The sequence below is a fragment of the Pleurodeles waltl genome, chromosome 7 (assembly GCF_031143425.1).
Source record: "Pleurodeles waltl isolate 20211129_DDA chromosome 7, aPleWal1.hap1.20221129, whole genome shotgun sequence".
Taxonomy (NCBI): Eukaryota; Metazoa; Chordata; class Amphibia; order Caudata; family Salamandridae; genus Pleurodeles; species Pleurodeles waltl.
In genome coordinates, this window is record NC_090446.1 from 1,227,556,322 (window position 1) to 1,227,844,679 (window position 288,358).

Consider the following 288,358-nt stretch of genomic DNA (forward strand, 5'->3'; position numbering starts at 1 on the left):
TTGCAGTTTGGAAAAGAAGGTACAGCATGTAGGTATGTAGAGTTTTACTCAAATGGGAGATGTTCCAACACTTTAAAGGGAGTTGCCATTTGAAAATGTGCTCAAAGTGCAGCACAGTGTTGGGACAGGCTATGGGCTTTTACTTGTGAGAGACAATGTGGGATAGAGTGATAATATGGTGCTTGCTGCCAGGTTGGGTGAGTGCTTCACTAATCATAAGAAGCTCCCATTTAAGGTCCCTTGGAGAGCTGAGACGGAGCCAACGCAACCAGAGGAAGGGTGTTCAGCTGGGACTCCTTACAAATCAGCCAAACTCTAGATAAGAATGGGTTGAGATTTATTCATGAAGGCCAGAAGTACAGGAACAAACAGCCTCAACCCAGCTCTGTGCATCAGCGACTGCCACTCTCAGAAGGTCCCTGTGATCCAGCCAGTGTATCATAAGATATGACCCAGAAATGTTCAAAACTCTGAAAGCTAAAAGCTAGGACAAATCATAACACACCTCCCTCTCAGAAAAAAACCAAGGTGATGCAAACAAAAAAGACAATACAATCAACAATGTACAACAAGGACCTTGTAATTAGAGTACAACATACTACAATTAATTTGATATGTACACTATTCAGTAATAAAATCACACAATAAAAAGAAGCCCTAAATTAGACTTCAATTTTCAATGTTGTTCTTACCTATCTGGGCATTAGTTATTTTGTTAACATGGTAATCCTATTATTTTATGACTGACCAAAAATGATGTATAAACTTCTCAAAAAGTCGTCATTCTTCCCTGCAACAATAGTGCATGAAATTCCTTTCAAAATGTAGGTTTGCTGAAAATTATGTTGTAAATTGCTATAATTAAAACCCAAACATTGGGGGCCTCACTATGAGTTTGGGGGGTGGCAGAGGCCGCACGCCAAACCCTTTGGGCCAGAAAATCATCACTCTAGCTGTCCGCCCAGTGGCAGTAATGCTGCGGTAAATCGGGTGCTTTTCACTTCCTGTAACTTAGGCAGTTAAATGCGTGAAGGGGCTGTCCATGGGTCCCCCAGCACCACGTCTCCACCAGTCTTTGCATGGTGGTGGAACTGACATGCAAAAGGCGGCGGACACAAGGTTTGTAATCCCCAGGGCAGCGCTGCTCTTATGGATTAAGACCGCTGGCACCACCAGGCCACCAGCTGGCCTAAAAGTGGTGGTGACGTGGTTTACCATGACACTTTCGCCACCGTCGTAATGTGGAGGTCAGACCGCCACTTTGGCGGTGGTCTGACCACCACTGCAAGTGTGAGACTCATGCGACTCGTAATGAGGGCCTGAGTATTGGAGATACACACCTCTACTGGTTAAATAATCAGAATTTAAAAAGGGTGCAATGACCACAGGGATTTGTGAAAACAATCTGTTTTTCTCCTGCGGGTATTCACTCTGACAAAAATGTACAGCTTGATTGTATCAAAATCAGAAAAAACTTTAATCAACTGAAAAACAGCCAAAAAAGTTTGCAGAAACTTAAAATAAAACTGGAAATCAATCGCTCATTCCACATATCCACAAAAGAAAGTTAGGCATATGATAAAACACAAATTCATCTGGTTGAAAGAAAGTGCAAGTGTATGAAACAAAATCAAAAATTCCATTCTACTTTAAAACAAAGATAACAGAATTTAAAAGAGAGTAAAACTCTCTGTTTGCATCATACTAGCTGAGTAAAAATGTGAGATATTTAAAAGCCTATACAAACAGTTAACTCCACACACAGGGTGCCCTTAAATGCACAGCCACACGAAGAAATGAGCTTACACAGATATGGGTCTCATCATCTGGCAAGTGTTGCAACTAACAGTCAGACTTGGAACTCTGCTAAAGGTTCCTATGTCGCAGAAGCAGTATTAAAAACAGTTTGGGGGGTAAAGATTGTAAAAACACAGAAAAAAACAAAGTGTAGCATCAATTACACGGGCATACTTTGAATTCAAGCTTGCAGTGGTAACCTACGTGAAAGCAGAGGGATTGTTTGATCATGACAGCTCTAAAATGGACTAAAAACAAGTGCTCCTATCTCCCACTGATGTCACACAGGTAACTGGGGTGAATCCTCAAGGTTAAGATTCAAATACCTTCCAACTTTTGGTTTCAAGGATGTGGGCATGTCTAGACTTACATTTCTTTTGATAATTAATTTATAAGGTGACATGAATAGGGTAACCATGAATTACCCTAAGAGGTTGACATGGATCTTTGGACTAAGATAGGAGTGAGATGGTTAACAACAATGAAAACAAATCAATAAACATCACTTTTCAATACTGGAGTATGTAACTTATACACACCATGACCCATGTGGCCATGAATCACCACACCAGTTTATTAAAGTTCAAACATTTATTGCCCTTTAGATTAACAATGCTGAGATCACATAAACCAAACACAAGAACAAATGATAAAAGTACATGAATAACACAGGCTGACCAATTAATTAAACCACAATGCAGAATAATAACAATAACAAATGAATGATTGACACAGGATACATTTATTTGTTGCAGATGAATTGTTTATTATCACTTTATATAAAACAGTTAAATTTAGAATGTGGCATTCTTGGCTATTACTCTAATTTGAAAAGCATGTTTGAGCTTCATGCAAAAAGAAAAAAAGACAAAAATTAATTTAGAAAACATCTGACTATGGCACTAACCAAAAATAGAGGTTGGATTTCTAAAAGAGAGAACATAAAAATCTGTACAGAAAATAAATGCTGCATAAAAAATAAATGCACATTTTGGATATACCTCTACGAAATGGATCAGCAGGCAGCGATGTCTTCATCAGTGGAGCATCTTCTGGTCATCTTCACTGGACAGTGTAGGAAAGTCCTCCTTTTTGCCTGGTCACCCCAAGCCTTTTCAATGGATACCTGTGGTTACTGACTCTTGGATGTGCCTTGGGTACTGCTTTTCAGTCCCAGGGCCAGTGATCTGTGTAAAGTGGATATGCAAATTAGGCCAATTATAATTGGCAATATCAACCTACCTATGAGTCCCCAGTATATGGTAGGGCATGTAGGTTTAGGGACCCCGGCATAAGTAGTGCCCCCAGAGGTGCACTGCTGAGGTGCCCAGTGTCATTCTAAAGGCAGGTCTGCCTTGCTGGCTGCTTTTAAACTAAAGTTATATGCACATTCATCTTTAAAATTAAAAGTACTTCCAAAGTCTTAAACTATCTTATTTTTACGTATGTCACCCCTAAGGTGTGCCCTATGTGCCACTAGGGTTGGGTGCCATGTATCTATAAGCAGGGACCTTTGTAAAATTATTTTATAAGCCCTGGTGAGGTTAAATAGCTAAATGTGTGTTCCCCTCACTGTAGTGAATGGCCTCCATAGGACAACATGGGGAGGCTTTATTTATAAGTCCCCATAACAGACAGATACCTTGAGTTTGGTATCAAATTATTTGTTATAATAAATCCCACAACTTGCCATTGTTGGATTTAATATAACTAGTTCAGGTAAAACAGAATTAAAACACTACCTGAAAGTTGCTAATTTCAGCTCTCTAGTGCCCTTCTCTGATTGGCCAGCCTCTGGTAGCATGGATATGCTTCTCTGATGAGGTGTGAAGTGGACTGCACTGAACACAAAGGATGTGCCTGGGGGAGGAGATATGTCTCAGCAGAGCTTGAAACAGGATGGGGGGAGAGCAGCCAAACTGGTCTTCAAATGCAGCGAAGAACATTTGGAGCAGCTCAGGACCTCCCCCATTTCCTGCAACCCCAGACAATTAGGTGCCCTCTTGATTAGATTAGGAGAGGGCAGGAGAGGGGTATGTTAAGGATTTTTAGCCACATCAGTGGGTGGGCTCAGCCAGATCTAACCTCCAAAAATCACTTTCAGCCATGATGGATTTTTGAAGAATGTTGCTCCATGGGATTGATTTTTGCCACAATTCTCAGGAAGTGGTCATCAAAGGGGGAAGGAGCTTGCCTGTGATTGAACAACCAACCCCTCTTGCTTTTCATCCCAGGAGCAAGGATAAACATGGCAGAGCTGCACTCACACCTCAGACCCCTACAAGGAAGAACATCAGAAGAAGAAGGACTACCCTGCTGGACCCCTGACCTGCACCTGGACACTGCACTCTGAAGGACTGCACCAATAACACACTTGGGCTTTACCACAAGAAGGACTTTGCCTGGCTTTAACTGGTGCCAAAAGGGACTCCCTGCTTGCAACAGGTGAAAAATAGCTAACCAGAGTCCTCCGCATCAAATCGTGAAGAAACTGACCAGCTGACTACTGTCCAGTTGTCATTTTGGAGTTTGAGCCAGATGCATTCTGGGAGTTGGAGTCCTAACCCTCAAGGAGCAACTCAGAGCTTCTGGAACCTTGGGGTGAGCTGTGGACTCCTAAAGGACCTTCAAAGACCTTCTGGAAGAAGATCCAGAAGTTTGGAGAAGATTGGAGAACTTTTAGTAAAAACCTCCATAAGGGATCCGACCCGCCGTGGTCGGTCAAGCTGGCTTATGTCGACCGCCACCTGGCCTGATTTGCAGCTTCGGTCCACTGAAAAGCTCCAGGGCCCCAGTCTCCCAGCATTTCACCGGGGGCTCCTGGAAAGGCAACCCAACGACATTGACTCGAAGTCGGCTTGCTGTGGGAGGTCATCCAAAGTCAGAGAGAAAATGCTCCAAAAAAGTCCGAAGGTAAAAAAAATGACCAGGACTTCCCATGCAGCGTAGCCGCGGATGGCTCAAGGGATGTCGGAGAAAGATTCAGCTTTGGCCTGAAAGATTTTCATCCTGAGAAATCGTCTAAATCTAAACATAGAAGTCTTCACCAAGGTCTCCTATGACTCATATCCGAAGAGGGCTCCAGGGAGGTCAGATCGGATTTGTGACTTTGTCCAGCTGAAGAAAATCTTCAAGAAAACAACTACGTCCGAAGGTAAACTTTTTGACCAAGGTCTCCTGCTTGCTGAAGCTGAGCAGGGCTCCATCCCAGTTGGCCTAAAACTTTGACTTTTCCCCGGTCGAGGTGCAATCAGATGACCAGATTGGCTCTTTTTCTTCCTATGCACTAGAAAACATTAATTCTTTAAAACTTCATATCTTCGGTTCCCTTTATCCGATATTATTTGTTTTGTTGTCAACTTAAAGATAAAATATTTCCTATTTTCATAAATTGGTTTTGAATTTTTACACTGGTTCCTGTGTTTTATTTAACTACTGTTTTGTGATACTTGAATGCTTTACTCACTTTCTCTCCTAAATTAATCCTTGTTGCTCGTTGCCAAGCTACCAAGGGTTGCTTGATGGGGTTAATTTATTGAGACCTAACTGAATCTAGTGGGTGTTAGTGTAAAAGCAAATGGGGTGTAATTTTCGGGGATTAATGGCGCTCAGGAATACTACTAGGCCAATTAGATCACTAGGGGTTGCCTACACAAGGGAAAACACCCATTCCTCAAGGGTTCAAAGAACCCCACAAAAAATTTCCTATTTAAGGTGTGGCCCCCCCTGTCAAAAGCTCGTTACAATCCTGAAATTGAATATGTCAACAATCAAGTAAGTAAAGTTGAAACCACATGGGTCAAATTTCAAGTGAGTAAAGTTCAAAGGAATGCAATCAAAATAAGCTTTTTTCACATTGATCAAATATAAAGTCTAATTCAGTCCAGAGATTAATAGGTCACAATTTCAAGTTTATAGCATCAACCAAGAATATAACTCCGAGCCGAGCCAACACGTGTTTCGTCCAAGGGAAATTCTTCTAGTCCCCGACGACTTCTTCAGGGCTCTAAATTTACAAGTAAATAAATAATATTAGAAACCAAAATGCTCAGACTGGAAATAATGGATAAAATCAAATACTAAGGGGTCCCCTTATAATGGACCGTACACCCATAATTAAAGTGTGTGTGAAATACAATGAGAGGAAAGAAACAACTATTGTTATTAAAGTCAAAAAATTATAAAAGTTTCCATTCAAAAGCTCCACATCACCAATTTCAAAGTGAACAAGTGCTCCTTCACCATATTGACTTTTAACTAGTGCCAAAGCACCCAATGAAAGATTACCATGCACCAAAATCTAGTAAACAATTCGTAAAAACGAAACTATTTTGACTAATGAGGCGTTGTCACTTAATATACCTTATAACTATCGAATCCAAAAACTTCAAGCCACTTCCAAAGGTAGATAATGTAACAAATATGATGATTCTATATCGAGAATAAGAGTACCTGTTGCAGCAAAAAGAATATATATATACTATTTTATTAATTCCATTAATGACCTTAATTATAAATGCACGCTAGACCAAAATAAAATTAAAAAAATTTAAAAGAAAACCAGTTCTTACAAATAATTCCATAAGTTGTTGTATCTTCAATGTTTAAACGCCGTTGTTGTGCAAGCTCTATCTGATAAAAGAAATTAAATCCATGTATCACGTTAATCAATATCATAGTAAGTTCTAAATCCAAACATGTTAGGAAGTAGTACCTTCGCCCCTCCACTCGTACCTCTAACAAAAGACATGCGATTCCTTGCGGCGTCTGAATGCCACTGGATGCCGTGTTGCGAGTACGCACACGCGCGATCCGAACGTCCGGAAATAAAACAATCCCGGAAGCGCGGTATCGCATCTATTGAACAACACAAAGGACGGACTAAGCCCAATATAGCTACAGAACGACGTTGTAAACGCAACGTCATTTCGACCATTTTTAACTTATTATTTCAAAACTTACCAGGTCATTAATGTGAGGAAACTTGCTAACTACTAACTTATCAAATAAACTATAAATACACGTTGTAATCCAGAATTCACAGTGCATTACCAACGCCCCTAAATAATATCCTAAACATCATGGCTATACCTAAGAAATCTGAACACTGCTAATTATCGTATGCACATCAGTGAAAGTTGCCCACAAAATGCAAATTAAAAAACCCTATTTATGACAAACACCAATGGGTCTTATGACCTAAAAGGAAACAATAAACACTCTACACTGGCCAATAATGAATATATCGATAGATGTATATTTTACCACCAGGTTAAACAACTCATGTGAAAATAAGATGAAAATGATTAATTTAAGAGAGGTAAAAAAACACCCCAGGTGTCACCACTAATGAAATTGATATTCAAGTATGAGAATTTTGGTTAGTAATTACAATATTTGTACATACAATTTAAAGCATGAAATAAACATATCTGTGTTCTGTAAATATAAAGATGACTAACTCTTATTGCATTTGTATTAACCACGATCCCCCAAAAAGAACTCCAACTCCCTATCAGTATTAAGTCCCAATTCCACAGCCTTTAGCCTCATTATCCATGTTGCCTCTTTCCTACGTAGCATTAGCTCTCGATTACCCCCTCTCGGGTTACGGGGAACATGTTCCAGTCCAAAAAATTTAAAACTCTTATGAATTGATTGTGAGTCACAGGATAAGATATGGGCCACAATTGGATATCTCATGTCACAATTTTTTAACATCCTCATGTGCTCGCCAATCCTAGCTTTAAGTGGGCGTATAGTACTCCCTACATAGATACGTGTGCACTTACATTGTATTATATAGATGACATAAGTAGTGTTGCAATTAATCATGCTACAAATTTTGTAGACATTTCCTGCCAAGGGGAACTCTTTAATCCCATGGCATGCCCAACGGCACGTTCCACAATTGCCACATTTGAAAAAACCAATTGTTTGTGCGGGTAACCACATTTTTTTGGGAGAAATGGTACTGAAACTGGGACTTAGAATATTCTTTAAAGTTTTACCTTTACGATATGTAGTGGGAATTCTTTCCGGTATTATATTTTTGATTGACTCATCTTGTAAAAGTACGTGCCAATGTTTAGCCATAAACTTAACCAAAAGTGTAGAAGCATCGTTAAAATCTATTATCAGGCGTACCTTATTAGATTCATTCATCATATTCTTACGACTTCCAGTTTTTAAGGTGTCAATCCTGCTAATCTTTCTACTCTTTAGTTGTGCCTTCTTAATGATTTTATTGGAGTAGCCACGTGCTCTAAATCTCATACCCATGTCATTCACATAGTGGGTGTTAGTGGCCTATTGCTAAGTGTAGGTACTTACTTACCCTTACCAATAATCCACTTTCCAACATACAGACTTTCACCAGTGAAATAATAAGGAACAGTACAGTAATGTTTGGCCTCAATGCATCTGAACTGACAGTGACAGAAAACTAAACGAAGCACTTTATTCATTAGCAGAATAAAATCGACTATGTGTGGGCTTGGAAATTACCATCTCTGTGTAATCTAGAAGAGGCAGGTCGAGGTGTTCTCGCAGCTCTGCATGCTCCTAGCACCAGGGACCCCTGGCTGGAAACCAGAGGGATACATTTTGCCCTTATGCTGGAAGTTTACCTTTTCAAACTCCTACTAATAGACATGAGATTGGTGTATTGGCTCCCACTTACATGTTCTTGGTATTTACTCTACGGATTGGAGATGTAACTCTCAAAACTTGTGTATTTTGTTGCCCTAAGACAAGTTGGTAAATTTGCAATAAATGTTTTCCTAAATCGCTGATTGTGTTCCTCATTATTCAAAAGAATATTGTTGGGCTCTTATTTTTTACTTTTGTATATAACGTCACTCACACAATCAAAACTGGTAACAGCAAGCATGCAATTATTTGTGGATCAAATGCAAACTTGAAAGTTTTCATACTTTTCTGATTCTTAACCTATTGCTAGTATCATGTGCACGATAAAAGCTGATTTTGTTCCACAGACATTTGTTTCTTACATGCAATACAAAAGATATGTTTGTCAATTAGGATATTTGTAGAGATTGAAAGTTGAGGTAAATCTCAAGACAAGAATTGTGAACGGCGTTTAGCATGGCAAATGAAAATCTGTCCCTTATCTTGTATACATTAACCCAAATGGTATTTACTGTGCAGTTTATCAGTTTTGCATCAGTATTGGTTTGTATTTGAATAACATTAAAATGTTACTAAGGTATCTACTGTTGTATCAACATGTAGTTCAAACTAGCCTTTTATCTTTCTAATCAGTGTACCACTGTCAGGAGAATAAAATCCTACTCCTTATCTTTGATGCTGACCTTTCCTTTGCCCCATAGATGAATAGAGTACAAGTATCATCTTTCAAATTTCCACTTTAGAAAATCTTGCCTTTCCTCCAAACACAAAATAGAGCGAAGCTAACATGAGCTTATGGTATGTGCTGTTTGAAGACTATAATATCACAATCATTGGCCTTCCTATGAAGCCTTCATTCGGGCTCAAGAGAGTAAAAATTCAAGCCAAACCCTCAGACTGATATGAAGATGTGGAATTCCCCCAATTGAGACTCACCCAATGTCATTCTTTTCTTAAAGCAGTTTTAAGTTGTAGTTACCTGTCATCCATTTTAAAGCAAAGTGAACTACTGTAAAGCTAACATAGGGTTCTAAACAGGTTGCACATTAACTTGTGTGCACATCCATGTGTACACTTGTAGGCTGAGCAAGGAAGACTGTTGTCTCACTCAGCATGACATCTGCAAACAGCAATACTGTGGTAGATGGGGCCAGACCAAAAACATAATGATTTAATTAGGCACTATAAGATACTTCACCTCTTTATTTTGGGTACAGGGCATTAGTCTAATGTTTTTCACTGTGAAGGTATTTGTGTTTTACTATATGTCCAGAATGGCTGATGAAATAAAGGTCAGAGTTGCTAACTTGTTAAAACACAAAATGCTAATTATTAGGCCTGGAGTCCAAATGGGAGGTCAATTTGGACACAACCAGGGTTCTTGACATATTGTGTAATTTGGTACATTTCTGTGAGTCAGCCTCAATGCTATGTGTACTTCGAGCTGTTTGGATTGAAAAATGTATTGCTCTGCTGCCCCTGCTGGAGAATCAAGGAAACCTGATCATCAAAGGCCAATCGTGGATGCTTCCCCCGCTAGAACAGTGGGCCCGATGGGAATTTCTATAGCTATTAGCAACACCTCCCTCTGAAATGTATTGAATATTTTTCCACATGGGACAAAGGACTGACCAGTAGAAATCTTGCACTAGGCATTAAACAAAGTTTGCAGTTTGGAAATGGAGATACAACATGTAGGTAGGTGGAGTTTTACTCAAATGGGAGTTGTTCCACCACTTTAGAGGGAGTTGGCATTTAAAAATGTTCGCAGAGTACAGCACAGTGTTGGGGATAGGCTTTGGCCTTTTACTCATGAGTAGCAATGTGGGATAGCGTGATAATGTGGTGCTTGTTGCCAGGTGGGATGGGTGCTTCACTAATCACAAACAGCTCCCATTTGATGTTCCTACACATTCTTGGAGAGCTGCAATTTAGTCAAAGAAACCAGAGAAAGGGTGTTCAGTTTGGATTCCTTACAAATCAGCCAAACTCTAGATAAAGATAGATTGAGGATTATTCATCAAGGCCAGGGGTACAGGAAATGATCACCCTCAACCCAGCTCTGTTCATCAGTAACTGCCACCTTCAGAATGTCCCTATTATCCAGCCAGTGTTCCAAAATCTATGACCTAGGAAAGTTCAAAACTCTGAAAGCTGAAAGCTAAGACAAATCATAGCACACCTCCCCCTTCAGAAAAACAAGATGATGCAAACAAAAAAAGCAATACAATGAACAATGTATAACAAGGATATTGCAAATACAGTACGATATGCTACACTTAAATTGATATGTACACTAATCAGTAATGAAATCACACATTCGTAAGAAGCCTAAAATAGACTTACATTTTCAATTTCATTCTTATCTATCTGGGCCTACTCCAGACATCTCAGGGGTTTAAATTACAATATTCTTCTTGATCTTACAAATGATGAAGTGTCTTATAACATACCCTTCCCAGAGAATCCAGTTTTCTTCACCAAAACTATATCCTCTTCATTCCAGACCCCAGTTTTCACACATATATTTCATCAAACCAGGCTTTATATTTCCTTTGGTAGTCTATGAGTCTTTTGACAATGTCTTAAGGACGTTTTGTTCTTTTTCCAATTTTCAAACCCATCCTCAACCATGAAAGGTTGATTTTTGATCCCGACAACCTACCTTTGAGAAAGGAAAATGATGATTCTAATGTGATAAGATCTGGAGTTGTTACTTGGGCCCACCATGTTTCCTTCAGAATCTCAGTCAAAGAAATGTTAGTTTCCACTGCCCTGCAGACACAATCTATGACCAGCCTATTCATTCCCTCTGCTAGCCCATTCACTTGCAGTGAATAGAGAGCAGTCTTCAACTGAACAATGGACAGTCCATTAAGAAATTCACATATCTCATTAGAGCAAAACTGAACACAATTATCGGTAACAAGAAAACTACGTACTCCTTCTCTCGCTACTTCCTCCTTTAAGAATTCAATCACCCCTTATGTGTTCACAAAGCTCACCTATTTGATAACCACCCACTTAGATGTACAATCTGCCATTATTAGTACAAACCACTCCTGTTGGGGTAAGCTGTTCAACAGACTCACAATATCCAAACCTAACTTAGTCAACAGCTCTTGTGGATCTTCTACTGGAGCAAGTGGTGATGATCTTGTGATTTTAATCCTGTCACTTTTTCCACACAGCCCTCAATCCTAGACCACTTTTTACACCAGAGGATTGATCCCTGGCCACCAATACTGCTGTCGCAAAATGGATCTGTTTAGATTCCTACACAGATGCCCTTCATGGGCAATATTGACTATCTCACTCCACATCCCTGAAGGTGGTAAGATCTTGAAACCCCGGAGAACCTTCCCTTCCATTAGATTCAGTTCATCACGAACATTCCAAAAATCGCTTGACATCTCCGGTAAATCCTTACATTTCAGCCAACCCTTGACTACAAATTCTGAAACAGCCTTGCAAACATTACTCTCCTCACAAGATCTATTCAATTCATCCATTCCAATGGCACACTTTTTCACCCATGCCACTCCACAATGTTGTTCCTCTTCCGTGGATACAGCTGCCAAAATTCCTTCAACCACCGGTAACCTTGATAAGCAATCCACCACTTTGTTAGAAATATCTGCAACATACTCAACATGAACATTTAATTCAGTCAGCCCTTCATTTCACCTTTTTATCCTAGGAGTTAAATGTGCATCAACCCTATATGGGAAAATCCAGACCACAGGATGATGATCAGACCTCACAGTGAAGGGAATGCCCCCAGGGAAAAATGAAAGTGTTGGAGTGCCAATGACACAGCTGGTGACTCACGTTCAATCACCAGATGTCTTTTTTCAGCTCCCTTGATTAAACACGAGGCAAACACAATGACTCGTTCTTCTCCATCCATGATTTGAAACAAAATTGCTCCAAGTCCGCACAAATTAGCATTCATGGATAACAACATTCTGTGACACATGTCAAAATGTCCCAAGGCAGATAATACAGCAATGGCATCCTTGATAGCTTTAAAAACAGCAACACACTCTTCAGACCAAACAAACCTATATGATTTTCTTTCAGTAAATTCTTAACGGCAATGAGAGCATGGCAAAATTAGAAGTGAATTTGGCGCAGAACTCCACTTGCCCCAAGAAGAACCTGGCATGATCTTCTTGATAGGTGATGGTGCATCTTTGATGATCTTGGCTAAATCAAATTTAGGACTTATCCCTACTACAGAAAGTTGTGACCCAGGTATGTGACTGGTGGTACTCTGAACTTACCCTTTTCCTTACTCAAAGTGAGGCCATAATCCTGCATTCTTTTTTAAACCAATCTTAGAATGTGATCACTTTCTAAGATGTCATTCCCTGATACTATAATATAATCTTAGATCTTAGAACACTATTACCCTTGATATTCCTATGAAGGCACTCAGCATCACCCTTCAAAACAGGCTGCTGCTGATGCAAGACTAAATGGCATGGAGAGGAAATGATCTGCACCAAATGGGCTCACAAATGATGTTAGATGTTTTGAATCAGCATACAAGGGAATTTGTGGTAAGATGAAGATAATTCCATAACACTAAAATCCTTAGCTTTCCCCAAAGTAGCAAGAGATTCCAAAATGTTGGAGAGGTGTTGGCGGTCTATGCATATATACTTATTCAAATTCTGCAAGTCAACACACATTCACATTTTCTTCCAACTGTCCTTGGGTACCAAAACCACAGGAACAACCCACTCTGAAGCCTCTATTTCTTCGATTATATTGGCATCCAATGGTTTCTTAAGCTCCTCCTGTAGTGGAGCTAGCATTAAATTGGGAACCTTCCTTAACTTTTGAAATAATAGAATGTAATTTGTCTGGAGATTGATTTTATGTTCAAACCAATCAACCAACCAAGAGTGTCACTAAAAACCTGTGTATACTCATGGATCATGACATCATTGCTATTAGTGTGTGTTAATAGCATTACTTATTCCACCACATTAGGATTCAACATTATCTCCATGTCCCCTTGATGCCACCAATCCAAAAGATTATCTTCCATTTTAGTTATGTAATCATTTCCACTGTTTCTCTGTCTCTAAACTGAATACTCATTATAGTGTACCCCTTAGTAAGGGATCTCCCTTTTCAGAAAGAAATTGTGGTGGTCAGCATAATACTTTCCACAGCCATGGTGACTTCAGTGAAAACACGAGTTTTTTGTTGTTGTTGTTTCCTTCCCTTGTATCTAAAGAAACAGACAATACAAAAACAAGTAAGGTGATATGTACCATCAGTTACCATAAAGTAGTGAAGAATAACAAGGAATTAAGATTTAGGATGTGCACTTCACCGTGCTTCCATAGTAGTTTTCCCATGAGGAGGTTGTGGGTCCCTGACTAGTTGTTAAGCTCTGCACATTAGAGCATTGCAGTGTTCCTCATTTCCAGGGTGAAACCTAACCGAAGCAGAATATGTATGTGTGTGAATGTATTTATGCTCACTGTACCAATTACAAATGGTTGCCAAGGGATGAGCATCATACATTGCTTTTTTCATGTCCTATTCCTTTTAAAGTGTGTGCATCACTGCTCTTAAAAGACCAGTCCAAAATGGCTGCTGGGACATCAATGCACCATGTGTTGAACGCGTAGGCATGCTTCAATGTAAAAGCACTTCTGTGAAGGTGTATGTGGCAGAAATGACTTCACGGTGACCAGCGCACCGCTCCTAATGCGATGCATGCCAGCAACCTTAACATTTTCTATGTGCTGTCTGGAATTGTCCCCGTGACACCTTGCTCCTTGTCACGTAAAGATGTCATGCAGATCATGGAATCCCATGCGCTGCACCTAAGGTAATGCATGCAGCTTGATTACATGGCCTGCGATGGCCTGCAAGCTGCTTTTTAAATAATACATGTGTGGCTTGATTAGGCAGCCCTCTTCTGCATATCTAAAATAAATCCTCCTCTGTCCATGGATTAACTGCAATCGCTTCTCACCTTCCACTTGCCTAGATGAAGCTTATCTTATGAAAATTCTTGCTAACGCTGTTGGGTTGTTTACTTCAATGAGACCTACTAATGGTTTCTGGATAATCCTGTATTTTCCTTAATGCTCATCACCTGTGTTAAATTCGTACTCCTTACAAATCATCCAGACTCAAGATAAAGATAAATTGAGAATTATTCATCAAGACCAGGATTACAGGAACCACCAGCCTCAACCCAGCCCTGATCATCAGTATCTACCACCCTCGGAACTTCCCTATGATCCTGCAAGGGCTCCATGAGCTACTGCCTAGGAAAGTTCCAGACTCTGACACCTAAAAGCTAAGATAAATCATAAGAAAGGGCCAGTCTTGGCTGCTGAACCTGTGTCAGAATTCCTCAGCACAAGAGCCTGTATTCTGTATTTGTACAGTCTCTCTCCGGTGCTGGCTAACCCAGTTCCAGGACGTCCTGTCAGAGCTAGTAGAGAGTGGACTTTCTTGTGATTGTTAAGAATGCCCCTACCCTCGACCCAGTTGTGGATGGCACACAGATATTGGCTGGACACACAGTCACCTAAAGGTGGCCAACGGCCTATATGGCCAGGGAGTGCAGGCAAGGGCAGTTTTGTAGTAGAGGGCTTTAGTGAGCTGCAGACATAAATGCCTCAGATCATATTGAGGGGCTGCAGACCAGAAGAACTTGGGTCAATAGATTACTGGGTCTGTGCAGGGCAGGTGCGTGTCCCTACATTCAAGCTGCTACTAAGGAGGAGAAAGCAGCAAAGCAAGAAGGTGCTGAAGGCTTCATGAACACCTCAAAAACATATAAACATCACAGGACCCCTGGTAGCTGAGGCACCTGAACACAGAAAAACAGAATAACAGTGTCAGGTATATTCTCTTTGTAAGTAGCTGCTTGGGTGCAGTTCTTTGAGTCCTGATGTGGGTGCCTGGGAGGTGGGATAGCCAGAGCAATTACTAAATCCTAAATGGAATTAGTAGTTACCTGACAAGAGGACCCAAAAGTAACTTGACACCAACCAGAGCTGTGGTACATACCCTACCCAGATTGAAGGAGGAACTGTGTGATGGCTTCTGCATCCCACTGCAACATAGAGACCCCTGCAGTGTGCGAGTTATGGACCTGTAAAGATCAGGCCCCGTTAATCCTGGAGCCCTGTTGATGTTCTGCTGACTCTCCAAAGTGACCATGTAGATGACGGACTGCACACATGGAGCAGGGTAACCACCTCTACAGCAAGGAGTACAGTGTGTTTGGTGGGGCAGTCAGCATGACCACACAGCTCAAGTACCCCACTACGTTTTCAGCCCAATGTGTGCACAGGTGCCAGGAGGGCAGAAGCATCTGTCTGGAATGATGAATAGACCTGCAGTAATTTACATGAAAGAAAGAAAAAGGTGAAATTAAACAAAGGCTGAGGGTGAATTGTGCACTTCATAAGTCATTGGGACAAAATTTGCAAATAAAATTATGTAGTCCTTCCCAGGTTACAGAGAACACCCACATTGTACTAGATGTGATCTCACAGTTACCTAGAGTGCAGATAGTGCAGGGAACACAATTATTACCTCTATGGCCCTCATTATGCTCTTGGCGGTCTGGGCCGCCATGCTTGCAGTGCCGGGAAATCCCGCCATCTGGCATGGCGGCCTAGCCTGCCACATAAAGAAGACATGGCAGCCTGACGGTGGATGGCATCAGTATCCGACAGGCAGCGCTGCTGCCCCTCGGATAATGATCCCAATTCCCCCAGCCTTTCCCTGGTGGGTTTCCCTGCCAGGGAAAGGCTGGCGGAAGGGGTGCTCCGGGGCACCCATGGGGGCCCCTGCACTGCCCATGCACTTGGCATGGGCAGTGCAGGGGCCCCTGTGCAGTGCACCATCGTGCAGATCACTGCCCGATTTACGGGCAGTGATCTGAGCGACAGGGGCAGCTGCACCTGCCACACAAAGGCATTGACGGCGGCTCCATGTGGAGCCGCCAGCAATGCCCTAGCCAGGCATTCTGCTGGGCGGGCAGGTGGAAACAGGGGGACGGGTGGTCGGTAGAATGACCACCAGCATGAACACGGCAGTGTTAACCGCAGTTTTCATAATGAGGGCCTATGTCTTTGGGTGAAAATAATACCAGTCTTTTGAACAGGTGGAGTCCCACTCTCAGGGATGAACCCAATCATGTGTCCTTCAGAAAACTCCAGAAAACTGAACTGTTCAACTTCCTATACATATGCACCCTATTAAGTGTAGCAGCTGACACTAGTTTAACCCAAACGTCCAGAAAACCTGAAGAATGACAAGTGAAGATTGAGCAGGATGATTAATATGAAGAAATAGATTATTGAACTATTTGAATTACATTTCAAGATTGCATATGCAAATCATAAAGTTTCCCATTTCATTAGTCAGGTAAATTAATGCACAGTACCTTAAAAGTACGTGTGTCACTTCTTTATGAACCCCTTTTTCCGTTCAACTTGACTTCATGGGTCAATGATCTGGAGTTCGTCTTTAGTGAAATTCCTGTAGTTGCCTTAATACTGTTCAACGTTTCAGTGACTTATGACAATGTTCAACAAGACATCCTACTTTGACATCTTAATAGCTATCTTTGTGTTACCGGGGTAACCATGGCATGAATTAAGACAGTCCTTCAAAATAGTACACATAAAAATAAATAGGACAACTGTACTTTGGCAACCCAACAAATATCATGCAAGATGAACCAATGATCATCATGATCTCTTTGACTTTTTAATGCATACTTACAGTGGTTAACTAACATTAATGACTTCATTCCATGCAAACGGTATACAAGTCATCATTCACCTAAGAGAAAATAACACCAACAAGTTAGACATGACTTCATCCCAAATCAGTTGCCTTTTCCAGTTGTCCCCTATGCTGGCTGAGCTTCATACCCAGCTCTTTAAGTAAAAAAATCCAGGCATTAACTGTTAGCATTTTCATTGGGTTAATTCAGAAATGAAAAAACTGATGAAAAGTGCATGCCTACACATTCATATGTCTAACAAAGGTACTCCACTGCTAAGCTTTTAGCATAAAGAGGGCCATGTCTGTTTGCTGGTACTGTCCTGACTCCGTTATTATAACAGCATGTGCATAGGTCTCTGGAAGAATAGTGTCCAGAAAATTCAGCTGATACAAAACTGAGGCCCAGATTTATACTTTTTCTTGCAAACCTGCGCTAACGCAGTTTTGCGAAAAAAAAGTGTACCGTCGGCTAGCCCCATTCCAAGATGTCACCCAGGCATCATATTTCTGGAATTATGGTAGTCGGCGGTAAGGCCCGGCTAGTGTCGTGAAAAAGGATGCTAGCCAGGTGGGGGAGGCGAAGGGGGGACAGGAGTCTGTGCGTCAAAGGATGACACTAGTCTGGTTGGAGGCAAAAAATGCCTCTAACCCTTTGTAGCGTCATTTTTTGACGTACAACCCCCATGGACATAACTCCTGTCTTAGTAAAGACAGGAGTCATCATGGCCATTGGGCCCAGTGCCATGTAGGGGAGCCCAAGTTAGGCACCCCTATGGTACTTATATAAAAAAAAAATATATTTACCTGTACTTAACTTACCTGGGAAGGGATCCCCCATCGTCTGCTGTCCCTCTGGTGTGGTTGTCCCTGGGGTTAGAGAAGGGCATCTGTGGGCCCATTCTATGGTGTCTGACCATGGAAATAGGCCCACAGGTCCCCTAACGCCTGCCCTGACTCAGGTTTTAAATAATGATGCTAAGCAAAGTTAGCACCATTATTTAAAGGCCCCCCTTCCCCCTGTGCTTGTTTGTAGCATGGGGGATAAATATGGCGCTAAGGCGATATCATCATTTTTTGCACGGGAACGCCTACCTTGCATCTCATTGGCACAAGGTAGTTTCCCGCAAGCAAAAAATTACTTTAACTCCAAAACTTTGGCACTAGACGGGTCTAGTGCAAAAGTATAAATATAAAGTTCAGTTTGCGCCAAATTTGCGTAAAAAAACGACCTAATTAGGTGCAAACAGAGCATAAATCTGGGCCTGAGTTGCAAGTCGTTAGTACTATTGTACTTGGTGTAGAATTTACAATAGGGACATCTAGATAAATCCTAGGTATCTCAACCTGTGGCATAGGTGTCTGAATTGTGGAGGTGTTCAGGACAATATGGCTAACCTGAATCTGGCTTTGTGTAGTTTCAATGGGTACCGGAGCTGTAGGATCTACGCTAGTACTTTGGCCTGTCTCATGTACTTTATAAGGTGTGGGACGACTTCTCAATATTTGCAAAATAATAGGTCAAAGACTTTCTAGACTATGTTGCTTTCTGCTCTTTGTCTTAAAAAGGGTATGAACAATTATTCTTGGTATTCTGTTTGGCATTGCTCTCTTGTGTAATTGTAATGCCCTGTAAAGTCTCAGTTCTCCAAAATATTTGCTTTCTGTCCCATCTCACCTCTGCTAACTTTTCTCAGCTATTCTCATTCTCCTCTCAAATTTCTGTTGCTGTTGCCGTCTGGCCACTAACTCCCAATTAACTAATGCTTCAAATTGTGCAGGTCTCAGAGGAAGTTTCAAATAATACAGTACTCTCCACAAATTCTCTAACATTTTCAAATTAAAGGTTCCATGGACAGGACATGCTAAGCTCTATTCCTTTTCTGTATCTTTGCACTGTTTTTTTTAGCCAAAGACATGGTGCAGCACCTTGTTCACCAAATACAATATGTGGGTGTACTTTCTCCTACTCGAAAGGGAATGAACACATCTCCCCTTAAGGAACTTTTTAATGCATTGAAAAATTTCATTTCTGTATTTTGAGCTATGCTTCAATCAAATTAGGAAGCAAATTTCAATCCCAAAATCCTTTTCGCCTGCTTTCTTAACCAATAACACTTCACAGTTGTTCACCAATCCGTTTGTGGCCTTTCTCAACAACCAACCTATCCCAGAGTGGCTCTAGTGATGTCATACTCACATGTACAGTGGCTGACAAAGCCCTTCTGCTTGGCTTCCTCATTTCTGATCTGCGCCAAACTAAATGAAAATCTTACAAGCACTAAAAAAAAAATCAACACACCAAATTCTCTGTTTCCTACAGGTAGGTAAAACAATTGCTTCAGTACCCTTACTGAATTTTGAAGTGCGGCTTTTAGCTTTAACAGATACTCCTTCAATTTCAGTTTCCTTGACTCACAAGTAAAATTCGACCAGCAAATTTCACCATCAACTGATCATCAGATCCTCCTGGTGCACTTGGTATTCACCAAATCTCCCTCAAAACTAACACTCTGTTAAACACACACTCTGAGTTTGTCAACCACGTTCAATTGATCTATTCAACAGGCAAATTACAACATAAATCAATACCAATATTCAGTACTCCGGACTCTAACACCTCGCAGGGTCTGTATACCAACAACCACGTGTGCAATGTGTACGCAAACTCATAAACAACTTCATTGGAATATGCAAACTCCCTATTTCTCACAAACATCACAAATGACCTGCGAGTTGCTTAAGCGGTGCAAGCGCAAAACCTATTCCATTCACACTCTCACTTGGTATGCTGAGAAGATCTTCAAACAAGCATTGGCAAAGTCCAAGGTATTGGGAAAGTCATGATAGGCTCTTAGGGAGACATAACTCTTTAGTTTACTATCTACAACTGGGGAAACACAGCAGTCTCTTAGGGAGGTGAAACCTTACGTTTTTTGCTTGTAACAGGTAAATAGAGGTAGACTCTTAAGGAGACGTAATCCTACATTTCTGCTACCAAATCTGTGAGCACATCTGGCCCTATTTTGTCTCCGGTAATTTATTTTTAAGAGGACACATTAGAGGTTTGTTTGACCTTTTGACTACGCTTAGAGTGATTCCACCACGTACACAATCTTTACTCACAATCTAACCAGAAACAGTACAACATGTTCAACGCATCAATGATTAGAAAAATGAGTCAGTAATCTTCACGCTCCATGACCCATGTGGCCATGAATAACCACAGTTTTTGTTGAAGTTAGAAAGTTTATTTCCCTAGATTAACAATGCTAATATCACGTAAATTTACCTCAAGTACAATTGATAGACATATCCAAACAACACAGGCTGACCAAAGCAGCGCAAAAATCTTAATTTAACCAAAGCATTAATCATTAAACATTCAAGGGTTACAGTACAAATTAATAGCAACAATAACTGAACATAGAGATAGCATACATCTAGATTTGACAGGTGAACAAAATCAATTCTCAAAACATATGTATCCAATAATCTAAGGTAGTAATGGCAAAGAATTATGCACCTCCTTGTGGTGTCCAATCTAGTTAAGTTAATACACTAGTCCAAAATGTGGTGCAAGTGGTCAGGTGCCCTGCTACCCTAAGGCAAATGAATAGTGTGTACGGATTTGCACAATGTACAATGAACAGAGACAACCACAGCACACAAAACATATATGGTAGTACAATACAAGTGCGAACTCTGGTATGACAGATCCGTTGATGAATGGTACAATACTGTTCTCTGTGTTCCAGAAAGATATTTTTCAAACAACTAAGTACCCTACTTATTAGATGATACAAAACATCAAGTAACAACAAGAAGAAGGATATTTCTTTCATCACTAGATTTAGTTCTGCCATTAAACTATTATTTCATATTTTGGGGAAACACTGGCATTTGTTACTTTTGGATGGGGGCTTGGGACGGTTATAGGTAAGACACCATCTATTACTCACAAGAGAGGACACACTTTGAGAAACATTCCATGTCCTAGTTACATTGCACCTCTCACACAAGCTCACCCACAAATATGGTTACCCAATAAGCCTGCTGGTTTCTTTAAATGTGGATGCTGCATTTCGTGCCAATTCGCTCTCAATAGAACCTTGACCTTCTCACACAACACGGAGGAAACTCACTACATTAAACAGCTTATTAACTGCAATACGAAATATACAGTCTACTGTATTATTTGCATCTGTGGACTGATTTACGTGGGCAGTACTATTCGCCCCTCTGAAGGAACGCATCCAAGAACATATTAGATCAATCAGGAATTACAACTCTGGTTATCCTCCAGCTATACGTTTCAACTCACAACATGATGAATCAAACATTCCCAATATTACATTCCAATGCATAACCCAAGTCACCACATCACCCAGATTAAGGGATAGGACTGAAGAACTACGAAAATGCGAAGCAAAATGTATACTTATACTATGGGCTGTGGAAAAAGATTTAAATATCAATAGGGAACTCCATGTGTTCCTGACCTAGAAACATTCCAGAGTGGAGTTAACTTTGTGGCAATATCTCTACTATGATTCGTATCTGTTCTCATATTATGGGATGTAAACATTTCTGATAATTGACTCTCCTTGACTGTATTTACAACTATAATATAATATCACAGTGTAACTGCTGGAATGCTGTAACTGAATGCTTTTTGTATTATATTCCTTGACAGTTTTATGCCTCCTTATTACTCCTGACTAAGCTACTGAAATTTGTCAATGTAAGTATATACGATGTAACATCCCTATCTTTTGCTATAAATTTTCTTTATAGCATGACAACTAAGGATGTAGAAAACTTACAACAGAACACAGTTGTGCTTGACTGTTTGTGTACTTATCTAATCAGCACCATATAATTGCATTTCTATAAGTGCTAAAGTTATTTTATACTACAGGCTGTTGGACACGCACACCATGGGCCAGATGTAGCAAAGGATTGCGAGTCGCAAACGGCTCGCATCGCTATTTGCGACCCTGCAAAATCCAAAATGGGACGTACAAATCCTATTTCTGATCACCAAATAGCAATGTGACCCATTACTGACTTGCTAAATTTGTGACCTGATTTTGTGACCCACAATTAGGGACCTACAAATTGCTACTCACAAACTGTATGCAAAAGCAAGTCGCAAATTGCGACTTTTTGCAAAAAGCCCATTTTGCAAACCCAGATTACCACTGATTCAGAGCAGGTGGTAACCAGAACCAAAGTATAAAATGAGACCCAGAAGGCATCTGGGCTGCTCAAAATGGCTGCACTATACATGATTGCATGGAGGAGAAGAGTCCAGGCTGCCCAGCAGAGGAGGAGGAGGCAGAGACAGGAGAGGATATATCGAACCAGGCAGACACTATTTCAACAAACTGAGGAGGAGATTTATGACAAATACAGAGTGAGCAGTGCTGTTATTTTAGAGATTATTGAACTGCTGAAACCTAAGCTTGAATAACAGACAATGCGTGCCAGCGCCATCCCCACACATGTGCAAGTGCTATGCACACTGCACCTCTTGGCCTTGGGTAGCTATCAGGGGGTGATTGCAGTGGCAGGTGGGGTATCCCAAAGTGCACTCTCACAATTCTTCAGATGTTTCCTTGATGCCATACTCGCACACATGTCCAGATATATATACCTACCCAGAAATGAGGCAGAAATGAACAACACCAAGTTGGACTTCTACAGAATTGCCAACTTCCCCCATGTAATAGGGTTTGTGGACAGAACACATTCACAAATTTGCCTACCAGCAAATCTGGAATAGGAAATGTACCCACTCACTAAACATCCAGGTGGTATGTGATGCCCATAATGTCATTACTGACATTGTGGCTAAATATCCAGGGCGTACACATGACTCATACATATTCAGGCACAGTGGGATACACCAACGCCTAGAACGTGGAGAGTTTGGAGAAGGATATTTACTAGGTATTGGTGACTACACTCTGAAGCCTTACATACAGGTCACTGTGTAGCCCTGTGATGCCCTGCTAAATTTGCCTCTTTTGTCAAACAGTTGACAGTGCATATGCCCTGAGACCATGGATACTCACCCCATCCCTAACACCTGGCAATCAGAACGAGAGGCGATACAACATTGCACATCGGCAGACCAGAACTGTAGTCAAGAGGACGTTTGGCTTGTTAAAGTCAAGATACCGATGCCTCCACAAAAGTGGAGGAGCACTCCAGTATGCCCCAGAAACAGCATGCAAGATAGTTGCCACCTGTGCCATCCTACACAACATTGCCACCAGACGTGGGCTACATATCACCCCTGAAGACACAGATACAGAGGATGAGGAGCAAGAGCTACCACAGCCTGGGGATAGAAGCATTGCAATGGAGGGCAGACAAAGACGGAACCACATTGCAACCCACTACTTTGGCAGGTACGTGGCAACCGTGACCACACTCACTAATGTCAGACACACGTAGCCCAGTTGTGTAGTCAAACAAATAAAACCTTTTTATTGCAGAACTATAATGTTGATATTGTGAACTATGCAACAGTATGGTAATGAAACAGTCAAATCAGACACATTATGTTCATGTGCCTCTGTACCAGTACGTGTCAGTGGCTCACAGCCTCCTACGACTGCGGCCACCATGGCTCACTCCAGCTTGGTCCCCTAAGCCCTGCTGTGCACTGCTAATCCGCAGCACACCTGCATCAGTGGCAGACACACTACTCACTGCTGACCCTCCTCACTGTCCTGCGGGGTATCCCCTATGCCCCTTGCAGCCTGTCTGGTCTCCAGCAGATCCACCACATGGCTGATGCGGCCAAGTCCACGTGCCACATCTCCTGCAAAATGCCCCAGTTCTACTTGTATGCTGACAGTGCGCCTTGACAGGCAGGTCGTGTTTGCTGCCAGACGCTTTATGGATGCAGCAAGCCTGTCTAAACGGGCAGCAGTGTTGCGCTCCCTGTGCCGTGCCGGTGCCCTGTCAGCCACCAGTTCCCTGACCAAATTGTCAATGGAGGTTGTCAGGTTACCCAGATGTGTGTTCATTGTTGTGAACTGGTTGTCCACATTTGCCAGCCCATGTGTGACAGTGGTCTGCAGTATTGAGAGGTTCCAGTTCATTAACCTCATCTGTCTATTTTGCAGGATGCCTCAAGTCCCACAAACTCTACATCTGGAACATTCTCACTGCACACAGACTGCAATCTGCAGCAGCGTCTACTCACTGCGCCTGATGATGGCTGTGTGTGCCTTTCCATAGGCATTGGCCCTGGTGTTGCAACGGCTGCCTCCATACCCAGCGAAGGATCGTCCATGGTCTCCTGTGCCAATTCCATGGGTGGTGTTGTCCTGCACTCCCCTGCAGTGTCTGTGGCAGCCTCCTCCTGTTGGTCTGTGCCATGTTCCTCTCCCTGCACAGTAGCGCTGAAGGGGGGGCCTTGTGGGAGACCTGTGGGACATAGGGGATACACTGTCAGTGTTTCACATATGTTTGATGCCTCAAAATAAACATTTCCCTATATTTGGACTACTGTACTATATTGCCCATAATGCACTATTCTAGAGGTTGCTAGACTGTGAATGGAGCTAGTCTGGAGGTGCCTGCTGATGTGTACTGGGATTGTGTGTATAGTGCTTTTGTGGGTGTGAATGCATATATTTTGGTACTTACTTTTTGATGTTCCTGGTGCCGAACTGTCTACATCTCCAATGCCCAGTACAGCCTCCACATCCAGAGTTGTCTCCACCGTGGTTTCTATTGCTGTAGGGGGTGGAACAGTGGATGGGCCTCCTCCAGTGCCATTCATTTCCCTCATGCGCTCTGCCACCCTCTCCTTGGCACTGGAGTGAAGGTCACACCACCTTTTGTGGATTTCATCCAGGGTACGGTGGCTTACACCAATGGCATTGATCTTGTTCTGGATGTCCTGCCAGATCTTCTTTTTTTGGGTGTCAGGGACACTCATTGCTGCCTTGACAAATAATTGTTCATGGTGCAGGCAGCACTCCTCAGTCAGAATCTCCAACTCCTTGTCAGAACCTTGCTTTTTTGTTTTCTGCCTCCACTGGGTGTCTCCTTCTCCTGTGTCGCCATTGTTGCTGCTGCTTCTCTCACCTGGGTGTGACTCTGCAGTTTGGGCTGGGTGGGCTCCTCCCTCCTCCCTGTTCCATTTGGTTACTTCCTGGTTCTGATGTCATCACACAGAACCAGGAAGTGGGTATTTCAACTGTTTTGTTCCACCTGCAGGCAATTTGCGAGTCAGTCGCAATTTGCGACACCGGACCACACCCTTCGTGCAATTTGCTAGCTCGCTTTTAGCGAGGACACAAATTGCGACCTTGCTAAAAACGAGGTCGCAAAATGGAGTGCGACTCCTCTGCGACTCGCTATTTGAAATAGCGATTCTTTCTGGAATTTCGAGTCGGAAATAGCGATTCGCATGGAGTCACTATTTCAGAGTCGCAAATGTTTTCGTACCTACATCTGGCCCCAGGTCTCTTACACCATTTTTGGCATAGATGAATAATCTATCACATTTATTCCATGCAGCCCTTTATCTAAACTAACACTATTCACTAGTAACCGTTACCTCACTTATGGTCTTTCATTGTGGGTTTCCTGTTTACTAGGGAAGCACATTTTACTATTCCAGTATCATGAATATTTCCATGGTATTCCTAACTTTAAGGAGGTTCGAGTTCTTATCAGCTACAAGTCGACAGTTTCTATCTGGTTTACACTTTCGTCACTTACCACAGTCTCTTTTTTCACGCTACATGACCCATTATGTAGCTATATTAGTTGGCATTTCCTTCCCTCTTAATACTTTTACCCATTTCATACCTATCCAGGTATTCGGTTTATCTTTTAATTATGGCCGCTGTTCCATGCTCATACATTTTGGATTCCTACTGTGCGCTAGTTTTAACTTAGTATACTTTTTACTAGTCCTTCTTCTATGTCTATGACTACAACTGCTACTTAAACTCCACATATGCCGGGCGCTAACAGAACTATTTAGAAATATTTACAATTCGAAGCGTGCGCCCAGAGCAACCTTGAGGTAAGAAAATTTTCACTTTGATGAATTAAGTAAGTTTTAGGTGCTTTGTTACATTTGTCCAGCATAGATTCTCAAGCGATTTTGCAACACATTGAACTTTGGCGCTTTCATGCTTACCTCTGAGGGGAACGGCCGGAGCCCTTTAACTATTTATATTTAAAAATCTCTTACTTGGTTTACTCCGTTACAACATTGACGACTAACTAAGCTTTTCGGGACCCCCCAACCAATTAGTTGGAAACCATTTGGGTTCTCTTTTTAGTCATGTTACGTTGAAACAATGCTTCGGGCTCATCCTAATACTCTTTGGAATTATAAATGAAGTTTCTAGCTACCTCACTACATGACCCCAGTTTTGGCTTTTCGCTATATGTATAAGCGTTTTGTACACACATGAAACCTCAGCGCTTACATGCCTATTTCTGCGGGGAACAGCCCAAGTCCTTAATAATATTCACAAGCTTAGCAACTCTAATTTTGCTTACTCCGTTACGTCTTTGACAATAAATAGGCTTCCTAGGACCCAATATCCAATAGGTACGACCCATTTGGGCTCACCTGTGGGGTCACGGTACATCTTAATACTGTCTGGGAAATATTCAAATTAATTTACTGATACCCAATTTTAGCCTAAATTGAGTGTGGTAATCACACTACTTGCTCAGGTTTTTGGTTATATAGTCCTGTACTCAAACTTATCACCCCTTTTTTTTATAGGACTTACCAAGGTCCCTTGACTCGTCGCTCATTTATGACTCTTTTCCTTTCAGATTACACAAAGGGAGAGTATATGGGAGCGAGAAAGGACACACACCGTACTCGACTCCCCAAACACAATATTAAATCACAAATGAGAGTACGGGGTTCTTGTAACTGTAAGTAGGTCAATAGTGTGCCAATTGTGACACTAGACCAATCGTATACCTCGACTAGAGGTAAACTGTAGGTGAACTGTGGAGTGGTGTAAGGTCTGTAGGGGGGGGGAATTTTCCTTTACGGACTAGGTGGTCTCACACACTATATAGTGTCATGCTTCATCATATGACCACCTAGCCCCACCCAGGTAGGGCAGTGCCACCTGGGCGGACTCAACCTCACTGTTAAAAGATCAGGAGGGAGTGCGTAAATTAATTTAATTTCTGGAAAGGGGATCCAGCTATGCTAGGGAAATAAAAACACCTACTCAGATACCCGGGTGAGTTTAATAGAGGGTTCTGTGTGGTGTGATTAAAAGAAATGGGGAACCAGTGTGATAGCAATGACTCACAAGGTCACCTATCTAAAAGAAGTAGCCGACATGGTTCTGCCCTTATAATTGAGCTATGGAGGGTCTCTGGGCATTCATCAGGGCGTTGGATCCCTGTTGCATGTGCTTCTTAAGCGTTGCAGAAGTAACCACAGTAGGAAAAGGGTTGAGGAAGGGCCTACCTTAACCAAGGGAATACCTGGGGAGGACCTACAGTGAATAGAATAAAATTAGAATAAAAACAGACCAAAGTTGACGGTGAAAATACACAGCAAACCACAACACACGCGACATAGTTCATGCAGCACACAGAAGTACTGGTTGCAAATATGAATAATCTTTGCATCAATGCTAGCTATGCAAGGCAGACGATAGGTCAGGGAAGACAATTCCTTACCCTAACACTCGAGGCTAGTAGCCTCTGGTATCCTGGACAGGGAGCGTCCCCTTATAGTCAGACTCTAGGGTTAGAGGGAAAAAGGCAGAAGGGAAGAACAAAGATGAAAATAGACGGAGATATACAAAGGAGGAAAAAAAGGGGAACGGGAGAGGAAAGGGAAAGAGGGAAGAGGATAGTCCAAAAATAGAAGAATGGTAGAGACCAAGGAAAGGGTTAAGACAATAGAGATCAGAGAAGGAGGTGAAGCAAAGTCACTGGAGTGGGGGGAAAAAAGGGAGAAAGGAACGAAAAAGGGCAAAAAAGGGCAAAGGGGGAGAATGGAGAACCAGGAGAAAGAGAGAAAAAGGGAAACATAAACTGAGAGAGAGAAAGAAAGAAAGAAAGAATTTAGAAAGACATATAGAGAATTAGAGAAAGAGAGAAATGGGAGAGGAGAGGTCTCTTATCTGTGAATCCAACGTTGGCCGACTCACTGCATCAAAGGTGGGCGCTCTCTGTGCGCCTATACCGACCTCTCCTTCAGGACCGCTTGAATGAAGTGGCCTGGTTGTCGGTAGTAGATATAGTGATCTTAAGTGGGTAGAATAAGCTACAGCTGCTGATAATCACCGTCGCGGCCCGGGGGGAACCGGAAGTGTTGCTAACTGCCTTCGTTTCTGTCGGCCAAATGTACGCCGGCCAACCCCAGACATGTCGGGGAAGGAAGAAAGAGACAAGGAAGAAAAAGGGAAGAAGAAAGAAAAAAGAAAAGAATAAAGGATGAGAATAGAAGGGGGATAACAGAAAAAGGATGAGGGGGGAGGAAAAGGAGGAGGGGGAGGAAAAGGAAAGCGGAAGGCAAGAGAGAGGGCGGAGGCAGATGAAGGGTAAGGGGTGCGAAAGGGAGGGAGATGGAGTGGGGGGAAGGGGAAAAGAGCGGAAGGAAGAGAGGGAAGGAGGAGAGGGAAAGAAGGGGGAAAAAAGGAATGGGGGAAGGGTGATAAAGGGGAAGCCAAGGGTCGAGGAACAAGGGGACAACAGAAGATGAAGTGGGTATTGAGGTGTGAGAGAGGGGAAATAGGGGGCAGGAAAAAGAAAAATGAAAAGAATGGAGAAAAAGGTAGGAAATGAAAGAGAAAAGGAGAAAAAGGCAAAGAAGGGAAGGCAAAAGCTAGTCAGTGTAGAGAGGGAACATGACGGGGAAAAAAGGGTGGAGAACCAGGGGAGGGGGGGGGGGGAGAATAAGGGGGTTCTAAGTATGAAGAGAGAACCAAGGTATCTCGTCATTTAATCCAACCGTGTCGGTGTGTAACCTCCAAATCCAGCGTTGCTCAGCCCTAAATAGTTTTTCAGACATGTTAAGGGTCGAAGGAGAGAAATGTTCCAGGACCGTCCAAGACATGTCATCTGGGGAGTGATTTTTTTGTAGGAAATGGCTAGTGAGTTTCGTTGCATCTCGTTTGCACCTAATCGTGCTTCTGTGCTCACAGATTCTGGTGCTAACCTTCCTCGTAGTCATCCCCACATATTTGAGTAGACAAGGGCATTTCATTAAATAGACTACGTTTTTGCTGTTACAATTCGTAAGTGATTTTTGCACCCATGGGGTTTTAAGGTCAAGATTGATGGTGGTAGATCTGTGGGTAAAAGGGCAAACGCTGCAGTTGCCGCATGGATGATGACCTGCGGGGGGGGCCATTTGCCAAAGTGTAGTCTGTGTGGTACCTCGCTTCTCCTTTGGTCTTGTGTGGACCACCATGTCGCGTATATTGTTTGCTCTCTTATACGCGTGTAGTGGTGGTTCAAAGGGTAAACCACCTGATGTCAAGATTTTCCAATTATCTCTTATAATCTTCTGGATTTCATTTGATAAGGGATTGAAAGTGATAACACATACGATCTTGTCCAAGCTTGGTTTCAGTGCTCGGGGCTGTAGCAGCTGGTCTCTGTTATTGTTGCGTGCCCTTTTTCGTGCCCTACTGACCAGATGTGGGGGATAATCTTTTGTGTGTAGCTTGGTAGTTAGTTTGTCTGCATGTTTGCGGTAATCGATGATGGATGAGCAGTTTCGTCTTAACCGTTGGAACTGCCCAACCGGGAGGTTGTCTCTTAGAGCTCGTGGGTGGAAACTATGGTATTGTAACAAATTGTTGCAGTCCGTTGGTTTATAGTAAACATCTGTGGCTAACCCGCCGTCATGTTCATAGATGAGTAAGTCAAGGAAAGGTAGCTTGTTTTCACCTATGTTCATTGTGAAAGTTAGAAAGGGGTTGGCTCCGTTAAGCCAAACAGCGAATGCCTGGGCCTCTTCTTTACTAACAGTCCATATTAGCAGTACATCATCTATGTATCGCTTCCAGAGTTTGATCTGGTCTCGATAGGGATTGTCCTCATGCAGGACCGTATGCCTTTCGAAGTGGTCAACGTATAGACATACTAGACTTGGGGCAAATGTGCTACCCATCGATGTGCCTTGTGTCTGCAAAAAGAAACTATCTTCAAATTTAAAGTAGTTTCTGGTGAGAGCGAGGTGTGCTAAGTCCAGTATAAAGCCAGGGGGGTTTGGGATTCACCCATATGTATTTCCAGCAGGTTGTTTATCACTTCCAGGGTGGCCTCTTGCGGGATGTTTGTGTAAAGTGATTCCACATCAAGAGTAATCAGAAGTTCCTTAGATTTGTCAAAGGCTATAGATTCCAATAAACGGAGGACATGGGTGGTGTCCTTGAGGTAGGTCGGAATTCTTTTAACTAACGGTTGTAGGAAGAAATCCACGAATTTTGACAAGGGTTCTAGTGCTGAGCCAATCCCCGAAACTATGGGCCTGCCGGGGGGAGGGATCTTCTCTTTATGTACTTTTGGTAGAATATAAAAGTACAGGATTTTTGGGTTGGTCTGTATCAGGTATGATGCCTCATGATCTGTGATCCAGTTGTTTTCCTTCCCTTTTGATATTAGGAAAGCGATTTCTTCTTGGACATCAGTTGTAGGATAACGAGCCAGATGCTTGTAGTGTCTGGTATTCCCCAGAAGTCGCTCACACTCGTCTCTATACATTTTTTGTGGAAGAATCACTGTAGCCCCGCCCTTGTCTGCTGGTTTGATAATGATGTTAGGATCGGCTGTAAGGCTCTTCAGTGACTCTATTTCGATTTTGCTCATATTGTGGAATACTTTGTTGGGTGCCTCAGTAAGCCCATTGATCTTAAGGGATACTGATTTCTCAAAAGCCAGTACCTCGGGGGGCATTTGCCCTGCCGGGGGGCAAAAGGTGGACTTAGGACGAAGTCCTGTATTCTGTGCGGGAGTATCATATTCTTTCCCGAGGAAAAACGTTTTTAGGCAGATCTCCGTCTATTTTCATCTTTGTTCTTCCCTTCTGCCTTTTTCCCTCTAACCCTAGAATCTGACTATAAGGGGACGCTCCCTCTCCAGGATACCAGAGGCTACTAGCCTTGAGTGTTAGGGTAAGGAATTGTCTTCCCTGACCTATCGTCTGCCTTGCATAGCTAGCATTGATGCGAAGATTATTCATATTTGCAACCAGTACTTCTGTGTGCTGCATGAACTATGTCACGTGTGTTGTGGTTTGCTGTGTATTTTCACCGTCAACTTTGGTCTGTTTTTATTCTAATTTTATTCTATTCACTGTAGGTCCTCCCAAGGTATTCCCTTGGTTAAGGTAGGCCCTTCCTCAACCCTTTTCCTACTGTGATTACTTCTGCAACGCTTAAGAAGCACATGCAACAGGGATCCAACGCCCTGATGAATGCCCAGAGACCCTCCATAGCTCAATTATAAGGGCAGAAACATGTCGGCTACTTCTTTTAGATAGGTGACCTTGTGAGTCATTGCTCTCACACTGGTTCCCCATTTCTTTTAATCACACCACACAGAACCCTCTATTAAACTCACCCGGGTATCTGAGTAGGTGTTTTTATTTCCCTAGCATAGCTGGATCCCCTTTCCAGAAATTAAATTAATTTACGCACTCCCTCCTGTTCTTTTAACAGTGAGGTTGAGTCCGCCCAGGTGGCACTGCCCTACCTGGGTGGGGCTAGGTGGTCATATGATGAAGCATGACACTATATAGTGTGTGAGACCACCTAGTCCGTAAAGGAAAATTTCCCCCCCCACAGACCTTACACCACTCCACAGTTCACCTACAGTTTACCTCTAGTCGAGGTATACGATTGGTCTAGTGTCACAATTGGCACACTATTGACCTACTTACAGTTACAAGAACCCCGTACTCTCATTTGTGATTTAATATTGTGTTTGGGGAGTCGATTACGGTGTGTGTCCTTTCTCGCTCCCATATACTCTCCCTTTGTGTAATGTTATAGTAGAGCAGCCTCTCGGCTGCGAGAGTTCTTTTCTCTTTGTCTCTTCTCCTCCTAGCAAGCACATTGCCTTGCCCGCGCCCTTCAGAGCTTTAGGTTCTTTCCTTTTTTCCCCTCGTTCCCCCTCTTGTTTACCTTTGATTTAACCCCTAACCCAACCATTCCCCCCCCCCCCTCAACCACCTCTACCACACTATGGCAGAAGGTCTCTCCTTCAACGACGAGGAAGTATCAGCTATCCTCTCAGCCCCCTCACTTCTTGGGGACACGGCTTTGTCAAAGAGTTTGTCCCAGCTTGGGGACTGGGACACCCTAGTGGAATTGAAACACTCCCAGGTTAAGACTATACTACACGGAGCTGTCCTCACAGAATACCTGTGCAGTAATTCTGCACCAAACGGACTACATGTCACCAACGAGCCTCGCATTTTCCTAGACGACCTTGAGTTTCGTAAAGATTGGTCGCTTATAGCATGGAAATGCACACGAGACTGGCTGATACTAATTATAATAACCACCACTAGGTTATCTGAAACCCTACTGATCCAGATAAAAACCAGTGAAAATAACCTGAAGTCAGGTGTGAGCATTCTCTCCTTCAAAAAGAAACTGGAGGAGGTAAATAAAAACATGAATGAATACAAAGAATACCTAACTCAGCAAAAAATAGGAAAGTTTCAAAAAGACCTAAATCGTTTTCCCCTAGAAAGGATATACCCCTACACTAAACCTGACTATGTAGCAAAAAATTCCACTAACACATCTGAAACTTCCTCAGGGAGCAACATTAGCTCAGATAGTGATAGTAACTCGTCAAGGAATACACGACAACGCCGCGGACGACGTGGTCAACGTCGAGGAGTATGGAACTATCCACCCCTACCTCCCCCATGCCCCCCATACTTCAACCAACAATGGGGTTGGCCCAACCAGTATGCCCCCCCCACAATACCAAGCACCTTACCAGAAACACCCTGCCCAATGGTCCTTCTCTGAACCCCCACCTCCTTTTTTAGACAGAGGTCATGGGAGGGACAGAGGGAGGAGAAAAGAAGTACAGTGGCGCCCAAAAAAGGATGCCTTGGAAAACCCAACACACAGGGATGCCATCCCAGGGACAAGCAAGGCAAAGTGAAACCCGACTCAGAGAATATAGTCAACATCATTAACCTAAGCAATCGGACTCTGAGCCAAACCGAGACCCAAGCATTAAATAAAGGTCTGAATTTCGTGCCTACCTCAAAAGTTGATTTATTCAGAACCAGAACAGAACTAGCGGGTCTGTTCCGTAAGATCCGCCTAAAAACCTTTTTCTTCGGGATAGAATATGATACTCCCGCACAGAATACAGGACTTCGTCCTAAGTCCACCTTTTGCCCCCCGGCAGGGCAAATGCCCCCTGAGGTACTGGCTTTTGAGAAATCAGTATCCCTTAAGATCAATGGGCTTACTGAGGCACCCAACAAAGTATTCCACAATATGAGCAAAATCGAAATAGAGTCACTGAAGAGCCTTACAGCCGATCCTAACATCATTATCGAACCAGCAGACAAGGGTCGGGGCTACAGTGATTCTTCCACAAAAAATGTATAGAGACGAGTGTGAGCGACTTCTGGGGAATACCAGACACTACAAGCGTCTGGCTCGTGATCCTACAACTGATGTCCAAGAAGAAATCGCTTTCCTAGTATCAAAAGGGAAGGAAAACAACTGGATCACAGATCATGAGGCATCATACCTGATACAGACCAACCCAAAAATCCCGTACTTTTATATTCTACCAAAAGTACATAAAGAGAAGATCCCTCCCCCCGGCAGGACCATAGTTTCGGGGATTGGCTCAGCACTAGAACCCTTGTCAAAATTCGTGGATTTCTTCCTACAACCGTTAGTTAAAAGAATTCCGACCTACCTCAAGGACACCACCCATGTCCTCCGTTTATTGGAATCTATAGCCTTTGACAAATCTAAGGAACCTCTGATTACTCTTGATGTGGAATCACTTTACACAAACATCCCGCAAGAGGCCACCCTGGAAGTGATAAACAACCTGCTGGAAATACATATGGGTGAATCCCAAACCCCCCCTGGCTTTATACTGGACTTAGCACACCTCGCTCTCACCAGAAACTACTTTAAATTTGAAGATAGTTTCTTTTTGCAGACACAAGGCACATCGATGGGTAGCACATTTGCCCCAAGTCTAGCATGTCTATACGTTGACCACTTCGAAAGGCATACGGTCCTGCATGAGGACAATCCCTATCGAGACCAGATCAAACTCTGGAAGCGATAAATAGATGATGTACTGCTAATATGGACTGGTAGTAAAGAAGAGGCCCAGGCATTCGCTGTTTGGCTTAACGGAGCCAACCCCTTTCTAACTTTCACAATGAACATAGGTGAAAACAAGCTACCTTTCCTCGTCTTACTCATCTATGAACATGACAGCGGGTTAGCCACAGAAGTTTATTATAAATCAACGGACTGCAACAATTTGTTACAATACCAGAGTTTCCACCCACGAGCTCTAAGAGACAACCTCCCGGTTGGGCAGTTCCTACGGTTAAGACGAAACTGCTCATCCATCATCGATTACCGCAAACATGCAGACAAACTAACTACCAAGCTACACACCAAAGATTATCCCCCACATCTGGTCAGTAGGGCACGAAAAAGGGCACGCAACAATAACAGAGACCAGCTGCTACAGCCCCGAGCACTGAAACCAAGCTTGGACAAGATCGTATGTGTTATCACTTTCAATCCCTTATCAAATGAAATCCAGAAGATTATAAGAGATAATTGGAAAATCTTGACATCAGGTGGTTTTCCCTTTGAACCACCACTACACGCGTATAAGAGAGCAAACAATATACGCGACATGGTGGTCCACACAAGACCAAAGGAGAAGCGAGGTACCACACAGACTACACTTTGGCAAATGGCCCCCCCCGCAGGTCATCATCCATGCGGCAACTGCAGCGTTTGCCGTTTTACCCACAGATCTACCACCATCAATCTTGACCTTAAAACCCCATGGGTGCAAAAATCACTTACGAATTGTAACAGCAAAAACGTAGTCTATTTAATCAAATGCCCTTGTCTACTCAAATATGTGGGGATGACTACGAGGAAGGTTAGCACCAGAATCTGTGAGCACAGAAGCACGATTAGGTGCAAACGAGATGCAACGAAACTCACTAGCCATTTCCTACAAAAAAATCACTCCCCAGATGACATGTCTTGGACGGTCCTGGAACATTTCTCTCCTTCGACCCTTAACATGTCTGAAAAACTATTTAGGGCTGAGCAACGCTGGATTTGGAGGTTACACACCGACACGGTTGGATTAAATGACGAGATACCTTGGTTCTCTCTTCATACTTAGAACCCCCTTATTCTCCCCCCCCTCCCCTGGTTCTCCCCCCTTTTTTCCCCGTCATGTTCCCTCTCTACACTGACTAGCTTTTGCCTTCCCATCTTCGCCTTTTTCTCCTTTTCTCTTTCATTTCCTACCTTTTAATCCATTCTTTTCATTTTTCTTTTTCCTGCCTCCTATTTCCCCTCTCTCACACCTCAATACCCACTTCATCTTCTGTTGTCCCCTTGTTCCTCGACCCTTGGCTTCCCCTTTATCACCCTTCCCCCATTCCTTTTTTCCCACCTTTTTTCCCTCTCCTCCTTCCCTCTCTTCCTTCCGCTCTTTTCCCCTTCCCCCCCACTCCATCTCCCTCCCTTTCGCACCCCTCCCCTTCCCTTCATCTGCCTCCGCCCTCTCTCTTGCCTTCCCCTTTCCTTTTCCTCCCCCCTCCTCCTTTTCCTCCCCCTCCTCCTTTTTCCGTTATCCCCCTTCTATTCTCATCCTTTTTTCTTTTCTTTTTTCTTTCTTCTTGCCTTTTTCTTCCTTGTCTCTTTCTTCCTTTTTTATCCCCTTTCTCCTCCTTAACCCACCCCCCGCCTCCCCCCGCCCCACCCTCCTCGTTTCGGCCGGGCCGAACTCAAGACAGCCTCTCTTGCCGCCGGGAAACTACGTTTCCCAGCGACCTGTTTGTAGGCAGCCTGCAGTGCTGCCGGGAAACTATGTTTCCCGGCAATACTCGCGGGTTGGGCGTTTTCGCCCAGCGCGAGGGATCTCCCTGAGCCGCTGCCGCTCTACGCAGCTGCTCAGGCGACCCCCGATTGATCACAGCGCGAGGGCAGCTTCACATCAGGGCGCTGCCCATCGCCGAAGGCCACTTCCGGCCCCCGACATGTACATTTGGCCGACAGAAACGAAGGCAGTTCGCAACACTTCCGGTTCCCCCCGGGCCGCGACGGTGATTATCAGCAGCTGTAGCTTATTCTACCCACTTAAGATCACTATATCTACTACTGACAACCAGGCCACTTCATTCAAGCAGTCCTGAAGGAGAGGTCGGCATAGGCGCACAGAGAGTGCCCACCTTTGATGCAGTGAGTCGGCCAATGTTGGATTCACAGATAAGAGACCTCTCCTCTCCCATTTCTCTCTTTCTCTAATTCTCTATATGTCTTTCTAAATTCTTTCTTTCTTTCTTTCTTTCTCTCTCTCAGTTTATGTTTCCCTTTTTCTCTCTTTCTCCTGGTTCTCCATTCTCCCCCTTTGCCCTTTTTTGCCCTTTTTCCTTCCTTTCTCCCTTTTTTCCCCCCACTCCAGTGACTTTGCTTCACCTCCTTCTCTGATCTCTATTGTCTTAACCCTTTCCTTGGTCTCTACCATTCTTCTATTTTTGAACTATCCTCTTCCCTCTTTCCCTTTCCTCTCCCGTTCCCCTTTTTTTCCTCCTTTGTATATCTCCGTCTATTTTCATCTTTGTTCTTCCCTTCTGCCTTTTTCCTTCTAACCCTAGAGTCTGACTATAAGGGGACGCTCCCTCTCAAGGATACCAGAATCTACTAGCCTCGAGTGTTAGGGTAAGGAATTGTCTTCCCTGACCTATCGTCTGCCTTGCATAGCTAGCATTGATGCGAAGATTATTCATATTTGCAACCAGTACTTCTGTGTGCTGCATGAACTATGTCACGTGTGTTGTGGTTTTCTGTGTATTTTCACCGTCAACTTTGGTCTGTTTTTATTCTAATTTTATTCTATTCACTGTAGGTCCTCCCCAGGTATTCCCTTGGTTAAGGTAGCCCCTTCCTCAACCCTTTTCATACTGTGATTACTTCTGCAACGCTTAAGAAGCACATGCAACAGGGATCCAACGCCCTGATGAATGCCCAGAGACCCTCCATAGCTCAATTATAAGGGCAGAAACATGTCGGCTACTTCTTTTAGATAGGTGACCTTGTGAGTCATTGCTCTCACACTGGTTCCCCATTTCTTTTAATCACACCACACAGAACCCTCTATTAAACTCACCCGGGTATCTGAGTAGGTGTTTTTATTTCCCTAGCATAGCTGGATCCCCTTTCCAGAAATTAAATTAATTTACGCACTCCCTCCTGTTCTTTTAACAGTGATGTTGAGTCCGCCCAGGTGGCAATGCCCTACCTGGGTGGGGCTAGGTGGTCATATGATGAAGCATGACACTATATAGTGTGTGAGACCATCTCTTCTCCTTTCAGTACATACAGTACATACTGACCCATGGTGGCCTTATACTATATGACACCGGAACAACATACTTCTCACTCACTTAGCTAGGATACAGACACAGGTACCTTTACCAGTAATTATTTGCCTTTATGTACCTTATCATAAGATCTACATACTTTCTTCTCTTATTTACATTTGGGCTCTTTCTTTCCTCTGTTCCCGCTACAGCTCCATTATTCCCTTCTTTTTTCTGGTTGGATACATTATCTACTCGTCTACAGTCTAGGTAGGTTCTTAACTTCATAATTTTCCTTCACTTTCACGCGTGCCAACTATTTCAGCACACTTGGCCTTTTTAAATTGTCCATATGCAACCTATAGAGCGCTTGCTCTCTCCGAACACTTAAGGTGTCCATGACTGCAATACACGAAGATTTGGTATTAACTTATTCTCTTACTTTTACCTCATGACAACTCTTTCTGTACTCACGGGCTTCCAACTACATCTCTCCACGATTATACAATCGGTCACTTTCGTCATGTCCGTAACTTCACATGTCTGTTATTTTATTTATGATTTAACACAGAACCGTTAAGAACTATCACTATACATGGCCTATGAGCAATCCAACTACTGATCCAAATAAATATCTTTCTGGAACACAAAGAAGAGTATTGTACCGTTCATCAATGGATCTGTCATACCAGAGTTCGCACTTGTATTGTACTGCCATATATGTTTTGTGTGCTGTGGTTGTATCTGTTCAAAATCAATTCTCTGTTAATAACATTTGTTATTGCTTAGTACACTAACTAACCCTCCAAATACAATAGCATGATTGGGCCCCATGCAAAAGTATTTTTGTCAAAAGTTAATTTGGAATGTAGCTAACTAGGGCTCTATCAAAATAGCAGTGGGTACCTAAAAGAAAAAAAAAAATCTATAATAGAAACAGTAGCATTTCAATTGGACATCCGTCTGGTCAGCTTCAGCAAAGGACAGTGAAAGGGATAGGTTCCGCGACGGTTGGGCTCTAAGTTAACTAAACCACCTTAGAAAGAGCTTCAAACTAATAAACTGCATCAATAACATTTACAATTGAGTTATAAGGCTAACGTTAGGAAAAGGTACATCAGTAACTGCTGTGATACTCACACAGGACTGGAAGAAGAACAGAATAGCATAAAACAAGAACTAAAACAGCAACTGCTTTTTCCTCCCCATGTAGCTGGGTTTAAACTAAAATCCATAAAGTACTTCCTCTCGTCACCATTGGTCAGAATATTGTGTGTTCACAGTAGAACCAATAAAATAATTTCTAAATCTATGATATAACTAGTTAGTCTTTCACACGTAGATGATTGGCTCCTCTTCTCCCATTCCCATCACCAGTTTTGTCAAGTAACTTTTAAGTTGCAATCATAGCTTCTGTCGGTGAAGTCTTTGTTAAGGTCTGGGAACATCAGCTTCTCACGCATCAAGGTAACAATACCATCCATGTGTAGTAGTCTACATTTCAGCAGACAGTTCTCAGGGAAGTTTAAGACATTGACTTGTGTAACAGTGCAAGGTTACAAATCTATCTGGTGAGCTCTGCATGAACAATGAACAAGTGTTAATTCTCTCCTTTCACAAAAATCAAACAGTTATTTAGGCTCTGTCGACTAGCCCAAAATCTCATAATTTCTCTATACCTAATATATTTAAGCAAATACATAGCACTAATACATTAGTATGATCCACTAGTACATTTTATTCTACGTGTGCACATTATTTAACCTATAAATGTAATTCTTTATTAACGTTGAACACAAAATGATGGGCACTCAAGTGGGCATGTTTTCCAAGACACTCTGGCCCTCATCATGAGGCTGGCGATAAAGACCGCCACATCATAAGTTGCCCCCTGGTCCACTGGTGCAGTCCCACCTCCATGGCCAGCAGTGAACACCTCCAGATTTATAGGCTGCAGACTGCCAGGATTTCTGCGGCGGTCATTCCGCCACAAAAAACATTCCTGTCGCCAGCACACATACCCCCACATGTCCACACATGCAGACACCCACCCACCCGTCCCTTACATACAACCTCCCACCCCTTCACACACGCATACATTCACATGCACACCCCTCAGCATACTCATTCATTCACAAGGACACCCCCACACACTCACATACATGCAGACACACACCCCCATTCACTCACATACATGCAGACAAACACCCCCATTCACTAACATATATGCAGACACACACCCCATTCACTCGCACATATACACACACAAACATTCACATTCAATCACATACATGCATGCATCCGTCCCCCTTCCCCCTGCACTGCATACTCATAAATGGGCAGAAGTCCTCCAATGACTCCTAATATGGAGGTCAGCAGACCGCCAGCACTGGCGGTCTGTTGGTTGCTGCAGCTTCATCTGTCTTTCAAAAAGACAGCCAAAGTCAAAATGAGGGCCTCTATTTTCACTATGTTAACATAATTCATGTAAATTCTTAGCTATTAAGCAATGCAAATTCATTAGTGATGAGTTTCTCAGCTTCTTAGCACTTTTCTGCATGCAGTACAAAACCAACATCAGCCATGTAGAGAAGAATTCCAGGATTAGGAGTTTTAGAAGTCAGTTGAAAGAAGAACACTATAGTTAATTCTATGTAAGGAAAACAAAACAAACATTTTCTACCTGGCAGTTAAAACGAAAACCACAATTTATTTTACAAAACCATAGAAATTCAGCAGTTATAGTTATGGTTATCTCAAGTAACTATAACTCGCACACTAAGGTAATCATAACTTGAACCCCCACCATACCTAACTGTAACACCCATATAACCTTTGTTCAGTGAATTTCACATTTTCTTATGGTTGAATAGTATTTAATTACTTTATGTTAATCCAAACACTGTCATAGTTAGGACCAACTGTTCCCATATATGAAGCATTTTCTTGTTTTACTATTAACTTTGGTGTTGTTTGACTAATCTTGATGACATTTTTGAAACTAGCACACTAGTTAGTCCAACTGCTGTCTGGAAAGTTTCAGGGTGAGTTGTGAAGAGGGAGCCGAGAAAATGGGGGGACCAAAAATTATTTTTCCCTATGCAATGTGTATGGGGATTTTGCACTTTTTGAGCACAACTCCAGCCTGAACTGCTAAATGGATTTACACCAAATTTGGCAGATAGCTAGACCTTGGTCAAGCAAGATCTCTTTTTGTTATTTGATTCAAATTTGTTCAGTAGTTTTGGAAATATTAAAGGAAAAACTTGAGGTATCTAAGTACGTGGATACACTAACCATCCACGCTTGGGGAAACGCGGATACGGGAAAGAAGCAAAGCCTGATTGGCTGGCCAGAACCTGAGAGAAAAGTTGCGGCCACCATTTTGTTTGTCACTTGGTCTGAACAATTGCATACATTAATTGGTAGAACAGTTGATGTAAAGTTATGGTTAGGTTCAATTATAACCATCTAATGTATGCTCAAAAACATCTCTGAAATTCTTTTAAAAACACTGTTGAAGTAAACTTATGGTTATGATTTAAAACAAAAAAGAGTTGCAATTTGTCAATTATGGGTAAGTCTAAAATCCATAACTGGCAACACAGCAAAGCAAACTTGCAATGTTTATACAAATAAGTATACGTGTCTCAAAGCACACACATTGAAACCAAGGAGTAGGAGTAATTATACATTTATACACACATACACACACATGCACACATGTGTGTGTGTGTTGCCAGTGTGAGTTCTTCAGAGTTTCCATAGGAAGTGTGTTGTTTTTTCCCTAACAACTTTGGTGCATTTCAATTGATCTTTACAAAGCTTTCCAAAAAGAGTTCAACCACTGTAGCTCCTTACTGGAAGGTTTTGGGTTAATCAGCCAAGGGGTGAGAGAGCAGAATAAGGGGCTCCGAAAACATTGTTTTCCCATGTTAATTCCCATCGTATTATGCAATAAAAACAGCTGAACTTAATTACACCAAATCTAGGTGAAAGGACTCTACTCAGAAAAGGTGCTTTTCATTATTTTGTGTAAATTCAATCAGCTGTTTTTGAGGAATGTGCACTTAGAGAAGTGCTCAGGCAGTCCTGAGGGGCTCAACAATTATTTCTGGATATTTCATCTCATTGCAGTCCCTTTGCACTGTAAATGTAAAAAATAAGGGTTTCAAAGTAGCGGAAAGTCCTTTTTTCTCACAGTCCTGCAGGTCCAAACAACCTTATTGAACAATCGAAATCAAGGGCTGTGGTTTATTAGGACCTAGGTGGGATTTCAGGCTTACTGCAATGAAGTGTGGCTTGGATACACCAACGAGGCTCATCCTGGTTGGAGATTTTACCTTCTGATTTAGTCTTCTAAATGAAAATCAAAGTCCTTCAGCAGGCCTAAGTAGCAGGCTTCATCCAAGAAGGTTTTCACAATGTTGGGTAGTCATTGAATGAGTTCCCAGTAAAGCCATTGGTTTTTGACAGCAAAAACATGACCTTACTTTTTTTCAATTGCACCCAGGGAATTCCCTTAACCCGCAGTATACTTTTGTACGCCTCGCCAGATCAAGTTTTCAGTGTTCACTACACAGGTTTTTTGGTGATCGGAATCCCGCAGTGGTGTAGTCAAAGGGGGCTCCTCAAGACCAGATAACGTCTTTGTGAGGTCCTCTGAAATAGATTTCCTGCTGTGAGCAATGAGGTGAAGAAACCTGAATCTTCAGACAAGCTGCAATGCACCTTGGACGTATTGACTTGGCTGGCTTGTCCTGGCCCCCTGGAGGATTTTGGAGCAAAAACGTTTGTAAGTCCCAGGTTTTTCAGGATCTTAAGAGGAGCACACATTGGCACATCCAAAGGTCCTTGTACCTCAAGAACAGTACTGGGGGATTCAAAACTCACTTCACCAGAAGCTTTCAGCAGGTCCAGGGCAGGTTTATTTGGAATTGGTCAGTTCGACTCTTCAATAAAAGGCTTATTGCAGCTTGTTGTGGCCCTATAGTTTAACAGGTGGTCAAACAACTGGCCCTTGGAGTATACTTCTTTGTTCTGGGTACAAGCATGAGCTCGTCCAGCCCTTCAGGTCTCCTCACAGGTCTCAAATATCATCAGTCGTTCTTCTGTTCTTCCACTGGTCCAGAATATTTTAAGAGTGTACCACATACACCTGCCTTGACCATCCTATAGGTTGGACACTCCCTAACCTATATGTAAAAGTTGCAAAGGGTAAGCATATACACTTTTGCAGCTGTTACTGTGTGTCCTACTACAAACAATCCCACAGAGCCCCCTCTGCCTAAATTCAAAATTGTGAAATCCTTCGCCCTTCTTTGAGAGCCTGTATGCCCAAGCCTGAGGTGTGACCAGGGAAATAAGCAACCATCCCTCCTAGGTCACTTCAATCCAGTTCTGGGTGCAATTCCCGAGGATTTCTGACTGGGGTAACAAAGAGAAGGGCTGTGCAGTTGTCATCTGGCATCTGTCAGTGACAGACGAGGCATCTTTGAAGTTAATTAAGGTCCTGGGCATTGCCCTAATGGTCATCCTGCCAGAGGAAGAGTAACATCTCCCTGTGCCCAGGCCATTGTCTGTGCTCTGGAAATAATTTTTACATCTTATACAGGGCTTAGGTACTGAGAGCAATACAGCTGGAGGCTCATGCAAATTATCTCTAGAGTCTTTAAGCAGGTGGTCACTCCAAAGCATTTCTGGGGACATCTTGCTCCCCACTGAATTTGGTGCCACTATGATTGGGAGGAGAAAGGAAGAGGACTGTTCAGATTCCACCTGACATCTGCTTGTGACAGGGAGACCCCTCTGAAGTAAAGTGAGTTCCTAGGCACAGGCTAACTGGTCTTCTTGCCAGGGAAAAATAAACACCTTCCCATACCTAGGTAATTGTCTTTGTTCTGGGAGACATTTTCACACTTCATCATTGCTATTCACATGATGGGTGACAGTTGGGAGGTTAATGCAAATTATCCTTCATGAGTTCCAAGAAGGGAAAGAATAACATGGTGAAAGTAAAATTCCCTTTATATTAAAAATCCGATTTCACAAGTGAATTTGGATTTTAATTAATCTTAAAAGAGTCTAATAATTACATTTTTTAGGTGTTTCCAAACTGCAGATAGCATTGCTAAATGTGATAGTACATCCCAAACCTTCTTTTCAATACCATACACCCTGCCTTGTTAGAAGTAAGGCCTACATAGGGGTGACTTATTAATATTTAAAATGAAGCTCTTCTTTTGTCAACAAAGGTTTGTTCTGACAGGTCGGTTGCATTTTTAAACTTTAGGTGTCAGGCTGCTTGCCAGGCCACAGGTTGTGTTTAACCGTTCACTGTAATGGATAACACAATAAATGCGGCATTCAAATTAGTCTTGACTATCTTGACTTTGCAGCAAGGACCTCACCTGGAAGTTCAGGATGGACTCCTCCCATTGGAACCAGGGTCAAGATTGATTTGCATATGGCTGGTTCCAAACTGGGGTGGCATGGTTAGCAAAAGAATGATGGATTGAATCCAGATCTGTGACTGGGGGAAAGGTTTAGAAAAGTTTCAGCATTCTGTCCATCATCCTTTTGTGCTGCTAAAGTCACCCTAAGTGGCCAGGGTATGCCCTGACGTGGGTCTCTTGATAACTGTGCCACTGGATTTAAGCTGGCCAGGCTGAGGAGGGGCAATACCCCAAAAACCGGTCTCAGGATGCTTGTTTCCAGTCCAGGGAAGACCTGGCCTGCCAGCTCAGGCTGGACTGTTTCCCTGGGGAACAGGGTCAAGACTGATTTGCATATGGCTGGGTCCAAACTGGGGTGGAATGATGAGCAAAAGAACAATTGGATTAAACCTAGATCTTTGACTGGGGATGAGTACTTGAAAAGTTTCAGCACTCCGTCCACCATCCGCTTGTGTTATTGAAGAAGACCCCCATGGAGACAAGCACAGCAGAGATTATTGACTCAGGATCTTAAATAATTATATTTTGTACTTGAATAGTTCTAACCTAGGTGGAAGATGATATAGAGATCTATTGCATCAACAAAATTAAACAGATTATCTAACAACTAGAAAAACAACTTTAATATTGACAATTAGATGGTCTTTTTAATCTGAAATTGTTGAGAAGTCTACACAATGGTAGATCTTTCCCTGTGTAACTTTAAGTGACCATAATATATAACACCCAATGGCAGGGTATCTTTTAAGTTATGGAATCAAAGCATTACTACCTCTGCAGGGCACAAGCACTTTTACATGTACTACATACTACTCAAAAGAGCACTATTGCTCTATCTTCCTAATGTCATTAACAATGTACAGGTATGACATGCAGTATATTCTGAAAGGTGATGAATCTGTCTTGATCAGTATTGCTAAAAATAATTTTGTTGGTTGATTGGGGTGCAAGCCTCAGTAAAACACCAACCACTATCCTAGTCAGGATAAGTCTCAGGCAAACCCTAAATTAACCTTCACTCACCCTCTGGTATCTTTGCACTGAGCTTTTCAGGCTTTACTTAGAGGCAAAGTATAAAGTATTTGTGTAACTCTTCAAACAGTAAAAACATCACACAAAATTAATCTACACCAGTTTAAAACGATAGAGTAAGATTTAATAAATAAAACAAGACAGGGAGCTTTTGATCCCTCACAAAATAGTATTAGATTCGGCACATTATAGAAACTGCTCTTGTAGCAGTAACTGATAATATATGGAGTCACGTTGATGGGGGGCACAGCCATTCTTCTCCTACTTGATTTCTCTGCTGCACTCGACATGGTATGGCCTGCTCAGATGATTCAGCGGTTGGAGGAGATTGGGATAGATAGCTGCGTGCTTCGGCTCTGATTTAAGAAAAGTGGCGCTACCCCATAGTCCCTCCCTAACGCTACCATTTGTGTGCCTTATCTAAGATATGGTACACCATGGTGGTAGTTAGGGGAACTAGCATCAACATTTTTGACGCTAGTTCAGAGCATTGCAGGATTGGTGTAAAAAATGTTGATGCTAATCCTGCAAAGCCCGTTGTAAACAATGGTGTGCCTCCTTTTAGTGTCTGCTCTGAGCAGGCATTAAAAGTGCTGAAAAAGGTTACGCAAAGAAATCTCTGTGGAGGAGATGCATCAATTTTCCCCACTCAGTCAGGGAGATGGGTCAATGTATTCTATGCAGCGATGGCGATTTGACGGTGTCGAAATTCATTGAGTTTGGGTGTGTATTCAGGCTGCGTCGATGTTGAGGCAATGCGTTACATCCAAAGAATGCAGAGGCTGTGATGCCGAGTATTGGCATCATCAACTCTGATGTCAACAGAAATGTGTGGACCTTGTGCCAGATAAAGCACTGCAGTGTCAGTTCCGAAGGTGATGCACTGCTTCTGTTCCACACTATGACAGAGATGCTTTGATTCTGCCCAGACAGCAGAAGATGGCTCGGTTACACAGGGGCAGGTACCTTAGGTCCACTTCCAAGGGTACAGGACTGCGGTGGAACCACTAATTAAGACAATGTCACGGGTGGCAGAGTCCGGGTGCTGGAGCAGGGTGGTTAAAGGTTGGTTATGTCCCTGAAACTTCAGATCAGGAGGCTTGCCAACTATCCCATGGAGTCACTCAGGGTTCTAAAGATGATGAAGTCTAGCTTTTCTCACCTAGGTGGAGGTACAGCAGACAATAGGTCAGCACAATAAGGCAAGAGTCCAGCAAAGCAGCAGTCCAGTAGAGTGGCAGTTCTTCAGCAGTACAGGAGTCCTTCTCCCTGGCAGAGTTTTCACAGGTACCGAAGTGTAGTAAGTTGGTGGTCTCAGAGGTCCAGAACTTCTACCCAATAGGGCCTTTGCAATGGGGGAGACTTGAAAAGAAGGCCTTTGAAGTGCACAGAGGTCCTTCCTTCCCTGGCTCCAGAATCACTGCAGGGCAAATGCACTCATAAAGCGCCAAACAGGGCTATCTTGTCACGCTTGACACGGTCAAATCTGAAATGACCTTGGATGGAGGGATGCATTTATGTCAGAGGTGAGATGCGAGGGCCAGAGGAGGGGGTGCATTGGCGTTGATCCCTTCAGGTGCAGGAGATGCCTTGGTTCCGATCCTCTCAGCCAGAAAAGCATCACCATTAAACCCTTCTCATTAAAAGTAATGTGTCATCATCAATCCTCACAGCCGTCAAAGCCATGTCTTCATCCTCAGTCGCAGTGGTGATGCGTCTGCATCAATGGGACTTGGAACACTTTTTACTTGCTTTCAAGGGCCCAGTACTGGTTTGGCACCATTTGCCAGGGCAAGACTTGCAGCAAGCAAAGTCCAAGTGCTGTTGCAGAATGAAGTGAAGTCTTTGATGAGCAGGAGACAGTCCAACAAGCCCTTGGAGTCACTTTGGTTCTGGGGATGTAAAGATGCAGGTCCAGCCCTTCTACCTCCTAGGCAAACAGGGCAGCAGGCAGCAGGGCAGGCACAGTGCAGCAGGAGTCAAACCAAGGCCAGCAGTGACTGCCCCTTCAGCAACACAGCAGTCCCTCTTTCTGCCAGGATGTCCTAAGGTCCAGAAGTGTACTGAAGTGGTGGTGTCTGAGGTCCAGTGCGCATACCCAGTGGTCCCTTTGAAGTGGGGGATATTTCAAAGAAAGGCCTTTGAAGTGACCAGAGTCCCTGCCCTTCCTACCCTGGCTTCAGACTCACTACACAGGGTTATGCAGCCCATTGTGTGGGATCAGGACGCAGCCCATTAAGGTGTAAATGTCAGCTCCTCCCTCCCATCCTCCCCAGGAGGGGCCACCAGAATGTTGATGGTTCATCAGTCACACCTAAGCTCCATTTTTGTGTGGATATCTGTGGGGAATACACAAGAACCCAGCTGTCATTCACCCACAGTATTCAGAGACAGACAGAAGGCACCAAGGGCCATATGAACGAAAGCTTTTTCCCATAGACACAGAATGGGTAAAAATCCTTTGGTACATCTGGCCCCAAATGATTTAAGTAAGAAAATGCCAACTTTCTAAAAGTTCCATTTCCAGAATTACTGTTTAAAATCCTCCTTCACCATAAGTTGTAATTGTAAACTGTGATTCCAGAAGCACCAAACTCAGGGGTCCATGTCCTCACTTATAAAATGCAATAAGGCTGTCCCAATGTAAACCTATTGGGGAGACAGGCCTTGTAGTAGTGAAAAGCAAATTTAAGATTTTCACTACCCGGGCATGTAACACTTAACAGAAAGTGTCCAGCATTTTAAATGCACTGCACCCTGCCCTTGGGGTTGTCCAGGGCCTATCTGCATTAAAAAGGAAGGTTTGGGCATTGCAAGAGGGTTACCTTGCCAGGTCGACAAGGCAGTTTAAATTTGAACACACAGGCTCTTCAATAGCAGGCCTGAGTCATGTTAAGAGGGCTACTAAAGTGGGTGGCACAATCAGTGCTGCAGGCCTGCTAGTAGCATTTAATTTACAGGGCCTGGGCACATGTAGTACATTTTACTGGGGATTTTAAGTAAATTAAAAATGCCAATTGTGGATAAGCCAATGTTGCCATGTTTTAGCAGAGAACACATGCACTTTAGCACTGGTTATCTGTGGTAAACTGCCCAAAGTCCTAAAGTCAACAAGAACGAGGTCAGAAAAAAGGGGAGGAGGAAAGCAAAACATTTGGGGGCATATTTATATTCTGTTTGCGCCGAATGTGCGTTAAAAAATTTGACGCACAATTGGCGCAAACCCTGCCCCATATTTATACTTTGACGCCCGACCCCGCGGGCATCAAAATTCCACCATGTGCGTCATTTTTTGGAAGGGGGAACCAGCCTTGCGTTAATTATATGCAAGGTAGGCGTTCCCTTCCAAAAAATGACCTTAATGCCTGTGCCCCTTATTTATACTCTGGCGTCATTTGAGGCACAGGAGGGGGTGGGCCTTAAAAAACGATGCACAGCCTGATGTGCGCCGTTTTTCAGCGCCCGGGTCAGGGCAGGCGTTAAGGGACCTGTGGGCTCAGAAGGAGCCCAGAGGTGCCCTCCCCTGCCCCCAGGGACACCCCCTGCCACCCTTGCCCACCCCAGGAGGACACCCAAGGATGGAGGGACCCATCCCAGGGAAGTAAAGGTAAGTTCGGGTAAGTACTTTTTTCCGATTTATTTTGTGGCATGGGGGGCCTGATTTGGGCCCCCCTACATGCCACTATGCCCAATGACCATGCCCAGGGGCCATTGGGCAAGGGGGCACGACTCCTGTCTTTGCTAAGACAGGAGTCATGTCAATAGAGGTTGGGCGTAAAATAAATGGCGCAAATCCGGTTTGAGGCCTAAATTTTGCCTCAGACCTGACTTGCACCATTTTTTGACGCACAACCCCCATTTTCCCATACACCGGCGCTGCCTGGTGTGAGTCATTTTTTTTTACACACACCAGTCCGCAGCGCCGGCTAACGTCATTCAATTAATAAGGCGCCCGCATGGCGCGTTGGAATGGCGTTAGCCGGCGGTAAAATTTTTGACGCACAACTGCGTTGGCGCAGTTGTGTGTCAAAAAGTATAAATATGGGCCTTGGTGTTGACCCTGCAGAAAGTGCCAAGTCCAACAGGGGCTTATTAGAAGAGCATTAATTTACTAAACTGTGGTGGCTTCTCCATCCCACTGACAGGGGTTACACCTTTCTGTCCTGTCCACATCACCTAAATAATAATAGATTTTTCAATGCAAATTATTATATCATGTGAAATTGATGCCAGTCCTCACTCTTGATACCCTGAAGGCTTTTGATAGTGTACAGTCTGGTTCCCTTCTTTGCATCATGTACAGAATGCACTTGCAAAATTTTATATTAATGCCGAAATCCCTATGGGGGTGATGAACTTTCACAACCCTTTGTCTGCTGAGATAGTGGTTGATAAGGGCAGCAGGCAGGCATGACCCCTGTGTCTCATGCTCTTCTTGTTGGCCTTAGAACCTCTAGCTATCACCACTGAAACACAGACGATGTGAAGGGAATAGATACAGAAGGAGGCAACCCCAAATGAGTGCCCTACGCTGCTGATTTCCTGATGACCCTATTAACACCTAGTACTGCAGTACTTAAACTAGATAATTATTGGATTTCTATGGTTTTCGATTTAAAAAATAAGCTGGGCCATAAGTGAAACAATGTTGATGGTGACAAATATGACTGCACACAGTCTCAGAAAGTATCCATTTCAGTTGGACCAAACTAAGATAAGTTATCTGGGCACTTGGATCAGTAGCATTATCTAAAAGATGATTGCTGATAATTTATGAATCCAAGAACATTAAATGCAGAAAGACTGTGAAATGGATCAAATTACAATTCTCTTTATAAGGCGGGACACAAACAGCCAGTCAGTATGGCAGTAACAACAGGGTTAAACTATGGGACAGATTTACTAAAGACTTGCATTGTCCTTCATGACGAAAGCCATCCCAAGGCAACACAAATCCTTAACAGGGATTTACAAAGCCATGCAATGGGCTATTTGTGACACCTTGTGTTACATTTCTAAAGAAATACAATGCAACACAGGGATTTGCACTGGATTGCTTCACATTTTGTTTTGATAATCAACCCATGGGTGAATAAAGGGCATTTATGTGCATCTACCCATGGAATTTGATCCAGTTTGAGATTTACTAGTAGCATACCTGGGATTGAGCCATAAGGGTGTGCCTACCACAGAGAGGCACAACAGGGAGAAATACTTGTATTTATCCTTGCTACTTCCACTTTTCTCTGCATCATGCATAGAAAGAGAACGTTGCCTCTTAGGAATGTTTTGGGACAGGAAGATATCCATTCTTGCATGAAAACAATCCTGCTTGTAATGCAGATGCATACTTGTTGCATGGTGCAAGGGTACCTGTATTGGTGCAAGGAAGCACACAGTACCCTAGAGCACATCAAGAGTACAAGTCAGAGTATCTTAGTAGATATTGAGCCTTTCTGCTCTCTCTCTTTCATGCAAAGCAAGAAGCTGTCTTGCTGAATTTCATTGTATGATATATTGGTAAGTCTACCGCAATGTTTTTGGTATGTTATCACTTGGTGTGCATCCCTCCTTACTATGCAACATTGACATCCAAATTAGCAACTACATCTATCAGGGAGATTCACAGAGATTGGCTCTGTCTAAGCTTCATGCAACCACGTCTCCTGGGGGCCTGTGTTTACCGAATTTGGAATTATTCTGCCCAGCAAAGCATTTCCCCTTTTGGCCTGTCATTAATGCAGTGAGCTGGAGACAATTACCTGCTTGGTGACTGAAAAGGATTACCAGGGAGGAACAAATGGTCATTAGATAATCTACAAATGCCTTGTTGGGGAAGATGGTGCAGAGAAAAACTGAATTCTAGCAAATCTAAGCATGATTTTGTTGGATTGCTAAAGGATCACTAAACAAAATGGTTTATGCACATGCAAGCTTGCATGTGTCACATTACTGACTTACATATTGGAGGTAAAGTGCTTCACTTGCCTCTACAGCAACAAAAGAACATCAACTCAATCAAACAAGTTTATGTAGGGTATTCTCAGCCAAGAGTCCAAAATCCTGAAGAGTGGATGGAACTCTGCTCTGCTTGTTAGTGGTGTCACCCCTTTTCCTGCTTCCTACTCTCGACCCAGCCCCCTAGAACCACGGAGTTGCCAAGCTTCTCTTGTTGAGCTCCAGTGATGTGTGAGCTGCTGTTGAGTTTGCGTCTCCTGGACAATCTCCCTAGTATGCCGCTTCTCAATGTTCCTTCTGAGGCATGTTTTGGTGTGCAGCAGTGTGGATCTCGATGCTGCAGCCTCTTCAATGCAGGAGTCATGGTGCCCGAGAGATTGGTTCTTTTCAGAATAATGATTGGGGGCAAGGCTGGGGCTTCAGTTTGGTGGATTATTTGTTTGCTGCTGTACTGCAAGTAGCCTAAATGGTGGCTAGTCGAGAAGCCATAATGAAGAAGAAAGACAGTGCTAGAGAGTGACTGCTGGGAATCTTCACTAGTGCTTTGTGAGAGAACAGGGCTACTTGCAGAGTCTTTTGCCCCCATTTACACTTTTTGCTGGTGTTTTCCTGACTCTGATGGTGCCCTGGGTACTGCTAACCAGTCCCAGGGCCTGTACTCCGTGCAAAATCAGTATGCAAATTAGGCTAATGATAATTGGCTAAGTCAACCTACCTATAAGTCCCTAGTATATGGTAGGGCATGTAAGTTTAGGGACCCTAGCATAGGTAGTGCACCCATAGGTGCACTGCTGAGGTGCCCAGTGTCATTTTAAAGGCAGGCCTGCCTTTCTGGCTGCTTTTAAATTAAAGATACTTACAAATTCGGCCTTGGAACTAAAAGTAGTTCCAAAGCCTTAAACTGCCTTATTTTTACATACAAGTCACCCCTAGGGTGTGCCCTATGTGACCCTAGGGATGGGTGCCATGTAACTATAAGCAGGGACCTTATAAAAATAGTTGTATAAGCCCTGGTGAGGTAAAACAGCAAAATTTGTATTTCCCTCATTGTAGTGAATGGCCTCCATAGACTAGAATGGGAAGAATTTATTTTAATTTTAAAAATCCCCTTAAGTAACAGATACCAGAATTTTGGTATCAAATCAATTGTTATAATAATAAATCCCACAACTTCCAGTTGTTGTATTTAATATAACTTGTTCAGGTAAAGAGTTTTAAACTTTACCTGAAAAGTTGCCGACTTCAGCCCTGAAGTGTTTTTGCTGCTGCGCTCTGATTGGCCAGCCTCTGGCAACCTGGCCAGGCTGCCTTGATGAGGTGTGAAGTGGCCTGGCTCAGCACAAAGAGATGTGCCTGGGGGAGGAGATCTCCCCCTCAGCAGATGGGGAAGCAGGAAGGTGGAGGGCTGCCAAACTGGTCTTCAAAGGCAGAGAAGGACATTTGGAGCAACCCAGTAACATCCCCACAGCCTGCAAACCCAGACAATTAGGTGTCCCCTTGATTAGAATAGGAGAGGGCAGGAGAGGGGTGTGTTTAGGATTTTTACCAACACCAGTGGGTGGGCTCAGCCAGATGTAACCTCAAAAAATCACTTTCAGCCATGATTGATTTTTGAGGAATGTTGCTTTCTGGGATTGATTTTTGCCACACTTCCCAGGAAGAGGTCATCACAGGGGGAAGGAAACTGCCCCTGATTGGAGAACCAGGACCCCCCTGTTTTTTACCCAGGGTGAAGGGATAAAACTGGCAGACCTGCACCCACACCTCAGATCCCGATCAAATTCCAACAAGGAGAAGAAGGACTGCCCTGCTGGACCCCTGACCTGCACCTGGACACTGCACTCTGGAGGACTGCACCAGCTGCACACTTGGGCTTCACCACTAAATGGACTTTACTTGTCTTGTACTGCTTCAAGAAGGTAGTCCCTGTTTGCTGCAGGTACAAAGGAGCTGCCCAGATTACCCTGCATCAAGTCCTGCAAGCAGAGCCCAGCTGACCAGCATCCAGTGGCCATTTGAGGATTCTGACCAGGTGCATTCTGGGAATTGTAGTCCCAACTCTCAAGGAGCAACTCAAAGCTTCTGAAACCTTGGATCAAGTTGCGGACACTTCAAGGACACAAAAAGGACCTCTGGAAGAAGATCCAGAATTTTGGAGACGTTTGGAGCAACTCCATAAATTGAAGAGGTGCATTGTGGGAGTTGTAGTCCCAGACCCCAAGAGGCACACCAGAACCTCTGAACCCTTGGCTGGTGCTGTGGACCACTTTCCTGAATCAAACACTTCTGAAAGTAAGTGTGACAGTGTTACCTTGTGGGTGGCCTGAACTCTGGACTTTGTTCCTTTCCAGTGTGACCTTTTTTAACCCTTTGAGCGCTAGTTGCTTCTATGCACTAGAAAGCATTAATTCTTTAAAAATTCATAACTCCGGTTCCCCTTATCCGATTTTATTTGTTTTGGTGTCATTTTAAAGATAAAAATATAATCTATTTTTATAAATTGATTTTGATATTTTAAACTGTTTCCTGTGTTTTATTTAAATTACTGTTTTGTGATATTTGAATGTTTTACGCTTTGTCTCGTAAGTTAAGCATTGTCGCTCGTTGCCAAGTTACCAAGGGTTGAGCTAGGTTTAATTTACTGAGACCTAACTGGACCTAAGTGGAGGTAAGTAGCCTATTGCTAAGTGTAGGTACTTACCTGCCCTTATCAATAACCCATTTTCCAACATGCTTGTAACATCTCACCATTCCAAAACACCCTTCCTCCTTCTTATGTTAACAGCTGTCTGTTTTGCAACTCTGGAGCTATACTGTTTCAGAAACAATTCTCGAAGATTACGAAGTCAATAGCTCCACAGAATCCTTGAAGTTTTGATAATGACATGACTTCCAAGTCTTCTAAAAAAATGAAGGGGGTCTAGCTGCTATGCTCTTTATTGAAGAAAATAAGGAATTGCCCGGATTTATAGGAGCAAAAAAAGTCTGCAATTATGACTGCACAATTGCTTCTGCCACAGTCACAAAGGGGAGAATGGTTTCCTTCGACTCTTCAAGCTTCCCACTGAAATTGTTGCTGGTGGTTGCTGAGGCAGTCTGGACTATTTCTGATATTATTGAGAGTAAAACAAAGCCAGCTAAAGAAGAGGCTCAGATTACAGAATCAAATTTAATGTACAGGTCAAGCTCCTCTAGGCAAGAAGCTATTTTACCTTAGGAAATCTTGCCCATTTTATAAAGAGAACAACAGATGGAGTCAATATATGACAGATGCAGAATGTGACATCCATTTATAAAACAGTCCCTCAAAAGAAGGCAGCCATGATTGGGCAGTTAGGACATGATTTAGATATTGGCAGTGACGGTGCCCACCAATGCTTTTCAAAGGGGAAACCCCAGCTGACGTGATGGCCTGCCCGCCCTATTTAGATGGCAGTGGGGGCATAAGCAAAATACCACTGATGGTCTGCCATCACTGTCAAGAATCTTTTCCCACATCAACAGTACCATAGGCAAAAGCAGCTGGAGGTGGGACAACTACCCATTTTATCACAGAGCCAATAACAATGTGTAGTCCTGCAGATGCAACTGTGGCAGCTAAACCTCCACACCTGAGCTAACCAATTGGCAGCTATATAAACACAAAATTCACCTCTTAAATGTTTTCCACATATCCTGTTGCCATGAACCCTCTGCTACTAGTCCCCACATTGTGCCTGGGTCGGGTCCAAAATGGAATTCAACCCTGTTGCCACCGGAACTCAAGGTAAGATAAGGGCAGCCTGGAACACCGCAGCAGGAAAAGAGATGCCTGTCCAAAGGTAATGCCACTCCTTTTAAGGTGGCAGCTACAGCCATCTTGGGGGGAGCAAGATGGAGGGTGGAGCTGGGAATACAGGGGACAGACAAAGATGCATATGTCACAGTCTCTCCTTGGTCCAGGAACTGGTCTTCATTGGAAGCCTCTGAGGAAGATGTTGAGTCACTTATTGCGTTTTGGCATGTCCCCTCACCCTCCATGCCACTGGGTCCCTCTGTGTTGGTAGCCTCAGCACCCAATCCCCAGTGGCCAGCTTTATACCTGCTAATGTTGACACTGTCACCTTTGCCTTGCTCAGTTGATGATTAAAAACATTATACAATTATAGTGTATATGTGAGATTACACTTGGAAATCAATATACATCACACAACAATAGGGACAAGTTCAGTTGTCCCTCATCTCTGCTCCTACATCATGTATGCCTTCTTCACTCATAGACTTGCAGTTCACTCCATAACAAAGGATTACAAAAGTAGGAGCAAGCACACAGGCCTGGCTACATCTCTGAACTGCTGCAGTACAGAGCTAAAATTGGTTCCCTTCTCCCAAATGGTAAGATTTTGGATGGAAATTGTTTGGCCAGAATAGGACACCAAAACATCTATGTGATGTCACCACCCACAAGCAAATCTCCCTTTCAAGATCACATTGTTCTCCATCATCAACTTCCCTTCTGGGCAGGACTAAGGACATCAAACGTAGTCTGTGGGATGCACAAAACTCTCACCAATGTGGAGACACATTACCGCCTGTTGCCTATAATAGAGTCTGGCAAATAAATTTATGTTGCCAATCACAGGCTGGCTTGCATGCACATTTGTGATGGCCTAAGGACTCATTTCCACCAGTTTCTGTCAACACAAAGTATCATAGGTTTGCTGGAGAAACCTTTTTTTAATATGTGTCAGATAAAGAATGATGTCACTGTACACAGAATATCCAAACTTTCTGTGCAGATGCACATACTTACATTGTCAGAGCACCAGCTTAGCAATGTCAAGTCTGGTATATCAGCTGCTTCACAATTGTGCAGTTTGCCACAGTCACCAGTAAGGAAGCCTACATTCAGTCCACACATTAGTGACATACCCAAACATCTAATCCAATCATGACCTGGAGAATGTTTTGAGACAACGTCCCTCATGTCATTGTGAAAATGCTGGAAATCTCTTTCTTTGCATTCAGCCATGTGCCTGCCCACACAGTAACTGCCTTGAAGAGGAATCAAAGTGGCATGATACAGCACAAAGGAAACCACCACACACAGCATATGGCACAGTATGACCAAATTATTTCTCCTGAAATCATCATGAGCTCTGGATATGTGTTCTCCTCACAGTAGTTGGAATACAGATGAAACCAAAACAATATCTTTACAAAATGACTTACCTCCTTGTTGCTGGTGTTGGGCCCTCAACAGTCCATCAAGCTCTGGGTAAGCCACTGCACGGATGAGGGCCATTTGGGTGATTGAGGTGCAGCGCGCCTGCCTCGATCACAGGGAGGACTGCCCGGATTGTCTTTTGGTCAATTTTCTGGTAGCAAGATGCAGGTCCTTCCACCTCTCCCGACAATGCAGGCTACACCCCTTGTGGACCCCCAGGGTCCACTCCTTCCTTGTGATGGCCTTCCAGATCTCCTGTTTTTGATGGGAGTTGACCTGTACAGATGACGTAAAAGAACAGGAAAAGGGAATTCAGTGTCACTGTTGGGCAGTACTGCTGTGACAGCATATTTTATCAATTCACACATAGATTTACAAAGTAGATGCTATTTTTTTTCTTCAAAAAAAGAGTCACAGGTAGAGTGGAAATACAAATTTGCAGTAATCTTGTGTGCACAATCAACACTTGCTACATCCTCATGTTACCTACTTGGGCCTACAACATCATCTTCGCCAGAACTATGCAACTAATTCTGTTGTGAGATCCACTCCTGATCACTCACGATCATTGTGAGCTACTGAAGGCCAAGCCACCTGTACAAACCTGCACATAATCATACTCACACCTACATTGGCTTCTTACCTAAACTCCCAAGAGTCAGAACCCATGGTCTAAATCACATACAGTGACTGAGGGAAGCAGAGGAGGGTTGCAACATGTCAATGAGATCAGAGATTTGTGGGTTGTTTGCACAACTGTGAATTCTAATGTAACAGACTAGGATGGGTGATGGTGAGCCACTGTCATCTGAACCTGCTGCAACTAAAATAAGTCTACTTATATGTGGCTCCAAAACAGGTTGAAATTATACAGAACTAAATCATGCCCAATATGTGCTGGACTCCCACAATACAGTACAGCATCAGACAACTCCAGACCTCTACAATTTTTCAAACAATATAATTATCATTTCAACAGTGACTGTATGTTGTTGCTCATACTACTGGTACAATGTCTACTTGCCAGTGTCAGTCAGTGGCCTGTGGTTTGTGTGAGGAAATAAGGTTTGTGTGTGACATAGAAACACATTACTTTCTCTACTATCAGGGGGCTTAACATTGCCATGTCCAGAAAATCCAGACATTGGTCACAAAAATCTGTCCTAGATACATCATTCTGTCCACTCAAAGCACAATTCCCACATTACCAAAAAGGGAACATTAAGAATGACAGTACTTATTTTTGTAGGTGACTATGCCAGTCCTACAACAAGTTGCAACTGTTGTCCCAACTCTCCCGGCTCACAAGCAGCACCTCACCAAAAACCCAAATAATAAAAGGTGATTTGTGGCATCCTTTACACATGGACTCAAGAGTGTGATATCTCAGGGAGTGTTGTGGTTAAACAGAGATTGCTCCTTTCTCACAAGAACAACATGTCTCAATCAAACACATGCAATGAAGGAGATGCAGTAAAGTTTAAAATAGGTTTTATTAACAAAACTGCAATCTACGATAAAGTGCATGGGCTGCAAAGATTAGGAAATTAAAAAGTGCGAGAAATAAAATTGTGAAGACGAGAGTCATTAATACTAAGACCCCCACCATCTTGCAATAACATGAAATGACATGAGATGTGAAATATGTCCTAGTACCCTAATATGTGAACCTAATCTCTAACCTAAAAGAGAGCTAGGTATGTTAAACCTAATCTGCCAACACCGTGTCCATGAGAAGAGCCCTTCCAACCCTCGTTACCTTGGAATGAGATCTCTAGCTTAGACTCCGTAGGGACACAAAGACTGGGTCAGCGTCAAGACGATGACGACGTCCAGCATCGGTAGCATCTGGTCAGAATCCCTCTGACTATCTGTCTAAGTGAGGTGCATTTATACAGATCTGCTCGGACCCCTGAAGTAGGTCTAGTTCCAAACAATAGACAACAAGACATGCTTGGGGTGGCCATTTATGTAAACAATTCCCTCAAAGGCGTGAAAAAGGAAAGTGCGTAATGTGAATGCCTACAGTTTGCTTATCTTTGTCACTTGATAGTGACGCCTTAGCGCGGCGGCACTGATAAAGTGAAATTAAAACATTGGCCTAACTAGAAACAAGGCAGCCTTTTTAAAATATATAATTAAATAAATGTGCTAAAACAGAGGAAACTAACTAGGGTAAAGGTCACTAGGTGACAGGGGCACAGGTCCGCAAGCCAGAAGGCTAAGCCAACCCCTGTTTCTCATTAAAACAAGATAGGATCCACTACAGGACATTTCCCAATCAGACATGTACCTGTTTCTCTGGGGTCCCATTGAGTTGGCTGTACGTGGACAGTATCACCCTGAGAAGGAACACCAACTCCTCACCAGAGAAGGCAGGGGTCCTGTCACCTGCGTTGCTTGGCATCCTGGCACCCTGAGGTCAGTAACAACAGCAAAAATCAAGGAGGTCTTGATGGTTGCAGTGTTAGCAGGCAAGTGATTTTTTTCACACAACATGGAGTACAAGTACCCAGCAGATACTATCTGTGATGAAGAAGGATACAGCCATTGTCCTTCATGCACAGCCCTCACATATGTTAGACTATGGCTGGACTCGTCATGGAGGCTACCACCTACTACATGGTCAACTTCTGCTGATAGTGGTCGGCTAGGCAATGTCCTGCAGCAGCCCTTTTTTAGAGTGTGTAGCTGCACATTTTCTAATTGTTTTACATCACCATCGCTCAAAATGGAGGCTAGTGCATTTCTAACAGTCAGATACAAACAACAGTTTTCTGAGCAAGCCATGACATGAATAAAATGAGAACGTGACTGTTTGTCAATGATATTGCAGTGGAGGAAGTACTGCCCTAAGTTGATGTAATATCACATGTGGTTGGAGCAATATATGGCACACATTTTGCCTTGGTGCCACCACCCAACAGAGAACAGATCTACCACAGTTGGAAGAGCTTGCATTCCATCAATGTGCAAGTTGTCTGCTTACCAGACCTATGTATCTCAAGTGCGTGTGCCCTCTTACCTGGGTCAACGCATGATTCATTCATACTACGGAACAGTAATATACCAATGCAGATGTCACAACTTGGACCAGAAAGCGCCTGGCTTGTTGGTAGGTACCATATGACTTGTGGATTTTTTGCCTGAAAGGACAATGGTTTATATGATAGTAATCTGTTGATGTGTTGCTTCTGTCTGTGTAGGAGACACAGCATATCCTAACCAACTATGGATATTGGCACTACTGAGGAATCCAACAACGCCAGGGGAAGTCCGCTTTAATGAGGCCCATGGAAGAACACAGAGGCCAGTGGAGTGTGTTTTCAGGCTCCTTGAGGCTACGTTTGGGTGCCTAGACAAGACAAATGAAGCCTTCCTCTACTCACCTGATAAGATGTGCCTAAACATTGTTGCTTGCTGCATTCTCCATAACATCCACCTGATGAGAGACTCCCCTCTAATTGCAGAAGAGGGAGACTGTTATGAGCCACCGGGTAAGGAAGTTGAAATGCCCTATGGAGATGACAGTGATGAAGAAGACGGATTTGAAATACGTCAAGACATGATTGCCTACTTCTTCACCTGAGTGTAAGTTTCCCCTTAAAAATGTAATGCAACAATGTCAGTCCAACTTGTCCCCTAGGGTGCATGTCTGTCTGCTATATATATATATTTTTAGGAATGGTCAGTGCAGGAAAGTTCAAGGCAAAGATGGTAGTGTATCAGAGTTTTCCTACATTGGGTTCTGTGGTCATTGAAATAGATGAAATGTGCTGGTGCTAAGTATCCTCATGACTTGTCAATTGACTCACTTTTTCTATGTGGTAAAGATGATTTTCCCTTGTTATTCTGTTTCTGGGTCCTTCACCATGTCATCTTCATTTGGACATTTCAACGTTGTGACATTTTCTGTGATATCTTGCTGTTTAGAAGTACAAAAGCGAATGCGTGTTGATCCTGGGAGAGACACCTACTTGGGATGGACAAACCTTTTACAAAGACAACTTGCACTCTGATGACAAGGAAGATCTGAAGATTGTACCTGACCTGTTTCCTGTGTGATGCTTCCATCAAGGCAATGTGTGCCACTAGAGTTGCTCAAACCACATGTGTATGTGAAGCCCCTGTATACTGTTCTCCCTTCACTTTGGTTACATCTTCAATTTTTGGATGGTAGAGGTAGCTGTTGATGTGATTCATCACTGGTTAAATAACTTTTGGAAGCACAGCACTGAATGGTGGAAGTGTAATTGCACCACATATTGACATAGTGTTCTGTGCAGATCAAGTGGCCTCAAATTTTGTCACTGCCATGATTGAAACTATAGGTGTTCTTGGTCTAGGATTCCTGTTGTGAGGGCATATTCCCCTTCCTCCATGGTATCAAGGGTAAGGGTGCGTAAAACCCTGACTGGCACAGATATTGGGGTCAGGACTGTTCTTTGTTGCCCAGACTCTATTTCTACATGGACCTGTTTTCAAAACTGGTATGTTCCACATACATTCTCAGTAGAGTTTGTCAGCTTTGAATACATTTGTTGATACTTTTACTCTTTGTAATTGCAACTTTTTGTTTCTGACATGATTCTTCTATAGTGTTGTCAACATGATGCTGGAAGTTGGACATGTCAAAAATAATCAAACAACAGTTTTGTACTCAGTGTCCATTAAATTTTTTTGTGAAGAAACAAAAACAAGTGTGATGTGAAGCAAATAATACGAATTGAACAAAAAAGAGTCTATTATGGTGGATGGAAACATGGTAGGAGAGCCCAAACAGTTTGAAGTCCAATGTCTAAAATACTACAGTCCTCAGAAAAGGTACATGTGTCCATGAAGCAGTCCACAGCTTGAATGGTACATACACAAGGAGGGGATTAGGTTTGGCATCTTTTGGAGGTGGTGGTGTCGGTCTTACCATCCTCTGTTGCTGGTCCAGATGGCTGCCCCTTCCGGGAAGGACATGAGGAAGCACAGGTGCAAGGACTGGGGTGGTAGGAGCAGTCTCCGTCTGTGGCAGGAGCTCCCTGTCTGTTGCTAGCAGAGTTGTAGCTTGCCAAGATGTTGAAGGACCACAGACAGGGGCAGATGGACCAGGAAAAGCATTGCGCATGATGTGGTAGATGTCATACACCACCCCAGTGGAATTGATGTTTTTCATCTCCTCATTGTTCTCTTTGTGCACCTGCTTAATGTCCTGGAGTTCGGTTAGGACCTGGTCCATCACATCTTAGGACTGTTGTACTGATCCTAAGAATTGGTCAAGGGTGTTCTGGCTCACAAAAACTCCAGTAGCCTCACTTGGATGGCCCACAGATTCCCTCCCATGACCCCTACCCCACTAGCCTGTGCTCTTGAAGTGTCCTTAAACCATTGAGTCATGGCAGATATGCTCGGTGAGTTGTTGGTGGCTCAACATGAACCAGGACTGGGGGCAGAGGATAGGTGTGGTAACTCTTGATGCACAGGAAGTGGCAGTGTCCTCATGGTGAGCTCTTTATTCAGCTGTGGTGGGAGGTGTAGCTGTGAGCTGCAGTTGACTTACTGGAGCTGTGTGGCCAGACAGACCAGACGGGCCTGCTTCCTCCACATCCTCTAGACTTTCAGCATTGGTGTCTTAACTAAAGGCTTGCTCCTAGGATGAAGTGTAGGTCTCTCAGCTGACAGTTGGTGGTGCACTGGTCCTGGTCGTTGGACCTGTGAAGGATACAGAGGATTTGTGATTAAAATATAGTTTGTGCATTTCATGTGTCTTTGTTACTTGAGGGCCAACCTAAAACCTAGAAAGGGAGAGGTCGGCCGATAAGGCTGTGTATGATTTCCATTGTTTAACCCCTGCAACCTGATTTGCACAGAACTCTAGCCCTGATAGTGTAGAGATTTCCTGAAAGGGAAAGGTGCAAGTTCAGATTTGTAGGTTACATGTGACACACATTGAGGCCAACACAGTGATGGGTACATTGGAGTCCTAAACCTTTCCAAGGCCTAGCAGGCTGCAATACATTAAATACACAATGGTTCATAATGCACATGATACTTTATTGATCATCATATGGACAAGGACATTTCACTTGTGTGTGGCTACTAATTCTGTTCAGTGTGCCACAGCAAATCGTTTGATGTCTTGGATTTAACAGACAATGGGGGTCATTCTGACCCTGGCGGCCGGTGACCGCCAGGGTCACCGACCACGGGAGCACCGCCAACAGGCTGGCGGTGCTCCCGAGGGCATTCTGACCGCGGCGGTTCAGCCGCGGCCAGAAAGGGTAAACCGGCGGTCTCCCGCCGGTTTACCACTGCCCTTGTGAATCCTCCATGGCTGCGGAGCGCGCTCCGCAGCCATGGGGATTCTGACACCCCCTACCGCCATCCTGTTCCTGGCGGGTCTCTCGCCAGGAACAGGATGGTGGTAGGGGGTGCCACGGGGCCCCTGGGGGCCCCTGCAGTGCCCATGCGCATGGCATGGGCACTGCAGGGGCCCCCGTAAGAGGGCCCCGCAAAGTATTTCAGTGTCTGCTAAGCAGACACTGAAATACGCGACGGGTGCAACTGCACCCGTCGCACCCATGCAACTACGCCGGCTCAATTCTGAGCCGGCGTCCTCGTTGCAGGGGCATTTCCTCTGGGCCGGCGGGCGCTCTTTTGGAGAGCGCCCGCCGGCCCAGAGGAAATATCTGAATGGCCGCCGCGGTCTTTTGACCGCGGTGCGGTCATTCAGCGGCGGTACCTTGGCGGACGGCCTCCGCCGTCCGCCAAGGTCAAAATGACCCCCAATGACTTATGTAAGCATTTTAATCAATTCCATGTAGCTATGAGCAGGTGTCTACATGGTTGAGATCCACAAAAGGTAATATTTTATTCCTAAACATGACAAGCTGATTGAAAAATGTATTCATTTTTTTTGCTGTGTGTATGAGGACAGTGTTACAGCATTACATTTCACTTTTGATTGTCAGATCCAGAAACAGAGCATCATGGTAGTTGTAGTCATTTGTTGACACCATGTACAATACTTGTTTGAAAAATAGCTTCCACATATCACTTTCGGTGATGTATGAGAGATGAAAACATTTGTAACTTTACAAACATATGGATATCATGTGATTAGGAGAAAGTACAACTTAAGGACACCATACTCGCCTGTGAAAATGGATGTAGTTTTGGACCAGTTTTTGTCTGCACAACAATATACATTGATAGACAGTAATGGACAGAGCACATGCATGTGATGATCCATGGGGAATTACACACAATCTGACTATTCAAGTAGCATTCTGTTAGAAGGAGAGCTGGTAATTTGAATGATACTCCATCTTTTGTTTAGTCAAAATTAGCTATGTTTATCTTGCTATGCTAAGGTTGTTGCAGCATTCTAAAAGTCTACCTTAAAAGCAGGACTCCATTGGTGGTAAGTAAGACATACTTTGGTCTGACTTACCAGTCTTTACTCCACCAGGGATTCTAGTCAAGCCTTCAGGATATGGATTTGAAAGACCTTCTCCTCCCAGGGAAAGAGTTCTAATGGGGGGGAGAAGAGAACCATCACCAGTCCTCAGGTATTCGAGGTGAAGCTTGGAGGCTAGTGAACAAACCTTCACCCGCAGAACATTCCAAATCGTCATAATCTCCTCTTGTGTGCGCAGGTTGTTGGCTACTGCAATTACTCTGGTCAACTATCCTGGACCACATTTGCCTTTTCTGGGAAACAGTAGTACTTCACATCATGGGGGCTCAGGCAGGCTTAGATTGCTTAAATTGAAGGTTATTTCCAGAAGTCAATTTCATGTATCTGATAGGATGGCAGATGCAAAATGTTCTTGAATGGCTAATGATGAATTTTGGTTCTGATCAATTGAACTGAGTGGTGGCATTTTAATAATGGGTAAGAAAGATAGCTCTTGTGTAATCCTAGGGACATTTGTAGGGTCTAAACCACAATAATGTTCATCTATGATTGGAGGTACTGGCATGTGGGAGGATAGGGGTATGGACTTATAGCATCTGCAGGAAATGAAAAGCCTTGACATTTTGTTGTGGTACAAGTAACCCTGTGGTAGTAGGTAGAAGAAGAGAGTGGGTACTCAGGGGGTTGCCTGCTTTATCACAGGGGCGGGTCAGAAGATGCTGAGGTTTGTTAGAAAATAAGTAAGGCAGTATACTAGAGGCAGAGTGCAAAAATTAAGCTATGGAATTTATTGTGCAATACATACTAATGTAATTTTGGGTAGTAAGCACAACAGATACTTTAGAATTCTTCAACACTTTAGTACTTTATAGACTTTATAGAGTCGTTTTGACAAAGAGCACATGCTCATCATGTATTATAATAATGTAATTATGTTTTAGTCTTGCCATGTGCATGGAGACAAAAAACAATCTACATACTTTATTATCCTTAATGTGTTAGCTTTTTAATGTAGCATTTAGTAACAAGTTTGATGAAAGCTATGATGGAGTTGTTATTTTATCTTAGAAACTCTTAATACTGAAAAAAGTAAAATTCTAATTAATTAATGCTCAAAAAGCACTGGTGATTGGATCAGGGGTATTGACTCACACCCCTCAGTGATGACATTGCAGTAAACACATATCCCTTTGAAAAATGAGATAATTTTGAAAATATTTAAAACAAGGCCAATGTTTTCATCAGCTGCAACTGCACATAGAGGGGTGACAATCTTTACTGCAACAGGGACCACCACAGACAGATAAACATGTTGCAACTCGATAAGCAGGGTAGGAGGGCAGGTTGTGCTGGATCAATTGCACTGTTTCTTCCACCTGTGTCACCTTAGTGAGTTTGTATGGCCTGGTTGAGGCCACCCTGACAGATTACATTCACTTTCTCACTCATTTTTATTGAGTAAAGGAGAGATAATCAAAGTGGGAGATTTCATTTTTTTACAGAATCCACCATAGCCACCACTATCCAGAGAAATAAGTCAAATGAAGACTAAAGACTTATGGACCCATAGTGGGTGTGGTTTTCAGATAAGCATAAATGCATGTCTGTCTCTGCTACGTTTCACTAGGTCACCTCCCCTGAACAATAGACTGCTTTGTAGGAAAAGAGGTTTGCATATTTAGCTTTTTGTACATTGAAGAGATATATAAAGATATGAGAATGCTGTTTTAATCTGTGGGTAAACCAGGACATGTCAGCACTTTATTAGGAAATGCACCTTAAATATACTGTATTTACATCTGTTTGCTCTACGTCGTGGGTCTTATATCTTTTTAAGGATGTAAAAAAGTTGTTATAATCTTGGGGGAATTTCAGACACAATCACACTTTAAACCTATAATGTTATCAAATGGTTTCTCAGAACATTTGGCTGTGGGCTTGTGGTTACGGGGCTTTAATCGGGTCTGGAGTGCAAGAAGGTTGGCTTCCAGTACAACATATCTTGAGAATGAAAGCTGGGTAAGAGAGTTGAAAGAAAAGATCTCTGAGCTTTCTGCCAGAAACTCTGTCAAAAGAATTCTGGAAATGGTCTGAGATGTTTGTAATGCTTCTCTACAAGCATTGATATTATCCAAGGATATTGCTATTAGAGAGACTCAGGTGGCAGAAAAAATAGATCTTAAAGCCAAGTTTAAAAGATCATATGAAACAGTTTTGTGATGTGATACAACAAAAAAAATATTATTGTGCCTTGAATTATATACCAGTAAAAAGTATATGAGTATAGCAATTTTGCTTTGAGATTCTTAGCCTGGCAGACCTGCAAAGTGGCCATCCAGAATACTGTGGCCATATGTACAAAGAGCTTGCTCCCACGCTGTGTAATTTTGTTTGACACAGCAATGGCACATCCACTGCTCCATATTTACCAAGTGATACATTCAGTAAAATGCATCACTTTTCCCTGTCCTGTGCCACTTTTTACTTGCACAACTCCCAGCTTAATCAGGTTACGTTAATCATATGCAAGGTAGACGTTTTCACTTAAAAACCCATGCAGTTTACATAATTTTGGGAAAGTGACACATCTCTGGAAAAAGATATGTAGGCTGCAAAATGTGTCAGAATTCCTGCACATCAGCAACCCAGGTATAAAAATTATGCATTATCATTGGTACATGAGCAGAACATGCTAAAAACACTCTGGCATGCTCAACTACACCATGGAGTTACTACTACTTCAGCTTGGTGCACCAAGAAGAATATGGCCACCACCACCTCCACCACCATCATAGAGGCAGCGAAGGAAAAGGGAGCAGATACACCACTACAGGACAACCCTCGTTGACCATAGGGGGGAGGAGTAGGTCATTACCTACTTTAACCGTAGGGGGCAGTCAATTGTTTACCTCCTATACCAGATTGTGCCAAGGCTACAGACAATATCACGGAGGTCCACCAACATCCCTCTGCAAGCTATGCTGATGGCTCCTATTGCGCATGCTGGCATCTGGCTCATTCCATACCACCACAGCCAGAGTGGCAGGAATGTCACAGCCATAGTTTCCTGCATTCCTTCCCTCCATCCTTGATGCCATCATAAGCCTCACACCTCAGTACCTCATATTCTCCAACACACACCAGAAACAATTGGAAAACCAGCAGAGCTCATGCGTCATTGCTGGCTTTCCACATGTGTATGGGGCAACGGACTGCACCCATGTGCAATAGCTGCCTCCTGCTGCTACATCCCACCTGTTTAAAAACTGGAAGCACACATATTCATTCAATGTGCAGGGAATAGTGGACCATCTGGGGATGTTCATAAATTTGTTAGTAAAGTACCCTGAAAGTGCATATGATTCATACATCTTCAGACATTCCATCATCAATGAGCGCTTCCAGAACGGGAGAAATGGGAATGGCCCACAGGTTTGTAGGAACGTCTCAAGCACATGAATCACCCCATTACAGTCAATCATGTTGCTCAATTTAGACATATTTGTGTTGGGTGAGAGAGATAGTGCATATGTAGTAGGCGTGTGCCTCATACTTGCCAACTGACATGTAGCACATGTGCAATATAACCATATAACTCACACATGTCAAGACCTGTAAACCCACTCATGTACACGAGGGCTGTACTGCTGGAGTGTCCATTTCCATGAAGCTCTGGTGAGCCACGGTATTCCAGTCATACATAGGTCACCCTGTGTGCATTGGCATGGCCTCATACATATGGACAAAGGCAAGGTTGTGCAAAGGGTTGCATCACCTTACTCTGTATCAAGGATGTATCACCTGGGCCTCATGTTGAGGTTATCCCTGCAACACCAAATGTGGCTGAGACATTTCCAGATTTACAAGGACATTGTGATCTAGTCTATAGCCCCATATATATGCCTCCCCAGGGGAGGTGTAACAAGGACAACCTAATTTAATTTGTATTGTTACTCTTATATGCATGCTGCATTCTGCAGTACACATAAAAAGTGTCATAAGCCTGTCTTGTTTGTCCATATGCATGATGTTTTCCCTACAGCATGGGAACAAGAGAATCTAAAATGTAGGCACACCTGAATCATGATGCAAGGGGACATGTGTTCCCACCACTGACCAATCTGTGATATTGTGCATGCATGTATTTCATTAATATGACACATTTGTGCCCTTGTCATTTAATGCAAGGCAGTCTAGCTAAGTGACTCCCTCTGCTGCCCTGTGGCAAAACTATGGAAATGAGGACCTGTGTGTGCCTCAAAATGGTGGTAAGATCCTCAGCAATACAACATCTGAAATGTTGTGCTACAATACTGTGTTCATGGAAAGGTCTACATTTTTTATGTCTCTGTGTCCACAAGTAACTCCTATGGTCATGGGGCATGTCATTTATCCACTACCTGGTAACCCTAACAAGGAACAAATAACTGATCATGTCCAGTCCATGTGCACCCAGGGAAATTACCTCCCTCTTCATATTAACTCAACTGCCATCCTGGGTTGGCTCCATTTTATGATACAAAACCAAACTCAAACAGCCAGTCAAGACTTCACAATATGCAGCAAGGTAGGCCCTCTTTCACAAAGTTTAGCTGATACACTTGGCAGTCGCAAGTTCACCATGTCCACATCTTGTCTGTCTTGGGGCAATGCTGTCCACTGTCTGCAAGTGCAGATGGCAAACACACAAAACAATGCATCATGTAGAAATATCTTGCCAACACTGTCCCCAATAAGTGAGGCAGGGTAGTTTTGAGGGTTTCACAGTTGCACTGCACAGCGCCAAAATCAAAACTGTCAACACAGTAGACACAGTGCACTCCCATGTGAAGACTATCATGTAGCATAATGACATGCACTTAGAAACCTTCCATGGCATGGTTGTAGCTAATGTACAACAGTGAGTACTAGTGTCTCATCCAAATATGTGTGAATGAATGGACAACATCATCAGCACTTGTCAAAATGTGAAACTTCCAACATGTAAGAGGTCATGAGATGCCTACATAACTCCAAAGAATAAAGTATATTGAAGTGTGATGGAAGTGTCAGCTCAGTTGCTAACTGACTAACCATTAAATTACGGACTTGCCATTGGCATTGCATTGGCACTCACAAGTTAGAGAAACAGTAAGTGCAACACCAAGCCCCGTACACATGTATCAGTCATATCAAAAGTCCATTTATGGCAATCAATGTCACTACATCTCTGGCGCTGTGTGAAAAGTTAATCAGTCCATCAGGACATAAAACAGTATGTAAATGATTGTGGGCACAGCAATTATCATGGACACTGTCTTACTGTTCCCCTTCTGTCATTACAGCTGACCAAGGATATGGTCTGTAGTCATGGGTCATGACCCCCTATGCACATCCCCAGACCAAGGCACAGCACAACTACAATATGCCCTCAGCAAGACCCGGCCCATTGCCAAGTGGACTTTTGAGATTCTTAAAACTTGCTTCCAGTGCTTAGATTTGTCTGGGGGAAGATTGCTCTAATCTCCCCCTATGGTCTATAAAATCATCATGGTCTGCTGCATTCTGCACAATATCTGTGTGCGGACAAATATGCCCTGGGATGTGGAAAATGTGGAACAGGAAGGCCTTAATGAGGATAAAGATGAAGAAGAGGGTCAACATCAAAATGTGTCCTCAATTGCCGGGACACACCAGAGAAATTACATTGTTAACAATTTTTTTTCACAGAGGCCTGAGACAAATCAATTCACAAATGCATTGTGTACCTGGTTAAAGGATGATAAGCAAAAATGTATTTTGTACCACTTGCGATGTGTAAGCAATGTAATCCATTGCGATGTGAAATCCACAGTAATTGCACTCAGACACAAACAATCGTTTAACTCCTCTGACAACATGTCATGTGTGAACGTTGAAACAACACAAAGAGTTGATTATGTAAGCTTTACATGGAAGAAATTACTAAATGCAAGACGAATCTAGCCAAGGAAACATGCACTTGTGCTTTCCAGGTCAGAGTGGCAGAATGTGAAAATAAACACACAGTTTTACAACTTTTGTGAATGCATACCCACATCTGAAGGATGTTATCTCCTAATATTTCCACATATTGTGATGCCAGACAAAAACAAACAGATCATTCCTTGGAATAACTCAGATCCCTTAATTGCTAGCCAAGCTGGACTCATCAACACAAAAATGATGCTAAAGATATGTAATTACAAATATTGCATAATGGCACTGTGCCCATGAAACACATATCCTTCCAGACTCCGGTTCATGCAGCAGCTGTGTGTTCAATGACATGATATGGTGCATGATTACCATGACTTTCTAGTACTTGTTAGTATACACATATTAACATGGACCTCAAATGGCACACACATCTCATATATATCCATGAGGGCATCACAAATCACCCTGTGTGGTTAATCCTGGGCACATAGCTATCATGTAAAGCAAGGCACATCAGTAGACTGTCTTGATCAGCTCTGTGCCATGTGTGTTTTCTTTGTGACTTACATGGTGTTTTGACAGCCAAGGCACATAGATATCTAGGATGACTGAAGTAAAGTTAAGTAGGAAAACATGGAGTAGCAGAAAAGACTTATGCCTTCATCCAATGTGACATCAACTTCCATCCAAATCACCTATGCAGCTTCATGTACAGAAAACCTACATGGTTTTGTATTCCTAAAGATTCACCTTGTTACGCCTATTCTGGGGATGTGTAAAGGTTAGGCCCGCACCAGGTCCATGTGAGTGTCAGTACATGGGTCAGTGTCAAACTCCATGGGTCATCTTTGTGAACACCTACTGTAACAGACATGCCACACCTCCTTGCTACCAACTCAAGCTGTGCTGTGCTTCATGCTCCCTTACCTTACACAAAGATCACACACGGCTTGCAGTCCTGCTTTGCATTGCACAACCAGCATAAGTGTGAGTCCTGTGCACCACAACATTTAAGAAAGGAAGTTTCCTGTGGAGTTGGATCCGTCTATATGAACAGAGTAATGTCAAGAAATATACTGCCTCAATCACCTACCAGTCTGTGTCAACATTACACCACTATTGTTACACATCCATAAGCCCAAAAAAAAAACAACACAAAAGCCCGGGAAGGGGCAATCTGACACCCCTTGTGTGTGCCTCAAATACATTTATACAAATCTGTGTGCAGTGCTGCAGTGCATTACATCTCATTCAGAAATGCATTCCATGTGGAGAACATAACCATTATCATGCATCTACCCATGTATTTCATATACAATAACTGATTAGAAAAGGCCTGTAACCCAACTTTAGCAACGCATCAGGGAGGATGGTGTGGCCATGAGAGTAATATCTATGAGACACTGTCATTGACTAATTACATATGTGCTTAATTATGGAGCACACATAAGTAAAAGGAATCAACTTCATTTGTTGTCTTTTATGCATTAACCCCTTGGGTGCAGGCGTTGGCCACTGGCCGACGCCCGCACTACCTCCCTGGTGAGGGTCACGACCAGTGACCGACACCAGGGAGGGTGTTAATAAATCCTCGTTGCACCCGACGATTTTTATATTTTTTTTCTGCCCGGGAGACACAGAAGCTTTTCCGTGTCTCCCCCCGCCCCCACCCACTCCTTTGTGACGTCAGCACGCCGCGCCTTCCCCATGTTCGGGAAGGCCTTGTAAGAAAGGGGAGACTCTCCCCTTTCTTACGAGGCCTTCCTGAAAGTATTTCCTGGCTCCCGCTCGCAGCACAGCTGCGATCGATGGCCAAAAAACACCACTAGACACCAGGGATTTCACTTGGGGGGGGGGGGTCGGCCCCCTCGGAAAACAGGCCGCCCCCCCCGGGGGCATATTTTTTTTAAAAAAGGTAGGTTCCCCCTGGGGAGGGGGGGGGGCGCGATCTCTTTCGATCGCGCCCCCCCCCAGCGGCGATTTTTTTTTAAAAAAATTATAAAAAGAAATGGACAGGGGGTCGCCCGTGGGCAGGGCGACCCCTGTGGGGCAATATTTTTTTTGGGTAGTTGTAGGGTTTCCCTGGGGGCCATTTTGGCCCCCAAGGAAACCATACAACCACTAAAAAAAAATATAGATCTATATATATATATAGATCTATATATATCGATATATCTATATAGATATATCTACATGGATATATCTATAGAGAGAGAGAGAGAGATCTATCTATAGATATCTATGTAGATAGATACATCTATATAGAGATAGATCTATATATATATATATATATATATATATATATATATATATATATATATATATATATATATATATAGATCACTTTTGTCAATACATGTGTGGTTTCCCTGGGGGCTGCGATCGGCCCCCAGGAAAACCAGACCCACATACAAAAGTGATATATATATATTTGCCACCAGTTGTCTTGCAGTTGCAGCATGCGTCTTCAAAGCAATGCAAATACTTCAACTGACGCATTTCACCTGTAGCTTTTAGGCAGCAATAAAAAAGTCAGTATTGTGATTATGTTTCTGCTACAAAAGGATCAGACTTTTGTCTAGTGGCAGTTTTAGTGCCATAAAGAAGCACAGAATGTTTATATGCCAACTGCAAAGAGCAAATCTGCATTTTATGTCAAAAGCTGAGTACATTAGTAAAGTCAGCCATTACCTGCGCTATAATACAAATGAAATGTATGTGCGGGGTGGGGGGCGGCTATGGAGAGATGAAGGGCACTTTTGCTGGGTGGTAATGAGGGAATCCGAGGAGGAGGGAGTGGGAGCACCAATAATGATTGTTGGACTGGGCGCAGGAGGTGCTAAAGACTGTGACGAATGGTATGTGACAAGGTGTTTTTTGAGTGTCTTGAAAGAACGTGCTGATTAAGGGAAGAAGCGCAGGTAAGGTGGCCTCTACTGTTGCAGGTATCTCACACACCATCGATTTTGTGACTGTCTACGTAGGCTAGTGTTTTAGAGCAACAGTTTAGCCAATAGCAGAGATGGCATCTTGATGGATGACTGCTGCCGTCACTCGGGTTATAGAGGACAGCTCTGACATAGGATCAGAGACTGAGGCATCAGATACTGAGACAGCATCTGAGGGACAGGACAATGGTGCAGACTCTGGGAGTGATTTTTTAGTCGGAGGAGTCTCATTCGATAACTCCTCTTTCAGTAAATTATGAGGGAGGTGATGAGGACAGTCTTGCTGTCCCTTCGCAAGCACAGTCTGTGCAATGGGGTAATAGTGGGTTAGCCCAACCGAGAGAGCAGGTGAATGAGGCGGCAAGCAGAGAGAGAGAGTGCTCTCTTGGGAGCTCCCCAATTTAGTTCAGCCCCAAATTCCACAGCCCAAATCGTATTGTGTAGACATCAATATTATCTGTCACAAAACAAACTGGTTTTGTAAGGCAGGCACCTGTGTTTTTGGTCCTGGGTTCGGCGGCCATATAGAGAAACATACTAAACCCAAACATTTCATGGAAACTAGACATTCAGGGGAGTCCACAGAGGTGTGACTTGTGTGGATTCCCCAAAGTTTTCTTACCCAAAATACCCTGCAAAGCTGAAATGTTGAATAAAAACTCTATTTTTCTTGCATTTCTGTCACACAAACTACAGGAATATGCTGGGATCCACAAAATTCCTACCACCCAGTGATTCCTCACCTGTCCTGATAAAAACACTACCCCACTTGAGTGCCTATACCTAGTGCCTGCGTCAGTAATGGATCACCCCAGGATCAACAGCTGCCTCATGTAAGGACCAACATTTACCGTTGTGTGATCTATTCCTGTCGCGGGCACCAGGCCTACCCACACAAGTGAGGTACCATTTTTATCGGGAGACTTGGGGGAATGCTGGGTGGAAGGAAATTTGTGGCTCCTCTCAGATTCCAGAACTTTCTGTCACCGAAATGTGAGGAAAAAGTGTTTTTTTAGCCCCATTTTGAGGTTTGCAAAGGGTTCTGGGTAACAGATCCTGGTCAGAGCCCCACAAGGCACCCCATCTTGGATTCCCCTAGGTCTCTAGTTTTAAAAAATGCACAGGTTTGGTAGGTTTCCCTAGGTGCCGGCTGAGCAAGAGGTAAAAATCTACAGGTAGGCACTTTGCAAAAAACACCTCTGTTTTTTGTCAAAAAATGGGATGTGTCCACGTTATGTTTTGGGGCATTTCCTGTCGCGGGCGCTAGGCTTACCCACACAAGTGAGGTATCATTTTTATCGGAAGACTTGGGGGAACGCTGGGTGGAAGGAAATTTGTGGCTCCTCTCAGATTCCAGAACTTTCTGTCACCGAAATGTGAGGAAAATTTGTTTTTTTAGCCAAATTGTGAGGTTTGCAAAGGATTTTGGGTAACAGAACCTGGTCAGAGCCCCACAAGTCACCCCATCTTGGATTCCCCTAGGTCTCTAGTTTTAAAAAATGCACAGGTTTGGGAGGTTTCCCTAGGTGCCGGCTGAGCTAGAGGCCAAAATCTAAAGGTAGGCCTACCCACACAAGTAAGGTATCAATTTTATCGGGAGACTTGGGGGAACGCTGGGTGGAACGAAATTTGTGGCTCCTCTCAGATTCCAGATCTTTCTGTCACTGAAATGTGAGGAAAATGTGTTTTATTTTCCAAATTTTGAGGTTTGCAAATGAACCTGGTCAGAGCCCCACAAGTCAACCCATCTTGGATTCCCCTAGGAGTCTAGTTTTCCAAAATGCCAATGTTTGCTGGGTTTCCCTAGGTGCCGGCTGAGCTAGAGGCCAAAATCTACAGCTAAGCACTTTGCAAAAAACACGTCAGATTTCAATGTAAAAATGTGATGTGTCCATGTTGCATTTCTTGTCGCGAGCATTAGGCCTACCCACGCAAGTGAGGTACCATTTTTATCGGGAGACTTGGGGGAACAAAGAATAGCAAAACAAGTGTTATTGCCCCTTGTCTTTCTCTACATTTTTTCCTTCCAAATGTAAGACAGTGTGTAAAAAAGACGTCTATTTGAGAAATGGCCTGTAATTCACATGCTAGTATGGGCACCCCGGAATTTAGAGATGTGCAAATAACCACTGCTTCTAAACACCTTATCTTATGCCCATTTTGGAAATACAAAGGTTTTCTTGATACCTATTTTTCACTCTTTATATTTCAGCAAACGAATTGCTGTATACCCGGTATAGAATGAAAACCCATTGCATGGTGCACCTCATTTATTGGCTCTGGGTACCTAGGGATCTTGATGAACCTACAAGCCCTTTATATACGCACAACCAGAAGAGTCCAGCACACGTAACGGTATATTGCTTTAAGAAATCTAACATTGCAGGAAAAAGTTACAGAGTAAAACGTTGAGAAAAATGTCTGTTTGTTTCAGCTCACTTTCAATATTTTTTCATTTCAGCTGTTATTTTCTGTAGGAAAACCTTGTAGGACCTACACAAATGACCCCTTGCTGAATTCAGAAATTTGTCTACTTTTCAGAAATGTTTAGCTTTCCGGGATCCAGCATTGGTTTCACACCCATTCCTGTCACTAACTGGAAGGAGGCTGAAAGCACCAAAAATTGTAAAAATGGGGTATGTCCCAGTAAAATGCCAAAATTGTGTTGAAAAATGTGGTTTTCTGATTCAAGTCTGCCCGTTCCTGAAAGGTGGGAAGATGGTGATTTTAGCACCAGAAACCCTTTGTTGATGCCATTTTCAGGGAAAAAAACGCAAGCCTTCTTCAGCAGCCCTTTTTTCCCATGTTTTTGAAAAAAACTAAATTTTCACTGTATTTTGGCTAATTTCTTGGTCTCCTCCAGGGGAAACCACAAACTCTGGGTACCATTAGAAATCCTAGGATGTTGGAAAAAAAGGACGCAAATTTGGCATGGATAACTTATGTGGACAAAAAGTTATGAAGGCCTAAGCGCGAACTACCCCAAATAGCCAAAAAAGGGCTCAGCACTGGGGGGGGGGAAGGCCCAGCAGCTAAGAGGTTAATGGGTCCTTCCTCCACATAAACAATTGTGCAAACAACACAGACACCCTTATACCATGCTGCAGGGGTGCCTGTGTTGGTGCTAGTCTACCTGCATAGCATTAACATAAGGGGACCCAGGAGAACTGCTATTTATTCATGTTGGTAATGGATTGCTGGCATCTACATCCCACAAAACACAGTGCATCAACTTGCTTTGCTTCATTGCCTAGTGTCAATGAGTAGCCTGCAGAGGGGATCTGTGATAACCCATCAAATGGCAGCTCAGGGCAGCTTGCACAGTGCAAAATGGAGGTGTTCTTAAATATGCTCAGTGCAACCACCAGGGCAATGCAACTCTGCCTCAACCCTGGCCTTAGTTCAAATTTAAAAATGTGTGCATTTTCAGAATTAATGCAGGATGCACCTCTTGTAAGCTGTGCGGTTTTTCAACCTGCACTGCCGGTGCATCAGTTTTTGTGATGCACTGGCAGTGCATTGTGCAGGCCCATATCTATGAGGCCATGCAAAGCCACTTTCCATGGCTTTTCATTGCCATATATATGTATGGTGTGAGGCAACACAGCGCAAGTCACTGCATTACCTTACACTTCGTCACAGAGGTGTGCCATACGCATTGCAGTGGGTGTTTCCACGCAACACCCATGGCTTCTGATGCATTTCCAGATTTACAAGAAACTGTAAACCAGGGAATTCGCCACAATCTTATGCCTGCCCAGGCGAGGTGTAATGAGTAGAGATATCTGAATTTCTTCTTGTTTTTCCACACTCTATGTGTGCTGCATTCTAAAGCACACATAGAAAGTGGACTAAGCCTCCATTAGTTCTTTTTGTGCAAGAACATTTCCCTTCCTGCACAGAAGTGATCCAACTGTGATGCAGGCATCCTTGCACCGTTGTGCAAGGGTTTCTGCATTGGTGGCAGCCCATTCTGCACCAGTGAGGGATAGAGTACAGAAATGCACCACATCTTGTATGTACAGTGCATTTCCTCCCTTTCTCGGTGGTACAGTGCAGAGCAGCAACATGGATTGTTGAGCTACTCTGAGCAACCGGTGTGTAGATAAGCACCTTGTTGGCTTTACAGTGATGCAATTACTCACACATATGTGCACTCTCAACATGCACATGCCACAAATACATAGATACCAACCATGTCCCCTCCAATAGTCCTAGGCAATACACTGATCTGTGTACTTGTTTATATGTATTTCAAAACACAACACACTGTAAAGCACACATTTGCACCACTGCATTAAAAAAATACACACATTTGCATAATGCATACATTTTTGCCGCCAGCACCTTATGCAGATCTGATGCATCCCAGCCAATGTGTCAGAATTAATGCATGGTACCTTGTCAGGCCTTATATAAAATTCACGCATTGGCTATGTTTCCATTGGATATGTGAAAAAAAGACGCATTACCTGAAAACATGACACATCCTCCCAGGAAATTATGAAATGGCTCTGGTAATCTTCAAAACAAGAAGTGAGAAGTTAGTTTCACTTTGCCTCTCAGTCTTTCTGTCTGTGCTTGATTGAGGGTGTGTTTTGGCTGTGCTGGAGAGTGTCTTGGTGTTGTAGTGTGTGCTGTTCATGTACTGTCCCTAAAGTTTTATAATTTCTCGTTTAATTGTGCGTTGTATTGTTTTGTGCTGTGTATTGTCAGGTGTCTGTCATATGGAGTTTGATTGTACTCAGGGGATGTTGTGGGTTTGTTGGGATTATAAGCCAGTGTTGGGGGCCATATTGTTTTTGGGAAGGTCAATGTCTGGAAAGGGAAGGGCAAAGAATATGAATGACCATACATTGTTAATATGATTGTATTTAGACAGGAAGGGATGCCTTTCAGCTCAAAGGCATTCAATGGAGGTGGTTGCCTTTTGCAATATGTGCATTGTAAAGCTGCACATATCCAAGCTGAGTATAGGTGCCCTGTATTTCAGCCGTAGTGGCCTTAGTTGGACTGAGGTACCTATGGACTACCTCTAAGGTGCCTGCCATGGTCTTTATCCCGTACCCACATCTGGCGTCTCTCTCTGGACTCCTACCACCTGATGTTGAAATTCTCCTTGGGGGTCCTCAGAGTCCAGGGCTGGGGGTGGTATCACAAGTGGTGTTTGTTTTGTGTTGGGTGGATCCTCTGGAGACCCCACAACATTGTTGGATCTTCCTTCAACCAGAGATCGTGTGGCAAGGGAGCCCAGGATTTTCCAGAAGGTGACTGTCATCCTCAGCCAGGTCATCATCTTGGACAGACAGCTGCACAGGAGGTGCTGGTACATCCTTTGCAATGGGAGAGCGCAATGTTAAAGGCGTCCTTTTTGAGATGTTGACATGGCTAAACTGTTTGAAAATCTGACTTGGTAATGTTTGACTTTTAAAACAACACTTTTCTCCAGGACGTCTGTTACATGGAGTCTTTGAGTACAAGTTGCACTGTAATTATCTTTCAAATGACAGTATCTCTGTATTATCATGGCAACCACTATGGCCCTCATTCCAACCCTGGCGGTCATAGACCGCCAGGGTGGCTGTCCACGGAAGCACCGCCAACAGGCTGGCGGTGCTTTATGTGGTATTCCGACCACGGCTGTAAAGCCGCGGTCGCCCAGCCGGGTCCGCCGGTTTCCCACCAGATTAGCCCCGGCTGGGAGAATCCTCCATGGCGGCGCTGCAAGCAGGGCCGCCATGGGGATTCTGACCCCCTTCCCGCCAGCCTGTTTCTGGCGGTTTTCACCGCCAGAAACAGGATGGCGGGAACGGGAGTCATGGGGCCCCTGGGGGCCCCTGCACTGCCCATGCCACTGGCATGGGCAGTGCAGGGGCCCCCTAACAGGGCCCCAGCATGATTTTCACTGTCTGCATAGCAGACAGTGAAAATCGCGACGGGTACAACTGCACCCGTTGCACCCCTGCAACACCGCCGGCTCCATTCGGAGCCGGCTTCTGTGTTGCAGGGCCTTTCCCGCTGGGCCGGCGGGCGCTCTCTTGGTGGGCGCCCGCCGGCCCAGCGGGAAAGTCTGAATGGCCCCCGCGGTCTTATGACCGCGGAGCAGTCATTTGGCGGCGTAAATTTGGCGCCCGCCAAACTTAGAATGACCCCCTATGTGACAAAACAGACTTTTAGGCTTATGGCACATATTGCAACACTGTTACGCAGGTTTCTGGGCCAACCCTTTCTGGACTTATGTAGAGAAATCTTGTCAACATCTGCCAGGTTGATTTTAATTGGTTGATATGATGCATATAGTGAATGTGTCTTGACATGTTGACCTCACTACTGTTCAGATTGCACCTATTCCCAAGGATGGCTGCATTCTCTTTTTCAGTACTCATCCCACTGCTCCTCTGCATGTGATGTACCTCTGTTCATGATGATGTTATGATCCAGCCATCTGGTTCTCGTACTGTACACTATGATACTTTGCCTTGTTGTGCTGCCTACCATGCACAATATATATTCATGTGTTCAAGGACTGAATTTGTTACCCTTATCCTGCACAATCCTACACACATTAGAAAAGTGATAGCCTGCAGAAATGTGTGTGGGCATTTACTTCCCATGTAGTACGTATTTCTGTCTCCTCATTTGTAATGCTTGCATACACTTTTGGGGGCATCATTGTGGACAGTGTACCAAATCATAGGCTGTGGTGAATGTCAGACTAGGTAGTTTGCTAGCACTGACAGTCAGCCAAGTTGATACTTGGCAGATTTGAGTATCAGCACAAGTTGACACATCCTTCAACTGAAGTTTATTCACTTAGACATGTATATACCTCCTCTACAACTCCTCATTTTGGGCCAGGAACACAACTTACTACCACACAGTGATATCTCCCAGGTTATATATTGACTCTCTTGTGCCTACACCAACAATATGTGTGACCATGTCCAATGTACTGACATGTGTGTCTTGTATTATGTACTATATTCCAAGCTGTACCCCACATGGTAGTAGTGCTGGAAATGGTGACATATCTAGCTGGTTTTGCAACATGACTCATAGCATACACCTCAGTACCTAAACCTCACTGACTCTTCCCCCTTGTGTTGGCTGACTATCTTTACATGTCCCTTGATGGATTTAAGTTTCATATGATCCATCTGGGAAATATTTGACAAGGTGACACAATTTCCCTTCAGACTCCCTCCTGCCTGATGTTACTTCTTCACCCCGGGCCACATAACATATAGGCTGTTGTACCCCAATGGCCTATTATCTATCATCCATTCCCAGCTGCAACACAAGTGTGACACTGTCAGACACAGCAGTGCATGTGTATTGTTTATGTTACCTTTCAGGACACATATCCCTTATGTTATACTTGTATCATTTATCATAGTTTTTTTTTTCCCATGTGTGCTGCATTCTATCACATACATTGAAAGTAGACAGAACCTGACATGATTGCATTTGTGTAGGAAGGTGACCCTTCCTGCACAAAAATATTTATACTTGCAATGCAACGCAGACACCCATGATCCATGGTGCTGAGGTGTCTGCGTTGAGAGGATGATTGTTTTTGTGCAGTAAGGGACACTTTCCTGCACAAAAACAATCCTGAAAGGAAATAAAAACTGGATAATAAAAGATATATCTCCTTGGTGCACCTCCCTTATGCCTCCCCAGGTGATGTGTTGGCTTTTGAATCATTCCTAAGTTTACAAATCCTTGTAAATCTGGGAATGCATGAATATCCATAGGTGTTGTTTGGGAACACCCACTGGAACACCCATGGAACGCCTCTTTGACAGAGAGTGAGACAACGCAGCAACTTGTGCTGTGTAGCCTTACTCGATATCTACAAGGCAATGAAAATCCATGCAAAGTGGCTTTGCAAGACCTTATAGGTATGGTCCTGCAGCCTGTGCCATTAGTGTGCCCAAAAATGTGTCAGCTACTTGTAACTATGGCCTCATTTTGTGCATTGCATTACATGTACCAGAATCCACAGATTAGGATGGACTGGTGCTGCACTTTCAAATTGTTGTGGGTACATGTGACTGAGCCTGTCGGTGCTGTGCAACAATTTACAGGCCAGTGTGAATGACCTTTCAGTTGCATTTGACAGGACATGATCCAGATGCCTGCCCTATGCCTTGCAAACAGCACAGCAGAGCGGAGCACTGAGACATAGCTAGCAGAGGCGCAAACCTTGCATTTGTTGTCCCCATTGATCTTAATGATACATACCCTGTGCTGGTGGAAGTTTGACATGTGCTGCACTGTCTTGTCAGGTGACTCCAGCCACCAACTCAACTGGGATGTTAGGTGCCACCCACTCCTCCAAGGTATCCAGTCCTCTTGGGATACAGATATCCCTTCTCCTGTCTGCATTGCTGCCTTCAAGTTCTTCACCAGTTTTTACCTTTGTCTGGCATGTATAATCATGACATTGCTTTTTCCAATTGGTAATGGTCCTTCTCACTTGTTCCACTCTCTTGACTTTCTCCACGATGGCCTGCCAAATGGCTTATTTTCTTCATATGGCAATTCTGAGGTGACAAGTAGCTGGTGCTGGTACTCTGTCACTTCAGTGATCAAGATGTCATTCTCCTCCTCACTGAAGTTACACTTCCTCTTCCCCTATGGGTCTGTCTGGACATCCTGGCAGGTGCTGGGGTTGTTGTCTCAGCTTCGACTGCTTGCTGCCTGGTCCATGGCTTGCTTCTGTGCAGTGTGCCATTTTTTGTGAAGCATCATTTTTTGTACTTTTTTAATGCATTCCACACTCAAAAGTAAAGCAGGGCCGAGTTGCGTCACATTACGTGCCTCAAGTCGGCCCTGTGTCACTTTGGCAGCAGTAACAACAGATTTCTCTACGAAAGAGCGCACACAGATGCATCAGTTTTTTTTTTACATCAGCAGGATCCTTACGTCATGTAACACCGTACTGTAAATATGACACATCCATGGCGTAGGACTTTGTCATACTTGGGCACATGTTTTTTGGCGCATCACTGCTTCAATGCAGCAATGTGTCATTTTTTTTCTAATTTTAGCCCTATAAATCTGCTAAGGAGTCTGTAATCTGGATTTTAATTTCACACACATAACAAATAATTAAGTGTCTTTTGGATTATTTAAAGTGAATATATGCTCACGACCTGCAGGAAGATTAAGGAAGATTAAATGAGTTTTTCCGAGAAATTATCTATTCCTAGGCTAACATGAGTGGATGCAGCTTTTTCCAATGAATTACACCGAGTGATCTCTAGTCTGACTAGTGGAAAGGCCTCTCGACCAGATGGCTATCCTACTGAATGTTTTAAACTATTCATCAATCAGCTAAAGAGATATTTCTTGAACTTGTTGATTTTATTTTATCTAGACGTGCTATTTCCTCATCTATTAATATTAGGCCTACTGTAACATTTGTGAACAAAGGGAAAAATTCCCAAGACCCCAGTTCATGTCGCTCAATTTCTCTTTTGAGTATAGACAACAAGATATTTATGGAATCACTCATGAATTAATTTAATGCTGTAGTCATGAGTAATAAATAGAGATCAAAATGGTTTTATACGTGAACGACAGCTGTACACAGACTATTTAATAATAGCATTGAATATTTTCTCTATAAAACAGGTCATCATAGAAAAGGCTTTTGAAATGGAGGCACGGTATACTCTTTTTTATATATACTAGGGACATTTGGGTTCCCCATCCAAATCATACAGGTTATTTTCAGATTATACAAGGGTGCAATAGTCGGATTAATTGTTCATTTGTGATGCGGGTAGTCTGGAGGTGAAAAGAGGGATGTGTCATCTCTGTCCTCTTTCCGCTATCCTATCTCTTTATAAAGCCTTTTCCAGTTGGGATTAGAAAGAATAGCATAATTTGTCCTCCTATAATGCCACATCATACGTGGATGACATAATGTTGTTTATAAAACCCAATGAATATTGTTGAGAGTGTTTGAAATGTTTACACTATATCAGGTGCTGGAAGGGAACAAGATTGAGCTCAAGACTGAAGTATTATTAAACAAATGCTCTGTATACAGTCTGTTGTCTTAGCTTTGCGACTGACTGTTACAAACACCCAAACGTTACCTCAGTATTAAATTTACCAATCAAATAGAAGAACTCTATGAATTCAATTATGAACCATTCTTTGCACAAACCAAAGCTCTATTATTAAAATGGAAGTCATTACTTCTTATAATTCTTGGTAGAGAAGGTTTGACTAAAGTGACAGTGTTCCCAATTTGTGTTTTCTTTTTACCACTGCCCCGTCTTCATTAAATCAGTGCCCTCATGGGTCATAGTATGCACTACAAATATACATAACATGATTTCCTTTGTTTTTATGTCAAGACTCCTCTCCCTGGTAAGCACTCAATACTTCACCCAATTTGAAAACATAGGGGCAGATTTAAGAGCCCCTAGTGCCTCCTTGCTCCACATTAGCGTCCTTTTTTTACTATAATGCGGCACGACGAGACCAAAATTGCAACACAAATTACAGTTGTTGCATGCATTGCGACACTTTGAAGCCCTTTGTGCTACATTATGCCTGCACCAAGCATAATGTATGCTCAGAGCAGGCGCTGAAAGGAGGCACACCATTGTTTACAATGGGCCTCAATGGGCTTTGCAGGAAATCCTGCAAAGCTCTAAACTAGCATAAAAAAGTTTCTATCTTAGATACAACGCACACATGGTGGCATTAGGGGACGCTAAGGGGTGCAAAAAAAGTAGCGCTTTCCTGGGTGCTGCACCACTTTTCTTAAAACAGGACCATAGTATTTCACTTACTTTGCACAATACTTCTCTAGGTTTAAAGTGACACAACTATTTCAACCTTGTCAAGATAACTGATAGAAATATTGTTGCACAATAACAACATTTGAAATATATCACATTATATATATGCTTTTAGTGAAATTCCTCAAAAAAGTACGACAGAAAACTTTGTGGTTTATCACAGGGAAAACACAATTTTGCAGCCATTTTCAGATTCCATAGCTCGAAGATCTGTTTTTTGAGGATCAAGGTTATTGACTTAACAAAAGATAGCTCAGAAGTGGAATGTGTTTTCTAGAAGAACTGGGCAATTATAATAGATAAGAATTTAATTCTAGGGTCTTTAATGTGCTCCATCTTTCTCTAAAATTACATACTCCATTAAATATACTGAAGCAAGAGTAATAGGTTTTCAATATGGTAGACAATACTACTCAAAGAAAGCTGGGAGTTGAGGATCAAATTTGACAAAGCAAAAGCAGTTACATTTTTTCCACAAAAATTATAAAATGGGATAAACAAGAAGATATAGCTCTATCTGCTCAGATTTGGCAGAATATCAACAAGCTTAATTTTTATGCTCTCAGTAGTCTCCACTTTCATAAAATCTAGTTCTTCTCAAAATGGATCATATCCTGTACTTTAATACATGGGGATATAATGGATTCATCTAATACAGTTAATTATTTCAGATGTGAGAACTCAAATGTGGACAACTGGACCCATATCAACTGACAGTGCCCAAGACCAAATAACATTTGGAGCTTCATAGTTCAGTGTCTTGATAGCTATTTCTTATTGATATGTCTTATAAAACTATGATTCCCCTGCTATGATATTGTGGTTTAGAGAGAATAGCTCAGGAAATTCAAAAGATGATTTATATAGCAATGTTAGTAGCTCATTCATTATTATTACAGAAATGCAAGACACCAGTAGTTTCAGCTCTTATGTACTGGTCTGTCACAAGTATTATCACAAGTATCTATCCCCACCACAACGGAAACACAACATCAAGTTATATAAAAATTGTACATATCATTAGACCAAACTCAACATGTCAGTAATACCCTGCTACCCAAGCAGCTGTCAGAACATTACACAGTACTGTTACTCTGCAAAAACCAGCAGTAATCACATAAAACACATAGGTCAGATAGACATATAGATCACTGGTTGTCCTGCAACATAAGAAGTAGTCGGGTTGTCATTAATACTAAAAGAAAGGCACGTCAGCATACATGTAATACTATGAATGCCCAAACATTATCTGGAATGCACCTAGATTAGGCATTCCCATGGGGCATATGGTATGAAACATTCCCCATCCTCCAATCCTGAAAGATCACCTCAGCCAGGCGATCGTGTGCACCTGCCCATCTATTGGAGGGTATGCAGTAGTTCCTTTCCTAGGCAACAGAGTAGCCGGGCAGGGGCCCCCAGTGAAAATCCTTCCCTGCCCGGAGGGTAGTTTTCTGGGGGAAAAGGCTCCTATTTTGGTAGATGGGCCCCCAGGAGTAGGAGGGGAGCTCATCCAACAAATACGGTTGTGGGTCGACCTCTTAGGGTCCAATCGGCCCCAATAAAGAGCAAGGCTGGGATGGCCATCATCTGCTCCCCTATTAGGGAGAATACAGTTCTGGCCCAATTCTCCTCTTCTGTAGAAAAGACACCATTGAGCTGTAGCGCGCGTTCAGGCGGTGCAGCAGCGTTCCTTGCCATCTCATCTGGCTAGCAGGATGTGGGCTCACTGACAGCTTTTTTAAAGCTCACCCACAGGGTGAGGGTGCGCGTAGGCAGTGACCCGGGTTGTGGCGGTGAGTGTCTCTGCTGAGGCTGGTCACAAGCCGGCTCCCCTACCACCTGGGCCCAGGATGCTTAGGGAAGCATGCCTCATTTGCACTGAAGGAGAAGTTGTAGACGGGCTCCTCTAGGGTTGCTCCCGACAGGAGGGGGGGAGGGCCTCACACCCCTGGCATCCGCCGGGCGCTCCCTGCCCCCAGACCAACAGGCACAGCAGCGCTTGTCACGTGCTATTCCCAGCAGAATACGGGCCACCAAAGAAATTGCTCTCCTTGCAATGTGCGGATAAGTGACCAAGTGCCCTTCCTGTACTTTGTGAGCAGAAAAATGCAGGGGAACAGGGGGGCACACCACCCAGCCCCTAGAGACAGCAGATGGGGGAAGCACAGGGCTGCAAGTCCATACAAACAGGCCAGCACAATAGTCGCAGACAGTGGCAGTTCGTCCTAGTGACCCTGCAAAACACCAGAGTCAAAAGCAGAGAGAAATGCTCACTTTCTGGAACTGGCTTTTCTATAATGATAATAACATATCCACCAACACCAGTAAGCAGCATTTCTAACTACCATTACAACCATACCAAATATGCCTTCGCTACCCCTCATAAATCAGACAATTCCCTTAGTCATAAGGCAGGGTATGTCCAATGCAATCCTATGACAAGGCAACACTCATAGCAGGGAGAAACTGAATAGGCTGTTTGTCACCACCAGGACAGGTCACGCAACCAGGCATTTGTCCTGCCTTCTACGTACATAACACCCTGTCCATAGGGCTAGCTAGGGCCTACCTTAGGGGTGACTTACATGTAGTAAAAAGAGACTTCTGGGCCTGGCAAGTAAATTTAGATGTCAGATCCCTGTGGCAGAAAACTGTGCACACAGTCCCTGCGCTACCAGGCCTGAAACAGGTTTGAAAGGCTACTTCTGTGGGTTGCGCAAGCAGCACTGCAGGCCCATTAGTAGTATTTAAGGGCCTGGGTATAGGGATAGCACTGTACAAGAGACTTACAGGTACATTAAATGTGTCAATCAGGTATAAGTCAATCATACCAAGTTTACAAAGGAGAGCACATGCACTTTAGCACTGATTAGCAGTGATAAAGTGACCAGAGTCATAACTTCAGCCAACAAGAGGCAGAAAAATTATGAGGAGAAGGCAAAATGTTTGGGGAATGACCCTGTAGAAAGGGCCAGGTCTGACAAGTCGGTACTAGTGTAACATTTTTTAAGGTTTGGGGCACATTAATTCTGCGGAACAATTGACCACTAAAGAGGAAAATAGGTATGCATATGTTGCTCTTTTATTTTTAACAATAGAAATATGTTATATGTTTGGGGAAAATTCTGGCACAATCACACTTTATTAATCTGTACACTTTTCAGGCATTATCACAATTTATTAATCTGGGTCTGTTTGTATTCATTGTATCTTATGGATGTTATCCAATTGTACTCTGGCTCTGTGTTAATTGTTTTGATGTACACCTATGACAGCAAACTAAAATGTATATGTAAAAAAGATTGTTCACAGAGCTGCAGTAAACATTTGTCCTAGACACATTCCAGCACTGGCACTATCATCAACCTAATCATTGCTTGATAAGTAAGTTATTGTAAGAAATTGGGTTACTGGTTGACTGGGGTGTGAGCCAGTTAACCTATGTCCACACCCATGGTAGCTTGGCACAGAGAAGGAAGTCTTAACTTAGAGAGCAATGTGTAAAGTATTTGTGCAACACTTCAAACAAAACACAGTGAAATTACCACACAAAAAAATCTCACACCAGGTTAAAATAAATGGAGCAAAATGTAATAAATAAAACAAGACCAAACCAACAAAAATCCAATCAGCAGAACCTGAGTTATGAAATTTTAAAGACTAAACTGCAATATATGGCCAAAAAGCATAAACACCCTCCCAAAGCATTATCCAACCTTATCGGCGCTGGCATATGCTTCAGTCTAAAGAATGGATTGACATCTTAGAGAGTTCAAAACCCACATTGAATGGGAATATGGCTACATCCTTAGACTCATTTAATAATTGGATTAGCAAAAGATTAGACACAATCCTTCCATATATGTTAAGACCGAGTGGACATAAGAAAAAAAGTGCCCCCTCGTTCTCCAAACATCTTAGTCTAATAAAAAGGGAATGTAGGTGGCTGAAGCGAAAATGGAGAAAATCCTATGAGACTCCCTCTAAAGATTAGTTTAGGAAGGCTATCAGAAGGTTTCATGCTGAATTTAAAGAAGCCCAAAGCACATATTATGCAATCGAACAGAATTCTAACTCCCTGAAGGAAATCTTTCTCCTGTGAAAACCTCTCCTCAGGCACACACAGACACTGTAGAAGCCTCTCATAAACATAGTAATGACAGCTGGATTTTGGAAACAATTGCAGAAATCTATTCAACCTTTCCAATAGATACCCAAGCGGTAGATGAGGGTTGTTCCAAGGGTGCAGCTGGATTTTGGAAACAATTGCAGAAATCTATTCAACCTTTCCAATAGATACCCAAGCAGTAGATGAGGATTGTTCCAAGGGTGCAGCAAGGTTAACATATATTCCTTCGCTCTCTCCTGAAGCAGTCTCTATACTATTGACTACCCTTAAATCAGAGTCTCCCCAGGATCCGGCCCTGCCTTCAATCTTAGGACAAGGGGCTTCAATAATAGTCCCTGTGGTAACTTAGCTGCTGAACATGTCACTATCAGTCGTCACCATTCCTCCACAATGGAAACATGCAATTGTGAAGCCGTTGTTTAAGAAGCCCAGCCTGGATCCACTCATCACTGGCAACTATAGACCAATTTCTATGCTGCCAGCCCTTGCCAAAGTACTTGAAAAACATGTCAATACTCATGTTTTGATTTTTTTGGAGGAAAATAACATTCTCAATCCCTCTCAGGTGGGCTTCAGACCATTACATAGTACGGAATCGACATTAATCACAGTCACTGAAGAAGTTAGGAAACGTGTAGATCAGGGCTTGGTCTCGGCAATCGTGCTTCTTGATCTTAGTGTCGCCTTTGACATGGTGGAGCACAATATTTTACTCCAGAGAATGAGGGAAAGCGGAGTCTCAGGCAATGCCCTGAATTGGTTTGCCTCATTCTTGGAAGCAAATCATTTCAAGTTTTGAACAGTTCCTTCTATTCGAGCTCTTTTACGAGTAAGTGGGGGGTGCCTCAGGGCAATTCTTTGAGCCCTACGTTATTTAATATCTATATGGCCCCTCTGACAAAAGTAGTGGAGCCCTGTGGGCTTTCTGTAGTGTCATTTGCAGATGACACCCAGCTTGTGGTATCCTTTTCTACCGATCAGAACGCAACCAATTCTCGGTTCATTCCTTGTCTACAGGCAATCTCCAAATGGATGTCCAGCTGTAGACCTAAGTTGAACAGAGGCAAGACAGAGATTATGTTTCTGGGTCACCAGGCAAAACCAAACTTAATCTCCCCAGTCTTACAACTATTAGAAGATCTTCCATTGCCCAAAGAAAGCATTAAGAGTCTGGGAGTATGGTTTGATCCATGGTTGACCATGGATCATCAAGCAAAGAAAATATCCTCCTCCTGTTTTGGCATACTCAGACTTCTTAGAAAGATTTTCAAAATACTTCTGTTCATTGCAAAGAGGCTCATCCTACAGGCCTTAATAATCTCTTGGCTGGATTATGGGAACGCCCTGTTTCTTGGTGCACCAAAAAATGTTATGAAGAAATTGCAGATGGTGCAGAACAGTACTGCCTGCCTTCTCATCAGTCTCTCCAGGCATGAATCTGCCAGATCAGCTTTATCAATGTTGCACTGGCTTCCTATGGAGCAACAGATAAAATGTAAATCTTTATTCAGAATTAGAATTTAAAGCAGCGCAGGCCTCTCAATACACTGCTAAGATTGAACAGTCCCACGGTTCCCTTAAAGAGATGTTCTCTATCGTCAGAGAAATGACTCAGCTTCCGTCAGGCATAACTTTGACAGATGGCTCTAAGAAATATAGCAATGAATTAGCCTGTTTCTTCCTGGAAAAGATATCTGACATTCATGCTTCTTCTTCGGTCAAATGGTCAAATATGGATCAGAAGGATAAGGGGGTCCCGTACATGAATGGTTTAGCCACCTGTGCATTACTCTCAGCATTTCAGCCCATTAAGGAAGAGGAGGTATATGATTACCTCTGCTCCATTAAACTGGGCTCCCCTTTGGATCTATCCCCTCCGTCCACGTTGGCTTTCGGCTCAGAAGTTGTAACACCTGTTCTAACTAGAGTCTTAATGATTCCTTGTCTTCTGGTTGTCTCCCTCATCACTGGAAACATGCTGTGGTCAAGCATCTGTTGAAAAAACCTAATCTTGACCCCGCTTTACCTGAGAATTATAGACCTATTGCCCTTCTCCCTATTACAGCTAAAATATTAGAGAAACACGTCAACTCTCAGGTGTCGGGATTTCCGGAAAAGTATAACTGTCTTCATAATACCCAAATGGGTTTTAGACCTTTCCACAGTACTGAATCTGCCCTCTTAGCCATTACTGAAGATTCTAGAGGCTGCCTAGACGCAGGCGGCTATGCAGCCATTATTCTTCTGGATCTGAGTGCGGCATTTGACACTGTGGACCATAAGATTCTGTTATGCAGAATCGCCCAAATGGGATTTGGGGGCAAATGCCTTAAATGGCTGACGTCTTTCCTGTTGCATAGGACGTTTCAATTTTTCAATCAATCACACTATTTCCTTGACCTGTGGTGTTCCACAGGGCTCCCCGTTGAGCCCTATGCGCTTTGATATTTATATGGCCTCGCTGGCAAAGATTGTGGCACCATATGGATAATTTGTTATCTCCTACACAGATGATACTCAATTGGTTTATTCCTTCTGCACCAAGAGTAACTCAGAATCTACTGCCCTCTCTTCTTGTCTGTCGGACATTGCTGGCTGGATGCTGGACAGTAAATTTAAATTAAATGTTGGAAAAACAGAGGTGTTGCTGTTAGGACACTCTTTGTCTCCCCAGACCTCCTTACTTGCGTCAGTAGGATTAAATACTCTTCCCCCCTCAAAAGATACTATTAAAAGCTTAGGCTTCTGGTTGGACTCACAACTTACAATGGAATGCCATGCAGTGAAATTAACTTCTTCTTGTTTCTGTGCACTGAGGACTTGTAGAAAAATCTTCCTATTTCTCCCTTTCTCAGCCAAAAGGCTTATTGTTCAGGCCTTAAGTCTTTCACGTCTTGATTATGGTAAAGTCCTGTTTATGAGCTCTCCTAAATATGTCTTGAGGAGGTTGCAGGTAATACAGAATGCCGTTGCCCATCTCCTGTTGGGGATTCCAAGCCATATTTCTGTAAAATCTGCCTTGGCCTCCCTTCATTGGCTACCTATAGAACAGCGCATACATTTTAAAGCACCCTGCGTTGTCCATCGAGCTCTTCATAACAGAGGTCCGGCTTTTCTGAAACAGATTATAACCCCCTACACTCCCCAACGACTGCTCAGATCCTCAGCTGCATTTTTGATTAGTACACTTCAGTTTAATACATCGAGATGGGGAGGCAGATCCTTTGCTTTTAGGGAAGCACAACTATGGAACTCTCTCCCGGTTGAAGTTTGATTACTTGTTTCTAAACTTTTCTTTCAGAAATCTTTGAAGACTTTCCTCTTTCCCTCATAGGGCCTCTCAGTTGTTGTCTGCTTTTCTGGTTCCGCATTAGCACTGGGAAGCCTCTTGGCAGCCATGTGCTTTATAAATTACTAAATAGAAATAGAAATAAATAGATCCAGAGGGGTACTAAAGTGGTAGTATCTTAAGTCCTTCTTTTATACATTGCTGCCCAGGTTCTGGAAGGTGGGAGAAACCTTTAGACAGTGTCTTTGAAGTACATGGAATTCCCTACTTCCCCTACCCTAGCTCTGAGCTGGCTGAAATGACAATGAAAGGTTGTTAAGTCCTTTGTGTGGAGACAGAACACATCCTGTTCAGGTATAAGTGAAGCTGGGCCCAGCTCCTCCCATGCTTCCTACCAGTGATAGCCCATTCAGGCACACCTAAACTCCCATGGTTTGTGGCTGTCTAGGAGAAACACAAAATGCTCAACTGCCAATTACACCCAGTCATGTGACCAGAGACAGACTGCAGGCACCAAATGGCTAAGGCAAGTGAATGCAAACTTCTTAAAAGTGGTATCCTCTGAATAGTAATTTAAAATCCGGCTTCTCTTTTCATTTAGAAATCACACTTATAAAATGTACTAAGGCAACTCCAAGGTTCTCCCATGGGAGAGACAGCCCATGCAGTACTGAAAACAAATTAAATGGTTTTTCACTAGCAGCACATTTCAAACCTAAGAGTACATGACCAGCATTTTTTTTTTAAACTGCAGGTTTCCCTTGGCACTGCCCAGGGCCTATCCTAGGGGTGGCATATGAATTAAAAAGGAAGGTTTGGTCCTGGCAAAAAGTTTATTTTGCCAGGTTGAAATGGCAGTGTAAACTGCACACACAGGCTGCTTTGGTATGCCTGATACATGTTTACTTTGGCTACTTAAGTTTGACTCTGAGGTGGGTGACACAATCAGTGCTGCAGACTCACTAGTATCATTCATTTACAGGGTCTGGGTACATGTAGTAAGTATGCTAGAGACTTGCAAGGAAATTAAATATGCCAATTAGGTATAAGACAATATTGGCATGTTTTAAGAAGAGAGCACATGCACTTTAGTTCTGATAACAGTGGTCCTAAGGCCAAGAAAAATTTATTCAACAAAAACAAGAGGAGTGAAGACTAAGGGGGTCATTACAACCTTGGCGGTCTTTTAACATGACCGCCGAGGGACCGCCGTGCGGAAGACCACCAGTAGTGGCGGTTTGCCGCTCGGCATATTATGACTGTTGGCTGCTCTCCGTCCTTTTTACGACGGAGTGCCGCCAACAGCCATACTGGCGGGCGGCGGGGAAGTGGAGGTTGCTCCACCTCCATGCCACGCCAACAGAACACCGCCCAGCGAATCACGTCCTGTGATTCGGCACGGCGGTGTTCTGTTGGCGGTGTGGTTTCGGCGGAGCAGCCCCCATGGCTCCCGTCCCCTCCCGGAGGATCGACGGACAAGGTAAGTCGATCGTCCGTTAGGGGAGGGGGGTGGGGGGGTGTTGTGTGTTGTGTGGGTGCATGGGGGGTGCGTCTGTGTATGTAGAGGGGGTGTGAGTGCTTGTAAGCTTGCAGGTGTGTTGCGTGTGTTGTGAATGAGTGCGTGTATGTCTGTAAATATGTCTGTATGGATGTGTGCGTGTATGTCTGTATATGGGTGTGCGTGTCTGACTGAGTGTGTGGATGCAGACATGTATGTTGGTGTGTGTGCGTGTATGTGTGTTGGTGGTGCCTGCGTGCGTGTTGTGTGTGTGTGAGTTATGTGATGGGGGTCGGGGTGGGGAGGGGGGCCCTGCCACTTTTGGGTGGTGGCAGGGGTGGTGGGGGGTGTAGGGGAGGGAGTCGGGTGGGGGTGAGGGGTGGGGGCGACCCCTATCAGTGCCATGGAAGGAATTCCCAGGCACTGATAAGGCTTACCGCCATGGATTTCATGACGGTTCCTACCGCTGGAAATCCACGGCGGTAAGCCGGGTCGAAATACCGGCGGCTGTATTGTGACGGCCGCCGGGCTGGAGACCCAGGTCTCCAGCCCAGCGGTCGTCTCCGCCCTGGCGTGCGGAACGGTGAAGCGGAAGATGACCATGGCGGTAACCGCCATGGTCATAATACTAAAAAAAAAGACCGCCAGCCTGTTGGCAGTCTTACCGCCGCTTTAACACCGTCCGCCAGGGTTGTAATGACCCCCTAAATGTTTGGTGGATGACACTGCAGAATTGGGCCATTTCCAACAGGTAGGCAGACATATGGATTACTTATTTAGTGAGATGTGAAGTCTTTAAGAAACTTGTATCATGGCTGTACAAGACTCTCATAAAACCAACTGTGGCTTAAATGGTGAGAGACCTTTATAGAGGATTAATGGACTGAACGGCTTCATAATCATGATATGGGTCTAAGGGAGCACCTGATGAAAATGCATCTACTTCAAAATTCATCAAGATTGGCATTGGTCAATATTTAAGTTACATAGAGTCAAACTGGCCCACACTTTACATGCTATAGATTCTCACCCAGTGTGAGACGTGATTAATTTCCTCTGGCTCAACGCAACACTGAAAACATACGGGGTTGCTATATGGTCCTGTCTGACACCATCCTAGTAACTCCCAATCCTCCAAAACACGGAGGATAGAGTGAAACTCACTGATTATTGGAAACAGTGGCTATATTTGATATAGTGGTGCCAAAATTGTGCAAACTATGGTGCTGTCAAAGGGAAGTCAGCTCCCCTCTGACGACGTATGAATGGACAGGAGCCGTGATGATCATGGCCTCGTATGAAAGACTAATCTACATGGTGAATGATCTGTACATCTCTTTGAGGAGATCTGAGAGGGTGACTTTGACCCCTGTTAAAGAAACACAGAGGCAACCAGGCACTGGTGTCCGATATGAGAATTCTTCTAATGCAGAAAGTATAGGTCCACTAATGGAGTCAATTAAGTTTCCTGTAACTTGTTTGTTGAAGTTGTGACCTTGATGTGAAGATGGTGTTTTTGTTTCTCTGTTTTCTTGTTGTGACTACAAGATTCGGGATGAAATATTGGATTTACTGTCTTTATCGAGGACTTTGTATGTTAAATCTTATTGTAAAACTCAGTAAAATATTTTAGTAATAATAAGGCAACACAACGAGGGTACACTAATACACATTTATCACTTTAAGGCGGGTGGTAGAAAGAGCAGACACATCTCTTGTGCGTTTCCATATAGTGGTGTGAATGGGATACGTTGCGTCAGAGTGACTCCCTCTACTTCTACAATTTAAATGCTCGGGTGGTGGTATCACATAGGTTCTGTTGTGCCATAATAGATAATAAATATTATTTGATCAGTAGGGAAAATTAAAATTTTGCCAGATGTCCACGTGTTTAAACGCACATGCTCACCAGTCGGCACGTTCAAATCCCAGTCCTTGATGTGTCACCTTTCATACAGTACATCTGACTCAATGTTAGTTCCACCATAACATATTTGGAGCTTAAATGTTATGAACCGAATGTTTGTAACGAATATCACCAGTATCATACACAACAACAGCAGACTGCAGAACAGTTTTGAATGGCTGCTCCATCAATCAATCAATCAATCACAGATATAGAGCGCGCTACTTACCCGTTAGGGTTCCAAGGCGCTGGGGGGGGGACTACTACTGCTCGAAGAGCCAGGTCTTGAGGAGTCTTCTGAAGGCGAGTAGGTCTTGAGTCTGTCGGAGGTAGGTAGGGAGCGTGTTCCAGGTCTTGGCGGCAAGGTAGGTGAAGAATCTGCCGCCAGAGGAGGTTCGTTGGATGCGGGGGACGGTGGCGAGGGTGAGGCTCACGGATCGCAGTTGGCGGGTCGGGTTGTAGAAGTTGAGTCTGTCGTTGAGGTAGGAGGGGCCAGCGTTGTGGAGTGCTTTGTGTGCGCGGGTAAGGAGCTTGAAGGTGACCCTTTTGGTGACGGGGAGGCAGTGGAGTCCTTTGAGGTGAGGGGTGATGTGGTTGTGGCGAGGTGCGTTGGTGATGAGTCGGGTTGAGGCGTTTTGGATGCGTTGGAGTCGCTGTAGGTGTTTTGCTGGGATTCCTGCATAGAGTGCGTTGCCGTAGTCCAGTCTGCTGCTGACGAGGGCATGGGTCACTGTCTTCCTGGTGTCGGTCGGGATCCACTTGTAGATCCTGCAGAGGGTGCAGAGGGTGTTGTAGCAGGAGGAGGTGACGGCGCTGACTTGTCTGTCCATGGAGAGTGCGGAGTCGAGGATGAATCCCAAGTTGCGGGCGTGGTCGGTGGGCGTCGGGGCAGTTCCGAGGGTGGTGGGCCACCACGAGTCGTCCTAGGAGGAGGGAGATGTCCAGAGGATGAGGATTTCTGTCTTGTCGGTGTTGAGTTTCAGGCGGCTATTTCTCATCCAGTCGGCGACTGCTTTCATTCCCTCGTGGAGGTTGGCTTTGGCGGTGGCAGGGTCGTTGGTGAGGGAAAGGATGAGCTGGGTGTCATCGGCGTAGGTGATGATGTTGAGGTCGAAACGGCGGGCCGCTTGTGCGAGGGGAGCCATGTAAATGTTGAATAGCGTTGGGCTCAGGGAGGAGCCCTGGGGGACGCCGCAGATGATGTTGTTGGCTTCTGAGCGGAAGGGTGGGAGGCGGACGGTCTGTGTTCTGCTGGAGAGGAAGGATGAGGTCCAAGCTAGGGCTTTTTCCTGGATGCCGGCTTCTTGGAGGTGTGACAGTAGGGTGCGGTGGCAGACTGTATCGAAGGCCTCGGAGAGGTCTAGGAGAATGAGGGCGGAGGTCTCGCCGCAGTCGAGTTGGCGTCTGATGTCATCTGTCGCGGCGATGAGGGCGGTCTCGGTGCTGTGGTTGCATCTAAATCCGGTTTGTGAGGGGTCGAGGACGTTGTTGTCTTCGATGTGGTGTGTCAGTTGAAGGTTGACGATCTTTTCTGCGACTTTAGCTGGGTAGGGGAGGAGGGAGATGGGGCGGAAGTTCTTGAGGTCCTTGGAGTCGGCTTTTAGTTTCTTGAGGAGGGCGTTGATGTCTGCGTGCTTCCAGCTATCTGGAAAGGTGCCTGTTTCGAAGGAGGTGTTGATGATTTTGCGGAGTTGGGGCGCGATGATAGAGTCGGCCTTGTTGAAGATGTGGTGGGGGCAGGGGTCAGTCGGTGATCCGGAGTGGATGGAGTTCATGATTTTGCGTGTTGCGTCGTCATCGATGTTGGACCAGGCGGTGATGGGGATGGTGATGCTAGGGTACGAGGTGGTGACGGAGGTGGGTGCGGTCGGGGTGTTGAAGCTGCTGTGGATGTCGGCGATCTTGCTGTGGAAGAAGGCTGCGAGGGAGTCGCAAAGTTCCTGGGAGGGCGGGATGTCGTTGACGTTGGTGCTGGGGGTGGATAGTTGCTTCACAATGCGAAAGAGCTCTTTGCTGTCGTGTGCGTTGTTGTCTAGGCGGTCTTTGAAGGAGGACCTCTTGGTGGTCCTGATGAGGTGGTAGTGTCGGCGGGTTGCGTCTTTGAGGACTGCGTGATTGTCCGGTGTGCGTTCCTGGAGCCATTTCTTTTCCAGTTTCCTGCAGGCGCGTTTGGAGGCCAGGAGTTTGTCGGTGAACCAGGAGGCTTTTTTGCTGGCAGGGTTGCTGGGGGGGTTTCTTCAGTGGGGCGAGGATGTTGGCGCAGTTGTTGATCCATTGTCTGAAGTTACAGGCTGCGGTGTCTGGGTCGGTGGGCTCGTTCGGTGGGTTCTGGGAGAGGGTGCTGAGAAGTTGTTCTTTGGTGACTTTGCCCCAGTTGCGGCGGGGGAGTTGGCGGCTGTGGTGGTGTACGGTGTTTTTGTTGTAGGTGAAGTGGACGCAGTGGTGGTCGGTCCAGTAGGGTTCGGTGGTGTCGTTGAAGGTAACGTGGTCGCTGGTGGAGAAGATAGCGTCCAGTGTGTGTCCGGCGGCGTGGGTTGGTGACGTGACGAGTTGTCTGAGGCCGAGGTTCGTGAGGTAGCTGATCAGTGTGGTGGAGTTGTGGTCGTTGTTGTTCTCGAGGTGAAAATTGAGGTCCCCGAGGAGGATGTAGTCCGTGGAGGCGAGTGCGTGGGTGCTTGCGAGGTCAGCGATGGCGTCGCAGAACTGGGCTCGTGGTCCAGGGGGTCTGTAGACGAGTGTTCCTCTGAGGGTGGTGTTGGGGTCGGTGTTGATCCGGAAGTGTAGAAGCTCTGCGATGTTGAAGTGGTTGTCGGTGTAGGTGGTGATCTTGAGGGAGGATTTGTGGACGATGGCGAGTCCTCCTCCGTGGCCGTTGATGCGGTCCCTACGGGAGATCTTATATCCGTCTGGGATGGCGATGGCGATGTCTGGCGCGGATGAGTCGTTCCACCATGTCTCGGTCAGGAAGGCTACGTCCGGGGCGGTGCTGTCGAGCAGGTCCCAGAGTTCTACGGCGTGTTTGCGTGCGTAGCGGGTGTTGAGGAGTATGCAGCGGAGGTGGTTTGGACTGGTGGTCGTTGGCTTGGAGGTTCGGTCGCATGAGAAGTGGCAGTTGCGGCCGGCGAAAGGTCCGTGGGTGTGCTTCGGGCAGCTTGGTAGCAGCGTTGGTTTTGGTCTTGGTCGTAGTTGAGTGCGTGGAGGCAGGCGGCGTCAGTGCTGAGCCTGGGCGGTGTGCGGTGCGTGGTCCAGGGGTCCTGGCGCTGGGCGCGAGCCAGGCGCACACGGGCGCAGACGGGCTTGCCTCTGGCGTGCCTCCGGCACGCCATCGGCGCGGTCGCGCAGCGACCTGCATTAAGAGGGGGTGGAGTGAGGGATGAGGAGCTGGGGGCGGGAGGGGGGCGGGGCCGAAACGGGCGAGGGAGCGGCAAGTAGGGAGGGGGGGTGAAAAAAAATAACGCTAGGTAGCTAGAGGGGTGGGGGAGGTGGGAGGGCAGGGGGTGTAGGCTGGGAGAAAAGAGTCAGGGAAGCGGGCGGATGGCGCTGGATTGAGGGCGGGGGCCAGAGGAGGAGGGAGACGCGCAAGGGGAGAGAGCAAGAAGCGGCACAACACACAGGACAATGAGACCACTAGGCAACAGATACAGGCACTAGGACACAGGGCACAGATGGAACAACAGTGAACAACAGTGACAACGTGACCACAACACAATACAACACAGTACAATACACAGAATACACAACAGGGAGAGACGGCGAGGAAACAGAGACAGAAACAGACACGACAGAGCAAACCTTACTTCCCACCACTGGGCCACCAGGGATGAGGCGCAGGCGGGGGCCTGCGGGCGGAGGAGGGCCTCGAACTCAGGCAGCAGCGGCAGTCAGGGACAGGGCACCTGCAGGGTGCGCTGCGCGGCGGGGGGAGCGTCCTGTCCTGACAAGGTCAGAGAACGCACCCTCGGAGCACAGCGACCTGCATTAAGAGGGGGTGGAATGAGGGAGGAGGAGCTGGGGGCGGGAGGGGGGCGGGGCCGAAGCGGCGGCAAACGGGCGAGGGAGCGGCGAGTAGGGAGGGGGGTGAAAAAAATAACGCTAGGTAGCTAGAGGGGAGGGGGAGGTGGGAGGGCAGGGGGTGTAGGCTGGGAGAAAAGAGTCAGGGAAGCGGGCGGATGGCGCTGGATTGAGGGCAGGGGGGACAGAGGAGGAGGGAGAAGCGCAAGGGGAGAGAGCAAGAAGCGGCACAACACACAGGACAACGAGACCACTAGGCAACAGATACAGGCACTAGGACACAGGGCACAGATGGAACAACAGTGAACAACAGTGACAACGTGACCACAACACAATACAACACAGTACAATACACAGAATACACAACAGGGAGAGACGGCGAGGAAACAGAGACAGAAACAGACACGACAGAGCAAACCTTACTTCCCACCACTGGGCCACCAGGGATGAGGCGCAGGCGGGGGCCTGCGGGCGGAGGAGGGCCTCGAACTCAGGCAGCAGCGGCAGCCAGGGACAGGGCCCCTTCAGGGTGCGCTGCGCGGCGCGGGGAGCGTCCTGTCCTGACAAGGTCAGAGAACGCACCCTCGGAGTGCAGCGACCTGCATTAAGAGGGGGTGGAGTGAGGGAGGAGGAGCTGGGGGCGGGAGGGGGGCGGGGCCGAAGCGGCGGCAAACGGGCGAGGGAGCGGCGAGTAGGGAGGGGGGTGAAAAAAATAACGCTAGGTAGCTAGAGGGGAGGGGGAGGTGGGAGGGCAGGGGGTGTAGGCTGGGAGAAAAGAGTCAGGGAAGCGGGCGGATTGCGCTGGATTGAGGGCGGGGGGGCCAGAGGAGGAGGGAGAAGCGCAAGGGGAGAGAGCAAGAAGCGGCACAACACACAGGACAACGAGACCACTAGGCAACAGATACAGGCACTAGGACACAGTGTACAGATGGAACAACAGTGAACAACAGTGACAACGTGACCACAACACAATACAACACAGTACAATACACAGAATACACAACAGGGAGAGACGGTGAGGAAACAGAGACAGAAACAGACACGACAGAGCAAACCTTACTGCCCACCACTGGGCCACCAGGGATGAGGCGCAGGCGGGGGCCTGCGGGTGGAGGAGGGCCTCGAACTCAGGCAGCAGCGGCAGTCAGGGACAGGGCACCTGCAGGGCGCGCTGCACGGCGGGGGGAGCGTCCTGTCCTGACAACAAGGTCAGAGAACGCACCCTCGGAGCGCAGCGACCTGCATTAAGAGGGGGTGGAGTGAGGGAGGAGGATCTAGGGGCGGGATGGGGCGGGGCTGAAGCGGCGGAAAAAGGGGCGAGGGAGGTGAAAAAAATAACGCTAGGTAGCTAGAGGGGCGGGGGAGGTGGGAGGGCAGGGGGTGTAGGCTGGGAGAAAAGAGTCAGGGAAGCGGGCGGATGGCGCTGGATTGAGGGCGGGGGGCCAGAAGAGGAGGGAGACGCGCAAGGGGAGAGAGCAAGAAGCGGCACAACACACAGGACAACGAGACCACTAGGCAACAGATACAGGCACTAGGACACAGGGCACAGATGAAACAACAGTGACAATGTGACCACAACACAATACAATACAGTACAATACACAGAATACACAACAGGGAGAGACGGCGAGGAAACAGAGACAGAAACAGACACGACAGAGCAAACCTTACTGCCCACCACTGGGCCACCAGGGATGAGGCGCAGGCGGGGGCCTGCGGGTGGAGGAGGGCCTCGAACTCAGGCGGCAGTCAGGGACAGGGCACCTGCAGGGTGCGCTGCGCGGCGGGGGGAGCGTCCTGTCCTGACAACAAGGTCAGAGAACTCCATGAAGTTACAGAAATGGTCCAAGCCAGCTGACTTTATTATGAAAGATATATGATTTCCTCAAAGATGGAACCCAGATAAAGGCTTATTAATATAATGAAAACATCAAACAAAAACAGCCTGCTCTTAATATTTCTATAACAGCTAAGCAGAGACGTCCATTATATACATTTCTATTCTTACTTTTACTCAAGACACCAATAGCGGAGCATAAAGCAGAAGCTACCAAAGATGGTTAATGGAGTTGCCTCATCGAAACCCAGAATGGATGGCAAGTCTTAAGAAAAATACCTTAGGTCTAAAGTGAACTTTGTGCTGATGACCCCTGTGACCACGAATCACTAATTGTAAAAACATATATTCAATGATGCTTAAAGAAAATTGTGACTTATTTGGATACATTGCTATCTTTTTTATTTTATACGTAGGAGGATAAGAAACCTCAGAACTTTATGACATTATTCTGGACATTTGTATTTTGCATTTTGCTCTGCTGATTTTCAGCAGAAAGTAATTCTGAAAGATTGTCAGCGAGCACAGAAAAAGTGCACAGTGCTCACTTCTTTATTTGCAATTCATGTAGAAAACTTTTATAAAACGTGTTTACCGAGTTTTACCATATCTGCACTTCACAAAATGTGAAACGTTTTGCAATCTCCACAATTTGGCTTGGCAGTTTTTTAATATAATTGCACAGACACCTATATTCAGTCATTTATCTTGTTGGCTAGCAGGTAGTATTATAATTGCTATGCACAATTTGAAAATGATAATATGGGAAGAGATAAAACTACAAAAGTATGAAACCTAAGTTTAGACTACACAACAATTGCAGGAAATTGAGTTACTGATTGAGGGAGGTGAAACACTACTCAGACGTCAACTATAATTCTTTTCTGTCTGGTAGCTTGGCACAAAAGCAACTAGGCTTAACTTAGAGGCAACTTGTGAAGTAAATAGGCAGCACTTCAATCAGTAATAAAGTGAAAACAACACAAGAAAACTCCCACAACAATTTACAAAAATAGAGTAAAATCTGATACATTATTTGACACAAGTCAGTAGAACCAGAGATATGCAATTTTAAAGATTTAAGTGAAAATAGTGCCTAAAAGCAAAAAGTGCCAACTGTAGTCATCTGGTCATGCCAGAGCGGGACAAAGTCACAAGTTCAGGCCGACCATAATGGAGCGCAGCCGGATACACAGACCTAGATGGGCCCACTGAACAAAGTATCTTAAATCCTGATTGTGGAGCATTGTGTGATCCCACGTTGAGGTTGTGTCGCACAGGGGCATTTCCAATTAGCTGCGGGTGCGAATCAAGGTCTTGCATCAGGGATGTGTTGTGGTGTGGCAGTTCCGATGTTGCTGTTGATAAAGCTTGTAATGTGGGGTCCTACATCTCTGTCGAGGATGCCATCGATGGAGGCTTGCAAAGTGAGTCCTGTGTCAGGGATATGTCAATCATCAGTGAGCTGTGGGCTGCGATGCAAGGAATTAAATCAGGGGTGTGTTGTGCAGCGGTGGTTCAGAAGCAAATCTGCAAAGAGATGCACCGTGCTGCACCGGTTCTGCCAGAGAGACCACAGATTGGCTGGCAGAGCACCCTCAGGCCCACTTCCAGCCATCCAGGATTGGGATGGCACCACTTAGGTGGGAAAGGTCACAGCAGACAGACTCTAGGTGCTGGATTCAAGGTGGTTAGAGACTTTTCCGTTTGCAAGGCCCTTGGAGTCACACTAACTCTGCAGGACCAATCGTGTTCACTCCAGCAGCATTGTAGCAGAGCAGCAGAGTATCAGTCCTTCTTGCAGCAGAGCAGCACAGCAGTCCTTCTGAGTCTTCCACAGGTCCATATGTGTACTGGGGTGAGACGTCTTAATTACTCAAGTGTTGTGCTCTGACTCAAGAATGCTACGCCCCTCCCTCCTGCGAACCTAATAGGCGACTCTTTACCTTTCCCTTGCACTTGAGTCTGATTTACCAATTTTCCTGAACCTTAAATATTGGCTACCTCACCTGCTCAGTCTTGATCCAGGAGAGCAGAGGAGGGTAGGTCACTTTGCACTCTTCGTGGATCTGCAATGTGAGTACTGTTCCTTCAATTGCAAATTCATATCTTTTTGCCACTTTATAGCTGTATCAGCTCTTTGCTTTCCCCTGATTGCCAATACTTTTTTTTAGTTAGCAGCTGTGCACTAACCTCTGTCTCTGACCTATGAGACACATCATTTGATTGATCCAAAAGTTAAGTCCCTCTGCTCACACCTAAAAGACAATCAGCCACTTATGACCCACTGTGTGTCACCAACATAAGATTTGACTGGATGTTATACCTACCAAGTGTGTCAACTTGCTTGCTTTTTTGTGTGTTTACTGTCATGTTGATTTTTTTACTTCTTTTTACACTGATGGTGACTGATGCAGTGCCACACAACAGCATGTGCGTGTCTACAATTGGAGACATTTTGAAACTATATATTAATAGAGCAACTCTGCCAATGTATTGAACCAGCAATATCATATTTGGTTTAATATGTCATTTCTACTTTGTTCTTTATCTATCCTCTCAGTTGGACGATCATTTTTATTTAGCACACCAATTCATTTCTCATACTTTTTCTGCACATTACGATTTAGTGTGGGGTTGTACCACCCTTTTCCTTAGGTCCTGTAGAAGTGTTGTTTATCCTCTGTGGGTGCTAGGGCACAAAACATGTTGACCTGATCACACCCACATACTTGAGCCTACCTTGGGCGCATTATGTCCTCACTGTAGTTAGGTTTTTAATCGTGCCAAGAGCCATCACATTAAAAAATCTATTTGGCATCTCTTAAACAATTTTATTTTCCCTCATCTGTACATACATTATCGCTCCACCTTACACATTTAGGACTCCCTCACACTTACACCATTTACCATATGGTAAAACAGAAAAAAGATTTCCTCCAAAGTGACCCGTCATGAGGCCCGGCCATGAAGGCAATGTAGCGCCGGCCCTATGAGGATCACGCCCATTTATAAAGCATGACATCTCTAGGGATATATGAGGGCACCAAGAAATAATCCTTGGGATTCCCACTCTCTGATTCATCCTCTGTTGTGTTCTTTATACTTCCTGAGTGGAACAGTACCTCTATCACTTATTGAATCATCATTTGTGGAGCCTAGGTAATGGATGTCCATTTGCTCCTAGTCCTCCCTTCTCTTGTGCTTTGAATTAAGTATTTGTGCAACACGTCAAAGAGTAATACAGTAAAAACATCACACAAAAAGATAACACACATGATTAGAAAAATAGAGCTTAATTTATCTAGCATAATTGGATCAAAACAACTTAAATCTTATAAGTAGAAGTCGATGTATGGATTTTTTATAAAATAAACTTAGCTGTAGTGCTTAAAAGCCTAAAGAAGAAAATAGAGCTATCTGGTTGTGCTGGACCAGGTCAAATTTGAAAAGTCAGGCTGACCACAAAGGAGTGCGGGTCAGATACAGGGACCAGTCACGGACCACTGACACAGTATCTTGGTTGAGAGTTGCATCGATGTCGAGAACCTGATGAAAGGAGAAAAGGAGGTCGATGCTTTGAGGTTGATACCGAAGATGTAGGCAATGCGTCAGCTCTGAACCGCACAAAGTTATAGATTCATTGGGATTAGAGGCAATGCTGTGTTCCTGATCTTCTTAACAGCAGTGATGCATTGGTATCAATGGCAATGCAATTTCTTCAATCCTCACAGCCACACTGATGGATCGACATCCATAGAGATGTGCTGATTCTGAGCAGTACTGCAGCATCAATGCATGGCTTTTGGGCTGGAGAAGCACTTTATACCCTCTTTCCAGGGCCCAGGACTGGATAGGAACCACTTGGCAGGGCACAACTTGCAGCAAGCAAAGTCCAGGTGCTGGAGGTGATTAGTTGAAGTTCTTTTGTGTCCCGGAGACTTCAGAAGAACAGGAGGCAAGCCAGCAAGCCCTTGGAGTCACTCTGATTCTGAGTGCAAGAGTTGTGGGTCCAGTCCTTCTCACCCAGGCAAGAAGGGCTGCAGGCAGAAGGTCAGTAAAGCAAGACAGTAGTTCCTCCAGAGCAGCAGTCTAGCAAAGCAGCAGTTCTTGGAGCAGCACAACAGTCCTTCTTCCTGGCAGAGTATCCAGAGGTCCAGAAGTGTCCTGATTTGATAGAGTTAGAAGTTCAGTTCTTACATCCAGAGGTGTCTTTGAAGTGGGGGAGACTTCAGAGGGCTCTTAAAAGTGCACAGAGGTCCTGCCTTCCTGTCCTGGCTCCCAACTCATTACAGAGGGACATGCAACCATTTATGTGGGGACGGGACAATACCTATTCAATTGTATCACCTCTCCCTCCCATTCAGCCCAGGATGGCCCATCAGGATGTTTATGGCCCATCAGTCACATCTAAGCTTCCTTTATTTGTGGCTATCAAGAGGGAATGCACAAGTCCAGCTGCTACCTCACCCCAGACATGTATTGGAGACAGGGTACATGCACACAGGGCTAACAGCAGGAAAATGCCAACTTTCTAAAAGTAAAAAGAACAAATGATGGATGGAATGCAGAATATATCACACATTCACCCCTAGCCACAGTCTGGGCTTAATTCACCCCAGTCTGTAATCAGACATATGCAAATCATGCTCGATATTGCTCTCCATACGAGCAGTCCAGCCTGAACTGCCAGGGACCGGCTACAAGCATTCTGGGACTGGTTTCAGGGTATCACCCCTCATCCACCAGGCTAGCTTGAATTTAGTGGCACAGTGAGCACGGGATCCACATCTGGGCATACGCGTCCCACTTGAGGCAACAAAAGCAAAAAGAACAGATGATGAACGGAATGCAGAACAAATCAAGCATTCACCCCCAATCACAGTTTGTAGGAGGCAGGCCCTCTATGTAGTGTGCAAAATTAAGCACACTGCAGGGGTTCCAGGCATCCACATGTTGGTTTACAGGAGTAAAAACTAGATCACCTAGTCCTCTAATTTTTAAGGTAGCTTGGTCAAGCAGTTAGGCCAACCTTGGAGAAGTGGAAGGCATTTGTTGTACTCATAGCATCAATCTTGCAACTCACACATTCAATGGAATAACTTGTGACCAATTTATAAAAATACTTCAAGTTTCTATATAAATTTGAAGACCAAGATCATCAGAATTGGTACTTTTCAAGATATGAATTTTTGAAGTTTAATAAAAATAGTCTTTTTAGGCGTAGTTCAGCACCATAGGAATCAAATGGAGGATCGTATTTAAAAATACATATAAACTCGTACACTTGGTTTACGAAGTTCTTCTTTTACAGGTTGGATGAGGTCATTAGTGCGCACACTGTCCCAGCTGGAGCAGTTCGGGTGGCTCCCAGGCCAGGCGGGAGCAGTGGGAGGAGGTCTCTAGAGCTGGTGCAGAGCCACTGTGGGGGACCCCTTGGAAAGGCACTGCACAGGTAGGTTTAAAGATGGTTTCTTGGAGTCCCCTTGGAGTGTCAAGGTTTCAAGGGGTGAGGGAACCCTTGGGGCACAGCAGGCTCTTCGGTGCAGGGCACAGGGCGGCCCTGTGCAGAGGAAATTGGTGAGCTAGGAGCAGTGGACAAGGATGCCCTCAGGAGCAGGAGGTAAGTTGGTTCCAGAGTTGTTCACAGGACAATGGGGGCACTCTCATGGGAAGTCAAGGTTGCTTCTGGAATTCTTCGACTGGGACTTCCTCCTAGTCCTTTTGCAGCCCCGGGCAGGGTTTCTTTCTTGATTTCCGGTGTGGGCTGACCAATACCTCTAGTATTAGCACAGTTTGGCCGCTGGGGTTGCAGTGGCACCAAACATTGCACACTGGCAGGGTTTGTTCCTGCAGCTGTGGTGTCCAGTTTGGGAGTTAGTGGCTGGTCAGTGAAGTGGGTTGTAAAGTAGTACCTTCACTCTAGAAGGAGTTCTCAGATGATTGGCAAAGCCTGAAGGTCCTCTGGGGTTTTTGTAGAGGTATCCATTGTACAGTAGCTCTTCAGCTGTGATTATCAGGTCCGGGTTAGAAGCCTTTTCTTTTATGCAACGGGTCCACCGTTCTCGTGCTTTGGATCTTCTTGTTGCTGGTCTTCTTTTGTCCATTGCATCTGATTTCCTGGTCTACGGATGCCCACTAAATACTGTATTTAGGGGGAATTTTAGGGGAACCTGGTAGTGACCAATGGGTCATCTACCAAAGGGTGGCTACATCCACTAAGGGACCTCTTTCTTTAGGGAGAGTCACTTCTCTATACCTGAGTGGCTATTTTCCTTCCATCTAGGATAGAGGAAAATGAAATGGAGTACCCACCTTGCAGGTAACACCTTAGAGGTGATGCATGCCAGGCGGGGCACACCTCCTATCCTTTGTGTATTTTCCCGCCATTGCTCCCAACAAAGGGTCGGGTTTGCTATGGGGGTGGCCATCTGCTGCTAGCAGCAGGCATAGGGGGTCAAATTTCAAAGGTGGTAAGCCCTTTGCAGCTTACTGCCAGGGCAGTGCACATTCATGAGGGATGGGGTGTTAGCACCTCCACCCAGGAAGGGCATTGTGCTAAAATAATCCAGAGAGAAGAGTCTTTCACCCAAAGGGTGTAGATTGGCTGTCTGGCAGTGACAGACTGGTTAGAACCAGTCAGCAACCATGCCAGGGGTAGCTAGCTTTTGCAGGGGGCACCTCTAAGGTAGCCCCTGGGTACATTTTATAATAAATCGTCCACTGGCACCTGTGAGGATTTATTATTCTGTGTTGTTTGATACCAACCAGCCCAGGGTTCAGAGTGTCCATCACATTGCTGTGAAACTCGAACTGATCAGTGTCCAGCACATGCATTTAAAAATGTCTGCTCTGTTTACTCACTATGTCCCAGGGTTGGCAAGGACACAGTGAGGGCATATTGCTCATGCAGCTGTGCCCTCACATACAATATAGTGCACCTTGCCTTAGGGCTGAAGGCCTGCCAGTGGGGTGACTTACCTATAGTGCATGCGGTGTGGAGTGGACAGGGCACACAGGCAGTGTTCCATGTCATGTTTTCACTTAAGGTTTGCATCAGTGCACTCAGTCTGCACTGGCAGTGCTGGGTGTACCTGGATGCAGGGCCCTAGAGGGTGGCACGATCAGTGCTGTTACCCTCAGGGACCAACCCTTAGTACCTCCTGCCCTGGGCACCTAAGTACCATTTACTAGGGGCTTATATGGTCAGCCAAAGGTGTCTTAAATTGTGCCAAAGCATCACAACAATTTAGGGAAAGAGTTCTGGCCCAGGGAACCTGGTTAGCAGGGGCCCTTGGCACTATCAACTTCTAGGATACATCACACATCATGCAAAAAGTGGGGGTTACTCAAATCAAAAAGAGGCCTCTTCTCACATAGTTCTGGGTTTAATCCATTGTTTTTGTGTTCACCATGCCACCCCAATTTGGATTCAGCCATGTGCAAATCAGTCTTGATTGTGCTCCCCATGTGAACGGTCCAGTCCGAACTGCCAGGCCAGGTCCTCCTTCGACTGGAACAAAGCACCTGTAGACCGGTTTCGGGGTATCACCCCTCATCCACAAGGCTAGCTGAAATCCAGTAGCACAGTGAGCACGAGACCCATGTCTGGGCATACCCATCCCACTTAGGGTGGCATTTTCAAAGTTGTAATAATAAATCTGACTTTACCATTAAAGAGGGTTTGCTATTACAAATCCACAGCTACTAAACATGACAGGTCTACTCCTTCTTGATGAGGAATAACTACCTATTAACTGTAAAAAGGGATCCTCAATGTTACCTTAAGAGAGGGGTAGGTCTCACAATAGTGAAACAGGAATTTGAGAGCTTTTCACTACCAGGACATATAAAACGTAAATGTTTATGCCCTGTGTTTAACTACATAGCACCCTGCCCTATGTGCTACCTAGGACCTTCATTAGGGGTGATTTAAATGTAATAAAATAAGGAGGTTTAGGCTTGGCAGGGGGCTTTAAATGCCAAGTCGAAATGACAGTGTATTACTGCATTGAGGCTGCAATGGCAGGCCTGGGATATGTTTTAAATGGCTGCTTAAGTGGGTGGCATAAGCAGTGCTACAGGCCTACTAGTAGCATTTAATTTATAGGCCCTGAGCACATGTGGTGCACCTAACAAGGGGTCTATAGTAATTTAAATATGCCAATTAGGTATATACCAATCACACCATGATTTAGGGTGAAAATACATGCCCTTTAGAACTGGTCAGCAGTGTTAAAGTGTTCAGAGTCCTAAGGCTATCAAAAAGAATCAAAAACAAATGTGAGGCAAGCAGATACAAAATTTGGGTGATGAAAAACTCTCATGCTGTCAGGTCTAGCAGGTAGGGTCACTACAATATTGTTTGAATGCACCACATGTATGTATATTGCTTGCTTCAGACAATTACTTACGGATATTGGCATTGTATGAACTCATTTACTTTGATTGAAGAGTGTGTCTGTATCTGGCAGAATTGTCTTTTGTGTATGAAAGGACAGCTACCTACACCAAGAACAAAATAGGGGTATGTAACCATAATTAAGTATATACCACAATACTGCACACATACAAACATCTAAGTAAAAAAAGTTTTGAATATGTTCCTCCACTTTCTGCCTCCGCCTAGAAGTGCATCTGCTAAACATTTCATAATTTACCGCTCTTGTTAAAACTATGCACGTGCCCCAATAGATGGCTACATGCGTCTGAACAAGCAAACCTATCCAGGTGAGGCATTACCTGGGCTAATTAATGCAGGGATGTGCTATTAACTGCTTTGGTTTTTAAAGTTGTTTTTATTGAAGTACATGGGCATAAATTGCACACACAGGTTTGAACATTTTCTCACAGGACATGCATCTTCTCATACAAAGTATGCTCCCAGCAAACTGTAAGGAAATACAATATAATTGTTCCAAGAGCATTTTCTAAGTATAGACAACAAAACCAAACTAAGAACATTTTGAGCCAACCCTGTCCTGTCGTCTGATGTGCCAAGATAAGTGTACGCTTGAAGGCTGAAGCCTGTCAATTTTAGTTACCCATTTCCATGCCTATTAGGTAAATGGATAAAAAATATTACAATAAAATAGAAAACCCCTTGGTGTCACATCTCAGTAGTCTAGTAAATACTATGATGGACAACGTCTATACACATGAAAAGAGGAATTTGTTGGTGTACATGTATGCTAGGGGAAGATCATGGTGGGTGGATATCATGCTTAACGATGTCTTTGAAATGTTCCTAAAGCAAGCCCTAGGACTAGCCGATGAAATATTGTAGTGTAGTAGTGTGCTGTCAGCATGGCTCCACATACCACTGATCAAGACTACGTGGCTATGGTTGCAGCAGAAGACTGCTCTATTGCATTGTCATAGATCTTTTAGATAGGAGTAAGATGATGTCAAGAAATTTGTCCTTGGCTCTCTCAATGATAAGAGGCCCGGGAGTACTCCCTCCGGAGAGTTTGTTACAAAAAGACTAGTCATAGCTGTCTAAGGACCTGATTTAGGACTCCGATAGGACATAATGAGATCTAGATTTTGGGGGGCAGGGTTGTTGGAGCAACCTGTCTGCTGAATTCTAAATCAGGCCCTACATTTGCGATACTCTGTCCCACAGACAATAAAGGAGGTTGGAATCAAGTAGAGACCATCTGTGACAACCCACTGTGGAGCCTAGAGAAATTGTGTTAATCCAAGCTAGTGTAAGATAGGCCCTATTTAGCTTATTCAATTTGATGTACTTAAAGCAAGATCCGCTAGATAACTTATGAGTATATTCCAATATCTTCATCCAATCATGAGTCAAGAAACCATTTTGCGAGGTCTGTTTCTCAGGCAGGCCTGAGTGGTACCAGGGATGTGATAGCTGGATACACAAATGATCTGTAGAACCATTTTAAAAGCTTACCCCACTAACCGGTGACATGGAGTGTTTTGTAATCCTCATGTCTCGGCAGTAACTCATGGCAAATGTGAAATAATTTATAAAGGGATCAGGGCCAAGTTACCTGTGGCCTTCAATCCCTGTGCTAATGAAGCCTACTCCACCGATCCAGATGGCTGAAATGTAAAGAACATCAGCTTCAACATCGAGGGGAAGCAGTTGTTCAGAGAGCCTGATTTGCTGGACCTCCTGGGGTTGGAGATAACTGGATCTGTTGATATTTATTACTGAAACGTTTTATCTTAACCCCTTCTCTGCCAGGCCTTTTCCCCTCAGGTGCCAGGCCTTTTATTGGCTATTTGGGGCAGTTTGCGCTTAGGCCCTCATAACCTTTTGTCCACATAAGCTACCCAAGCCAAATTTGCGTCCTTTTTTTCAAACACCATAGGGATTCCAGAGGTACCCAGACTTTGTGGGTTACACTGAAGGAGACCAAGAAATTAGCAAAATACAGTGAAAATATTGATTTTTTCAAAAAAAATTGAAAAAAGGGCTGCAGAACAAGGCTTATGTTTTTTTCCCTGAAAGTGGCATCAACAAAGCATTTACGGTGCTAAAATCACAGCTCTCCAGCTTTCAGGAACAGGTGGACTTGAATCAGAAAACCACATTTTTCACCACAATTTTGGCACTTTACTGGGACATAATCCATTTTTGGTATTTTTTGTGCTTTCGGCCTCCTTCAGTTAGTGACAGAAATGGGTGTAAAACCAATGCTGGATCCCAGAAAGCTAAACATTTATGAAAAGTAGACAAAATTCTAAATTCATCAAGGGGTAATTTGTGTACATAACAAGGTTTTCCTACAGAAAATAACAGCTGAAATAAAAAAATATTGAAATTGTGGTAAAAAAACAGCCATTTTTCTCAACGTTTCACTCTGTAACTTTTTCCTGCAATGTCAGATTTTTGAAGCAATTTACCATTACATCTGCTGGACTCTTCTGGTTGCTGGGATATATCGGGCTTGTAGGTTCATCAAGAACCCCAGGTACCCAGAGACAATAAATGAGCTGCACCATGCAATGGGTTTTCATTCTATACCGGGTATACAGCAATTAATTTGCTGAAATATAAAGAGTGAAAAATAGGTATCAAGAAAACCTTTATATTTCCAAAAAGGGCACAAGATAAGGTATTGAGAAGCAGTGGTTATATGCACATCTTTGAATCCCGGTGTGCCCATACTAGCAGGTGAATTACAGGGCATTTCTCAAATAGACTTCTTTTTTACACAATGTCTTACATTTGGAAGGAAAACATGTAGAGAAAGACAAGGGAAAATAACACTTGTTTTGCTATTCTGTGTTCTCCCAAGACTCATGATAAGAATGGTACCTCACTTGCATGGGTAGGCCTAATGCTCGCGACAGGAAAAACAAAATGGACATTTTTAACATTGAAATCTGACGTGTTTTTTGCAAAGTGCCTACTTGTAGATTTTGGTCTCTAGCTCACCTGGCATCTAGGGAAACCTACCAAACCTGTGCATATTTGAAAACTAGACACCTAGGGGAATCCAATATGGGGTGACGTGTGGGGCTCTCACCAGGTTCTGTTACCCAGAACCCTTTGCAACCTCAAATTCTGGCTAATAAAACACTTTTACCTCAAATTTCGGTGACAGAAAGTTCTGGAATCTGACAGGAGCCACAAATTTCCTTCCATCCAGTGTTTCCCCAAGTTTCCTGATAAAAATGGTACCTCACTTGTGTGGGTAGGCCTAGTGCCCGCGAAAGGAAATGCCCCAAAACACTATGTGGACACATCAAAATCATCAAATTCAAAACTACCTGTTTTGCGGGGGCACCTGCGTTTTTGGTCCTGAGCTCAGCAGCCATCTAGGGAAACCTACCAAACCCAGACATTTCTCAAAACGAGACACCCCATGGAGTCTAGGGAGGTGTGACTTGCGTGGATCTCCCAATGTTTTCTTACCCAGAATCCTCAGCAAACCTCAAATTTAGCAAACAACTAAATTTTTTCCCACATTTCTGTGTGGGATCCCGTCACCGGTACAAATTTCCTACCACTCAACGCTCCCCTTAGTCTCCCGGTAAAAATGATACCTGACTTGTGTAGGTGGGCCAAGTGCCTGTGACAGGGAAGAGCCAAAAACATGTCAAAACTGAGGGGGAACCAAAGCGGGTCCAAAAGGGCAGTTTGAAAAAAAAACATTTTTAGGCTAACAAGTGCAGCAGAATTTCTATTGGTATAGAAGAGACAATGATGTGTGGTAGTCATTTTGTGGATTCCTGCAGATTCCGGAAGGTTTCCTCACAAAAATATGAGAAAAATGTGTTATTTCCAGCAAAGTTTGAAGTTTGCAGGGCATTGTGGGTAAGAAAATGGTGCGGGATGCATGTGAAACACACCACCCTGGAATCACCCAGATGTTTTGTTTTCAGATGTGTCTAGGTCTTGTGGATTTTTCTACATGGCAGCGTCCCATAGTCCAAGAAGTGCAGCCCTCACCATTCCAAGTTGGACAATTTTGAGAGTTAGCCAAGCTCTTGTCCTCTTGCTTGCCGTGGGATAAGATGTTTTAGTGTGCGGAGGGAGAGCTAAAAGACTGTTACCCTCTTCAGTTACGATGGGGTCATAACCAGGCCCATACTGGTTTGTAGCCACCACCCCACAATTTTTTTTTTTATTCCCTAGCATCTAGTAGGATTTCTTTCCCCCAAGGAGTAGATCCGGAGTAATTGCCCCATCTGCCCACCGGTGGGCAGAACAACTTTGGCCCCATTTATTTTGGGTGGGGGTATGGCCATACCCCCACCCTCTTATTTTGGAAAAAAAATCTTCCCTGGTCTCTGGTGGGCTTTCTGCCCCCCTTGGGGGCAGATGGGCCTTCCAAAAATGGGCCGATCTTGTGCCCCCCATGGGGAGTGACCCTTGACCAAGTCAAACTAAAAGTAAATTTGCCCCTGAGGGAGCGACCCTTGCCCAAGAGGTCACTCCCCACACACATAAAACAAAAACAAAAAGACAAAAAATTATCCCTGGTGTCTAGCGGTTTCTGCCCCCCAGGGGGGCAGAAATGGCCTGAAAATAAATTGACCCACTGGGGAGCGGCTCTTGCCCAAGGGGCCACTCCCTTATCCCATAAACAAAAAAACAAAAAAAACATCCCTGGTGTCTAGTGGCATTTCTGCTCCCCGATCGCACTGCGATCGTACAGCAGAAGTGCTGAGAAAGACATGAAAGGAGAGAAAGGCCTTTCTTCTCCTTTCATGCCTCTCTCGCCCCTCCACGTGATCGGAGGAGAAATGCTTTTGCATTTCTCCTCTGATCCGTGCTGGAAGCTTGCAGCCTCTGATGAGGTCAGCGTGCGATCACGTGCTGACGTTATCAGACGCCACAGGGGAGGTCAGCTGGGGAGTGGGCTCCTGTCTGGACGTAACGGTTACTTCCGGGGCACCGAAACGGTGCTGCCCAGGACGTCCGCGGCACCCGAGGGATTCATGAATGACATAGCTGAGCAACCACTCATTTTCTATAATGTGCATATCTATTCCTATATAAATTGTACTGACATATGAAAATGGATTCACAGCTAAACAACTGTCACAAAGTATGCTCTAATCACTATGTTTGATCATTCACTTCTATTGTGGCGTAGAGTGTGTCATGTAATCATCTACTCCAATTTAACTGTATCACACATATGACACATTGTATACTGTGATGAAGCATATCTATGCCTACATCAGTAGATGTTTTGGCAAAATTCACATTCCATCTCATTTGTGCTGACCTTACAATGACAAAATATTAATCTCTGACCATATACTCACTATCTATACCATAGGGCCAGATCAATCGACTTTTAACTTAGCATACAGCAGCAAGACAACTTGCTGTACTGCGCTGCATTACATGGAGAAGGCAGAAATTCCCTCTATCTATTAAGATATGGTGCATTCCTGTTCTCTCACAGCACATGCACAATTAATCAATCAATCAATCACGGAATTTATAAAGCGTACTACTCACCCGTCAGGGTCGCAAGGCGCTGGGGGGAGCTACTGGTCAAATAGCCATGTTTTGAGGCTTTTCCTGAAAGTCAGGAGGTCCTGGGTCTGGCGTAGGTGGAGCGGTAGGGAGTTCCAGGTCTTGGCGGCGAGGTGAGAGAAGGATCTTCCTCCGGCGGTGGTGCAGCAAATGTGGGGACGGAGGCGAGGGTGAGGCTGGCGGAGCGGAGCTGGCGGACAGGAGTGTGGAAGGTGAGTCTGTCATTGAGGTAGGCCAGACCTGTGTTATGGAGGGATTTGTGTGCGTGGGTGAGTAGTTTGAAGGTAATCCTCTTCGATACGGGTAGCCACTGTAGATCTCTGAGGTGGGCAGAGATGTGGTCGCGGCGTGGGATGTCGAGGATGAGTCAGGCGGAGGCGTTCTGGATACGTTGTATTTTCGTTTGTAGTTTGCCCGTGGTTCCTGCATAGAGTGTGTTGCCGTAGTCCAGTCGGCTGCTGACCAGGGCGTGGGTGACTGTCTTTCTGGTTTCTACGGGAATCCACTTGAAAATCTTGCGGAGCATGCAAAGGGTGTTGTAACAGGAAGAGGAGACTGCGTTGACCTGCTGAGTCATGCTGAGTGCTGAGTCCAAGATGATTCCCAGGTTTCGTACTTGGGTGATGAGTGTGGCTCCTAGGGAGGTAGGCCACCAGGAATCGTTCCAAGCGGAGGGGTTAATGCCAAAGATGAGGATCTCTGTTTTGTCTGTGTTTAACTTGAGGCAGCTTGATTTCATCCAGTTGGGGATGGCGTGAATTCCATTGTGGAGGTTGTTTCTTGCGGTTGTAGGGTCTTTTGTGAGGGAGATGATCAGCTGGGTGTCTTCTGCATAGGATAATATGTTGATGTGGTGGGATTGTGCGATGTGTACTGGCAGGCACCAATGTGGACACTGTTGTGCAATGCAGGCAGAAATTTTGTGTGCAAGAAGAGACATCTTCCAGCACAAATACAATCCTTAGAGTCCCTTTCCTACTTCTAATTGGGGTGCAGAATGTTGCATGGTTAGAAAGATGAAAAAAAGGACAAATAACAACATTTCTCCTTGTTGCGCCTTTATGGGGAAGGTATGCTACTTTCACACATTTCAAGTTTTATCACTCTTCGTAAATCTGGAAATGAGCTAAAATTGATGGGTGGGTGCATGGGCGCATCCATCCTCCTCCCATGGAATGCCTTCCTAGCACAGAAAAATGCAAAGCAGTGACTTGCAATGACTTGCGTTACTCCAGATTGACCAAGCCAATGTTGCCTTGCATAGCTTGGTAAATCTGACTTAAGGCTTGTGTTTCCCTTGCGTGACACAAGGGCAACGCAATCCATTCATAATTCTGGACCTTGATTTCTAGGGACCTAATATTGACATTGGCGGTCCGATGACTGCCTCTGCTGCGGTGGCCGCACTACAGGCAGCCTGAACACCACATTATGACCCTTGCGGTCAAACAACCAGGGGACCGCCATGCCCACCAGGTACATGATTACCGATGGGCTGACGGCAGTCGGAGCTGTGGTCAGCCATGGCGGTGATCAAAATCCAGTTTCTGCCAGCCTTTTCATGGTAGGGGACCCAAAAGGCTGATGGAAACACTGTGCTATGGGCCACAGGGAGGCCCATGCACTGTCCATAGGCTGCACTGACTGCACGGCTGCAAGGAGAGGATAGCAATGTGCCATATCTTGATATATATTTGGCACATTAATGTCCTCTTTTTTTCATGCAGTGTAGCAAGTTGCCTTGCTGTGTTACGTTCATGAACAAATGATAAACAGGCCCTAAGTAAATACCACAGCTAGTATCTTTCTTATTTGAGGCATGCCCAATAGTGGGTTCATTCAAAACCCAATCAGTCACGTTGTTACCATGTGTCATTACATATTTTGTATGCATTCTGCCTTCCACAATAACAGCCATGTATATAGATACCCAGGGCTTAGACAATACTTTATATGTTTGTCAGCAGTAATCAGCTGCAAAAGTTGATGTTCTGCAATGATTCAAAGTGAGTGTGTAGGAATAAATACTACTTTCTCTGTCTCTACTTGCATGGATCACTTATGGCTGATTACTGCCAACACAGCCACACATGCATCATTCTACTAGGGTGGCTGGTTTGCAGACATAAGAAGATGAAGTCTCCTCTCACTGCACACAACACAATTAGTAGAGGTTTCTCCATCTTTCTGAGTGTGGATCTGATAGCAGTGCAGATAGCAATACAACTACACAAATGTACTTACTGATTTTTCTCCTATTTGTGTCAAGGCTGTAAAGGTGTAGTTATTGTCAACACACTCAAGGTTCATAGTGCTGATATATTTTATGTGGTAACAGTATCCATAAATGGATGTTTGGGAACAACCACCGTGCTAACACGGAACAGCTTTCCAGGCAATACTGTAGCAAGGCAATGAATAGCTCTACCTTGTATTTCTCCACATGTACATATTATAATTACGTCATACCACATTACAAAGTTTTGAATGTTATTGTTGATGCAAGTAATGAATTGGGTTTGTGTGAGCCAAGCTAAAGCCTATACACATATACCTAAGGTCTCTAGTATGCCTTTTGTATGTCAAGTATGTTCACATGTACATTGTCACTTGCAGGATATGGACACATTAAGGGGGTGATTCTAACTTCGGCGGGCGGCCAAAAGGCCGCCCGCCAGCCCAGGGCAAATCAACCTTCCCACTAAGATGCCGGCTCAGAATTGAGCCGGCGGAGTGGGAAGGTGCGACGGGTGCAGTTGCACCCGTCGCGTATTTCAGTGTCTGCTAGGCAGACACTGAAATACTTTGTGGGGCCCTCTTACGGGGGCCCCTGCCGTGCCCATGCCATTGGCATGGGCACGGCAGGGGCCCCCAGGGGCCCCGCGGCACCCCCTACCGCCATCCTGTTCCTGGCGGGCGAACCGCCAGGAACAGGATGGCGGTAGGGGGTGTCAGAATCCCCCATGGCGGCGCAGCAAGCTGCGCCGCCATGGGGGATTCTAAGGGCAGCGGTAAACCGGCGGGAGACCGCCGGTTTACCCTTTCTGACCGCGGCCAAACCGCCGCGGTCAGAATGCCCTGCGGGGCACCGCCGGTCTGTCGGCGGTGCTCCCGCCGACCCTGGCCCCGATGAGGGCCTAAATGTTTTGAAATCATGTCTTGCCTGTAGTAAAACTGTCACTTTGGTTGAATTGCGTATTGAGATTTATATTATATTAATGGTCAAATAGAACAACAAAGCACTCATGCAGTTGTGAAATGATTCAATCTTTAACATTGTCAATTTTTGATATGTCTGACAGAGATACCTCTGTTTGTACTGGTTTTTAGTCATCATGGCCAAGACAAATGTCTAGTGCATTTTTCTACATAATATGCGTGGCATCATGTTATCAACATATCAAGTGATTATATGGTGTCATTATAATAATATAATTGGGCCCATATTTATGAAGGTTTTACATAGCCTTCGCACAACACAGGGTGAGGCAAAAAATTACATTTACTAAGCCTTGCAAGGCCACATTTTTTTGATCGGTGTTCAGACAAAATATTGTTTTAAAAATATCAATTTGCAGAAATATCAAGTTCTAAATATTGTGAAAGACATTTTGTAAGCAAAAATATCCCTGACAAAAATATTGATGTTTTAAGGTAAGAAATATAGGCCCTCATTGCAGCCCTGCCGGTTGGTGATCAAGTGGTGGTAATACCGCCAACAGGCTGGTGGTAATAAATATGAAATTATGACCATGGCGGAAAACGCTCAGACTGACAGCCACTTTAACACACTGACCACCAGGGTGAAACCAACAGGCACCATGGCAGTAACCATCGACAACCAGGCAGAAGACAATGTTCCACCCACTGTATTATGAGACACCAATCTGCCACCTTTTCCGGGGCGGACACACTGCACAGAAGGGAAGCGACTCACCTCTGGACACTCAAGGAAGAACCACGCCACCATGGAGCCCAAGTTGTATGTGTGACCCATGATCTTCTACCTTCTGCTCCACTACGAACACCAACGCCGGCGAAGACGACCACTGTGAGTACTGCCGCCTAGCACATGGGGGGGAGGAAATAGAGAATGACGTACACACGCAACACGTAACACCCCCACCCCCAACACCATACACACAAGCAGATGCAGTAACTTAACAAATTCACCCCATACCCCTCAGGAATAATGCAAGGACAAAATCAATAGATTAAAGTGAGTGTAATAAGATAAATATAGTAGCAATCCATGCATCCAAATCATCAGGTATGTACATATTTACAAACGTAGGGACACTGCCCAGTCCTCAATGTCCGTGGGCCGCAGGGCCACATCACATAGTTCAAGGCCCCCACCTCACTGCTGCAACAACACGGAGAGAACACTGCAGGGGCATCAGGTAGAAAATAGCCAGGCTCCTCACAGGGATGGGAAAACGGGGGGGCATCTCAGCCAGAAGATGGTACAACACCACTGGTCCTGGAGGGGGCAACATGTCCATCACTCTGTCCTGGGGAGTGCAAGGCCACAGTCTCTCAAGTGGGTTACTTGCCCACTGGTTCTGGAGGGGGCAACATGCCTCGTGCTTGGTCCTGGGGAGTGTAAGGCCACAGTCTCTCAAGTGGGTAACTTGCCACTGGCTTTGGAGGGGGCAACATGCCCTGTGCTTGTTCCAGGGGAGTGCAAGGCCACAGTGTCTCAAGTAGGTGACTGGCCCACTTGCGCTGGAGGCAGCATTGTGCCCAGTGAGCTTCATCCTGTGGAGGATGGGGTGAGTGGATGGCTTCTCCACTGGTTCTGAAGGGGGCATTGCGCCCCGTGAGCTTCATCGTATGGAGGATGGGGTGAGTGGATGGCTTCTCCACTGGTCCTTGAGGGGGCATTGTGCCCAGTGAGCCACATCCTGGGGAGGATGGGGTGAGTGGATGGCTTCTTACACTGGTTCTGGAGGGGGCATTTTACCCAGTGAGCTTCATCTTGGGGAGGATGGGGTGAGTGGATGGCTTCTTCCACTGGTTCTGGAGAGGGCATTGTGCCCAGTGAGCTTCATCCTAGGGATGATGGGGTGAATGGATGGCTCCTCCACTGGTTCTGGAGGGGGCATTGTGTTGAGTGATGCAGATCTTGGGTAGTGCAAGGTCACAGTCTCTCAGCTGGGTGTCAGACCCACTGGATTTGCTGAGGCCAGGCCGCACAACAGCCCATGGACACAGAACTGCACACTGTCCGCGTTGACGGCTGCCCAGTGGTGGTAGTGGTGGCGCTGCTGGTGGAGCTGGCAGTGATGGGTGGAGGCTCCAGCCCTTCCCCTGTAGCCTTGGATGGCTGCCCATTGGGGCTGCTGCTGCTGGCAATGGTGCTGGTGGCGGTGCTGGCAGTGGTGGGGGGAGGCTCCAGCCCTTCGCCTGCAGCCTCGGGCGGCTGCTCACTTGGGCTTCTGCTGCTGGCAGTGGTGCTGGTGGCAGTGAAGGTGGCGGTGCAGGCACTGGCGGGGGGAGGCTCCAGCCCTTCGCCTGCAGCCTCGGATGGCTGCACCACCATGATTGGTGGTGAGGGCTCCGACTGAGTCCCTGCACCAGGCCCCTTGTCTCTACTGCCTGCTGTTGCAGGCCCATTGTCCCTCCTTCCTGCAGCTAGGGCTGCCTCCTTGCCCTTCTGTCCTGCAGCTGGGGCTGCCTCCTTGCCCTTCTGTCCTGCAGGTGGGACTGCCTCCTTGCCCTTCCGTCCTGCAGCTGGGGCTGACTCCTTGTCCTTCCTCGACGCACTTGGGGCTGGCATCCTGTCAGTCTGCCTTGCTGGTGGCCGGGATTCTTTCCCACCTGGAGTAGTTGGGGACACTATTGTGCTCGTGGACTGGGTGGCTGAGGTGCTTGCCTGGGTTTTGACCGCCCAGCTGGGGATGGCTCCTTGTCCTTCCCCGCAGCAGCTGGGGAAGGCTCCTTGCCCTTCCTGGCAGCAGCTGGGGATGGCTCCTTGCCCTTCCTGGCAGCACTTGGGGCAGGCACCCTTTCCGTAAGGCAGCCTGGTGCCCTGGATCCTTTCCCACCACGAGTGGGTGTGGACACTACTGTGCCTGTGGACTAGGTGGATGAGGTCCTTGCTTGGGTTTTCACTGCCCTGGCCTGATGTGAGGGATGGGGGAGGGGTAGGGAAGAGGTCAATGGTGGAGAGGAAAAGCTTATTAAGGACAGTGGGGTGTGAAGAGGGCAATGGTTTGGGAGTGGAGGAAAAGGGTGTGATGGTAGGAGGTGTCTGTTTGCTGTGTTTGGGTGCAGGTGCATGGGCTGGATGCTGTTGTGAGGTGGATGGCTGTTGGGTGTCTGAGTGCTTGCGTTTGTGTACTTTGGGAGGAGGGGGCACAGACAGTGTGAGAGGACAGAGAGGACATGTGCATGAAAGTGGGGGTGGTGTTTGCCAGTGAGGGGCATGTGCTGTTAGGTGTGCTGGTTATGGGGGTAGTGGATGAGGATGTAGTGCATGCAGGTGTGAGTGTAGATGAAACTGGGAGGGAGGTGGATGATGAGGAGGAGGGGGCCACAATAGAGGCAGTGGATGTTGGTATGTCTGCATCTGGATGGTGTTTGTGTGTGGGCCTGTGGGATGAAGTGTGGAGCTTGTGTTTGCCATGTCCACTCTTGCGTGTTGTCTTGGGTGCATGCTGGTCTGACTGTGTGCTTGGGATGAGTTGGAGTTGAGGGGAATGGGATTGAGTAGAGGAAGGTGGAGACGGGAGGCTGGAAACAGGGACAATGGCTGCCTTCAGAGAGGAGGCCAGAGCCTGGATTGATCTATGTTGGGCCGCCATGCCAGTGTGAATGTCCTCCAGGAATGCATTTGTCTGTTGTATTTGGGCTGCCAGCCCCTCGATGGCATTTACAATGGTTGACTGCCCAACAGAGATGGATCGCAGGAGGTCAATAGCCTCCTCACTCCGGGCAGCAGGGCTAACTGGGGCAGGGCCTGAGGTGCCTGGGGCGAAGGAGATGCCCATCCTCCTGGGTGAGCAGGCACGGGAAACTCACTGAGGGGCTGCTGGGAGGGTGGTGCTGGTACTGGGGTGGCGGCTGTAGCTGGGGTGGGCACAGAAGTGTCCACCACAACCAGGGAGCTTCCATAAGAGAAGGTATCCGTGTTTGAACTGTCCCCTCCTCTCTCCGCCATGGTGCTCCCATCGGCCTCCGTCCCACTGGTGCCCTCACATCAGTGGATTCGGCCTCCTGGGTCCTGTGGGATGCAGCTGCCTCCGTAGCCGGTGCTTCTGCTCCTCCGCAAGATGATGCTAATGCACATAAGGACAGGATAACAAAACAAAAAGGGAGGGAGACACAAAGGATACACTTAGTCAATGGCGCAAACAATACCACCATTGGCGTACACGACACACTACAGGGAACAGCCCTACGCTCTAGGCAATGCACTATCAGTCACAATGCTAGTCACCAGCCAGTGGATAGGGACACCTAACACAAATTGCAGCATACCTGAGACCCACAGACCCCTGCCCAGTAGTGGATGGGTACGCGTTTGGTTGGAGTACTTTCACATCAGAACCCTGCCCAACATAGGACCAACCCTGCAATACCAGGCCTGGTCTAGGGGCACCCACAGGGCCCACACCCCCCACCCGGATACCACCCCACCAGGCACAAGTTGCATATTTGGGCACTGTACTTACTCCCTTGTGGCTGCTGTGATGCCCTCGAGCACCCATCCAGCTCCGGATAGGCCCCGCCAGTATGCGGCCATCAGGGGGGGCAGGGTTTGATGGGCATTCCTTCCTCATTGGGAGGGAGTCCCCAGCTGGGACTCCGTGGTCTTCCGTGCCCAGCGTCCCAGGTGCTCCCACTGTTTCCGACAGTGGGTGCTCCGCCTGCCGTAGACCCCCAGGGTCCACACGTCCTTGGCGATGGCACGCCATATACCCTTCTTCTGATGGGCACTGACCTGCAGGGAAATGGACACAGGGAAAGGTATTAGTCTGACCGTCCTGCCTGTTGCACTCATTGCCCACCATGCCCCTTCCTGTCCCCATTAGCACAGACATGGCCTACCATACATGCTGCACGCTGCCCAGGGCCCTTCCACCACCCACCCCCTACATGAGGCCTTCACACACAGCACTCCATGAATTCACACACCATGCATCGTACACACAGTGTACACACCTGTTGGTCTGGAGGCCCATTCAGCATTCGGTATTGGGGTATGACCCCATCCACCATTCGCTCCAACTCCGCTGAGGTGAAGGCAGGGGCCCTTTCCCCAGTCACACGAGCCATGGTCAGTTCCAGACACAGGTCACAGCAGCACATGCAGTGTAGGTCCTCTCCTGTTGAAGGTCAGGTAGCAAGTGAGGAATCAGATAGAAAATGGTGGTGACGTCCGCGGTGGTGCATACCGTCACCGCCAGCGTACATCACCATTGGCCACTATACCCCATAGAGCCCAATGTTAACCAATGAGGAGTTGCACAGCGGTTTTCGACCGCCTCCCGCAATGGCACACAAGGTCAGACGAATTACCTCATTTCTAACTGTCCCTCCATACAGGACAGGCGGACGCCATTTCAGGGGGGGGGCAGGCCATGGATCCTAACTGCGTCAAAGTACACAATTGCACCATTTGGACATCTCCAACAAAATACTGTTACAATCACAACATGCATTGAACTGTAGTGGTTGGAATTAAGAGATAATGACCAGCTGTTCACTATTTTACACCTTAGTTTGCAACCACGGCTGATGAATAGGGGATGGGGACATCCCCCCGTGGACAGACCCCTGGTGGACTTGGCAACAATGGAGGACAGGCACATTATCCTCACCTATAGACTTGACAGGGCCACAATCACGGAGCTGTGTGCCTAATTGGAGCCTGACCTAATCTGTGCTATCCGTCACCCCACCGGGATCCCCCCTCTTGTGCAAGTGCTATCAGTGCTCCATTTCCTGGCAACTGGCTCCTTCCAAGTGACAGTGGGCTTGGCAGCAGGAATGTCACAGCCAATGTTCTCAATAGTACTGACCAGAGTGTTGTCTGCCCTGATTAAACACTTGTGCAGCAACATCGTTTTCCCCCAGGTGGAGGATTTGGCCACAGTGAAAGCTGATTTCTATGCAATGAGACAGATCCCCAACATAATTGGGGCTATTGATGGAACACATATTGCATTTGTCCCCCCCCCGGTGAAATGAACAGGTATTCAGAAATCGAAAGAGCTTTCATTCCATGAGTGTGCAAATGGTCTGCCTGACAGACCAGTACATCTCCCACGTCAATCCAAAGTATCCTGGGTCTGTGCATAATGCCTTTATCCTGAGGAACAGCAGCATCCCAAATATGATGGCTCAACTCCAGAGGCAAAGGGTATGGCTCATAGGTGATCCCTGGTTCCCACCCAGTATATGTTGGTGTATGGGTATGGTGAGGGCCCTAAGGGTTAGTGTGTGGCCAACAGTTGTCTCTCGATATTTGCAGGTGACTCTGGTTATCCCAACCTCTCATGGCTACTGACCTCTGTGAGGAATGCCAGGACAATGGCAGAGGAACGTTACAATAAGGCACATGGCCGAAAAAGAAGAATTAGAGAAAAGACCTTTGGCCTCCTGATGGCTAGGTTTTGTTGCCTCCATATAACAGGTGGATCCCTGTGATACTCACCTGAGAAGGTCTGCCAAATCATCGTGGCAAGCTGTATGTTGCACAAACCTGCCTTGCATTGCCAGGTGCCTTTTCTACAGGAGGTTGAGGCTGGAGATGGCTGTGTAGCAGCAGTGGACCCTGTGGACAGTGACGATGAGGAGGCAGAGGATGAGGACAACAGAAGTGCAATAATTCGTCAATACTTCCAATGACACACAGGTAAGACAGTGTGACTTCACAAATTTACAGTTTTGTGTTTGACATTGTCACTGGCAGGCTGTTTTTCCCACTTCGATGGCCACTCACTGTACCCTTTGGCATCTCTATTTGCAGATATTTGTGCCCCACTATCGCTCCTGATGTGTTGACTGCAGCCAACTACAGGTCTTTCCTATGTATACATTACTGTACAGTTGAATTGCAAGGTTTAAACCTTGATAAACAAATACATACTTAGATCATTTGACATACTCCATACTTGTATTTTTTCAAAGGGTGTTTATTTAAGTGCTAAGAAGTAGTGGAGGTAGTGAAATGGGCTAGGTTGAGGATGGAGGACAGTCTATTTGTATCAGAGATGCATTGTCCTAGGGGGCATAGGAAGGGGAGCAATGGCAGTTCAAGGTGGACAGGGTGACAGAGTGGGACAAAAGGGTGACAATCAGGAGAGTCTTATTTCCTGGTTGGGGTCTTGGCAATAGTCTTTGGCCTCTGCCTGGATCACAGGGAACGTTTGCGGGATGGTCTCCTTCTGCAGGGGGAGGGGTGCTGGTGGCCTGTTGGTCCTGTGGCAGGGCCTCCTGTCCACTAGCAGCAGCGGAGGTAGAGGGCTGTTGAACGGTTTGGCTAGTGTCAAGGGCCCAGTGGTGTGCCATTGCCTCCCTCATAGTGTTGGCCATGTCTGTGAGCACCCCTGCAATGGAGACCAGGGTGGTGTTGATGTCCTTCAATTCCTCCCTGATCCCCAGGTACTGTCCCTCCTGCAGCTGTATGTTCTCCTGCAACTTGTCCAGTATCTGGCCCAGCGTATCCTGGGAATGGTATGCTCCCAGGATCGCAGTGAGTGCCTCCTGGAGAGTCAGTTCCCTGGGCCTGTCCTCCCCCTGTCGCACAGAAGTCCTCCCAGCTTCCCTGTTGTGCTGTGCATCTGTCCCCTGAACCATGTGCCCACTGCCACTGACCCTAGGTCCCTGATTGTCCTATGTTTGTGGGGTGGCCTGGGGTCCCTGTACTGGTGGACACACTGCTGATTGACATGTCCTGGGGACAGAGGTATGGGCCCACTGGGTGGGTGCTGTGGTGGTGTTTCCGAGGGGGGAGGCTCTGTGGTGGTGTGTGACTGTGCCTTGGTAACCGACTATCCAGAGATCCCTGATGGGCCAAATTGGTCATCCAGATCCAGGCGACCAGAGCTGCTGTCATCACTGTGGACCTCTTCTGGGGCGGGACTGGATGTTGTTGGCACCACTTTTCCGGTGACATTGGCTGGGGTACCTGTGGGGATGTGAATGCAGTGTTATTGTTTCTGCATGTGACATATTGTGCATGGGTGTGTTGCCCTCTATGGTTGTTGCTGCCCTGGCAGATTTGCCTTTGTGTGAGTTGCTATTTGGTGGGCTAGGTGATTCTCTCCAGTGTGTATGCAGTGGTGATAGGTGTCCATGCAGGTCTGTGAGGGGTGTCCAGGCATTGGTGTTGCATGCAGGGCTTGGTATTGGGATGAGTGGGATGTGAGGAGGGGTATGTGGGGGGGGTGAAGTGATGGGAGTGAGGGTAAGGGTGGAGTTTGTGATGGCATGCAGGTAGGGTGGTGACAGTAATAGAGATTTGACTTACAAGAGTCCAGTCCTCCTCCTACTCCTGCCAGGCCCTCAGGATGCATGATTGCCAAGACTTGCTTCTCCCCTGTTGTTAGTTGTGGGGGAGGAGGTGGAGGTCCACCACCAGTCCTCTGTACAGGTAGTTGCTGTCTTGCTGCCACGGAACACATCTTCCCCATAGGTCGTTCCACCTCTTCCTGATGTCATCCCTTGTTCTGGGGTGCTGTCCCACGGCGTTGACCCTGTCCACAGTTCTCCACCATAGCTCCATATTCCTAGTAATGAATGTCTGATGCACCTGTGATCTAAATAGCTGTGGCTCTACCCGGATGATTTCCTTCACCATGACCCTTAGCTCCTCCTCTGAGAACCTGGGGTGTCATTGTGGTGCCATGGGTGTCGTGTGAGTGGAGTGGGTGAGGGTGTGTAAGGTGCATGGATAGTGTATAGGTGATGGTGTTATGTGGTTGCACTGACTGGAGTAGGAAAAGAAAATGTTACCCCTCCTGAGTCCAATGCTTTCTCTACTGTTGCACTGACTGGAGTAGGAATAGTAAATGTTTCCCCTCCTGAGTCCAGTGGTTTCCTTACTGTTGCACCAACTGGAAAAGGAAATGTTAAAGTTACCCACAATGAGTCCAATGCTTTCCCTACTTTTGCACTGACCGTGAAGGGAATAGTACATTTTACCTCTCCTCAGTCCACTGTTTTCCCTACTGTTGAACTGACTGGAGTGGGAATAGTAAATTACACCCCTCCTGAGTCCTATACTTTCTTCACTGTTGTACCAACTGGAGTGGGAATAGTAAATGTTACTCCTCCTGAGTCCAATGCTTTCCCTACTGTTGCACCGACTGAAGTCAGAATAGTAAATGTTACCCCTCAAAAGTCCAACACTTTCCTTACTGTTCCACTGACTAGAGTTTGAATATTACATTTTACCCCTCCTGAATCTAACACTTTACCTACAGTTGCACAGACTGTAAAGTTTAACCCATCTGAGTCCAATACTTCCCCTACTATTGCATAGATTGGAGAGGGATTACTCAACTTTAGATATCCAGAGTCCAACACTTTCCTTTGTTTCACCAGCTGGAGTGGAAAAAGTACATTTTATTTCTCCTGATCCCAACACTTTCTCTACTGTTGCTCCGACTTAAGAGGTAATAGTACATGTTACCCCTCCTGAGTCCCACACTTTCCCTACTATTGCACAGATTGGAGTTGGAATAGTAAATTGTACTCCTCCTCAGTCCAATGTTTTCCATACTGTTGCACTGACTAGAATAGGAATAGTAAATGTTAACCCCTACTGAGTCCAATGCTTTCCCTACTGTTGCATCAACTGGAATGGGAAAAGTAAATGCTACCCATCTGGTGTACAATGCTTTCCCTACTGTTGCACTGACTAAAGACAAAATAGTAAATGTTACCTCTCCTGAGTCCAATGCTATCCCTACTGTTGTACTAACTGCAGTGGGAATAGTAAATTTTACTCCTTCTGTGTCCAATGGTTTCCCCACTGTTGCACAGACTGGATTGAGAATATTATGGGGAATATTCAAGAGCCCCTAACGCCATTCGAATGCCACATTAGCGTCATTGTTATACATTAATGTGGCATTAGAAGGCCAAAAACGCTGCACCATACTTACAATGTAGCCATTGCATGCATTGCACTACTTTGTAACCCTTTGCACTATATTAAGCCTGTGCCAGGCATATTGTATTGGGAGGAGGAAATGGCGCAAGGAAATCTAACATACTTCCTTGCATCATTTTTTTGGGCACTTTTAATGCCTGTTCAATTTTGGCACCTTGACAGATTTACTAGTACTTGTAAATTGGTGAATTAATCACAATGCTATGCCTTCATTGATTTGTTTTGATGGTAGTCAATGAAAGGGTGGTGGTCGCTGGACGACCACACTCGTAATGAAACCCTTAATGATTGCATTATCAGTGCATCCCCTAGCATGAAAGAAGGACAACCCAAGCCCCACATAAAACTGGTCCTATGTTTTCTAGGTGTTGAAGTACCAAAGACATAGAGACGATATACTGTTTAAAACCTATGATTTATTTCCATGGTTGGTCACATTATTGGAATGCAAAATATTATGCATCATCTAACACTGTGATCTTTTAAGATTGTATCATTTATACCTTGACAGATGCCCTAAAATGAGTGTTCTTGAGATCACTGTGAATATGGAGTATTTATCTCAAAGAGATGTTGTCAAAATGTTTTTTACCATAGTTGAATTAAACATATTGTTGCACATCCTTATAACATATAAAAAATATGCTTTTCTCTTACATTTAGGTAGCCAACATGAATGTTGTTGGAAACATCTATTTGCATTTCGGTAGGCACATTTTGACAATATACAAAAATAAGCACATGGTTTTTGCCACATTGGGAAATGTCATAATTTGTTAGCCAGTGGGATATTATGAAAACTACAACCACCATACTTATATGGATATAGCAAGTGAGTGGATTATATTAATTATACTATGTGTCATAAAGCCTTATTGTAGCCATCATTTTCTTATGTTTATGTGGACTTCAGATGCATGAACCTTATTGGGGCATATACAGGGTGGCATCAATGGAGGGCATGATTAATCTAGTATTGGGACCACATGTTTAAGTGATTTATTTTTTGAATCTGTGGAGGGGGTATTAAAACAAGGGTATTGGATTTGCTAAACTATAGGATATCAGTTGAATTAATGTATAGTGGATATCATGGACATATTCTATGGCATCAAATAATTCTGAATTCTTTACATGTGGTGGATGTTTATGGGGAGCCAGGGCCGGCTGTAGCGCTGGTGGCGCCCTGTGTGACAGTCATTTTTGGTGCCCCCACCCCATGAAAACTTCCTCGGATTCCCTTACTACCATGTGGCAAATGTGCCCCTCACCTCTCCAGAGCCCCCCGTTCACATACATTTCTTTGTTTTAAGTGCATGTAAAGGTTGGCTTTACTAAACCCCTCACCTATCCACATAAAATATAGTTCTCTTCTGTGTCAGAAGTACTTTATCCCTCTGTGGTACTTTCTGGCGAGTCAAAGCTGCCGCTAGACAAAACTCCAATCTCTCTCTGTAGCAGGAACATTAATTACAAGAGGTATCTTGACAATTTAATTGCTACCTGAATGCTAGACACATGAGGATCTTTTCAGCAGGTGCTTTTAAATTGCAGGTTTCGTAAGTTATTGCTAAACACAGTGCCCTCCCTGAAGTCAGCACCCCCTATACAGGTCAACACCTAGTACAGCTGCACCACTTGCAGCACCCTAAAGCTGGTCCTGTGGGGAGTCATGTCTAATGTGTTGGATTTTAAAGGAAACGTGTAATGTATACAGTAGTGATTATGTCATTGTCTGTTTTTTTTATGTATTGTGTGATTTTTAAGGATGTTTTTAACTAACAGCCCTGATGAAGTCTGTTGTTGGACGTAATGTGTTGGCTGAGCTGCTTGGCAATGGAAAGACAATCAATAAAGCTCTATTGTGATACTACTGCATGGGTTCTAGTTGGCTGAATGGAGGATGAACCAGATTTCTGAGGACTATTATACATTATTTTGATGTCTTGATGAGTTTTTGTAACTTTCATTTCTCACATAAATCATGTTTGAATGTACTGTAAGCACCTCTTATCAGTCCTTGATGTTTCACTTTTCACTGTAATTTAGACTTATTGTGGTCTTCATTCAGGCTACACATGTTTAAAGACATTTTCATTGCCTCTGATAAGTAGGTTTTCGCAATGAAATGTTGCTGTGTAACAAATTAATTTGTAAATATACATTGCTGGGCCACAAATTAATCTGTTTACATACATCATGTGTACTTTGGTGTATATGTAAACACACATTCAGAAGTTGAATATATGGGTAGATCTTGGATATTCTGAGGTAATACAGCCAGAATCATCATTTTAATGAGGAACCTTGTGTAACAAAGTCAAACAAATGGCCTATGCTTCCATTTGTAAGTACCTTATCAACATAGTTGTCAAAGCTCCTGCCAAGTCAGAGCAAACAGATATGTCCTAGGGGTGGGCACCCTGGGACATAGCAGGAGTCAGCCGTGTGGGGGGGTGGACCACAGGGTTCTCTATGGCTCCTCGATGATGGCCACAAGGCCCCCCTCCAATGTAAAATAGCTAAGGAGAGATTTTGGGGCCCAAGGCTACAGAGGGCCCTGTGACCCAATGCATATAATAAAATATTAGACCCAGGGAGGTTGCAGCCCCTGAGGCTACAGGGGGCCCACATGCCCCTAACATTCATTTTGATCGAAGCCCCGGGGGGTGGCAGTCCCCAGGGCTGAGGGGGGCGCACAGCCCCCAGCATATAATAAAATATTAACGCTGGGGAGCTGGTGTTCCCCAGGGCTCAGGGTTTCCACAGGACCCCCCTACTTCAAGTACTACATTTTGCCCCAGGAAGGTGGTGGTCTCCATGGTACGGGGCTGGGCAGCCCTACTGCATATTACAAATCATAAGCCCAGGGGAAGTGGCGGTCCACAGGGAAACAATAATCCCAGGAGCCCCCTGTGTCCCCCCTATTTTTTATATGCTCCCAAGAAAGAAGGGGGACCAAAACATTTTCCCTTTGCATTTTCCCATGGGGATTTTGAACACAAATACATCCTGAACGGCTAGATGGAATTATACCATATTTTTGAGAAAGCTAGCTGTTAGTCGAGAAAGCGTGCTTTTTGTGATTTGTTGTAAATCCATTTAGTAGTTTTCTGAGATAGTAAAGGAAAAAGAAATATAGATATCTAGGGATGTGGAACCTCCACGGAATCATCCTCAATGGATCCGCAGAATCACATGTCAAAGAAAGACCCTGATTGGCTGGCTACAACCTGGCAGGGAAGTTGCGGCTGACATTTTGTTGCATCAGGAAACAGTCCCTGGAGCTGAAATGTAGGCTATAATTCTCATGAAGGGGTCAGGGTAAAGCCTCCCTGATCCCATGTGTGTGATAGAAATGTGGCAAAAGACTGAGGACCAGATTTTGAGTTTGGCGGTCGGACTGCCAAACCGCCATGTTGGAGGTCCTAAAAAGACTGCTGCGCCGGCGATCCCTACCCCATCGTATTATGATGTAAACAGACCCACCAAGCAAAAAGGCAGACCACCAGTAGTGCGGCAGCCTGCTATCAAGGGCAGTCTGACCTCCAGCACCATTAGTGCTGCGGCCATCCACCAAGCCTATCACAAACGTAGTCGCTATGGTGGTCCCATTGCGGCAGTAAGCCAATTGTGGTCGACCATCGCGGTCCGCGGTCAGCAAAGAAACAGACAAATGCACATTGGATGAATTGAAAAACAATTCAGCTGATACACATTGGTCCAGTGGACACATCTGCAAATCACATTATGAAACACACCCCTTCATATACCACAATCCTTTTCATCTTGCCTGAAAGACAAAGAACACTGACCACCATTTTTTTTATCTTCCATAGATTAGGTGCCCCTTTTTTCACTATCCCCTTTAACACCTTGCACACACTTTTGGTCATTGACTCCCTATTGCACTTCCCCTATTAAGTAAGTCCTTGTCACTCACTTTACTTGTCCACGATGTCACGTTCCAAAAATCCCGGTTTTTCTGAAGATGAGTTGAGAGTCATGGTGGATGAAATCATAAGAGTAGAACCACAACTGCTTGGAGCACAAGCCCAGCATACTCCCCTCAGTAGGAAAATGGAACTGTGGCAAAGAAGCATCAACTGAGTGAAGGATGTAGGCAACAAAGGAGGACATGAGGAAGAGATGGAAGGACCTAAGGGGTAAGGTGTGTTCTCTGGCCTCCAGGCAACAGATGGAGGCCAACACGACTGGAGGTGGCCCTCCCAGTGCCCCATTAATACTCTTTCCCTTGGAAGAGAAGGTCTTGGCCATCCTGCATCCTGGGGGCTTGACAGAAATACCTGGGTGAATGGAGTCTGGTAGGTTACCACACAAAAACTGTCACAAAACTACAATGCCATGTAAGCAAACAGCTCAGCTTTTACCACTGTGTTGTTCATGTACTTTACAACATTCTATATGCAGAGTATCTGAGATGTAACACTGTATATGTGCATTGTTGGACCCAACACCACAGCTGCCAAGGACCATCACATTCCATAAGTTGAAATGGTTCCTGCATATCTTTCAATATCAAAAATCATCCCAGGACTCATAGTAGGTCTCAACATGTAAATGTATGCTCAAACCTAAATGCAGTCTGCCTACAGATATGTAATGGCCAATATTTGCCTAGTGTGTGAAGTACAGGGAGTGACCTGACTGCAACTCCCAGGAGGCCCTGTGTCTGTAATTCCAACCACCAGCCAAGTGGTCACTTGCCCATATACCCTTGTTTGTTAACTCTCAATTGAAGTGTGCTCACCTGGGAAGATACCATTTGTCAAGTGTGGGAAGTAGATGAGTGACCTGACTGTAACTCCCAGGAGGCCATGTGTCTGTAATTCAAACCACCAGCCCAGTGGTCACTTGCCCAAATCTAATTGTTTGTCAACTTTCAAATGAGGTTTACTCACCTGTGGGGGAGCAATATACAGTTCATGGTCAACTCAGAGGCGTGTCTGTCTACCTAGCTCCATCTTGACCTGGTATCCCAAGATTAAACTATTGAGGTTAGGAATGACACCTTACTAAGTGTGTACATCAAGTATTACTAAGACCTTAAGCTGCATCACCAGGTTGGTAGTGGCAGCAAACACATTGACACAGCATTGTACACATGATGACTTCAAGTAGGCCTCCAAATGGTCAAAGGCATATGCTGCCTCTCCACTGTGTTGGCTTCACTGTTGGTAATTTGTCATTTAAATTCCATCATCCAAAGTGCAACTGATCTCCACATCTCATGAGCTGCTTGAGTCAAATAGTGTAGGGAAGCTCCACACATGTAATCTCAAATACTCCAATACCATGGTAACATGGCATGTGGCACAATAGGCTAACCTACAACTTAGGAATGTCCAGTGTCTCTGCTAACTGTAACAAAAAAAGTAGAAGGTAGATGTTACACTTCAATCAGTAATAATGTACTTCCTTCATCAACAGGTTGAGCTGCCACTGGACACATGCATGCCACCGAACAGACACAGACTACCCCCCTGGATGAAGCTCTCAGTGATGACAACAGTCCTGGACTGGTTGACATGGAGGACGGTCCTGGCCCATCTGGGAAACCTTGTCAGATGGCAATGGTGAGTCTCACTGTGCCCACAATGTCACCTCCCAGCCCTGTTCCATCAACATCCCAGGCAATGATGTGTCCCCAACTTGTCTACCTAGTATAGTTTCCAACATCTTGTGCCCCCCAGTCCTAGATCCTGAGTTGCAACTCAACACTCCTGACACTGAGGTTCCAGGACCCAGTTGGAGAGGGCACCCTGTGCCAAGGGCACAGACTTGTGGGGGTAGGGTGCATGGAAGGGATGCTGTGTGGGCTGCTGTCAGCCACAACACCATCAGCCATATCTTGTGGGTCTATCAGGAGGCCCAAGGTGTAATGGACCAGGTGTTGACTGAACTCCAGGAAACAAAGTAGATTCAGAGGGTCATGATAGAAAAAATTGATGTCCATAAGGACAAAATGGGCACCCTAACTGGGATGCCAAGTAAAATCAACACCACCCTGAGCATTGCTTTCACCCCAAGATCTACGCCTTCCGGTATGGCAGCTACATCGCACCAAGTACATCTTGGGCAGCTACAGAAATGGAGGTCCTGCCAGAGGCACAATCACCCACAGACACCCCTGCATCTGCAGCAGCTGACCCCCCTAAGAAGAAGCCAGGAGTTGTGGATGGAAAGACACCCATCATAGCCAGGAATAAATCTCTTCCTTAATGTACTCCTTTGTGGTCACATATACACTCTGTGGACTGATCCTGAACCACAATCCATTTCCAATGAGTGGTATGCTCTGGACTTTGAACTTTCAATGGTGTGACATCTACTCCAATGATTTCATCAACATAACTGACCCCGTCACTTTACATATTTGTTTGTTTCTGTCACAAATATTTTCTGTATGTAGTAGCATGGAAATAAATTCACTTGTCACAAACTCATTGTCTTCTGTCTCAAATTTCACATTTAGCCATGTAGATATGTCAGACTATGTGAACCATACGATGATGATCCAAGGTACTTGTCCACACAAATACATATATATAAGTGTTTGTTAAAGAACAGATTGTATTACATTGTTCAGCGCAAAGGCTGCCAATATGTCTGGAATGTAGCAAATCATAAATGATAGAATCATACTGGGCAAATGATCAAATGTACAGGTACATACCTCCAGACCATGGAAGGAAGAGGTTTCACAGACATTGTGCTGTAAAATAGGCAACCATTAAAGTGTTGAAGCCACCAGATGGAGCCATATCTCCTACCACACAATAATAATCCAACATCATATAATGTAAGATTCAGACAGATGGCAGTACAACAGTTTCTGATCACATGGTCATTTCAATCCAGTACTTCTGCATCTGCTGGTATGACACAAACAAATGTCAATGATGTGTCACAGGCACTTTGGTCTACAATGATAAAACATCAGCAGCTACATACAGTCCATACAAAAAGAGTCTTTTGCAAAGCCAATGAGAAGGGAAACTTTGATTTTGGCCTAGGACTACATAGTGTCTGACCACATGATAATACACATGATGCATCTGGGCCACCACATGACAAGGAACAAGTCCAAAGGAGTCTTCCATCCTATCACTGTGCAAGGTTCCTTGGCACAGGTCTTCTATACACAAAGTCTGTGACATACATTCCCAGAAATAATCCATGCCCAATTTTCATGTCCAAACAGCACCACGTACCTGCCAATGTCATAACTCTGAAATGCCCACATGAAGATGTCATGGTGAAAGTACCTGAACAAAGAACAAAACAAGTAGTATAAGTATGAAACCATACATATGACACAAATCACATAGCAAGCATCTGGAGAACAAAGCACATTACAATAAATCAACCACAATCAAAGCAACATCTTCAAGATGTGGATATGTCAAAAGCTACCTCGTAAAACACTGTCTGATTTTGCCTGAACATCAGCTACCTAAATATTTTCAAGAATTATCTCCATAGATTATCACAGTTACAGTTCAATGTACAGTCAGTCATGACATCTCATGACATACATTTATGTATGTTGATGAGATCTTGTCTCAAGTCAGCTTCTTTCTCTTCACTACTATCATCTTCATGTGGCATTTCAGAATTTTCACCCAGTAGCCCCACAGGTTGCATGCTTCTCTGGGATGTAAGGTATATTCCTCGGCAGAGTGATGTTCTGGAGCATGCAGCATGCAGCATTCCACAGTGACCTTACACACTTTCCCGGGTGAGTAGAGGATGGCTCCACAATCGTGTCCAGACAGCAAAATCTTCTGGAGTCCAAAAGCACGCTCCACTGCCCACCGTGGTTTTCCACAGGCCTCATTGAAGAGAACTGCCCCTGGCATAGTTGGGTTCCTCAGCAGAGTCAATAACCAAAAACAGTTTGAATTTGCTGAGTCTCTTGTTTAGGAATGAGACAAAAGTGCAACAATGAGTTACTCACTTCATGCTTGTAGACCCTGCCATTGCTCGCAAAAAATCAGGTCAGATGTGACTTACCAACCAACCAGCTAGGCCCTCTCTTGTTGCAGTTGCGACATCTGCTGGGGTATCATGCTCTTCCCCATTACAAAGGAATCATGGGCTGAACTGGGGACCCAGGCACAGACGTTTGAGTAGTAGAGATCCGACAAGCAGACGACTTGCATGTTGATAGAATGGAAGTGTTTCCTGATGCCATAGACTTGTTCACTGGCTTGCGTGGCACCAAGTCAACATGTGCGCCTTCAATGGATCCCATCACATATGGGAGGTGAGCAAAGCCATAGACGTCAGCCTTCACATTGGCTTAATCCTCATGTCTGGGGAACCTGAAATAGCTGTCAGCGTGTTTCATCATTGCTGATAGCACATCTCTTAACACAAGACCCAACATACCACTAAATATGGCCACTGTATATTAGAAGGACCCTGGGGCCAGGAAGTGTAATACTGCCATGAGTTGAACAATGCGTGGCATGCATGTTAAATTACTATTTCCAGGCATCAGATCTGGCTGCAACAGATAAAATAAATCCACAATTGTTTGCCTATCCTGGCGGTGCTGTTTGATGATGTGACATTCTTTCATTGTTTGAAGGTCTGGCAATGGACGGTACACTGGAGGTTGTTGCCTCTTCCCTCTCTCAGGGTACCTATGTGTGAAAATAAATGAGTTGGAGCATTAGTCACTATGTCCACACCAACATACATGAAGTATAGCAACAAAATCATGTGACAGAATATTTCTGACAGGAAATACATTATACCCACTACAAATCACAGCTATCAACACACGGGTCAAATGTAACCCCCATGTTTGTCAACATGTTTCCACAACATGGATTTGGACAACAGCCAACTATCTGCTCCACAAATGCTGCTCGAAATTGTTGTGACTGCCAAAAATACCATCAGCGACGGTGGACAGTGCACAACTGTAATATGTCATCTGTGCCCAGCAACACACTACACTGTTGATTGTGTAGTAGAACCTACACAACAAGACTGCTTTAGAATGTTTGTGATTTCCAACACATTTATTGGTGTTGTGACACAATTATCAGTGCCCAGTACTGTATTTCCAACCACCAAAATAGCAGATGCCTGACCTACTTCACTGGACATTAGGAACCATCAACAGCCACCAGCGGAAGTTGACCGCACGGTTCCAACCACGGCAGACACAGCCATAGGCTAAAGTTGTTGCCTGTGACAGATGCGAGCCAATGGTTGCAGCCTTCAGCGGTGATGACCGCATACATGGTGTACATGTACACTGCATTTTGTAAATTCACTCACTTGACTCCTGACTCTGCTGCCATCAACACCTCGACCATTTCAGCTGCTGTGTGCCACCTCTGGGAGCAATCATGCAAGGCCAAGCAAGTGAAAGGACCCCTGCCTTCTCTCCTGAGGAGCTGGAGAGGCTGATTAAGGAGTTTCTTCCCCTATATGGTCAGCTCTATGGCTCACCAGATTAAAAAGGTAAAAACTTCATAGGCATGTTTGACTCTATTCAACACCACTCTTTCCTTCCTTATAGGCTACAGTGTGCCTTTGTGTACCAGTGAGACTTTTTAGGTGCCTGTTGTCACATTTTATGTGCCATACATGGGATGTATATCATGCAGGAATTGGAAAAGAGTACCCTAAGGGCCAGATTGACCAGGCCCTTGCGCCAGTGTTGCTGTGCACTGCGCCATATTTACATGGTGGTTTTAAGCTAATTTTTGGAGCATAATGCCACCTTGTAAATATGGTCCCTTCACATGCAGCACTTTGCGTGGAAGGGGCGTGCAGTGGGTGTTGCTGTGGGTGTTCTACAGCAAGACCCATGGCATTTTGATGCTGCCCAAGATTTACAAGGAATCATACATCTGTAGCAGTGCCACAATTTTTGCCACCCAGGGGTGCCATTATCATGGTGCAACGAGAAGAAGCTTTCATTTCTCCTCGTTTTCTTGCTCTTTCTATATGTGCTGCATCTGGCAGCACACATAGAAAGAGTGAATTGCCATTAAATATTGTTTATCTGCAGGAAGGTGCCCCTTCCTGCACAAAATCAATCTCTCCCTCAACATAGCCACCCTTGCACAATGGCGCAAGGGTGGCTGCGTTGGCATTCGGCAGCAAATTTAGCGCTGGCACAAGGGGAAACACACTGCATTTTGAAAATGTTGGAGAACAGTGCTGCCACATTTGGTGCAGCATCACACTCCATCATTTTCCTGTAAATCTGGGCCTATCTATTTCAGATTAACATTGTGTTGTGCGATGTGTGATAAGGCCTTGATCCTCCTTGTGGTGCATTCATATAGATAGGCAAGAAGACTTTACAGCCATACAGTGAGATGTCTGTGGACATGATGGTTGTAAATGTCAAATGACATATATGTGCATCAAAGCATAAGCTGTGTTTGTATACTGTTTGAGTCATTTGATAGCAATGTGTATTGTGCTGAAGAGCATTCAGCCCACATCTGGCCTGTGTAAACTGTTGTATGAGAGCCATATAAAAACCACTCTGCTCATCAGAGTACCACACAAGCCACAACCCACATAGAGGATAGGCACATGTTGTACTGTCATGCATGGAAGTGATGGAAATTTGTCATATAGGTTGTGCATGCTCATCCTGCAGTGACCAGGGCCTGTCATATGTATCTCTCAGTATGGGATATAGGCCAGGTAAGGGTGCTTTCCACTTCTTCAAGATTAGCCTAACTGCTCGACCAAACTACCATAAAAATTAGAGCATTAGTTGATCCATTTTTTATCTCTGTAACCAAATGTGTGTTTGCCCAGTCCCCCTACACAGTGTGCCTAGCTTTGCACACTCACATTGAGGGACAGCCTCCTACATCTGTCCAGTCTGTCCCAAGGAGTTTACCCTTCAGAAGGCCACAATGGTGTGTTGTGTGTCATTGTGGCTTACATCACAGAGCATCTTGCTTGAGCCTGTGCTAACTGATATCAGTAAGCTTGCTTAGTCAGTGTGGGCCATGAGCAGGGTAGTGGGTTAGCCTGCAGGTGACACCAAAAGTGTGTAGTCATGTCCTTGTACTTATCAGCATGTGTGCTTTACACTTGTGTTGTGTTTACAATTACAAACTTTTGTGCCTGGTGTTTCTGAAATGTGTGTGACAATAATTTGAGCAAAAAACAGATTTGTAACTTTTTTATATGTCTCTTGCATCCATACAGGGCAACTCCCATCAGAAGAAAGGTATTTGGAGAGCCATCACCCAGGAAATGTGTATCCTTGGGGTCCATAGCCGGCGGAGCACCCATTGTCACAAGAGGTGGAAGTACCTGAGATGCTGGGCCCTGAAGATCACAGCAGTCCAGCTGGGGCTGTCTTCCCAATGTGGGCTGGATGCACATAGGAACCTGACCCCCCCCAATAGCCTGCATTCTGGCAGTGGCCTACCCCAAGCTTGATGGGTGTTTAAGGGGAACATAGCAACTACAAAGGGGTTAGTCCTGTGCATATTCCTGTTTGTTACTTTGCCATGTTGATGTATTAGTGTCTGCCATCTGCTCCTGAAGATTGAAGACGGGCCACGTGTTACACACAAGATGAATGATTGTTTGAGTTGGTGCACACTGATGTGCCTTGCCAATTGGTCCAGCTACCTAGGTCACAGCAGAGTACAGTTCACAATTATATAACTCTCCAGGGCCAAAACATGTCTAAGTACAGTGACTAGTCACTGTTTGCTGTTGTGGGTGTCATTTTTACCCAACAGTCCACTTGTCTTCAATTTGTCAGCCCAAACAACATGGAGTAATAGATCACTGTACTCATCCTTGTGTCTGCTCTGGTGAGTCTATAAACATCTGTCCCTCACAGGCCACTTGTCTTCGATGTGTGACAAGTGCTGGTACCTGACTACTGTCTGTCATGTGAAGGTTGCCATCATACATGTGACAGAACATACATTGCCCTATGGGTGCAGTCTCAGATCTATATTTTCCCTTGGTAAGTAGTGATTGTCCAGCACCATGAATTTGGTGACATCACTGTTGCCATTATTACTTGTGCCTATATGTTAGCAAAATTACCTTTCACTTTTGCAATATCATTTTCACTGCTGTTTTTGCATAGTCTCCCTCTCTTTATGGGATGCTGTCTGATTCTCTCACACATGTGTACATGCCAACATGTGTTTTAAATTGGACATATATGTTGGGGCTACAGTACTGTGTGGTGTCACAGACAAGATTGTATCACTATTGATTGGTGGCTCACACATACCCTCACCCTTCATTCCATGCAATTTGGCATTAACAGCTGGAGTAGCAATGAAGGACATGGCAAGTAGAACTACAGTTTTTACTCACAGTGTGCATTCCCATGTCATTAATGTAGAATCATTTAGCAACATGCTTAGCACATGTTAAATTACAAAGATTTATTACCTAGGTGTTACATGCATCAGGGGGTGACTTTCAGCAATGTGGGAATCATATGTAATTGTGTTCAAGCATTTATCCAAGGAAATCTGTGTTTGAATGACAAAAAGAGACAGTGATATGTCTTCACTTTGAGGAACATGTGAAGGGCCTTCTACAGTTACTTAAGAATCCCTCAGCCTTTACAACATTCAAAGGATTACTAGCTTTGACTGACCCAATCAGTGCATGGTATTGTCAGGAGTACCAATCAAGAGAGGTGATTTCCCTGGGACTAGCTGATTCATTGTGGTGTGTATTTTGTAGGCAATTCTCCCTGACATTTTGCCCAACTTGTCTCCAGTGTACATTTCTATGCAAGATGTGTTTTCTATCTGAGCAATATTAGAACAACTTCCTGGAGTCCATTTAGACAATGTACATATAGTGAAGTGACCATTGTTGATTTTTTCCAGTGTGACATTGGTGTTTCTATTTCACCTTTTTCCAGCAACTGTACTTCTTTCAGCAACATGGCTGGATTATTTTGTCATCATTTCTTCATAATGTGGCATTAGGTACATGAGGATTTGCTGTATGCATGACCTTGTGTGGGATCTGTGGAACTGAACTTCCATTGCCTTACTATTGTGTGACAATAGGTAATTGAGGGATGCTACATGAGGCAAACCATTGAAGATGATACGGTCTCCTACTTGTTCAATGGGTCATGTGATTGTTCAACTTCGCCCATGCAATTGGAGTCATCAGTGAATCTGAATTTCCTTTGCGCAACAGTTAACATTTCATGTTCCATGCATATGGTGTTACAAGTGTTGGAATCAGTTTGCTGGAACTTGTGGCTTGTGCCTACTGTCTGTCATGATAATGTTTGCTAATCACAGCTATCATTCAAGTGTGATCAGGAATATGTAGTGACCTATTTGTCAGTGGGGAAGCAGCTGGCCATGGTACCCCCAGTCATGAGGCAACCAACGCAGAGGGACCCAGTGGCCCGGGGAGTTCACGGAGGACACACGATCTATGTCATCATCTTTAGATTCTTCCTGTAGTGGCACTCCCTAGTGGTGGCAGACCAATAAGAACCTGCTCCTGTTTCACCCTTGTCAGCCACCCCCAGTTCTATCGCCAACTTCCCTGTTGCTCCCCATCCAGTTGGCCATATCCGCTCACCCGAGAGTGTGGGTGTCTCCTTCACCCCCTGCACCTTATCCCCTGCCCCCTTTACCCCTGCTGCCCTGAGTGAAGAGGCCATTGAGCTCCTCATGAGTATCTCTGTGGGTCACACTGCCATTCTGAATGCCAAACATGTGCAGGGCGGCCAGCTCCAGCAGATGGTTACATGCCTGGAAGGCATTCATAGTGCTATGTCTGACCTACAGAGATCTTTTCAGGCTCTGGCCTCCTCACTGACAGCAGCCATCACCCCCACAATTCTTCACCCCCACAATTTACCTGTTACCCTACGTTTCCAAGCATACTGACACATCTGCATGCACCCACCTCAACACACACTAACAGCACACATGAACACAAACACTACAAGACACACCGCCATGCAAGCACTCAACAGTCACACACACACCACAACAACCACCATTCCCACAGACATAAGCCTCATCCCACCGTCCTACACACCACAACCTCAATACCCACATACACCACCCCAACATCCACTGACACATCCACCACAACCAGCATACCCCCAGAAACCCCCTCAACACCTGCAGACCCAAACACCATAGACAACAAACCCCCAGACACCAACCCACAGACACAATCACTACTCACCCAATACCCTCAGACACCACCCCACCACCTACATACAGAGCCGCCGCACCCAACATACCCCCAGAAATGCCCCCAACACCACAAACACAGACACCACATCATCATACCCCCAGACTCCACCCCAACACCCACAAATACAGCCACTACTCCCACATTACCCAACACCTCTGCCTCACAGGCCCCTAAGAAAGCCAAACACCCACACTCACACACGCAACAGACACCACCCAAACATTCCTCAGAAAGCCACATACCAACAGCATCAAAACTCACATACAAGACAAGCACTCCTTCATCCTCCCAACCCCTAACCCCTTCTGCAGATGCTACCCATTTACCCAAAGAAAGCTTCCTTTTTGACCTTGCCCTTACCCTGTGATACCCACCCCTCATAAAACCAAAAGAACCCCACCCACTTCCCAACCCAACCCTTCCACATCCAAGTACTCCCCTGTCACACCTGCCCCCTGCAAGAGGCCATACTCCCCCCACCCTGAAGAAGAAGGCCACCCCTCCAAAGGAAAAGACCACCCCTCCTGAGAAGACGTCTATCCCTCCAAATGTGAAGACTACCCTTCCCAAGCCCACCCATCCCAAATCTGAAACCACCCCCGAAGAATGTTCCCTGAGGTGCTGTGCCCTGCTCTCCCTCACTGCACATCATCCATACAGTGCTCTCCTGAGCTTGTTGCTGATTGCCTGTGATTTTTGTGTACTGTTGTTTTAGTGGTACAGTAGTAACTTTCTCTTTATATTGCCTTAGAGCGCCTGCTTTGCTCTTTTGTTAGCCTCTTTTGTTGCTGTAATTGCCCTGGGCCTGCCTCCTTTTCCCCCTGTTTCTCTCCCATGCCCTTTCACCCGCCGCCTCCCACTGCGTACTGCCCAGCCCAGGACCTACTTAATGGCGGTAGCTGCACAATAGTGCAGCGGGTGCGTGCAGCAGTTGTGCAGCAGGTGCACCAAATTTGCGCCAAAAGCTAGGCAATCTGTGCCTATCCGTGCCTCGACCACCCCCTTGCCAGGACCCCTGGACCTGCAGTCCAGCACTGGTACTCTTCGGATGAGATCAAAAACCTCAGGCTAAAGACCCAGAACTCCAATTGCAGCACATCCTTGCCTCGATCCACCAAAGGCCCCTTCTCCTGCCACAACTGCCACTTCTCCTATGACATAGAACCCACTGCAAACTCCACCCAGCAGACTCCCGGCCAGAAACCTCAACTCCACTGTGCACTACTCAATGTGTGATCCCTCTGCAAGCATGCCACCGAAATCTGGGAAACCATTACCAACCTCGAACTCAACATAGTGTTCATCACCAAAACCTGGCTCACCCCTGCATCTGCACCAGACATCTTTATTGCGACACCCACAGATATAAGTTGATACACTTTGACCACCAAACAGTCACAGCGGAGGCCTCACCACCATCCACAAGGACTTCCTCTACTGCACCGTCTCGGAGGCTGACACAACACTGATCTTAGAACACCTCAGCTTCCAAATAAAACCTGATGCCAAAACCACCATCAGAAGAATCCTTACCTACAGACCCCTGGACCCCCGCCACAGCTTCTGCAACTCCATCTCAGGCAATCAACTCCAACCACCACATCTTCCTGGGGGACTGAACATCCACCTAGAAGACCTTGATGATGCCATACTTCTTGAAAACATGAGTATCATCAGCCTCTCTCAGCTGGTCATCACCCCCACACACAGCACAGGACACACACTGGACCCTATTGTCTCCACTAGCGACAGAGCAAAGTTCTCCCACACCAGCAAGGTAACATGGACTGACCACAACATCATCCACTTCACCATCAATGGACTGCCTAAATCCCTAATGAGACCCTCCTCTGCCGCAACTGGGGCAAAGTCACAGAAACACTCTGGATAGCCACCCTCAAAGAAGCTAGACCCAGCCCCAAAGACACCCTCGAACAATGCATAAAAAATTTCTCCAACTGGATCTCCTCAGCCTCCAACACCATCACACCTATGGAGGACACTGCCAGCAGCAAACACACCAAGCAAGCCAAATGATTCACCCCAGAACTTCTGACGCTCAGACTTCACTGCAGGAAACTAAAGAGACACTGGCGCTCCAACAAGACCCCAACCTCGACTGCTTCAGGTCCGCCCTCAACAGATACCACCTCTGACTCAAGGAGACCAAGAAAGAAGCACTCACCATCTGCTTCAAGGCAAGCACCAACTACACGAAAGAATCTTCAGCAATGTCAGAGAATTATTCTGCCCCTCTGCCACAGAGAACACAATCCACCCCTCCCAAGCCCTCTGCAACACACTATCGGACTACTTTCACCACAAGATTGCCGACACAGCAACTTTGATCCTCCAGCCCATCAATCTTGACCATCCCCACGGTCTAATCCACCCCTCTCTCCACCAGATCACCGAATGGAAGTAGCTCTCTACCAAAGACATCATCTTTATCATGACCTCCATCCACTCTGGATCCCCTGCAGACCCATGTCTGCACCTCTTCTACAACCTAGGAAGAGAAGTAATTGTAGCCTCCCTCACAGAAATCCTCAACACTTCCATCTCCACAGCCACCATCTGAAAGCACGCCAAAGTCAAGTCCCTACTGAAGAAGCCCTCAGCCAACCCCAGCGAGCTCAAAACTTCCACTGCGTCTTGCTCCTCCCATTCCTCACCAAGGTTTTGGAAAAGGCCATCAACCACCAGCACATGGACTATCTTGAAGACAACAACATGCTCGACCCATCCCAATCCGTCTTCTTGCCTGATCACAGCACAGAGACCGACTTGATCGCAGAAACCAATGACCTCAGACGCCTTCTCAACCTAGGGGGAACAGTGCCCTCATCCTCCTTGACTAATTGGCAGCTTTGAACATTTTCTCCCACCACACTCTCATCACCAGATTCCACAGCATTGGCATGCAAGACAACACACTCAACTGGATCTCCTGCTTACTCTCTGACTGAACACCGAGGATCCACCTCCCACCCTTCATCTCTGCACCCAAAGACATTATCTGAGGCATCAAACAGGGCTCCTCCTTCAGCCCAACCCTCTTCAACACCTACATGACTCCACTAGCAGACATTGCACACACTCACAGTCTCAACATCATCTCCTATGCAGACGACACCCAACTCATCCTATCCTTCACAGATGACACCACAACATGAACCAACTTCCAAAACACCATGACCAGCATCACCACCTGACTGAGGAACAACTGCCTCAAGCTAAATTCAGACAAAACGGAGATCCTCATCTTCAGGAACAGGCCCTCTCCCTGGGATGACACGTGGTGGCCCTTCACCCTCACCCTCACTCTCCCTCCCACCCTCAACAACCACACACGCAACCTTGGGATTATCCTGAACAGCCAACTGACCATGAAGCAACTGGCCAATGCTGTCTTCTCTGCCTACTTCGACATCCTCCACATGTTCATCAAGCTCTTCTGATGGATCTCCCTCTCGCTACCAGGAAGACAATCATCCAGGCCCTCACCTCCAGACGACTCAACTACGGCAAATCGTTTTACACCAGAACCACAATGCAGCTCACAAACTGCAACCAGACCATCCAGAACACAGCAGCACAAGTTGTCCTTGACCTCCCCAGAAGAACCAGCATCACTCCCCACCTCAGAGCCCTCCACTGGCTCCCTGTCCAGCAAAGATGCGTCTTCAAGCTCCTTACGCATGCATACAAGGCCCTCCACAACACCAGACTTGCATACATTAACAACTACCTCACATTCCAACGACCAACCAGAGAACTCTACAAGACCCCTTGATTGATTGAGTACATGGCCACTTGATGCCCCTTCCTGTGGACGTCCTCTGGTAGTGATCAGAATCAAGCTGGTGCACAGTACTGTGCATTGAATTTGATATGAACTGGCCAATGGCCTGTGATCATCTTCGTTTTGGTTCTAATAAACCAAAGGTGTTGATTTCTGGTTGCACCTTTGTCCTGCATTACTTTTCTACCTCTTTGCTGTTCCTGAGTAATTTGTGTTGTATACCTACAGTTGTGTGTTTTTCACCATGATTGCTCATCCATTTGCTGTGGTTGGCAAGATCTGACTTTGAGGGCAGTGCTAGTGTCACGCAGGACAAGGGTAGATGTTCAGTGTATGGATGTGTGGGTGGTAATCCAATTGGGATGTCCTTGCATTGTGTTTTGTTTGATATGGTAAGTATTTCTTCTTGGGTTGGCCAATGTCAGCATGTAGTGCGTTAGATTTGTCCACCTGATGTGGATTGGACATTCGTCTCATGTATGCAAGCTGGGAATTTTGTTTTCCTGCACAAGGAGGGTGTTTAGATGTGCTACCTTCCCATGCATTTGACTGATCATGTGTCCATTTTCATGTGTATACCTTGCAGCTACTTCATCTACATGTGTGACTCATGTTGTTGCTGTCATATTTTCTTTCTTGACTTCCATTTACACATTTGGCAGATTAGTGTATCAATTGGCTCTACTATTGGTTGAGATATATGAAGGGCCAGTTCCTGTGCAAATGGTGTTTTAGGGGCATGTGCAAAGTGAATTGTGTCCTAGGGCAGCATCCGTCCTGGAGTGTTCCTGATGTCCCCACCCCTGTTGTGTGGGTATTGTTCAGATTGGGAGATTTGGATATTTGTCTTACAAAATATTGTGCATCCCATTGATCTTCCATTTTGTTGAAATGTGGGTGATATGTGCTGGTCAATTGCAAGGATGGTGCATGCAAGGTGTGTTGGGGTTAGATGACACATCCATACATATGTTTTTTCAGTGTCTTGACAGGCCAATGCATTTGAGCAATGTGAGGTTGTCTGTTTAATTATGTGTGATGTTTATGTGGTGTTGCTGTTGTGTGACACAATGTTCTGTACACTTTACTGATGTGTGCTTTTCTATACTGTTGTGGTGCAGTGTCAGTGGCCTCCCCAAACTGCATCATATGGCTGAGTATAACCCACATACCAGCTGGACTGCTGCATGTCGATCAGTTGTTGAGTTTCAGGACACTGGTAGGTGTGTGGTCTTACCATTGTTTGTATCCATTACGGTGGATTTTGGGATCCATTTATGAGCAGCAACAGGATGTGAAGGATCGGCTCCATCGTAGCACAGAATGTGTGACGCTGACTGCAGGAGAGTTTTTGCCTTTTGTGCCTCTGTTTCCACCAGCTGGGATGTGGTGGTTGGACCATCACAGTCAAGCTGGCAGAAGTCAACATCATAATGTCTCGATGGAAACACTGGCTCCAACAGCCTCATTGGCTTATCTTGCCACTGCAGTGGTCTGTGCTGCCTGCTGATGCCAGTGGCGGTCTTTCGTTTATGGAACCACATGCACCGTAATATGGTGGCCAAGTCTATAGCGGTCAGACCACCACCGCCAAGGCAGCCAATGGACCGCTAAACTCGTAATCAGGCCCTAAATATTAAGCCTAAAACATCTGAAAACTTTTTTAACATTTTGCAAGATCTGTGGATCCACCCACCGCGATCACCATGAATAAGATATATTATATGCATATATATATATATATATATATATATATGCACATATATATACATATATTTATCCACACAAACTCTCAAATCCCCTGACATACCAAGACAGACACTCTCACACCCATTCAGACATCCATACAGACACTCTCACACCCACTGTGAGACCCAGGCTGACACTCTCACACCCACTCACACACCTATACAGACATTCTCAGACCCATTGTAACACTCAGGCTGACACTTTCACACCCACTCACAGACCCATATAGATACTCTTACACCTACTCTCACACCCAGACACTCTCACACCATTCACGCATGCATACACTCATACCCACACTGATACCTACATACTCCTACAACCACTCGCAAAATGAAGCAGTCGCTCTCACACCTGCTCACACAACCATTCAGACACTCTCACATCCATTCTCACACTGAGACAGATCACTTTCACACCCACTTTTGCACCCAGAACTACAAGAAGCCCATGTCTGTGCATACCCTGCCACTTAGGGCAACCTTAGCAACTTTCAAACACTCACCCCCCAGTCACAGATCTGGGTTGAATCCATTGTTCTTTTGCTCACCATGCCACCCCAGTTTGGACAGAGTCATATGCAAATCAGTCTTGACCCTGCTCCCAAGGGGAACAGTCCAACCCCAACTGCCAGGCCAGGTCCTTCCTTGACCAGAAACAAGCATTATAGGATGAGTTTTGTGATATCACCCCTAATCAGCCAGGCTAGCAATGAATTCAGTGGCACAGTGAGCAAGGGACCCATGTCTGGGCATACCCTGGCCACTCAGGGCAACTTTAGCAACACAAAATGATGACAGACAGAGTGCTGAAACTTTTCAAACGCTCATCCTCAGTCACAGATCTGGGTTGAATCTGTCATTCTTTTTCTCACCATGTCACCCCAGTTTGGACCCAGCCATTTGCAAATCAGTCTTGACCCTGCTCGCCAGGCGAGCTTGAACTGCCAGGCCAGGTCCTCCTTGGACCGGAAACAAGCATCCTAGGACTGATTTCTGGTGATCATCCCTTATCAGCCAGGCTAGCAGGAGTTTAGTGGCACTCTCAGAACCACTCACTTACCAAGGCAGATACTCTCACAGCCACTTACATACTAAAGCAGACACTTTCACACATATTCACAACCGAGGCAGTGACTGTCATAGGAATTGACCCATCCAGACAGACACTCTCACACTCAATCACATAAAACTATTAACCCTGCGTTTATGACTTCATAACATTTTGTCCATATAAGCTACCCACACCAAATGTATGTCCCTTTTTTACAGTATCCTAAGGATTCTAGAGGTACCCAGAGTTTGTGGGTTCCCCTGGAGGAGACCAAGAAATTAGCCAAAATAAAGCTAAAAATTAAATTTTTTCGAAAAAAGGGGGAAAAAAGGGCTGCAGAAGAAAGCTTGTGTTCTGTTCCTGAAAATGTCATCAACATAGCGTTTGTGGTGCTAAAATCACCATCTTCCCAGCTTTCAGGAACAAGAAGACATGAGTCAGAAAAACACATTTTTCAACACAATTTTTGCATTTTACTGGAGCATCCCCCATTTTACTATTTTACACATTCTTTTGATGGAACCTTCCAGAATCTGCAGGAATCCTCAAAATTCCTACCACCCAGCATTTTCACATCTATACAGATACAAATTCTGCCCCACTTGTCAGCCTTTTTAAACTGTTCCCCCTCAATTTCGATAGATTTTTGCCTCTTCCCTGTCACAAGCACTTGGCCCACCTACACAAGTGAGGCATCATTTTTATTGGGAGACTGAGGGTAACGTTGGGTGGTAGGAAATTTGTAATGGTCTGGTGATTCCACACAGAAATGTGGGGAAAATGTGATTTTTTTTAGCACAATTTGAGGTTTGCTGAGGATTTTGGGTAAGAAAACACTGGGAGATCCATGCAAGTCACACCCCCTGGACGCCCTCAGGTGTCTAGTTTTCAGAAATGTATGGGTTTTGTAGGTTTCCCTAAATGGCTGCTGAGTCCAGGACCAAAAACGCAGGTGCCTCCCCCTCAAAAACAGGTAGTTTTGTATGTGATAATTTTATCGGGAGACCTAGGGGAATGCTGGGTAGAAGGAAGTTTGTGGCTCACCTCGGGTTCCAGAACTTTGCAGCACCAAAATGTGAGGAAAAAGTGTTTTTTTGCCGAATTTTGGGTAACAGAACGTGGTGAAAGTGCCTCAAGTTACCCTATCCTGAGTTCCCCTATGTGTCTAGTTTTCAGAAATGTCTAGGTGTGCTATGTTTTCGTAGGGGCCGGATAAGCTAGAGGCCAAAATCCACAGCTAGGCATTTAGCAAAATACACGTCAGTTGTGAATGTTAAAATATGATGTGTCCACATTGTGTCTTGGGGCATTTACTGTCGGGGGCACTAGGCCCACCCACACAAGTGAGGTACCATTTTTATCAGGAGACTTGGGGGATTGCTGGGTGGAAGGAAATTTGTGGCTCCTCTCAGATTCCAGAACTTTCTGTCACTGAAATGTGAGGGAAAGGTGTTTTTTTAGCCATGGTTTGAGGTTTGCAAAGGATTCTGGGTAACAGAACCTGGTGGGAGCCCCACACGCCACCCCATCTTGGATTCCCCTAGGTGTCTAGTTTTAAAAAATGCACAGGTTTGGTAGGTTTCCCTAAGTGCCGGCTGAGCTAGAGGCCAAAATCCACAGGTAGGCACTTTGCAAAAAACACATCAGATTTCAATGTAAAAATGTGATGTGTCCATGTTGCATTTCCTGTCTGGATCATTACTTCTACCCACACAAGTGAGGTACCATTTTTATCGGGAGACTTAGGGGAATACAGAATAGCAAAACGAGTGTTATTTCCCCTTGTCTTTCTCTACATTTTTTCCTTCCAAATGCAAGACAGTGTGTAAAAAAGACGTCTATTTGAGAAATGCCCTGTAATTCACATGCTAGTATGGGCACCCCGGAATTCAGAGATGTGCAAATAACCACTGCTTCTCAACACCTTATCTTGTGTCCATTTTGGAAATACAAAGGTTTTCTTGATACCTATTTTTCACTCTTCATATTTCAGCAAATGAATTGCTGTATACCCGGTATAGAATGAAAACCCATTGCAAGGTGCAGCTCCTTAATTGGTTCTGGGTACCTAGGTTTCTTAAAGAACCTATAAGTCCTATATATCCCCACAACCAGAAGAGTCCAGCAGACGGAATGCTACATAGCTTTCAATGATCTGCCATAGCTGGAAAAAGTTATAGAAGAAAATGTGGACAGAAGTGGCTCTTTTTTCACCTCAGTTTCAATATTCTTTTTATTTTAGCTGTTACTTTCTGTAGGAAAACCTTGAAGGATATACACAATGACCCCTTGCTAAATTCAGAATTATGTCTACTTTTCAGAAATGATTAGCTTTCTGGGATCCAGCATTGGTTTCACGCCCATTTCTGTCACTAACTGGAAGGAGGCTGAAAAGCACAAAGAAACGTAAAATGGGGTATGTCCCAGTAAAATGCCAAAATTGTGTTGAAAAATGTGGTTTTCTAATTCAAGTCTGCCTGTTCCTAAAGGCTGGGAGGCTAGTGATTATAGCACCACAAATCCTTTGTTGATGGCAGTGTCAGGGGAAAAAACACAAGCCTTCTTCTGCAGCCTTTTTTTCCCTTTTTTTTATGAACTTTTTGCTGTATTTTGGCTAATTTCTTGGTCTCCTTCAGGGGAACCCACAAACTCTGGGTACCTCTAGAACTCGTAGGATGTTAGAAAAAAAAGGACGCAAATTTGGTGTGGGTAGCTTATGTGGGCAAAAAGTTATGAGGGTCTAAGTGCGAACTGCCCCAAATAGCACAAAAAAGGCCTGGCACCTGAGGGAGAAAAGGCCTGGCAGAGAAGGGGTTATATTTAAAATATAAATAATTAAATAATTAAAATTTGGTTTCTGATAAGCTTTACTCTGTCTTTTATCAATGTATCCTCCATCCCCACTCTGACTCATCCCAAACCCATTTTACTACTTTGATCTCTAAAATAACGCTGCCTGAGCTCTTCTCTCCTCTATCCCTCCTCGCTCACCCCATACCTCAGTTTACTACTATGATCTCCCAAACAACCCTACTAAATTCTCCCTCATTTATCTCGCCTTTGACTCATCCAAAATCCCTTCTGCGATTATGATCTTCCTAACCCCTTTCCACTGACTCCTCCCTCCTCCATCTCTCCTTTACTCATCTCAAGCCTTATCTTATTACTATAAACTCCCAATGAACACTTCTGGATTCTTCCCTCCTTTATACCTCCATTACTCTAGTGAATCCAACCACCAAACTTGCATATCCTCTGCTCAAATGAACTCATACTAATAATCTACTCCTATTTTCCTATACTAATCCACCACTAATTCCTCTGGGATTTCAGAGTAGCGTGCTACTCACCGATAAGCACATCTACGTGTCGTTAGCGGTAGTAAGCGATGTACAAATACACTTACAATAGAATGTATGTCAGAACAATGCATGCTGTAACAACGCATGCCTGAACAACGCGGTCGGAACAACAACTGCGTTGTTACCACTTATGCCTTTTTTCGTTGTAAAGGCATTCCTGGTAAAGGCATTACTGAGCGCATGCATGGGTCCAGCATACCCCCCTACCCCCCCCACACCTCTAAAAATGACAGCGACCCCATCCCCACACCTAAAACCTAAAACCACCCCAACCCCCGTCCCGCCCCTAAAATTACCATGACCCCCACCCGTCCCTAAAACCTAAAACTACCCCAACCCCCGCCCCTAAAACCTAAAACAACCCTAACCCTCCACCCCGTCCCTAAAACCGAAACTACCCCAACCACCCACCCCGTCCTTAAAACCTAAACCACACGAATTCCCAACCCCAAAAGCTAAAAATACCCCCACCCCTAAAACTAACAATGCCCTGACCCCCCTCCCCCTCCCCTGTCCCTAAACCACCCGGACCCCACCCCTAAAACTAAAAATACCCCGACCCCTGAACCCCGCCCCTAAACCTAAACCTCCCCTAAAACAAAAAATACCCCTTCCCCCTCCCCAACCCCTTAACCTATACCACCCGACCCCCTACCCCTAAAACTAAAAATAACCGAGCCCCCACCCTTAAAAATAAAAATACCCCAACTCCCCCGCCCCCTAAAACAGCCCCACTTACCTGATCACGTCGTCCTCCTCAGCCGACTCCCTTCCTCTGTGCCTTAACCACGTGTGTGGTTCAGCATATTCATGGTTAAGGCACCAAACAAGGAAGTTGTGGTTAACGAAAGCGTTGTTTCGCTTTCGTTGTCCACGACTTTGTTGTTAGGGAGTCGTGGTTAAGGCAGCTTCCCCTCACAATACAATACAAAATAAAACAGAATGCAGTCTTTCTAGTTCTGGAGGAACACCCTGTTGCCTTTCTCAGTCAAGAGAACTCCATCACTTCTATATTTACCATCCATATTGAATCATAAATTATTACGGCATATAGAGCCCATGTTCTGGTCTCTGAAGAACATAGAAACAATTTTATTAACATGTTTCCTGGAGTTGTTTATTTGTGGACAGAACTCATGTGAACACTTCCACCTTCCCATTGGCAAATTTTAGAAAAAACAAAGGAAGTGTGTGGTGAAAGTGCTAATAATTTTCTAAAGGTATCTTTCACTAGGAGTTCCAATTCTAATCCAGTAACTGTGCCTGGGTCATTGCCAGCTCAGTGCACAATCATAAGGTCTGTATGTTGGCAATCCATAATGGTTTTAACCAAGGGCAGCCAATGATGCCACTTTAACACTCTCTGACCAAACCAAGGAATTTCCACATTAGATAAACCCAGGTCCCTGCCAATGCCACTCTTTCTACCACTCTCGGTGGCCCAAAACACAAAACTATGACTCACAATCCATACTCTGAGAATTTTGGAGGGAATCTGGACTGCCACGCATGGGAAGGCTGTAGCTGAATGAGGCAGATTTGAAATGAAATGCAGTTAAAATTAAGGCTACTAGCTGTAATTTAAAATAACATGTTTGATTGGATGTTGTAAATATGCTGATGCCAAAAGGTAGGCAATATTATTATATAAATGTGAGTAGATGAGTGATTGGCTTTGGAGAAATAAAACAAAAGTAATGATGTTTGGGATATGCTCATAATTCCAAACACTCAATCACACCTGCTACAGTTGGTTTAGAAGTTAGCATGCTTCTCTCAGAAAGTGTTGTAAACTTGTCATTGCTGCTAGCAGAGAATAGGTTACCATGATAACAGAGCTAGAGGATTATGGGGGTAGAGGATTAAAAAAGTCTAGACTGTGAATTTGTAGTCACAGTTCTAGTATAATGAAGTGACCATAAAGTCTGCTTGAACATAAATGTATTGATTTATACAAAGAGATGTATAAATGATATTGTCTAAGAATAGTTTATAAAAGTATTCCCAGACTCTTGTGTGGATCCGCGGATCTGTGGCAAAGTTACATGGGGCCACACTGAGTGCTGCACAAACGCACAGACTAACACACCAAGGCACACACTGACTCATACTCTTACATATGCAGGTATGCACTGATACACCCAGGCATAAATGAATGCATATGGTGACACATCCAAGGAGGCACTGATGCATACACTGACATACCCATCCATACACTCTTGTATACATACACACGGCCATGTAGACACTGATGCATATACTGAGACACTCGGACAGATACTAATGGATTTCCTAACACACTCAGCTATATACTAATGCACTAATGCATGAACTGTTACACCAAGTATACCCTCCCAAACTCTAAAGAAGGGAGTTGCATACTCAATTCACAATGATGCATATACTGACGGACTCATGTAAACACTAACACAGACAAGGTCACAAAGTCATACTATGATGCAGCAACTAAGACATCCAGTACATACCAATGTGAGCAGTGGAAGCAGGAAGTAAATACTGATGTAAGCATTGACACATTCATGCACACACTGATACGGCAATTGACATATTAAAGTGTGCATAAAGGCATGCACTGACCCACCCACCAAACACTGTTGAAGTCATTGGCACACCCATGTACACACCAATGAAAACACTGACACACCTAATTTTTTATAGTATGTAATTTAATACTATTTTCTGTAGAGATAAATGTATTCTTTACTTGATTTGCGGATATCCACTTGTATTTAAAGATGAAAAGCTATAATGCCTGATAAGAGACAATGAAGAAAGAAACAGAGGAAATAGTACTACCCAAAAAGACAGATAAGGTGGAGAATGTGGACAAGAAAAAAGGGCAGCTGGTAAACGCACCAAGGAGTGTCTGAAAACAAATATGTAAATAATTGCAAAGTGAAAGAAAATTTTCCAGTAAAAAAAGTAGTCTGAAATCAACTGATAAACAGAAAAAGGAGACGATTACCATGTTTTTTCAGAGTACCGAAGAAATTAAAAGTTTTAATCATCCATGAGGTGTGCATGGTATCAAACATAGGGGGTCATTACAACATTGGCGGTAAAAGGCGCTTACCGCCGTGCAGAAGACCGCCAATACCCCGCCGCGGCCGCGGAATTCCGCCACAGCTATTATGACACACAGCTCGGAATCCGCCGAAATTCAGACACCCACACAACTCCGCCACACCAAAGGTCAGTGATAAACTGGCGAAAACAAAACCTCCACCTCCACGCCAACAGAAACACGCCCATGCTATTACGACCCACGAATCCACGCAGCGGTCTTTCAACCGCGGTATTCCATTGGCTGTACACACCACCGCGCTCAAAATACACACACATCTCCAAAGCACTGCCACATTGGACAATTCAAAATACACACACCTGATACACATACACACACCACTCCCACACACCCAATACTATATAAAACACACACCCACATCACCCGCAAACCCCTACGACTGAAAAATCACGAACGAAGGCCAGAGAGAGAGCACAGAATAGACAACCCCATCACACAGAGGCACACTACACCATCACCCACACAACATCCATGCACCAAACACCACACACCACTACACATCACCACACCACTCATCACCACATACACCACCCCACACATCACACACACCACCCCATGTCACACCAAAGACACCCCCGCTTCTCCGAGGAGGAGCTCATGGTCATGGTGGAGGAAATCATCCGGGTAGAGCCACAGCTATTTGGCTCACAGGTACAGCACACATCCATAGCCAGGAAGATGGAGCTATGGTGCAGAATAGTGGACAGGGTCAACGCCGTGGGACAGCACCCAAGAAATAGGGAGGACATCAGGAAGAGGTGGAACGACCTACGGGGGAAGGTGCGTTCAACGGTCTCCAGGCACAACATCGCGGCGCAGTGGACTGGCGGCGGACCCCCACCTCCTCCCCCACAACTAACAACATGGGAGGAGCAAGTCTTGAGATGCATCCAGAGGGCCTCGGAGGAGTCGGTGGAGGATGGGACACTGGTAAGTCAAATCTTAACTATCATATCCCCCACCCTACCTGCATGCTCTCACACACCCCCACCCTCACCCCCTCCCCTATCACTCCAACTCCTCACTAATGTACTAATAACACAAACCACACATCCCAACACCAAGCCCTGCATGACACAACTAAGCATGGTCACCCCTCACTAAAGCATGCTCACTGCACATACCCAGAACAACCCCCTAACCATCATCACTCAAGCCCCCACACAGGAATGCTTGCACTGGGGTACACAGACACCCACCCATTGCACACCATCACACACACATGCAATTATCATGCTCTTATGCCCCTGCAGGAACCCGAAGGACCGTCACCACACCAGAGGGTCCAGACAACACCACTCCACCCCCAGAAGAGGCCCACAGTGACGATAGCAGCTCTGCCCTACTGGATCCTGATGACCAGCCCGGACCATCGTGGGCCTCGGGACAGTCGGTTCCCCTTGCACAGGCACAGCCCAACACTGACCTTCCACCCTCTGGTAACACCAGCACAGCACCCACCCAGTGGGCCCAAACCTCCCTACCAGGACAGGTCAATCAGCGGTGTGTCCACCACTACAGGGAACTCAGGATAACCCACCACCCCAACAACAACAGGGTCCTGGGGGCAGTGGTAGTGGGCACACGGTCCAGGGGACGGAGGCACAGGAACACAGGGGAACTGGGAGGGCTGCTGTGCGACAGGGGGCGGACAGGCCAAGGGAACCCACTCTCCACGAGGCCCTCTCCTCCATCATGGGAGCCTACCACCACTCCCAGGAGACGATGGCGACGGTCCTGGCCAAGTTTCAGGAGACCCTGCGCTTGCAGGAGGAACAGTATTTGGGGCTCAGGGAGGAGCTCAGGATCATCAGCTCCGCCTTGGGCACCATCGTAGGGGTGCTGAAGGACATACAGTACACCATGAGGGACACCGTGGCACTCCAAGGAGCCCCTGACACTAGCCAGGACGATGAACTGCCCACCACCCCCACTGGCGCTAGTGGACAGGACGCCCCGCCACAGGACCAACACACCAGCACCCCACCCCCTGCAGACGGACAACCACCACGCAAGCGGTCCCTGAGATCCAGGAACAGGACAGAGCAAGATGGCAAGACCCCCGCCAGGAAATGAGACCACTCTGTTTGTCCTCCCACTGTACCACCTTGTTACCCTGTCCATACTTAAACTGCCCCAGCTCCACTTCCTATGCCCAGATGGGCAGTGTATCTGTGAGACTAATAGACTGGACTCTGCCATGGACATTCCTACGCCATCACCCATCCTCTTTTTACAACCCCCTCACATTTCTGAGCACTTCAATAAACACCCTTGAAACACAAAACAATCTTGAGTCAGTCTGTGATTTACTAATTATGTATTATCAATGACAGTGTCATAATGAGTTTCCCATTGCAAGGCTAACATACCTATGTCACACATCACAAGTCCTTGAAGGATGCAAGCAGATGACACGTTGGTCACCACACCTGTGAAACCGTAATGGAAAGGTACAACTCAGTTACCAAATAGTGTTTGAAATCGACAAACCGGATAGAGGTAGACGTGTGAAAGTTAATGTAATGTTCAACATGAAAATGTTCTCACCTGTGTGTCACTGGAAATATTGCTGTATGACTGACTCCCTGTTGTCGTTGTCTTCTTCCTCAGTTTCCTCCTCATCACTGTCCACAGGCTCCACAGGCTCCACAGGCTCCACAGCTGCAACAACACCGTCATCTGGATCATCCTCCTGCAGAAAAGGCACCTGGCGTCGCAAAGCCAAATTATGAAGCATGGAGCAGGCGATGATGATATCGCACACCTTCTTCGGTGAGTAGAATAGGGATCCAGCTGTCATATGGAGGCACCTGAACCTGGCCTTCAGGAGGCCGAAGGAGCGTTCGATCACCCTCCTAGTCCGCCCATGGGCCTCATTGTAGCGTTCCTCTGCCCTGGTCCTGGGATTCCTCACTGGGGTCAATAGCCAGGAAAGGTTGGGGTAACCAGAGTCCCCCAATAGCCATACACGGTGCCTCTGGAGTTGACCCATCATATCAGGGATGCTGCTATTTCGCAGGATGTAGGTGTCAGGCACTGAGACAGGGAACATAGCATTTACCTGCAAGATGTACTGGTCTGCCAAACATACCATCTGGACATTCATTGAATGATAACTCTTCCTGTTCCTATACACCTGTTCACTCCTGTGGGGGGACCAGAGCTACATGGGTGCCATCAATGGCACCTATGATGTTGGGGATATATCCAAGGGCATAGAAGTCACCTTTCACTGTAGGCAAATCTGCCACCTCAGGGAAAATGATGTATCTCCGTACGTGTTTTAGCAGGGCAGACAGCACTCTGCACAACACGTTGGAAAGCATAGGCTGGGACATCCCTGATGCCATGGCCACTGTTGTCTGAAAAGACCCACTTGCAAGGAAATGGAGCACTGACAGCACCTGCACGTCAGGGGGGATTCCAGTCGGATGGCGGATTGGTGACATCAGGTCTGGCTCCAACTGGGTACATAGTTCCTGGATTGTGGCACGGTCAAACCGGTAGGTGACGATGACATGTCGCTCTTCCATTGTCAACAGGTCCACCAGCGGTCGGTACACCGGAGGATTCCGCCATCTTCTCAACTGTCCCAGCTGACTGTGCCTACAAAGGACAACAGGGAAGAATCAGTCATTATTCCTCCAGGTATGTACCCACAGTTACACACAAGACTACACCACTCACAGAACCCTTCCTGTATGTGTGTTGAGTGTATGCCTAGCTATGTGTGACGCAGAGGTAAATTAAGCCATGTGGGCCCCTGAAATGGCGGCTGCCTGACCTCTAAACTGGGACAATGGGATTGTGGGGTAACTGCACTGGCATTGCACACCGTCGCGGTAGGCGGTCGTAGACCGCGGCGCAATGCTGCATTGGTTAACTTTGGACCCTATGGGTCCCAGGAGCCAATGAACAGGTGCGCCGGAGGTGATGTTGCGCACCGCCGCGGACGTCACTGCCGCAGATGTCACCGCCATTTTCTATCTCTTCAATCACTAGATACCTGACCTTCGACAGGAGAGGACCTACACTGCAAGTGCTGCTGTGACCTCGGTCTGGAAGCGACGATGGCTGCTGTGTCTGGGGAAAGGGCCCCTGCCTTCACTGCACAGGAGTTGGAGAAACTGGTAGACGGGGTCCTCCCCAAGTACACGCTACTCTACGGTCCTCCAGAACAACAGGTTAGTACACAGGGAGCACGTGGTATGGGCTAGGCCTGGGTGGAGAGGGCTGGTTGGAAGAGGGAAGGGGGTAGAGTTCATAGTACATTAATGCATGGGAATGAATGGGCCACATGGCCAGAGTAGGGAGGGGGCCACTCACAACGACGGTGCAGTTGTTAATGACTGTTCCTCTTTCCTTCTGCATGTCATGTAGGTCAGCGCCCACCAGAAGAGGGACATTTGGAGTGCCATTGCCAAGGAGGTCCGGACCCTGGGGGCCCACCAGAGACGGGGCACCCACTGCCATAAGAGATGGGAGGACATTCGCCGCTGCAGCAAGAAGACGGCGGAGGCTCAGCTGGGGATGGCCTCCCAACGTGGGAGGGGTGCCCATCGCACCATGACCCCCCTGATGTTCTGGATCCTGGCGGTGGCCTACCCGGAGTTGGATGGGCGCTTGAGGGCATCACAGCAGACACAAGGGGGTGAGTACACTCTCATTCTGCGGACTTTGCGCACAGGTGGAGGGTGGGGGAGGTGGGCTGTGGGTGTCCCTAGGCCAGGGCGAGTTCGGTAGGCAAGGCCCCTCCGTAATGTAGGCCATGTGGCACTCTACCCCACCTCAGCAGAGTGCCAAGTCGAGGTATAGTTGCCCCTGTGGCATCCATGTGCGCAGATGTCCACCATTGCCATGAAGGCCATATCCCAGGAATTGCATGTGCAGAGGGCAGGAGCACGGCGTAATGCAGGGGGCTGCTGTGTCTGTCTTGTCCGCCAACGGTAGCGGTATGCCATGCACTAAAACTCTCTTTCTTCTGTCTCGCCCCCTTTTCATGCTCTCCCTGTCCTTTTGTACATCAGCATCATCAGGCGGAGGTGTAGTGGCACCGGAGCACGAGGGAGCTGCATCCCACATGGCCATGGAGGGCCACACCACGGACTCTGAATGCACAAGTGGGACGGAGGGCCAGGGGAGCTTCACGTCGGCCACCGGATCACCAAGCAGCGACACAGACTCGTCCGCCGATGGGGGCTCCCTTGTGGTGGCGGCACCATCTGTGCACCCCACTTCTACAGGTACAGCCGTCACCTCCCCTACCAGCACCGCCCTCCCAGCAGCCCTTCAGCGTTCACCCCGTGCCCGCTCACCCAGGAGGGTGGGCATCACCTTCGCCCCAGGCACCTCAGGCCCTGCCCCAGTCACCCCTGCTGCCCTCAGTGAGGAGGCCATTGACCTCCTCAGGTCACTCACTGTTTGACAGTCTACCATTGTGAATGCCATCCAGGGTGTAGAACGAGAGTTGCAACACGGTAATGCATTCCTGGAGGGCATTCATTCTGGTCAGGCTGTCCTTCAGCGAACCCTGCAATCTCTAGCCTCAGCACTGATGGCAGCCATTTTCCCTGTGTCTAGCCTCCCCCCTCCAACCTCCTCCACCCAGACCCAATCTCCTGTACCCCAGCCCATCCCAAGCACACCTACAGACCAGCATGCACACAAGTCAGCACACACAGGTAGCTCAAGCAAACATAGGCACCACACAACCCACAGGCACTCACGCAAGCCTCACCCACGTACAGACAAAGCAACATCCACTGCCTCCACTGTGTCCCCCTCCTCCTCTTCTCCCTCCTCCCTCCCAGTCTCATCTACACACACACCTGCATGCACCACATCTACAGGCACCATGAATCGCACAAGGGGACCCAGCACCACAAGCCGCTCACCTGCACTCACCACCTCCACTCCCATTTACACGTCCCCTGTGTCCTCTCCCAGTGTGTCTGTGACGCCCCCTCCCAAAGTACAAAACCGCCGGCAATCACTCACCCAACATCCATCCACCTCACGACAGCCTCCAGTACCTGCACCTGCACCCAAAACACCTAAAGTGACACCTCTGACAACCACCTCCTCTTCCTCCACTCCCAGGCCCCCTCCAACTACCCATCCCAGTGTTCATCAGAAACTGTTCCTCTGTAAAGTTGACCTTTTTGCCCCCACCCCCCCTCCAATTCATCAGTCCCGTCATAGCGCCTCAACCAAAAAGACTCCAATACCAGTGGTGCCTGTTCAAGGTTTGTGGAGTGCACCGGCCAGCAGGGCAGGCAGTATGACCAGGAGCCAAGGCACTGGCAGCCCACCCCCTGTAAAGGCTCTAAAATTGGAGAGTGGACGACGGGACCGTGTGAAGACTCCTGGTGGGAAAACAACTCACATGGGTTCCAAGGGGATTGGAGAGTCAGCTGTGACTCCACCAAAGGTGGGGAAGGGCCAGAGGAAGTCTGCCCAGCCTGTTGTGAGTGTCACAGCGGAGAAGTGCGCCATCATTTCCGGCGGTCGAGAAACAACCGCCAGCACCGTTGTCACTGGTCCAGAGAACACCGCCGGAGTCATTGCCCAGGAGGGCCCAAGTATCGTCACTGGTCAGGAGACCACCGCCGGAGTCACATCCCAGGAGGGCACAAGTATCGTCACTGGTCCAGAGACCACCGCCAGAGTCATTGCCCAGGAGGACACAAGTATTGTCACTGGTCAGGAGACCACCGCAGGAGTCACAGCCCAGGAGGGCAAAAGTATCGTCACTGGTCAGTAGACCACCGCCGGAGTCACAGCCCAGGAGGGCACAAGTATCGTCACTGGTCAGGAGACCACCGCCGGAGTCACAGCCCAGGAGGGCACAAGTATCGTCACTGGTCCAGAGACCACCGCCGGAGTCACAGCCCAGGAGGGCACAAGTATCGTCAGTGGTCAGGAGACCACCGCCAGAGTCACAGCCCAGGAGGGCACAAGTATCGTCACTGGTCAGGAGACCACCGCCGGAGTCACAGCCCAGGAGGGCACAAGTATCATCACTGGTCAGGAGACCACCGCCACCACCGGAGTCACAGCCCAGGAGGGCCCCGGCTGCCACAGCCCAGGTGGGCTATGATGGAACGTCATGCCACACACCAATGTCCATACCAGAACCGCCATGGCAAAGCACCGCTGAACAGTCCTGAACCGCCATGGCAAAGCACCGCTGAACTGGGCAAAGACCGCCATGGCAAAGCACCGCTGAACAGTCCTGAACCGCCATGTCGAAGCACCGCTGAACAGGGCAAAGACCGCCATGGCAAAGCACCGCTGAACAGTCCTGAACCGCCATGTCGAAGCACCGCTGAACAGGGCAAAGACCGCCATGGCAAAGCACCGCTGAACAGGGCAAAGACCGCCATGGCAAAGCACCGCTGAACAGTCCTGAACCGCCATGTCGAAGCACCGCTGAACAGGGCAAAGACCGCCATGGCAAAGCACCGCTGAACAGTCCTGAACCGCCATGTTGAAGCACCGCTGAACAGGGCAAAGAACGCCATGGCAAAGCACCACTGAACAGGGCAAAGACCGCCATGGCAAAGCACCGCTGAACAGGGCAAAGACCGCCATGGCAAAGCACCGCTGAACAGTCCTGAACCGCCATGTCGAAGCACCGCTGAACAGGGCAAGCACCGGGTAGGAATGATTAGACAGCCACATCAGGCATCCTTATCCCATGTGCAGCTGGGACAGTGACAGGACAGGAACTTTCACGGGGAGACTCATCAGGTCTGGGCACCAGTCCCCCTCCAGAACCAGTGGAGACCTGCATCCACTCTGTCTGTCCTGCACAGGATGAAGCACTCTGGGCACCAGTCCCCCCCAGTACCAGTGGAGACCTGCATCTACTTGAGAGACTGTGGCTTTGCACTCCCCAGGATGGCACAGTGGGCACCCCACCCACTGTAGAGACTTGAGAGACTGTGGCTTTGCACTCCCCAGGATGGCACAGTGGGCAAGCCACCCACTGTAGAGACTTGAGAGACTGTGGCTTTGCACTCTCCAGGATGGCACAGTGGGCACCCCACCCACTGTAGAGACTTGAGAGACTGTGGCTTTGCACTCCCCAGGATGGCACAGTGGGCAAGCCACCCACTGTAGAGACTTGAGAGACTGTGGCTTTGCACTCCCCAGGATGGCACAGTGTGCAAGCCACCCACTGTAGAGACTTGAGTGACTGTGGCTTTGCACTCCCCAGGATGGCACAGTGGGCACCCCACCCACTGTAGAGACTTGAAAAACTGTGGCTTTGCATTCCCCAGGATACATAAATGGGCATGGAGCCCCGTCGTGGATCTGGATTTGCAGACATCCTGCTGAGGTGCCCCTCCTTCCGTTCCCCCTGAGGTGCCTGTAGTATTTCTATCTGATGCCCCGGCAGTGTTCTCTCCGATTGTGGTCAGGTATCCTTTGTGGGCCTCGCCCATGCATTTTTGGACTGTTGGTGCACGGACATTGTTGTGTACATATCTGCACTACTTCTCGTACTGTATATAATTATGACTGATTTTCATATATATCTGTATATTTTTGTATGACATGTATATTGCCACATTACAATGTTTGACCGAATTTCGCTTTGTCTTTTCATTCTTCCGGGGGGATTGTAGGTTGTTTTTTTTTTTTTTTGTCCTCATTTCGTCACCCACGCTTTGGTTAAGAGGGAAAAGTATAGTAAGTATGTCTCCAGGTATGCGATCCACACCTCTATTGGACCGTCCCACCTGTTCTACTTATTTCTCTTTTCCCGATCGCATGCCATCGACCAAGTATTCTTGTTTTCTTCGAGACTTTATCATAACCAAAGCAGCACCCAATAGGATAAGGGGAGTTCTAATCATTGGACTTAAGTTTCAAGAGGAGGAGACCAAACAAAGAACCTATAAAACACAAATTTGATAAACTATTGATAAACATTTTCCCAGTTCACCCAAAAATTGTCTCTTCTAGAGAGGGGACCTCGTTGTTCCATTTTACACATTCGATTTACAGCTGTTTGCCAATCCAGAACACGGGGGAAGAGGTTCAACCCATTTACGACATATTTCTCGTCTAGCTAAAAGCATTAATGTAAACAACAAATGCTCTAGATGTACTGACAATCTCTGGTAGTTTATACCCTGTTCACAAACCCCAAACACCACCATAGAAAGATTTAATTTTAAGTTTACATTAAAGATTATCTTTAGAATGTTTCCTATATCCTCCCAATATTTCAACAACCTTGAACATTGCCAAAACATGTGAATGTCATCTGCCTTGTCTTCCCCACACCTCGGACAGTTTTTCTGAATACTCCCGATAGCTGTTAATCTAGGCAGTGTCCAATAAACCCTGTGGAGTGTAAACAAATGGTTTTTCTTCAACCCTGCCGGCTTAGTAGTAAACCACAGTTCTGAACAAAACCTTTGCCACAATGCTGTAACTTCTAGGTTTGGAAAAATCCCCCCCCCCACTTCAACAAGGGAAGGGATGCACCATCCTCTGCTGTTTCCAGCAAAGCATGATACCACAAAGCGACTTCTTTTAAAATGACTTTCTGGTTTAATTTCCCTTCCCATAAGCTCCTCCCTATTTCTCCTGTTCGTCGAGATTTCACCCAACTAGATATCTGAAAATACTTGAATTTAGAAACTGTCCCTCCAGTACCCTCCTGGAATGCAGACCAGCTTAAAAATTCAGATCCTTCTATTATCTGACCCCATCTTACCATCCCACTCATTCTCAAGGGAATTGATAATTTGTCGAAAAGGCATTCAGGGGTACCAGGTGAGTCCCAGATGGGAGCAGAACTACAGAAATAATGTATCTCAAGCGCCTTCCGAAAATACATCCAGACAATACATGCCTGTCTGGGGAGCTTCAAACTTACCTTCTTAAAGTACTTTGGGTGTCCAGATTTATATAAGAAATGGTCTGCTCCTTCATCAAGATGTGCTGTTAAAGCTCTCCAGACCAGATCATATTCTGACTTCTTATTCAATAACATTCTGGTATTTTTTAGTTGAAAAGCCAGATAATACCTAAAAAAATCCGGAGACGCAATACCCCCCCACTCTTTCTTTTTACTCATCTTTTTCCACGAAATCCTCACTCCCTTAGAGGCCCATACAAACGAGGATAAATCCCCTTGCAGTTTTTTAAACCAGCTCCTCTTAAACTATAGTGGAATTGTGTTAAATAAAAAGGTGAATTTTAGGAGAATGCACATCTTCAAAATATTAGATCTTCCGATTATAGAAAGTGGAAGAGCAGCCCACGCCTTTAGCAGTTGTTTGGTTTCCCTGTAAGTTATGTCGAAATTTAATTTAGCTACCGCATTAAGATCAGTTGTTAATCGAATACCCAAGTATTTGATCTCTTGTTTAACTAAGGGAGAAGCATAAGTCAAATTCCAACACATAATCTCCGTCTTTTCTGTGTTTATACTGTAACCGGAAAATCTGCCAAATTGTTCCATCAGAGTATTGACCATAGGTAGAGTAGACCTGACATCGCTGGTGTATAGCATAAGATCATCCGCATATAACGCTACTTTTTTTCCCAGCCCCCAATCCGAAATGGGGTAATGTCCTTACAAGACCGTAGTAAAATTGCCAAAGGTTCGATATATAAATTGAAAAGCAAGGGAGATAAAGGACACCCCTGTCGCGTGCCCCGCCAGATCCTGAATTCCTGCGATAATTGGCCATTAACCAGGACTCTCGCTGAGGGGCATCTATACAGTTCCATAACCGCCCTAACAAAAGGAGTTCCCAAGCCCCCTTTTTCCAGCACAGCCCTTAAAAAAGACCAATTAACACGATCAAAGGCCTTTGCTGCATCAAAAGTCAAGATCGCCAATGGAGCCTTTTCTTGTTCCGCCAGGTCTACTGCAGCAAATAACTCGTGAGTTACCTCATGGAGTTGCCTCCCCTTCATAAAACCCTTTTGATCCAAGTGAATCAGATTACTTATGGCTTTCCCCAGTCTCCTAGATAAAATCCCTGTATATAGTTTGTAATCCGCATTCAACAAGGAGATGGGTCTATAGGATGAACAAGACATTGAGTCCTTACCTGACTTTAACAATAAACAAATTATCGCTTCTCTCCAGGATTTAGTTATCTGTGCCTCTTCTACCAGCATAGAGTTGAATAGTTCTAATAAAAATGGAATAAGTTCATCCCCCAAAACCTTATATAATTCATTAGGTAGGTTATCTGGACCAACTGCCTTTTCTTTTTTCAACGCCTTTATGCCTTCAACGAGCTCAGCCTCATTTATCTTACAATTCAATGAAAGCATTTCAGATTCCTCTAGAACTGGGAGATGCGCTTTTTCTAGGAATTCTCTGACCGACTCCTCTGAATTAACCAAGCTTTCTGAATACATTTCTTGAAAGAAAGATACAAATGCCCCCTCAATCTCTTCTTGCTCCACACAGATCTGGTTCGTAAGATCGATTTAACCGATAAAATATGCCTTTTAGAAAGGTCCGACTTAACCTTCCAAGCTAATAGTTTACTACAACCTTCTCCATATTAATAGTGCGCATATCGACTACTTTCCCACTTTAACCTACTGCGATTCTCCAAAAAAGCTTCTAAGTTGATCCGAACCTTTTCCTCTTGGCGTTTCAACTCCTCTAATAGATCGTCCTTCCCTTCTAGTCGTGCATTATGCATTGAAACTTGAAGAGTTTTTAATGATGACTCCATAACTCCCAGCTTTTCCCTTCCTTCACGATGTTTATATGTTGCCATGCTCACAAGCCTCCCTCTAACATAGGCCTTTAACGCATCCCAAACACACCATAAACTTGCTGTTCCTTGATTCAAGTGGAAAAAATCTCTTGTATTTTTTTTAACACTTCTACTATTGAGTCGTCTAGGAGTAAAACGCGATTAATTGTACTCCTAATACCCTTACTTACGACCCTGATATCCAAGTGTAATTTTACGGCTGCATAATCTGAAAGGTGTGCTGGGTTGTGGGCTACCTTTCTCACCTCTGAGCATAAACTTTTATGTATTAAAAAAAATCTATTCTAGATCTATGCCCATATTTTTTATTATAAAATGTGTATCTATCTCCTTCTCCCCCTCTCCAGTGCCATATATCTACCAATCCTAAATCCTGCATGGCTTGTTTCACCTGTGCCCTCGTTTTTGGTGAGTTAACCATACCCCGAGAGGTTGACTTATCATGAGCAGGATCTAACAGTATATTAAAATCCCCACCTAATACCACTGGGTACCTAGCTGAAAGTAGAATATTGAATAATTCTTGAAATGGCGTCGGATCATCCAGATTTGGTCCGTAGTAACCCGCCACTGTGACCCAATAACCGCATAAGCACACTTCTACCACTACCCTTCTCCCCCTAGAGTCGACTTGCACCTCTCCTACCTTAAGCCTTATGGATTTTTTAATCAGGACTGCCACACCTTTTATCGCGCTAGTTTGGGAAGAGCATACACTAAATGAAACCCAATTTAACCGTTTAAGCCAGCTCTCCCACTCATCTTGTTGAAGATGGGTTTCCTGCAATATAATAATCTCCTCCTCCGCCAATCGTAAATATTCAAAGATCTTCCTCCTCCTACATAGCACCCTTAAACCGTTCACATTCCAAGAGAGAAATTTCAACCTTAACTTGCCATACTTAGACATTCCTGAAAGGAAGGAAAAGAAAAATCATGAGCACAGAACCCCCCCTCCTATTTAAGCAAGTTATGAGGACTTTCCTATATTTATCATTTTCAACCCACCCAACCCAAACCGAACCCCTATACCCAGTGCCTCCCACACCCTCAACCAACACCAACACCAGCACACAACCAAACCCAAACCCCCCCCCCCAGGAGAACCCTCCCTATTTCTACTAGGATAAACATCCTGTTATCCACAATTTGAACTCCCTGTCGGACGGGACATTCCACTAGGTCTTATTGAGACGCCTTAATCTGATCTATAAATGCACTAACCTTCCCCGGATCTCTCATGTTATACATTTTATTCTTCCACGTGATACGGAGAGCGGCCGGGAACCTTAATTGGACTGTGGCCCCAAGAGAGCGAAGCTCCCGCATAAAGTTTCCCAATTCCCACTGCCTATCTAACGTTGCTTTGGACACATCTGATCTTATCCTGAAAGACCAGTCCCCCTTGGAGAAAACACCAGCTTTAAGGGCTTCAGACAAGATTCTTTCCTTGATAGAATATGTATTGAAGTTTATCAAAATCCTCCTAGGGTTTTTCCTTCCGGGATTTTTCTTGAACGGGTCCCGATGGACTCTTTGAATATCCTCTTCCAGATTAAGCATTGCTATGTTTGGGATAACCTCCTTAATCAAAGTGATCACATAGCCCTTAATGTCTTCCCCTTCCATTCCCTCAGGGACTCCCAAAAGCCTAATATTGTTTCTCCTCATGTTGTTTTCCAATGTCTCTAATTTATCCTGTAACATCTTTTCTCCACGTTTTAATTGTAAAATATCCTTAGATTGAGCTAACACCCGCTCCTCGTGGGCCTCCACCACAGCCTCCAACTTACCCAACCGATCAGTTAACAAGTTGATTTTGCTTTCCAAAACTTTACAGGCTTCCCGAATCCTAGTTTGATTATTTTCTGAGATCTCAAATTTTTCCCTAATCTCTTTAGTGAGGGAGATTAACAAAGCCTGTACGTCCGTACCGTGAGACATCGATCCACTGGGAGGATTACCCTCTGCTTCTAAGAAGGCTAGTGTATTGGAAGAGCCCTCTCTCTGCCCTTCTAGTTCCTTGTCTAATGGATTTTGGGCCGAATATACAGCTAGATTTAATGCCCCTAAATCGCCTAAGATCGGTTGAGCATTTGCCATATTTTGCGGTGGAAGAGTTGTGGTCCGAAAATACCTTGTGATCCAAGATTCGCTCTTTCCCAGAGGCTCGGTTTGACCTTCCTCCGGGGAGGGTAGGGGGAGCTCCACGAGTGACACTGTATGTCCAATCCCCCTTACAAAGCCCTCACCGTGAGCCTTTGATCCGGAATTTGCTATAGCTGCTGCTACAGTCTCTGATGGCTGAGGCTGGGGCTTATCACTCTCACCCAGGGTGCCGGGCTTACTTTTCCTCACACCAACCAAGTCTTTAACTTCTGCCCGTACACCCCTGGGGCGACGTTTAATTGGAGACATACAGCGTGAGGCTCCGACACTGTCACAATCTCCTCTTACCCAACTCCCATTTAAATTTCTCCTGATAGAAAACCCCGGAGTCTCCGGTAAACCCCCACGAAGAGAACAGCGAGAAGTATAAGATCTCCCACGTCGCACACCCCTCACTGCCTCTGCCCAGATACTAGAGTTTAATGCATGCTTCCAGGGCACCACCTCACCACCTCTCGCCGAAGCAGTTGACCCCCCCTTCTTATTCGCCGGGGGGATTGTAGGTTGTTACTGTGATTTTTGTGAATGCATTGGTGTGTATGTTGTATAATGGGAGGTTGGGGGTGGGAGTGTTTGGTGGGTGTCCCCCTAACTTTTGCCTCCCCCCTCCCCCATGTCATAGGTGCAGTACTCACCATTGTCTTTGGCGCCTACGTAGATGATGGTCGTAGAGGAGCAGAAACACAAGGGCAGGGAGTATTTGGAGTTCCGGGTCCATGGAGTCCTCGTTCCTCGTGGGATGTGTTCAGGTGATCGTTTTCCCATTGCCAAAGCTGTTTCCGCTGTGTTTTTATCCACGGTGAATCCGCCCCGGAAAAGGTGGCGGATTGGCGGGTTGTGATACTATGGGCGGTACATTGTGTTCCGCCTGTCTGTTGGCGGTGACCGCTGCGCTGCTTGTCTGTACCGCCAAGCCGGGCGGTGTGTTAAAGTGGCTGTCTTTGTTGGCGGCTCCCGCCAGGGTCATAATTCTCTTTTTTTGTCCGCCGGCCTGTTGGCGGTCTTACCGCCGCTTTAACACCGTCCGCCAGGGTTGTAATGACCACCTTAATGCTTGCCTTTCTCCGCTTGAAAATGAAACAGATACTGAACACAGAATCTGGTGTACTATTTGGAGGAAAGTATTTGATTGTATTCAGAGATCTACTACAGTTCACCCCCATGAAAGGACACAGCCTGTGTTCAAGACACTTCTACATTAAGAAACACGCAATTATTTAGGAAGTATTGGAAACGTAAACATTTAGTTAAACTTCCAATACTGTCATGGTTTGCACGCTTCTTATTGCTGTAGTCTGGAACCACCTGTGTTCTTGCTTGTTATGATTGGCCAAGATAAGGGTGACCCTTCCAGTAGCCACGGTGCTGCCGACAATACATTGCCTAGCAGGCCATACCCTGTAGAAGGAGCCCTAGAACCCAAAATATGGCAATATACCTCAGACCACAGGAACTCCTGAGAAGAGGCAAAAATTGAAGTAGAAAAGAACTTAGAATCAGGAACAACAAAACTGAAGGCAAAAAACAGGATAGAGGTCCAGAAACATGGGAAGCAGGAGTGAGGATCACGATCAGGATGGAAGAGTTTGCAACACAAAGAAAAGAAAACATTCTATGCTTTTATACTGGCAAACAGGAAGTGACATGCAGGAAGAACTAAAGATACCATCTTGGATTGGGAAAGCCACATACAGATGAATAGAGAAATGCCATTGCAGAAAAGGTAGTAGGAAATGCATGCAGGGAAGGAACCGCAGACACCTGGGAAAAAGAAAATATGGCCACAAGAACAAAGTGGGAAAAAAAGGAAAGAAAAAAGAAAAAGGATTCCAGCAAGCAGGTAAGAAAAAACGACGGGGTCCCAAGTGAACGCTGTGCAACCAAAAGCCCAAGAGAGGATCCCTGGGCCATGCCATGGTCGGGAAAACAGGTTGCGGCTCAGAGAAAGGTCCACAACAGGACCGGCCGTCTGAAACGCGGATCGCCAATGCAATAAAGGCCCCCAAGTGGGACGCCGCTGGTACCTGCAGCGTCACAGTTGGCCACCCCCCGAAGCTCCAGGCTTCGGACCAAGCGGGGAGCATGGACCAAGGAAGCATCCTCCCGTGAACAGTCACTAATGTGATATCCTTTCCAGTGAATCAAAGACTGGAATGGATTCCGGAAAATGGGGAGTCACAAACTTCCTCTACTTGATACTCAGGATGGCCATCGACCAAAAGAGGAGGAGGGCAATGGGCATGTCTGTGATATGGATCAGGAACAAAAGTCTTGAGTTGAGACACATGAAAAACTGGATGAACTTTCCAGGTCCACGGTAAACGAAGTCGAACAAACACATGAAGTATTCTAAAGGGTCCATAGTAATGGGCTTGAATTTATTCTGGGACAAACGAAAAGGCAGAAACTTAGAAGAGAGCCATACTCTATTCCCAGGCTGGTATGATGGTGCAGTACTATGGCAGGTGTGAGAGAAGAGGGCTGATTGCAGAGGCCCCCTAACTTTTTGTCCAAATTTTTCACTTTTTGCAGGTGTTTTCCTGACTCTGATGGTGCCCTGGGTACTGCTCACCAGTCCCAGGACCTGTGCTATGTGTAAACTCAGTATGCGAATTAGGCTAATTATAATTGGCTAAGTCAACCTACCTACAAGTCCCTAGTATATGGTAGGGCATGTAGGTTTAGGGACGCCAGCATAGATAGTTTACCCATAGGTGGACTGCTAACGTGCCCAGTGTCATTTTAAAGGTAGACCTGCTTTGCTGGCTGCTTTTAAATTAAAGTTACATGCAAATTCGACTTTGGAATTAAAAGTAGTTCCAAAGTCTTAACCTACCTTCTTTTTACATATAAGTCACCCCTAAGATGTGCCCCATATGCCTGTAGGGCTGGTTGCCATGTAACTATAAGCAGGGACCTTATAAAAGTTTTATAAGCCCTGGTGAGGTAAAACAGCCAAATCTGTTTTCCCTCATTGTAGTGAATGGCCTCCATAGGCTAGAATGGGGAGACTTTATTTCAATTTTATAAATCCCCTTAAGTAACAGATACCAGACGTTTGGTATCAAATTAATTGTTATAATAAATCCCACAACTTCCAGTTGTGGGATTTAATATAACTTGTTCAGGTAAAGAGTTTTAAACTTTACCTGAAAAGTTGCCAACTTCAGCCCTGCAGTGTTTTTGCTGCTGTGCTCTGACTGTCCAGGCTGCCTTGATGAGGTGTGAAGTGGTCTGGCTCCACACAAAGAGATGTGCCTGGGGGAGGAGATCTCCCCTCAGCAGATGGTGAGGCAGGAAAGGGGAGGGCTGCCAAATCGGTCTTCAAAGGCAGAGAAGGACATTTGGAGCAACCCAGCAACACCGTCACATCCTGCAAACCCAGACAATTAGGTGCCCCCTTGATTAGATTAGGAGAGGGAAGGAGAATGGTGTGTTTAGGATTTTTAGCCACACCAGTGGGTGGGCTCAGCCAGATGTAACCTCCAAAAAACACTTTCAGCCATGATTGATTTTTGAGGAATGTTGCTTCCTGGGATTGATTTTTGCCACACTTCCCAGGAAGTGGTCATCAACGACCCTGCCCCTGATTGGAGAACCAGGACCGCCCTGTTTTTCACCCAGGAGCAAGGGTAAAACTGGCAGACCTGCACCCACACCTCAGATCCTCATCAGATTCCAACAAGGAAGAACTACAGGAGAAGAAGGACTGCCCTGCTGGACCCCTGGCCTGCACCTGGACCCTGCACTATGAAGGACTGCACCAGGTGCACACTTGGGCTTCACCACAAGAAGGACTTTGCCTGGCTTCAACTGGTTCAAGGAGAGACTCCCTGTTTGCTACAGGTGAAAACTTGCTAACCAAAGTCCCCTGCACCAACTCCTAAAGAAACCAACCATCTGACCACTGTCCAGTGGCCGAAAAGGAGTTTGTGCAAGGTGCATTCTGGGAGTTGTAGTCCACACCTCCAAGGAGCATCTCAGAGCTTCTGGAACCTTGGGGTGAGCTGTGGACCCCAAAAGAACCTTAAAAGAACATCTGGAAGAAGATCCAGAAGTTTGGAGAACTTTGGAGAACTTTTGGAAAAAAGCTCCATAAAGGGACTGACCCGCTGCTGCAACTCTAGCCGGCTTGCCTCAACCGCGACCCGGCCTGACTGGCAGGTTCGTCCCGGTGAAGAAAATCTCCCAAAAAGAGCCTGGCGGTCGGTGTTAAAGCGGCGGTAAGACCGCCAACAGGCCGGCGGTAAAAAAAATGGAATCTAAACCGCCAACATAGACAGCCACTTTAACACTCCGACCTCCACGGCTGTACAAACAAACACAGCGGCGGTCACCGCCAACAGACAGGAGGAACACAATGTACCGCCCACACTATTATGACAGGCCAATCCGCCACCTTTTCCGTGGCGGATTCAACGCAAATAAAAACACGGTGGAAACAGGACTCGGAAGGGAAAACACTCACGTCTACACAAACCACGAGGAACCAGGACGCCATGGAGCCTGAACTCCAAATACTCCCTGTGATAGTATTCCTTCTCCTCTACCAGGAGCACGAAAGATGGCGGCGACGACCACGGTGAGTACTGCACCTACAACACAGGGGAGGGGGAAGGGACACACAAACGCAACACTCCCACCCTCACCCACAGCAACATACACACCAATACATGCTGCAACATTACTTTTACACCCCCCCACCCCCCTGGAAGAACGCAAGGACAAAAGGAAATGAGTTGAACTATTGTGATCAATAAAAATCCATTAGTCAAAACTTTATATACAGTATAAACAATTATGCACACCTACCAATCAAGTCCGGGTAGTGCACCATTCATAGTCCGTGGACCACTGGGCCCAAAATGCATGGGTGAGGCCCACACTCAATACCAGACTCGAAACGGAGAGAACACTGCTGGGGCATCAGATCAAAATGAAACAGGCGCCTCAGGGGGAAGGGAAAGGGGGGCACCTCAGCCGGATGAGTGCACAACGCCAGCTCCACGAGGGGGCTCCATGCCCATTGATGTATCCTGGGGAGTGCAAAGCCACAGTCTCTCAAGTCTCTCCAGTGGGTGGGTTGGCCACTGCTTTATCCTGGGGAGTGCAAAACCACAGTCTCTCAAGTCTCTCCAGTGGGTGGGTTGCCCACTGCTTTATCCTGGGAAGTCCAAAGCCACAGTCTCTCAAGTGGATAACAGTCTCCACTGGTTCTGGAGGGGGCCTGGTGCCCAGAGTGCTTAATCCTGCCAAGGAATGAGGTATTGGATGCCTTTCTCCACTGGTTCTGGAGGGGGCTTTGTGCCCAGAGTGCTTCATCCTGCAAGGACTGAGGTAGTGGATGTGGCTCTCCACTGACAGTGGTGCAACATGCAAGCTGCTCAGGACCCTGGAACTGACCACCAGCCTTGTACGAATGACGACTGGGGATGGCAACCATGTCTGCGGTGGTGCCACTGGCTCAGGATGTTGCGGGGCCGCTGGCAGTGCTGGCAACGGGGTCAGTAGCGGCGGTGCTTGCGGCGGGCTCTGTGGCTTCGGTGCTGGTGGTGGTCATTATGGTGGCGGTGCTGATGGCAGGCTCGCTGACTGCGGTGCTGGTGGCGGGCTCACTGACTGCAGTGCTGTTGGCGGTGTCAGTAGAGGGGGTGCTGGTGTCGGGCTCACTGACTGCAGTGCTGGTGAAGGGTACAGTGTCTGCCATGCTGGTGAAGGGCTCAGTGTCTGGGGTGCTGGCGGCGGTGCAGGTGGCGGTGCCGGTGGTGGTCTTGTCCGCCATGCAGGTTGGCGTCGACGTGGACTTGCTTTTCATTTTCAGTCCCTTCCCCACCTTGGATGGTGGTGCAGCTGTCTTGCCACTTTCAACTTTTGTCTTGCCTGAGCCCTTGGTGGCAGGTGTTTTCACCTTCTCCCTCTGGGATGTGGGCCACTTTTTCTGGAGGTGGTGGAATGTCCTTGCCCTCGCTCCTTGGGACACTGGCAGCCCTGTTGCTTAGCGCACTCCAAAATCCCTCTATTGCTGGCACCACTGTGCCCGGTGATGTGGTGGCTGAGGTGCTGGGTTGGGACCTGGAAAGGTGGGCCCTAGGGGAAGGACGGGGGGAGGTGTAGGGAAGAGGTCAAAATTTGATAGGAATAGCTTTTTAGACACACTGGGATGGGTAGATGGAGGGGGTTTAGGAGTGGAGGAAGAGGTAGTGGTTGTAGGAGGTGTTTGTTTGGTGACTTTGGGTGAAGATGCATGGGCTGTAGGCTGTTGTGAGGTGGATGGCTGTTGGGTGGGTGTATGACTGCGTTTGTGTACTTTGGGAGGAGGGCTCACAGACACTGTTAGAGGACACAGGGGATGTGTGAATGGTAGTGGGGGTGGTGAGTGCACATGAGCGGTATGTGGTGATTGGCGTGCTGGTGATGGAGGTAGTGGCTGAGGATGTAGTGCATGCAGGTGTGAGTGGAGACGTGACAGGGAGGGAGGAGGGAAACATGGAGGAAGGGGACACAGTGGAGACAGTGGATGTTGGTATGTGTGCATGGGTATGATGCTTGTGTGAGTGCCTGTGGGATGTGTGGTGCTTATGTTTGCCAGAGCCACCCTTGGGTGTTGAGGTGTGTGCATGCTGGTCTGATGGTGTGCTTGGGATAGGCTGAGGTACTGGGGATTGGGTCTGGGTGGAGGAAGTTGGAGGGGGGAGGCTGGACACAGGGACGATGGCTGCCATCAGTGCTGACGCCAGAGCCTGAAGTGCTCGCTGTTGGGCTGCCTGGCCAGAATGAATGCCCTCCAGGTATGCATTTGTTTGTTGCAACTGCCTCTCTACACCCTGGATGGCATTCAGAATGGTAGACTGCCCAACAGTGAGGGATCTCAGGAGGTCAATGGCCTCCTCACTGAGGGCAGCAGGGCTGACTGGGGCAGGGCCTGAGGTGCCTGGGGCGAAGGAGATGCCCACCCTCCTGGGTGAGCGGCCATGGGACACACGCTGAGGGGCTGCTGGGAGGGCGGTGCTGGTAGGGGGGTGGCTGTACCTGTAGATGCAGTGGGCACAGAGGGGCAGCAAGGGAGCTCCCATCAGAGGAGGAGTTTGTGTTGCTGGTCTCTGCTCCTGTCCCCGCCGTGGAGATCCCCTCGCCCTCCATTCCACTGGTGACTTCAGACTCTGTTGTCTCGCCCTCCAGGACCTTGTGGGATGCAGCTCCCTCCTGCTCCGGCGGCACTGCTACTCCGCCTGATGTTGCTAATGCACACAAGAACAGGGAGACCACAAAAAGTGGGGGGAACACAGAAGAAAGACATGTTTAGTGCATGCAATACCGCTACCGTTGGTGGACACTACAGACACAGCAGCCCTCTGCACTACGCCATGCACTTAGAGTTCCCTAATTAATCACAGGGACATGGGGTACATGGCCTATTCCCGATTGCTGCACACATGGAAGTCACAGGAGCCTGACTAGGTGTAGATGGCTCATACAACTGGTGGGGTTGAGGTGCCACTTAGCCTGCCTACAAAGCTCGCCCTAGCCTAGGGGAACCCACTGCCCACCTCCCCCAACCAGACACCTCCTAATGCGTGCAGAGTGAGATGGATGTGACTGTACTCACCCCCTTGTGGCTGCTGTGATGCCCTCAAGCGCCCATCCAAGTCTGGATACGCCACCGCCAGGATCCGGAACATCAGGGGGGTCATGGTGCGACGGGCACCCCTCCCATGTTGGGAGGCCATCCCCAGCTTGGCCTTCGCTGTCTTCTTGCTCCAGCGGTGAATGTCCTCCCATCTTTTCTGGCAGTGGGTGCTCCGTCTGTGGTGGACCCCCAGGGTCCGGACGTCCTTGGCAATGGCACGCCAAATATCCTTCTTCTGGCGGGCGCTGACCCAGAGGAATAGTACAGAGGAAAATTAAAATCTTTAACCGTCCGGACCGTCACAGTCATTGTCCCACGTTCCCACCCTTGCCCTGAATCACATACACTCACCGTCCTCTCATGCAGGCCTCATTCCTCCCCACTGTATCTTCCATCCACACCACTCCAAACAGGCATTGCCCATACAGCATGCTCACATTGTACTCACCTGTTTGTCTGGAGGACTGTAGAGTAATGTGTACTGGGGGAGGACCCCATCCACTAGTTTCTCCAACTCCTCCGATGTGAAGGCAGGGGCCCTTTCCACAGACACATGAGCCATCGTCGCTTCCAGACTGAGGTCACAGCAGCACTTGCAGTGTAGGTCCTCTCCTGTCGAAGGTCAGGTATCAAGTGAGTGAACAGACAGAAAATGGCAGTCACGTCCGTGGCGGTGTGTACCGTCACCGCCGGCGTACATCGTCATTGGCACCTGGGACCCATAGGGCCCAATGTTAACCAATGGAGGATTGCGCAGCGGTCTTCGACCGCCTATCACAACGGTGTACAACGCCAGTGCAGTTACCTCATATCCCCTTGTCCCACATTACAGGTCAGGCAGCCGCCATTTCAGGGGGCCACGTGGCATTATTTTTAAATGCGTCACACATACCTAGGCCTTGCATACACACAGAGACAGGCACATAGCGCATTGACAAATGTGTGCAATACATTCTTTTTTTACTACCTCAATGTTGGCTGACTCTGTGCTCGCTGTTCTCATCCATAGGGCACGTCCGCTGGGGCAGGTGAGGGGATGGCGGCATCCTCTGGTGTACAGACCGCTGGTGGACCTGTCGACAATGGAAGAGAGACATGTAATAGTCACCTACAGACTTGATCGTGCCACAATCCGGGAACTGTGTGCCCAGTTGGAGCCAGACCTGATGTCAGCTATCAGCCATCCCACAGGAATACCCCCTCTAGTGCAGGTCCTTTCATTACTCCATTTCCTGGCAAGTGGGTCTTTTCAAACTACAGTGGCCACAGCATCAGGGATGTCCCAGCCTATGTTCTCAAACGTGTTGTCCAGAGTGTTGTCTGCCCTGCTTAAACACGTGCAGCTACATCGTTTTCCCTCAGGTGGAGGATTTGCCTACAGTGAAAGGTGACTTCTATGCCCTGGGACATATCCCCAACATCATAGGTGCCATTGATGGGACACATGTGGCCTTGGTACCCCCATTGTCCAAAGGGGCATAGGAAGTGGAGCTAGGGCAGTTTAAGGATGGACAGGGTGACGAAGTGGGACAGAAGGATGACATTCAGGGTGGTCTCATTTCTTGGGGGGGGGGTCTTGGCATTGTTCTCTGTCTTTGTCCTGGATCTCAGGGACCGTTTGCGGGGTGGTTCTCTATCTGCAGGGGGTGGGGTGCTGGTGTTGTTGTCCTGTGGCAGTGCCTCCTGTCCACTATCACCGGCGGAGGTGGTGGGCAGTTCATCGTCCAGGCTAGTGTCAGGGGTACCTTGTTGTGCCACAGTGTCCCTCCTGGTGTTCACAAGGTCCTTCAGCACCCCAACAATGATGACCAGGGTGGTGTTGATGGACTTGAGTTCCTCCCTCCCCTAGGAATGATGGTACGCTCCCATGATAATGGAGAGGGCCTCGTGGAGAGTGGGTTCCTTGGGCCTGTTCTCCCCCTGTCGCACAGCAGTCCTCCTAGTTCCCCGGTTTTCCTGTTCCTCTGTCCCCTGAACCGTGTGCCCACTGCCACTGCCCCCAGGTTCCTGCTGTTCTTGGGTTTGTGGGTTTGCCTGGGTTCCCTGTAGTGGTGGACACACTGCTACTTGACGTGTCCTGGGGACAGAGGGATGTGGCCGCTGGATGGGTGCTGTGTTGGTGTTTCCTGAGGGGGAGGCTCTGTGGTGGCATGTCCCAGTGTGTGGGGAACCGACTGTCCAGAGGTCCCAGATGGGCCGGGCTGGTCATCATGATCCAGTTGGACAGAGCTGCTGTCATCACTGTGGGCCTCTTCTGTGGGGGGGTGGATATGTCTGGAACCTCCTGTCCGGTGACATTGGGTAGGGGTCCTGCAGGGGTGTAAAGGCATGATTATTGCATCTGTGTGTGCCATTGTGTACAATAGGTGGGTGACACTGTACCCCAGTGCTTACATTCTTGTGTAGGACCTTGTGTGATAATTGTTTTGGGGTCTGTGTGGGTATCTGTAGTGGACATGCTTCGGTGATGGGTGTCCATGCTTTGTTGTTGCATGCAGGGCTTGGTGTTGGGATGGGTGGTTTGTGATAGTGGGACATATGTGAGGTGTTGGAGTGATGGGGGTGAGGGTGGGATATGTGATAGCATGCAGGTAGGGTGGGGGATATGGTAGTAAAGAGTTGACTTACCAGAGTCCATTCCTCCTGGTACTCCTGCGAGGCCCTCAGGATGCAGTATAGCCAAGACCTGCTCCTCCCATGTTGTTTGTTGTGGGGGAGGAGGTGGGGGTCCGCCGCCAGTCCTCTGAACTGCAATCTGGTGTCTTGAGACCACGGAACGCACCTTCCCCCGTAGGTCGTTCCACCTCTTCCTGATGTCATCCCGTGTTTTTGGATGCTGTCCCACTGCGTTGACCCTGTCCATGATTCTGCGCCATAGCTCCATCTTCCTAGCAATGGAGGTGTGCTGCACCTGTGATCCGAATAGCTGTGGTTCTACCCAGATGATTTCCTTCACCATGACCCTGAGCTCCTCCTCAGAGAACCTGGGGTGTCTTTGGGGTGCCATGGGGTATTGTGGGTGATGTGTGAGGTAGTGTGTTTTGTGGTGTGTGAGGGGATGTGTTTGTGTGTGTTGTGTGAGGTGCGTGGATGTTGTGTGAGTGATGGTGTTGTGTGCTTGTGGATGCTAGTTTGTTGATGGTGGTGTCTCTCTCTGGCCTTCTTTAGCATTTCTGGTCGTAAGGGTTTGTGGGTGATGTGGGTGTGTGTTTTATATTGGATTGGGTGTGTGGGAGTGGTGTGTGTATGTGTATCAGGTATGTGTATTTGGAATTGCCCAATGTGGTTGTGTTTTGTAAATGTGTGTGTATTTTGAGCTCGGTGGTGTGAACCGCCAATGGAATACAGCGGTTGAAAGACCGCTGCGTGGATTCGTGGGTCGTGATAGTGTGGGCGTATTCCTGTTGGCGTGACAGAGGATGTTTTGTTTTCGCCAGTTTATCACTGACCTTTGGTGTGGCGTACTTGTGTGGGTGTCTAGATTTTGGCAGATTTCGAGCTGTGGGTCGTAATAGCTGTAGCGGAATTCCACCGCCGCAGCGGTGTGTTGGCGGTCTTCTGCACAGCGGTAAGAGGGATTTACCGCCAATGTTGTAATGAGGGCCAAAGTCCGAACGTAGGAAGCTGACCGGGACCTCCCAGCCAGCGTATCTGAGGAGGGCTCCAAAGACGTCGGATCAAGATCTAGGTTTGCCCCGGTTGAAGGATTTTCACCTCGAAAAAACGACTAAGTCCGAAGATAAAAATCTCCACCGAGGGCTCCCGCGATGCGTATCCGAGGAAGAGTTCCAGGAGGTCGGATTGGACTGGCAGGTTCGTCCCGCTGAACAAAATCTTCAGAAAAACGACTAAGTCCTAAGGTAAACTTTTGACCGAGGCCTCCCGCGGCCTGTCGCCGACCCGGGCTCTATCGCGGTCGGCCTTAAACTTTGACTTTGCCCCGGTCGAGGCGCGACCAGATGACCAGATTGGTGATTTTTGTTTCTATGCGCTAGAAAGAAATAATTCTTTAAAAAATCATATCTCCGGTTCCCCCTATCTGATTTTATTCGTTTTTTGTGGCATTTTAGAGGTACAAATATGTCCAATTTTTATAAATTGATTTTGGATTTTTAAACCATTTCCTGTGTTTTATTTAATTACTGTTTTGTGATATTTGAATTCTTTACACTCTGTCTCCTAAGTTAAGCCTTGTCGCTCGTTGCCAAGCTTCCAAGGGTTGAGCTGGGTTTAATTTACTGAGACCTAACTGGACCTAAGTGGAGGTTGGTGGCCTATTGCTAAGTGTAGGTACTTACCTGCCCTTACCAATAACCCATTTTCCAACATTTTTGGTGCGCAGTGGTGGGATCCTGTACTTGTGTTCTGTATCACGTTAAAGTTTTAAGTAAAACAAATTAAAAATCCTTTAAATTGTCCTGGTGCAAAAATTGTTCTTAATTTTTAATTTGGATTAATTTCAATTATTGTATTTTTGTGAGTTTTCTAAATTCTTGTTTCCAATTTTATCAAAATGTTTTTGTTGACACAAAACTAGGGAACCATGGAGCTTGATCTGGCTAGCCTACCCACACTGACAGTTGTCCAGCTTAGGGGTTGTGTACTGAGAGGAGGTTTCCTGCAACCACTGAACTCAAGAAGCATGTCCTGATTAAATCCCTGACAGCATGGGCTGAGGCCCAAGAAGTAGGGCCAGAGGAAGCTCCAGTAGGAGCAGGAAGCAGGGGAGGATGCTAGCTCCAACCACTCAGGGGAGGGAGAGCATGTGAGCCTAGGTGAGGAGGAGGAAAACCGATCCTCACTGCACACAGTCACTAGGGTCATACCCAAAGCTAGATGGGGGAAGGGGGTCCCTTCAGGAAGAGAGAACCTGTCCCTCAGGGAAAAAGAGCTGGAGGCCCAGCTAGCATTTATAGCTTGGGAGTCAGAGAAGCAGGCCCTAGAAAAGAAAATGTGGGCAAGGGAAGAGAAAAGAGATGGTGGCAGCGACAGAGAAGCTGAGGTGTCCATGGGTGGGGGGTTTTGCACCAGATTACCAAGGGGGTGGTTCCTGCCTATGTAGAAGGGGATTACATAGATAAGTGGCTGGGGGCCTTTGAGAAGGCCCTCCAGATGAGGAGAGTTAAGCCTCAGTACTGGGATTCACTTCTTTGGGAGTTGGTCCCCAACTCTGGGAGGGATAGGCTCCTAACCTTGAGGGGGAAGAGGCAGATTCATACCCCAATATGAAGAGATGCTTAACTAAAAAGTTTGGTCTGACCCCAGAGCAGTATAGGATGAAGTTCAGGGACACCCAGAAAGTCAATACCCAGTCTTGGATTGACTTTGTAGACACTTCACTTAAAGCACTAGAGGGCTGGATTCATGGTAACAAAGTAAATACTTATGAGGGGGTATACAATCTGATCATGAGAGAGCACATCTTGACCAATTGTATCCAAGAAAGATTACACCAGAATCTAGTGGACTCTAAGCTGACCAACCCTAGAGAGCTGGGAGAGGCAGCTGAAGAGTGGTTGAGAACCAGAGTGGTTGTCAAGTCCCAGGGGAGACTGAAGTCCTCCTAGCATTGGGCTGGGAGACAGGACCAGATGGTAAGTTGGTGATCCTTGAGAGAGGGAGTAGGCACTTTCACCCCATTCAGGTGAATGTGATCCCTACCACTGGCCTGAGAGACACCTGTGCCAGTCACACTATAGTGAGTGACCGGTTAGTGACCCCAGACATGTATGTCCCAGGAGAGACCAGGAAAGTCAGGATAGCCACAGGGGAGGTCACCTCCAAACCTGTAGCCATAGTGCCCCTAGAGAGGTAGGGTATCCATGGCTGGTTTAGGGTGGCAGTCAGTGCTGACCTCCCCCTAGATTGTATCCTGGGCAATGACCTCCCAGAGATGAGGCTGGTCCCAGATGGGGCGGTCGCCCAGGGCACCCCCACAACCCAAAGTCCTAGGAAGTCAGTCCCTACAGTTAGGAGACAGAGGTCCCCAAGAAAAGGAAAGAACAAGTACAAACAAACACAGCGGCGGTCACCGCCAACAGACAGGAGGAACACAATGTACCGCCCACACTATTATGACAGGCCAATCCGCCACCTTTTCCGAGGCGGATTCAACGCAAATAAAAACACGGTGGAAACAGGACTCGGAAGGGAAAACACTCACCTCTACACAAACCACGAGGAACCAGGACGCCATGGAGCCTGAACTCCAAATACTCCCTGTGATAGTATTCCTTCTCCTCTACCAGGAGCACGAAAGATGGCGGCGACGACCACGGTGAGTACTGCACCTACAACACAGGGGAGGGGGAAGGGACACACAAACGCAACACTCCCACCCTCACCCACAGCAACATACACACCAATACATGCTGCAACATTACTTTTACACCCCCCCACCCCCCTGGAAGAACGCAAGGACAAAAGGAAATGAGTTGAACTATTGTGATCAATAAAAATCCATTAGTCAAAACTTTATATACAGTATAAACAATTATGCACACCTACCAATCAAGTCCGGGTAGTGCACCATTCATAGTCCGTGGACCACTGGGCCCAAAATGCATGGGCGAGGCCCACACTCAATACCAGACTCGAAACGGAGAGAACACTGCTGGGGCATCAGATCAAAATGAAACAGGCGCCTCAGGGGGAAGGGAAGGGGGGCACCTCAGCCGGATGAGTGCACAACGCCAGCTCCACGAGGGGGCTCCATGCCCATTGATGTATCCTGGGGAGTGCAAAGCCACAGTCTCTCAAGTCTCTCCAGTGGGTGGGTTGGCCACTGCTTTATCCTGGGGAGTGCAAAACCACAGTCTCTCAAGTCTCTCCAGTGGGTGGGTTGCCCACTGCTTTATCCTGGGAAGTCCAAAGCCACAGTCTCTCAAGTGGATAACAGTCTCCACTGGTTCTGGAGGGGGCCTGGTGCCCAGAGTGCTTAATCCTGCCAAGGAATGAGGTATTGGATGCCTTTCTCCACTGGTTCTGGAGGGGGCTTTGTGCCCAGAGTGCTTCATCCTGCCAAGGACTGAGGTAGTGGATGTGGCTCTCCACTGACGGTGGTGCAACATGCAAGCTGCTCAGGACCCTGGAACTGACCACCAGCCTTGTACGAATGACGACTGGGGATGGCAACCATGTCTGCGGTGGTGCCACTGGCTCAGGATGTTGCGGGGCCGCTGGCAGTGCTGGCAACGGGGTCAGTAGCGGCGGTGCTTAGCGGGCTCTGTGGCTTCGGTGCTGGTGGTGGTCATTATGGTGGCGGTGCTGATGGCAGGCTCGCTGACTGCGGTGCTGGTGGCGGGCTCACTGACTGCAGTGCTGTTGGCGGTGTCAGTAGCGGGGGTGCTGGTGTCGGGCTCACTGACTGCAGTGCTGGTGAAGGGTACAGTGTCTGGGGTGCTGGCGGCGGTGCAGGTGGCGGTGCCGGTGGTGGTCTTGTCCGCCATGCAGGTTGGTGTCGACGTGGACTTGCTTTTCATTTTCAGTCCCTTCCCCACCTTGGATGGTGGTGCAGCTGTCTTGCCACTTTCAACTTTTGTCTTGCCTGAGCCCTTGGTGGCAGGTGTTTTCACCTTCTCCCTCTGGGATGTGGGCCACTTTTTCTGGAGGTGGTGGAATGTCCTTGCCCTCGCTCCTTGGGACACTGGCAGCCCTGTTGCTTAGCGCACTCCAAAATCCCTCTATTGCTGGCACCACTGTGCCCGGTGATGTGGTGGCTGAGGTGCTGGGTTGGGACCTGGAAAGGTGGGCCCTAGGGGAAGGACGGGGGGAGGTGTAGGGAAGAGGTCAAAATTTGATAGGAATAGCTTTTTAGACACACTGGGATGGGTAGATGGAGGGGGTTTAGGAGTGGAGGAAGAGGTAGTGGTTGTAGGAGGTGTTTGTTTGGTGACTTTGGGTGAAGATGCATGGGCTGTAGGCTGTTGTGAGGTGGATGGCTGTTGGGTGGGTGTATGACTGCGTTTGTGTACTTTGGGAGGAGGGCTCACAGACACACTGTTAGAGGACACAGGGGATGTGTGAATTGTAGTGGGGGTGGTGAGTGCACATGAGCGGTATGTGGTGATTGGCGTGCTGGTGATGGAGGTAGTGGCTGAGGATGTAGTGCATGCAGGTGTGAGTGGAGACGTGACAGGGAGGGAGGAGGGAAACATGGAGGAAGGGGACACAGTGGAGACAGTGGATGTTGGTATGTGTGCATGAGTATGATGCTTGTGTGAGTGCCTGTGGGATGTGTGGTGCTTATGTTTGCCAGAGCCACCCTTGGGTGTTGAGGTGTGTGCATGCTGGTCTGATGGTGTGCTTGGGATAGGCTGAGGTACTGGGGATTGGGTCTGGGTGGAGGAAGTTGGAGGGGGGAGGCTGGACACAGGGACGATGGCTGCCATCAGTGCTGACGCCAGAGCCTGAAGTGCTCGCTGTTGGGCTGCCTGGCCAGAATGAATGCCCTCCAGGTATGCATTTGTTTGTTGCAACTGCCTCTCTACACCCTGGATGGCATTCAGAATGGTAGACTGCCCAACAGTGAGGGATCTCAGGAGGTCAATGGCCTCCTCACTGAGGGCAGCAGGGCTGACTGGGGCAGGGCCTGAGGTGCCTGGGGCGAAGGAGATGCCCACCCTCCTGGGTGAGCGGCCATGGGACACACGCTGAGGGGCTGCTGGGAGGGCGGTGCTGGTAGGGGGGTGGCTGTACCTGTAGATGCAGTGGGCACAGAGGGGCAGCAAGGGAGCTCCCATCAGAGGAGGAGTTGGTGTTGCTGGTCTCTGCTCCTGTCCCCGCCGTGGAGATCCCCTCGCCCTCCATTCCACTGGTGACTTCAGACTCTGTTGTCTCGCCCTCCAGGACCTTGTGGGATGCAGCTCCCTCCTGCTCCGGCGGCACTGCTACTCCGCCTGATGTTGCTAATGCACACAAGAACAGGGAGACCACAAAAAGTGGGGGGAACACAGAAGAAAGACATGTTTAGTGCATGCAATACCGCTACCGTTGGTGGACACTACAGACACAGCAGCCCTCTGCACTACGCCATGCACTTAGAGTTCCCTAATTAATCACAGGGACATGGGGTACATGGCCTATTCCCGATTGCTGCACACATGGAAGTCACAGGAGCCTGACTAGGTGTAGATGGCTCATACAACTGGTGGGGTTGAGGTGCCACTTAGCCTGCCTACAAAGCTCGCCCTAGCCTAGGGGAACCCACTGCCCACCTCCCCCAACCAGACACCTCCTAATGCGTGCAGAGTGAGATGGATGTGACTGTACTCACCCCCTTGTGGCTGCTGTGATGCCCTCAAGCGCCCATCCAAGTCTGGATACGCCACCGCCAGGATCCGGAACATCAGGGGGGTCATGGTGCGACGGGCGCCCCTCCCATGTTGGGAGGCCATCCCCAGCTTGGCCTTCGCTGTCTTCTTGCTCCAGCGGTGAATGTCCTCCCATCTTTTCTGGCAGTGGGTGCTCCGTCTGTGGTGGACCCCCAGGGTCCGGACGTCCTTGGCAATGGCACGCCAAATATCCTTCTTCTGGCGGGCGCTGACCCAGAGGAATAGTACAGAGGAAAATTAAAATCTTTAACCGTCCGGACCGTCACAGTCATTGTCCCACGTTCCCACCCTTGCCCTGAATCACATACACTCACCGTCCTCTCATGCAGGCCTCATTCCTCCCCACTGTATCTTCCATCCACACCACTCCAAACAGGCATTGCCCATACAGCATGCTCACATTGTACTCACCTGTTTGTCTGGAGGACTGTAGAGTAATGTGTACTGGGGGAGGACCCCATCCACTAGTTTCTCCAACTCCTCCGATGTGAAGGCAGGGGCCCTTTCCACAGACACTTGAGCCATCGTCGCTTCCAGACTGAGGTCACAGCAGCACTTGCAGTGTAGGTCCTCTCCTGTCGAAGGTCAGGTATCAAGTGAGTGAACAGACAGAAAATGGCAGTCACGTCCGTGGCGGTGTGTACCGTCACCGCCGGCGTACATCGTCATTGGCACCTGGGACCCATAGGGCCCAATGTTAACCAATGGAGGATTGCGCAGCGGTCTTCGACCGCCTATCACAACGGTGTACAACGCCAGTGCAGTTACCTCATATCCCCTTGTCCCACATTACAGGTCAGGCAGCCGCCATTTCAGGGGGCCACGTGGCATTATTTTTAAATGCGTCACACATACCTAGGCCTTGCATACACACAGAGACAGGCACATAGCGCATTGACAAATGTGTGCAATACATTCTTTTTTTACTACCTCAATGTTGGCTGACTCTGTGCTCGCTGTTCTCATCCATAGGGCACGTCCGCTGGGGCAGGTGAGGGGATGGCGGCATCCTCTGGTGTACAGACCGCTGGTGGACCTGTCGACAATGGAAGAGAGACATGTAATAGTCACCTACAGACTTGATCGTGCCACAATCCGGGAACTGTGTGCCCAGTTGGAGCCAGACCTGATGTCAGCTATCAGCCATCCCACAGGAATACCCCCTCTAGTGCAGGTCCTTTCATTACTCCATTTCCTGGCAAGTGGGTCTTTTCAAACTACAGTGGCCACAGCATCAGGGATGTCCCAGCCTATGTTCTCAAACGTGTTGTCCAGAGTGTTGTCTGCCCTGCTTAAACACGTGCAGCTACATCGTTTTCCCTCAGGTGGAGGATTTGCCTACAGTGAAAGGTGACTTCTATGCCCTGGGACATATCCCCAACATCATAGGTGCCATTGATGGGACACATGTGGCCTTGGTACCCCCATTGTCCAAAGGGGCATAGGAAGTGGAGCTAGGGCAGTTTAAGGATGGACAGGGTGACGAAGTGGGACAGAAGGATGACATTCAGGGTGGTCTCATTTCTTGGGGGGGGGGTCTTGGCATTGTTCTCTGTCTTTGTCCTGGATCTCAGGGACCGTTTGCGGGGTGGTTCTCTATCTGCAGGGGGTGGGGTGCTGGTGTTGTTGTCCTGTGGCAGTGCCTCCTGTCCACTATCACCGGCGGAGGTGGTGGGCAGTTCATCGTCCAGGCTAGTGTCAGGGGTACCTTGTTGTGCCACAGTGTCCCTCCTGGTGTTCACAAGGTCCTTCAGCACCCCAACAATGATGACCAGGGTGGTGTTGATGGACTTGAGTTCCTCCCTCCCCTAGGAATGATGGTACGCTCCCATGATAATGGAGAGGGCCTCGTGGAGAGTGGGTTCCTTGGGCCTGTTCTCCCCCTGTCGCACAGCAGTCCTCCTAGTTCCCCGGTTTTCCTGTTCCTCTGTCCCCTGAACCGTGTGCCCATTGCCACTGCCCCCAGGTTCCTGCTGTTCTTGGGTTTGTGGGTTTGCCTGGGTTCCCTGTAGTGGTGGACACACTGCTACTTGACGTGTCCTGGGGACAGAGGGATGTGGCCGCTGGATGGGTGCTGTGTTGGTGTTTCCTGAGGGGGAGGCTCTGTGGTGGCATGTCCCAGTGTGTGGGGAACCGACTGTCCAGAGGTCCCAGATGGGCCGGGCTGGTCATCATGATCCAGTTGGACAGAGCTGCTGTCATCACTGTGGGCCTCTTCTGTGGGGGGGTGGATATGTCTGGAACCTCCTGTCCGGTGACATTGGGTAGGGGTCCTGCAGGGGTGTAAAGGCATGATTATTGCATCTGTGTGTGCCATTGTGTACAATAGGTGGGTGACACTGTACCCCAGTGCTTACATTCTTGTGTAGGACCTTGTGTGATAATTGTTTTGGGGTCTGTGTGGGTATCTGTAGTGGACATGCTTCGGTGATGGGTGTCCATGCTTTGTTGTTGCATGCAGGGCTTGGTGTTGGGATGGGTGGTTTGTGATAGTGGGACATATGTGAGGTGTTGGAGTGATGGGGGTGAGGGTGGGATATGTGATAGCATGCAGGTAGGGTGGGGGATATGGTAGTAAAGAGTTGACTTACCAGAGTCCATTCCTCCTGGTACTCCTGCGAGGCCCTCAGGATGCAGTATAGCCAAGACCTGCTCCTCCCATGTTGTTTGTTGTGGGGGAGGAGGTGGGGGTCCGCCGCCAGTCCTCTGAACTGCAATCTGGTGTCTTGAGACCACGGAACGCACCTTCCCCCGTAGGTCGTTCCACCTCTTCCTGATGTCATCCCGTGTTTTTGGATGCTGTCCCACTGCGTTGACCCTGTCCATGATTCTGCGCCATAGCTCCATCTTCCTAGCAATGGAGGTGTGCTGCACCTGTGATCCGAATAGCTGTGGTTCTACCCAGATGATTTCCTTCACCATGACCCTGAGCTCCTCCTCAGAGAACCTGGGGTGTCTTTGCGGTGCCATGGGGTATTGTGGGTGATGTGTGAGGTAGTGTGTTTTGTGGTGTGTGAGGGGATGTGTTTGTGTGTGTTGTGTGAGGTGCGTGGATGTTGTGTGAGTGATGGTGTTGTGTGCCTGTGGATGCTAGTTTGTTGATGGTGGTGTCTCTCTCTGGCCTTCTTTAGCATTTCTGGTCGTAAGGGTTTGTGGGTGATGTGGGTGTGTGTTTTATATTGGATTGGGTGTGTGGGAGTGGTGTGTGTATGTGTATCAGGTATGTGTATTTGGAATTGCCCAATGTGGTTGTGTTTTGTAAATGTGTGTGTATTTTGAGCTCGGTGGTGTGAACCGCCAATGGAATACAGCGGTTGAAAGACCGCTGCGTGGATTCGTGGGTCGTGATAGTGTGGGCGTATTCCTGTTGGCGTGACAGAGGATGTTTTGTTTTCGCCAGTTTATCACTGACCTTTGGTGTGGCGTACTTGTGTGGGTGTCTAGATTTTGGCAGATTTCGAGCTGTGGGTCGTAATAGCTGTAGCGGAATTCCACCGCCGCAGCGGTGTGTTGGCGGTCTTCTGCACAGCGGTAAGAGGGATTTACCGCCAATGTTGTAATGTGGGCCAAAGTCAGAACGTAGGAAGCTGACCGGGACCTCCCAGCCAGCGTATCTGAGGAGGGCTCCAAAGACGTCGGATCAAGATCTAGGTTTGCCCCGGTTGAAGGATTTTCACCTCGAAAAAACGACTAAGTCCGAAGATAAAAATCTCCACCGAGGGCTCCCGCGATGCGTATCCGAGGAAGAGTTCCAGGAGGTCGGATTGGACTGGCAGGTTCGTCCCGCTGAACAAAATCTTCAGAAAAACGACTAAGTCCTAAGGTAAACTTTTGACCGAGGCCTCCCGCGGCCTGTCGCCGACCCGGGCTCTATCGCGGTCGGCCTTAAACTTTGACTTTGCCCCGGTCGAGGTGCGACCAGATGACCAGATTGGTGATTTTTGTTTCTATGCGCTAGAAAGAAATAATTCTTTAAAAAATCATATCTCCGGTTCCCCCTATCTGATTTTATTCGTTTTTTGAGGCATTTTAGAGGTACAAATATGTCCAATTTTTATAAATTGATTTTGGATTTTTAAACCATTTCCTGTGTTTTATTTAATTACTGTTTTGTGATATTTGAATTCTTTACACTCTGTCTCCTAAGTTAAGCCTTGTCGCTCGTTGCCAAGCTTCCAAGGGTTGAGCTGGGTTTAATTTACTGAGACCTAACTGGACCTAAGTGGAGGTTGGTGGCCTATTGCTAAGTGTAGGTACTTACCTGCCCTTACCAATAACCCATTTTCCAACATTTTTGGTGCGCAGTGGTGGGATCCTGTACTTGTGTTCTGTATCACGTTAAAGTTTTAAGTAAAACAAATTAAAAATCCTTTAAATTGTCCTGGTGCAAAAATTGTTCTTAATTTTTAATTTGGATTAATTTCAATTATTGTATTTTTGTGAGTTTTCTAAATTCTTGTTTCCAATTTTATCAAAATGTTTTTCTTGACACAAAACTAGGGAACCATGGAGCTTGATCTGGCTAGCCTACCCACACTGACAGTTGTCCAGCTTAGGGGTTGTGTACTGAGAGGAGGTTTCCTGCAACCACTGAACTCAAGAAGCATGTCCTGATTAAATCCCTGACAGCATGGGCTGAGGCCCAAGAAGTAGGGCCAGAGGAAGCTCCAGTAGGAGGAGGAAGCAGGGGAGGATGCTAGCTCCAACCACTCAGGGGAGGGAGAGCATGTGAGCCTAGGTGAGGAGGAGGAAAACCGATCCTCACTGCACACAGTCACTAGGGTCATACCCAAAGCTAGATGGGGGAAGGGGGTCCCTTCAGGAAGAGAGAACCTGTCCCTCAGGGAAAAAGAGCTGGAGGCCCAGCTAGCATTTATAGCTTGGGAGTCAGAGAAGCTGGCCCTAGAAAAGAAAATGTGGGCAAGGGAAGAGAAAAGAGATGGTGGCAGCGACAGAGAAGCTGAGGTGTCCATGGGTGGGGGGTTTTGCACCAGATTACCAAGGGGGTGGTTCCTGCCTATGTAGAAGGGGATTACATAGATAAGTGGCTGGGGGCCTTTGAGAAGGCCCTCCAGATGAGGAGAGTTAAGCCTCAGTACTGGGATTCACTTCTTTGGGAGTTGGTCCCCAACTCTGGGAGGGATAGGCTCCTAACCTTGAGGGGGAAGAGGCAGATTCATACCCCAATATGAAGAGATGCTTAACTAAAAAGTTTGGTCTGACCCCAGAGCAGTATAGGATGAAGTTCAGGGACACCCAGAAAGTCAATACCCAGTCTTGGATTGACTTTGTAGACACTTCACTTAAAGCACTAGAGGGCTGGATTCATGGTAACAAAGTAAATACTTATGAGGGGGTATACAATCTGATCATGAGAGAGCACATCTTGACCAATTGTATCCAAGAAAGATTACACCAGAATCTAGTGGACTCTAAGCTGACCAACCCTAGAGAGCTGGGAGAGGCAGCTGAAGAGTGGTTGAGAACCAGAGTGGTTGTCAAGTCCCAGGGGAGACTGAAGTCCTCCTAGCATTGGGCTGGGAGACAGGACCAGATGGTAAGTTGGTGATCCTTGAGAGAGGGAGTAGGCACTTTCACCCCATTCAGGTGAATGTGATCCCTACCACTGGCCTGAGAGACACCTGTGCCAGTCACACTATAGTGAGTGACCGGTTAGTGACCCCAGACATGTATGTCCCAGGAGAGACCAGGAAAGTCAGGATAGCCACAGGGGAGGTCACCTCCAAACCTGTAGCCATAGTGCCCCTAGAGAGGTAGGGTATCCATGGCTGGTTTAGGGTGGCAGTCAGTGCTGACCTCCCCCTAGATTGTATCCTGGGCAATGACCTCCCAGAGATGAGGCTGGTCCCAGATGGGGCGGTCGCCCAGGGCGCCCCCACAACCCAAAGTCCTAGGAAGTCAGTCCCTACAGTTAGGAGACAGAGGTCCCCAAGAAAAGGAAAGAACAAAAGGAAGGGTGGGCCACTCTTAAAGAGAGTTCCAGGGAGCCAAAGGCCTTCTGCCCCAGTAGTGGGGGGGCAGAGTTGGCACTGGTGAGGCCTCACCTGACCCCAAGTAAGTCCTGAGTAGTCAGCCAGCTGTCCAGATGCAGGGTGTTGCCCCTGCACTGACAGAAGGGAGAGTGGAAGGAGGGTGTCTGCCACAGGAGGTGGTAGCCCCCCACTCTAGACAGCAAGAGGGGTGCCAGGACCCCACAGTTGTCCCTAAAGCAGCTCAGCCACCTGTCAGTGGAGAGCTTAGGGTGTGGTTCTGGTACTGACAGCTGTCAGAAGCCTCTGCTGGGTGCTAGCCTTCCTGGCAGCACTGCACTTGGCCTGGGAGGCAGACCGCAGGGCCAAAAGCAAAGTAGGCCCCCTGACCCTGTTTGTCATGGTGGGGTTGCTCAAGTGTTGGGTGACCTCTTTGGGTAAGCTAGGTGTTGCCCTAGCAAAGTTAGGGGTAGGGGAGATGGGCACCTCACTAACCAAGTTGGCAGAGAGAGAGGAGGAAGACCCCCCTAGAGGGAAGTTTCCATTTCAGATGGGTCCTTTCACTGTTGGGATGGATTCACTACCCAGAGGGAGTGACCATGGCAGGAGGATGTAAGGCAGAGTAGGCCCTGCAAAGGAACAGTCTGTTCTCTTCACTGTCTTCCTCGCTTGACAAGCCAGGAAGACTCTGCCGGGATTGGGCTGAGTCTCTTGGGTGTGTGGGCTGGGGGGGGCTTATGTGAGAGAACAGGGCTGATTGCAGAGGCCCCTTAACGTTTTGCCCCCATTTTCCACTTTTTGCTGGTGTTTTACTGACTCTGATGGTGCCCTCAGATCCAACTTGGTGAATATCTTGGCTCCTTGGACTGCTTCTAAGACATCCTTAATAAGGGGTAGAGGATACCTATCCTTGATGGTGATCTTATTGAACTCTTGAAAGTCGATACAGGGGCCTGGATTCTTAGTCTTCTTTGGCACAAAGAAGAGAGGAGCCCCAGCAGGTGACGAAGAGAGAACAATCAATCCACTCTGCATGTTTTCATCTATGTATTCTTCAAGTGCCTTCTTTTCTTGTTCAGACAAGGAATACATTCTTCCAAGTGGAACCACTTCCCCAGGTGTCAAGGGAATGGTACAGTCATATTTCCGCTGCAGAGATAAAATGGGCTTTATAGGTTTCTGGAACATATCAGAGTATTCTTGATAGCAACTGGGTATTCTTTGGATCAGGTTGTAACCTGCGTCTTTAGGGGTAATGATGGGACCCTTAGGGGACCAATAAGAGCAATGTTGTTGACAAAACTGGGATGAAAGCAATATGGTCCTTGTCTCCCAATTAATATATGGATTGTGCAGTGATTAGGGGAAGATATCAAGTTGAAAGTAATGTATTCCTGATGTTTTCTGAACTGCAAGCAAAGGGTAGGAGTGTTATCAACCACTGGTCCAGACGTTAAAGGGGAGCCATCAACTGTTTGGATATGTTCTGTTATCTCTTTAGGAACACAAGGTATTCCTCTTTCTTTAACCCAATTCTCATCCAAATAAATTCCACTTGATCTGCAATCTAGTAATGTGAATACTTATTCTTCTTGATTATTTGGGCACTGTAGGATTACGGACAATATAAAAATAGCTGTGATATTTTCTTTTGAATAGCAGATAGAAGGTATCCTACATCTCCCATCCCCTTAGTGCTCATAGGGGTCAGGAGTTGGCATTTCCCGAAGGTCTGGAAGGACAAATAGGACACATGAATCAAATTACCTGCAATGCCACAATAAAGACACAGGCCCTTACGTCATCTGTTTTCTTGCTCTGATTCAGATAAGGGTCCATGAACAATATCTATTTGAATGGGTTCTTCTTCTGTGGAAGCTTGGTTCCCTGACCAATATTTATCTGGGCGACGTACTGAGGGGCGAAATACTCCTGACTGGCAATGCACCCTGGACTTCCATTTCTCCATCTTCCGTTCTCGGAAATGGTACTCTATGTTTAGTGCTAGATCCATCAGTTCTTTCAAAGAATCTACTTGAGTAGAATGCACCAGTTCATCCTTTATTTCTTCTCGTAGTGCTTGATGGAAGAGAGATACAAAAGTAAGTTCCACCCAAGTGGTTTCAGCTGCTAGCTGCTTGAAACGGGTTATGTAATTCAGGACATCCAGATTGCCTTGTTGTATATTACATAAAGCTTCTTCAGCAGCAGTCCCCAGTCCAGATCATTCAAACATCTGTTTAAGGCCTTAATAAGGGCTCAGTAGTTTGTCAACAAAGAGTCTTTGGCGGCTACCAAGGGGGTCGCCCAAGCTATGGCTGGGCCAGACAGGTCGCTGATCAAATAACCCACTTTGGTCTTATCCTGTGTAAACTTTGTGGGTCAAAATGCAAAAAATACTGTTGAAGAATCAAGGAACTCCTTTAATTTATTAGGATCTCCAGAATAGCGTGGTGTCGAGGAGGTCACAGTAAGTGTATCGATGGACCGAGATAGCAGGGCTCTTCTTAGTGCTGTATTTTCAGCATGCAGTTGTTGTAATTCCTGGGCCTGTTGTTGTACAGTATGAAGCATGGATTGTCTTGTTTCCACAATGTTTTTGGGAGGTTCTTCCATGGTTCAAGAGCAATGCTGAACCTTTTGATGTTGCAATCTGTCATGGTTTACATTCTTCTTACTGCTGTAGGCTGCAAGTCTTGTGGCACCACATGGTTGCTTGCTTGTTCTGGATTGGCCAAGATAAGGGTGACCCTTCCAGTAGCCACGGTGCTGCCAGCAATACCACGGCTAGCAGGCCGTACCCTCCAGAAGGAGTCCCAGAGGAAAAACCTGAAATATGGGAAAAAACCTCAGACCACAGGAACTTCTGAGAAGAGGCAAAAAGAGAAGAAGAAAAGAACTTAGAATCAGGAACAACAAAACTGCAGGCAAAAAACAGGATAGAGGTCCAGAAACATGGGAAGCAGGAGCGAGGATCACCATCAAGATGGAAGTGTTTGCAACGCAAGGAAAAGAAAACCTTCTGTGCTTTTATACTGGCAAACAGGAAGTGACATACAGGAAGAACTAAAGATACCATCTTTGATTGGGAAACCAAATACAGGTGAACAAAGAAAAAGCCTTTGCAGAAAAGGTAGTAAGCAATGCATGCAGGGAAGGATCCATAGACACCTGGGAAAAAGAAAATATGGCCACAAGAAGAAAAAGGAGAAAATAAAAGGATTCCAGCAAGCATGTAAGAAAAAACTATTGGGGCCACAAGCGAACGCAGCGTGACCCAGAGCCCAAGAGAGGATCCCTGGACCAGGCTGCCATTGAGAAAACAGGTCACAGGCAAGAGAACAGCCTGTGGCAGGACTGGCCACCTGAAACACGGTCCTCTGAACCAATTGCGGCCTGCGAGTGGGACGCCACAGGTCCCCCCAGCGTCATGAATACAAAGAACTAGTTAGGAATATGCATCATGCATCTGACAGAGAATATGGAAATGTTCTGAAGGATATTAGAGAAGGAGTTCTCACAAAAGAGGGAAAAGATTGCTGAGGAAGTCAAGTTATAAAGATCCTATTTCCTACATAAAAGTCTGCGGCACAACTAATGTTCAATTTCATTGAAGAAGGGATATCCATTGTCTGCCTAAAGCCTACACTTCAGGAGTGTTCCTATTTCAATAAACAATTACTAAAACTAGAGAAAGAAGAACTTACTGCAATCAACAAAATGGAATACCATTGGGTGACAGTACTGTTAAATGACAAACTACAAATAAAATTGGATTCATTGGTGAAATTTGTTTCCAGAACTGTGGAATTTGTAAAGTGTTTACGTTTTTGCAAAAATTGTAGGGTAATTTTGTGGCATAATTTAAATGTTGAGGGAGGATTAGGTAATCGTGCAATGGGTAGGATAATTGATTTCATATTTTTTCCTACCAGGGATGGGGTTGAAGTCCTAGTGATTACATTTGATCAAGGTGAAGGTGTCAAACAGATTGCACTTTTCTTGTTTGTTAAAGACATGTATGTTTGGAGGAAGCAGCTCCCAGTATCACCAGCATATACTATAACTATTCATAAATTTCAAGGTTTAAGTGTAGATGCAGCATTTATTATTATTGGCACTACAGTCTTTAAGGAATGTAGTTCATATGAGGCTTTATCAAGAGTTAGAACTTTGTCTGGTTTGTTTCTCATTGAGTTTGATGACAATAAAGTAAATGCTGATTCAAGTTATGTCAAAGAGACCAACTGTTTGAGAAGTGTTTTTGCTCTTTCTTTAGGACAGAATCTGGTTTACGAAAAACGTAAATGCGATGAAAGCTTTTGAAGGATGATAGTGGTGTTGCTGAAAAAAAGTGCTAGAAAGAGAAGAAGGAAGTTTTTAAGATTAAAAAATACTAAGAATACGTGTGACATTAGAGTCTTTGTTTTGGGCCTCATGTAAATAAGGCATAAATGTGCAGAAAACTGAAAAGCCCCAGAGGGGGCCACGCATTACAGCTGCCAGCAACCCTTGCGGCCGGGAAGATGCTCCTCTCAAGTTTTGTGCTCGGAGGTGCTCTTTAGGAGTACATTCACCCACTGCATGGGATGCTTTGCTTACAGCCCTGGGGGGGGGGGAGGGGGGACTCTACAGCTGTCAGAAGCCCTTGTAGCCAGGAAGCTGCTCCTCTCTAGTTTCATGCTTGGGGCACTCTTTAGGAGGACATTCACTGGCTGCACAGCACGCTTTGTTTACAGCCCCGGGGGACCTCACTCTAGAGCTTCCAGCAGCCCTTGCGACCGGGAAGCCACTCCTCTCAAGTTGTGCACTTGGAGGTGCTCTTTAAGAGGACATTCACCCTCTTCACGGGACACATCTGGGACATATCCGAGCTCGTGCCAAGGAAAATAAAGGGCCAAGATGGGCCTGTTTTAGCCCGTCATAGACCTTAGATGCCAGGCTAGGCCAACTCTCTGACAAAGTTTTCTTCACTCCGTAAGTGCCGGGTGTAAGGTTGTTTATTTTTTGTATGTATTACTTGTGTCCACCCCATGGGAAGTTTTGTCAATATGAGTAAAAGGAAGGCAATTACTGGCTCTACGACATTAAGCCCTGCTGCTCCATGTAATTCTGGTTCTGTTAGCAGTGCACCTTTGAACAACTCTATATTGGTGTATTTCAATCAAACCTGCACCTCAGAGGTGGGTGGAGTTGTTGCTTGTGATTTTGTGGCAGTTGAAAGTCCGAATGTCATTGATTGTTCATCTGTTCCAATTTGCTCTCCGGACTCTGGCCGAGTAGTGAAAAGAAGAAAGAGGGCCCTGGGATCTAAATCAATCCGATCCACGCAGGTCTTGAAGACTGATGAACCAGTCAGTCCTACATCATTGCTTCTACCCAATGTTGACTCCTGGGCCCCATTGAGGGACTGGCCTAATATTCTACTGGACATCAAGCTGCAACATATCAAAAGTTGGCTAGCTTTGATAGAATCTAGACTGGGTAATTTACTATCTGTGGCAGAGAAGGGCCTTGCACAATTACCATCTTCGATGACCCAGGCAAAGGAATCGGATCGACCATCTTCCATGTTAGTTATTTCTGGTCCTAGTCATTCAACTGATGCAGTTGCCTAGAGTTTGTTTCCCAGCACATTAGTTGGTGGTCATGGTGATAGCTCAGCTTATCAGGCGGCTACAAACATTGTAAATTCCAAGCCACAGGAGCTAACTTCTCAGTTAGTTAATGATAGTATGTCACAGTCTGCTAGCCAACAATGACCTTTAGAGTGCCCTCAGTTACAGCTCCCTGCTACTGATCTGCCCCAGCCTCATGTTCCTATGTTACTGTCTTAGAAAATGTGCCTAGCTTCAAGTTAACACCATTGAAACAACCATAGCTCTCAAAAACAAAGTGTTTTTTGGTTAAATACAAATTTATGCTAGAAGTGGCATTTATTTAAAGAGATTGTGTTTATGAGACAGGCAGGATATATAGGTCTCTTGGCGAGGCAAGCTCTTTCCAACCTTGTGACTATCGATTTCCGTGATCCTGATGTCGCCAGGGAAGTGCTCATATTAGCCAGAGCTAGCATGGTGAGATCTAAGCAGATCAGAATATTACCCCTTAGCTTCCTTTATAAAACATTGAGCTCTTGATTACATTGCCGGTACTATTGAAAATCGAAATCCCCAACATGCCCCTGTAATGGCTATAGTGAATCATCCTCCCCCACTTTCTTCCCACTCAGTAATAGATAGTCAGCTTTGTCAGGAGTGTAAGGTTTTGATTGACAATCATGTACAGTTCTTACTATTAGGTCCAGTGGACCTGTTTGCAGGGGTGCTCAGGCACTGGCGGGGAGCACTATTGATGTGTCACCTGAAATAAGTTTCTCCTTACCAGCCCCTTGTGCAATAGTGCACCAGGCTCTAGATTTTTCAGTTACAAAGTCACATGGAGAGGCTGCATTTTTGCCAGCTCATACTCAACCCTTAGTTAGCAAGATGTCGAACCTGAAATTTCTTAACTGGAACGTATCTGGTTTGCCATCAAAGTTAGAGATTGAGGGATGGTGATCATCTATATCTAATTTTGCTATTGTTTTTATGAACGAAACCTGGGCCATGTCTGAAATGGTTATTGATGGGTGTTAGGCCTGGCACTTTTTGCAGGTGATCCACAACCTTTTTGCCTCCTTCTTCCTATTTTTTCTGACCAGTTTTTGTTGGTTTTAGGACTCAGGGTTTTTTACCATTGCTTAACAGTATTAAAATGCATGTGCTCTCTGTGTAAATTGTATGGTTAATTGGCTTTCCCATGATTGGCATATTTGATTTAGTATTAAGTCCCTAGTAAAGTGCACTAGAGGTGCCCAGGGCCCGTAAATCAAATGCTACTGGTGGGTCTGCAGCACTGATTGTGCCACCCACATGAGTAGCCCTGTAAACATGGCTCAGACCTGCCACTGCAGTGTCTGTGTGTGCAGTTTTAAACTGCCAATTCGACCTGGCAAGTGTACCCATTCTCCAGGCCTAAAAATTCCTTTTTTTTTATACATGTAAGGCACCCCTAAGGTAGGCCCTAGGTAGCCCCCTGGGCAGGGTGCAGTGTATGTTAAAGGTGGGACATGTACTGATGTGTTTTACATGTCCTAACAGTAAAATAATGCCAAATTCATTTTTTGCTGTTGCAAGGCCTATGTCTCATAGGTTAACAGGGGGGCTGCCTTTACATATCTTTTAAGTACAGTTTCCCTTTGGGAACAGATGGAAATTTGGACTTTGGTGTCTCTAAATATGTATTTTGGTAAAGTTGTTTTTTAAATTGTTAGTTTGATAATACAACTTTTAGAAAGTGGGCATTTTCTTGCTTAAACCAATCTGTGACTCTGCCTGCCTGTGTATTCCCTGTCTGGGTCAGACTGACAGTTGGGCTGTTTGTGAATCTCCTCTAGACAGTGACACAAAAGGAGCTGGGGTGTAACCTGCTTATCCTGATTGACTATCTGGGCTAGAGTGGTGGGAGGAGTGGTCCCTTACACCTGAATGGGCTGTAACTGCTCTCACCCAATCCAGTCTCCAATCCCCTGGTGTGAGTCTGGAGCCAGGCCTGGGAAAGGTAGGATCTTGTGAACAACTTCAAAGGCAGAAAGGGGTATAAGTGGTAGACTCAAAACCCCAGATTTTCAGATTAGTTCTGGAACCACGAGGAACCTCTGCCAAGGATGAGAGCTGAAGAGCTGGAGGGTGAGTACTTCCCTGTTGCCTGTAACTGTGCTTTGCTGGATTGGCCTGCAGTTGCTGCTTTGCTTCTGCCTGAAAGAGGACAACGACTGGACTTTGTGGTACATTCCTGCTTGTGAAGAATCTCCAACGGCTTGGACTGAGCTTGCCTCCTGTTTTGAAGTCTCAGGGCCATCAAAGACTGCTGAAACTGCTGCCCTGACAAGTGGTACCCTATGAAAGGTGACGCTGGAAAACAAAGTACTGAAATCCATGCACAGGAAGTCGTGTAGGGAAAATTTTGATGCACCACCTGCATCACAGCTGTAAAAAAGATGCACCACCCGCATCTAAAACCGATTCACCACTTCTATCATGGCTTGGAAATCGATGCATCACCTGCATTGCGGCTGTAGAAATGACGTAACACCTGCTTACAGCTGCTGAAAACAACGCAAACCCCACGTAGCATGGTTTTCCATCACTGTGCTACCGGATTTCTTAAGCATCGTCACTTGGTGTCAAAGTCATCCTGGACCCTTGTGGATCTGAGGTGCCCCGTCTTGAAACCAATGCATCGCTCTCTTGTGGGAGAGAAAAACGATGCATTGCCTACCCTAACAGAGAAGAAGACGCACAGCCTCACTTGTGAGTAAGAAATTGACTTATCACGGACTTTTCCGATGCACGCTCTCCTGTGCAGCTTTAATTTTGACCCAAACCAGGTACTTCATGTAACAACAACCTTTTTATTTATGTATGTTGGATTTTTGTCATTTTAGTCTTGTTTTGTTTTAGATAAATATTTTCTATTCAATACTGGTGTGGTGTTCATTTTGTAGTGTTTTCACTGTGCTACTGCGTGTTTTGGTACAAATACTTTACATATTGCCTTTGAGATAAGCCTGACTGCTTGTGCCAAGCTACCACAGTGGTGAGCAGGGGTTATCTTATCTGTGTATGCCCATAATATTGGGTGCAAAATTATTATGGTAGTAATGGATATAAGGGGAATACAAGTGTTCGAGGTTTGGGGGGTGGTAAATTCAGAGTTTTTATGGTAAACTATTACAATAATGATTTTGTGTCTAAAAATAATTCTATTTTTCTAGGCCTCTCTGCAGTAATTGGTTCCCTAGCTGATAGAGCTCAGGGTAAAGATGGGTAATTTAATCTCTTATTGGCAGGGGATTTTAATGCTAAATTGGGGTTATGCCTTGATGAATGGATTCTCCTTTTGATCCCGCTAACCGTGAAGCAGATCAGGGCGATATGGATTCAAAGGGGCACCATTTATATGTACTTTTGTTGACACATAGCTAGTCCTGTTTTGAGCTCAAATGGCATAGTGGTTCCTACATTTATCTAGCAGGGCTGTAGTTCGGTCATCGATTATGTGTTCACCTCTCGGAGTCTTCTAGCATTGATTTGTGGGGCTGAAGTGATACCATCTGTCTAGAGTGACCACAACCCCCCTGGCAGTATTTGTTGAAGTTCCTTGGCAGGCTGGGATGAGTGTGGTAGGCCCTAGACAGATTCTAAGGACTAAGCATAAAGGCAGGAGGGTGGTCTGGCATTCTGACAATTTAGGGGCATATTTATACTTTTTGATGCAAAACTGCGCTAACACATTTTTGCATCACAAAGTTTAGCACCGGCTTGAGACATTCCTGAGCGCCAGTTGGGCGCCATATTTATGGAATGGCGCAAGCCAATGCAAAGGGTGGTAAATGATGTTAGCCGGGGGGTGGCAGTATGGGAGAAGGGGGTTTTGCACCTAAAAATGACAGTAGGCTTGTTTGATGCAAAAAAATACCTCTCCATACCACATGACTTGACTTAGAAAAGACAGGAGTCATGCCCACCACCCCAGTGGCCGGCACAAGGGACCAGGACTCCCTTGTCATGGCCATTGCACCCTGTGCCATGCAGGGGGCCCCAATGTGGGGCCCCAATGGCACTTTAATTAAAAAACAATACCTACCTCTACTTACCCTACATACCTGGGATAGGGTACCCCATCTTCCGGTGTCCCTCTGGTGTGGGTGAGGGTGTTCTTGGGGCTTGAGGAGGGCACCTGTGGGCCCATTCCATGGTATTTAACCATGGAAATGGGTCCGCAGGTCCCCTATGCCCTGGTCTGACCCAGGCATTAAATAATGGTGCAAAGCAAGCTTTGCACCATTAGTTAGCCCCTCCTCCCACCTGTGCGTCATTTTAGCATAAATATGGGGCTATTGTGTTAGCTCAATTTTTTAGATGGAAACACCTACCTTGCATCTCATTGATGCAAGGTAGGTTCATGCATCTAAAAAATGGGGCAAACTCCAATATTTTGATGTTAGATGCGTCTAACGTCAAACTATAAATCTGGAGTTAGTTTTGTGCTGAATTTGCATAATCAAATGAAGCAAATTTAGCATAAATGGAGTATAAATATGCCCCTTAATGCTTATAATAACCCAGGACCAAAATGATTGTTCTGACGTGGTGACATTGTGTTTAGCAGCATGTGGTGATGCCGCTAACCCATTATCAGGCTTTGTTGACCTTTTTGTCTTGTATTGGGGATATGTTGTGTAGACCTATTAAAAAAGGTTCATCAGTTGATAGTTCATGGTTCGACGAAGAGTGTAGGAAGGCAAATGCCACCTTACGTCAGGCTCTTAGGCAAACTCCTAAGGATCAGGCTGTTGTATCTGCCTGTAGAAAGGCTCATGCCCTGGCCCTGAATATGTGGAAGGCTGAAATCAAAGAAGAGCAGTGGGAAGCAATTATGGCTGCCTGCCAAAAAAAGGATACTCAGGCCCTTTGGTGGGTGGTTCGGACAGGCCTAGCTTTTGGCAATTCACCAGATCTCGTTACATCACACATTATTTCTGAGGTTAGGATTGACCATTTTTCCATCATCTATGGGTCAGATGTTGTAAGTTTTGAAGACCCTCAGGTGAATCTGCCTTATAATTTTAGCTCCCCTTTTTTGGTAATAGAAGTGTCAAAGGCTATTCATGACAGCCTTCCCAGTAAGGCCCCAGAGCCGGACGGGATCACACTGGATCTGTTTATAAAGGAACCAGAGCTTTGATCCGCACTTTTAACTAACGTTTTTTATTTTGTGTCTAAGGTAGGGCCCCTAATGTCTTGGAAAACATCTGTTTTTAAAATGGGTTACATCCTGGAAATTATGTGATATTGCTCAACTATCTTGTTAGACTCTTCCGCTAAAATAATAGATCGGGTCGTGTTGGAGCACTTGATTTCTTGGGTGCAAGAAAACAAAATTCTCTCTGAGGTCCAGTTTGGATGGACACAATAGTACAGTGTCTTAATCTTCACCTCTTTATGGCTAAGTACACATTTTTGAAGGGTGCCCAATCCATTTGGCATTCGTTGATTTTATCTAGCGCGTTCAACTGTGTTAAAAGGCAGAAGTTGTGGGAACTTTTACTGTATATGGGCCTTGACACTGGGTTGGTTAACCTTTTGAGACTTTTACACCAGGACCTTAGGACAAAAGTTAGGTATGGATCAAATGGTGAGTCCAGTTTATCATTTAGAGTTAATAGTGGCGTAGACCAAGGGTGTGTTCTTGCCCCCATTTCATTTCTCTTGTACATTAATGGACTAGAGAGAACCTTGGCTTCTGTAGGAGCGATGTACTACATGTCTTAACAGCACCTTTCCCACTTTACTGTATGCAGACGACGCGTTCCTGCTGGTGAGAACAACCAATGGGCTCAAGCAGTTGGTAGCCAGCTTTGTTGAATTTATGAAAGGTCTGAACCTTGAAACTAATTGTATAAAAAACTATGTAATAGTTTGTGGATCTAAGAATACTAAAAACCGTCCAGTGTACATAAGAGCGCATGCACTAGCTAAAGAGAGTTCCTTTCAATATTTGGGGCTAGAGTTTGATGAGGTTTGTAGTTGGCTTCCTTGCTTGAAAGGCAGGGTCTCTTGTTTTTTGCCCACAGTGGGATTTACCTTCACCCTTGCTGCTAATATAGGAAGAATGAGTTAGGGCAGAGGCCCTGTTTTATACCTAAATGTGCCTTTGAAGTGGGGGAGACTTCAAAGAGTGGCTAAGAAGTGCACCAGGTCCCCTTTCAGTTCAATCCTGTCTGCCAGGGTCCCAGTAGGGGGTGTGGCAGTCCTTTGTGTGAGAGCAGGCCCTCCACCCTCCCAGCCCAGGAAGACCCATTCAAAATGCAGTTGTATGCAAGTGAGGCTGAGTACCCTGTGTTTGGGGTGTGTCTGAGTGAATGCACAAGGAGCTGTCAACTAAGCCCAGCCAGACGTGGATTGTAAGGCACAGAAAGATTTAAGTGCAAAGAAATGCTCACTTTCTAAAAGTGGCATTTCTAGAATAGTAATATTAAATCCAACTTCACCAGTCAGCAAGATTTGGTATTACCATTCTGGCCATACTAAATATGACCTTCCTACTCCCTTCAGATCAGCAGCTACCACTTCAATACTGTATGAGGGCAGCCCCAATGTTAGCCTATGAAGAGAGCAGGCCTCACAGTAGTGTAAAAACGAATTTAGGAGTTTTACACTACCAGGACATGTAAACTACACAGGTACATGTCTTGCCTTTCACCCACACAGCACCCTGCTCTAGGGGTTACCTAGGGCACACATTAGAGGTGACGTATATGTGGAGAAAGGGAGGTTTAGTCTTGGCAAGTACTTTTAAATGCCAAGTCGAGGTGACAGTCAAACTGCACACAAATGCCTTGCAGTGGCAGGCCTGAGACAAGGTAAAGGGGCTACTTAAGTGGGTGGCACAACCAGTGCTGCAGGCCCACTAGTAGCATTTAATCTACAGGCCCTAGGCACCTATAGTGCACATTACTAGGGACTTATAAGTAAATTAAATAGTCCAATCAGGTATGATCCAAGGTTACCATGTTTAAAGGGAGAGAGCATATGCAATTTAGCACTGGTTAGCAGTGGTAAAGTGCGCAGTCTAAAAGCCAGCAAAAACAGTGTCCAAAAAGTGGAGGGAGGCAGGCAAAAAGTTGGGGGTGACCACCCTAAGGCTGTCAGGTCTAACACTGATGGATTACCAGTTTCTATGACATGATACTGCCTACAAGGGCTGATGTCTTTATAAGGCTTGCCAAACACTACTATCCCTCATATGTATTATTTGTATTATAACACTCTTAATAAAAAAGCAGCTATCTTAAGCATATGTTTTATTACAACATTTCAATAGTGAAGCTAAAACAATTAGGGTATTAATTGTAGTGAGTGTTGCTTACTTACATTGACATACTATGCAGTTATGTTTTTATCTACAATCTATATAATTGTTTTTTTCCTCTCTGGTCATTGATGAGTCTCTATACACCACATCATTTATGGTGTAAAAGTATGGAAGCTGAGAACAGTGAAAATAGTGAAAATACAGTGCTTAAATTATATATATGGTTTCTTCACATTGGTACACATTTGTTGTGATTTTTTATTAACATCACCTTTTTATTGCAAATACTAAAACTTCATTGACCAAATTTATATTGTGAAAGTTTAACTTTTATTTATGTATTCTCTCTTTTTACAAAGCTCAATGGACCCATTTATTGCCGTAATGTAGGTAACTAATTGCGTCTTTCTCCATTCATAATAATCCATAAATATACCCAAACAGATATTGGTACTTACGCTGACACACCAATACACACTGATGACAACATTGCCATATCCACATGCACACTTGTGAATGCAGTAACACAGCCAACCACACACTCATGCATACACTGACACACTCAGGCACAAACTAATACATACACTAACACACCCAAGGAAACACTCATGTGTATGCTGATAAACCCAGGCACACACTTATGTATACGCTAATAAATCCAGAGACATGCGTAGGCATCCAGTAAGACACCTAGGAACATAATGATGCATATAGAGACACACCCACTGACACACCCAGATGCACACTGAAGTATACATTGACAGACCCAGCTACACATTGATGCATACACGGATACATCCAGCTATACACTGATCCATACACTGATAAACCCAGATACCAGTAATGTATGTTCTTACACACCCAGGCACACACTGATGCAAACACTCATACGCCCAGGGACACATTCATGTATACAGGAGCACACCTAGATACACACTGAATCATACACTGACATACCAAGGCATAAAATAATACATGCACTGGTACACCCAGGTACAGAATCATCCATACACGGAGACACCCAGACACACATTCATGCATAAATGAAAACACCAAGCATACACTCTTATATACACTAACAAATCCAGACACACACTCATGCATACAATGGCACACCCCGACAGACACAGATGCATAACCTAACACACCCATGTACACACAGTAAGATATATACATACACCCAGGCACACACTCATATAGACAATAACACATCCAGACACACAGTGATACATACACTGACACACTAAAGCAGACACTCATGCATTTACTAAACTACCAACCACACTTTCATGCATATACTAACATACCCAGACACAATCTTAGATCTACACTAATGCACACTCATATATCCAATAGCACACATAGGTACACACATGCATACACTGCGATACAGAGGCACAAACTGATGTATAAACCTACATACCCTGGTATACACTCACACATACACTTACATGCCCAGAGACAAACTGAGGCATACACTGACACACCCAAGCACACAGTAACACATACAGTAACATACCCAGACACGAACTCATGCATACAATGACACATACAGATACACACTCATGCACATGCTAACATACCCAGACAGATACTCATGTATACACTTATTCTCCCAGACACACAATGATGCATACACTGACACACCCAGGCATTTAGGGATGTAAACATTGACACACCCAGACACACACAGACACATACACTGACACACTAATGCACACATTAATACATACACAGATACCAAGGCCCTATTAACATATAGATTAACATACCCAGATACACATTTTAATATACACTAGCATGCCCAGACACACACATATGCATACACTATCATACCCAGATTCAAACTCATGCAAACACTGACATATCCAGGGACACACTCATGCATATACTGACGTACCAAAGGTCATTCTGATACATACCCTGATATACCTATGCACACACTGATACATACACTGACACACCCAAGCCTACACTGACACATACAATGACACACCCAGACATGCACTCATGCATACATTGACATGCCCAGTCAACCAGTGATACATACACTGACACACCCAGGCACACACTGACACACCCAGGCACACACTGATACATAAACAGATGCCTCCAGGTATACAGTCATGCATACACTGATATAGCAAGACACATGGTCATGTATTCGTATCCAGGTACACACTAATGTAAACAGTGACACTTCCAAGCAGACACTGATGCAGACATTGACATACCCAGGCACAGACTGAGGCATACACTGACACACCCAGAGATACACTGTTACAAACACTGACACATCCAGGTATACACTCATGCACACACTGAAATTCCTAGACACACATTCATACATACATTCACTAACATACCCAGGTACACACCAATTCAAACAATGGCACACCTAGGTTCACACTGATGCATATAGTGAAACACCTAGGCATGCACTCATGCATATACTGACATACCCAGGCACCCACTGATACAAACACTGACATACCAGGCACACACCCAACACATACACTCACACACTCAGGCATACACCAATGCACACAATGGCATACCTAGGCACCCACTAAAACATACACTAACATACCCAGACACACAATCAAATATACATTTACATATGCAAGCATGCACTCATGCATATACTGACATACCCAGGGACACACTCGTACAAATACTGACATACCCATTGACACACTCATGCATACACTGATATACGAAACTCTACTCTGCTGCATACCCTGACACACTTATGCACACACTCATGCATACACTGACACACTCAAACATACACTGATGCACACATCCAAGCACACACTCATGCCTACACTGACATACCAAGGAACCCACTGATACAAACACTTACACATGCAGGCACACTCTGACACATACACTGACACACCTAGGCACACATTGATGCATACACTCACAGATCCAGGTACACACTAATACAAACACTGACGCACCCATGCAGACTCTAAGACATACACTAACACGCCAAGGCACACACTCATGTATTCACTGACATAACCAGGCACCCATGAAAACAACACTAACAAACCCAGGCACAGAATGGCATATACAATGACAAACTCACTCCACAGGTATATCAGTGTATGCATGAGTGTGTCTCGGATGCATACACTGATACACTCATGAACACACTCATGCAGATACTGACTTACCCAGGCATGCACTAATACAAACACTGACAAACCCAGGCAGACCCTAACATATATGTAGGAGGCTGGCCCTCTATGTAGTGTGCAAAACCAGATATACTGTGTAGAGGGTCTGGGCAACCACATGTTGGTTATTAGACCACCTAATCCTCTAATATTTATGGTAGCTTAGTAGAGCAGTCTTGGGGAAGTGTAAATCATTTGTTGGCCTCACAGTATGAATAATTCAGATTTTAATATATTTTTAAAGACCAAGGTCATCAGAATCGGGTAAGTACTTTGTAAGTTATGAACTTTTAACGTTTAGAAAATGTCTCAGTACTGTGTGTAATTACGCACCATAAGAAACAATGGAGAAATACTTTAAAAACTCATATAAAATCAGGCAATGCATTTACCAATGTCTCCTTCTGCAGGTATGTCGAGGTCATTGGTGAGCCCTAGGGAACAGCTGGAGAAGTTCTGGCAGTCCCCAGTTTCAGTGGGTTCAGCTGCAGAAAGTCATTGGAGCTGGTGTGGGGGACCACTTGGAAAAGCGCTGCACAGGTTGACTTCAAGTTTAGTCCAAAGGGTCCCCTTGGAGTGTCGAGGTTGCAAGGTGTAGGGGACCCTTAGGACACAGCTCGATCGTCGGTGCAGGGCACAGGGCGGTCTGGTGTAGAGCAAATTGGAGAGCCAGGAGCTGAACACAATGATACCCTTGGAAGCAGGGGATAGGTCACATTAAGGGTTGCTTGCAGGTCAGCAGGGGCACTCTGGTGGGGGGTCCCAGTGTTTTCTGAAGTCCCTTGACTGGGGCTTCCAACTGGGCCTTTTTCAGTCCAGAGTAGAGTGACCACTACCAAGGACTATTGCACGGTTCTGCCACTAGGTGTTACACTGCCATTAAACTTGTCACACTGGTAGATTTTGTCCTTGCATTCCATTGAGTTAAATTTGGTCTGGCTGTGGGGTTTGGTTCCTTAGTCAGCAGCTGATCGGTGATCCGGACATCTCTGGTCCTTTGGTCTTTGTTGCAGGAAAGTAATGCCTTCACTCTGAAGGGAGATCTTCGGCAATTTTTAGAAGAGTCGAGGCCCTCTGGGGGTTTGTAGAGTCTGTCTGATGTCCGATTAACCCCTCAGTGTTGATTGTAGAGTCCTGGGTACAACAGGCAGGGTTTGGCACCTTCTTCTTGGTGCTGCAGGACTTCAGTTCTAGAGCCGTGGGTCTTCTTCATTGCTGGTCTTCTTTTGTCCTGTAATCTGAATTTCTGGTGTAGAGTTGCCTACTAAATACTAAATTTAGTAAGCATTTAGAGGAGTACCTAGTAGAGACCAATGGTCATCTACCTTACGGTGGCTACACCCACTAAGTGACCACTTCCTGTGGGCAGAAGTCACTTCCCTACACCAGATAGGCTATTTTCCTTCCACGCAAGAGGCAAATAAAATGGAGGAATCACCTTGCATGCAACACCTTCAGGGTTTTGCAAGCTGGGGCTGACCACTCTTCCTGTCTCTTGTGTGCTTTACCACCGTTGCTTCCACCAAACGTGGGGGTTTGCAACAGGGCAGCCATCATCTGCTAACAGCAGGCTTGGGGGTCGAGTTTCAAACGTGGTAAGCCCTTTGAAGCTCGCTAGCAGGGCAGTGCACATTCCTGAGGAGGAAGGTGTTACACCTCCACCTAGAAAAGGATTTATTTTGGGACCCAGAGAGCACGATCTCTCACCCCAGGGTTCCAGAATCTTGTCTTGTGAGGGCAGGCTGGTTGTGAGCAGCCAGCAACCAAGCCGGGGAAGTTGTTTTTTCAGGGGGCACCTTTAGGGTACCTGACCTATGTCCAGTACAAACTTATAATGGTGTCCCCAAAACTCACAAAGCCAGGGAAAAGGGACCTGGTGCAGTGAAAAGTGGCGGTGAAAGGGTGCTTGCACATTTTCATGCAGGCTGCAATGGCAGTCCTGCAGAACCCTTTGCTTGGGCTCCCTAGGGGTGGCAAAATATATGTTGCAGCCCATAGGGATCCCCTGGAACCCCAATGCCTTGGGTACCCAGGTAACATAAACTACGGACTTATGATGGGGTACCAGTGTGCCAATTGTGGGATGAAATATAGAGTTTTGGTAGAGAGAGCCTAGTCACTGGGATCCTGGTTAGCAGGATCCCAGTGAACACAGTCAAACACACTGACATCAGGTACAAAAAGGGGGTAGCCATACCTAGAAGGAGGGTACTTTCCTACAATAGTGTGCCCTGCTTTAGGGCTAGAGGGCCTGCCAGAGGAGTGACTCACCTATATTGCATGCAGTGTATAGTGGACAGGGCACAAAGACTATGGTGGTTATTATGAACATGGCTGTCTGGACCGCCACGCCGACGGTGGCAGTCACTACCACAATGGCGGCCCAGACCATCTTATTCTAAACATAGTAGTGAACTGGCTGCAAATCAGTCAGTTCACTACTACCCACTGCCAGGCCCCAGTCCACCGCTGGGTGGACTGTGAGCACTTTCGGCCCGGCGGTGGAGGCAGGACAGGCAGTGGGATTACGATTCCCATTCCACCAAGGATTCCCTGGCGAATTACCCCACCAGGGAATCCCTGGCAGAATGCATGGGGGTGACAGGAATAATTATTCTTGTCACCTGTATATGACATGCCTAGCCCCTCCCCCTTCCCACTACACCTACTCTTAGTACTTCATGCTCTGGGTACCTAAGTACAATTTACTGGGGACTTGTAGCGGCAGCTAAAGTTACTGCCAACTGTGCCAATGCATCACAATAGTTTTGGGAAAGAGATCTGGCCCTAGGAACCTAGTTAGCAGGGACCCTGAGCCCAAACATCTTTGAGACCACTTAGAATACCAGGCTAAAAGTGGGGGCTAACCATGATAAAAGAGGCCTTTTCTTACAATATGCACAGGCACAACCAGGCACACACTAATGCATACACTGATATTGCCAGAGACACACTTATGCATACACTGACATATGCAGGGACACACTCATATATGCACTGACACACACAGACACACAGTGATGCATGCGCTGACTCACCCAGGTACACACTGATGCATATAATGACACATCCAGGTATGAACTCATGCATAAACTGACATACCTAGATACACACTGATAAATTCACTAACATGCCCAAGCATACACTATTACAAACACTGACACATCAGGCACCCTCTGACCCAAACACTGACACACCCAGGCACACACTCATGCATATACTGACATTCGCAGACACACACTAATACAAACACTGACACAACCAGGCACACACTGAGACGTACAGTGACACACTCAGGCACACACTAATGCATACACTGACACATCCAGGCACCTGCTAACACATACACTAATATACTGAGAAACACACTCATGAATACACTTAAATACCCAGACATACACTCATACATACCCTGACATACCCAGAGACACACATGCATACACCGTCATACCAAGGGACACATTCATGCATGCACTGGCACACCAAAGCTCATTGTGATGCATAGCCAGACACACATAGGCACACACTGACATTCACCCTGACACACCCAGACATACACTGATGCATCCACTGACACATTGACTGATACACAGGGGCACAAACTGATACATACACTGACACATCCATGTATACACTCAGGCATACACTGACATACCGAAGCACACATTAATACAAACACTGACACAACTTTGCACACACACTGATGCATACACTGGCACATCCAGACACACACTCATGCATACACTGACAAAGTCAGGCACACACTAATGCATACACTGACACACCCTGACATCCACTAACACATACACTAACATACCCACCCATACACTCATATATACATTTACATTCTGTAGGAGGCTGGCCTGGCTTATAGTGGGTACCTTGTGGTACTTACACCCTGTGCCAGGTACAGTTATCCCTTGTTAGTAGATTAGAGGTGTTTCTATCAGCTTAGGCTGATAGAAGGTAGCTATGGCAAAGATTAGGCTGAACTAGGAGACATGCAAAGCTCTTACTATACCACTTATATCATACAGCACAATATCATAAGAAAACACAATACTCAGAGTTACTAAAAATAAAGGTACTTTATTTTTATGACAATATGCCACAAGTATCTCAGTGAGTACCCTCAGCTAGAAGGTAAGAAATATACACAAGTTATATGTACACAAACCCAAAACAGGTAAGTAATAGTAAGAAAAGTAATGCAAACAGTGTAGAGTTACAATAGGATGCAATAGGTGAACATAGGTCTAGGGGCAACACAAACCATATACTCCAAAAGTGGAATGTGAATCACAAATGGACCCCAGACCCATGGGAGCTTGTAGAGGGTCACTCAGACTGTAAGACAACAGTCAGGATGTCCAAGATACCCCACCCCAAGACCCTGTAAAGTAGGAGTAAAGTACACCTACTACCCCAAAAGGACACAATAGCCGTGATAGGGGGATTCTGCAAGAACCACAAACACCAGCAAAGCACTGAAGACGAATCACAAAGTACACAGGTTTGTAGTCTAGCGTGGGGAGGCAAGGAGTTACCTCCACCAAACTTGGACTGAAGGATCACTGGACTGTGGAGTCACTTGGATAGAGTTCCTGTGTTCCAGAGACCACACTCGTCAGGATGAGAGGGGACCCAGAAGACGGGTGATGCAGTCTTTTGGTGCCTGCATTAGCAGGGGGAAGATTCTGTCGACCCACGGGAGATTTCTTCTTGGCTTCCAGTGCAGGGTGAAGGCAGATGTCCCCCAGAGCATGCACCACCAGGAAACAGTCGAGAAAGCCAGCAGGATTAGGTGCTACAATGTTGCTGGTATTCGTCTTGCCACTTTGTTGCGGTTTTGCAGCCGTCCTGGAGCAGTCAGTGGTCGATCCTTGGCAGAAATCGAAGAGGGAAGTGCAGAGGAACTCTGGTGAGCTCTTGCATTTGTTATCTGAGGAATACCCCAGAGGAGAGACCCTAAATAGCCAGAAAAGGAGGTTTGGCTACCAAGAAAGGAGGATTGGCTACCAAGAAAGGTAAGAGCCTATCAGAGGGGGTTTCTGACATCACCTGCCGGCACTGGCCAATCAGAGCAGTCCAGTGTGCCCCCAACACCTCTGTTTCCAAGAGGGCACAGGTCTGGGACACACTGGAGGAGCTCTGGGCACCTCCCCTGGAAGGTACTGGTCAGGGGAGTGGTCACTCCCCTTTCATTTGTCCAGTTTCGCACCAGAGCAGGGCTGGGGGATCCCTGAACTGGTGTAGACTGGCTTATGCAGAGATGGGCACCATCTGTGCCCATCAAAGCATTTCACACCTATATCCAAAGGGAGAGGGTGTAACACCCTCTCTCAGAGGAAATCCTTTGTTCTGTCTTCCTGGGCTGGGGCTGCCCAGACCCCAGGCGGGCAGAATCCTGTGTGAGGGGTTGGCAGCAGCAGCAGCTGCAGTGGAAACCCCAGAAAGGCAGTTTGGCAGTACCCAGGTTCTGTGCTAGAGACCCAAGGGATCATGGAATTGTCACCCCAATTCCAGAATGGTATTGAGGTGACAATTCCATGATCTTAGACATGTTACATGGCCATGTTGAGAGTTTCCATTGTCACGCTATACATAGGTAGTGACCTATGTATAGTGCACGCGTGTAATGGTGTCCCCGCACTCACAAAGTCCGGGGAAATTGCCCTGAACGATGTGGGGGCACCTTGGCTAGTGCCAGGGTGCCCACACACTAAGTAACTTTGCATCCAACCTTCACCAAGTGAGGGTTAGACATATAGGTGACTTATGGGTTACTTATGTGCGGTGAAAAATGGCTGTGAAATAACGTGGACGTTATTTCACTCAGGCTGCAGTGGCAGGCCTGTGTAAGAATTGCCTGAGTTCCATATGGGTGGCAAAAGAAATGCTGCAGCCCATAGGGATCTCCTGGAACCCCAATACCCTGGGTACCTAAGTACCATATACAAGGGAATTATATGGGTGTACCAGTGTGCCAATGAGAATTGGTAAATTTAGTCACTAGCCTGCAGTGAGAAATTTAGAAAACAGAGAGAGCATAAACACTGAGGTTCTGGTTAGCAGAGCCTCAGTGATACAGTTAGGCACCACACAGGGAACACATATAGGCCACAAACTTATGAGCACTGGGGTCTTGGCTAGCAGGATCCCAGTGACACATATCAAACACACTGACAACATAGGGTTTTCACTATGAGCATTGGGCCCTGGCTAGCAGGACCCCAGTGAGACAGTAAAAACACCCTGACATAAACTCACAAACAGGCCAAAAGTGGGGGTAACAAGGCTAGAAAGATGCTACCTTCCTACACAACCCCCCCCCCCCAAACGAAGGACAATAAGGCTAACTTGGCCAGTTGAGTCTTTATTGTCTAAGTGGTGATAAGTAGAGAGTAGCTCTACAGTAGCTTGGTTACTTCCTTTATCATCCACTGTATGGTAAATTCCCTGTGGGGATGTAAACCACCCTGTTTGACGTTTTTTAGCTAGCCAACAATGTGAAGTCATATTTTCAGAGTTCCTATTAGTATGTTTAAATTTAGAGCAGTGGGAATTGTCCACTGGATCTATATCAAATGATGAGAATGCCAGACAGGGATGCTGTCTCAGTAAAGCCATAGCTGGGTAACATCTTTGTCCATATGGCTGTAAGAGAGAACAGGGATGCTGTTTCTTTTGAGTTGGAACAGGGCAGGGATGCTGTCCTATGAGCTCCACACTAGGGCAGGGCTGCTGTCCTAAGTGTTGTGAGGCAGTGCAGGGTTGCTGCACTAAAGTTTCTCTGGGAGGGTTGGAGGGATGCTCCTTGTTAACTAAAATGGTGCACTTTTTCTCACCAATGTTAGTTATCCCACAGAGAGGTACTTCTACCTCAGGGAGTACAGCTGTGTAAGCTGATGTTTCCCTTGGTACAGGTGCCACCCCAGGAGAGGTTTCTCCTACCTCAGGAATGGTATCCTGAATGGCAGGGTGGGTAGGGGATACTGTGACACCCTTTTTACCTGTTGTTGGAGAAGGATCCTGAGTTTTCAGGCCTTTTTCTCTCCTTTGCTTTTTCATTTCAGCTGAAATGACAGGAAGCAATTCCTCAGGGATACCCGGCAGGGCTGCATGGGTATTAAACTCTACCTCAGCCCAACCTGAGGCCTCTAGGTCATTTCCTAAGAGACAGTCTACATGTAAGCTAAGTGATACTACCACCTGCTTAGGGCCAGTAACTCCACCCCAACTAAGCTGAAATATAGCTAAGGGAAGAAACTTAGTGGAGTTATGGACATCAATAATCTTGTACTGTTGTCCAATGATGTGTTGTTCAGGAGGCACTAGGTTTTCAGCCACCAAAGTGATACTGACACCTGTGTCCCTGTAGGCCTGAGCCTCAACTCCATTTATTGAAACTGTCTGCCTGTACTTATCATATGTAAGGGGACAAGCAGCCAGTGTGGCAAGGCCAATGCCACCAGGTGTGACAGAAACTGTCTTGGGACTGACTACCCCAGTTTCTATGATGGACCCATAAGTGAACCCAACTACACCCCTATTTTGACTGTTGCCAGCAGTCCTGCCACTATTACCACTACTGCTAGGGGCACTAGAGTTTGATGTATTAGTGATGGTAGGCTCGGGGGTTTACCTGGACAGGACTTATCCCCTGGCCTATGGCCTTTATTTTTACACACAAAGCACCAAGGCTTTTTGATGTGTATGTGTTGTGAAGAAGAGGACGAATTTGATTTATCCCCACCCCCTGAAGAGTGTTTAGGATTTGAAAAAGGATCTTTGGTTTTACCCTTATCCCGATACTTATCCTGAGATTTCTCACCATCTTTCCTCTTGCCATCCTTGTCACCTCCTGTATGAACCTTTTTGTTCACTCTTGTTCTGACCCATTTATCTGCCTTCTTTCCCAATTCTTGGGGAGAGGTCAGATCTGAGTCTACCAAGTACTGGTGTAACAAATCAGACACACAATTGTTAAGAATATGCTCTCTCAGAATAAGATTATACAGGCTTTCATAGTCAGACACTTTACTGCCATGCAACCACCCTTCCAAGGCCTTCACTGAACAGTCCACAAAATCTGTCCAGTCTTGAGAAGACTCTTTTCTGGTGTCTCTGAACTTAATCCTGTGTTGTTCAGTGGTTAAGCCAAATCCATCCAAGAGTGCATCCTTCAAAACTTTGTAGTTATTGGCTTCACTTTATCTAACAGTAAGGAGCCTATCCCTACCCTGTCCAGTGAAAGATAGCCACAAAATAGCAGTCCACTGCCTTTGAGGGACCAACTGTACCATACAGGCCCTCTCAAGTGCAGCAAACAACTTATTAATGTCATAACCCTCATTGTAAGGGGGGACTATCTTGTGCAGATTCCTGGAATCTTGCTCTCTAACCTGATTGCTATCAGGAATACTGCTGCTGCCACCATGAGAAACTAACCCCAACCTCTGTCTTTCCCTCTCTATGTCTAGGGATTCCCTATCTAAGGCCAGCTGCTGCTGTTTAAGCTTCAGTCTGGTCTCTTCAACCCTCAACTTTTTGAGTTCAGTTTCTAACAAGTTATCCTCAGGATGGGTGGGTTGGGAATGCTTTGACACAGAGGAAATGTGGGAAGTTTCAGAGGGGGACCTGTCCCTAACTGTCTGGACCCTAGTAACCTGGCCTCTAGGGATAAAGGATGCCCTACTGTGATGGGAACCTCTATCACTACCAGCATCACTAGGTGCCCTGCTAGGGGGCAGACCCTTGTAAGAACCCTCCCCATCTTCTCCAGGGGACTCCTCTGAATCAGACTGGGAAGCTTCTCCCTTTTCTAACCTCTCGTTTGATGGTCCAGACTGGTTCTGGTCATCTACACCAAACATGTTAAAGAGAAACTCTTTTGTAGGGTTCTTTCCTATACTCAAACCTCTATCCAGACAGAGACCCCTCAAACTTTTATAGTTTAAACTCTCATATGTTGAATTAACAGTTTTGGGAGTGGGCTCTATAACAGACATGATAGTATAGGTTTAAGGATAGTGAGAAAGAAAAACGTTTTAGAATTTTAGAAAGCACAGAAAAACCTTTTTCCAACTTAGGGAAAACTTTTAGAAGTTTTCAAAAACTTTTCAGAACTTTGTTAAAAGTTTTAGGATAGAAAAGTAAACTTTTTTGGTTAAGTGTACACATACTGAACTATTTGGTATATGATTCTCTTATGAAAAGTACAACATGACAAAGTGGTAAAGCAGTTGCAAGTTTATCCCACCCCTGCATCACCAATGTAGGAGGTTGGCCTGGCTAATAGTGGGTACCTTGTGGTATTTACACCCTGTGCTGGGTCCAGTTATCCCTTATTAGTAGAATAGAGGAGATTCTAGCAGCTTAGGCTGATAGAAGGTAGCTATGGCAAAGCTTAGGCTGAACTAGGAGACATGCAGAGCTCCTACTATACCACTTATATCATACAGCACAATATCAGAAGAAAACACAATACTCAGAATTACTAAAAATAAAGGTACTTTATTTTTATGACAATATGCCACAAGTATCTCAGTGAGTACCCTCCGTTAGAAGGTAAGTAATATACACAAGTTATATGTACACAAACCCAAAACAGTCAAGTAATAGTAAGAAAAGTAATGCAAACAGTGCAGAATTACAATAGGATACAATAGGTGAACATAGGTCTAGGGGCAACACAAACCATATACTCCAAAAGTGGAATGCGAATCACGAATGGACCCCAGACCTATGGGAGCTTGTAGAGGGTACCTGGGACTGTAAGAAAACAGTCAAGGTGTCCAAGATACCCCACCCCAAGACCCTGAAAAGTAGGAGTAAAGTACACCTACTACCCCAAAAGGACACAAAAGCCGTGATAGGGGGATTCTGCAAGAACCACAAACACCAGCAAAGCACTGAAGACGGATTCCTGGACCTCAGGACCTGCACGGCAAGGGGACCAAGTCCAAGAGTCACGATTGTGTCCGGGGGGCAAGAGCCCAGGAAACCCCAGATGAAGGTGGAAAGAAGCTGCCTCTGGATGGAAGAAGCATAGGATTCTGCAACAACGAAGAGAGCTAGGAACTTCTCCTTTAGATGGAAGATGTCCCACGGCGTGCAGAAGGTTGCAGATGTGTTCCCACACAGAAATACTGCAAACAAGCCTTGCTAGCTGCAAGGGTCATGGTAGAGGTTTTTGGGTGCTGCTGGGGACCAGGAAGGACCAGGATGTCGCCCCTTGGAGGAGGAGACGGAGGAGGCTCTCAGCAACTCAGAGAGCCCCCACAGAAGCAGGCAGCACCCACAGAAGTACCAGAGCAGGCACTTAGAAGATTTGTGAACCGTAGCTGGCTCAGAGTCACAAAGGAGGGTCCCACGACATCAGAGGCCAACTCAGAGGGTTGAGCACTGCAGGACGGAGTACTGGGGACCCAGGCTAGGCTGTGCACAAAGGAATCCTTGGAGGAGAGCACAGAAGCCGGAGCAGCTGCAAATCACAAAGTACACAGGTTTGTAGTCTAGCGTGGGGAGGCAAGGAGTTACCTCCACCAAACTTGGACTGAAGGATCACTGGACTGTGGAGTCACTTGGATAGAGTTCCTGTGTTCCAGAGACCACACTCGTCAGGATGAGAGGGGACCCAGAAGACGGGTGATGCAGTCTTTTGGTGCCTGCATTAGCAGGGGGAAGATTCTGTCGACCCACGGGAGATTTCTTCTTGGCTTCCAGTGCAGGGTGAAGGCAGATGTCCCCCAGAGCATGCACCACCAGGAAACAGTCGAGAAAGCCAGCAGGATTAGGTGCTACAATGTTGCTGGTATTCGTCTTGCCACTTTGTTGCGGTTTTGCAGCCGTCCTGGAGCAGTCAGTGGTCGATCCTTGGCAGAAATCGAAGAGGGAAGTGCAGAGGAACTCTGGTGAGCTCTTGCATTTGTTATCTGAGGAATACCCCAGAGGAGAGACCCTAAATAGCCAGAAAAGGAGGTTTGGCTACCAAGAAAGGAGGATTGGCTACCAAGAAAGGTAAGAGCCTATCAGAGGGGGTTTCTGACATCACCTGCGGGCACTGGCCAATCAGAGCAGTCCAGTGTGCCCCCAACACCTCTGTTTCCAAGAGGGCACAGGTCTGGGACACACTGGAGGAGCTCTGGGCACCTCCCCTGGAAGGTACAGGTCAGGGGAGTGGTCACTCCCCTTTCATTTGTCCAGTTTCGCACCAGAGCAGGGCTGGGGGATCCCTGAACTGGTGTAGACTGGCTTATGCAGAGATGGGCACCATCTGTGCCCATCAAAGCATTTCACACCTATATCCAAAGGGAGAGGGTGTAACACCCTCTCTCACAGGAAATCCTTTGTTCTGCCTTCCTGGGCTGGGGCTACCCAGACCCCAGGCGGGCAGAATCCTGTGTGAGGGGTTGGCAGCAGCAGCAGCTGCAGTGGAAACCCCAGAAAGGCAGTTTGGCAGTACCCAGGTTCTGTGCTAGAGACCCAAGGGATCATGGAATTGTCACCCCAATACCAGAATGGTATTGAGGTGACAATTCCATGATCTTAGACATGTTACATGGCCATGTTGAGAGTTTCCATTGTCACGCTATACATAGGTAGTGACCTATGTATAGTGCACGCGTGTAATGGTGTCCCCGCACTCACAAAGTCCGGGGAAATTGCCCTGAACGATGTGGGGGCACCTTGGCTAGTGCCAGGGTGCCCACACACTAAGTAACTTTGCATCCAACCTTCACCAAGTGAGGGTTAGACATATAGGTGACTTATGGGTTACTTATGTGCGGTGAAAAATGGCTGTGAAATAACGTGGACGTTATTTCACTCAGGCTGCAGTGGCAGGCCTGTGTAAGAATTGCCTGAGCTCCATATGGGTGGCAAAAGAAATGCTGCAGCCCATAGGGATCTCCTGGAACCCCAATACCCTGGGTACCTAAGTACCATATACAAGGGAATTATATGGGTGTACCAGTGTGCCACTGAGAATTGGTAAATTTAGTCACTAGCCTGCAGTGACAAATTTAGAAAACAGAGAGAGCATAAACACTGAGGTTCTGGTTAGCAGAGCCTCAGTGATACAGTTAGGCACCACACAGGGAACACATATAGGCCACAAACTTATGAGCACTGGGGTCTTGGCTAGCAGGATCCCAGTGACACACATCAAACACACTGACAACATAGGGTTTTCACTATGAGCATTGGGCCCTGGCTAGCAGGATCCCAGTGAGACAGTAAAAACACCCTGACATAAACTCAAAAACAGGCCAAAAGTGGGGGTAACAAGGCTAGAAAGATGCTACCTTCCTACACAACCCCCCCCCCCAAACGAAGGACAATAAGGCTAACCTTGGCCAGTTGAGTCTTTATTGTCTAAGTGGTGATAAGTAGAGAGTAGCTCTACAGTAGCTTGGTTACTTCCTTTATCATCCACTGTATGGTAAATTCCCTGTGGGGATGTAAACCACCCTGTTTGACGTTTTTTAGCTAGCCAACAATGTGAAGTCATATTTTCAGAGTTCCTATTAGTATGTTTAAATTTAGAGCAGTGGGAATTGTCCACTGGATCTATATCAAATGATGAGAATGCCAGACAGGGATGCTGTCTCAGTAAAGCCATAGCTGGGTAACATCTTTGTCCATATGGCTGTAAGAGAGAACAGGGATGCTGTTTCTCTTGAGTTGGAACAGGGCAGGGATGCTGTCCTATGAGCTCCACACTAGGGCAGGGCTGTTGTCCTAAGTGTTGTGAGGCAGTGCAGGGTTGCTGCACTAAAGTTTCTCTGGGAGGGTTGGAGGGATGCTCCTTGTTAACTAAAATGGTGCACTTTTTCTCACCAATGTTAGTTATCCCACAGAGAGGTACTTCTACCTCAGGGAGTACAGCTGTGTAAGCTGATGTTTCCCTTGGTACAGGTGCCACCCCAGGAGAGGTTTCTCCTACCTCAGGAATGGTATCCTGAATGGCAGGGTGGGTAGGGGATACTGTGACACCCTTTTTACCTGTTGTTGGAGAAGGATCCTGAGTTTTCAGGCCTTTTTCTCTCCTTTGCTTTTTCATTTCAGCTGAAATGACAGGAAGCAATTCCTCAGGGATACCCGGCAGGGCTGCATGGGTATTAAACTCTACCTCAGCCCAACCTGAGACCTCTAGGTCATTTCCTAAGAGACAGTCTACATGTAAGCTAGGTGATACTACCACCTGCTTAGGGCCAGTAACTCCACCCCAACTAAGCTGAAATATAGCTAAGGGAAGAAACTTAGTGGAGTTATGGACATCAATAATCTTGTACTGTTGTCCAATGATGTGTTGTTCAGGAGGCACTAGGTTTTCAGCCACCAAAGTGATACTGACACCTGTGTCCCTGTAGGCCTGAGCCTCAACTCCATTTATTGAAACTGTCTGCCTGTACTTATAATATGTAAGGGGACAAGCAGCCAGTGTGGCAAGGCCAATGCCACCAGGTGTGACAGAAACTGTCTTGGGACTGACTACCCCAGTTTCTATGATGGACCATAAGTGAACCCAACTACACCCCTATTTTGACTGTTGCCAGCAGTCCCGCCACTATTACCACTACTGCTAGGGGCACTAGAGTTCGATGTATTAGTGGTGGTAGGCTCGGGGTTTACCTGGACAGGACTTATCCCCTGGCCTATGGCCTTTATTTTTACACACAAAGCACCAAGGCTTTTTGATGTGTATGTGTTGTGAAGAAGAGGACGAATTTGATTTATCCCCACCCCCTGAAGAGTGTTTAGGATTTGAAAAAGGATCTTTGGTTTTACCCTTATCCCCATACTTATCCTGAGATTTCTCACCATCTTTCCTCTTGCCATCCTTGTCACCTCCTGTATGAACCTTTTTGTTCACTCTTGTTCTGACCCATTTATCTGCCTTCTTTCCCAATTCTTGGGGAGAGGTCAGATCTGAGTCTACCAAGTACTGGTGTAACAAATCAGACACACAAATGTTAAGAATATGCTCTCTCAGAATAAGATTATACAGGCTTTCATAGTCAGACACTTTACTGCCATGCAACCACCCTTCCAAGGCCTTCACTGAACAGTCCACAAAATCTGTCCAGTCTTGAGAAGACTCTTTTCTGGTATCTCTGAACTTAATCCTGTGTTGTTCAGTGGTTAAGCCAAATCCATCCAAGAGTGCATCCTTCAAAACTTTGTAGTTATTGGCTTCACTTTATCTAACAGTAAGGAGCCTATCCCTACCCTGTCCAGTGAAAGATAGCCACAAAATAGCAGTCCACTGCCTTTGAGGGACCAACTGTACCATACAGGCCCTCTCAAGTGCAGCAAACCACTTATTAATGTCATAACCCTCATTGTAAGGAGGGACTATCTTGTGCAGATTCCTGGAATCTTGCTCTCTAACCTGATTGCTATCAGGAATACTGCTGCTGCCACCATGAGAAACTAACCCCAACCTCTGTCTTTCCCTCTCTATGTCTAGGGATTCCCTATCTAAGGCCAGCTGCTGCTGTTTAAGCTTCAGTCTGGTCTCTTCAACCCTCAACTTTTTGAGTTCAGTTTCTAACAAGTTATCCTCAGGAAGGGTGGGTTGGGAATGCTTTGACACAGAGGAAATGTGGGAAGTTTCAGAGGGGGACCTGTCCCTAACTGTCTGGACCCTAGTAACCTGGCCTCTAGGGATAAAGGATGCCCTACTGTGATGGGAACCTCTATCACTACCAGCATCACTAGGTGCCCTGCTAGGGGGCAGACCCTTGTAAGAACCCTCCCCATCTTCTCCAGGGGACTCCTCTGAATCAGACTGGGAAGCTTCTCCCTTTTCTAACCTCTCATTTGATGGTCCAGACTGGTTCTGGTCATCTACACCAAACATGTTAAACAGAAACTCTTTTGTAGGGTTCTTTCCTATACTCAAACCTCTATCCAGACAGAGACCCCTCAAACTTTTATAGTTTAAACTCTCATATGTTGAATTAACAGTTTTGGGAGTGGGCTCTATAACAGACATGATAGTATAGGTTTAAGGATAGTGAGAAAGAAAAACGTTTTAGAATTTTAGAAAGCACAGAAAAACCTTTTTCCAACTTAGGGAAAACTTTTAGAAGTTTTCAAAAACTTTTCAGAACTTTGTTAAAAGTTTTAGGATAGAAAAGTAAACTTTTTTGGTTAAGTGTACACATACTGAACTATTTGGTATATGATTCTCTTATGAAAAGTACAACATGACAAAGTGGTAAAGCAGTTGCAAGTTTATCCCACCCCTGCATCACCAATGTAGGAGGCTGGCCTGGCTAATAGTGGGTACCTTGTGGTATTTACACCCTGTGCTGGGTCCAGTTATCCCTTATTAGTAGAATAGAGGTGTTTCTAGCAGCTTAGGCTGATAGAAGGTAGCTATGGCAAAGCTTAGGCTGAACTAGGAGACATGCAAAGCTCCTACTATACCACTTATATCATACAGCACAATATCAGAAGAAAACACAATACTCAGAATTACTAAAAATAAAGGTACTTTATTTTTATGACAATATGCCACAAGTATCTCAGTGAGTACCCTCCGTTAGAAGGTAAGTAATATACACAAGTTATATGTACACAAACCCAAAACAGTCAAGTAATAGTAAGAAAAGTAATGCAAACAGTGCAGAATTACAATAGGATACAACAGGTGAACATAGGTCTAGGGGCAACACAAACCATATACTCCAAAAGTGGAATGCGAATCACGAATGGACCCCAGACCTATGGGAGCTTGTAGAGGGTACCTGGGACTGTAAGAAAACAGTCAAGGTGTCCAAGATACCCCACCCCAAGACCCTGAAAAGTAGGAGTAAAGTACACCTACTACCCCAAAAGGACACAAAAGCCGTGATAGGGGGATTCTGCAAGAACCACAAACACCAGCAAAGCACTGAAGACGGATTCCTGGACCTCAGGACCTGCACGGCAAGGGGACCAAGTCCAAGAGTCACGATTGTGTCCGGGGGGCAAGAGCCCAGGAAACCCAGATGAAGGTGGAAAGAAGCTGCCTCTGGATGGAAGAAGCATAGGATTCTGCAACAACGAAGAGAGCTAGGAACTTCTCCTTTAGATGGAAGATGTCCCACGGCGTGCAGAAGGTTGCAGATGTGTTCCCACACAGAAATACTGCAAACAAGCCTTGCTAGCTGCAAGGGTCATGGTAGAGGTTTTTGGGTGCTGCTGGGGACCAGGAAGGACCAGGATGTCGCCCCTTGGAGGAGGAGACGGAGGAGGCTCTCAGCAACTCAGAGAGCCCCCACAGAAGCAGGCAGCACCCACAGAAGTACCAGAGCAGGCACTTAGAAGATTTGTGAACCGTAGCTGGCTCAGAGTCACAAAGGAGGGTCCCACGACATCAGAGGCCAACTCAGAGGGTTAAGCACTGCAGGACGGAGTACTGGGGACCCAGGCTAGGCTGTGCACAAAGGAATCCTTGGAGGAGAGCACAGAAGCCGGAGCAGCTGCAAATCACAAAGTACACAGGTTTGTAGTCTAGCGTGGGGAGGCAAGGAGTTACCTCCACCAAACTTGGACTGAAGGATCACTGGACTGTGGAGTCACTTGGATAGAGTTCCTGTGTTCCAGAGACCACACTCGTCAGGATGAGAGGGGACCCAGAAGACGGGTGATGCAGTCTTTTGGTGCCTGCATTAGCAGGGGGAAGATTCTGTCGACCCACAGGAGATTTCTTCTTGGCTTCCAGTGGAGGGTGAAGGCAGATGTCCCCCAGAGCATGCACCACCAGGAAGCAGTCGAGAAAGCCAGCAGGATTAGGTGCTACAATGTTGCTGGTAGTCGTCTTGCTACTTTGTTGTATAAGTAACTTATGTGCAGTGAAAAATGGCTGTGAAATAACATGGACGTTATTTCACTCAGGCTGCAGTGGCAGGCCTGTGTAAGAATTGCCTGAGCTCCCTATGGGTGGCAAAAGAAATGCTGCAGCACATAGGGATCTCCTGGAACCCCAATACCCTGGGTACCTAAGTACCATATACAAGGGAATTATATGGGTGTACCAGTGTGCCAATGAGAATTGGTAAATTTAGTCACTAACCTGCAGTGACAAATTTAGAAAGCAGGGAGAGCATAAACACTGAGGTTCTGGTTAGCAGAGCCTCAGTGATACAGTTAGGCACCACACAGGGAACACATATAGGCCACAAACTTATGAGCACTGGGGTCTTGGCTAGCAGGATCCCAGTGACACATATCAAACACACTGACAACATGGGGTTTTCACTATGAGCATTGGGCCCTGGCTAGCAGGATCCCAGTGAGACAGTAAAAACACCCTGACATATACTCACAAACAGGCCAAAAGTGGGGATAACAAGGCTAGAAAGATGCTACCTTCCTACACATTCCCAGACACACACTCATGCATAAGCAGACATACTCATAGTCCCACTCATGCATAGATTGACATACAAAATCTCACTCTGATGCATACTGTGACACATCAAGGCACACACTGACGTATATATTGAATCTCCCAGAGATCCACTAACACATACAATAACATGCCCAGACAGATAGGTGGTCATAATGACATTGGCGGTTAGCTGACCGCAACGCCGGCAATGGCAGTAGGTCTGTCGTCAGGCTGGTTGTGAATACTGCCAAATTATGACAATGGTGGTGATCCCTCCCATAGACAGCCAAAGTACCACCCGAACCGTCAGTGCGGTCTGTCCACTGACCACGGAGGTTGCCATCTTCAGGCTGTCTGAACACCACACCCCACCTACCATATTATGACATAGCAGACCACCAGGAATTCCAGGGTGGAACTACCGCCATGAAAAATTATTGCAGAAACAAATCAAATAAAGGAGACACTCACCTTCAGGGACACAGAGGAGTCCACGGCCACCATGGAACCCGAACTGGAAGTCCTACTGATACTGTACTATGTGATGGCAGTCCAGGAGCAGCCACGCCGATGTTAGCAGTGAGTACAGCTGCCTACCACACAAGGGAGGGAGGGGAGAGTGACACATCCATGTGAACAACACACACCATACACACATACCACACAATGAGAACAATCTGCAGAGAAATTCAACAACAACAGAAGCCAGGAGCAAAGAAAGCCAGGACACATACCTTTGGTCCAACCACTGTAATTTGGTGGTAACAGCGACCTTAAAAATAAATAAATTATATATATACAGAAAGGGCCATTGGCCAGTTCAATGTTTGTGTAAACCCACACGGCAACGTCCAAGGCCCAACTTTACTCCTGACAGCTCAGGTCACTCCACTGGGCAGGGGCATCATGCTGATGGAAGGCAGGCACCTCATGGGATAGGGGAGGGTGGGAGGTTTCTTGGTAACGGAGTTCTTGGACTTTGGTTTGGGAGGGTGCGGGTCATTGCTCCGTTGCTTAGGGGTAGAGGTGTTGGCTTGGAGCGGGGGCCAGAGTGCCACTCTTTTGCCCCTTAGTAGCAGGTGTAGCTGCAGGGTAAGTGACATGAGTGGACTGGGAGCTGGAGGTACTGGGCTGGGGGAGAGGGAGCTTCCTCTTAGGGGCAGGATGGGGGGAGGAGGAGGGAAGAGGTCAAGGCGGGAAAGGAAATGTTTCTTAGGCACAATGGGATGGATTGTGGAAGGAGGTTTGTGAGTGGAGGTAGAGGGAGTGGATGTAGGAGGAGTAGGTGTGCTGGACTGGGTTGCAGGTGCATGTACAGTGTGCATGTGTGAGGTGGATGGTTGTTGAGTGTATGAGTCTGACCGTTTATGTGTCTTTAGAGAGGGGTGGGCAGGAAGGGAGGGAGAAGACAAACAGGACGTGCATATGAATGTTGTGGTGGTGTCTGAAGATGAGGTGGGTATGCTTCATGAGGTTGTGATGGTAGTTGTGGTGACTGCGCACGTGGTGAATGGGGTGCTAGTCTATGTGTCTGCTGTTGTGGTGACTGGGCAGGGTTGTACAGGTGGCGGGATCTGGGACTGAAGATGCAGTGCTCTCAGTAGTGAATGTTGATGTGACTGTGAGAGAGGAGGAGGAGGGGAGAAAATGGAGGCAGTGGCTGTTGTATGAGCTTCTGTGTTTTGGCTGTGTGTGTGCTTGTGGAGTGAAGTGTGGTGCCTGTGCTTGTCTGTGCGAGTCCTGTCTGTCTTGGGTGCTTGCTGGTCTGATTGGGTGCGTGGAAAGGGTGGGGGAGAGGGCTTTGGGACTGGGAACAGGTAGTTGGAGGGGGGACGGAAGAACCAGGGACAATGGCTGACATCAAAAGGAGGCCAGAGCCTGAACTGATCTCTGTAGGGGAGCTAAGCCACTGTGAATGCCCTCCAGGGAGGCATTGCATTGCTGCATCTACGATGTCAGTTCCTGGATGGCATTCACTATGGTTCACCTACAGAGATGGATCTCAGGAGGTCAATACCATCCTCAGTGAGGGCAGCTGTGCTAACTGGGGCAGGCCTGAGGTGCCTGAGTATGAAGGAGATACCCACCCTCCTGGGTGAGCGGGCATGGGAGGGGGACTATTGGGAGGGCGGTGATGGTACAGGGGTGGCAGAAGATGTTGTAGCTGGGGTAGTCACAGAGGGGTCCACCACCAGCAGGGAACTTTAATCAGAGGAGGAATCTGAGTCAGATGTCATAGCTCCTGTCTCCCCCCTGGTGCTCCCTTCTCCCTCCAACCCACTGGTCCCCTTGGCATCGGTGGACTTTGTCTCCTGGGTCCCGTGGGCTGCAGCTCCCCCATTCGCCGGTGCCCCTGCTCCTTCGCCAGATGATGCTAATGAACACAAGGACAGGATGAGAAAAGGAGAGGGTTGTGAGAAAGAAGGGGAGCACAGGGTCAATCACAGCAACAACAGAACATATAGCATACACGTCACAGTCACTCACTGGGACTAACACTGTGCAGTATAAACCACAATGCCAAACCATTATCTGGGAACAACAGTAGAAATGAACCCAAACACTACCATTTGTACACCCACAGGGACTCACTAAGCCATGTCTGTCATGGTATGCCAGCTACTTGCCAATACGAAATATACATACCACCCTACATTGCTAAGCAGGACTCCACCAGATTAGCTAAACCGTCCCATTGGGGCATCCACTGACTAGAACCTTACACCCAAACACCATGGCAGGCAACAAAAAAGAATATCACACAATGTGTACTCACCCCCTTGTGGCTGCTGTGCTGCCCTCAAGCGCCCATCAAACTCAGAATTGGCCACAGTGAGTATGGGGGCCATTAAGGGGATCAGGGTCCGACGGGCACCCCTCCCTTGTTGAGAGGCCATCCCTAGCTGGGCCTTCACAGTCTTCCGGGCCCAGCGTCTTAGGTCCTCCCACCTTTTCCTGCAGTGGGTGTTCCACCGTCTATGGCCCCCCCAGGGTCCGCACATCCTTGGCGATGGCACACCACAACCCTTTCTTCAGATGGGCGCTGACCTGCATAGGGAACACAGATGAATGGACACCATGAAGTCAACACTCCATTCTGTAACAGAAATGGCTTACATACTGCATAGATCCCACAATAAGCCCACACATGACCTGTACCTCTGCATACACATTGCATGCAGCAAAAATACACACCCCAAATGACACACTGCTAGCACACACATACATCTTCATACAGCCATGTTGCATCCAACTTACCCATCAGATACTCACCTGTTGGTCTGGAGGCCCATACAACTGCCCCTACAAGGCGAGGACCCCATCCACAAGCTTTTCCAACTCCTCCAATGTGAAGGCTAGGGCCTTCTCCCTTGCAGCACGGGCCATCATGGGTTCCAGACAAAGGCGACAGCAGAACATGCAGTGGAGGTGATCTGTAGAAAGTCAGGAATCAAGTGAAGTGGGACAGAGAAATTGGCGGTCGCGTCACGGTGTTCACCCCCGGCATTGATCATCATTGGTTCCTGTGCTCCATGTTAACCAATGCGGAGTTGCACGGCAGTGCAAACCGCCTTCCGCCTTGAAGACAAACGCTGACAGAGTGAGGTTACTTCCACCTGTCGCTGCATACAGAACAGGCAGTTGTCAAGTCCTAATGCTGGTACTCATGGTGGACAATTTAATGTGCGTCATACATACTATGGTACACACCAAGACAATTCCAGTCTGCTATACATACATTATCTGTGTACTGTCATATTGTGTGTCCATACTTCCTGTAGTCACATACATCTCATGTTTGGTTTACTTAGATACCTACCACTGCGGAGGAGGAGGCAAGCACCCATGTATAGACCACTAGTGGACTTGGCTACACTGGAGGAACAGCACATCATTATCACTTATCATCTGGACAGGTCCACAATTACTGAACTGAGTCAACAATTAAAGCCAGATCTGATTCCTGCCATCCGTAGCACTACAACAATACTCAGTGCGCCACTTCCTGGCAAGTGGTTCCTTCCAGGTGACTGTGGGCTTGGCTGCAGGAATGTCACAACCAATGTTTTTAAATGTGCTTTGAAGAGTTTTGGCTGCATTGCTAAAACTCATGAGCATCTTCATCTCATCCCCCCACAGTGAAGATTTGCCCACTGAGAAGGGTGGATTATACGCCATACACATACCACATATGATTGGAGTCATTGATGGGACCCATATTGCCTTGGTCCCTCCCAGGACAAATGAGCAGGTCTACAGGAATAGGAAGAGTTATCACTCTATAAATGTCCAGATGGTGTGCCTTGCTGAACAAAACATCTCCAACATCACTGCCAAGTTTCCAGGATCTGTGCATGATGCCTATGTGTTGAGGAATATCAGCGTCCCAAAGGTGATGGCATGACTACAGAGGCAGAGAGTGTGGCTCATAGGTGAGCTTGAGTCTTCACCCAATGTATGTCACTGTATGCCACCTGAAGTTGTACTCTATTGCATTGTACATGAGTAATTTGTGTCCCTCACTACTTCCAGTTGACTCAGGCGACCCAAACCTGTCCTGGTTGTTGACACCGATGAGGAATCCGAGGATAGAAGCAGAAATTCGGTACAATGAAGCACATGGGTGTACCAGGAGGGTTATCAAACGTACATTTGGGCTACTGAAAGCCAGGTTCCGGTGCCTCCATGTAACTGGTGGATCCCTATTCTACTCCCCTAAGAAGGTCTGCCAGAGAGTGGTGGCTTGCTGCATGCTGCACAATTTGGCACGCAGACGCCATGTGCCCTACCTGCAGGAGGAGGGGGGAGACAATACACCTGTGGCAGCAGAGGCACTAAAGACAGTGATGAGGAGGAGGAGCATGTGGACAACAGGACACATATGATAGAGCAGTACTTCCACTGACACTCAGGTAAGACTGTAATACTGTTCATACCTCCAATGCAGTTAAGTTCTGTGTGGCTGCTGTGTTGTGCCAAGCACTACCTTTACTTCTCAATTGACTGCTGTTAGACCTGACAGCATTAGGTTGGTCACCCCTAACATTTTGCCTGCCTCCCTCCACTTTTGAGATACTGTTTTTGCTGGTTTTTAGACAGTGTGCACTTAACCACTTCTAACCAGTGCTAACGTGCATATGCTTTCTCCTTTTAAACATGGTAACATTGGATCATACCCAACTGGGCTATTTAATTTACTTATAAGTCCCTAGTAGAGTGCACTATATATGCCCAGGGTCTGTAGATTAAATGCTACTAGTGGGCCTGCAGCACTGATTGTGCCACCCACTTCAGTAGCATCTTAACCTTGCCTCAGGACTGCCATTGCAAGGTCTGTGTGTGCAGTTTCACTGCCAATTCGACTTGGCATTTAAAAGTACTTGCCAAGCCTAAAACTCCCCTTTTTCCACATATAAGACACCCCTAAGGTATGCCCTAGGTAACCCATAGGGCATTTACCTATGTAGTTTACATGACCTGGTAGTTTAAAACTCCTAAATTAATTCTTACATTGCTGTGAGGCTCGCTCTCTTCATAGGCTAACATTGGGCTGCCCTCATACATTGTTTGAGTGGTAGCTGCTGATATGAAAGGAGTAGGGAGGTCATATTTAGTATGGCCAGAATGGTGATACAAAATCCTGCTGACTAGTGAAGTTGGATTTAATATTACTATTTTAGAAATGCCATTAGAAAGTGAACATTTCTCTGCACTTAAATCCTTCTGTGCCTTACAATCCACGTCTGGCTGGGTTTAGTTGACAGCTCCTTGTTCATTCACTCAGACACACCTCAAACACAGGATACTCAGCCTCACTTGCATACATCTGCATTTTGAATGGGTCTTCCTGGGCTGGGAGGGTGGAGGGCCTGCCCTCACACAAAGGACTGCCACACCCCCTGGCAAACAGGATTGAACTGAAAGGGGACCTGGTGCACTTCTAAGCCACTCTTTGAAGTCACCCCAACTTCAAAGGCACATTTGGGTATATAAACAGGGCCTCTGCCCCTACCAACTTAGACACTTCCTGGAGAAGATAACCTGAGCCAGAACCTTCATCCTGCCAGGAAGACCTGCCTGGCTGCTCAAAGGACTCACCTGTCTGCTTTCTGTGAAGGACTGCTGCCTTGCTGTTGTCCTGCTGCCTTGCTGGTCTCTGGGTGTGGTGAAGAAGTGCTCTCCAAGGGCTTGGATAGAGCTTGCCTCCTGTTCCCTGAAGTGTAAAGACCAAAAAGACTTAGGGCCTGATTCTAACTTTGGAGGACGGTGTTAAACCGTCCCAAAAGTGGCGGATATACCACCTACCGTATTACGAGTTCCATAGGATATAATGGACTCGTAATACGGTAGGTGGTATATCCGCCACTTTTGGGACGGTTTAACACCGTCCTCCAAAGTTAGAATCAGGCCCTTAATCTCTACAAAAAGGTCTCCTTGTGTGGCGAAATTCGATGCACAGCCTGCCAGAAACAAAGCACAGCCTGCACCGCGATAAAAACTTCACGGCACGCCGAACCACAATGACACAGCTCGACTTTGCAACGAGAAGATCGACGCAGCGCCTGTGTAGCAACTGGAAATTCGACCCACGGCCGCACCAGATCAACGCACAGCCGACCCAGAACGATGCAGCCCAACTTCGCAAAGAGAGGAATCGACGCAGTGCCTGCCGTGCGGTAGAAAATTCAATGCAACGCCTAACGATTGATGCAGCTCCTGTGGATTTGTCCTAGCAGCCCCGGAAATCCATGCATCATCTTCAGGGCGTCTGAAAACCTCGCAACCTGAAGAGGATCCACAACCAAGTGCCAGAAATCGATGCACAGCCATCCCTGCGTGAAACTAAATGACGCATCGCAATGTGCGGCCCATGAAATCAACGCACACCCCTTTGTTTACACACATCTCCTCCTCTGCGGTCCTTTGCGGAGATTTTTCACACAAACCAGGTACTTTGTGCTTGAAAGAGACTTGTTTTGCTTTAAAAAGACTTAAGACACTTTCTATCACTTTTCAGTGATATCTCAACATATACTTATTGCATTTTAATTGTTTTGGCCTGCATTTAGTCATATAAATATTATATATTTTCCTAAACACTTTGTGGTGTATTTTTGTGGTGCTATATGGAGTTATTGTATGATTTATTGCACAAATACTTTACACATTGCCTTCTAGGTTAAGCCTGACTGCTAAGTGCCAAGCTACCAGAGGGTGGACACATGATAATTTGGATTGTGTGTGACTTACCCTGACTAGAGTGAGGGTCCTTGCTTGGACAGGGAGTAACCTGACTGCCAACCAAAGACCCCATTTTTAACAAATGTCACTTATGCTTTCTCTTTTTGCAGATGTTGGTGTGGTCACAACTGTGTACTGATGTGATGACTACAGACTGCTTACACACATTTGTTGGGTGGATTCACACATTACAGGACATTTGCACAGGATAATGCAGTTTAAAACATTGCATATTGTTGTATGATAAAGCACAGAAACTTCAGTTGTGTTCAAGGGTGTTTATTGAAGTGACAAAAAGGATGGGGTGATGGTGGCCAAAAACATCAGTTGGTCCAGTTGGTTTGTTGCACAGGTCTAGTATCCATGGGGCCATAGGAAAAGGAGCAATGGCAGTCCAAAGTGAACAAGGTGTCTCAATGGCACAAAAATTAGACATTCAGGAGGGGCTCATTTCCTGTCAGCGGTTTGGGTCTTGGTCTCTGGTGTCTGTCTGGGTCGCAGGGAATGTCTGCGGGGTTGTTCACCTTCTGCAGGTGAAGGGGTGCTGGTGGCCTGTGCGTGATGTGAAGGTCCTCCTGTCAACTGGCTGCAGCAGATGTTGTTGGCTGGTGTGCAGACTGGATAGTGGAAGGGGCCTGCTGGTGTGCTGTGTATTCATGCATCGTGTTGGCCATGTCACCCAGCACCCCTGCAATGGTGGCCATGTTGGCATTTAAGCCCTGAAACTGCTGCATGACCCCCTGGTGGTGTACCCCCTACAGCCATTGGTTCTCCTGCAAGATGGTAATGACCTGGGACGGGCCTCCGCCTGGTACACTGCTAGCCTCCCTCTGTCCCTGGCCCCCTGTGCCTTTGTCCCCTGAACGGTGTGCCCACTCCTTACACTAGGGCCTTCATTATTTTGTCTATGTGGTATTGACTCAGGTCCCTGTACAGGTGGGCACACAAGTGATCAACGTGTCCTGGGGACAGAGGTTTGGGGATGTTGGGTGGCTGCTGTGGTGTTGTAGTCGGATGGGAGGGCCCTGTGGATGACTGGGTTTGGAATGTAGAAGCCGATTGACCAGTGGTGCCAGATGGACCAGGGATATCATCCAGATCGGGACATCCAGAGTTGCTGTCATCACTGAGGGAATCTTCTTGTGGGGGACTTGGTTGCCGTGGCACATGCTAGCTGCTGACATTGGCTGGGGTAACTGTGGACATGTGAAAGATTTGTTGCAGTCATTGTCTGTCACATATTCAACATTTCTGGCTTTCCCTATGGGTTGGGTGTTGTCCTCCCACCTTTGGATAGTGTATGCTGGTGGATTGTGGGATTGGTAGACGCTGCCCATGCATTACTGTTGTGTGTGCATGCAGAGCTGGTGGGGGTGTGTGCTTGCTGTGGGTAAAGCATGTAGGGGTACACAAGTGAGGGTGGTTATGGGGGTGGTTCACTGTATGGGATGGAGTGGGGTGAAGGGAGTCAGGATGAGGGGGTGACATGCATGCAAGTATCGGTGGTGGTAGAGTAGAAATAGTGACTTACCAGTGTCCAGCCCTCCAGTGACTCCAGTGAGGCTCTCAGGATGCAGGATTGCCAAGACTTTCTCCTCCCATGCTGTCAACTGTGGGGGAGGAGATGGGGGTCTTCATGATTGTAACTTGGTGCCTGGAGCCCACTGCATGCACCTTCCCCCATAGGTCATTTCACTTCTTGTGAATGTCATCCCTTGTGTGTCGATATGTTCCCACAGAGTTCTCCCTGTCAATGATCCTCCGCCATACCTCCATCTTCCTGGCAATGGATATCTGCTGGACCTGTGCAATGAACAGCTGTGGCTCTACCCTGATGATTTCCTCCACCACCGCCCGCATCTACTCATCTGTGAAACGGGGATTCTTCTGTGGGGACATGCCTATTGTGTGGTGGATGTAGTGTGTGTGTTGTGCAGAGTGTGATAGGTTTTGTGGTGGGGGATGCGTGAAAGGTGAATAGGTGGCTGTGGTTTGTGTGAAGTTCTTGTATTATCATTTGCTGGCAATGTATAGTTAGTTTTTTTGTTTGCAAAGGATTGTGGTTGTGTGGGGGTGTGTTTTATAGTGTTGTTGGTGAGTGTGTATATGTGTCAGGTGTGGGTTTTTCAATCTGGCCAATGTTGGCTTCTGGTGGTATTGGGTGCCCAATTCTACAGTGGTGCTATGCACCGGCAATGGATGACCACCGTTGAGTGTCCGCTGTGGTGATTCGTGGTCCATAATTTGGAGGGTGGTGCATTGATGGCATAGCGGGGAGGGTGGTGGGTCTGACAGTTTTTCGCCTCCATTGGGTCTAGCAGAATTGCTGTTGTCAATGGTTTTTGTTGGTTATGTGTCATAATCTTGTGGGTAGATTTCCACGGCGGTCTGTTGTCGGCCGTCACCACGGTGGTCTTTGGAAGAGACCGCCAATGACACAATGACCACCATAGTCATATATACCCTGACCTATCTAGAAACACATTTACTCATACATACACTGACATACCCAGGGACACATTCATGAATACACTGACATACTAAAGCTCACTCTATTGAATACCCTGAAACACCTAAGCACACACTGATGCATACACTGACACTCCCAGATAAACACTGACGCATACACTCACACACCCATGTACACACTCATGCATATACTGACATATCTAAGCACCCAATCATACAAACACCAACACACCCATGCATACACTGATAAGCCCAGGCACACATTGACGAATACACTAACACATCTAGGTATACACACATGCATACACTGACATACCCAAACACATACTCATGTATACACTGACATACCCAGGCACACACTACTACAAACACTGACACACCCAGGCTGATACTCATTCATACACTGCCATGACCAGACACAAACTGATACAAACACTGACACCCCAGTCACACACTGACACTTTCAGGCACACAGTAATGCATACATTGACACACACAGGCACCTATTAACACATACACTAACATACTATGACACACAATCATATATACACTTAGATACCAGGACACGCACTCACGCATATAACGACATACACAGAGACACACATCCATACACTGACATACCCAGTGAAACACTAATGCATACACTGACATATCAAAGCTCACTCAGATGCATACCCTGACATACCTAGGCAAATACTGACACACCCAGACACACACTGAGGCATACACTGACACACTACGGCACAGACTCACGCACACACTGACATACCCAAGAACTCACTGATACAAAGCCTGACATACCCAGGTACACACGGATGCGTTTGCTGACATACTCAGGAACACACAAATGCATACACTGACAGATGCAGGGATACACTTGTGCACACACTGTCATACCCAGGCGCACAGTGATACTAACACTGACACACCCAGGCACACACTGACACATACACTGACACACTCAGGCACACACAAATGCATACACTGACACACCTAGGCACGATCTAACATACACACTAATATACCCAGATGCATAGTCATATATACAATTATATACCCAGACTCACACGCATGCATAAACTGACATACCGAGAGACACACTCATGCATACACTGACAAACCCAGTCACATGCTCATGCATACACACTCAGGCACACACTAATGCATACACTGATACACCTTGACAACCAATACCACATACATTAACATACCCAGACACACACTCAGATATTCACTTACATACCCAGACAAACATTCAGGTATACACTGATATACCTAGGGACAACTAGGCATTCACTGATACAAACACTGACACACCCAGGCACACATTAACATATACACTGACAAACTCAGGAACACACTAATGCATACATTGACACACACAGGCACCCATTAACACATACACTAAATACTCAGGCACACAGTCATATTATACACTTATATACCCATACACACACTCATGCATACACTGGCATACCCTGAGACTCACTCATGAATAAACTGACATAGCCAGTGATACTCTGATGCATACACTGACATACCAAAGCTCACTCTGATACATACCGTGACACATGTGCATTCACTGACATACTCAGACACACACTAATACATACACTGACACACCAGGCACACACTAACACATAGACTAACACACCCAGCCACACACTCATGTATACACTGACATACCCAGGCAAACAGTAATACATACACTGACACATCCAGGTATACACTCAAGCATACACTGACATACCGAATCACACATTAATACAAACACTGACACACTTGAGAACACACTGATGCACACACTGGCACACCCAGGCACACACTGATGCATAAACTGATGCATCCAGGAATACACTCATGCATACACTGACATACCCAGACATACACTCATGCATACACTGACATACCCAGTCATACACTAATACAAACACTGACATACCCAAGAACACACTGATGCATACACTGGCACACCCAGGTACCTACTTATTCATACACTGACATAGCCAGGCACAAACTGATAGAAACATTGACACACTTGGGTACACACTGCCACATACACTGACACATTTAGGCACATACCAATGAATACACTAACACACCCAGGCACCCACTAACACATACACTAACATACCCAGTCACACAGTCACATATACACTTATGTACCCTGACATACACTCATGCGTGCACTGACATATCCTGAGATACACTCATGCATACACACATACCCAGTGACACTTTGATGCATACATTGACATACCCAGGCACCCACTGGCACATTGACTGAAACACCAAGGCATACACAGATGCATTTATGGATAAATCCAGGTATACACTCATGCATGCACTGACATACCTAGACACACATTCATACATACACTGACATACCCAGGCACACACTAATACTAACATTGACACTCCCAGGCAGATACTGATGCATTCACTGATACACCGAGGCACACACTCATGCATATACTGACATACCCAGGCATTTACTGATACATGCAGACTCGCACTGGCACATACTCATGCATACACTCACACATCCAGGTAGATGCTAATACAAACACTGACACACAAAGTAAGACACTAACACATACACTGACATACCCAGGCACACACACATGCATCCACTGCGTAACAAGGCACGCACCGATAGAAACACTGAAACACCCAGGTACAATATGACATATACAATGACAAACCCACTCCATGGGTATGTCAGTGTATGCATGAGTGTGTCGCTTATGCAGACATTGACCCAGCCATTGACATTCGCACACACTAATGCATACACTGACATACACAGACACACACTTATGCAAACACTGACACACCCAGGCAGACCTTGATGCATATACTCAACAAATGAGACACACACTCATAAAAACACTGACTTACTGAGGCATACACTGCTATAAACACTGACACACGCAAGCACACACTGACATATACACTGGCAAACTCAGGCATACACTAATGCATACACTGACATAACCAGAGACACACTCATGACTACACTGACATGTGCAGGGACACACTCATAGGAACAGCTGGCTAATCGTCCACTATGGGACAGACAGTACTCTCAGACATACAGGACAGTTGCACGCAGCATGCCATGCACCATGGCCCATGCAGGCTCAGAGGTGCACATATATGTGCAATCAACACCATCCATTACACACACACAGTGCCCCCAAAACCCAGACTCACCTGTACCTCTGGCCATCCATACAATTTTGCTTGCAGGGGCAGGACCCCGTCAACTAGCTTCTCCAGTTCCTCCTGGGTGAAGGCTGGGGCCCTTTCCCCTGCAACACGAGGAACATCCATAGCCAGAGGCAGGCCACAGCAGTACACAGTGGCGTACCTGTCCGCACGAGATCAGGGAGTCAAGTGATTAAACGATGACGAATGCGCGTATGTTCTGCGGCGGTGTGCACCGTCACTGCCGGCGGCGATTATGATATGCCAGGATTCCCCATTGACATCCATGTTAACCAATGTGGGTGCGAACAGCGGTAAACACCGTCTTATGCTGTGGATTCAACCGCTAGAGGTATGAGGTCACTTCCACAACGAAAGGGCAGAATTACAGGGGGCAGACATTTTGCCATGACCTACGCATCTAAAATAAATTACTACTCACAATGCAGGCCCTACTAGCAACATGAAGCACCTAGGCCTCTGTCCATTCAGTATTGTAGCACACATGAAATACTCTGTTCCCTCCTTGTTCTGTAAATGTATATCTGTCAGGTAGCAGTTATTGTAGAGACACTACAATGAACAATGCAGTGCACAAATTATGACAAGTGTGCCTATGTATGTGTCTTCATCACACCTTTTTGTAACCCCTCGTAGGTACTGACCCTTGTGGCGAGGAAGGGCACAATCGGTGTACAGACCACTTGTGGATATGAGGACCATGGTGGCGCGTCTGATCATAATCACTTACAGACTCACACGTGCAACTATTCAGGACCTTTGTGCATTACTGGATCCTGCACTAACTCTGGGAAATCGTAATCAGCATGCCATTCCAACTGAAGTGCAGGTGCTCTCCACACTCCGTTTCCTGGCCACAGGCTCATTTCAAGTGACAGTGGGCATGGGTGCTGGATTTTCACAGCCAATGTTCAGCATGGTACTGACAAGATTTCTGAATGCATTTGTACAACATCTGCAGTCCTATGTGAGGTTTCCCCAAAGTACTTACCTACCTGCTATCAAGTCTGAATTTTATGCCTTTGCCAACATACCCCATGTCATAGGTGCCATCGATGGCACCCACATACCTATCATACCCCCAAGAGTGAGTGAACAGGTGTACATAAATAGAAAGAACTTTCACTCCATGAACATCCAATTGGTATGTACTGCAGACCAGGACACACATGTGAATGCCATGTTCCCAGGTTCAGTCCATGATTCCTTTGTGTTGAGGAACAGTAGTGTGCCATAGAAGATGGAACAACTACAAGAGTACAAAGGGTGGATCATAGGTAAGTGTGCCTGTCACTAACTGACACATTGCAGAAAACCAGCCTGTCTGACTAAGGGGCATAACAATGACGACTCTGTATTGCACCATTTTCTAGGTGATTCTGGCTATCCAAACTTGCGTTGGCTCCGGACACCAGTAAGGAATCCCAGGACGGATGCAGAGAAGAATTACTATGAGGCCCATCTACGTACTAGGAGGGTAATAGAGCTAACTATAGGTCTCCTGAAGGCTAGATTTCGTTGTCTACAGATCTCTGGGGGTTCCCTGGTCTATGGGCCTCATAAGGTGTGTAGAATAGCGGTGGTCTGCTGCATGCTGCACAACGTGGCAGTGAGACATTCTATCCCCCTCTTGGAGATGGAGGGTGCTGTAGGTCCTGATCAGCTAACTCAGAGAGGTCAGGAGAGTGATGGTGATGATGTGGTAGGGGAAGATGTCAATTCCAGGAACCAACTGATACAATTCTACTTCCAGTAACTGTGTGGGACTTGGGCCTGACATTGGGGTTTGTCACTAATACTTTCAGTGTCCCCAGCGATATAGAGAGGGTTGGTAATGATAGGCGAAACATGGCCCACTTCTGCATGGTACAGACTGAAATTATATGCATTTCCTCCTTGCCACCGTTTAGGCACACAGGACTCTCTTCATGCACAGATTTGACAATAAAGTTGCTCTCTGCCAGTTGCATCCATACTTTACTTTGTTCACAATTTAACACAGGGAACAGTGTTACAGGTGTGAAATGTGTTTTATTGGTTGAAGTGAGTGAACAGTGACAAGTCGTAAGGGGGGGGGTGTCCTCAAGACCAACATGGTGGATTCCTTGTTGGTGGTATTGATGGGTCCATCTTGTCGTACAGTACTTCATATTGCCTCTTAGCAATGTGTGGTTGGTGATTGGGTGGGATGGTTGCTGTGCATATTGTTGCAGAGTTACTTATTGAAGGGGGCCTTGTTCTTAGCTGGGGTTCCAGTGCCATATCTTGGCCTGAGGGTCCGTTTGGGTGCCTGCTGTTGACCATCAGGGGATGACATGGTAGGCCCTTGGGTTTCCTGTGAGGGTAGTTCCTGGTATGTTTCTGCTGCTGGGGTAATCTGATGCTGGTTGTCCGGTGCTGTTGTGGGGGCCTCTTGTCCTGTGTGGGTGTCAGACTGGTTTTTGACCAGCTGCAACAGTGCTCCTGCTATGGTGGCCATTGTGGCATTGTGCTCTTTCCACTGCTCCATGGCCTGTTGGTGGTGTTCCTGCTGCACCCTCTGACTGTGCTCCAGGGTGTTCACAATCTGTGCCAACCTGTCATGGGTATGTTGGTAGGCCCCCAATACCTCAGATATCACATCCTGGGCTGCTGCATCTATCCTGTGGCCTCCCCCCTGGCCCACTACCACCCTTGCAGTTGACCTAGTCCCCTGTGCCTTTGCCCCCTGCACAGGTCTGACAGTACCACTTGTACTGGGCCCTCGCCTTCCTTCATGTTGGGAGTGGGATACTGTGGCCTCTGTACCTGTGTTCCACCAGTCTGTGGCCTAGATACACTGGTGAGGATGCCTGCCCTGGGCTGCTGTTCTTGACTGGGTGGTAAGGGTGACAGTGGTTTCCTGGGTGGGGCTGCTGCATGGTGAGAGTCCAGGACTGTGTGGGGGGCCTTCCTGCTCATCAGTGTACAGGGATCCTTCACTAGTGTCCTGTGAGGTGCCTCTGTCTCCCTGGAGAGCACTAGCACTCCTTGTCCCGTCCGTTAGGGTTACAAATGCAAAAAGAACAAGTGATGGACGGAATGCTGAACAATGTCAAACATTCACCCCAGTACAGAGATCTGGGCCTAAATCCATCGTTTTTTTGCTTCCCATGCCATTCCAGTTTGGACCCAGCCATATGCAAATCAGTCTTGACCCTGTTCCCCATGGGAACAGTCCAGCCCGAACTGCCAGGCCAGGTCTTCCCTGGACTGAAACAATCATCCTGGGACCGGTTTCGGGGTTTCACCCCTCATCAGCCAGGCTAGCTTGAATCCAGTGGCATGGGAAGCACGGGACCCACGTCTGGGCATACCCTTCCCACTTAGGGCGACAAATGCAAAAAGAACAAGTGATGGACGGAATGCTAAACAATGTCAAACATTCACCCCCAGTACAGAGATCTGGGCCTAAATCCATTGTTAGGGTTGCCTGGGTGGTGGTGCTGTTGGGGGACATAGACATGTCTGTTGCATCTGCATGAACGTTTGAGGTGAACAGGACTGGGCTAATTTGTGCTGGTGTTAATTTCAGTGGCCTTCCAGTGTCCCTTTGTGAGGTTGACATAGCGCCAGAGTGGGGTTGCATTGTGGTGGGGGGGTGTCGTTCCATTGTGGGTACATGCAGGGGTGGGTGACTGTGCACAGCGGGAGGAATGTGGGCCTGTTAGTGAGATTGTGGTCATGCAGGGGGGTGGATGTAGTGGCTGATGCCTGGGTGGGGTGTTGGTCCTGGTGGGTGTTAGTGGGGTGGGGTGGTGCATGCATTACAGGTGTAGTGGATATGGGGTATGTTGTGATGACTTACCCAAGTCCATTCCTCCAATTAGTCCAGTGAGTCCCTCAGGGTGCAGGATGGCCAGTACCTTTTCCTCCCAGTCTGTGTAGTTGGGTGGTGTTGGTGGCGGTCCTCCCCCAGTCTTCTGCAATGTGGTGCCTTGATGCCATGCCGTGACCTTCCCGCGTAGGTCGTTCCATCTCTTGCGGATGTCGTCCCTGCTGTGTGGATGGTGCCCCACTGCACTGACCCTGTTCACAATGGTCTGCCACAGATCCATCTTCCTTGCGATGGGTGTATGCTGCACCTCGGACCCGAATATTTGTGGCTCTACCTTCAAGATCTCATCCACCATGGTCCTTAACTCCCTTTCGGTGAAGCGTGGATGTTTGGGGGGGAACATGGTGAGTGTGGTGAATGGTGTCGGCTGGGAACGAGGTGAGGGTGCTCTTCTGTGGGTCGCTGTGCGTCTCCTGTATGCTGATGTTCGTTGTCTGCCTCTGGTGCTCTCCGTCTTCTTGTCCTAGTTTTGTTGCAAAGGATTGTGGGGTGTGTCTGGGGGTGTTTTATGGGGTTCTGGATTTGTGTCAGATGTGTGGGTCATACACCTATCCAATGTGTGCAATTCTTGCTGTTGAGTCCACTTGCTGCCCGTGGCGGTCGCAGCCGCCAATGGTCGTCCGGCCTCCACTGTCTGCCAAGGTGATTTGTACATCATTATTTGGAGGGCGGGATGTGGGTATGCTTGGTGGTGGCGGGGTGGGGAGGTCCGGGATTCATGCCAACAGGGTCATGGCGGGGAGTGGTGGTCGGGTGAATTTTGGCGGGTTTGGGATTTTCGTTCATTATATGACGGGTTTCCCACCGTGTTCATAATGACCGTCATAAATTCTGTTTTGGACATTCATTGTGGAAACAGACAAATTGCTTGGGGATTGGGGTGGGCAAGGTGTGGGTGAAAGGGGTGGGTATTTATTAATTCATATTTTTGTTAGGGACGGGGTTTAAAACATATAGGGGGTCATTCTGACCGCGGCGGACGGCGGTCGCCGCCCGCCACGCGGTTCCCGCCGAAAGACCGCGGCGGTCATTCTGGCTTTCCCACTGGGCTGGCGGGCGACCGCCGAAAGTCCGCCCGCCAGCCCAGCGGGAAACACCCTTCCCACGAGGACGCCGGCTCAGAATTGAGCCGGCGGTGTGGGAAGGTGCGACGGGTGCAGTTGCACCCGTCGCGAATTTCAGTGTCTGCTAGGCAGACACTGAAATTCTTTTTGGGGCCCTCTTACGGGGGCCCCTGCAGTGCCCATGCCATTGGCATGGGCACTGCAGGGGCCCCCAGGGGCCCCGCGGCACCCCCTACCGCCATCCTGTTCCCGGCGGGAGAACCGCCAGGAACTGGATGGCGGTAGGGTGTGTCAGAATCCCCATGGCGGCGGAGCGATTCTCAAGGGCAGCGGCTGAACCGCCGCGGTCAGAATGCCCAGCGGTGCACCGCCAGCCTGTTGGCGGTGCTACCGCCGACCTCCGCCATGGCGGTAATTACCGCCAGGGTCAGAATGACCCCCATAGTTATGTACAGTTCTTTATGCCTAATTTTTTTTTTTGCTGTGTTTTACTTCGCACTGCTCCCTTGACGCAGCATGTTTTCTAAATCTACTAATAGTGTACTCCTTTTAGAGCAGCATTTTTTACAAATCTACTGATAGTGTATAAGAATTATTTATGCAGATAAACTTGTCCCAATACTCTTCTAGTCTCTGCAGGGCATTCTTCATAATTTGACCCATAGGAGTGGGGTGCAGGGATTTTTCATTGCCAATTATATTGCCTAAACTAAAGGTACAACAATGCTCCATAATTATCATATCTCAATGGATGTAGCGAGAGCTGCATGGTTTATCAAGGTACCATGGTGGTGTAGCAGTAGCATAGTAGCACACTAACAGTGAAGGTATCAGAAGGGAGTTCCCAGTCTACCTAGGTGAACTGAAATGAAGATCCTGCACACTGACTTGAGATTGCTTCTACCACATCCACCCCACCAAGTGTGAGATGAATCAGTGGTGTAAATTATGAAGTAACACCTCAATTAATCATACAGGCTGGAGGAAGAGGATTGGGGATTTGATGAAAGTATGGGGAAGGTATTTTTGGAAAGTTGTGACTAAAAGATAAACATAACACAAAACACAATATTCACCTAGGAAATGATTATCAGCCTATTGTGGGAGGAATAGAAAAAGAAAAACATGAATATGTATTACACAGATGAAATAACATTCTGCCAGCCCCAGTGAGACCCAAGTTGTATATATCTAAAAATGTTTTGTCAGCTACGTTTGCAAAATACTACATAATTGTAGGAGGCAGACCCTCTCTGTAGTGTGCAAAACTAGGCACACTGTGCAGGGGGTCCAGGCAACCACACGTTGGTTACCAGAGGTAAAAATGAGACCACCACTCATGCTCGAATTTTTGAGGTAGCTGATTCAGCAGTTAGGCTAATCCAGGAGATGTGTTAAGTATCTGCTGTGCTCACAAATCCAATCATGTACCACACACACTCAATGAATAACTTGAGAACAGATTTTATAAAATTACTTCAGACTTTTATATAAATGTTGAGACCAAGATCTTTACAATACGTTAAGTACTTTTCATGTTACATCTTTTCAAAGTTTTGATAAAGTTAGGTTCTTGCCTGGGTATTTAGACCTGACTCTGAGTCTTCCTGTACCATTGCAATGTTTCTGATGTGGGCGATGATACTCCTGCACTGCTGGGGACAGGGCTGATTTCTGTACTAAAAAAGTCACCCTCTTCTTTACTTTTCTCCATGATCGGATCAGATTCCCTGTTTTCAACACCTTCACCAACACCACTTACAGGTTTTTCCCTTTGGCCACCAAAGTGCGCCTTCCAGGGGATTGCTTGGTGTTCTCTCAAATGGGTTGTTTGGCCTTCAGTTCCATAGTTTGTACCAAGCTTACCTCGACTAACACTTGCTTGGCAAATGGAGCATATGGCAATATTTGGCTCCTTTTTACTAACCGTAAAGAAGTCTCAAACTGGGGAGGTCAACTTTCTAACACTGGTGCCACTGACAATGTCTGAAGAAGTGGGGGTAGTTTGATGTTATTTGATGATGTTTGCTTCTCTGTGGTGACTTCTTCTACTGAGGTGGGTGTGGCTGTAGGTCTCACCCAGGGACTTATGGAAGCTGGTGGAGTTGGTGGTATCACTGCCACATCTCTCATAGCCGGTTGAGAAGATGGGGTAATGTTTGACTCCACTGGGGTAGGCTAGCATCCATGATGACTGGCTCATCATCAAACGTGTCATCCTCCTCTTCTTCATCCACAACACTAAGGCTTTCAGGAACCTTTCTTTTCACTCCTTGCCTCCCCTCACGTGTCTCAGACTGAGGTGGCATCCAAGTGGAGTCTTGATCATCAGAAGGGGGGCTTGAGGATGAAGATGGTAGAGATCTGGAAGACAGTGAATCTTGTGAAAGAGGGGCTTCTTTGGCTTCCTCTGCATGAAGCTCAACACCCTGATGTGCCCCTACTTCAGGAGGAACTGCTATTGTTGGCTGTGGCTGTTGTTGTTCACTGGCCTGAGTTTCCGGCAATGATTGGGTACTACTTTGATAAAGAGATAAATCCAATTTAACGTCACTGCTCGTTGGTGTTCCTGTGATTAGAGAGGCTGCCTCTACGCTAGACTTGGGCTTGGGCCAACTTTGAAATGGGGCCGCTGGTGGGAAATGTGCTCCCAGTTTGCTCCCCAGAGGCTGGTGCGGCAGGCACAAGTCTTTGCCCAAAAAAGGTCTGGGGCAATATACCAGTGGAGGGGAGCTCCTTCTTATCACTGGCCGCTTTCTTGGTAGCAGCTTTCTTTAGGGCCATCTTGAAGCTGTCAGTTGGCAGTACCACTTAGCTTCAGCAGCTGAAGAGATGTCCGTGTGGTCGTGAGTATGGTCACGCGTCACGTCGAGTATAGGCCTTATATCTGGGAGTATTGTGGGTGATGTCTTTCTCTTCGTGCAACCAAAAGTAAGCATGCAAGAAGGATCAGTGAATCATGGTATTGTTGTTGCTGTTGCCTTAGTAGTAGAAACAAAGAATATCATAGAATGGTTACTTAAAAACATAAATAATTATGAAATACAGTGTATCCGTTCGTAAAAACAACACACTAACATTAACTTTTATTAGATTATAAGTCATGAAGGATAAGAAAGAACAACAACTAAAACATACAGAATGTAACTGTTAGTTTTGTCTGTCTACATCAAGTTGTCATGTGGCACTCAGGGATGTGCTGGTGACAAATGGAATAACAATAATGCTTGAATAATGTAATGTTTTGAAATGTAGTGCAACTGTACGCCTATGTTGGACATGGAGCTAATGGGAAAAATTTGAAGAAAAATAATATTTTATGTAAAAAAATAGAAAAGCAAGAAAAAGAATAAAAAAATAAAATATTATTATTATTAAACTGGTATTATTAAATAAAATAAAATAAGTGTTGTGAAAAAAATAGGGGCAGGGGGCAGGCATGAAAAACCACAGGGATCTGGAAAGGCAACGAGCGGTGAAGGTCAAAAATGCAAAATTTAGTAATACGCATCATTGACCTACAAGGCCTGAATAAACAGAACACAAAATTGCCACCAGCCACATGGTAAAAAATTATGGGCAAGGAGGCATGGCCATCAACACATGCAAGCCTAAAGCAAGCTGGCTGCCTACTCAAAATGGCCACCAGCCACATGGTCAAACAACAACCAGCAAGGAGGTATGGCCACCACAACAAAAAAGAACACATGCAGGCCTAAAGCACACTGACTGCCTACATACACAATGGCCACATGGGCACCACAACAAAGAATAAACACATGCAGGCCTAAAGCACACTGGCTGCTTACACACAAGATGGCCACATGGGCACCACAACAAAGAAGAAACACATGCAGGCCTAAAGCACACTGACTGCATACACAAAATGGCCACCAGTCACATGGTCAAACAACAACCAGCAAAGAGGCATGGCTATCACAAGAAAAAGAAACACATGCAGGCCTAAATCACACTGGCTGCCTACACAACATGGCCACCAGCCACATGGTCAAACAATCACCAGCAATGAAGCATGGCCACCACAACAAAGAAGAACACATGCAGGCTTAAAGCACACTGGCGCCTACACAAAATGACCACCAGCCACATGGCCAAACAACTAGCAAGGAGGCATGGCCTCCACAACAAAGAAGAACACATGCAGGACTACTGGCAGCCTAAACAAACAGTCACATCAAACAACGAGCAGGATGAATAGGAAACATGGTGGTCTATGACAATCTCTCTCATGCACTGGCCAGACAAAAAGGCATTGGAACAGGAGGAAAAAATATAATGAAGTCAGTATTTGTATTTCTAAAATCTTAAATTAAAGGGGCTATAAAATGTTACAACAACACACATCATATAAAGGCCTCAAGCACTATATAACCCCTCCATACACTGTTTGCAGAAAAAAACACCAAATAAAATATTTTTGTCTTTAATTCAATGCCACCTATGGTGTTTCAGTTCCACAGACACAAACAATTGTTTTTCATCATACACCAATAATTAGTACTGGGCCTATAGCTGGAAGGCCTATTACATTAGCAGGCTAAGTCACTTTACATTAACATTCAATTTAAAGAGTATTGCAGATTTACAAAAGAGAATATGGAGCAAATGTAGCGCACCGTTAAACATTTTTCCTTTGCAGAACAAAAATTACAACTAAATAAAATAACTACCCCACAAATGCAGGCCACCCACCAACATCAATAAAAAAAAAACACCTAAAAGTACAGCTAAATCCTGGGGCGTGTCCCTTATCAAACAAACAAGTTGTACAACACCCTTAGGCAAGTATTTTTTAACTTACTTTTAAAACTCAAGCACATCTGTCCCTAAATCAAATGATATATATCCAGGAGATAAAATAAATGTGATCCTTCCAGCTCGAAATCCAAGTGAAAGGTTTCCAGGAGATGGACAAAGAAATGGGTGGAGCCTGCTGGACAGGATGGGAAGTTGGAGTCTCTTGGGGACTTCATGTAGTTGGGAAATAAACAATTTGTACTCCTTGCACATCAATATCAACGCAAGCGGTCAACTCAAGAAGGTTTTTCACACGAAGTTGTAGATTTTAGTTTCTTCAGCTTCGTCAGGTTGCAGCAGCAGTCAATCGCGCTCACTTGCACTCGCCTATGTAACAAAAAAGAGGCGCAAGAACTCGCTAGCTTGGCACTAACTCTCATGAGTGGGTAAAAAATCTAATTTGTGATTGCGAGAGAGTGGAAGTCTTTAGTCTCACATCTCGCACGTGCGAAATAACAGATAGCGCGTGCCAAAAGGGAAAATTCTGAAAAAACTCTGCTATATTGTGGCGTGCGGAGTTTATTGGGAACTCTGCTTTTTCCGTGGAATGCAGAGTTGCCAAATTCTGCAAACTCCGCCAGCTGAGCAGAGTTTTTTGCCCATCCCAGTCAAGTCCTCACTTTATAAAACTATAAAAAGACAAAAAAAAGTAAGTGTTTTGCACACCTTTGTCATTCCGCTATACTTGGGCTATATGTGGGTGATATTTGTGCTACATTTGCACTCTTTTTTCTATGTGCAGGGAAGACAGATGAAAACTCCACTATTATGTTATGTTTGCTTTTGCTTGGTGGGAGCTGTCAGCTCCCACCAACAAAAGGTAACAGCTATGTCCCTGGGTGGGCAACCTAGGAAATAGCAGGAGCCGGCCTTGGGGGGGGTGGTGGTCCCCAAGGCCATCAGTGGCTCTACGAGGGGGCCACACCCCTCCCTCCAACAATCTGTTCTGCCCTGGGGAGGTGGTGGTCCTGGGGGGAGCAGAGGGGCCTGGGTGGCCCTCTGCACTTCATTGTAATGTGGGCCCCTGGGAGGTGGTGGTCCCTAGGACTCTAGGGGGAAGCCCACGCAGCCCCCGCTGCATTAAATCTCAATAATGCCCCAGGGAGGTGGTGGTCCCCAGGGCAGCGGGGATCAGCCTTCCCTGCATTGAATTTAACAGAGCCCCGGGGAGGTGATGGTCTCTGGGGCATGGGGGGGGGTCACCCAGCCCTCCTGCACATATTTTATGTATCATTCTAGGGCGGTGTCCGTCCCCAGGACTGTGAGCGAGGCTGTTGGGCCTCCCCCACACAAGTAAACCACTTTGTCCCTGTGAGGTGGTGGTCCCTCGGGCTACCGGGCTACGGGGGTCCAATCCAGACCCACGGTATCTATTTTGAACATTGGCGGGAGGTGGTGGTCACCCGGGCTGCGAGGAGGCTGCGCTCCCCCTGCTCACAATTAAAGAAATACCCCGGGGAGGTGGAGGTCCTGGGGCTGCAGGGGGGGGGGGCGTGCAGCCCACTGCACACACATTTCACAAATGCCCTTTAACTTTGATTAATGCCCCAGGGAGATGGCAGTCCACGGGCTTCCCCCACACAAATAAACTATTTTGTACTGGGGAGGCTGTGGTCCCTTTGATGTGGGGGGTCATGCGACCCCCTCGCACATATTTAATGCATCACCCTGGTGAGGTGACGGTTGCTCGCCCCCCCCACACTTCAATCAACAATGTTCCGGGATTTGGCCCACCCAGTGACTTCAGAACAACAAAGCACAGGAGCCCATGATTAGTTTTTTTTTTTGTTTTTTTTTGTTCACCAGACACATGGATCCACTGCAAATCGTGACAACATTTAAAAAAAAATGTTTCTTAGCCTTTGGGGGGGTCACTCTAGTACCTCACCATTAGAGCTAAGGGGTCAGAGTGTCCCCACCCTGGCCCCTTTTCTTTTTTTTTAACCTTTTTTCTGGGACTCGGCTGAAGCTGAGTCCCGACATGGCTGCCAACACTTTCTGGTTTGAAGTGTTGGCTGCCAATCAGAGCTGTGCATTTTCCATGCACAAGCTCTTAATCTTTGCAAAGTTGTCAGGGCTTCAGATATACAAATTAGTTTTCCCTTTAATATCACCTAAATTACTGGGCAGATTTACACCAAATAAGCATAAGCATAATCTGTGTACCAAAAGCTAGCATTCTGAAAAATGTTGTGTAATTCCGTTCAGTGGTTGGGACTGTAGCCTTGTGAAAATGTCCTATGGGAGTTAACATGGGAAATGCGACTTTTTTTAACCCCCTTTTTCCCGGCCCCTGCTTTTCAGATCATCCCAAAATTTTCCATGTGCAGCAAGAATTACCGGGGAACTTTTTTTGTGAAACTTCTGTGAAGATTCATCAAACAGTGTCAAAGATATAGACAGGTCAAAAAACACTTTTTCAGTGGAAACAGGGTCATAACTATAACTACAGGCGACCGTCACTAGGTAATATATATACATATATTACCCCAAATTACACCAAATAATGACACCATATCTCACAGAAAGCTAGCTGTCAGTACGCACACTATGCTTTTGAGTGTTTGGTGTAAATCCGTTCAGTAGTTTTTGAGATATTAAAAGGAACATTTATTTGTATATCTGAGGTCATGAATAATTGAGGAACATTCATGAATGTGCACAGAAATATAAACGCTGTATTTGGCTGACTACAATCTGAACAGAAAGTTGTGCCTGCCATTTTAAGGTCTCAGGACATGGTCCCTGGGGCTGAAAAAACAAAATGAAAAGTAGCATCCCAAGAGTATAATATAGAGGTGTTTGAGGATCAAATTATGGGTTTAAAATGATGTTTCTTCCCCATGTGCAATATTCATGATTAATCAAGAATAAGAATAAGCAAAAGAAATATTTTTATAAATTCACACAATAATTCATACACTCATACATGCATTCAGAGACTCATATGCCCACTCACACACCCACTCAGGCACTGATGCACCCACTCACAGACCTACTCTGACTCTGACTATGAGAAAACTGGGCTGATTGCAAAAGCTCTTGATTAGATTAGGAGAGAGCAGGAGAGGGGTGTGTTAAGGGTTTTTAGCCACACCAGTGGGTGGGCTCAGCCAGGCCTATCCTCCAAAATTCAGTTTCTGCCATTTTGGATTTTTAAGGAATGTTGCTCCCTCAGGTTGATTTTGGCCACACTTCCCAGGAAGTAGTTATCAAAGAGGATAGTGGCCTGCCTGTGATTGGACAGTTGCCCCCCCCCCTGCTTTTCACCCCAGGAGCAAGGATAATTTGGCAGAGCTGCACCCTGCACTTTCTGAAAGTGTTTCATGTTGCTATTCATCTTTCTTTTCTGTTTGATCTACCTCATGCTTGATGTGCTGTGACTTTGATGGCAGATAAATATCCTTTCTGGGGGGGGGGGGGGTAAACTAACCAGTTCTGGTAGCTTGGCAGATTAAAGCTTCTACTCAGCGGACCTGTGTATGACCTCTTGATCAGAGGTTCGAACTCCCAAATTCCATCCTTTTAAAGGGTGGTAAAAGAAGTACTTTGTAGTTGTTCATTACAAACAGCCTTTGTCACGTATTTTACACTATTTCTTCTTTCTAATTTTTCTAATTCTGCATCTCAATTTTTTTAAGGAGCAGGTTAAATACATTATTTTTTAAGAGGTACTTTTAGCTGTCTTCCAACAAATGAGGCATTATAGTGGCATGGGATATATGACTAAATTTGGGGTTACACCTGAATCACATAAAGGTAAGATGTCAGCAAATTACAGAAGATCACATATGCCCGTTAATAGGTATTCTGATGTATATCATCTAAAAAGTCCTTTAATTGATCCAAAGTCCATGAACATTACTGTTTTTTTGTTACTGAGGTATTCAGTCCAATTTGATTGGGGATCCACAAACAGTTTTACACTTGTTGTCTTTCAGGTCTCTCACTTCACACATGTGTTTTTGCAGGTCTAATGTCAGCCAAGACCTTTGGATTCTGCAAAAATTATATGTATAAAATACTTATAGGAGCTTCAAGCAAGCCCTCTTCATCCATTGGTCTTTTACAGGGTCATTCACATTTTTCATCCACCCACTACAGCATACAGCATGAGGCAGTACGTCAACCAACTTGAGCCATTGGTTGAATTCACTGTGAGTGACCTGTACACCTAGCCTGCCACTTGCATGTGGATTCCAGTTCCTGCTTTTCCAGACTGATTCAGTGACACTGCAGCTGCCTGGGTTTTCCCCGACTGTTTTTTTCCACTTACTGTTCTTCCTGCCAACAGGAGACCCGCTCACCCCAGGACCTACTTAATGCAGGCTGCAGCCCATCCGCGCAGCAAACATGTGTGGCGGGTGCATTGCTACTGCGCTGAAGGCATGCCAAAGGCAAGTCCATCGGTGCTCATGCGAGCCTGGAATGCACCCAGTGCCACAACCCCTGGCTGTCCCTCCCCCCTAAGATACACCCTCAACTCCAGACACCACAACAAACACTACCACTGCGCTTACCCACGCTCCACATTAGGACCCTTTACCTGTACCCACTGCCATTGCACCTGCCACAGCACACACAAAAGCCCACTGACCAGCCCCACCCTGTACACACCACAGGCATCACCTGAACCAAAATACCAGCTTTCATGAGCACTTCTCCACACATGTTCACTATAAAAGCATTCCACCAAAATATTGGACCTCATTGCAACCCTCGCACCTGGCATTGTCTTCCTCACTTAAACCTGGCTAAACCCCTCATATGCCCCTGACATTGCCACATTGATCCCGACAGTTATAAAATTACTCACCAGGACCAATCTAACAAGCCAGGAGGAGGAACAGCCATTATCAACAAAGAAACCATACAGTGCACCACCATCCCCATGGAGCATCTCAAATTCAAGCTCCACATAGATGACAAAGCAACCATCAGAGGTACCCTCATACCAATGCCCAGGCCCATGCTCCAGCTTCTGCAACACTATTGGAGACTTCATTCCACCTTTAGTCTTAGACTCTAAGGACTCCATCTTCCTCAGCCACCTAAATTTCCACATTGACGGCCCAACGACAACAACATTGCATTCCTCCTCAACAGTATCCTCGAAGCCTACTCCTAGCTATAACAGCACCTTGAGACCCCACAGGTGATAAGCCGCACTATAGAAGTAATGATTGATTGATTGTTTGATTGATTGACAGTGTGAGCAACCTCAGATTGACCCAGATCATCCACAACCCTACACACCCTCCAGGACACATGCTGGACCCAGTTTTCACATCCAGCAACTGCATTAAATATAGCTATGATACAGAACTTACATGGACCGACCATTCCTTCATACCCTTCAACATCTCTAGCCCCCAGATCTCCAAGCCCAAGATGACCAGCGCCCCTTCCCCCGGAGGTGGAACAAGATCTCAGAGACCAGCTGGGAGGATACCCTCAACACTTCCAAACCCTCTGTTGCCACAAACCTCGTGCAGGGAGTGAAAAACTTCTATGACTGGATCACCAATTGTGCCGAAGGCATCGTCCCCATCCATAGCAACATCCAGAGAAAAGTCTCAAAAAATGAGTCAGTAAACAGCTGGAGAGGAGATGGCATGCCAGCAAAGACACCTCTGACAGAGTAGTCAAGACCTCCCTCAACCTGTACCACCGCCTTCTGAGGGCAACAAATAAGAAAGCCTTTGCCACACTCATCGAAACCAGCGCCAACAACACCAAGGAACCTTTCAACATAATTTAGTAACTCTCCAACCCCCCTGCCATTGAAAACAACATCACACCCTCACAGGAGCTGTTTAACAACCTTGCCCACTTCTTCCACGACAAGATCAAAACCATAAACAGAAACTTTGAACCCCAACCCACACCTATGGACTTTCTCCGCAGCTTTGCCACCACCGTAATCGACACAAACCACATACTGACCCCCTGGAACATCCTCCCAACCCAGGACATCACCTCCACTATGACATCCATCCACTCAGGAGCTCCCACAGACCCATGCCCACACTACATCTTCAAACTTGGAAACCAAAGAATAGGGCAGGAACTCACCACCCTGTTTAACACCTCTATCAACACTGCAACATTTCCTGATGCCTGGAAACATGCAGAAGTCAGACCACTACTCAAAAAACCCTCCGCCGACCACAGCGAATCCAAAAACTCCCTGCTCCCATTCCCAGTGAAGGTACTGGAAAAGATCATGAACTAGCAACTCAGGACAAATCAGGAGCAGAACCAACTACTCAATGCCTCCCAATCTACTTTCCACAGCAGTCACAGCACAGAAACTGCCCGGATCGCAGCCACAAACAGCATCCGAAAACTCCTTGAATGAGGATAAACATCAAATTTGATCTTCCTCAACCTCTCGGTGGCCTTCAACACTGTATCCCACCACATGCTGATCAAACATCTCCACCACATCAGCTTCCAAGGGGACACACTCAGATGGATTGCCTCCTTCCTCACCGAAAGAACCCAGAAGATCTACCTCCCACCTTTCAACTCTGAACCCAATGACATCTCCTCTGGTGTCCCCCAGGGCTCATCCTTCAGCCCCATGCTCTTCAACGCATATATGGCCATGCTAGCCAAAATCGTCAGATTCCACGGTCTCAACATATTTCCTATGCAGACGACACCCAACTCATCCTTTCACTCACCGACGACCTCTCCACCACCAGAACCAGCTACCACGGATTAATGACAAGTATAGCTGATTGAATGAAGAACAACTGCCTGCAGCTGAAAACAGACAAGACAGAAGTACTGATCTTTGGCAACAGCAGCAACACATGAAACAACTCTTTGTGGTCATCAGACCTAGGACCCTAACCCGCTCCCTCTGACCAAAGCAGAAACCTTAGAACCGTCATTGACAACAAGCTCACCATGAAATCACAGATCAATGCCTTCTCCTCCACCTGCTTTCTAACTATTCCCATGCTATGTAAGATTTTCAAGTGGCTACCTCTACACACACAAGACGCACAGTGACAGGCCCTCATCAACAGCCGACTGGACTAGGGCAACACCCTCTACATAGGAATCGCTGCACACCTCCTACAGAAACTTCATACCATACAGAATGACGCAGCCAGACTCATCCCCGGCCTTCCCTGATGAATTCACATCACACCCCAACTCAGGCAACTCCACTAGCTCCTGGTACAGAAGAGATGCCAAATTAAGCTGCTGACCCAGGAACACAAGGCTCTACACAACCTACATTAACCACCACCTGAATTTCCACCAACCATTGAGATGACTACACTCTGCCTCCCTTTCACTCGGCCCATACTCCCCGCATACACAGAAGCAGAAGTGGAGGACGTACCTTCTCTCACTTTGCAGCAAAAACCTTGAATAGCCTCCCCTCACAGCTCTGGACCATCATCTCACTTCCGAAGAGCCGGCCAGACCTGGCTGTTCGTATAAGCGTCCAGGACCTGCAAGCGCCTGGATACTCTATTGGGTGATTAACTGTGCTTTATAAATCCAGCTTGATTGATTGATTGATTGAGTGACTACATTCCATCTTTTCACAAGGAGAACATTCACACTCAGAGTAGTTCCCCGAGGTGCTAGGGACTAAAATGGTCATGTATACATTAAGAGAATAACAAATATTTTTTCTTCTGGGTGATGTTTTTTTTTATATTGATGAGGACCTGGCAGCTTCCCCAGCAGTAACGAATTGCAAAATCAATGAAAACACAAAGCAAGCAATGACAATGTCGAACAGATTTGGGCCAACACTATACCTATCACCTCACCTTCGCCAACGCTTGTTTAATTCCATCCTAAAAATAGTACCACAATCTACGACAATCTTCAGTCTCTCTTCACTGAGCCCACCACGTTCACCTCATCGACAGTGTCTTAACACATAACTTTCTTTGTTTTTTGCACTCAGTACCAAATAAAAAAAATGGCTAGAGTCGAATGGCACCAGCTTGTGATTTCAACTGGTGTAAAATAGTATTTCTCGTTCCTGTAACTCTTCTTATTCTGTACATCTGCACTAAGCAATACTTGCCAAAATGTTTGTTAGACAAAGATATGTTCTGGACAAACCAGGAAAATAAAAATGGTGTCATGATCTGACAAGCTACACTTTACATAATGTTAACATGCTATTCATTTCACTCATATAAGCAACATTAGGCACTCATCTACCGACGATTTGTAATTTATTATTTTCTCCCATTTTCTCAATAAGGCTTCATGACTAACGGTAGAGGTTTAGCGAGGCTATGCTACCTATACCACTGCTGTGGCTGAAATGTTCCAAGATCTTGGCATGTAAGCACAATTCCCCTTTGGATACATTAGAGTTGATGGACGTGGCATGGAAAACACATCCATGTACACAGCATAGATAAGCACCATGCACATGTTGCACGGCTAACACAAAAATGCCCCAGTACTGCAAGGCTCTATTACAGTCTCAGATATTTAGATTGCCTTCCAGTTCTACGCAGAAACGTCATATGAAGCCGCAGTATTTGAGAATATCAGATTTCAGGTCTGATGCATCAAACGTGGATTGTGAAATGCTCTGCACATGCATTGACGTGAAATGTGACACCATGCATTGTCGCATCCACTCAAATAATTTGCAAAACAAAATCTAATCAACAGTTCATTCCAAAAGTATTTGTTTTTGGCTGCGGACCACTGAAGAGCTCTTGTAAAAAGAGAAAATACTGATGAATTAGCATAACAACAAAGCAAAGATATGAATAAATATGAAATTGTAAGTGGTAAAATTCTAATCTTTCAGTGTTACCTATTCTTAATAGATGTGGTTACAGTAATGACTGAAAACTCTGCAGTGCCAACAAGATTCAGACTCCCAACAAAAATGTATGTGTTATTGAACACCAGAGCGAGATTCTACTGAATTATTGAATATATTGCAGAGACAATCAGTTGAGAGAAAGGAAAGCCCAGAGCAATGAATATATATATACATATATATATATATACACACACACACACACACACACACACACACACACACACGGTAACCATTATGAGTACAATATGGGAGGTCGCTGACTCGGGGCAATTCTAAGAAGTGGCGGTACAAAAAGATGGACGTGGTTTAATGGGAGGAAAAGGTCTCTGCGCAATAAAAGGTAAAGTACATTAACAGTCAAGGGGTGGTGCTAATGTAATGTCAATACACGTCAAGAAACATCACATTTAGGCGGTCATTCTGACCGCGGCGGTCGGCGGTCGCCGCCCACCAAGCGGTTCCCGCCGAAAGACCGCTCAGTGGTCAAAAGACCGCGGCGGCCATTCCGCCTTTCCTGCTGGGCCGGCGGGCGACCGCCAGAAGACCGCCGGCCATCCCAGCGGGAAAGCCCCTTCAACAATGAAGCCGGCTCCGAATGGAGCCGGCGGAGTTGCAGGGGTGCGACGGGTGCAGTGGCACCCGTAGCGATTTTCACTGTCTGCAAAGCAGACAGTGAAAATCTTTGTGGGGCCCTGTTAGGGGGCCCCTGCACTGCCCATGCCAATGGCATGGGCAGTGCAGGGGCCCCCAGGGGCCCCACGTCACCCGTTCCCGCCATCCTGGTTCTGGCGGTGGACACCGCCAGAAACAGGCTGGCGGGAAGGGGGTCGGAATCCCCATGGCGGTGCTGCAAGCAGCGCCGCCATGGCGGATTCCCTGGGCCAGCGGGAAACCGGCGGGAAACCACCGGCTCCCCTTTTCTGACCGCGGCTTTACCGCCGTGGGCAGAATCGCCCAGGAATCACCGCCAGTCTGTTGGCGGTGCTTCCGCTGCCCTCCGCCATGGCGGTCATGGACCGCCAGGGTCAGAATGACCCCCTTAGTTTGTTTCATTTTAAGATGTGGTGATATGGTTTTTCTTGGATGGTGCTGGAAATAGGTTCTATTAACATTTTACAACGTCTAACAACGTCATAGATTTGTACTTGAAACAAAAAGTTATAAACACAAACATAAAGTGATCATGTTGCTGATGCAAAATGTTGTCCTCTGCTGTATTTTCCTCAACATGACCTCTGCATTAATTTAATTTAAAATCGCTCCCATGATCAGCATTGTAGTTTCTGTAATTTGTTTCATCTAGAGCACATACAGCATGCACACATTCTATGTAAAGTTTGTGATAATTCTGATACGATAATCATGGGACTCTGAAAGCTCCTGATAGCTAACCCTGCACTTGACATGACTTGCAACTACAGATATGACGACGAATGGAATAGAAAGGAGACTTTCTTAAAATGTATTTATTGATTTGTCATGAGAGTAAAATGTTGCAAAATCAACAACAGGTGTGCTGTGAATTCATTGCAGTAATATGCCACCCTATGCATTATTCATTGCAATATGCAGTGGTTGAACTTGATAGCACACGTGTCCTTGCTTTGATATGACTAGCTGTTGATACTGATATCACCTTTTACATACAATTTGTATTGTGTGCTGTTTAGTAACATTTATAGTTTAGTTTTATCCCTGTTCAACATTTTCACTGCATAGGCACCTTGGAGATGTTGTCATGTTTTTACATGTCATTTTAATTGTTAATACCACTGATTAACCTGACATCCTTGGCGTGTTTCCCCTGTTAGGGTCAAGTGCAAAGTGGTCTGTCCCTAGTGTAATCTCTCTGCGGGCCTTTAACCACGCCCATGTCAAGCCTATCCATTTGGTTGGTTCATGGCCTTGCCTTTAAAAATTAGCTTGATTTAATTAGTGAAAGGCATGCATAAGTCATACCTTTTTTCCGGAGTTTAGCCCGCCTCGAGTGCACCGGCCAACTACTGAAAACATACAAGGCTCCATGTTTTCCGTATGGTTTCTGCACTATTTTTCCTCTCGTAGGCAGCGCTATCTGGCTGGGCAGAAGTCAAGCGCTTTGCATGACATCCACCATGTAACATGGATATTTGCACTTTTGCCAGTTACATGAATAAATGCACTTTTGCCGATACGTTTCACTGCAAGAGAACTTCTTTTTGCTTTGCACCATCGGCTCACTTATGTGAAACTGTTTTACTTTTCAGTTTATGGGGCAAGAAAAGTCCGGTTGGGAGTTTACAATGCTAATAGCTCTAACTCTAGTAAATGCAAGACCCATTGCATTGCAAATGCTTGTGAAATAGATTCTATCAGAGTCCTATTGTTTTATAAGGCCCTAGTCTGCTGAGTAAAAACTAAACGGACGAAGATGTTTGTCTTTAGATGAGGATGGTGACCCTCAGGAAGGCGCTTTAGATAAGGATGGTGTCCCTCAGGAAGGCACTGTGCTGTACTCAGTTCAGAGGTCCTTTTTCTCGCTGAGGAGGAAGTGGTTTAAAACATGTTCTTCAGGGAAGCGCGTTATAAACAGAAAATGTTTGAGCGTTATTCACACGTAAATACAATTAACATATCAGACCGAGGTTCCAGCACTCAGCATGCGTGAGCACGAAGGGTTATATGTCACCACCTAATATACAACAGAGTCCATATACTGCTACATAGAATCTACTACATTGAAATGAGCCCCTCTGAGATTAGCACTGCAGGGATTACCACTCCTGAGGCTGGACATCCCCCATCACAGGCACATCACAGCCTACCTGAGAGACTGCACTGGCTACCCGTCAACAAGCGAATCACATTCAAGCTCCTCACCCACGCTCGCAAAGCACTGCACAACACCGGACTAGAATACCTCAACAGATGACTCTCCTTCTACACCACGACCCGCCAGCTTCGCTCCACTGACCTTGCCCTCGCCGCCACTCCACGCATCCACAGAACGAATGCTAGTGGCAGATCATTCTCCCACCTCGCCACCACGACGTGGAACACTCTTTCTTCCTATCACTTTCACTTATTCACACACTCAAACTTGGATTCTCACTCACCTTCACTCTCATTGACACTCACAAACACACACACACATTTTCACACAATCGCATTCACTTTCAATTACTCACAAGCACACTCAAAAACACATACATACATGAACACAGAAACATTTTTATTACTTACCTTGCTTCTTTTTCATCAGAGCAGGAATCTGATGTTGGATATTGGTACCAGCAAGCCACAATTCCCAACAAGGAGTGAGCCAAGGCAGCAAGGACAGGTTTGAAAAGAAGAATACCCACCTCAAAACCCCTCCCACCATCTTGATAGCCACTGCTGTATTGTTTTTAGAATGCACTTCTGTATATAAGTTGTGCCTCAGTTCAAGTGCACACTGTCAGCATATGTGCTAATTATCTGTGTGTGTTTATAGGTTGTGATTCTAAGCAACAAACACTGCCTACATCTGTGTTGTAGTTGGTGACTTAGTGCATATGTAGTGAGGGCATACAAGCATAATTTAGGAGATATAGGCCCTCATTATGACCCTGGCGGTCGGCGGAGAAGTGGCGGTATTACCGCCAACAGGCTGGCGGAAAAAAAAATGCAATTATGACGCCATGGTCATCCGCCACTTCTCCATTCCGACCGCCAGGGCGGAGACGACCGCTGGGCTGGAGACTAAGGCCCTCATTCCGAACCTGGTGGTCAAAGACCGCCAGGGCCGCGGGCAACGGAAGCACCGCCAACAGGCTGGCGGTGCTTCAGTGCCCATTCCGACAGCCGCGGTCGGAAAACCGGGTCTGGCAGTTTCCCGCCGTATTAGCCCCGGCTGGGAGAATCCTCCATGGCGGCGCTTGGATGACGGGAACGGGTGTCCTGGGGCCCCCTCACAAAGCCCCAGCATGCTTTTCACTGTCTGCATAGCAGACAGTGAAAAGCGCGAAGGGTGCAACTGGACCCGTCGCACACCTGCAACACCGCCGGCTCCATTCGGAGCCGGCTTCAGTGTTGCAGGCCCTTTCCCGCTGGGCCGGCGGGCGCTCCCTTGGTGGTTCCCGTTTGGCGGGTGGCAACCGCCACCCGCCAAACTTAGAATGACCCACTAAGTCTCCAGCCCAGCGGCCGTCACAAGACCGCCGGCGGTGTCATGACCCGGCTGACCGCCATGGATTTCATTGAGGTTGGGAACTGCCATGAAATCCATGGCGGTAAGCACTATCAGTGCCAGGGAATTCCTTCCCTGGCACTGAAAGGGGTCTCCTCCACCCCCCAACCCCACCCCTAAGTCGTCCCACCACACCCCCCACCCCCCTGCCACCCCCAAAGGTGGCAGGACCCCCCCTCCCCATCCCTACCCCCAACATTGCTACACAGACACACACCGTACACGCATGCATACACCACCAGCACACATACCCGCACCCATACCAACAAACACACACACAGACATACACACACACCCACATACATGCACACATCCATACAGACATACACACAGACAGACACGCACACATTTCCGAACACACTACAACCCCTGCATGCATTCCCGCACTCACACACCCCCTCTACATACACACATGCACACCTCCATGCACGCACACAACACACACCACCCACCCCCTCCCCTAACGGACGATCAACTTACCTGGTCCGTTGATCCTCTGGGAGGGGACGGGATCCATGGGGGCTGCTCCGCCACCAGCATCCCGTCACCAGAACACCGCCACGCCGAATCACGGAACGTAATTCGGTGGGCAGTGTTCTGATGACAGGCGGTGGAGGTGGAGCAACCTCCACTTCCCCGCCGACGGCCAGTATGGCTGCTGGCGGCTCCCTGTCCGAAAAAGGACGGAGGGCTGCCAGCAGTCATAATTCGCCGAGCGCAAAACCCCCTGCACTGGCGGTCTTCAGCACGGCGGTCCCTCGGCGGTCTTTCAAAAAGACCGCCGAGGTTGTAATGACCACCATAGTGCTTATTTTGATTGCTTGGTGCCAAAGGGCACTTGCTAGTATAGATGCAGTTTCATAAGTCGTGTGAGTACATTTCATCCTCACTTTGGGAAAATCATCCTGTGATAGCACTACTGCTGTCAGGGCCTGAACATTTAAAACCAGTGTAACAGTTATATTCTTTGATCCTGGAAGTTCTGTGTGAGTAGAAACACTGTAGTGTGAGCCCTTGAACGTATCTGTTTCTGCTGTCAAAGCACATGTTTGTGAGATTGAAATAACTTTTGATTTCTCAACCCTCCCCTTCCCAGTGATTCTTGGAATCTGCATTAATGGGAAGGATGGAAAATGAAATGCACACTTACATTTGATAAATGATCGGCCATGTGAAAATGCATAATGACATTATGTTATTTTCTGTCTGAACAATATATTGACATTTAGTGAATTACCTGCTGTTTTGCCACTATATTTTAAAGTTCTCTTTGGGAGGGATTGTCATGCTTAGCACACAATATAAATGTATTAGAATGTTTCAATAGCTCACATATAGAAACTCTGGATTTTCAGTCAATCCATGTAAAAAAAACTATGCTGTCAAATTCACCCTTTTTAGAGTTGAGCACAAAGCGGTCCGTCCCTGTTGTAATCTCTCTGTGGGCTTTTAACCCCTCCCATGTCAAGCTCATTAGCTTGGTTGGTTTGTGGGCTTGCTTTTTAAAGTTAGCCTGATTTAATTAGTGAAGGGCATGAGTACCTCATGCCTTTTTTTGTTTTTAGCCAGCCTTGAGCACACCGGCCAACTAATGAAAACACACAAGGCTTCATGTTTTCCATATGGTTTCTGCACTATTTGTTCTCTTTGTTTAGTAGGCAGTGGTAGAGCGCTTTGCATGACATCAACCCTGTTACATTGATATTTGCACTTTTGCCGGTTATATGGATAATGTCACTGTTGCTGATACATTTCACTGCCAGCAAACTTCTGTTTCCTTTTGTGTGTTTGCTTTGTGCCCATGGCGGCTGTCGGCTCGCTTATGTGAAACTGTTTTAGTTTTCAGTTTCAGGTAATGTGTGAAGAAAAGCCAGGTTAAGAGTTTACCTCGCTAATAGCTTTAACTTGAGTAAACAGGAGACTCATTGCATTGAAATTTTTTGCCTCTGCTTCCGATGTGTTTGACTGTGTGCTTGACTTCGTTTTTGCTGGTTTTGGTACTCTGGGTACTTTATCATTGCTGACCAGTGCTAAAGTGCAAGTGCTCTCTGTGTAAACTGAATGTGTAATTGGCTTTTCCATGATTGGCATATTTGGTTTACTAGTAAGTCCCTAGTAAAGTGCCCTATAGGTGCCCAGGACCTGTAAATCAAATACTTCTAGTGGGCCTGCTGCAGTGATTGTGCCTACCACCTGAGCAGCCATGTAAACATGTCTCAGATCTGCCACTGTGTGTGTGTGTGTGTGTGTGTGTATGTGCAGTTTTAAATTGCCAATCCAACCTGACAAGTGAACCCACTTGGCAGGCCCAAACCTTCCCTTTTTGTACATGTAAGGCACCCCTAAGGTAGGCCCTAGGTAGTCCCATGGGCAGGGAGAAGTGTGTGTTAAAGGAAAGACATGTACTTTTGTGTTTTGCATGTCCTGAAATACTGCCATATTAATTTTTCACTATTGCAAAGTCCATCTCTCTTGTAGGTTAACACGGGGACTGCCTGCAAATATCTTTTAAGTGCAATTTCCCACCGGGAGCAGTCTATATCTGGAGTTTGAAGTCTCTGAACTTACAATTTAAAAATACATCTTTTAGTAAAGTTTTTAGATTGTCAGTTTGAAAATGCCAGTTTTAGAAAGTAGGTATTTCCTTGCTTAACCATTCTGTGCCTCTGCCTGCTTGTGGAATCCACGTCTGGGTCAGACTGACAGTTGGGCTGTTTGTGAATTCCCTCCAGACAGTGACATACTGGTGCTTGTCCCCACATTTAGTTCTGGACTATAAATTTCAGGAGGAACTTAGGCCAGAAATCATTGTCTTTTTCTCTAGAAACATAGGCCCTCATTCTGACCCTGGCGGTCTTTGACCGCCAGGGCGGAGGACCGCGGGAGCACCGCCGACAAGCCGGCGGTGCTCCAATGGGGATTCCGACCGCGGCGGTAAAGCCGCGGTCGGACCGGCACCACTGGCGGGGTCCCGCCAGTGTACCGCGGCCCCATTGAATCCTCCGCGGCGGCGCAGCTTGCTGCACCGCCGCGGGGATTCTGACCCCCCCTACCGCCATCCAGATCCCGGCGGTCGGACCGCCGAGATCCGGATGGCGGTAGGGGGGGTCGCGGGGCCCCTGGGGGCCCCTGCAGTGCCCATGCCACTGGCATGGGCATTGCAGGGGCCCCCGTAACAGGGCCCCTACATGTATTTCACTGTCTGCTGCGCAGACAGTGAAATACGCGACGGGTGCAACTGCACCCGTCGCACAGCTTCCACTCCGCCGGCTCGATTCCGAGCCGGCTTCATCGTGGAAGCCTCTTTCCCGCTGGGCTGGCTGGCGGTCTGAAGGAGACCGCCCGCCAGCCCAGCGGGAAAGTCAGAATTACCGCTGCGGTCTTTCGACCGCGGAACGGTAACCTGACGGCGGGACTTTGGCGGGCGGCCTCCGCCGCCCGCCAAGGTCAGAATGAGGGCCATAGACTCAGTACCTCTGCAGGGCACCAATTGGGGGCATTTAAAGTTATGGTTTGTGGACTCTGCCTTGCCAAGAGTGGGGAGTTCTATGCTCATTACCCAATTATCTTGCCCGAATTGAGGGTGAACTCAAACACCTGGAAGCCCAGCTGCATCACGCAGATTACCCTACATTGACACAGTGGATCAGAACAGTGTCATTTGAATACCATGACATTGCAGAGAGAATGTCTATTATGTGGCAAGTATGCCATAATCTAGGCATATGGGGAGGGCAAGCCTCGGGACACACTCTGCCACTATGATAAGGTAGCAACTGGCCACCAATTATGTTTTCGGGATTCAGGATGATCTAAGACAACTGAATATTGACACCCCGTGTATGCTTCATACTTTTTCATCATTCTATAGTTCCCTTTATAGCGCTAGAAGGGAAGAACCCATTGATACGGACTCATATATGGGTGACATGGCATTGGGCTGACTAAGCGATACTCAGACAAATTTTCTAGTCCAAGATTTCACCATCCACGATATCAGAAATGCAATTATACAATAACAGGTTATGTCTCCAGGACCTGATTGGCTACCAGCAGATTTTTACAAGGCTTATGCAAACCTATTGGGGCCTGCATTAGCCTCTTTTCTTCAGGACGTAAAGAGGGAGGGTCGACTTCCCCCCATTATGCGCAGAACCCTGATCATCACCCCGTTCAAACCAGGCAAACCTCCTGATCATTGCAAATCCTACAGGCCACTATCTCTAATCAATTGTGATGTTGAAATTCTCACCAAAAAGCTGGCCAATCGTCTATCCCTCCTTATGACCAGTTTAGACTACCTGGACCAATCTGGCTTTGTTCCTCATATGCTCCACTTTCCACAAACTGCTAACTCTGTTAGCAGTGATGCAAGTTATTAATTCCAACATGGCTGCAGTGGCAACTTTCTTAGATGTCACCAAAGTATTTGACTCCATTGGGTGGGATTTCTTAATGGTGGTGTTGCATTGGATGGGACTTCCTAGCCCTTTTTTGGCCTGGGTTGTGCTGCTCTATGCACAGTCGCTAGAATTTGGATTAATGGGGCAATCTTCTCTCCCTTTGAATTCACCTGAGGCATATGGCAGGGCTGCCTGCTGTCACCCTTTCTGCCCTTGTGGTAGAGTCCTTAGCCACCTAGCTGCACCAATATAACCATGAGTATGTGCTGCACTACCCTACCGGACATCCATTAATATCTCTATACAGACGATATGACTCTATTCTTGCATGATCCTCATATTAGTCTTAATGCCGTCCACTGAGAATTTGTCCACTTTGGAGGGTTGTCTGGTGTAGAGATAAACTGGGAGAAATTGCAAAATTTTTCAATAACACCAGCCATCAAGTCTTTCATCCCACTCTTCCTCTTACAGTGGTGCCAGTCGGTCCTCAAATATTTGTGTATTATAATCTCTTGTGACCAGTAGGAAGTAATACACTCTAATTATGGCACAGCATTGTCTGCACTTACTGAACAGATTCCTCGCTGGATTTCTGTCCGCTTGTTGCTGGCAGGCCACATTGCTTTAATGAGAATGGTGATACTGCCTACGTTTTTATATCTATTGCAAAACATAGCCCTCCCACTAAGCTGTTCTTTATTTCAAGCGCTCAAAACTCAGATGATAAGGTTAGCATGGGCCAGCACGCAGTCTCAGCTGCAATGGCACATTCTGACCTTGTTGTTTACCTAGAAGGGGTTTGAAGCCCCGGACAAGGAGTTGTAGTATATGTGTGCTCAGGCTCACCATGCCATGCACTGATACAAACCTAACCCATTCTTCCCTCATTTGGCAGTGGAACAGGGTTATATGGACCCTATCCCCTTTCTTTGTTTTTTTAACGCTCCTTCTGGTGTGCCCTCTCTTGCCAATTGTACAGTAGCACACACATCAGCAACTCAGCACAGGCTGGTCAGCAAGATGGGTAAGGCACTCCTATACTCTCCCCTTATTCTGCTTCCCTATTACCCATTACGTCCAGTTACTTATAAGTCCTCATACAGGCTTCTGCTTCAGAGACTCACATTCCAGCGATAGGGGATCTTTATCAGGACAGATCCTTTCTAGCGCAGACTGAGTACTTTGGTGATGAAATTGAACAATAATGGCCACAGCACACAGGAAGTATAGTCCAAACAGTATGGCAGGGATAGTTGCCCCTGGTAGCCCCCGTACCTGACCGTTACTCTCAACACCAACCTGTTGCCGCGCGTCTTGACGACCTTTCCAGGTTCCGGTCACAGGCTTATCAGGGCCTGCCCACCTTGCATTCAAATACTTTTCCTAACCACTTACTCATTTTCATCATTGACAATTCTACTACAAGAAGATACTTTTGACGTTCCTCAGCCCATACAACTGTATAGGGTTCTCCCTCATAACTTACCTGCGCAACGTACCCTCCTGGCCGGACGGCCCCGCCTTGATAAAGTCACTGTCGTGACGAAACACGTGTTGGCTGTATTGCGCTGATGACACTTTGATGACCAGTATCTGTTAATTAAAGATACCATCTACACATAAGACTTGAGACTTCTTGCAATTGTGTACTTCAACATCATACTACCAGGGGCAACTATCCCTGCCATACTGTTTGGACTATACTTCCTGTGTGCTGTGGCCATTATTGTTCAATTTTGTCTTTGGGTACTGTGATACCCATTCTTGGTGCCTACAGGGTAGTAAGGCACTGGGCCAGGTTGCACCAGACTCATCTATGATCTTGTCACTTGTCTGCAATTACTGTTTTACTGCCTAGATTGTGCGGCGCCTTTCACCCTTACTTTGGTGATGAATTGGCATCTCTCTTGGACATTTTCCTCTATATTTGATTGAGTCAAAATGTTAAGACGGCCACCTCTGAGTTTCCGGATGAGCCTCCCACCATTAATACTCTCCATACCATGCTCCACTCTGATACTCCACAACATCTATTCTCCCCCTTATATCGTACTGCTCAGGTTGAATTACCTTGCAGTCAAGGGCAAGCTTGTACACAGTGGGAAGAAGATCTGGTGGTTACTCTTACAGATGAACAATGGAAATATTGCTGTGCACAGACCTGGCAGATAGCTCCTAGTAGTCAACTCTGTATCATTTATAATAAGTTCCTCCACAGGATATAATATACACCTGCCCGACTGCATCGCTATCAACTTTGCTCAGACGATGAGTGTGACAGGTGCAGGTCAGCTGGGGCAGACTTACTCCATCTAGCATGGTCCTGTGGTCTGAAGCAGGCTTACGAGCATGATGACCATTGCACTTACTGACATGATTGGGCAGGCCTTAACACTTACCCCACTCTTGGCAATCTTCGGACATACAGGGAAGAAATATGTGGCCCTGGCCCTTTTACTGGCTAAGCATAGATTAGCTGGTTGATGGAGATGTGTGAAAGCACAGAAATTCAAGGACTGGCTTTTCGACTTTAATTGTTTCAATGAAAAGTTGTCCATATCTGCTGAACTGCTGTCTCCCATGTCTACACCTAGAGGCATTTGGGACACACTGAGTACCTATTTGCTTCTGTGTTGGAAATGGTCCTCTCTACAGTGTCAGCCCAAATGTTTTACCTTCTTCCTCCCAATTTTTGCTGATATTTTGCTTGTTGTCCTTAGGATTGTTTGCACTTTACCACTGCTAACCAGTGCTAAATTGCTGGTTCTCACTCCCCCAAACATGGCTTGATTGGCATTTACCTGATTGACATGTTTAATTTACATGTAAGTCTCTTGTAAGTCCCTCATAGAGTGCTATACTGTATACCCAGGACCTGTAAATGAAATGTTACCAGTGGGCCTGCAGCACTTATTGTGCCACCCACTTAAGTAGCACCTTAACACATGTCCCAGGCCTGTCATTGCAGCCTGAAGGGGGTGTCCCGCTAACAAGTTGACTAGGCACTTAAAAAACATTGCCAAGCCTTAAACTCCCTTTTTATTATATAGAAGTCACCCCTAAGGTAGGCTCCAGGTAACCAATCGGACATGGTGCTGTGTAATTAAAAGGTAGAGCATGTACTTTTATTAGGTGTACATGTCCTAGTAGTAAAAAACTCCCAAACTTTTTTCAGTGCCAGGTCTATCCCCCATAGAATAAATAATACTGGGGATTCCTTATTATATTTAATAAGCTGTAATTCCTAAACCACAGGTGGTAGATATTTCATGTTTGATATCTCTGAACTTGTAATAATTAACCTTCTTTAATGGTAAAGTTGGATTTATCATTACAGGTTTGAAAATACCACTTTTGGAAAATTGGCAGGTTTGTGCCCTTAGCCCTCTGTGTATGTAGTCTGGCTTAGGTCTAATGACTGGGTGTTACTGACATTTGAGACTTTGTGAATGCAGTAGTGGGTTTAGCAAAGCCTGAATGGGCCATTAACTGACCTGATGGGGGCAGATCTAGGCACAACCCCAGTTTTACCTGACAAGGCTAAGTTCTGCTGCACACAATGTGCTTACCAACCCTGTATTGTCAGTGCAGCCAGCTCAGAGCCAGGGCAGGGGAGGCAGGAAACTATTGGAATTTCAGAGAACCCTTCTGTACCAGTGTACAAAAATATGTCTCTCATACTCAATTCTGAGGCCACTACTGGACTTGCAGAAGGACTCTCAGAGCACTGCCTACTGCTGTGACCTGCTGTGCACTCTACTAGACTGCTTCTGTACATGGAAGGACTGATTTGTTGCCTGGAGCCTGTCTTGAAACTTCAGAGGCCAGCCCTGCTGTGGACCCGTGCCTTCTTACCTGCACCCAGGACTTGAGAAGTGATTCAAGGGCTAGTTTAGCTGGCCTCCTATTCAGAGCTACAGGGACATATGAGGCTCCCAGCATCTTCATCCCACACCTAAACCCCCCACGAGGTCTCCATCCACTCCTGGACCCTTGGTTATGGTCTTAAAGGTACCCAGGTGGCTTTTTTCCACAACTGAGGTCTTGCTATTTTAAACTTCAAACTTAAAAAAATTCCAACTCTGTTTCTACTAATTGGATTTTGATAGTTGTGGTATCAAATTATTTAATAAAATGTTCTCTATTCTAAACTGGGTTGGGATTTTTATTGTGCTGTGTTTTCATTGTATTGCTGTTTGTGTGCTGCATACATGCTTAACACATTGCCTCTAAGTTGAGCTTGCTTGATTTTTGTGCCAAGCTAACCAACTATTAAGCACAGGTTAAATTAGTGACTTTTTGTGGTTCACTCTGCAAGACAATGTAGCCTGTGCTTGACCAGAGCTCACACCCCAGACAACCAACAACCCCATTTCTCACATTCTGTATTGTCCATCAACAGATGGTGAGGCTGAGTCAGCGGACGTACAGCAGAGCACAACCCCTAAGAGAGGCCTGAAGACTTGAGTTATCTATTGTCTACTAGATATACATATATACCAAATGCCCTCTAATGACTTACTTAATTTGTGTCTCCTTTGTGTGATGCTTTCAGTTTTTTAAACTGTAATTAAAGTTTTATACTCAGCTATGCTTGAATGAGAGGGGAGGTTTTATTCATCGGAAATGTGCGGGGAAGGTGGTGCAGGGATGTTGACACTGTCCTTACAATTAATTCACTGATAAAATATAAAAGAAGAACCCAAAGACCCAGCTAAGACCTGAGTGAATAATAACAATGTAACAATATCTCAACAGGTGTCAATAACAAAATGAGGAAACAAATCAATTTAAAAGGAACCTCAAGGAAACACCACGTCAGCTACTGTAGCTACATTTACAGGAATGAGCAAAGAGAATAAGAAGGCAGCATCAACATTATTTTGATCACATGTAATTAGCAAAAGGCAAACACATAAAGCTCCTAAAAAAGACTTGTGAACTGCACATGTGATGCACATGAAATAGTACAAAAACCACAAATATGCAATGATTTCAACTGATATTAAACATGAAATAGGGATGCACAACTTTACCAAATCATGTTATAAGTCAGTTTCTGTAACTCTGCGGATTAATATCAATGGCATTTTGACCTTCATTACTTAAGGTCATCATCAGGGCAGAGATGCTCATGGAATTTACACTGCTCTATAAAAAAGAGAGAGAGAAGAAGTTAAAGAAAGGAATGAATGGAGGGCCTGCTAAGAATTATGGGCACCCTACTGTAAGTACCTGATAAAGGACCTGTGTATGTCAAGAGCCACAGAAGAGGGTTAAGACCACCTCCAGTGGATTTCAAAAGGCAGGGAACATCAAGGAGTATATTAGGTGGGCAATGGAAAGTGCACTAGCTGGTCACACTATCAAAAACAGGTTTCTAAAATACAGAAGGTAAGGCCAAAGACACCTGTTGAAGGCAGTTCATTCTCCTTGTATAGTCATAAGGGAACAGAATTACAAGTAATTTACCAGTATGCATTGAAAAAAACCCTGGTCCAATTGGGCATTAAACATTATAGAGTACGTTCAATCTATGTGCACAACACCAAGGACCTGTACTCCACTGCAAACTGGTCATAGAGTCTCCAAAGCCAAAGTGGAAATGCAGAGAAGGCAACATTAGAGGACTAACCCCCAACCTCTGGGTGGGTGCAAGGAATGCTTATGAAAATGTCTCAGGGTGCGAGCATGAGGGATGCTTACCATGGGAGCAAAGCTGCTTCCGGGTGGGAGCCCACACAAATCAGGATGCATTGGTAAAAACAGACCTAGGGTCACCAATATGTACCAAATGATTGAAGCGTCTGTGGGCCTGGAAAGTACCACGGGGGCACGGAAATGACGAGTGTCCGTCAGTAAGTCCAGGAATTGACACACAGTTAATTGTGAGTAAACCAGCAGTATGGTGTGGCCCCTGGGGCTGTATCTAGAGGCCCAGTAAAAGAAAAGAGAATTGAGAAAAAGAGGGAAGAAACAGGAACATAAATCTCTTTTTCTATAACATACATGGCCAAAGTTTAAAAGAGAAAAGTCAGAGATTTCTACAAAAAAATCGGAAGAATGTATTTTACCCATTGACTTCAATTGGGGCCTGAATCGCGTTACTATTATGTATAGAATTTGCAAGTCTGCTACTGCAGGATTGGATATTAGATACATAACTGTGCGTTTTTATAGGTCAAGCGTGCAAATGCTCTGATGTGTTATAATCTATCTGTGGGCTTTTAACCACACCTACCGCACACCCACTATCACTTAATGGGTTTAACTTTCAAAAATCCTTTTTTATCATTGGTAAATGCTTTACGTTTCTCCCTCCTTGGGAGTTTTGTTACCGCCTTGGCCATCAACACTGTCACATAAATGATTGCACATCTGCCAATACTTTTAACTGTGAGTGAACTTCTTTTTCCTTTTGTGTCTCTCCTTCACACTTATGGAAGCAGTGGCGCTTTGAATTGGGTTGCTTATGTCAACTGTTTTACTTTTCATTTTCAATTTATGTGGCAAGAAAAGTCCAGTTACGAATTTACTGCTCTAATCGCTCTAACTCGAGCAAACACGAGACCCATTGCATTGCAAATACTTGTTTCTTTACCTGTCAGGTGCACAGAGAAAGCACTATAGCAGGCAGAGAGAGCGTGATGCAAGTGCTGTGCACTGTCCTGCAGGAGCAGGTTACTAGCAATGCATACTCTGAGTTACACAAGGCCAGGCCCTGACTGCTGAAGCCTGCAGAGTAATCGGATTTTTACATGTAGTATTCAGGAGAGGGGAAAGTAGCCTTGAAATTGATAGTCTCCCACCTGAATTGGGAGGGGTGGCATTGATGCCTATAAGAAGTGTGCACAATCTTCCAATGTATATGTATGTAGAAACAGCATTGCATGCGGTCGTTAGAAATGAGGTCTCTGGTTGGCAGTCAGTTTACACTCTGTCCAAGCAGGCACCTTCACTCTAGTCAGGGTAAGGGAGATACACACCTAGGATAACCCCGCTCACCCCCTTTGTAGCTTGGCATGAGCAGTCAGGCTTATTTCAGAGGCAATGTGTAAAGTATTTGTACAAACACACACAGTAACACAGTGAAAACACCACCAGGACTTAACACTAGTTTAGAATAATAGCCAATATTTATCAGATTAAAACAAGAATAAAAAGATAAAAATACAGCATACACAGTGCTAAGTTAAGAATTTTTAAAGATTAAACTTGAATATAGCGCTTAGAAATACAAATACTTCAATTTGCTGTTATCACGACGTCGTGACAGAGTCGCTCCCAAAAATCTGATGCCAATCGCACTGGTCATGGAGGCGCACGGACCCTCGGGTACAGTACATTGGGAAAGTGAGGAAACAAGCCGGTGCACAGAGTCGGGGAAGCAAGGCGGCACTGGATCCGGTGCGGCCTTGGTTCCGGTGCTGTGGAGCAGTGGAACAAAGGTGTCGGTGTGAGGCATGGGGTCCTTGCTGCGGAGCAATGGAGATGAGGAGGTGTTGGTGCGAAGCATCAGTTTATTATGCTTCCTGGTGGGTTCGATGTCCATGGGTCCCATGGGAGCCTGGGTAAAAATAGACAGGATGAGCAGGACCGGAGAGCGGCCAGATTATGTACATGCAGTATGAGTAGCCTTGCATGCCAAAGACTCCACCCCCCTGGAGATCAGCCAATAATCCAACCTCCATGAGCTCCCATGTACTCCTGAGTTGAATGTGCCTTTGCTGTGCATCGGGTGTAGTGTTCTCCAAGTGTCCAGCAAATCATGCAGTTCAATAATATCCCTTAGATGATGAACAGCAATGCTTTAATGAATGGGTGGGATGTAGGACATTTAAAGTTGTGTGGAAGGGACTACCCCACAATACTAAAGATGGGCCATGGCTGTAAGTTGGCAGTCAAAAATAGGCAGGGTCATCCGTGTTGGGCCCATAGCAACTAACAATGGTGACAGCATGAGAATGTAATCTTCCCCACATGATCGTGCACCGACCTTGTTCATCACATAGGGATCCCGGTGGAACATACGGCACCCCTTTGTGTATGAGCATAACTGTCCCCCGAGAATATGAAAATTATGTGGAAAGTGGTCTATGGGAAGCCCATTTGGCTGCGAAGGTCACACCAGTGGAAACACTAAAATGAGTCTCTTGTAACAGGGCAATGTGAATGTCATGGCAATCCAAGTAGGACAATATGTGCCTTCAATTGCACAGGTTCCCAGGCCCCCTAATGTTCCATGTGATGTATCTATATGGTGTTGGGGGGCATCGTTCCTAGTCATTTTAAGCATGTGAGGGTTGGTATAAGGAGCAGATGCAGAATCCAATAGCTAGGTAGCCAGTGGGATCAAGACAGAGACACTGCGTCACACACAATAACTAGCATAGTGAAAAATAGCAAACAATTCCTTTGTCCTCCCCCACCCACACTGACAGCCCAATCCCATCAGGAATATATTCCCTCCCCAAACATCCTTTCAAAGACTGAGGTATAAAACAGAGCATAGCTGGCCTCTAGTAGTGCCACAATCTGGGTGCAAACCAGAGGCAGAAACCAATAAATCTCTGAGAAAGAAAGACAACAAAAGATCAATACAATCAGGTGAATTCAGGGGTAAACTGCAGGAGCCATCAAAGAGGCAACAGGCATGATCTTCGTAAAAACCAGGGTGTCTGGGGAAACTCCAGCATAGACTCAGTCAGAGTAAGGTGATGTTGAGACAAGGCCTTTGGCAGCCAAACTAAGGCACCCTCACAAGGGAGTACTTGGTGAGTAAAAATTGGGCAGAGTACAAATTCAAAGAAGACATGGATGTGAGCCAGGTGTAGCATGGCGTAGGGGTAGCCTGTTGAAGCTTCTGTTTGATTGTACAAACGTTTAACCGTGACTCCTGGAGTGCCAAGGTGAAGTCTGGATATAGAATTACATCATTACTGTCAAATTTCAAGGTATGTTTTTCTCTGGCCAGTTGCAGTACAGTGTCTCAATTTCTATAATTTAGTAGTCTAGCTATAATCGGACGAGCAAGAGCACAAGGCTGTGGGTGGGCCATCAAGGCAGAGTGCTCTTATTAACCACGAGGAGTTTGTAAAAGGAGTCATCGAAAAACAGGGTGACAAGCATCCACTTGATATAATTATCGGTCTTGCCTGTATTCACAGATTCTAGCACTCCTAAAATGTGAAGATTGTTGCTGCTGGAATGTGCCTCAAGAACCTTCTTCTTTGCCACAGTGAGTTTCAAGCCATTTTCCATGTTGAGCAACGTGCTGCCCCTGGATGAGACAGTATGCTCCACTGTGGAGAGGTGTTTCTTTCCCTCCTGCCCCTGACCATTGTGTTTCTCTAGTTTGTGCATCATAGCATTGACCCGTGATTTTTCATCTTTTGTAAAGGGAACTTGTTGCCCAGCTCAGTACATTTTCTACATATTTGCAACATTTGCAGTGGTATTTTACTATGTTGCCTTGAGATCCAAAGGGACATCTAGCCATTACGCCCAGTATTAGTAGTCATTAGTGCATGAAATAAATGTTTCAGTTTTTAGAACTTAATTTACGACAGGGGTAGCATTGGATTAAATTTGGAATGTTGTGTATTTTTTTAATTTCATTTGTTTTTGCAAAAAGTGTATATGCTGTGTGATAATATTTTATGGCATAGGGGGATGTGTATACTGTTGTTCTGAATGTTTTATAGCTCACTTAACGTTTGTGTCTACTTGAATTAATGTTACTGTTTTCTTCAGTGTTACCACCATGCCTCCTTATGACATGTGTGTGTGTTCATATGTGTGTATGTCGTTGTCCACCTTTTTTCTATGTTCTGCGTACCGCCTGGCCAGGGACATTTTCTGTAATCTATGTCCATCTGGTTGCATTTGTTCTTTGTTCTCCATGCCTTCTTGTTCACAGTTGTTGTTTGTCCTTGTGGCTGATGGCCATTCTGTGCATCTAGCCAGTGTCTCTTTGCTACTGGCTTGCATGTGTTCTTATTTGTTCTCCTTGCTCCTTGTTGTTTGACCATGTGGCTGGCAGACATTTTGTGCATACAGCAAGTGTTTTTTTGCCATAGGCTTGCATGTGTTCTTTCTTTCTTCACCATGCCTCTTGTTGTTGTTGTTTGACTATGTGTCTGGCAGCCATTTTGTGCATACAGCCAGTGTTCCTTTGCCATAGGCTTACATGTGTTCTTTCTTTCTTCCCAATGCATCCTTGTTGTTGTTGCTTGACCATGTGGCTGACAGCCATTTTGTGCATGCAGCCAGTGTCCCTTTACCATAGGCTTGCATGTGTTCTGTCTTTGTTTTCTATGCCTTCTTGCTCCTTGTTGCTGTTGTTTGATCATATGGTTGGCGGCCATTTTGTCCATCCAGCCAGTGTCCCTTTCCCATAGGCTTGCATGTGTTCTTTGCCATGCCGCCTTTCTCTTTGTTGTTGTTTGACTACTTGACTGGCAGCCATTTAGTGCATGCAACCAGTGTACCTTTGCCATAGGCTTACACGTGTTCTTTCTTTGTTCCCCGTGCCTTCTTGCTCCTTATTGTTGTTTGACGATGTGGCTGGCAACCATTTTGTGCATGCAGTCAATGTTCCTTTGCCATTGTCTTGCATGTATTGTTTCTTTGTTCACCATGCCTTCTTTTTCCTTCTTGTTGTTGTTTGGCCATGTGGCTGGCAGCCATTTTGTGTATGCAGCCAGTGTTCCTTTGCTGTAGGCTTGCATGTGTTCATTTCTTTCTTTGTTCCCCGTGCCTCCTTATTTCTTGTTGTTGTTTTTTGACCATTTGGCTGGCAGCCATATTGTGCATGCAGTGAGTGTTCCTTTGCCATAGGTTTGTATTTGTTCTTTCTGTGTTCCCCATGTCTCTTTGCTCCCTGTTGTTTGACCATGTGGCTGGCGGCCATTTTGTCCATCCAGCCATTATTTATTTTAGTATATTTTAACATTTTATTTTATTTTTTTATTTATTTTTTATTTCAATTTTTAATTTTCATTTTTTAATTTCTTGATTTTTGTTTTAATTTTAGATTTTGTTATTTTTTTACATTATCTTTTTATTTTATTTTAATGTATTTAAATTCTACATTTTGCCCTGATCCATTCATCCACATTGGCACCTGTGTTCAATGGGAAGCTGGCAAAAAGTTAGTAGTGGACCTCATCCCTTTTTCTTTTGTGTAAAGCGTGGGATTCTTAGAGTCTGTGGAAGCCATCTGCCCGAAATGGAAGATTCCAAGTTGGACCTATTATGCCAGCAATTGGTTGAACAAGCTTTACAATAAAGGCCCTCATTATAACATTGGCGGTAAATCCTGTGTACTGCCGGGCAGAAGACCGCCAACACACCGCCGTGGAATTCCGCCACAGCTATTACGACCCACAGCTCAGAATCAGCCAAAATCTAGACACCTACACAAGTCCACCACACCAAAGGTCAGTGATAAACTGGCGATAACAAAACCTCCACCGTCACGCCAACAGGAATACGCCCACACTAGCACGACCCACGAATCCATGCAGCGGTCTTTCAACCACGGTATTCCATTGGCGGTACACACCGCCGCGCTCAAAATACACACATTTATAAAACACAACCACATTGGACAAATCGAAATACACACACCTGATACACATGCACACACCACTCCCACACACCCAATACAATATAAAACACACACCCACATTACCCACAAACCCTTACGACCAAAAAGTTAGAAGAAGGCCAAAGAGACAGCAAAGCAAAGGCAACACAAGCATACAGAGGCACACAACACCATCACACATACACATCCACGCACAAAACACCACACACCCCTAAACATTACCCCACACATCACAACACACACCACCTCACACATCACCCACACCACCCCATGGCACCGCAAAAACACCCCAGGTTTTCTGAGGAGGAGGTCAGGGTCATGGTGGAGGAAATCATCTGGGTAAGGCCACAGCTATTCGGATCACAGGTGCAGCACACCACCATAGCTAGGAATCGTGGACACAGTCAACGCAGTGGGACAGCATCCAAGAACAGGGGATGACAACAGGAAGAGGTGGAATGACCTACGGGGAAGGTGCGTTAAGTGGTCTCGAGACACCACATTGCGGTTCAGAGGACTGGCGGCAGACCCCCACCTCCTCCCCCACAAATAACAACATGGAAGGAGCAGGTCTTGGCTATACTGCATCCTGAGGGCCTCGCAGGAGTAGCTGGAGGAATGGACTATGGTAAGGCAAAGCTTTAACTACTTCATCCCACACCCTACCTGCATGCTATCACATATCCCCACCCTCATCCCCATCACTCCAACTCCGCACATATATCCCACCATCACAAACCACACATCCCAACACCAAGCCCTGCATGCAACAACAAAGCATGGACACCCATCACCAATGCATGTCCACTACACATACCAACACAGACCCCTAAACAATTAGCACACACGGTCCTACACAGGAATGCATGCACTGGGGTAAAGGGTCACCCTCCCATTGCACACCATGGCACACACAGATGCAATAATCATGTCTTTACACCCCTGCAGGACCCCTACCCAACGTCACCAGACAGGAGGTTCCAGACATGTCCACTCCACCCACAGAGGGGGCCCACAGTGATGACAGCATCTCTGTCCAACTGGATCTAGATGACCAGCCTGGCCCATCTGGGAACGCAGGACAGTCGGTTCCCCTCACAAAGTCACAGGCCACCACAGATCCTCCCCCCTCAGGAAACACCAGCACAGCACCCATCCAGCGGGCCCATACCTCTGTCCCCAGGACACGTCAAGCAGCAGTGTGTCCACCACCACTGGGAACCCAGGTAACCCACCACCCCAAGAACAGCAGGGACCTGGGGGCAGTGGTAGTGGGCACACGGTTCAGGGGACAGAGGCCCAGGAAAACTGGGGAACTGGGAGGGCTGCTGTGCGACAAGGGGAGGACAGGCCAAGGGAACCCACTCTCCACGAGGCCCTCTCTAACATCATGGGAGCCTACCATCATTCCCAGGAGACGATGGCAAAGGCACTGGCCAAGTTTCAGGAGACCCAGCGGCTGCAGGAGGAACAGTATTTGAGGTTCAGAGAGGAACTCAAATCCATCAATACCAACCTGGGCACCATTGTAGGGGTGCTGAAGGACCTCATGAACACCAGGAGGGACACTGTGGCACAGCAAGGGGCCCCTGACTGTAGCCTGGATGATGAACTGCCCACCACTTCCGCTAGCGCTAGTGGACAGGAGGCACCACCACAGGACCACGACACCAGCACACCACCCCCTGCAGATGAAGAACCACCCTGCAAGCGGTCCATGAGATCCAGGGCAAAGACAGAGAACAATGCCAGGACCCCCGCCAAGAAATGAGTCCACCCTGAATGTCATCCTTCTGTCCCACTTTGTCACCCTGTGAGACTAATAGACTGGACACTGCCATGGACATTCCTCCACCATTACCCCTGACCATTTTACAACCCCCTCTACTATTTAACACTTAAATAAACACCCTTAAATCACAAAACAATCTGGTGTTAGTCTGTGCTTTCACAATTGTGTATTTGCAATAACTGAGGGAAATAGCAATGCCCATTGTATTGTCAACATACCTATGTCACACAGCTCTAGTCCATGAGGTAACATAGCAGAGGTCACACAATGGGACCCACATCTGTGAAATCGAAAGGAAAGTGACAAATCAGGGTCCATACACTGGGTGAAAGTGACAGACAGATGAGAGGTCGAACAATTTTATCAGATGTAGGAGGCAGTGGTGTCTTCTTACCTGTGTCTCACTGGAAGTATTGATGGATCACGGTGTTTCTCTTGTCTATGTCCTCTTCTTCTGCCTCCTCTTCTTCACTGTCCACAGGCTCCACAGCTGCCACAACACCTCCTTCTGGACCATCCTCCTGCAGAAAAGGCACCTGTCGTCGCAAAGCCAAGTTGTGCAGCATACAGCAGGCCACGATGATCTGGCACACCTTCTTTGGTTAGTAGTATAGGGAACCACCTGTCATATGGAGACACCTGAACCTGGCCTTCACGAGGCCGAAGGTTCTCTCTATAACCCTGCTAGTTCGCCCATGTGCCTCATTGTAGCGTTCCTCTGCCCTTGTCCTGGGATTCCTCACTGGGGTCAGTAGCCATGACAGGTTGGGGTAGCCAGAGTCACCTGCAAATGTAGAGGGACAACTGTTAGACACACACTAACCCTTAGGGACAACCCAAACCCAGACAACTATTCACACTGTATAGGGTCCATGTCCTCACCTAATAGCCACACACGGTGCCTCTGGAGTTGCCCTATCACATAAGGGATGCTGCTATTCCTCAGAATGTAAGCGTCATGCACTGAGCCAGGAAACTTGGCGTTCACATGGGAGATGTACTGGTCAGCCAAACACACCATCTGCACATTCATTGAATGGTAACTCTTCCGGTTTCTGTACACCTGTTCACTCCTGCGGGGGTTACCAAGGCCACATGTGTCCCATCAATGGCACCTATGATGTTGGGGATGTGTCCCAGGGCATAGAAGTCACCTTTCACTGTAGGCAAATCCTCCACCTGTGGGAAAACGATGTAGCTGCGCATGTGTTTCAGCAGGGCAGACAACACTCTGGCCAACACGTTAGAGAACATTGGCTGGGACATCCCTGATGCAATGGCCACTGTTGTTTGAAAGGACCCACTTGCCAGGAAATGGAGTACTGACAGGACCTGCACTAGAGGGGGGATTCCTGTGGGATGGTGGATAGCTGACATCAGGTCTGGCTCCAACTGGGCACACAGTTCATGGATTGTGGCACGATCAAGTCTGTAGGTGACTATTACATGTCTCTCTTCCATTGTCGACAGGTCCACCAGAAGTCTGTACACCAGAGGATGCCGCCATCTCCTCACCTGCCCCAGCAGACGTGCTCTATGGATGAGAACAGCGATCAGAGGGTCAGCCAACACTGAGGCACGAAATAAACAACTTTATTGCACACATTTGTCAATCAGCTGTGTGCCTGTCTTAGTGTGTATGCAAGGCCTAGATATGTGTGACGCATTTAAAATTAATGCCATGTGGCCCCCTGAAATGGCAGCTGCCTGACCTGTAATGTGGGACAAGGGGATATGAGGTAACTGCGCTGGCGTTGTACACCGTCGCGGACGTGACCGCCATTTTCTGTCTGTTCACTCACTTGATACCTGATCTTCGACAGGAGAGGACCTACACTGCAAGTGCTGCTGTGACCTCAGTCTGGAAGCAACAATGGCTCAAGTGTCTGGGGAAAGGGCCGCTGCCTTCACATCAGAGGAGTTGGAGAAACTAGTGGATGGGGTCCTCCTCCAGTAAACGCTACTCTACGGTCCTCCAGACAAACAGGTGAGTACACTGTAAGCATGCTGTATGGGCAATGCCTGTTTGGAGTGGTGTGGATGGGAGATGGGGGAATGAGGTGTGCATGAAACGACGGTGAGTGGATGTGCGTCAGGGCAAGGGTGGGAACGTGGGCCAATGACTGTGACGGTCCGGATGGTTATTGATTTTCCTTTTCCCCCGTACTATTCCTGTAGGTCAGCGCCCACCAGAAGAAGGATATTTGGCGTGCCATCACCAAGGATGTCCGGGACCTGGGGGTCCACCACAAACGGAGCACCCACTGCCAAAAAAGATGGGAGGACATTCGCCGCTGGAGCAAGAAGACGGCGGAGGCCCAGCTGGGGATGGCCTCCCAACATGGGAGGGGTGCTCTTCGCACCATGACACCCCTGATGTTCTGGATCCTGGCGGTGGCAAATCCGGAGTTGGATGGGCGCTTGAGGGCATCACAGCAGCCAAGGGGGTGAGTACACTCACATCCATCTGATTCAGCGCGCATTGGAGGTGTCTCGGTGGGGGAAGTGGGCTGTGGGTTCCTCTAGGCTAGGGTGAGCCTTGTAGGCAAGAACCCTTTGTGAGGCAGGCTCAGTGGCACCCCATCCCCACCAGTGGTAAGAGCCATCTACACCTAGTAAGGCTTCTGTGACTTGCATGTGTGCAGCAATCGGGCATAGGCCTTGTACCCCATGTCCCTGTGATCAATTAGGGAACTCAAAGTGCATGGCATAGTGCAGAGGGCTGCTCTGTCTGTAGTGTCCGCCAACGGTAGCGGTATTGCATGCACTGAACATGTCTTTCTACTTTCTTTCCCCCCCTTTTGTGGTCTCCCTGTTCTTGTGTGCATTAGCATCATCAGGCGGAGGAGCTGTGCCACCGGAGCAGGAGGGAGCTGCATCCCACATGGCCCTGGAGGGCGAGACTACGGACTCCGAATTCACCAGTGGGATGGAGGGCGAGGGGAGCTCCACTGCGGGGACAGGAGCGGACCCCTCTGTGCCCACCGCATCTACAGGTACAGGCGCCACCCCCCTACCAGCACCGCCCTCCCAGCAGCCCCTCAGCGTGTGCCCTGTGGCCGCTCACCAAGGAGGGTGGGCATCTCCTTTGCCCCAGGCATCTCAGGCCCTGCCCCAGTCAGCCCTGCGGCCCTCAGTGAGGAGGCCATTGACCTCCTCAGATCCCTCACTGTTGGGCAGTCTACCATTCTGAATGCCATACAGGGTGTAGGGAGGCAGTTGCAACAGATAAATGCATACCTGGACGGCATTCATTCTGGTCAGGCAGCCCAACAGCGATCTTTTCACACTCTGGCCTCAGCACTGATGGCAGCCATTTTCCCTGTGTCCAGGCTCCCCCCTTCAACTTCCTCCACCCAGACCCAATCCCCAGTACCTCAGCCTATCCCAAGCACACCATCAGACCAGCATGCACACACCTCAACACACAAGGGTAGCTCTGGCAAACATAAGCACCACACATCCCACAGGCACTCACAGAAGCATCATACCCATGCACACATACCAACAGCCACTGCCTCCACTGTGTCCCCCTCCTCCACGTCTCCCTCCTTCCTCCCTGTCACGTCTCCACTCACACCTGCATGCACTACATCTTCAGCCACTACCTCCATCACCAGCACGCCCATCACTATACACCGCTCATATGTACTCACCACCCCCACTACCATTCACACATCCCCTGTGTCCTCTCCCAGTGTGTCTGTCAGCCCTCCTCCCAAACTACACAAACGCAGTCACACACCCACCCAACAGCCATCCACCTCACGACAGCTTCCAGCCCATCCACCTTCAACTAAAGTCAGCAAACGAACACCTCCTACAACCACTACATCTTCCTCCACTTCCAAACCCCATCCATCTACCCGTCCCAGTGTGTCTAAAAAACATTTCCTTTCAAACCTTGACCTCTTCCCTTCACCTTCCCCGTCCCTTCTGTCCTCTAGGGCCCGCCTTTCCATGTCCCAACCCAGCACCTCAGCCACCACATCACCGGGAACAGTGGTGCCAGCAGTAACCGGCTTCTGGAGTGCCCCAAGCAGCAGGGCAGCCAGTGTCCCAAGGAGCGAGGCCAAGGACATCCCCCACCTCCAAAACAAAAGAAGTTGCCCACAGCCCAGAGGGAGAAGGCCAAAACACCTGCCACCAAGGGCTCAGGCAAGACAACAGTTGAGAGTGGCAAGACAGCTGCATCACCATCCAAGGTGGGGAAGGGCCAGAGAAAGAAAGGGAAGGCGCCGCCAACCTGCACGGCAGACAAGACCGCCACCGGCACCGCCACATGCATCGCCGCCACGGGCACCGCCACCAGCACCCAGGATACTGTGCCCTTAACTTGCACCGCAGACACTGTGCCCTTCAGCAGCAGCAAGCTCAGTGAGGCCGCCACCAGCACCGCCGCTCAGGACACTGCCGCCAGCAGCAAGCTCAGTGAGGCCGCCACCAGCACCGCCGCTCAGGACACCGCCGCCAGCAGCAAGCTCAGTGAGCCCCCCACCAGCACGGCCGCTCAGGACACCGCCGCCAGCAGCACGCTAAGTGAGCCACCCACCAGCACCGCCGCTCAGGACACCGCCACCAGCAGCAAGCTCAGTGAGCCACCCACCAGCACCGCCGCTCAGGACACCGCCGCCAGCAGCACGCTCAGTGAGCCATCCACCAGCACCGCTGCCCAATGAGCGCCGCAAGCACCGCCGCTACTGAGCCCACCGCCAGTGGCCACGCCACATCCTGTGCCAGTGGCCCCACCGCAGACATGGCTGCCATCCCCAGTGGTCATTCGTACGACACTGGTGGTCAATTCCAGGGGCCTGGACAGCTTCCATGTTGCCCCACCATCAGTGGAGTGTCAGATCCACTACCTGAGTCCTTGGCAGGATGAAGCACTCTGGGCACAAAGCCCCCTCCAGAACCAGTGGAGTATCACATCCACTACCTCAGTCCTTGGCAGGATGAAGCACTCTGGGAACAAAGCCCCCTCCAGAATCAGTAGAATATCAAATCCACTACCTCAGTCCTTGGCAGGATGAAGCACTCTGGGCACAAACCCCCCTCCAGAACCAGTGGAGAAAGGCATCCACTATCTCAGTCCTTGGAAGGGTAAAGCACACTGGGCACAAAGCCCCCTCCAGAACCAGTGGAGACTGTTATCCACTTGGGAGACTGTGGCTTTGCACTCCCCAGGATAAAGCAGTGGGTAAACCACCCACTGGAGAGACTTGAGAGACTACTTGTGAGACTGTGGCTTTGCACTCCCCAGGATAAAGCAGTGGGCAAACCACCCACTGGAGAGACTTGAGAGACTGTGGCTTTGCACTTCCCACGATAAAACAGTGAGCAAACCACCCACTTGAGAGACTAGAAAGACTGTGGCTTTGCACTCCCCAGGATAAAGCAGTGGGCAAACCACCCACTGGAGAGACTTGTGAGACTGTAGCTTTGCACTTCCCAGGATAAAGCAGTGGGCAAACCACCCACTGGAGAGAATTGTGAGACTGTGGCTTTGCACTCCCCAGGATAAAGCAGTGGGCAACCCACCCACTGGAGAGACTTGAGAGACTGTGGCTTTGCACTCCCCAGGATACATCAGTGGGCATGGAGCCTCCTTGTGGAGCTGGCGTTGTGCACTCATCCGGCTGAGGTGCCCCCCCTTCCCTTCCCCCTGAGGTGCCTGTTTTATTTCGATCTGATGCCCCGGCAGTGTTCTCTCCGTTTCGATCAGGTATTGAGTGTGGGCCTCGCCCATGCATTTTGGGCCCAGTGGTCCACGGACTATGTAGGTGCAGTCCATGGACTTGAAGTCTTGGTGTACATATTTGTTAATAGTGTATATATATTTTTGAGTAATGGATTTTTCATGATTACAATCGTTCAACTCATTTCCTTTTGTCCTTGCATTCTTCCAGGGGAGGTTGGGGGGGGAATGTAACGTTTCAGCATGTATTGGTGTGTGTGTTCTTGTGGGTGAGGGTGGGGGTGGGGGTGTTGCATGTTGTGTGTGTGTGTCACACTCTTTTCCCTCCCCCCTCCCCTGTGTCATAGGTGCAGTACTCACCGTGGTCGTCGCCGTCGTCGGTCGTGCTCCTGGTAGAGGAGCAGGAAGACTATTGCAGGGAGATTTTGGAGTTCCGGCTCCATGGCATCCTGGTTCCTTGTGGGGTGAGTAGAGGTGAGAGTTTTCCCTTCCAAGTCCGGTTTCCACCGTGTTTTTGTTCACGTTGAATCCACCACGGAAAAGATGGTGGATTGGCCTCTCATAATGGTGTGGGCGGTACATTGTCTTCCGCCTGTCTGTTGACGGTCACCACCATGCTGCTTGTTTGTACCGCTGTGGAGGTTGGAGTGTTAAAGTGGCTGTCTATGTTGGCGGTTTCCGCCGCGGCCATAATTCCATTTTTTTTTACCACCGGACTGTTGGCGGTCTTTCTGCCGCTTTAACACCGACCGCCAGGGTTGTTATGAGGGCCAAAGTGTTTTCCACACTATCCACCAGATGACAGACATATGGACCAGTTGATGGATTACATGTGCCTCACTGCACACTGGATCTCTTTTATGGAGGTTAAGCAAAAGCCATCTAGAGGTTGTGGCCCTGAAGAATATTTTAAGAGTGTTCAGCGGCATGCAACAGTAGCCACGTTCGCTAGGAAGAAATCACACACAGCTGCAAACATCTTGGAGGAATTTAATAGCACAGTTTCTGAATGGCTGCGACCCAGAGGTCTTCAAATTGGATTTTTACCACAGACACTCTCAGTAACATAGTGAAGGCCATGGGAGACGGTGGCTATTTCAGGGTCCTGTGTTTGGTGCACTGCATCAACCTGGTTGTTCAATACTTTCTCAAAAAAGAAGACATGTTTAGCAACATACTGACTACCTACAGACAAATCAGCACTCATTTCAGCCATTCTTTTAAAGCCCAGGAACAGTTGAGGATTATTCAGCATGGTAACAAAGTACCAGTTAAAGCCCTGATTGAGGAGGTATCAACACATTGGAACTCAAACTATTATATGTTGCAACGTCTTTTTGAGCAGCACAGACAGATCAATTACTAAATCATTCTAAGAGGAGGTGATGCAATAGGAAAGGCTATGACCATGCATGTGGACAAATGGGGCCTAGTCAAATGCCTGACACAGATGGTGCTCCCTTTTGGGTTTTCATGTGGAAAGTTCACAAGGATGACAGTATGATCAGCCAAGCTTTTGTGTTGTTGCATCTCCTACAGGACCAGCTAAAGAAGGTGTCTCAAAGGTTCATGCTCAGAGGTGTGAACAAAAGCCCAGAAGTGCATGTCTTGTTTGAGAGCCTAAGCTATTGCTTGGCTTGTAATGCAAGGCTGCAAAATGACATTATCTCATCCAAAGAGTACATCCATGCCACCCTTCTTGATCCATGCTATAAAACAATTCTTTCCTCTTTCATTCCTTTTTCTGAAGGGGATGTTTCAAAATACAAGAGGTGGATTGTTGAGTAAGCCAGAGAAAGAAGAATTGCTGGTACTTAGATTCCCACTCCGCAGTTCTGGGGTGCCTCCTTCAACTTCCAAAGAAGGCAGTCTTGTCACACAGCAGCTAACACCAGCAACAAGAACACCAGCAACAACAGCTTCAGAAGAACCTGACATAACCTCTGCATTGGCTGGGTTTCAAGTGGCAGGTCTTAAGTCCAGTGTATAGGTGAAGGCAAAAGTTGTTCAGCAAGTGGCAACACCAATGACACTCCAGAGGATGTTCCAGGAGTATCTGGATGACCCAAAAGAGGTGTAGGGGAATCAAAACCCATTAGTGTATTGGTATGGGAAGATGCACCAAGGGCCAGAGTACAGCAGGCTGGCTGTAAAGTATATGGCTTGTCCTTTAGAAACTGTGTCTGCTGAGCATGTGTTCAGTGCAACTAGTGCAGTTGGTACAGTGAGAAGGACCAGTCTCTCATCTTAAAAACGTGGGACTATGATCTAAATGAATCAGCATTTTATACCACCTAATTACACTGTTCCTGAAACACCACGGGATGAGGAAGAGGATTATTAGTGAGAATCAAGTGTGTTAGCTGACCGACTTCTGGGTGAACCACTTGAATTTGAGGATGAACTCTAAATTCCAGACTGCCAGTGCCACTATAGAAATTTGTATTTATTTCTTGTTGAACTTCTTTCTTTTTATTTTAAAAAAAATGCTAGCAGAACATTATGTTTCTGTCAGATTTATGCTGCCCCACAACTTTTTTAGTCACATATTATTATATGACCAGATTGGAGTTGGATCCGTGTACAGTGATGAAGCCCCCAAATTTCCTTCAGTACATTGGAGACGATGCCTGCCTCCCTCATATGTCATTGCCTATACTTTTTTTTACATGACCTACCAGGACTACACCAGAGGATTATTGATTAGAAGACTGCCAGTGCAAATGCCAAACTCCAATTTGCAGCTACTTGCTACTAGTGGAGGAGATTATGTTTTGTTCAACCACATGCTTGGATTGAAAGAGGTAAGTTCTAACTATTGCACCAATGAGTAGTGATTTATTGAGTGATTGTGAATGATGATTACTGACGTATATGGTGGCTGACAGTAAGGGAGGGAGTTCAGCACATTTGTAAACTTGATTCTGATGATTTGCAGTGTCTGGGGGGGTGATATTTTTTCCTGGTCTGTGCAAACACTTAAAAAAAAAGTAGAGTGCCACAATAGCAGTAAATTACTGGTCCCCTACGGCCATTGGAATTTGATGTGGCTGATTAAGATGAGTCACAGGGCCATTTTTTACCCACACCTGCTTCACCATAGTTCACGAATGTCAAATGGGTAACATTTGAACTGGGATGAATACACTGTGGAAGCCATGAAATATTAATCAATTATACATAAATGCGGTGCATGCCAAAAGGGATTTTCAATTTTGTTTTGGTGGCTGGGCTAGAACCTTGGACTGAAGTACTAGAAGGTAACCAAGTGTGTACTGGGAGAAAAGGGAAACACACCTTTTAAGTTTGCAATGCACTGACAACTTTGTAAATGCTGCATTAACTGAAGCAGATGCACATTGCACAGAAAACACTATTGCACTGCTATATTGAACCACACTGAACTTATGGCATAGTAGCATTGGTGACTAATTGGGAGGGAGGTATGATGATGGGTTGAAGAATAGATATCTGCCTTGCTTCAATCAACTACAGTGAGTTAACGGAAAAGAGAGAAAATTAAAATACCCCTGGTTTTAACCAAAGCTTTGATAACCATGCAAACCATGCAAAGTGGGTAAACAGCAGACACGTCCCTCTCCACAACAGCTCTGTTATTTCTTGATCCCAGCAATTATACATTAATCTTTTCTTTCATATGTTCTATTCACTCTTTGATAACCACCATTTACGCTTCACACTCTCTCTTCCAGTCTTTCACTATTCCAATCCAGCCATCCATATCTATCCACCCATCCAGTCATACACTCACCTATCCAGTAGCTACCCCTTCAAACACCTAGCTTTCACCTATCAATCAATTTACCCATGTATCATTCATTACCCTCTACCGATTCCTCACCCAAGTATCAGCTCTTACCCATCCATCCTTTACCCACTGAGGCATCCTTTCACCCCTTTCATCAATCATTTCACCAACCCATGCATTTCATATCACTCACCTACACATCTTTTCCTTCGACCCACACATCCTTTCACACATATACAATTTTACCCATTTTTTCTTTTAGCTTCCCATCCTTCATTTGCTTCATTTGCTTT